The sequence below is a fragment of the Ranitomeya variabilis genome, chromosome 3 (assembly GCF_051348905.1).
Source record: "Ranitomeya variabilis isolate aRanVar5 chromosome 3, aRanVar5.hap1, whole genome shotgun sequence".
Classification (NCBI taxonomy): Eukaryota; Metazoa; Chordata; class Amphibia; order Anura; family Dendrobatidae; genus Ranitomeya; species Ranitomeya variabilis.
This window is the reverse complement of record NC_135234.1, coordinates 727,601,348-727,889,705: the sequence shown is the minus strand read 5'-3', so window position 1 is coordinate 727,889,705 and position 288,358 is coordinate 727,601,348. Positions and strand designations below refer to the sequence as shown.

Genomic DNA, 288,358 nt, shown 5'->3' with positions numbered 1-288,358 from the left:
TATTGGCTGGGAGACATGTTGCAGGTGCTCACATTAATTAAATGCCTCCCTCCTGTTAGCTGGAGACACTTACCATGTGGGCATGCTGCCCCTTTAAGAACAGGAGATAGGAGCACGCCGGGGACCGTGCTAAGTACCGGGGCAGTGAGTAATCCAGCATCCCTGCATGGAAAGGGGACTTCTACTTTATGAGAGCAGAGCCTCAAACATTACAGTGATGAAAGCTCATAACAGGAAGCAGCAATGTTCCTGTGTGCCAGTAACTAGGAGGAGCAATATAATTCAGGATGAAGCTGTATATAGGTGGGTGGGTGAGAGAAGAGATGTACTGCAACATGGGCTGCATACATAGGGCTGAGAGGAGAGATATAATTTATGAGGGGTACTCTATAGATCATCAGACAGAAAGAAGAATATACTGCAGGATGGGGCTCTATATAGAGGGGCTAACAACAGTGATATATTGCAAGTCTATGGTTTGTGAAAAAAAACAACATGATTGATGGGATAAATAACCCTTTAACCTGAAGCAATGGTTTCTGGTGACACATAATGATAAATATCTTTAGGTCTGTTGTCAGCAAATTTCTGAATCTGACTTCTCTTTCACCCGATCTCGTAATTTATCAGTAAAGATAAATTGAACTTGTCAGCCAGAGACCTTAGTGATGGAGGGCGTTCAGCTTCACGTCAATCTGTATTTCACTTTACTAAATATAGATGGGACAAAACAATGTGCACTGTCCACCATGACAGAAATCCGGCCTCTGGCTAGTCCATGAGGTGTCATGTGTATGTGGAAAAATGTCCCAGGGCCAGGAAGCTATTGTGCTGTAAAAGTATCCAACATCCAACAGTGTCTACGATTTTCAAGTAATCTCCATTGAGCTCAATATTCTCCATCTCTAGTTATTTTGGAAACTTGGAGATTTCTAGATTTGTTTATTTGTTTGAAAGATATTGAACATCTTTGCAGATTTTTTTTTGCAAGCGTGAATTTGGGTCTAAACAATTATTTTTGCATCTGGGTTTCATTTATTATTTTGCATAATTTGGCTTATAGGCCCCAATGTTTTACTTCACATTGCTGACTGCAGAATGATGTAAAGAGGTTGCCCGATATAAGAAAAAAGTTTGCATTCATCGTCCCGGTTTCCCTGTATTTCCCTTCCGAGTGGCGGTTGCCTACTTGTACTCACCGGCTCACTATTTTCATCCCGTTTCTCTCAATTCTCTCCTATTGAGAAAGGCCAAATGAGTCATGACTCTAGTCGGAATATCAACACAAGTAAGAAAATCACTCACATGTGGACAAGGGACTGCCCACTCATAAAGAGAGTACTTCGTAACGATTTGTCAGTCTGCAGTCACATAGAAAGACTGCAGGCAGGGGTGTACTTAATTCCGTGCACTATATGTCCTACTGGGGGCCTCTATGTGGGAGAAACAGGACAGAAACTGAGAGCAAGGATGAGGTCTCATCGCCACTCAATTGCAGATAAAAAAAAAACCATTTGCCAGTGGCCAAACATTTCTGTAATCCGGGACACAACATAAACAATATGAAAGTTGTCATATTAAAAGGCAATTTTAAATCACAAAAACATTGCAGAGTTTGGGAATACAAACTTATTAAATACTTTTATTCCATCCACAAAGGACTAAATCTGTCAGGAGGATTTATGACTCACTACCGGATATTGTTGTTTGATGGTTGAACAATAGGGATGAGCGAACGTGCTCGGTGATACTCTGGTATCACACGAGAATCACGATGCTTGGATATACTCGTTACTCGACGGCGAGTATTGGGTGGTAATCTATGTAAAACTCAAATCCCCACCCTGCATGTTTGGCGCCTGTTACACAGCCAATAAACATGCAGGGATTGCCTGTGCATCACTGTAATGTCCTAGCCATCTTGTTTGTGGTATTACCATGATTGGCTGGCCGTCTGACATCAGCAGGGATTATAATAGGACAGGCACTGCCCGATTCTGCACACTGTTAGAACCGCCTCATCCCCATCCTGGTATGCATGGCACCTGTGATAGAAATATATATATCATGTAGATCTCACTTGCATGTATACTCCTCTATAATCATATATACTCATATACTCACAGCTAATATATACATTATAATCAATGGCTTAAAATGGCTGACATAAACTGATATAAGCCAGACAAACTGTATGGGGTTTTCCAGGCAAAAACAGGAACTTAGGCCAGATGTCCTGAAGTAATGTCTAGAATATCGCTAAGTCTTGATGAAATAGCAGGATAAGGGTGACAGCTACGTCCAAGAGTGCTAAATCAGCTTGTTGCCAGGTAGACTTCAGTCAGAATATGCCATGTACTCAGTTAAATACATTATGTACTCAGTCAGCCAATGAAATAATAGCTAGACAATATGGTAATTAACTAACCACCCCTAACAACCCCTAACCACTCATTTCTATATGCAATTATAAAACTATGTAGGTACAATAAAGTAACAGTATTGATGGAATGTTATTGACACAATATTGTGCAGTCTCATTCTTGAGCGCTCAAAATACTCAGTCTAATTGGGAACGGCCGCAGCACACACAAGGATAGATTTATCCAAACCAAATTTCCATAACACATCCACATTCCTATCCTGGTATGCATGGCCCCCTCATCCCTATCCTGGTATGCATGGCCCCCTCATCCCTATCCTGGTATGCATGGCCCCCTCATCCCTATCCTGGTATGCATGGCCTCCTCATCCCTATCCTGGTATGCATGGCACCCACATCCCTATCCTGGTATGCATGGCACCCACATCCCTATCATGGTATGCATGGCCCCTCATCCCTATCCTGGTATGTATGGCCCCCTCATCCCTATACTGTTATGCATGACCCCCTCATCCCTATCCTGGTATGCATGGCACCCACATCCCTATCCTGGTATGCATGGCCCCCTCATCCCTATCCTGGTATGCATGACCCCCTCATCCCTATCCTGGTATGCATGGCACCCACATCCCTATCCTGGTATGCATGGCACCCACATCCCTATCATGGTATGCATGGCCCCTCATCCCTATCCTGGTATGCATGGCACCCACATCCCTATACTGTTATGCATGACCCCCTCATCCCTATCCTGGTATGCGGCACCCTTATCCCTATCCTGGTATGCATGGCTCCTCATCCCTATCTTGGTATGCATGGCCCCCTCATCCCTATCCTGGTATGCATGACCCCCTCATCCCTATCCTGGTATGCATGGCACCCACATCCCTATCATGGTATGCATGGCCCCTCATCCCTATCCTGGTATGCATGACCCCCTCATCTCTATCCTGGTATGTATGGCCCCCGCATCCCTATACTGTTATGCATGACCCCCTCATCCCTATACTGTTATGCATGACCCCCTCATCCCTATCCTGGTATGCATGACCCCCTCATCCCTATCCTGGTATGTATGGCACCCACATCCCTATCCTGGTATGCATGACCCCCTCATCGCTATCCTGGTATGCATGGCACCCACATCCCTATCCTGGTATGCATGACCCCCTCATCCCTATCCTGGTATGCATGGCACCCACATCCCTATCCTGGTATGCATGGCTCCTCATCCCCTATCCTGGTATGCATTGCCTCCTCATCCCCATGCTGACATGAATGATCACCCAGCCGCTGTAGGAAGCTGGCGGCTGTGACTACTGTGCCTGCTATTAAAGAGAAATTAGTATTCACTGCTCTATAAGCCTATGGGAGTGGAAAGCAGTGAATATTCATTCTCTTAAGTACATTACAGGGCCAGTATCATGTCACCTACATAAACCCACTGGAAAGTCATATGTGTCCAGGTGAACATGGGCACATATCTCCAACACGGTGGCAGCGATCAAAGGTGACATGTCCAGCGGTGGTATTATGAACACACAGCAATGTACGTGCATTCTGATGGTTGGGAGGAGACCCAGTATATCCAATGTACAGGATGGTAAATGGTGTCCCATAAGCCTATCCATCAAGTCCAATTGCCATGGACAATCGAAGCTAGTGTCAATAATTCCACTCACATGAAACAGGTAAAGATAATGGGGACCAAGACCCAAGATGGAGTTACCTGGATAAGGTCAATAGATCAGCCAAGCCCAAAAGAAGGTTTAACACAAATAGGTGCAATTAAGATAGAGTTTATCAATTCCAAGAGGCTGGTTATAGTGATATAGGCCTGCAGCTATACAGGAGAGGTGTCAATAGACCCATTCCATCAAGAACAGAGAAAAGAACACACTATTGTGCATACACAATTATAGTCTGTAGCGGAGTTTTAATGCCACAGTCGGGTCATAACAACAGAAAGTGCTGACAGGCTCACTCTAATAACGAACAAAGCCTGGCTTAGACCTGACTTTTACACACCACCAGATGATAGCAGCACATAAAGTGTTTTTAATGTTCTACATTTGAATGAGGCCCACCAGTTGTTGCCTTCTAGGGTCTATGGATGACCCTACTTATAATGTTTTCTTGGCTTTGCATTTAGTACAAAACGTTTGTAAGTGTAGGAGTTTCACAACTATACTTTGTTCAAAATATTTGAGTTGGTGTTTCAAGGGTGTATGGCTGACTCTGCTTGTAATATTTGGCAGGATTTGCACTTAGTGCATAGCCTTTATGAGTCTAGGAGTACCAATACATGACAATTTGAACAGAATGTGTATGAGGCCCTCCTTTATGTCTAATACAGGGCGTATCTGAGCTCATCTGAGTCCCTAGTTTTTGGCCGTTCTTGCTTCCTTCATAAATTAAACTGAAATTTCTTAACAAAAAAAAAATATTTTTGTTTACTTAGATTATATATTTTTTAAAATCCTTTCAGTCATTATACAGGAAAACATGTTTCTTAACATTTTTTCCCTGAAAAATGCAATTTCTCAACGGTTAAGAATGTTTTATTGTCACTCCTTAAAATGGAGTAAAAGTGTGACACCATTGTTCTCAGCAGAGATCTGGGAGTCAGAGATGCTTCCAGGAGTCTTCCCCATGTTGTTCTCCTTCCATTCATCATTTTTCCCATCCATTTGAACATTTTCACTGCCCCACAGACCTCTTTATAGGGTCTGCCAGAAAAATTCTCAGATTTCACATTGACTCCTATTATACTTGATACTGAAAACGAGCATCTCAGCATTAGGAATTGCTCGGTTCAAAGTAACGAGCATTTTAGTGCTTGCTCATCCATATTAAACAACCATTACATGGATGATCCACTGGTGAATGATTGTTGTACTGATGCAGCAGTATACATTTTAGTCCATATTGTTTACAATCAGTCAAACTGACCATTCACTGTATGAACAATGAAACTGGATCATGACAGACGAATCTTTCTGAGAATGTAAGCATTTGTAGAGCAAAGTTCTTTCAGATGAATGACTGTCTAAAACGATTGTTCCTTTTTAAGTTTTACCCAATGACGGATTGGTTTGGTTGACATTGCTCATTTTCATAAACTAAAGTTTAATACCTATAAGCACTTTAAGCTCAATATCACAATTAACAAATTAATTTGTATCATCATCAGCACTGCATTCCAAAATCTTTTCTCATATCTATAACCTATCCATAAACCCCCATTAACCTGGTAAATGCGAGGCGGTTATGTGTTAGCTGTAAGAAATAACACGCTAGAGTAGAATGCCATAACAGGTATATAGTGAAAAAAATAAAAAACATACTGTGACACTAGTTGTATGCTCCTCTCTCATCACACAGGCGCCCTGGACCCCCACTGTCCAGGGAACTGCAGCACAGCCCACGTCATTGCAGGAAAACTTATAAGGATGAGGGGAAGGAAGCCCAGGCACTAGGGAAAGTGTGAGTGGAATCCCCTAGGCAGATCTGATAACACCCTACCTACCCTACCATCCCTAAATTGGTTCCTCACCAAACGCTGAGCAGGAACCTAAACCATGTATTTCCCAAGAGCTAGGCCCTGAATAGGTAGGGGGAGGGGATACTCACTGGTCAATCCCCACTGTAAACTAAAGACAAAAAGGTAGACAGGCAAGGGGAATGAACTTAGCTTGAGAAGATACAGAGAGGTAACACCAAACGTCATCAAACAGCTCCAGAGAGGAAGATAGACAAATGCTATAGCTCCAAGCCTTCACAAGAGAAAAATGTGAATATCACTGGCAACTCTCTGCAGCAAACTGGGGATTTATAAACCCCCAGGTCCAGGTGTGTCAACTAGATCCGGAGGAAGGTTGTCACTGGGTCCAAGAGTCAGAAGATATAAGGAGGCGTCGGTAATGCCAAACAAAGAGACTTTCTGCAACCAGATGCAGAGCGACAGTCTGTTGCGTCTGACTCACCCGTGACCGTAACCCATCTAAGTCATCCTTCTTACTGACTTTTTCTGCCTTCACTGCTTTCTGTACACAGTCTAACACTGTCATATTTGGTGACACCGGACATCTTAGTCATGTCACGTCTAAGTTCAGATTTACATATACTGTCATCTGGTCAATTTCACCTGAGCAAGAGCCACCACGTATACTCGGTGCATGCTGTTTATTACCAGCTTGACATCAATGCAGCACCAGAGAGGATAAAGACGTTATATCTCTCCATGATAGCCAGGATAATGCTATATTGGGCTCAGTGACTCACAGAAATGAGAAGAAGCCAGGGATATTCTAAGCATGAGATGGAAGCAGGATTGCAGCTTCTGATTCTCAGACTGCTTCTCGTGGATCTTTTCATCAGTGGAAATAAAGCAACTTTCTGAAAGACATATTTCAAGACTCCACAATCACTCCTGGGGCATAATTTAGTGTGAAGAAAGGATGAAGCCGGCTTCTTTGCAGAATTTAAAATAAAATCCTTTAAGCGCTAGGAAGAGATTACATGATTAACCGTGCTCTCCCTGAGAAAGCGCCGCCACGTTTGTTGCAGAATTAATTTAATTCAGACAATTGGGATGAGCGGAATTTTTTGGAAACATTATTGGCAACTGAAGAATTCTTAATTGCTCTAGGTAAAGGGACAGGACACCTATTAGTGATGGATATATTGAGACATAGGCATGATGACGATGAGAGATGCAACCATTTTTCATTTCATTTTGCTTTTTTCTTCTTTGATTTCTAAAAGCCATAGATTTTTTTTTTATCTTCCCATCAACATAGCCGTATGAGGATTTGTTGTTTTTTTTTTTTTGTAGGACGATTTGTAGTTTTTAATTCAATTCAATTAATCATGTAAAGTAATAAAAAATGAAAACAAATCAAATGGAGTGAACTTGAAAGAAAAAGCAATCCGGCTATGGTTTTGCTTTTTTCACATTCTGTATGACCATGGCAGTACCAAATGTATATTTTTTACATTTTTTAATTTTTTTTTACTGCAACCCTAATTCCAAAACAGTATCACTGTTGCGAAAATGTAAAGAAATGTAAAGAACAATGGGAACAATAAGTATTTGATACACTGCCAATTTTGCAAGTTTTGCCACCTACAAAGAATAGAGAGGTCTGTAATTTTTATCGTAGGGTACACTTCACCTGTGAGAGGCAGAATCTAAAAATAAAAACCATCAAATCAAATTGTATGATTTTTAAATATTTAAATTGCATTTTGTTGCATGAAATAAGTATGTGATCACCTACCAACCAGCAAGAAATCTGGCTCTCACAGATGTTAGTTTTTCTTTAAGAAGCACTCATACTCTGCACTCATTACCTGTATTAAGAGCACCTGTTTGAACTTGTTACCTGTATAAAAGACATCTGTCCACACACTCAATCACACTCCAACCTCTCAACCATGGTCAAGACCAAAGAGCTGTCAAAGGACACCGGGGACAAAATTGTAGGTCTGCACAAGTCTGGGATGGGCTATAGGACAACAGGCAAGCAGCTTGGTAAGAAGGCAACTGTTGGCACGATTATTAAAAAATGGAAGAAACACAAAATGACCATCAATCTTCCTCAGTCTAGGGCTCCATGCAAGATCTCGCCTCGTGGGGTAAGGATGATTCAGAGAAAGGTCAAAAATCAGCACAGAACTACATGGGAGGACCTTGTCAATGACCTGAAGAGAGCTGGGACTTCAGTCTAAAATGATACCATTAGTAGCACATTACGTTGTTATGGATTAAAATCCTGCAGGGCACACAAGGTCCCCCTGCTCACACCAGCACATGTCCATACCTGTTTGAAGTTCACTAATGACCATCTGGATGATCCAGAGTAGGTATGGGAGAAGGTCATGTGGTCACGTGAGACCAAAATCAAACTTTTTGGTATTAACTACACTCACCTTATTTGAAAAAAGAAGAAAGATGAGTACAACCCCAAGAATGCCATCACAACCATGAAGCATGGTGGAGGAAGCATCATACTTTGGTACGGTTCTCTGCAAAGGGGACAGGGCGTCTGCACCATAAGGGAGGATGGATGTGGTCATGTATCGCAAGATTTTGCCCAACAACCACCTTCCCTCAGTAAGGGCATTGAAGATGGGTTGTGGCTGGGTTTTCCAGCATGACAATGAGCCGAATCACACTGCCAGGATAACTAAGTAGTGGATTCATAAGAAGCATTTCAAGGTCCTGGAGTGGCCTAGTCGGTCTCCATACCTGACTCCAATAGAAAATCTTTGGAGGGACTTGAAACTCAATGTTGCTCAGCGACAGCCCCGAAATCTGAAAGATCTGGAGAAAATCTGTATGGAGGAGTGGGCCAAAATCCCTGCTGCAGTGTGAGCAAACTAGGTCAAGAACTACAGGAAATGTCTGACCTCTATAATAGCAAACAAAGGTTTCTGTACCAAATATTACTTTCTGTTTTTCTATTGTGTCAAATACTTATTTCATGCAATAAAATGCAAATTAATTATGTAAAAATCATACAATGTAATTTTCTGGATTTTTTTTAAATTCTGTCTCTCACAGTTGAAGTGTACCTACGATACATAATCAAATAGAAAATAGAAAGGCAGCACTAACCGTTTCCTTTGTGGTTAAAAGTCCTTTATATTAACTCATATGGACATCCATTAAGTGATGTGGCAGTGTGTGGTGGGAGACATGCGGGGAGACAGGTGGACTATGGCCATTTTGCTCTGTCCAAGCTCGAAACGGCCATCATCCACCTGTCTCCCCGCATGTCTCCCACCACATACTGCCACACTGCTTAATGGATGTCCATATGAGTTCAAATAAAGGACTTTTAACCACAAAGGAAACGGTTATTGCTGCCTTTCTACTTTCTATATGGTTACGTAGCACAATTGTTGGCCTCTGCACCACAAGAAAATATGTTTCCTTAACTGTCTAGTAACAGAAGACAAAGCACTGATGTCTCCCTATTTCTTATCTCCATACAATACTGATCTCCTATAAAGCCAAGCCACGGGCTGTGCACAATCATGGCAGACAAGGATGCCATAACAAAAATCATCAGCACCCTATGTCATGGCAAAGGGGGCGATAGGTATGGGGACACACCGTTTCCAACTTCTGAAGTGCTATTGTCATTGTAGTCAAATTTGAGTGTAATAAGGCAGATGGAGTCACATGGGACTCTCCTACAAGAGAAAAATCTGAAACTTGCATTAGGCTGTAAATGAATAAAAATAATAAACCAACATAATTGGATTTTCTGAACACAATAAAATTATCTTCTTACAACATTTACCTGAGTGCCACTTTTTCTACAAGATTTACATTGGATAGGATCCTACTTGAGCCCCATCTACAGGAGTGCAGTAATTACTATTTTGGCTGCCCTCTATGAGACTTGACCCTTGTGATGTGCAGTATAGTTACTGACTTCTGTTCAGAGCCACCGAGTCTCGAGGAGCGCAGCGGAAGCCGGCAACTCTGATTAAAGGTGATATCAGTACCCGGCGACTGTGAATACAACGTGGCCGGCACCAAATTCATGGAACCCTGGACTATGTTGGATCTGTGTGGTAACATTCTTGGGAATAAATTGGTGAGCAAGCGAGGGAGAGTGTATTGTTTATTATTCTCACTTTTTATGTCTCCCAGGTATCTATTTGTGGACTACGACGGGCTTTTTTAAAAAAAATAAATTCTGGGGCCAATTCTGGGGGCTGCAGGCTGTATTTTTAGGCTGGGAAGAGCCCAATAACCAGGGATTTTCCCAGCCTGATAATATAAGCCCACAGTTGTTTGCTTTACCTTGGCTGGTTATCAAAAATAGGGGAGACCCCACATCATTTTTAAAAATATTCATTTATAGGTTAAATAAGATGAAATTCCCTTTAGTGTCACACGAAAGGCACTAAAGGGTGCAAGTTCATTATATGTAGGGAGGGGGGCTGTGATTTTAAATAACTACAGGACATCGATCCTATCGATTCTATATATCTATATTCTGTCTATTCTATTCTGTTTCTGGCTGTGAATTTACTGTATTTGTATGTGTGCGTGTCCCGTCTGATTTTCTTCTCGCAGCCATTGACTTACATTGGCAAGTGAGATACGATTCTCTCATCCACTCATAGCATGCTACGATTTTTACCTCAGTCCGATTAAAGCTGAGGAAAAACTTGCAGATGAGCACTGCCTCACTGAATAACATTGGATGTTTTCTCGCATTGCACTGGTCCGATTTATACGTTTGAGCAATCCCTAATAGTAGAGATATACCATGCATCATGGTTTAAAACAGTGGTCCCCAACCTTTCTGACCTAGAGAGCCACATTCCGCTCTGAGAGAGGGTCGCGAGTCACATCCAGCTCCTGTCCCCCTCACAGTAGTGGCAACCAAAGCCACCATTAGAGGTATAATGATAACTAAAGCTTTTCCACAGAAATCACCCCAAAGCTGTATACCTAGATCCAGAGGTCCCTACAATACCCCCATTCAGTATTCTCCCATCCAGCACTCCAACACACTGCCACATCCATCTTCAAGCACCTCCTCTGACAGGTGGTATCATCCTGTCTCCAGCGCACCATTCTTAAATTATCTCTAAACCCCTAAGACCAGTATATAGTATGTGCATCCAGATCTGCTCTTCTGTGCAGGACTTCTCACAAAAATCACCATTTTGAGATGTGCTCTTCATACCTGTTTGCTAGACCTGGAGCTAATGTACCAAGCTGGCAGACAGCCGGGGGCCACAATTCATGGGATCGTGAGGCACATGTGGCTCCCGAGCTACAGGTTGGGGACCCGTGGTTTAAAATGAAATGCAGAGGGTAAACAAAACATAAATGCTGGCCGAGTTTGCCCTTATAGCCCGGTTATTAAGGGCAAACTCGGCCAACGGCAAGAAGGTAACCCAATCATCCTGATCAGCAGACACAAAGCATCTCAAATAGGTTTCCAAGGTCTGATTGGTTCGCTCCGTCTGTCCATTTGTCTGAGGGTGAAATGCCGAAGAAAAAGACAAATTAATGCCCATTCTAACACAAAAGGACCGCCAAAACCTAGAAACAAACTGGGTACCTCTGTCAGACACAATATTCTCCGGAATACCATGCAAACGAACCACATGCTGGAAAAACAAAGGAACCAAATCAGAGTAGGAAGGCAACTTAGGCAAAGGTACCAAGTGGACCATTTTAGAAAACCGGTCACAAACCACCCAGATGACAGACATCTTCTGAGAAACAGGAAGATCAGAAATAAAATCCATGGAAATATGCGTCCAGGGCCTCTCAGGGATAGGCAAAGGCAAAAGCAACCCACTAGCACGAGAACAGCTGGGCTTAGCCTGGGCACAGGTCCCACAGGACTGCACGAAGGAACGCACATCCCGTGACAAAGAAGGCCACCAAACGGACCTGGCAACCAAATCTCTGGTACCAAAGATCCCAGGATGACCGGCCAACACCGAACAATGAATCTCAGAAATCACCTTACTAGTCCATCTATCAGGAACAAACAATTTCCCCACAGGACAGCGGTCGGGTCTATCAGCCTGAAACTCCTGAAGCACCCGCCGCAAATCAGGGGAGATAGCAGAAAGAATCACCCCCTCCTTGAGAATACCAGCCGGCTCACGGACTCCAGGAGAATCAGGCAAAAAACTCCTAGACAGGGCATCAGCCTTCACATTCTTAGATCCCGGAAGATACGAGACCACAAAATCAAAACGGGAGAAAAACAAAGACTACCGAGCCTGTCTAGGATTCAACCGCTTGGCAGACTCAAGGTAAATCAGATTCTTATGATCGGTCAAGACCACAACACGATGCTTAGCTCCCTCAAGCCAATGTCGCCACTCCTCAAATGCCCACTTCATAGCCAACAACTCCCGATTGCCGACATCATAATTACGCTCAGCAGGCGAAAACTTTCTGGAGAAGAAAGCACACGGTTTCAACACAGAGCCATCAGAACTTCTCTGAGACAGAACAGCTCCTGCCCCAATCTCAGAAGCGTCAACCTCAACCTGAAAAGGGAGAGAAACATCTGGCTGACGCAACACAGGGGCAGAAGTAAAACGACGCTTAAGCTCCTGAAAGGCCTCCACAGCCGCAGAGGACCAATTCACCACATCAGCACCTTTCTTGGTCAAATCGGTCAGAGGTTTAACCACAGTAGAAAAATTAGCAATGAAGCGGCAATAAAAATTAGCAAAGCCCAAAAATTTCTGAAGGCTCTTCACAGATGTGGGTTGAGTCCAATCAAAAACAGCCTGGACCTTAACAGGGTCCATTTCAATAGCCGAGGGAGAAAAAATGAACCCCAGAAAAGAAACCTTCTGAACTCCAAAAAGGCACTTAGACCCCTTCACAAACAGTGTATTAGCACGGAGAATCTGAAATACCATCCGGACCTGCTTCACATGAGACTCCCAATCATCAGAAAAAAACAAAATATCATCCAAATATACAATCATGAATTTATCCAGATACTCCCGGAAAATATCATGCATAAAGGACTGAAACACAGATGGAGCATTAGGGAGCCCGAAAGGCATCACAAGATATTCAAAATGGCCTTCGGGCGTATTAAATGCTGTTTTCCATTCATCACCCTGTTTGATTCGAACAAGATTATACGCCCCTCGAAGGTCAATCTTGGTAAACCAGCTAGCCCCTTTAATCCAAGCAAACAAATCAGAGAGCAAAGGCAAAGGGTACTGGAATTTGACCGTGAACTTATTGAGAAGGCGATAATCTATACAGGGCCTCAAGGAGCCATCCTTCTTGGCAACAGAAAAGAACCCCGCTCCCAACGGTGACGAAGACGGGCGAATATGCCCCTTCTCCAAGGACTCCTTTACATAACTCCACATAGCGGCATGCTCTGGCACAGACAGATTGAAAAGTCGACCCTTAGGGAACTTACAGCCAGGAATCAAATTAATAGCGCAATCACAGTCCCTATGAGGAGGCAGAGGACTGGATTTAGGCTCCTCAAATATATCCTGGAAATCCGACAAAAAGTCAGGAACTTCAGAGGAAGGGGACGAGGAAATTGACATCAGGGGGATGTCACTATGTATCCCCTGACAACCCCAACTAGTCACAGACATAGATTTCCAATCCAGCACTGGATTATGTACCTGTAACCATGGAAACCCCAGCACAACCACATCATGCAAATTATGCAACACCAAAAAGCAAATATTTTCCTGATGTGTTGGAGCCATGTTCATGGCTAACTGTGTCCAGTACTGAGGTTTAATCTTGGCCAATGGCATAGCATCAATCCCCCTCAAGGGAATAGGGCTCTGCAAAGGCTCCAAGGAAAAACCACAGCGCTTGGCAAATTCTAGGTCCATTAAGTTCAGAGCAGCGCCAGAATCCACAAATGCCATTACAGAAAAGGACGACAATGAGCAAATCAGGGTAATAGACAAGAGAAATTTAGGCTGTACAGTACTGATGGTAACCGACCTAGCAACCCTCTTTAGTTCGCTTCGGGCAGTCAGAGATAGCATGAGTAGCATCACCACAGTAAAAACACAGCCCATTCTGACGTCTGAACTCCTGCCGTTCTGCTCTCGTCAAAATCCTATCACATTGCATAGGCTCAGAACTCTGCCCAGAGGACACCGCCATATGGTGCACCATCTTACGTTCACGTAGGCGCCGATCAATCTGAATGGCCAGAAACATTGATTCGTTCAAACCAGCAGGTGTGGGAAACCCCACCATAACATCTTTAAGGGCTTCAGAAAGACCCTTTCTGAAAATAGCTGCCAGGGCATCCTCATTCCATTTTGTAAGCACAGACCACTTTCTAAATTTCTGACAATATATTTCTACTGCTTCCTGATCCTGACACAGAGCCAGTAACATTTTTTCTGCCTGATCCACAGAATTAGGTTCGTCATAAAGCAGTCCAAGTGCTTGAAAAAATGAATCTACATTGAGCAATGCAGGATTCCCTGGCTCAAGGGAGAATGCCCAGTCCTGCGGGTCGCCACGCAGCAGAGAAATAACAATCTTCACCTGCTGAATGGGGTCACCAGAGGAACGGGGTCTCAGAGCAAAAAACAATCTGCAATTATTTTTAAAGTTCAAAAACTTAGATCTATCCCCAGAAAACAAATCAGGGATAGGAATTCTAGGCTCAGAAACAGGAGTTTGAACAACAAAGTCTTGGATACTCTGTACCCTCGCAGCGAGGTGATCAACACGCGCAGACAGACCCTGAAGAGCACCAAGCTCCTGCACCATCCAAAAATCAAGGGGAAAAAAAAAGACAAAACAGGCAACAAGAAAAAAAAAACAAAAAAAACAATGACTCAGAACTTTCTTTTCCCTCTTTTGAGATGCATTTAACACATTGTGGGCCAGCTGTACTGTTGTGGCCTGGTGGTTACGGAGCAGTACTGAGATGACCTGGTGGGTAAAACCAATCATGGACAAGCTCAGCGGAGGTGGCAGCTCCACTGACAGTAATCACTGTGATGACCTGGTGATTACGGAGCAGAACTGAAATGACGTGGTGGGTAAAACAAATAAAGTACTAGCTCTGGGGAGGTGGTAGCTTTACTGACCGCAATCCCTACTCCTAACACCAACACTAGAAATAGCCGTGGAGCGTACCTATCTCTGCCTAGACACCTCTTCACAGCCTAAGAACTGGCTACCCCTGAAGATGGAAACGGAAAACTATCTCGCCTCAGAGAAACCCCCAAAGGAAAGATAGCCCCCCACAAATATTGACGGTGAGTGGAGAGGGAAATGACAAACTCAGAAATGAAACTAGATTTAGCAAAGGAGGCCAATACTATCTAAATAGACAGAGATAGAAAAGGCTACTGTGCGGTCAGTATAAAAACTAAAAGTCCACGCAGAGTTTACAAAAAAAAACCTCCACACCGACTCACGGTGTGGAGGAGCAAATCTGCAACCCCAGAGCTTCCAACTAGCCGGAATACTTCATAATGACAAGCTGGACAAAAGAGACATAACTTAAACTGAACAGAAGGTCATAAGCAGGGAAACACCCAAAAACTAGCAGAACTTATCTTAAGCTGAAATGGACTGGCCAACAGAGAACTTCCAGGAAAGGACTGAATCCACAGGAAGAAACATTGACAGCTGGCATCCACTACAGCCTAAAGCCCAGTTAAATAACAAGGCCAGGGCACCGATTAGTGAAAGCAGCTGCTAAGTTCCACTTGAAACCACCAGAGGGAGCCCAAGAGCAGAACTCCCAAAAATACCATTCATGACCACAGGATGGAGCCCAAGAACGGAATTCACAACACACAACCAACATTCAAAAGTGACGAAAACATCAGCCAGAAAGCATTGATACTGAGATGTGGTCTGTGGTCCACACCTGCAGAACCACTCCTTTATTGAGGGTGTCTTGATAATTGCCAATAATTTCCATTTGTTTTATATTTCATTTGCACAACATCATGTGAAATTGATTGTCAATCAGTGTTGCTTCCTAAGTGGACAGTATGATTTCACAGAAGTTTGATTTACTTGGAGTTATGTTCTGTTGTTTAAGTGTTACCTTTATTTTTTTGAGCAGTATGTATATATTGTGATGCAGTGACCCCTGTGGCAGCTAGGGGGCGCTGTGTGTGCTCCTTGGGATATGCATGGAGGCGTATTTGCTGTTATAATGGTGGTGAAACAGTGATTGGCAGAATTGTGAGTGGCCGATATGTGTCGCAGAGGGAGTCTGCGTGGTAAGTCTGATGCAATGTTGTTCTGGGACCTGTAGTCCCTCAAGAGTGTGTATTTGTATGGTGTAGTTGTAAGGGAGACTTACTAGGCTAGTTGTGTGAGATGGGCAGGACAAACTAGCCAAACATCCACACTCCCATCCAGGGGAAAAAAAATAATTTTTATTTTCACGGCTCTGCGTTATAAACTGTAGTGACACCATCACGTGTTTCTCAACGCAAGCAGTGAATAGCTAGACCTTTCCCCGGGAAGGAACAACCACGGGAAGGGCAGCATCCAGTAAAGGAAAACATCCAATACAGGAAAACCACCTATGCCAAGCATGGTATCCATCCACAGACAGCTGTTTCGGGGTGTTTGCCCCTCATCAGTGTGGAGTAGGAATCTGGCTATTAGGAGCAGTGCCTAGTAAAAGGCTGTGAAGGAACAGATGATTGGCCTCGGGGAGACCAAAACATCCAACACCGCGGAGACACCATCACGTGTTTCTCAACGCAGTGATCCAGAACACTGCCCCCATCCCTTATGGGAAATATGCAAATGCATGTAGGATAGCTGCGGAGACACCATCACGTGTTTCTCAACGCAAGCAGTGAATAGCCAGACCTTTCCCCGGGAAGGAACAACCACGGGAAGGGCAGCATCCAGTAAAGGAAAACATCTAATACAGGAAAACCACCTATGCCAAGCATGGTATCCATCCACAGACAGCTATTTCGGGGTGTTTGCCCCTCATCAGTGTGGAGTAGGAATCTGGCTATTAGGAGCAGTGCCTAGTAAAAGGCTGTGAAGGAACAGATGATTGGCCTCGGGGAGACCAAAACATCCAACACCGCGGAGACACCATCACGTGTTTCTCAACGCAGTGATCCAGAACACTGCCCCCATCCCTTATGGGAAATATGCAAATGCATGTAGGATAGCTGCGGAGACACCATCACGTGTTTCTCAACGCAAGCAGTGAATAGCCAGACCTTTCCCCGGGAAGGAACAACCACGGGAAGGGCAGCATCCAGTAAAGGAAAACATCCAATACAGGAAAACCACCTATGCCAAGCATGGTATCCATCCACAGACAGCTGTTTCGGGGTGTTTGCCCCTCATCAGTGTGGAGTAGGAATCTGGCTATTAGGAGCAGTGCCTAGTAAAAGGCTGTGAAGGAACAGATGATTGGCCTCGGGGAGACCAAAACATCCAACACCGCGGAGACACCATCACGTGTTTCTCAACGCAGTGATCCAGAACACTGCCCCCATCCCTTATGGGAAATATGCAAATGCATGTAGGATAGCTGCGGAGACACCATCACGTGTTTCTCAACGCAAGCAGTGAATAGCCAGACCTTTCCCCGGGAAGGAACAACCACGGGAAGGGCAGCATCCAGTAAAGGAAAACATCCAATACAGGAAAACCACCTATGCCAAGCATGGTATCCATCCACAGACAGCTGTTTCGGGGTGTTTGCCCCTCATCAGTGTGGAGTAGGAATCTGGCTATTAGGAGCAGTGCCTAGTAAAAGGCTGTGAAGGAACAGATGATTGGCCTCGGGGAGACCAAAACATCCAACACCGCGGAGACACCATCACGTGTTTCTCAACGCAGTGATCCAGAACACTGCCCCCATCCCTTATGGGAAATATGCAAATGCATGTAGGATAGCTGCGGAGACACCATCACGTGTTTCTCAACGCAAGCAGTGAATAGCCAGACCTTTCCCCGGGAAGGAACAACCACGGGAAGGGCAGCATCCAGTAAAGGAAAACATCCAATACAGGAAAACCACCTATGCCAAGCATGGTATCCATCCACAGACAGCTGTTTCGGGGTGTTTGCCCCTCATCAGTGTGGAGTAGGAATCTGGCTATTAGGAGCAGTGCCTAGTAAAAGGCTGTGAAGGAACAGATGATTGGCCTCGGGGAGACCAAAACATCCAACACCGCGGAGACACCATCACGTGTTTCTCAACGCAGTGATCCAGAACACTGCCCCCATCCCTTATGGGAAATATGCAAATGCATGTAGGATAGCTGCGGAGACACCATCACGTGTTTCTCAACGCAAGCAGTGAATAGCCAGACCTTTCCCCGGGAAGGAACAACCACGGGAAGGCTCCTACTAGGCACTGCTCCTAATAGCCAGATTCCTACTCCACACTGATGAGGGGCAAACACCCCGAAACAGCTGTCTGTGGATGGATACCATGCTTGGCATAGGTGGTTTTCCTGTATTGGATGTTTTCCTTTACTGGATGCTGCCCTTCCCGTGGTTGTTCCTTCCCGGGGAAAGGTCTGGCTATTCACTGCTTGCGTTGAGAAACACGTGATGGTGTCTCCGCAGCTATCCTACATGCATTTGCATATTTCCCATAAGGGATGGGGGCAGTGTTCTGGATCACTGCGTTGAGAAACACGTGATGGTGTCTCCGCGGTGTTGGATGTTTTGGTCTCCCCGAGGCCAATCATCTGTTCCTTCACAGCCTTTTACTAGGCACTGCTCCTAATAGCCAGATTCCTACTCCACACTGATGAGGGGCAAACACCCCGAAACAGCTGTCTGTGGATGGATACCATGCTTGGCATAGGTGGTTTTCCTGTATTGGATGTTTTCCTTTACTGGATGCTGCCCTTCCCGTGGTTGTTCCTTCCCGGGGAAAGGTCTGGCTATTCACTGCTTGTGTTGAGAAACACGTGATGATGTCTCCGCAGCTATCCTACATGCATTTGCATATTTCCCATAAGGGATGGGGGCAGTGTTCTGGATCACTGCGTTGAGAAACACGTGATGGTGTCTCCGCGGTGTTGGATGTTTTGGTCTCCCCGAGGCCAATCATCTGTTCCTTCATAAACTGTAGTGAAATACTTGGAGGTTCAAAGTTATCACAACACATCTAGATAAGTTCCTTAGGGGTCTTCTTTCCAAAATGGTGTCACTTGTGGGGGGTTTCAATGTTTAGGCACATCAAGGGCTCTCCAAACGCAACATGGTGTCCTGTCTTAATTCCAGTCAATTTTGCATTGAAAAGTCAAACGGCACTCCTTCCCTTCCGAGCTCTGGCATGCGCCCAAACAGTGGCTTACCCCCACATATGGGGTATCAGCATACTCAGGACAAATTGCACAACAACTTTTCGTGTCCAATTTCTTCTGTTACCCTTAGGAAAATAAAAAATTGGGGGCAAAAAGATCATTTTTGTGAAAAAATATGATTTTTTATTTTTGTGGCTCTACATTATAAACTTCTGTGAAGCACTTGGTCGGTCAAAATGCTCACCACACATCTAGATAAGTTCCTTAGGGGGTCTACTTTCCAAAATGGTGTCACTTTTGGGGGGTTTCAATGTTTAGGCACATCAGGGGCTCTCCAAACACAACATGGCGTCCCATCTCAATTCCAGTCAATTTTGCATTGAAAAGTCAAATGGTGCTCCTTCCCTTCCGAGCTCTGCCATGTGCCCAAACAGTGGTTTACCCCCACATATCGGGTATCAGCTTATTCAGGACAAATTGCACAACAACTTTTGGGGTCCAATTTCTCCTGTTACCTTTGGTAAAATAAAACAAATTGGAGCTGAAGTACATTTTTTGTGAAAAAAAAGTTAAATGTTCATTTTTTTTTTCTAAACATTCCAAAAATTTCTGTGAAACACCTGACGGGTTAATAAACTTCTTGAATGTGGTTTTGAGCACCTTGAGATGTGCAGTTTTTAGGATGGTGTCACACTTGGGTATTTTCTATCATATAGACCCCTCAAAGTGACTTCAAATGTGATGTGGTCCCTAAAAAAAAATGGTGTTGTAAAAATGAGAAATTGCTGGTCAATTTTTAACCTTTATAACTCCCTAGCAAAAAAAATTTGGGTTCCAAAATTGTGCTGATGTAAAGTAGACATGTGGGAAATGTTACTTATTAGTATTTTGTGTGAGATATCTGTGTGATTTAAGGGCATAACAATTCAAACTTTTAAAATTAGGAAATTTTTAAAATTTTCACCAAATTTCCATTTTTTTCACAAATAAACGCAGGTAATATCAAAGAAATTTTACTACTATCATGAAGTACAATATGTCATGAGAAAACACTGTCAGAATTATCAGGATCCGTTGAAGCGTTCCAGAGTTATAGCCTCATAAAAGGACAGTGGTCAGAATTGTAAAAATTGGCATTAACGTGGGGGTAAAGGGGTTAAGGATATCCAGCCATTGAATCCCTCCGATTCTCTTTCTGAGTCCCTTAAAATCTGCTTTTCTGAAATTTAACCTTGACATCTGAGTCTTCACAGGTCTTCCTCCCCTAGTTATCCAAAATTCCAAAATAGCATGGTCACTACCTCCTAGGGTGCCAGCCACTCTTACCTCCTGAACCATTTCCTCACTGTTCATAAGGATTAGATCTAAGGTAGCAGATCCCCTTGTTTTCTCTCCTACCTTTTGGAAGATAAAATTGTCGGAAAGAGAGGATAAGAATTTGTTTGACCTGTTAGTTTTGCCTGTGAGAGATTCCCAACAAATGTCTGGATAGTTGAAATCTCCCATGACAACTATGTTATATTTTTTGGAGAACTTGGCCATTTGATGCATAAAGAGTTCATCCATATTTTCAGCTTTCACAGGTGGCCTGTAGTAAATGCCTACAATGGTGTCCTTTCCGTTGTTCTCTCCTTGTATTCTTACCCAGTTTTCACAGAACTCCCAGTCTCTGAAGCTTCAATCTCTGTGCAGATATACACTTTTCTAACATACAATGCGACACCTCCTCCTCGTTTATCAAGTCTGTTTCTTGTAAATAAGTTGTATCCTTGTAGCCTTGTATTCCAATCATGTGTATCGTCCCACCAAGTTTCAGTGATTCCAATGACATCATATTTCTTCTCCAGTGTTAGTAGTTCGAATTCTCCTTCTTTGTTGCTCATGCTTTGTGCATTCGTATAGAAACATTTTAGTTTGTGATTGGTTTCTCTTTCTCCAATATTTTTATTATTTAGATTTTTTTGTCTTTGCTCTTCCCTTCCACTTCTAATAGCAGAGTTCTCAATAGTATTTGTCATGTGTATGGCTTTTTCTGGCCTTTTGCTTCCCTTCTCACATTGTTCTAGTTTAAAGCTCTCCTGATGAGTGTAGCAAGGCGACTTCCAAATACATGTTTTCCAGTCTTCGTAAGGTGCACCCCATCTCTAGCAAGTAGTCCCATGGTATAGGTAATTCCCTCCGTGATCCAGAAATCCAAATCCTTGCTGACGGCATCATCGACGTAGCCAGTTGTTCACCTGCAGAATCTTATTGCACCTCCTTGTTCCATCGCCATCCACTGGAAGGATGGAAGAGAAGACCACCTGCGCTCCCAGTTCTTTCACTTTCTTACCTAAGGTGGCAATACCAGAAGTCAAAATTTACCCCTAAAAAACCCTAGCTCATGATTTAAGTTATAAACCCAAACCAGTATCTTTTCCAAAACAAAAAGTAACCCATTTGCAGACAGTAGTTTCGGTGTTCTTGGTTCACTATAAAGCAGGAGAATGGTTGTCTGGGTGTGAAAACTTTGATAACTGGGAGGAAAGTTTCTCCAACTTGAAGTAGTGAGAATTATAGGATGTTCCTAAAACTCTGTTTGCTACTCACGTTGTGCCTTCTGAGCCTCACAGTGTGTTTCTTCTGGACCTTCTTAGTATAGCCCAAGAGTTCAGTTCTGATAGGATATTATACAGTTTGTATAGTCTACATAGAACTGCTCCTCGTGACGAGTTTGCTACACAACTGTAGGATTTTAGCAGGTGCGTAGGATGCAGTGACACACAGAAGGCAGAGCAAGGGTTAACAGGGATTTTATGAAAAACAATAGAAGTTCAAGCAGGGGGGTATAATTATAAATGTAACAACAGTTCAACTTATCAGTCTCTGGGCTTTGGTGGGAGGTGGCTGGAAGATCCCTTGGTGGTGCCGCAGGCGGCGCGAGATGTCTCCAATCTAATCCTGCAGAAAGGCGATACACTGTCTCCTCGCGGTAGTGAATCCTCCGGGTCCTTCATCATGTGGTCTCCTGGTACGGGCACGAGATGTTGTAGAGGTGTAGGTCCGCGGCACAGTGGACGTAGCAAACAGTTCAGCAGACAAGGTCGCAGAAGAAGGACACAGTCCAGCGGTCACGGCCACAGGAGCAGGTCAGTACTCAGTTCAGTGGGTACCGCAGGGATTTGACTGAGCGGTGCCTCCGCGGTGGTCAGCAGAACGATGCTCTGAAGACCGTACTGGTCACTGTATGGTGCGGGGGTCTCTTTGGGCTGTGTGTCGTCAGTAGAGATGGTATGGCTAACCGAGTATGATGGCACGGAAAGCTGGCATGGGTAAGTCGAGAGGGAGTCAACTGTCTCTGTGCTCTCACGCTGGTTCCCCACCAAAAGCCCCATCTTCCCGCGCACCCAGCCATTTATGTCGGACCCGCCCTCACCAGTCAGGTGTCCTGAACTGCTCCGGTCAGAAATCTCTTCCCCCAAGAATAATGGTGACAGCCGCAACAGTTCCAGCCCAGACACGCAAGAGGGACCGCTAGCCTGGTCCACCTTCCTACACAACTATAATTTCCCATAAAATATATCCTATAGCAAACGTTTTTTTTTATTGCTCTAATGCATCTAAACATATAAGTTAAAGGAAAAAGTCCTAATTAAAATCTGAGTGTCTACAACTACAAATATCCTTTGGAGTCTTTTCTTAGTCACACTCCATTCTGTCTGTCCCTTTAAGTCTTCCTAGAAGAAGTAGTGGGCAAATGGCTAAGCATGTGACCAGAGGAGCAGACTACAAAGATTTGTTTCTCCAATATGTCCCAAAACAATATGTTATTGGACACTTCTACCTTGATTAAACACCATAATCCATTACTGCAATAAGTCATGAATATGAAAAGATTCTAACTTGAAAAATTTAAAACATCATGCTTTATTGATTATAGATATAAAAATAAGTATTTTACAATCATGCATCTCTAAGGCTAAAATGATTTTCAAATGGAAGAGAGGGCAGGAAGCAAAGTGGAAAGCAGGATAAGCAAAGGGGTAAGGTGCAAGTACTTAGATCCCTAATGTGAACGAAGATATATATCCTGTATATCACATACTCTACTTCAGCCATCAGGTCCATGAGAAACTACATTCCTGGCAAAACTTTAGCAAAATTGCATGCATGGATAAAATTGATCACGGAGGAGAGAAAGCTGTGTCCACCCAACGGACGTCGTTTCGCTGATCGCTTCTTCCGGGGGCGTGTCAAACAACATGGTAACCATTAACACTTAAATCTGACAATTGACTAATTGACCAATAGGAACTCTCCAGGTCATATGTGCATAATTCGCATGTTGTTTACAGGTGGTGCGTGACACATGGACTCTGCCCCAATAGCAAAAGGAATTTCTGGGATCCTGCCTGGTGAACCGCAAGCTGGCCTCCTGATTTCGCACTCTCTGAAGTCAGACGGAGATCTGGACCATGTGCACAGCAACAGGCAAAGTAGCGGACAGGAGCTAGAATGAGCGTCAGGCAATAAATAAGTAAATAAAGACAACCCATATACCAAAAGGCATCACATAGGCAGACTTACAGTAAATGGCCAGATAGAACGAAACTGCCATTAATCAATTTTATATAACGGGGATGGTGGATCAAGAGGGATGACATGGGCAACCAAGTAAGGAATATAAATATACTATAAACATAAATATAGTAATAAATATGGATATAAAGGTGAAAATAATAATAAAAAAGAGTAAACTCTATTTGTAGATATATATAATATCTATAACTGTTATTAAAGATTATTGTACCTATTTCTATTATGTATACCCCTCCTCACATGTAAAGCGCCATGGAATAAATGGCGCTATAATAATAATAATAATAATAATAAAGTGTCTGTGATGCACAATCAAACTTAGGGAAAAAACAAATACAATTCAGGAAGGCTGGTAAAAAACTCCATCTCAATGTAAACAACAAAACTCCCATCTAAAATCCAGGTAGTTATAAGATTTGAGTAATTCAAGCATTACACAAAAATTCCATTAATTCCCATTGTGAGATAGCGCTCCCTGAGTGTGTTGGGGGACACTCGCTTGGCAACGGGATTAAAGCACTCAGGCACGGTTTCTCACAAAAACAGTATATTTGATTAATTTAGGCATCATAAACCACACTGTAGGCCATGTTGCACATCACAGGCCCACACATAGACCATAGCACTTTAACTCGTCGAACAGTTCATTAACGTCCACAGAACATAACAAGCACCAACAGACTGTTCCAAGGGCAGATACTTACCTTACCTTACAGAAGCTCCTGCTCCACACACTGACTCCTGTCAGTCCTGGTTCCCAGAGAAGCTGCTGAACTGGGATCACCATCCTTGTGACCAGGGCACTTCAGATAGTCCATACCACCAGACAGAACTGTAGCTTCCCCAACAAAGTAGCCACCACAGGCTCTGCAGATATGGCCTCTCCGTAAGCTATTCAGGAAGTCCAGTCCCAGGCACTTCCAACACACAGGCCCTCAGTTCATGGCCTCACCATGTGCTTCCATGAATCCAGTCCACTCCATGACATTCCAACACAGACCATCCAGGACTTTACACACTGACCATTCCGGTCCATACACTCTGAACATGTGACCCAAGCCTTGGTCACATTATGTACCTGTAGCCACCCCCATAGGTGGGAGGTGTGTGTGGTTAGCCAGTCCCACCCAGCTCTCCGACTAACCATGCAAGCCTCCCTTTTTATCTATACAAATACTTGTGGTACTACAGGCTTACAGCGCAGACTCCGTCTGTGACACATACCAGCCATTTACAATCATGCCGGACACTGGTTCATTATCACCACTACAGATACGCCTTCATGCGTATCCTGAGGAGCACATACAGCACCCCTGGCTGTAACATGGGTCACTGCATCACATACTGTCAGGACTCTGAACATTTTTTATTACCTTTTTGTGCATTACTGCCCTTTTCCAAGATGGCGTCTTTGGTCTCATGTGCACTGTGTCTTCCTGCTATAAAACTCCACCCCAGCCTTCAGTCTGTGCTAGAGTATTCTGCCTTGCATCCAGCTCCTGACCTCTGGTGACTCCCTGGCTATATACCTGCTCCTGTGAACCTGTGGGGTTATCCTGCTACTCTGCTCTGAGTTCCTGCTGCATACACCAGTTCCAGTAATCCTCCTTCATCTGCTGCTCGTGTTTGCTTCCATCTGCATTTGCTGGACATGTAAGCTGTTTCTACTCTGCAAGAACCTGAGACTATTACCTAGACCTCCCTGGTTGAGCTAGGATATTTTTGGATTTTTTTTTAGGATATATTTGAACTGCCTTATAAGCATATCTATCTGTGTTTTGGACTAAGCAAGGACTTATTCGTGTCAAGTATCCTCAAGAATAATTGTGCTTCATAGACTTTCTGCGTTATTGCATTTTCCTCTGAAGTTTCCTATAGACTGCTGAGCTGCATTTGATATTGGCACCAAGTGTTGTGGACTTGAGTTTCTCTCTGCACCTGTTTGAATCACCGTGTGATAATATAGACTTTACCACTTATAAAACTGTGTCCTGTAGTTGTCTTGTTCCACGCAAAGAGTCTCCTGAGTTATCCCCTATAATTATTACACATACCCTCTCCCTCTGTTCAAACTTCCGGGGTTGAACACTTAAACCAGGGGTCCCAAGACAGGGTACCCAAGTCACCTTGCCCTACAAGTCGAGAGGACTGTCTCAGTCGGGTTTGGGTGTCATTCAGCATCACACCTTTGTTAGGCCTCCCCCGCCCCCAACGGTCAGTTTGTCGGTCTTGTGCTTCAACCCTTGAGTCACCATCTGTCTGTGTCACCAGACCCTTTTTAGTCAATCCACTTTCCAAGGGTGCCTCGTGACCTTTCTTTTCATGGCTGCCACCCACGGTTGTTGCGGTCATGAGTTCACTGTCCAGTCAAGCCTAGTGACTGATCTGAGTCTGACCTTTCATTACTGCATCTGCTACCAGGTCTCCCGCCTGGGTCACTCAGCCCCGAGCCAACAGAGGAGTCACTACTTTGTACTCTACTATTGTTTAGGCTGTCTTTTCATATCTCCAGAACCCGGATTGAAAGTGGTCGCCATCTTATGTTCTGCAACTGTTTATTAATCTGCAGCTTGTCCAGTCTTAGCTGCTCTGTCTCCTTCAGATATGTTACCCGGTATTCAAGAAGCATTCGAATGACAAATGGAACCATCCCATCTTCACCAGCTACCTGGACTTCACCATAATCTGGAATCCTCACTCTCGCCACACCAGATCTATTCACCAGTTCTTGCATCACTTTTCCAAGTCTTCCAATTACGTTCCCCACCAGATTTCTGAGTACTTGAACGATGTCTTCCACAAAGCCCAGCCGACTTTGACCTTTCCTGGTATGCTCCAAACATCGAGCAGCTTCCTTATTCCTCAACAGGATCATCTGTTTAGTGCAAAGACATTGTAGGTGCATATCCTTCAGGATAGCCACCCGCTTCACTGTGACTTCCCTAGTCGACAGTATCACCAACTGTTTCATCTCTGGTGCCCAGTTCACACTACATGCTTCTATTGCCTTTTTCACCCCTTTCTGACCTCGGACGGGATAGTACGTCCGAGGTCAGAACCCCCGCTTTGATGCAGGCTCCGGCGGTGACCCCGCATCAAAGCCGGGACACGTCAGCTGTTTTGGACAGCTGACATGTGCCCGCGATAGTGGCGGGTGAAATCGTGATTCCCCCTCCTCTATTAACTAGTTAAATGCCGCTGTCAAACGCTGACAGCGGCATTTAACCGGCGCTTCCGGCTGGGTGGCCGGAAATGAGCGCATCGCTGACCCCCGTCACATCAATTTAGAAAAATAAACCTACACATATTTGGTATCGCCGTGTTCAGAATCGCCCGATCTATCAATAAAAAAAAAGCATTAACCTGATCGCTAAACAGCGTAGCGAGAAAAAAATTCGAAACGCCAGAATTACGTTTTTTTGGTCGCCGCGACATTGCATTAAAATGCAATAACGGGCAATCAAAAGAACGTATCAGCACCAAAATGGTATCATTAAAAACGCCAGCTCGGCACGCAAAATTAAGCCCTCAACCGACCCCAGATCATGAAAAATGGAGACGCTACGGGTATCGGAAAATGACACCATTTTTATTTATTTTTTTTAGCAAAGTTTGGAATTTTTTTTCACCACTTAGATAAAAAATAACCTAGTCATGTTAGGTGTCTATGAACCTGTAATTACCTGGCGCATCATAATGGCAGGTCAGTTTTAGCATTTAGTGAATCTAGCAAAAAAGCCAATCAAAAAACAAGTGTGGAATGGCACTTTTTTTGCAATTTCACCGCACTTGGAATTTTTTTCCCGTTTTCTAGTACACGACATGCTAAAACCAATGATGTCGTTCAAAAGTACAACTTGTTTCGCAAAAAATAAGCCCTTACATGGCCATGTTGATGGAAAAATAAAACAGTTATGGCTCAGGGAAGGAGGGGAGCGAAAAACGAACACAGAAAAACGGAAAACCTCAAGGTCATGAAGGAGTTAAAGGCCTCATGCACATCTTCACTTGTACAGGCTTCTCGCACGTCTCTGGGTACATCTATCACGGTCTTGAAAAACGGAGCCTCATTCTCTTCATGGACGGACGGCTCCTGCTTTGCCATGGATCTTTCCATCAAGACACCTGCCACGACCGGGTGATTGTCTTGTTCAGCTCTTAGCTCAAACTCTTCCTCCGATTTATCTTCTGCATGAGCCTTCGCCAAGATGGGCATTGGCAGCTCCACCTCGTTACCACTCTGGCACTGCCACGGTAAGTCTGCGACCACCACCTCTTTCTCTTGTAGAGGGCCTCTTAATGCTTTTCTGTGCACTCCACATCTTCCCTTAGGGCCTTGGTCACAGTTTGCCACGTTCACAGGTGACCTCTGAGCTCAGACACCTCTTTCTCCAAGGCTTCCATTCGGCACTCACCAGCCTGTCTCTGAAGCTCCTCTTGCTTCAACCGGGCTTCTACTGCCTCTTGGATCCTCTATAACTCACTTCTCCCATCCTCTGGTTTGGTTGAGTTTCCATCACTCGAGAAGGTATCTGCTTCAGGCCCCACACCTTTGGTGGCTTCCTCCACCCCTGCACCCTTGGACTCAGCATGGTCATCTTCAGCCCTCTCTTGGGTCTCAGCGGTGACATCCTTAGCTTCATCCCATTTCTCTAGGACTTTAGAGTACTTCACACACTCCAGGTCCTCAGCATTAGGTTTTCTGGAACCTTCACCATCTTCTGTCACCTCACCTTTATTAAAATCTTCACAAGGTGCAACTGGTTCAGCCCCTTTGCCTCTTTTACGTCTCCGACGATGGGAGGAAGACTTGCCACTTGTACCCGAGTCTGCTTTACTGCACACCCTTTTTCGCTTTTGTCACCGTCTGAATGGGAGTCACCACCACCCGATCGGTCATCCTGGAACCAGCGGTCCCCATTTATAATGGTGTCGGAACCCATTCCAGGAGTTTCCCCATCTTCAATGGTCACATCTTTGGTCACCTCTGCCAAGTCCCATAGTTGGTCAGACCCACACTTCCATTGGGTCATATGTTCTGGTATGGCTACCACCTTCATCCTGACTTCACCTTGTGGAACACTGTCGTTCCACTGTCAGTGTTTCTGTCAGCATACCATTGTGCTTAGCCCTAGCGGTTGCTATTGGCAATGACACGTCACAGTCACCCCCGGAGTCTGTGTCACACCCCACAGTATGGTGAACCCTCAAGTTCCTCTCTATCTGGGTGTCAGCTCCGCTCTTTTCAACTACTACATCATTATCAGACATCTTGTGGTACACGTCAAGTGACATCATATCCGTAAGTTGGGCAGATGCACCCTTCCCACTGGTCAACCCTGACAGGTTAAGTTTGGGACTATGGCGGCCTCAAGACTTTTATGGCCCCTGACCGTCTCGAGTTGCTCCCAGGCCACTAAATAAACCTTAGTATCCCCATGGATGCAGGTGACCCCTTTCAGACATTACAAATTTATCTTCCACAGCCCTTACTAGGGTCACCGAGCTCCCGAATCGACCAGACCAAATACATCCTCTACCTCTGCGTTCAACTCCAGAACACACCCACGTAGCCTCTTGCCAGGAGGGTAGTTCTTGTAGCAAATTGGATACACATAGTACCATTGTCCCTGGCAACCATTCGTCTATGCCACCCCTTTAACTTCAGAAGGCTCTGCCTTTTTGAGTAACTACCATTTCCCGGGACTCCTTATTGGCCTCGCAATCCACAGCACAGCATGGACCTACATAGTATGAACTACGTTGTTCCCGGCTACAGTCCAATGGCGCATTCACCGCTGCCTCTTTTTTTGCCACCACCCCTATTTGGGTTACCGCCCCTTTTGGGACTCCACCCCCTTTTGGGCAACTACTCCCTTTTGGGATACTGCCCCTTTTGGGACTCCACCCCTTTTTTGGCAACCATCCCTGTTTGGGTTACTGCCCCCTTTTTTAGGACACCACTCCTTTTAGGGACAATACCTCTTCCCTGTGGTACACCCCGTGGAATCCCCACAGTACTCTCAGATACCAGTTCGCACAGTACAAAAAAAAACATCTCTTTAGGTCGGCACTGGTCCTTTAAGAGTCTGCACGATCTGGACCAATGTCCTCTCATGACACCTCACCAGCTCCAGCTGGCGCTACAATGGCTCCTGCCACAGTCACAAACCGCCAGCTCCTCCGGGTGCTGATAAATAAGCCACTGCTGCAGAACCTCTTGCTGCAACTGCAGCTACTCTCCACAAGGCTCTGCATGGCTCCGCACCGCAGACTTCGTGGACCCGCCGATCCACAGCAACTCTTCGTAACCCCGCCGAGTTACAGCCAGACGCTTGTAAGCTTCGTGGACCCGCTGATCCACAGCAAACTTCGTCCACACGTGCTTCCTGGATCATTGCCCGCAGTCTAGCACCATATGTGAGATAGCGCTCCCTGAGTGCGTTGGGGGATTAAAGCACTCAGGCACGGTTTTTCACAAAATCAGTCTATTTGGTTAATTTAGGCATCATAAACCACACCGTAGGCCATGCTGCACATCACAGGCCTACACAGACCATAGCACTTTAACTCGCCGAACAGTTCATTAACGTCCACCGAACACAACAAGCACCAACAGACCAAATGCAGATACTTCTCTGCTCATAACCCCCTTTATCTGGAGTTACCTTACATGAGCTCCTACTCCACACACTGACTCCTGTCAGACCTGGTTCCCAGGGAAGTTGCCGAACTGGGATCACCGTCCTTGTGACCAGGGCACTTCCGGTAGTCCAAACCACCAGACGGAACTGTAGCTTCACCAACACAGTAGCCATCACAGGCTCTGCAGATACGGCCTCTCCGTGTACTATTCAGGAAATCCAGTCCGAGGCACTTCCAACGCACAGGCCCTCAGTCCATGGCCTCAGCATGTGCTTCCAGGAATCCAGTCCACTCCAGGACATTCCAACACACACCACCCAGGACTTTACACACTGACCATTCCTGTCCATGCACTCTGAACATGTGACCCAAACCCTGGTCACATTATGTACCTGTAACCACCCCCATAGGTGGGAGGTGGATGTGTGGTTAGCCAGTCTCGCCCATCTCTCCGACTAACCCTGCAAGCCTCCCTTTTTATCTATGCAAATACTTGTGGAACTAGAGGTCCCAGAACAACAATACTACAGGCTTACAGTGCAGACTCCCTTTGCGACACATACCGGCCATTTACAATCATGCTGGACACTGTTTCCTTATCACCACTACAGATACGCCTCCATGCATATCCTGAGGAGCACATACAGCGCCCCTGGCTGTAACATGGGTCACTGCATCACACCATGTATAAAGTAATTAAGTACATATATCCATATGGTAAATATCCGTGATATGCCCGTATGATTACTGTCCATCTTTTATTTTCCTTTTTCAGGTATCCCAAAGGAAGAATTACCCAGCGGGAGATATCCAGCCAGCTGCCACTACACACAACCGGCATTAAAGGCAAGGTCCAAATAAGCTCACATCCAAATGAAGAGGAGAAATCCTAAGCTAAGTATCAACATATAAGGTAAAACCATGTCAAAACACATAAAATGTTATATTAAAGATCAAAAGAAAAAAAATAATAAACAAGAACAAAAATGACCCAAATCCAAAACTCTCATTAAGGTCCTGTGGAGTTAGAGTACCAAGCTGATAGATCCATCTACTCTTGATCTGTGCTAAGATCCTCCCCAGATCTCCCCACCTTGGGCCCATCTCAATTTCATCTATGTCTAGAATCATTTGTTTTTTTTTCGATCTATAATCAATAAAGCATGATGTTTTACATTTTTCTAGTTAGAATCTCTTCACATCTGATATCTTAATGCTGTAATGGATTACGGTGTACAAAGATTTGTTTATAGTCTGTTACAATGGAGACACAGGTCTGTATGCGGGTTATAAGTGCAGAGGATTAAGATTAAGTTCACACTAGGCGTTTTTTCAGTTGTTTTTTTTTTGCCACAAAACCTCGTCTCGTGGCAGGAAAGAAGCTGCAGAAAAAAAGCATGTTTTTCTTTTTTTTGTTGTTGCATTTTTGATGCGTTTTTTTGGCATTGTCTCTTGTGCATCTTGATAAAGTTTAGTGTTGAAAAAAATTCGTATTCCATAGAATCACAAAAAAGGCACAAAAACCGCAGCAAAACATGATTCCTGCAGAATTTTTTCACCACCCATTCAAATTAATGGGTGAAAAACGCTGAAAAAACGCTGATTAGAAGTGACAAGCTCTATGTCCAAAAAAACAAAGCAAAGCACAAAATCCTGATGAGAAAAAAAACAATGTTTGTGCATGAGATTTCTGAAATCTCATAGGCTTTGCTGTAAAATGCAGCTGAAATTAGCATAACAAAAGTATTTAAAAAAAAAACTGAAAAAACGCCCAATGTGAACTTAGCCTAAACTTTATTATAGACTTTCTGCAAAGTTGCTTCACTTTTTTACTTTAAACCAATATTGTCTCCCCCATTTTTTCACCATTCAACCGGCATTATGCCATCTCATATTCCATTGCTTTTTCACATGAGCTATGCATATTTATTTTATTTCATTTATTCACATTTATACTACTTAGTCTTTTTATTTCAACCATTCCATGCATCACTTTCCTCTATTTTGCCTGCACAACCATTTAAGCCAGGGGTGGGGAACCTCAGGCCCCAGGGCCATTTACGGCCCTCGATGACCTTTTATCAGGCCCCCAATCAGATTCTCAGGGACCGCATTCTTGACGGGGAGGTGTATTTGGATTACAACCAGCTCATTAATTTCTTCTTGCTCTGTTAGCACACACATGCAGTGTTCACTGCTGAATACTGAAGGGCATGCAATGAAAGATTACATCCTGACACCAGTGCCAGAGTCAGCATGCACTTTGTGGGTGGAGTTTGTACGGCCCAGAAGGATGGTGTAAATAGCCAAATGGCCCTTGGCAGAAAAAAGATTCCCCATCCCTGATTTAATCCTATGCATAATATAACACTTTGTCATTACTCCTTACACACTTACTTCCCATCCCATAACTACAGTTTGCACTAATGATGTTTATTCATCATGAGTAGTGTTGAGCGATACCTTCCGGTATGCAAAGGTATTGGTATCGGATTGGATCGGCCGATATCCCAAAAATATAGGATATCGCCGATACCGATACCCGATACCAATGCATATCAATGGGACACAAAATATCGGAATGGTTCCCAGGGTCTGAAGGAGAGGAAACTCTCCTTCAGGCCCTGGGATCCATATTCATGTATAAAATAAAGAATAAAATTAAAAAATATTGATATACTCACCCCTCTGACGGCCCCGTCTCTCACCGGTCCAAGCGTCTGCCTCCGTTCCTAAGAATGCAGCGTGAAGGACCTTCGATGACGTCGCGGCTTGTGATTGGTCGCGTGACCGCTCATGTGACCGCTCACGCGACCAATCACAAGCCGCGACGTCATCGAAGGTCATTCACTCCCTGCATTCTTAGGAACGGAGGCACCGCTAAGCGCCAGGGTCCGCCGGAGGGGTGAGTATATCAATATTTTTTATTTTTATTATTTATTTTTTACATGAATATGGATCCCAGGGCCTGAAGGAGAGTCTCCTCTCCTCCAGACCCTGGGAACCATACGCACCGCACACTTCCGATTTCGCAAAAATATCGGAACTCGGTATCGGAATTCCGATACAGCAAATATCGGCCGATACCCGATATTTGCAGTATCGGAATGCTCAACACTATTCATGAGGAACTATCCTCTTTTTCCCAGTACATTGATTCCCGTACTTTGCGCTATACCTTGGAATGCATACATACACAACTTCCGCCGGACAGACCTTTATCCCGGCCATGTATCCCTCTTCTTCCGGAGTATTCCACTTCTGCCCCTTTGCGTTCCAGACTGGAGTGCACATACACGTCACTTCTGCCGGAGATGCCGCGCTCCCTCGAGACGCTGCCCTCTGGCCGAAGATGACATGTGCGGTTACTTTGCATGGTATCCACCATAGGCAAACATCAGCTGGTCCAATTATGTTTCTTGCTTGCGATTGGTCATTTGGGGTTTAAATACACTTCATTCCCACAAACATATGTTCCCTTGTTAAAGCACAGGCGAAACGCGCGTTGGGCACACGCAGTGAGTGTGGGTTAGTATAACTGATCATTCTCCTATGTGTTCACATTGTTTGCCATTGTGCTACACTTGTATTTATATACTTCATTGCACATCTTTCTGGGCAGTCATCAATTTTCAGGCATTTGGTGCTTTATTTAATCCTTTATGAATTTTGTCAGTCATTTAAATCATATAACAGTCATCACTTTACTCATGTTGTGCTTTTTTATGATTTTTTTTAGTAAGGGTACAATCCCCTACTTTTATGTAGAAATCGTGTCACCACACTTTCCGATTTTTTGGCCAGTCCTGTCTTTATTATTGATCATAACCATGGAGTCCTGATATACGATATCTTCTCTTATATGGCACCATTTCAGGCTTAATTATTATACGTTCATTTTTTTTGTATTTCATTAATACTGTCATACTTACCTGACTCGGTTGTCCATTGTATTATCTCATCATACACATGTGTAGATCTTATTGATCATTTTATGTATAGCCATCTTCTATGCATTTTATTCCTTTTATCTTTATGAGTTTTTTCATTGTGCATAGCTTTGATATTCTGTTATTTAATTGATAAAAATTGACATTGTTTTCTCGATGTTGAGCTGTGTATCATGTTACAGCTTTAATTCCATGAGGATACACAACGGGGTTTGTTATTTTCACATTTTTCTGATATATAAAATAGTTACCAATGTGTGCACAGACGTTATAGAGGCATTCTCACCCCTACCAAGCCTGGGAATGAAGCTCTGATTCGTCACAGCTTTCTTTTCACAGATTTTACCTGCACAGCTTTGTCCGCAGTAACTCGGCTTTGCTGTGAACTGCAGCAGACGCCATTCATGAATAAAGCCATGCTGCAGCGGGACGGCCAGTAACATCCCTGTTCAGAAGCACATCTGGGAAGGTAAGGCTCCTTTAATCTCAGGATCAGTGGAGGATACAAGTTGCCTACCGCTTTTAATACAAAGTAAAATGACAAGGTATATCCTGTGACATAGAGGGAAATGTTCCCAAAATATTCTGGTGTCTTATCTCCCTATGTTGGAGGCGGACACACCTTTCTGTTGATCTCCATCCTTTAAGCACCTGTGACTTTTATAGCAAAGTTTAGATAATACCGAGACTAGGACTCCAGTAAGTTGACAATTTCAGCTATGGGTGTAGAGTTCTGCAACCAGGGGGGATTCCTGCTTGGAGTGCAAGTTATCCCAGTAATACAGACCCTCTGTGTATCATAGAACCATGGAGTGTTAGAGTTGGAAGGGACCTCCAGGGTCATCGTGTCCAACTCCTGCTCAATGCAGGATTCACCAAACCATCTCAGACAGATGTCTGTCCAGCCTCTATTTGAAGACTTCCATTGAAGGAGAACTCACCATCTCTCGTGGCAGCCTGTTCCACTCATTGATGACCCTCATTGTCGAAAAGTTTTGTTCTAATATCTTATTCGCATCTGTGTAATTGGAAGAGCAGATGCAATGAGATGACAGGCACTGTACTAATTAAGGAGGGTGCCTCTGACTGCTGCGCCCCTCCTCTGCTTTTACTATTGGTGCACCTCGGTGCCTTCCCACCCACCCCTATAGTAATGGGGTTATTATGACGGGCTCCTGTTGGGCCAATGGATATCAGAAGGGTACAGTCACTAGTACAGCCACTTCCTAGTATTTAAGTTGGCACTGAGCCGTTCTCCTTGTCTTCCCCCTGTTCTGGTCCTGGAGGTGCTCGTCCCACCCTCCCTGTCCTTGATTCTTTACGCGATTGTTAACGAATGTGTTATTTTTCTAGATTTACAAGTCACAGCGGCAGTAAATGAAAGAAAGGACGCATTGTTATGGTACGGCTCGTTGGCTGTCTTGCCTGTGAATATACATGACGGCATTTGGCAATGAGTGCGTTTTAAGAAATGTAAGTGCCTTTCTTATTGTTAAAGTCAAATAAAATGAATAAAGCCGTCACCGTCCTTCACCCATCAATACGTCTACTTGCGTGAAGGTGCTCTGGTGAGATATAGCGGGGTCACTGCAGTCTGGGTGAGAACTGTGAATAATGTTCCCTCCCGCCCTCCGGCAACTGCTGTCCTGCCCTCTCCCCATCCTCCGCACCACGACCACAGGACCTTTCAGCCCACAGGGCAACCTTTCCACCTACAGGCTCTCTATGCTGCACAGGTAGTATCATGATCCTTGCCCTTTTCCTGGGCTTACCAACCCACGGAAGTTGCTTTACCCTTTGATATGCTCCATTTATGTGAACTTGTAAATTTCTCCTTGGTTCAGTGGCAGCCTGCTGTTCAGACAGCAGAGCAACATTTTGAACAACTATTTATTGTCCAATATTACAGTCTCATTTTTAGCCGCCATGCTTGCTGTCATGTTGTGCTTTTGGTCCCATTACTAAGGCATTATATCATGTTAAGGGTGAGGCAGGACATCAGTTTGTTTTTAATGTTTTCAGTTTGTGTGATTCAATAAAAACATTTGTTGTTATTTATTCATTGTGATCCCGGTATTTTGCATGTCCTCTTTTTCTCAGTTTTTCGCTGCTCCCTCCTGCAAATGTAACAGATGCTTTCAATGAATTATACAGGATGTGTAGAAGATAGTGGACGGAGCAGAATTTTGGATGATTTGCTATACCAAAGACCCAAATACGGTTTCTGCCTCCTTTCTTCCTGTTCTAACTCAAAAGCATCCGTTGTATGAATTGGTGCACAGATCTGGACTACATATTCCAGATAGGGCGACACTGATTCTTTGTACAGTGTTAGTATTACACCATGTACCTTGATCTACAAGTAACTCCAGATCCTTCTCTACAAGTGACTCTCCTTATTTTACTCCCCCAGAACATGATGCTCATATATTTTTGGTAACTAAATGCAGAACTTTATATTTATCCACATCTGTCAAGTGAAAGCCCAAATACTTGTACAAGTCAGATTGTAACTTATGAACGTCTTCCACAGAGTGTACACATCCAGACTGGTGTTATACGAGGCTCCAGACTACACATCCAGACTGCTATAGGGGGCTCCAGGCTATACATCCAGACTGCTGTTATAGGGGGGCTCCAAGCAACACATCCAGACTGCTGATATAGGGGGCTCCAGGCTACACTTCCAGACTGCTGTTATAGGGGGCTCCAGACTATACATCCAGACTGCTGTTATAGGGGGCTCCTGTCATGACTCAGCTGTCGGGTGACCTGGGATCAGGGGGTCCTTCCCTGTCCCTAACAATAGGGGGCACTCTAGCTCACCCTACTCCATAGGATACGTCTGAAGGTGAAGATGCCGGGGCCTCCACCGTTGTCTTATCTCCTGAATCAGCCCTCTGTCTGTTCTCTTCCCCCACCCAGGGAAGTGGGGAGCTGCTGTGCACCGCAGTACACCAACCCGACAAACAAGGCAACACGAACAAGGGTAACTGAAAATATCAGGCATACAAATATTCACTCACATATAACAGAGGAATGCACCAGGAGTGGACGATGGGGAAAAACCAAAGTAAGAGGAGGGAAGGGAATTATCACACTTACAAACCTACGCAAGCGTGACAGATAACTCCTTCAAGCTCCTTCTCATATAACCACCAAAACACCTCTCCTCCAAGCCATGCAGCATAAGCTAGCTCTGATGATATGTTTCAGTCAGGACCCAGATTATATAGGGAATAAGAGTGGCTAACCAAGCTCAGCTGAGAGCTCAGACTCCCAGAGCTCCCAACATGGCCAAAAATAAATTAATACCATTTAAAACGAAGGTAAAGTGCTTATTTTCAGCGCAGGAGTAAGAGCAATTAGACGCTGTGGTCTTCTGGCTCCTCTTTGTTGCTGCAACCCAGTGACAGTACCCCCATTCTACGAGGAACCTCCTGAACCTCAGGGCCGGGTTTATCATGGTGTGCCACTTGAAAAGACCGGATCAGTCTGGTCGCATGGACGTCAGATGCTGGTACTCACATCCTGTCCTCAGGACCGTACCCTCTCCAAAGTACCAGAAGCTGAAGCGACCAATGAACTAAACGAGAATCCATGATTTTCGCTATCTGAAATTCTAAGTTTCCATCAACAATGACAGGAGATGGTGGTAGTGGTGAAGGTACCAAAGATGCAACATATTTTTTGAGGAGAGATCGATTAAATACATTATGGATCCTAATAGTAGGCGGCAAAGCAAGGCGGAATGCTATGGGATTGACGATGGCTACGAGTTTATAATGACCAATAAACCTGTAACCCAGTTGCCAAGAATCAGATGGGACCTTCAATTTAATGTTCCTAGAGGACAACCACACAAAGTCACGAACACACAGGCCCGGACCCACCAAACGTTTCTGATCAGTCACACTCTTATATTTGGATCCCATCTTCCTCAAATTATTAGTAACATCCTTCCACACGGACATAATAGATGATGAAAACCATTGCTCTTCAGGTAATCCAGAAGAACAATTCTATTAAATGAGTTGAACTGAGGATGACAACCATACATCCTGAAAAACGGGGACTTACCAGTACATTCATGACAACGACTATTTACTGCAAATTCGGCTAACTGGAAGTAGGTAACCCAATCCTCCTGATTCTCAGACACAAAACACCTCAGATAAGTCTCCAGGTTCAGGTTAACCTGTTCAGTCTGCCCATTACACTAGATTACGGTGAAATGCAGAAGAAAATGACAGATGGATCCCCAGACAGGTGCAAAATGCCCTCCTAAACTTGGAAACAAACTGTACACCCTGATCAATAACAATATCGGTCAGGATCCCATGTAATATTACAATTTCCCTAAAGAAAATCTATCCACGACCACCAAAATTACTGTATTCCCTGCCGACACAGGTAGATCCATGATAAAATCGACCGACAAGTGAGTCAAAGGTCTATTGGGAATCTCCAATGCCTGGAGAGCCCCCGATGGACAATTATGAGAGGTCTTCGAATGCACACAGACACTGCAGGTGGCTACATACTCCCAGACATCCTAATGAACCACTAGTCACCAAAAACCCCGAGTAAGAAGATCAGTGGTGGTTTTATTTCCAGGATGTCCAGCCAAGACCAAATTGTGATGTTCACTAAGAACTCTTTAACGAATATTCACAGGAACAAACATTTTATCTAATGAACAGGCAGCAGGGGCATCCCCCTGAGCGTCAACAACCTCTCTTTCAAGAACGGAGCATATAGACGCTATAGGCACCCCTTTTTCTAGAATAGGTACCGATTCACCTCCCCAAGCAAAACAACGTGATAAGGTATCTGCCTTAATGTTTTTGTCCTACATGTGACAAAAAGTTAATCCTGGTGAAGAACAATGCCCATCTTGCCTGTCGAGGCGTTAAATCTTTTGATGATTTAGTTTTTATCATGAAGCCAGTGTGTGCAGAACATGTTGAGCTGTGCCCAATCACTCCCCATACTCTTGATTAAGAGCCACTGTCGTATCATGCACTGCAAGTTTACGGAAATATCTCTTCTGTGGAGTCGCTGCCTGAAAAATGGCAACTATAAATGTAAATGGTCTGTCTAAATATTATACTTCTCACTTTTAACAAGCGAATGTGACCTTGTCGTAATAAACTGCCGTTTGAAAATGGGAGAATCACGCTGAAGATTTACCGCAGTGCCTGAGCCCTGTAATTTATATCAATTACTGTGTAGTACGGCAGTGCAAGCTTCATCCTGGGATCGCTGCTCCTGGATACCCTGCCAGGCTTAATGCTGTAATATGAGAGAATGCATCTTTTTATATAGAAATGATCAGGACCTGTCACTGGGAATATGGAAATGCCGGGTCACTAAGCAATGAATCCCAAACTATCTACTTCCATTTGTTATTTTCCAAGATGCTGTAGAAACGTATAGACAAATTAATGCAATTGAGAATAATTAGAATTAATTTTATAAGGCACCCCAATACTTTAATTCCTCCATATTTATGGTATGAATCTAATGCTGTTATTTGCAATCTATTCCTGTATACTGATGTCATCAGGACGCGTGAGTTTCTGGAGGTTGCACAAGACTCTTCACAATAATTTAAGGTCCTGTTCAGTATTTGGTCAGTATTTTACCTCAGTAATTGTAAGTCAAAACCAGGACTGGAACAGTCAGAGGAAAAGTATAATAGAAACACGTCACCACTTCTGTATTTATCACCCACTCCTGGGTTTGGCTTACAAATACTGAGGTAAAAAACAGACCAAATATTGAACGTGTGGACGTGGCCTTATAGGAGAAGACACAACACTTTGCTAGGTTCAACACCAGCACCGGACAAACAACATTGACTTGCTGTGTATTGGGTAACTTTTGTTCTGTCACGGTTTTCATTCTGTTGGGAAAAATAGGATAGGAAGCAACTCCCCGCCTACCCACCCCTATTTTATTGTTATTTGTTTTCTTGTTGAGGTGTTTCTTTTGAGGGGGTTGCCCAGCTAATGCTGTGTGGACAGGATTTTAATGTATTGAGGTAATTTTGGTATAATTATATTTATTAAATATTTGATTAAAATTTATTATTACTTGAATTTACTTTGGGTAACCCTAAAATGAACACCGTGGCCTTTACGCCAACTTCTGTTTGTGTCTCAGAATTCTTTATTTACATGATATTTAGAGTGTTAAGTTATAGGCAGATATGAGCCCAAGCCACGTTCAGTATTTGGTCAGTTTTTACCTCAGTATTTGTAAGCCAAAATCAGGAGTGGAACAATCAGAAGAAAAGTATAATGGAAACACGTCACCACTTCTGTATTTATCACCCACTCCTGGATTTGGCTTACAAATACTGACCAATTACTGAACGTGTGAACGTTGCCTAAACGTTATTTCCAGACTTCTAACCCCTTAGGTGCCACATATCAATGAAACGTGGACGATGGAGGGCCATAAGACGAGAGGTACAGCAGCAATCAACAGACATGCACTCAGATTACACAATATAATATGAATATTTACTAACCAGTTTATAAAACAGAGGAAAGGATGGTAGGTTGTGTATAAGCAACAAATACAATGACAGCAGTTACTCTCAATAACACCGACTAAGGCTATGTGCACACGTTCAGGAATATCTGCAGAATTTTCCTGAACAAAACCGGACTTTTTGTGCACGAAATCTGCATGCGTTTTTTGGGCGGATTTTTTGCGTTTTTTTCCGGAGCTTCCCAATGCAATAATATAGCGGCAAAAACATGAAAAATCCACAAAATTAATGAACATGCTGCGTTTTTTACCATGATACGTTTTTTTCGCGGAAAGAAACGCAGCATGTGCACAAAAATTGCGGAATGCATTGAAATGATGGGATGCTTAATGTAAGCGTTTTTTAGCATTTTTTACATGGGAAACGGCTGAAAAAATGCGAAAAATCCTGAACGTGTGCACATAGCCTAAGAGTATATGGAGTATATGCAGATACCATTAAACAAAACAAACAGTTATATATACTAATAGTTATAATAATTAGCAAGCAAAATACAACACGATTTACCCTTTATCTGCAAAAATCAATAAAATTAAGTGTTGTGCCAGTAATCATCTCCTCAGAGCAGTTTTCAAAGTGTCTCTTACAGAAGAGGCCTTTTCTCCTAACTAACTTGAACTCTATAATGCTATTTATATATGCACATATACTGTATATTCAGATGTAAGATGGTGTCAGTACGTCCTGAAACTGAAGTAGAAGGGTGCTTGCTGGCCTGAGTACCGAATAGTCAGAAACACCCTCTTGAAGCTCTTAGGCAATGCCGATCTCTCGAATACAGGTCGTCCTTAAGCCCTTAGACATGAGGCCTCACATGGCCTAGCCCAAGATGCTGTGTACTTGGTTGTGCTCAACGAGTCGGCTCATGTCAAACTGAACAACACATCCCAGTCACCAACAACAGATCCAGAGTTACACCACCCTATCCAGACTCTCTCTAAGGATCGGGATCTTCACAACCACCCGGACTCTCCTTTGACTCCTTCCATCTGCCCACCAACCGCCAAAAACCCCCATGCTCCATCTCCGGCCTCTCGCTACTGCTCTCTACTTGCCAGATCATATATTACATCACAAATCTCCAACAATATAAAAAATTTTGTGATTAATCTTTACATCTGCGCTGTCCCCAGCATCCTAATGTTTAGACAGATACAGGACCTAATAGGTTGCTTGTGAACGTAAGGCTGTATTAACACTGCTGGATTCATTACAGACCACAATCTCTGTACATGTACTGTTAAACATAGACATGTGAAAGCAGCACTAGACATAAGGGCATAACACACTGCAACACAAAAGTGCTGCCATGTATTACAAAGGCAATAAAAGAGCATATTCAAGTGAAAATGTGAAAAATAAAAAAATAAATTTCTCTTGAGCAAGTAGAATATACACTCACCGGCCACTTTATTAGGTACACCATGCTAGTAACGGGTTGGACCCCCTTTTGCCTTCAGAACTGCCTCAATTCTTCGTGGCATAGATTCAACAAGGTGCTGGAAGCATTCCTCAGAGATTTTGGTCCATATTGACATGATGGCATCACACAGTTGCCGCAGATTTGTCGGCTGCACATCCCAAAGATGCTCCATACAAGGCAGGATGGATCCATGCTTTCATGTTGTTTACGCCAAATTCTGACCCTACCATCCGAATGTCGCAGCAGAAATCGAGACTCATCAGACCAAGCAACGTTTTTCCAATCTTCTACTGTCCAATTTCGATGAGCTTGTACAAATTGTAGCCCCAGTTTCCTGTTCTTAGCTGAAAGGAGTGGTACCCGGTGTGGTCTTCTGCTGCTGTAGCCCATCTGCCTCAAAGTTCGACGCACTGTGCGTTCAGAGATGCTCTTAGGCCTACCTTGGTTGTAACGGGTGGCGATTTGAGTCACTGTTGCCTTTCTATCAGCTCGAACCAGTCTGCCCATTCTCCTCTGACCTCTGGCATCAACAAGGCATTTCCGCCCACAGAACTGCCGCTCACTGGATTTATTTTCTTTTTCGGACCATTCTCTGTAAACCCTAGAGATGGTTGTGCGTGAAAATCCCAGTAGATCAGCAGTTTCTGAAATACTCAGACCAGCCGTTCTGGCACCAACAACCATGCCACGTTCAAAGGCACTCAAATCACCTTTCTTCCCCATACTGATGCTTGGTTTGAACTGCAGGAGATTGTCTTGACCATGTCTACATGCCTAAATGCACTGAGTTGCCTGATTAGATTGTGATTGGCTGATTAGAAATTAAGTGTTAACAAGAAGTTGGACAGGTGTACCTAATAAAGTGGCCGGTGAGTGTATATCTATAATATAAAGCTGGGAGCGTCACTCTGTCCGAAGCCTTTATAGACTGCGCAAGCGCAAGCGCCAGCGCAGTCTGGACCCCACAGAGTGACGCTCCCAGGAGATCGCGGTATGCGTAAGCACTGAACGCACACCGCGATCTCCAACGGAGAAGCAGGGACGAGCCAGGAGGGTGAGTATGTTATATTTACCTGTCCTCTGTTCCACTGCTGCGCGATGCTCCGTCCTCCTCCTCTGCCTGCGACGTTCAGTTCAGAGGGCACGCCGGTGTCCCCACTTGCTCAGGCCCCCAGGACTCGGCGCCCAGCACCACCACGCACAGCCGCCCGCATTCACCACAGCCACGCACAGCCGCCCGCACTCACCACAACCACGCACAGCCGCCCGCACTCACCACGGCCACGCACAGCCGCCCGCACTCACCACTGCCACGCACAGCCGCCCGCACTCACCACCGCCATGCACAGCCGCCCGCACTCTCAGCACCGCCACGCACAGCCGCCCGCACTCTCAGCACCGCCACGCACAGCCACCCGCACTCTCAGCACCGCCACGCACAGCCGCCCGCACTCTCAGCACCGCCACGCACAGCCGCCCGCACTCTCACCACCGCCACGCACAGCCGCCCGCACTCACCACCGCCACGCACAGCCGCCCGCACTCAGCACCGCCACGCACAGCCGCCCGCATTCACCACAGCCACGCACAGCCGCCCGCACTCACCACAGCCACGCACAGCCGCCCGCACTCAGCACCGCCACGCACAGCCGCCCGCACTCACCACTGCCACACACAGCCGCCCGCACTCACCACCGCCACGCACAGCCGCCCGCACTCTCAGCACCGCCACGCACAGCCGCCCGCACTCTCAGCACCGCCACGCACAGCCGCCCGCACTCTCAGCACCGCCACGCACAGCCGCCCGCACTCTCACCACCGCCACGCACAGCCACCCGCACTCTCACCACCGCCACGCACAGCCGCCCGCACTCACCACCGCCACGCACAGCCGCCCGCACTCACCACCGCCACGCACAGCCACCCGCACTCAGCACCGCCACGCACAGCCGCCCGCACTCACCACAGCCACGCACAGCCGCCCGCACTCACCACAGCCACGCACAGCCGCCAGCACTCACCACAGCCACGCACAGCCGCCCGCACTCTCAGCACCGCCACGCACAGCCGCCCGCACTCTCAGCACCGCCACGCACAGCCGCCCGCACTCTCAGCACCGCCACGCACAGCCGCCCGCACTCTCAGCACAGCCGCCCGCTCTCAGCACAGCCGCCCGCACTCAGCACAGCCGCACTCAGGCAGTAGAGCCGGAGAGAGAAAGATGAGAGCAACATATGGCAGAATGGAAACAGGAACAGGCAGAATGGGTGCAGCACATTACAACAGAAAGGGGGCACAGGATGGGAGCAGCACATGACAGAATGGGGGCGCAGGATGGGAGCAGCACATGACAGAATGATTGCGCACGATGGCAGCAGCACATGACAGAATGGGGGCGCACACATGACAGGGTGGGGGTGCAGGATGGGAGCACATGACTGGATGGGGCGCAGGATGGGAGCACATGACAGAATGGGAGCAGCACATGACAGAATGGGGGCACAGGATGGGAGCAGCACATGACAGAATGGGGGCACAGGATGGGAGCAGCACATAACAGAATGGGGGCGCACACACATGACAGGATGGGGGTGTAGGATGGAGCAGCATATCACAGGATGGGGGCGCAGGATGGGAGCACATGACAGGATGGAGACGCAGGATGGAGCAGCACATGATAGGATGGGGGCGCAGGATGGAACAGCACATGACAGGATGGGGGCGCAGGATGGAACAGCACATGACGGGATGGGGATGCAGGATGGAGCAGCACATGAAAGGATGGGGGCGCAGGATGGGAGCACATGACAGGATGGGGATGCAGGATGGAGCAGCACATGACAGGATGGGGGTGCAGGATGGAGCAGCACATGACAGGATGGGAGATGTTGTGAATTCTGTTGTGGGTTCTGCTCTTAGGCTCCCTCCGGTGGTTATAAGTGGTAGTGCTGCTGTTTGTCCTTCACAACAGTCATCAGCTGCTTCCACTTTGGACGGGGCTATTTAGTCTGGCTCTTTCCTTTAGTGAGTGTCAGTTGTCCATTGTTTTCTAGGGATCCACATCTCTGCTTGGTTTCTCCTTCTGGATTGTCCAAATCATCAAAGATAAGTCCTGGCTCTGTTTTTGCAGTCCACATGCGGTGGACTTAATAGTTCTGTGAATTGCTATGTTTTTTCTTGTCCAGCATTGTCTGTGTTAAGATTTACTCAGCCAAGTTGGAAGCTCTGGAGTCACAGAGTTACCCTCCATGCCTTTAGTTAGGTGTGGAGATTTTTGTATTCTCTGTGGTGGATTTTGTAGTATTTTTTATACTGACCGCACAGTACTCTTTCCTGTCTTTTCTTTCTAGGTAGCGTGGCCTCCTTTGCTAAATTCTGTTTTCAGTCTGCGTTTGTTATTTCCCTCTCCTCTCACAGTCAATATTTGTGGGGGGCTGCCTTTCCTTTGGGAATTTTCTCTGAGGCAAGATAGTATTCCTGTTTCTTTCTTTAGGTGTAATTAGTCCTCCGGCCGTGACGAGGTGTCTAGGGAGTGACAGGAACATCCCACGGCTACTTCTAGTTGATGTGTTAAGTTCAGGGTCTGCGGTCAGTATAGAGGCCACCTACTCCAGAGCTCGTCCATGCTGCTCCTAGGCCACCAGTTTATAACAGTACAACTGGCCAACAATGAGTTAACCGCATCTCAAAAGAAGGGAAAGAAAGTGCTGAGCCATTTTTTTTCTGTACTCTGTTGTGTTTTTTTTTCCCTCTTCACTTCTGGGTGGCTCAGGAGTTAGGCATTGACATGGATGTTCAGGGACTTGCTTCTCGGGTGGATCAACTTGCTGCTAGAGTACAGGGTATTTCTGATTATATCGTGCAGACTCCTGTTTTAGAGCCGAGAATTCCTACCCCCGATCTGTTCTTCGGGGACAGGTCCAAATTTTTGAGCTTTAAAAATAACTGTAAACTGTTTTTTGCTTTTAAGCCCCGTTCCTCTGGTGATCCCAACCAGCAGGTAAAAATTGTAATTTCTCTGTTGCGTGGTGACCGGCAGGATTGGGCATTTTCCCTGGAATCTGGGAATCCGGCCTTGCTTAATGTAGACACCTTTTTTCAGGTGCTTGGGTTATTGTATGATGAACCTAACTCTGTAGAGCATGCTGAGAAAACACTTTTGGCCCTGTGTCAGGGTCAAGAAGCGGCAGAGTCATATTGCCAGAAATTCAGAAAATGGTCTGTGCTTACTAAGTGGAATGAGGATGCTTTGGCGGCAATTTTCACAAAGGGTCTTTCTGAATCTGTTAAAGATGTTATGGTGGGGTTCTGTTGTGAATTCTGCTCTCGAACTCCCTCCTGTGGTGATGAATGGTACTTCGGTGAGTTCTGTCCATGGACTCCCTCTGGTGGCTGTGAGTGGAGCTGCTGGTTCTGAGGTTCCTTCCTCAGCCGACCTCGTTTAGTCCTTGGCTGGCTGCTCTATTTAACTCCACTCAGATCGTTACTTGATGCCAGCTGTCAATGTCCTAGTACTGGTTCAGTTCTCTCTTGGATCTTTCAGATGACCTGTCTACTCCAGCAAAAGCTAAGTCCCTGCTAGCTTATTTGTTTACCACTGTTTTCTTGTCCAGCTTGCTATCATGATTTTGCCTGCTAGCTGGAAGCTCTGGGATGCAGAGTGGCACCTCCGCGCCGTGAGTCGGTGCGGGGGTCTCTTTTGCACACTCTGTGTGGTTTTTTGGTAGTTTTTTATGCTGACCGCAAAGATACCTTTTCTATCCTCAGTCTGTTTAGTTAAGTCTGGCCTCCTTTGCTGAAACCTATTTCATTCCTGTGTTTGTGACTTCCATCTTAACTCACAGTCAATATGTGTGGGGGGCTGCCTTTTTCTTTGGGGAATTTCTCTGAGGCAAGCTAGGCTTTATTTTCTATTTTTAGGGGCAGTTAGCTCTTAGGCTGTGAAGAGGCATCTAGGCAGAGTCAGGTACGCTCCACGGCTATTTCTAGTTGTTGTGATAGGATTAGGGGTTGCGGTCAGCAGAGCTCCCACTTCCCAGAGCTTGTCCTGTATTACTAGTTTGCTCATCAGGTCATTCCTAGTGCTCCTAACCACCAGGTCATCATAACAGTACAGCTGGCCCGTAAAGTGTTAATACATCTCAATAGAGGGATAAGAGAAGTTTTTTTTTTTTCCTCTGCAGCGTGTTTTGTTTTTCTTTTCCCCTAAATCTCTGGGTGGTTCAGGACACAGGTGTAGATATGGACATTCAAGGACTGTCCTCTTGTGTGGATCAACTCACTGCAAGGGTACAAGGCATTCAAGATTATGTAGTTCAGAACCCGATGTTAGAACCCAGAATTCCAATTCATGATTTGTTTTCTGGGGATAGATCTAAGTTCCTGAATTTCAAAAATAATTGTAGACTGTTTTTTGCTTTGAAACCCCGCTCCTCTGGTGACCCCATTCAGCAAGTAAAAATCATTATTTCTTTGCTACGTGGCGACCCTCAAGACTGGGCATTTTCCCTTGCGCCAGGAGATCCTACATTGCGTAATGTAGATGCGTTTTTTCTGGTGCTTGGATTGCTTTATGATGAACCAGATTCAGTGGATCAGGCAGAGAAAATCTTGCTGGCTTTGTGTCAGGGTCAGGATGAAGCGGAGGTATATTGTCAGAAGTTTAGAAAGTGGTCTTACTCAGTGGAATGAGTGTGCCCTGGCGGCAATTTTCAGAAAGGGTCTTTCTGAAGCCCTTAAGGATGTTATGGTGGGATTCCCCACGCCTGCTGGTCTGAATGAGTCTATGTCCTTGGCCATTCAGATCGATAGACGCTTACGTGAGCGCAAAACTGTGCACCATTTGGCGGTATCTTCTGAGCAGAGGCCTGAGCCTATGCAATGTGATAGGACCTTGACCAGAGCTGAACGGCAAGAATACAGACATCAGAATGGGCTGTGTTTTTACTGTGGTGACTCCACTCATGCTATCTCTGATTGTCCTAACCGCATTAAGCGGTTCGCTAGGTCTGCCACCATTGGTACTGTACAGCCAAAATTTATTTTGTCCGTTACTCTGATTTGCTCTTTGTCGTACTATTCTGTTATGGCATTTGTGGATTCAGGCGCTGCCCTGAATTTGATGGACTTGGAGTTTGCCAGGCGCTGTGGTTTTTTCTTGGAGCCCTTACAGTATCCTATTCCATTGAGAGGAATTGATGCTACGCCTTTGGCCAAGAATAAGCCTCAGTACTGGACTCAATTGACCATGTGCATGGCTCCTGCACATCAGGAGGATATTCGCTTTTTGGTGTTGCATAATCTGCATGATGTGGTCGTTTTGGGTTTGCCATGGCTACAGGTCCATAATCCAGTATTGGATTGGAAATCAATGTCTGTATCCAGTTGGGGTTGTCAAGGGGTACATGGGGATGTCCCATTGTTGTCAATTTCATCTTCCCATCCTTCTGAAGTCCCTGAATTCTTGTCAGATTACCGGGATGTATTTAATGAGCCCAAATCCAGTGCCCTACCTCCTCATAGGGATTGCGATTGTGCTATTAATTTGATTCCTGGTAGTAAGTTTCTGAAGGGCCGACTGTTCAATTTATCTGTGCCAGAACATGCCGCTATGCGGAGTTATATAAAGGAGTCCTTGGAGAAAGAGCATATTCGCCCGTCGTCGTCACCGTTGGGAGCAGGGTTCTTTTTTATGGCCAAGAAGGATGGTTCTCTGAGACCTTGTATAGATTACCGCCTTCTCAATAAAATCACCGTCAAATTTCAGTACCCTTTGCCGCTACTGTCTGATTTGTTTGCTCGGATTAAGGGGGCTAGCTGGTTCACCAAGATAGATCTTCGAGGGGCGTATAATCTTGTGCGTATTAAACAGGGCGACGAATGGAAAGGTGCGGATGTGGTTAATTGGTCCTCTGCGGCCGTTGAGGCTTTTCAGGAGTTGAAGCGTCGTTTTTCTTCTGCCCCTGTGTTGTGTCAGCCAGATATTTCGCTCCCGTTTCAGGTCGAGGTGGATGCTTCTGTGATTGGAGCAGGGGCTGTTCTATCTCAAAGAAGTTCTGATGGCTCGGTGATGAAACCATGAGTTTTCTTTTCTAGAAAGTTTTCGCCTGCTGAGCGTAATTATGATGTGGGCAATCGAGAGTTGTTGGCTATGGAGTGGGCGTTCGAGGAGTGGCGACATTGGCTTGAGGGAGCCAAGCATCGCGTGGTGGTCTTGACTGATCGCAAGAATCTGACTTATCTCGAGTCTGCCAAGCGGTTGAATCCTAGACAGGCTCGATGGTCGCTGTTTTTCTCCCGCTTCGATTTTGTGGTTTCGTACCTTCTGGGTTCTAAGAATGTGAAGGCTGATGCCCTTTCAAGGAGTTTTGTGCCTGATTCTCCGGGAGTTCCTGAGTCGGCTGGTATTCTCAAAGAGGGGGTAATTTTGTCTGCCATCTCCCCTGATTTACGGCGGGTGCTGCAGGAGTTTCAGGCTGATAGACCTGACCGTTGCCCAGCGGAGAAACTGTTTGTCCCTGATAGATGGACTAGTAGAGTTATCTCTGAGGTTCATTGTTCGGTGTTGGCTGGTCATCCTGGAATCTTTGGTACCAGAGATTTGGTGGCTAGATCCTTTTGGTGGCCTTCCTTGTCACGGGATGTGTGGTCTTTTGTGCAGTCCTGTGGGACTTGTGCTCGGGCTAAGCCCTGCTGTTCTCGTGCCAGTGGGTTGCTTTTGCCCTTGCCTTGTAAGTTTCTTAAGGGCCGACTTTTCAACCTGTCTGTGCCTGAACATGCCGCCATGCGGAGCTATGTAAGGGAGTCTTTGGAGAAGGGGCATATTCGGCCATCTTCTTCACCATTGGGAGCAGGTTTTTTATTTGTTGCCAAGAAGGATGGCTCCTTGAGACCCTGTATTGATTATCGCCTCTTGAATAAGATCACGGTCAAATTCCAATACCCTTTGCCTTTGCTTTCTGATTTGTTTGCCAGAATTAAGGGGGCTAGTTGGCTTACTAAGATTGACCTTCGAGGGGCATATAATCTGGTTCGTATTAAGCAGGGTGACGAATGGAAAACTGCGTTTAATACGCCCGAGGGCCATTTTGAGTATCTTGTGATGCCATTCGGACTCTCTAATGCGCCATCTGTGTTTCAGTCCTTCATGCATGATATTTTTCGGAATTATCTTGATAAATTCATGATTGTATATTTGGATGACATTTTGATTTTTTCAGATGATTGGGAGTCTCATGTGAAACAAGTTAGGATGGTATTTCAGGTCCTTCGTGACAATGCCTTGTTTGTGAAGGGGTCTAAGTGACTCTTTGGAGTACAGAAGGTTTCTTTTTTGGGCTTCATTTTTTTCTCCATCATCTATAGAAATGGATCCGGCTAAGGTTCAGGCCATTCATGATTGGATCCAGCCCACATCCGTGAAGAGCCTTCAGAAATTTTTGGGCTTTGCTAATATTTTTATCGCCATTTTATTGCCAACTTCTCCAGTGTGGTCAAACCCCTGACTGATTTGACGAGGAAGGGCGCTGATGTAGCTAATTGGTCCTCTGAGGCCGTTTCTGCCTTTCAGGAGCTTAAGCGCTGATTTACTTCTGCCCCTGTGTTGCGTCAGCCGGATGTTTCTCTTCCTTTTCAGGTTGAGGTTGACGCTTCTGAGATTGGGGCAGGGGCCGTTTTGTCTCAGAGGAATTCTGATGGTTCCTTGATGAAACCGTGTGCCTTCTTTTCTCAAAAGTTTTCGCCTGCGGAACGCAATTATGATGTCGGCAATCGTGAGTTGTTGGCTATGAAGTGGGCATTTGAGGAGTGGCGACATTGGCTTGAGGGGGCCAAGCACCGCATTGTGGTCTTGACCGATCATAAGAATCTGATTTACCTCGAGTCTGCCAAGCGGCTGAATCCTAGACAGGCACGATGGTCCCTGTTTTTCTCCCGTTTTGATTTTGTTGTCTCGTATCTTCCAGGTTCTAAGAATGTTAAGGCTGATGCCCTCTCTAGGAGTTTCTTGCCTGATTCCCCTGGGATTCTTGAGCCGGTTGGTATTCTTAAGGAGGGGGTGATTCTTTCTGCCATCTCCCCTGATTTGCGACGGGCTCTTCAGGAGTTTCAGGCAGATAAACCTGATCGCTGTCCAGCGGGGAAACTGTTTGTTCCTGACAGATGGACTAGTAAAGTGATTTCTGAGGTTCACTGTCCTGTGTTGGCTGGCCATCCTGGGATTTTTGGTACCAGAGATTTGGTTAGTAGGTCCTTTTGGTGGCCTTCTTTGTCACGGGATGTGCGTTCTTTTGTGCAGTCCTGTGGGACTTGTGTGCGGGATAAACCTTGCTGGCTCCCGCGCCAGTGGGTTGCTTTTGCCTTTGCCGGTCCCTGACAGGCCTTGGACGCATATTTCTATGGATTTTATTTCGGATCTTCCTGTTTCCCAGAGGATGTCTGTTATCTGGGTGGTCTGTGACCAGTTTTCTAAGATGGTTCATTTGGTACCTTTGCCTAAGTTGCCTTCCTCTTCTGAGTTGGTTCCGTTGTTTTTTCAGCATGTGGTTCGTTTGCATGGCATTCCGGAGAATATTGTGTCCGATAGAGGTTCCCAGTTTGTTTCTAGGTTTTGGCGGTCCTTTTGTGCTAAGCTGGGCATTGATTTGTCTTTTTCTTCCGCATTTCATCCTCAGACAAACGGCCAAACCGAGCGAACTAACCAGACTTTGGAAACTTATTTGAGATGCTTTGTGTCTGCCGATCAGGATGATTGGGTGGCTTTCTTGCCATTGGCCGAGTTTGCCCTTAATAATCGGGCTAGTGTTATGGACCTGGTGGTTAGGAGCACCCGGAATGACCTGATGAGTAAATTCAAAATCGGGACTAGCTCTGGGTAAGTGGGAGCTCTGCTGACCGCAAACCCTACTCCTATCACACACACTAGAAATAGCCGTGGAGCGTACCTAACTCTCCCTAGATGCCTCTTCACAGCCTAAGAGCTAACTACACCTAAAGATAGAAATAGAAGCCTTACCTTGCCTCAGAGAAATTCCCCAAAGGTAAAGGCAGACCCCCACATATATTGACTGTGAGTTAAGAGGAAAGTCACAAACACAGGAATGAAACAGGTTTTAGCAAAGGAGGCCAGATTTCACTAAATAGTCAGAGGATAGAAAAGGGAACTATGCGGTCAGCACAAAAGACTACAAAAACCACGCAGAGTAAGCAAAAAGACTCCCCACACCGACTCACGGTGTGGAGGTGCCACTCTGCACCCCAGAGCTTCCAGCTAGCAAGGGAATATCATGATAGCAAGCTGGACTAGAAATTAGCAGTAACAAGAAATGAACTAGCAAAGACTTAGCTTCTGCTGGAGTAGACAGGTCCTCAGAGAAGTCCAAGAGAGATCTGAACCAATACTGAAACAATGACAGCTGGCATGAAGTAACGATCTGAGTGGAGTTAAATAGGGAAGCAGCATAGCAATAAACGAGAGCAGCTGATAAAGCCAACCTCAGTGACCAGCAGTTCTGCTCGAAGCCACCAGAGGGAGTCCAAGAGCAGAACCAACCAAAGGACCATTCATGACCACAGGAGGGAGTCCGAGAACGGAATTCACAACAGTACCCCCCCCTTGAGGAGGGGTCACCGAACCCTCACCAGGGCCCCCAGGCCGATCAGGACGAGCCAAATGAAAGGCACAAACTAAATCGGCAGCATGGACATCGGAGGCAACAACCCAGGAATTATCCTCCTGACCATAGCCCTTCCACTTAACCAGGTACTGAAGCTTCCGTCTCGAAATACGAGAATCCAACATTTTTTCACCACATACTCCAACTCCCCCTCAACCAACACCGGAGCAGGATGATCAACGGAGGGAACCATAGGCGCCACGTACCTTCGCAACAACGACCTATGGAACACATTATGGATGGCAAAAGAAGCTGGATGGACCAAACGAAATGACACAGGGTTGACAATTTCAGAAATCTTATAAGGACCAATGAAATGAGGCTTAAACTTAGGAGAAGAAACCTTCATAGGATCATAACGAGAAGACAACCAAACCAAATCCCCAACACGAAGTCGGGGACCAACACAACGACGGCGGTTAGCGAAACGTTGAGCCTTCTCCTGGGACAACGTCAGATTGTCCACTACGTGAGTCCAAATTTGCTGCAACCTGTCCACCACAGAATCCACACCAGGACAGTCAGAAGGCTCAACCTGCCCCGAAGAAAAACGAGGATGAAAACCAGAATTGCAAAAAAAAGGCGAAACCAAAGTAGCCGAACTAGCCCGATTATTAAGGGCGAACTCAGCCAATGGCAAGAAGGTCACCCAATCATCCTGATCAGCAGAAACAAAGCATCTCAGATAGGTTTCCAAAGTCTGGTTGGTTCGTTCGGTTTGGCCATTTGTTTGAGGATGGAAAGCCGAAGAAAAAGACAAATCAATGCCCATCTTAGCACAAAAGGACCGCCAAAACCTACAGACAAACTGGGAACCTCTGTCCGACACAATGTTCTCCGGAATGCCATGCAAACGAACCACATGTTGAAAAAATAATGGCACCAAATCAGAGGAAGAAGGTAATTTAGGCAAGGGTACCAAATGGACCATCTTAGAAAAGCGATCACAAACCACCCAGATGACAGACATCCTTTGAGAGACAGGAAGATCTGAAATAAAATCCATGGAAACATGCGTCCAAGGCCTTTTCGGCAAGGGCAAAAGCAACCCACTGGCACGAGAACAGCAGGGCTTAGCCCGAGCACAAGTCCCACAGGACTGCACCAAAGAACGCACATCCCGTGACAAGGAAGGCCACCAAAAGGACCTGGCCACCAAATCTCTGGCACCAAAAATCCCAGGATGACCAGCCAACACCGAGCAATGGACCTCAGAAATAACTCTGCTAGTCCATCTATCAGGGACAAACAATTTCTCCGCTGGACAACGGTCAGGTCTATCAGCCTGAAACTCCTGCAGCACCCGCCGCAAATCAGGGGAGATGGCAGACAGAATTACCCCCTCTTTGAGAATACCAGCCGGCTCAGGGACTCCCGGAGAATCAGGCACAAAACTCCTAGAAAGGGCATCCGCCTTCACATTCTTAGAACCTGGAAGGTATGAGACCACAAAATCGAACCGGGAGAAAAACAGCGACCATCGAGCCTGTCTAGGATTCAACCGCTTGGCAGACTCGAGATAAGTCAGATTTTTGTGATCCGTCAAGACCACCACGCAGTGCTTGGCTCCCTCAAGCCAATGTCGCCACTCCTCGAATGCCCACTTCATAGCTAGCAGCTCCCGATTGCCAACATCATAATTACGCTCAGCAGGCGAAAACTTTCTAGAAAAGAAGGCACATGGCTTCATCACAGAGCCATCAGAACTTCTTTGAGACAAAACAGCCCCTGCTCCAATCTCAGAAGCATCAACCTCGACCTGAAAAGGAAGCGAAACATCTGGCTGACGCAACACAGGGGCCGAAGAAAAATGATGTTCAGCTCCTGAAAAGCCTCAACGGCCGCAGAGGACCAATTCACCACATCAGCACCTTTCTTTGTCAAATCAGTCAAAGGTTTAACCACACTAGAAAAATTAGCGATGAAGCGACGGTAAAACTTAGCAGAGCCCAGGAATTTCTGGAGGCTCTTCACAGATGTAGGCTGAGTCCAATCATAAATGGCCTGAACTTTAACAGGATCCATCTCGATAGTAGAAGGGGAAAAAATGAAGCCCAAAAAGGAAACCTTCTGAACTCCGGAGAGACATTTAGACCCCTTCACAAACAAGGAATTAGCACGAAGGACCTGGAATACCATTCTGACCTGTTTCACGTGAGACTCCCAATCATCTGAAAAGACCAAAATATCATCCAAATATACAATCATGAATCTATCCAGATACTTTCGGAAGATGTCATACATAAAGGACTGAAACACAGATGGAGCATTTGAAAGCCCGAATGGCATTACCAGGTACTCAAAATGGCCCTCGGGCGTATTAAATGCTGTTTTCCATTCATCGCCCTGTTTAATACGCACAAGGTTATACACCCCTCGAAGATCTATCTTGGTGAACCAACTAGCCCCCTTAATCCGAGCAAACAAATCAGACAGCAGAGGCAAAGGGTACTGAAATTTGACCGTGATTTTATTGAGAAGGCGGTAATCTATACTGGGTCTCAGAGAACCATCCTTCTTGGCCACAAAAAAGAACCCTGCTCCCAATGGTGATGAAGACGGGCGAATATGCCCTTTCTCCAAGGACTCCTTTATATAACTCCGCATAGCGGCGTGCTCTGGCACAGATAAATTAAAAAGTCGGCCCTTAGGAAACTTACTACCAGGAATCAAATTTATAGCACAATCTCAATCCCTATGAGGGGGTAGGACACTGGATTTGGGCTCATCAAATACATCCTGGTAATCCGACATTGCCATGTACCCCTTGACAACCCCAACTAGACACAGACATTGATTTCCAATCCAATAGTGGATTATGAACCTGTAGCCATGGCAAACCCAACACGACCACATCATGCAAATTATGCAACACCAAAAAGCGAATATATTCCTGATGTGCAGGAGCCATGCACATGGTCAACTGAGTCCAGTACTGAAGTTTATTCTTGGCCAACGGAGTGGCATCAATTCCCCTTAATGGAATAGGATACTGCAAAGGCTCCAAGAAAAAACCACAGCGCCTGGCAAACTCCAAGTCCATCAAATTCAGGGCAGCGCCTGAATCCACAAATGCCATAACCGAGTAGGATGACAAAGAGCAAATCGGACTAACAGACAAAATAAATTTAGGCTGTACAGTACCGATGGTGACAGACCTAGCGAACCGCTTGGTGCGCTTAGGACAATCAGAGATAGCATGAGTGGCGTCACCACAGTAAAAACACAGCCTATTCTGACGTCTGTGTTCTTGCCGTTCAGTTCTGGTCAAAGTTCTATTACATTGCATAAGCTCAGGCCTCTGCTCAGAGGACACCGCCAAATGGTGCACAATTTTGCGCTCGCGCAAACGCCGATCAATTTGGATGGCCAAGGATATTGATTCATTCAGACCAGCAGGCGTGGGGAATCCCACCATAACATCCTTAAGGGCTTCAGAAAGACCCTTTCTAAAAATTGCTGCCAGGGCACACTCATTCCATTGAGTAAGCACAGACCATTTTCTAAACTTCTGACAATATATCTCCGCTTCATCCTGACCCTGACACAAAGCTAGCAAGATTTTCTCTGCCTGATCCACTGAATTCGGTTCGTCATAAAGCAATCCAAGCGCCAGAAAAAACGCATCTACATTAAGCAATGCAGGATCTCCTGGCGCAAGGGAGAATGCCCAGTCTTGAGGGTCGCCACGCAACAAAGAAATAATAATTTTTACTTGCTGAATGGGGTCACCAGAGGAGCGGGGTTTCAAAGCAAGAAACAGTTTACAATTATTTTTGAAATTCAGAAACTTAGATCTATCCAAAAAAAAAAAACAGGAATTGGAATTCTAGGTTCTAACATCGGATTCTGAACTACATAATCTTGAATGCTTTGTACCCTTGCAGTGAGACGATCCACACAAGAGGACAGACCTTGAATATCCATATCTACACCTGAGTCCTGAACCACCCAGAGGTTAAGGGGAAAAGAGAGACAAAACACACTGCAAAGAAAAAAAAATGGGTTCAGAACTTCTCTTATCCCTCTTTTGAGATGCATTAACACTTTCGGGCCAGCTGTACTGTTATGGCCCTGGTGGTTAGGAGCACCCGGAATGACCTGATGAGTAAATTCAAAATCGGGACTAGCTCTGGGTAAGTGGGAGCTCTGCTGACCGCAAACCCTACTCCTATCACACACACTAGAAATAGCCGTGGAGCGTACCTAACTCTCCCTAGATGCCTCTTCACAGCCTAAGAGCCAACTACACCCAAAGATAGAAATAGAAGCCTTACCTTGCCTCAGAGAAATTCCCCAAAGGTAAAGGCAGACCCCCACATATATTGACTGTGAGTTAAGAGGAAAGTCACAAACACAGGAATGAAACAGGTTTTAGCAAAGGAGGCCAGATTTCACTAAATAGTCAGAGGATAGAAAAGGGAACTATGTGGTCAGTACAAAAGACTACAAAAACCATGCAGAGTAAGCAAAAAGACTCCCCACACCGACTCACGGTGTAGAGGTGCCACTCTGCACCCCAGAGCTTCCAGCTAGCAAGGGAATATCATGATAGCAAGCTGGACTATAAATTAGCAGTAACAACAAATGAACTAGCAAAGACTTAGCTTCTGCTGGAGTAGACAGGTCCTCAGAGAAGTCCAAGAGAGATCTGAACCAATACTGAAACAATGACAGCTGGCATGAAGTAACAATCTGAGTGGAGTTAAATAGGGAAGCAGCATAGCAATAAACGAGAGCAGCTGATAAAGCCAACCTCAGTGACCAGCAGTTCCGCTCGAAGCCACCAGAGGGAGTCCAAGAGCAGAACCAACCAAAGTACCATTCATGACCACAGGAGGGAGTCCGAGAACGGAATTCACAACAGGCTAGTTCTGCTACCTTGATGTCACTATTCTTTTGTAATTCTGGGTTTCATCCTCGTTTTTCTTCAGGGCAGGTTGAGTCTTCTGATTGTCCTGGGGTGGACTCTGTGGTTGACAGGTTGCAGCAGATTTGGGCTCATGTTGTGGACAATTTGGTGTTGTCTCAGGAGGAGGCTCAGCGTTTTGCCAACCGTCGTCGGCGTGTGGGTTCCCGGCTTCGGGTTGGGGATTTGGTCTGGTTGTCTTCTCGTCATGTTCCTATGAAGGTTTCTTCCCCGAATTTCAAGCCTCGGTTTATTGGTCCTTATAGGATTTCTGAGATTATCAATCCAGTGTCTTTTTGTTTGGCCCTTCCAGCCTCTTTTTCCATCCATAATGTTTTTCATAGATTTTTGTTGCGGAAATATGTGGTGCCCGTGGTTCCCTCTGTTGATCCTCCTGCCCCGGTGTTGATTGATGGGGAGTTGGAGTATGTTGTGGAGAAGATCTTGGATTCTCGTTTTTCTAGATGGAGGCTTCAGTATCTTGTCAAGTGGAAGGGTTATGGCCAGGAGGATAATTCTTGGGTTGTTGCCTCCGATGTTCATGCTGACGATTTGGTTCGTGCCTTCCATTTGGCTCGTCCGGATCGGCCTGGGGGCTCTGGTGAGGGTTCGGTGACCCCTCCTCAAGGGGGGGGTACTGTTGTGAATTCTGTTGTGGGTTCTGCTCTTAGGCTCCCTCCGGTGGTTATAAGTGGTAGTGCTGCTGTTTGTCCTTTACAACAGTCATCAGCTGCTTCCACTTTGGACGGGGCTATTTAGTCTGGCTCTTTCCTTTAGTGAGTGCCAGTTGTCCATTTTTTTCTAGGGATCCACATCTCTGCTTGGTTTCTCCTTCTGGATTGTCCAAATCATCAAAGATAAGTCCTGGCTCTGTTTTTGCAGTCCACATGCGGTGGACTTAATAGTTCTGTGAATTGCTATGTTTTTTCTTGTCCAGCTTTGTCTGTGTTAAGATTTACTCAGCCAAGTTGGAAGCTCTGGAGTCACAGAGTTACCCTCCATGCCTTTAGTTAGGTGTGGAGATTTTTGTATTCTCTGTGGTGGATTTTGTAGTATTTTTTATACTGACCGCACAGTACTCTTTCCTGTCTTTTCTTTCTAGGTAGCATGGCCTCCTTTGCTAAATTCTGTTTTCAGTCTGCGTTTGTTATTTCCCTCTCCTCTCACAGTCAATATTTGTGGGGAGCTGCCTTTCCTTTGGGAATTTTCTCTGAGGCAAGATAGTATTCCTATTTCTTTCTTTAGGTGTAATTAGTCCTCCGGCCGTGACGAGGTGTCTAGGGAGTGACAGGAACATCCCACGGCTACTTCTAGTTGATGTGTTAAGTTCAGGGTCTGCGGTCAGTATAGAGGCCACCTACTCCAGAGCTCGTCCATGCTGCTCCTAGGCCACCAGTTTATAACAGGGAGAGCAAAATGGGAGCAGCACATACCAGGATGGAGACCATATACCAACATAAATGCTCGCCACCCGGGCATAGAACGTGTTCAATAGCTAGTATATATATATATATATATATATATATATATATATATATATGTATATATGTGTATATATATATATATATATATATATATATATATAGTGACAATTTAAAAAAAAAAACACTAATCTGATGTTTTTTGTTCATCCCCATCAAAAAAATGGTATAATTGAAAATTAACGAAAAGATAAATTCTAGATACAGCTCAACTGACAGAAAAATAAAGTAAGGGCAGAGATCCTTATATCAGAGATGTCTCACTTACTGAGTTATGTGACAGTATAGCTACCAATTGGGCACAGGGGAATGTTGCCCCGGCCCACGCACACGGCGAGGCCCCCTTGGAGCAACTGTCATTTATACCTGTATTGGGGTGTTGTGTTTGGGATGCTGTGGGGGCATCATTCTGTGTGTGGGGGATCACACTGGATGTTATAACGGTAACATGCAATGTGTGGGACGCTGTTGGGGATTATACTGTGTGTGGGGAGCTGTGGAAGAAATCACACTGTGTTTGGGGATCATGATATGTGTAGGGAGCCATGGGGGATCAAACTATGTTTAGAGTTGTGGGGGCATTACACTGTGTGTGTGGTGGTCTGGGGTAATCATGTTGTGGGGGCATTATACTATGTGAGGGAGGATTGAAGGGGATTACGCTATGTGTTGGGAGCTGTGTGTTATTATACAGTGTGGGGTACTGTGGAAGAATTATACTATGTGTGGGAGCTGTTGGGTGTCATCCTCTGTATGGGAATCATACTGGATGTGGGGATAATACAGTGTTTGGGGCTGTGGAGGTTATCATATTGAGTGGTGATGGTAGCCATGTGTAAATGTATTTTATTTTTTATTTTCTGGCACATTACTTTTTGGGGGGAACTCTGAGGCCTTTTTTACTGTATGTGGAGGGAACATGGAACATTATTACTGTATTGGAGGGGGACTCAGAACATTATTAAATATTAAATAGGCACTTCAAAGACATTATTCCATTATAAGGGTGCTCAGTGTATTGTAACTCTCAAATATGCATACAGGAGCCATGATTACATTCTAGTGCACTCACTGAAGACATTAGTATTCGGTAGAGGGAAATGTTACCATCTACGGGTTACAAAAGGGGGCTCTTGCTTTGTAATGGGTGGGGCACAGTGATGGACCTTTTTTTGTGGGGCACTAAGATCATCTGCTGCGGTTCCCTTTTACCCGCTATGATTAGGGTGTGCCACTGTAGTTGTAAACATGATTACCTAGGTTAAAGTCCCACTCAGATGTGTTTCTCTTGCCTAGCTTAACTACCTAGCTACAGCTCGGCTCGGTACGTTATCCTTGATAAAACACTTATTTCTAAGGTAACTTTGCAAGTTTTCTAATTGACGAGCTCCTGCAATGTAGTCCTTGATATTCATGAGGTCTATTTAGCCTCACCTCACACCACTGAATGAAAACTTTCTGCCTATGCATAGTGCACACAGCAACTTGTCAATCAATTGTGTGGGTGAAGTTTGACAAAGTTAATCACTGAGAAGACTAAAAGATAAAACAGTAATATTATCAAAACAGCAAGCTGCCCTATGAGTGACACATGGAATTGGGGACTCTAACCCTACTTTCTGCTGCTGTCACATTAGGAAGTAAAAACCTGAAAAACCTAGTGACAGATTCCTTTTTGGGGTTTAAATAACCACTGGTTTTCCATGAAACCAAATTTGAGAATCATTCGTCCTCTGGATAAACAAAAAGGATAATGGGGAAAATGTCCACATGGACAGATAAGATTTTCTTAAAAGTTTAAGTCCTTGCTGAAATGTAATTTTTAGAGCCTTCCTTCAGCTTTATCCTATTAGTAGGATCAATAGTTCATTTTGTAGCAAATCAATAGTTTCAAGATGATGGCAGCAATAGTAGGATTGCAATTAAATACTCAAGATAATGCAGCAGTTAATGAATAAAACAGAAAATCTATTGCTTGGGTTAATTTGTTCTATGCTAGAAGGAGCTCACACAACCATCCTGCAAGATATAAAATCCTCAACCCATCAGATTGCCTCCAACCCAATTTCTATTCTAAGCTTTTAATTGTACGCCTGCAGACGTCTCATAAGAGATGGACACGGCTGACCTGACACATCGGAGAAGGATATTCTTCATTGTTATAGGATGCACAACATTTGGAGGACATAGATATAGGGAAACACTGTAAATTGTACATGTACAATATTATATTACAGGCCACATCCCAGAAATGTCAAGATTTCCTGCTCTAATACAGTCATAGTAAGAAGTCACAGGCTAAATCAGTCCATGACTAAAAACACACCAGAAACCTGGCATAAAACGTCTTGAAACAAAGCAAAATGTTGGCATTTGTTGCCAGTTCCTGCCAGATGTGCCATGTTTTTGAGAAGTTGACAGAACTCGGGCAGAAAGGGGGAGATGGGCAATCGAGCCCAACAAATTCATCATGACTAACAACACATAGGTGGCTTAAATTAAGACAGAGATGTATAACAACCCCTGAGCTGAGTATATTTCTTGCAGTGGTGCATGACAGTTGAAACGTGCCAAATTCATTAAGTGGCGCACATCTATTAGTGAATTTGAGACGTCTTACTCTAGCGTGCACTTCATCTAGACTGGCATGAAAAACTTTAGTCTTGATGAGTAGGGGCCTTTGACTTTAATCTTTCACGGGCTTAGTTCTTCATGTTTGGAGTGAATTTAGAGAGGGAGAGATACAGATGATGCAAAGTTCTTGACGCACCATCTTGACAAGTTGTCACAGAAGGTTTTTTGATTTAACAGGATTAAGATAACCTCAAGGGGTTATCTAGTGAAAACAAGTTACTTAATTGCAGGATTTTTGATATAACTAACTGGTTGATGTGGGTCCGACCACTGGGACCCACTGACCCTCAGAATAGAGAATTTTCATCCCTGACAGGTCATGTTTATCCCTGTTAAAAACTGTAATAGCATAAAGGCTGGCACTCATATTGATTTCATTCAGTGCAGTACTTTATTACATAGATCGTACAGTACAATCAAAAGGTGAAGCGTTTCGGCTTCTATCACAGAACTTTTTTCAAACAAGACTCTAATGTCCAGCGCCGTTCTGCTCCTCTTCTCTGTGACCAGCACCGTTCTGCTTCTATTCTCAGTGACCAGCACCGTTCTGCTCTTCTTCTCAGTGACCAGCACCGTTCTGCTTCTCTTCTCTGTGACCAGCACCGATCTGCTTCTATTCTCAGTGACCAGCACCGTTCTGCTCTTCTTCTCAGTGACCAGCACAGTTCTGCTCCTCTTCTCAGTGACCAGCACCATTCTGCTCCTCTTCTCAGTAACCAGCACCATTCTGCTCTTCTTCTCAGTGACCAGCACCGTTCTGCTCATCTTCTCAGTGACCAGCACGGTGCTGCTCCTCTTCTCAGTGACCAGCACCGTTCTGCTCCTCTTCTCAGTGACCAGCACCGATCTGCTTCTATTCTCAGTAACCAGCACCATTCTGCCCTTCTTCTCAGTGACCAGCACTGTTCTGCTCTTCTTCTCAGTGACCAGCATGGTTCTGCTCCTCTTCTCAGTGACCAGCACCGTTCTGCTCCTCTTCTCAGTGACATCACTGCACTTCAGACTGTGCGGCTCGCTCTCTTCTCTATGCGTGAACTGGAAGTGTGTTTTATCATTTTACATTGTAAAAGCTACTCCTGATAGTCTGAAAAGCAGTCATGAATAGTTGCAATAGCATTGGACACGAGAGAACAGCGGTGGGTGACTATACTAATACACTCACGCTACATTAAATTTATATATACACACACTTAATAAAGAAAAACGTAATGGGAGGGTACAAGTTAAACTTTGCTACATCTGTATAAAGTGATAGTAAAAGGTGTAATGAAAGGCCGTATAAATCGGAGCAAGATCAGACTGTTATGCATGGACTGGCTGGCGGCTGTCATGACAGCTTCATGTATTTCTATGCAGCTGTCACGCTCATGTCGAGAGCATTGTGGCCCAAATAATATGGCCGTCTGACTGTACCCTTAGCCAGATAATACTCTCCCAGGAGGCTCCTGGAAACAATGGATTCTCAAGTGTCAAAGTAGCCTCAGAAAACTTTCAAGAAAACAGCACTTTAGGAATGTTTCTTTTATGTGACACCAGGAAGGACAGATATGAGATAGATAATTAGGAAATAGATATGTGATTCATAAATTGATCAGTGGCGGTCTCAATTGTATTTTAAATAGATACCACATTTTAAAACTTTTGTAAAGATTTAATGAATCAAATTAGCCAAGGGAATCTTCTATATATATAAATAAAACATAACCTTTAATGGTAACAATATAAAACCGTTTCATGGACGATAAATGTGATAAAGTGCAAACAGTGCTCAAAATACCAGTGCTGAGTAAAAAAATGGTTTTATCTCACCAAATCAGTCGCTTATTGTTCTCTCTTATCAGGAGCTTTCATTTGTACACAGGGGAAAGGGAAATGTTTGCTATCCTACCCCGGTCGTGCCCCTGTGTTGCTCCCGCCCTGACAAGGGCAGTCCCCAAGTCAGGCTCAATAATTGTACCCACCATACGAAAGGTAAACTTCCCTACGCGTTTCCTCTCCCATCAGGGAGACTCATCAGGGGAAAAAATATAGATATAATTTGTGGGATATTCTATTTTTTGAAGTTAGAGCCCCTCCGTCGGGAGGTGGTTCCTATGTGTCCAGTGCACCTGATTTTGGGTATGGACTATGGTAAGGTGAGACGACAAACGGAAGTGAATCCCCTTAAATAGATTCCTGCTCATATGGTTAATTGTTGGGCGTCCTACCTCATTTCCGTTAGGCACATGGTGTGTATGCGCATCGACGCCATTGTTTAGCACTATAGATTGCATACCGCCATTCTCTTTGTGTATACACTGCCGGTATCCGATTCACCTTTCTATTGCGCATGTCCGGTCAAAATCAAACACAAGAGGCCGTCAGGACACATTTCCGGTTAAGGCCCCCATGTTACTTGCTACTGCGCATGCGGCGCTTTAGAAGCCGATACACGCCTACCTTCTGGTGGCGTCACAGCATCCCAAGCAGCGGCGCCTCAGAAGGAAGTGCACCATTGTTACCTGCTACTGCGCATGCGGCGCTTTAGAAGCCGATACACGCCTACCTTCTGGTGGCGTCACAGCATCCCAAGCGGCGGCGCCTCAGGAGCAAGTGCACACCTACCTTTTGGTGGCGTCACAGCATCCCAGGCAGCGGTGCTTCAGGAGCCGGTGCACGTCTATCCTGTGGTGGCGTTACAGTATCCAATCCTGTGAATATGGGTGGGTTGAAAAGGATAGCAGAAGCTAATTAGCCAGCCGGTCCATTATAATAAGGTATATCCTTTTTATTTCAGCTGTGATAATATGATGTATCCGTCTCCAAATATATACTGATCCGGGTAATATATGTGGGTGGCAAATGATATTATAAACTAACTAACCAGCCAGCTCAGTCTAATAAAGGAAGGTGTATCAATATCAAATTTTAAAAGTTTCAGTGCCGTCAGGGATATATATACTTAAAAACCTGGTGGCTATTTGATATACTGTGACGCCACCGAATGGTAGGCGTAGACTGGCTCCTGAAGCGCTGCTGCGTTGGATACTGTAACGCCACCACAGGATAGACGTGCACCGGCTCCTGAAGCACCGCTGCCTGGGATGCTGTGACGCCACCAAAAGGTAGGCGTGCACTTGCTCCTGAGGCGCCGCCGCTTGGGATGCTGTGACGCCACCAGAAGGTAGGCGTGTATCGGCTTCTAAAGCGCCGCATGCGCAGTAGCAGGTAACAATGGTGCACTTCCTTCTGAGGCGCCGCTGCTTGGGATGCTGTGACGCCACCAGAAGGTAGGCGTGTATCGGCTTCTAAAGCGCCGCATGCGCAGTAGCAAGTAACATGGGGGCCTTAACCGGAAATGTGTCCTGACGGCCTCTTGTGTTTGATTTTGACCGGACATGCGCAATAGAAAGGTGAATCGGATACCGGCAGTGTATACACAAAGAGAATGGCGGCATGCAATCTATAGTGCTAAACAATGGCGTCGATGCGCATACACACCATGTGCCTAACGTAAATGAGGTAGGACGCCCAACAATTAACCATATGAGCAGGAATCTATTTAAGGGGATTCACTTCCGTTTGTCGTCTCACCTTACCATAGTCCATACCCAAAATCAGGTGCACTGGACACATAGGAACCACCTCCCGACGGAGGGGCTCTAACTTAAAAAAATAGAATATCCCACAAATTATATCTATATTTTTTTCCCCTGATGAGTCTCCCTGATGGGAGAGGAAACGCGTAGGGAAGTTTACCTTTCGTATGGTGGGTACAATTATTGAGCCTGACTTGGTGACTGCCCTTGTCAGGGCGGGAGCAACACAGGGGCACGACCGGGGTAGGATAGCAAACATTTCCCTTTCCCCTGTGTACAAATGAAAGCTCCTGATAAGAGAGAACAATAAGCGACTGATTTGGTGAGATAAAACCATTTTTTTACTCAGCACTGGTATTTTGAGCACTGTTTGCACTTTATCACATTTATCGTCCATGAAACGGTTTTATATTGTTACCATTAAAGGTTATGTTTTATTTATATATATAGGAGATTCCCTTGGCTAATTTGATTATATTTAAGGAGTCTTTGGGGTATCTGTACTTGATATACCCCAGAACTTTTGGGTTTTGCTTTCAGCAAAGATTTAATGAAATTCATTATTTGACAACTACAACTTATTCCACAAAAAACAAAAACAGCGCCACAATGGATGGTGAAAAAATAGGCGCTTACATTATTTTTTCACCATCCATTGTGGTGCTGTCTTTTTGTTTTTTGTGGTCTTGGTACTGTCCGGGATGGGCTCCCTGGTTTTGGACATGCGCCCTTGTGTCCGCTGAGACCTTCAATTTATATATAAAAGGGTGCGGTTTTGACTTTCTTTTGTTTTAACTACAACTTATTCATCAACAGGGTTTGATAAATGAGACATACTGCACGGAAAGGGGTGAAATGTGATGGAGACCTGGACGTTATGTGAATGGTTGATAAATCTCTCCCACAGCTTTTCAGAGAAAACCTTGAAAAGCCACCGGTGACCACACATCTCTGATGACTAGTCTAAGAGGCAACTTCTCCCTGCCCTTCTTCCCATGACTGACTGGTTTCTCAGTCTTGCTGCCTAAGGTACAGGCACCATGAATCTCATGACAGGTCAAAGACATTGAGAAAGACTTGTAGCTATTGTGATACCTGGTGGTGATTAAAGGCTGGGTCTGCTTGTACCGGAGACGTTGTGGTCATCTTTATTCTCTATATATTGTGAGAATTGGACCTGTTGCACCATGACAAGTGACTTTCATCTTGTAGAGCTCTGCTAATGCTTTATATTGGAAAATAATGAGAACAGTCACCTAAAGCAGTACGAGATGACAGTTGTAAGATCAAGGATGATCGGTGTAGGCAGATTGTCAAATGTAATAATGTCTCTATAAAAACATATACATACACATTTAATTTTCCAAGGTATGACATTTCCGTAGCTCTTTATGGATGCGATGGCTCACTAATAAAGGACAGGAAAAGTATTGGGACTCTTATGAATACTAGGTGGTGGGCAAGGGACAAAAAAAGTAAATCTTGACCAATTGATCCAAGTTTCAGGTTAATGTTCAGGTTTGGACAGAGGATAAAAATGACACCTCGAAGAGTTGAAGAAGAAGAGGCTGAGCAGCAGCAAGATACCATGGGGAGACCCAACTAGAATATATATATATATATATATATATATATATATATATATATATATATATATATATACAGTCGGGGGGAAACACCAAATAATGAACTTGGAACCTGTTTCAGTTGTTTTACTTGTGTTTAAATAAGCGTGCTCAGTTTATATGCTTGTTAATAAAAGATGTATTTCAATTACATTGGATTTGTCTGCCTGTGTTATTTGCTCATATCTTTTATTCATCTGTACACAGCTGTAAATGTTAGTGAAATAGGAAGAAGGCATGTTATTTCTGAAATGTTCGTGTAGTATCAAGCAACAGCCGTGTAACGATGACCTTTCAATTCTCCTGACATTTTTATTTTAATAAATACTTGGATTTGTCCTGATATAACAATCCTGGATCATCCTTCCTTGTGCTGCGCCATTACTGTTATGCTCCCTGTATATTTATAATTAAATTATCAACAAGGGGGGTGTCACTGAATAATGAAGCTATCCAATGAATGCTGATGGTATCAGCCTGTATATGGACGCACCCATATGTAAAATAAAATGATAATGCCCACTTGTCAATTTATTCTGAAATATTTAATGGAAATAACAGATGAAGTTACACAGTTAAGGGAAAAGATTTGTTATTTTGTGAATTGTTATTTCATGTGGAATACAAGAATTTACCACAACAGACATGTCAAGAAAGCCAACAGATCCTCTTTAAGTCAATGGATGAAGATGTAATGTTACATGGCTGCTTTGAGCCTTTGCAACAGGATTCAGGATCCCAATGACTTTTACTTGCCACAACATATTTTTCCAATTTCCAGTGCATCACATGATAAAATGAATGGTGTCATTCAAAAGTAACTTGTCCCAAAAAACAAGCCTTGATATGGTGGACGGAAAAATAAAAAAGTTATGGCTCTTGTAAGAAGGGAAGGACAAAAGGAAATGGCCTTTGATCAGGGCATTATCCCAAAAAAATGGTGGACACCATCCGCAACCTGCACCCGAAATTACCCACATTCTATCTAATCCTTAAAGGGAACCTATCACCCCGTTTTTTAAAGATTAGATAAAAATAGTGTGAAATAGGGGCAGAGCTGGGCTTTACATTAGTGCTTTTTTGGTGACTTTATTCCCCCGTTAGGCTGCCGAAATACCTTTGTGAAGTGGCCGTTTTGTCCTGTCACTCAAGTTGGTCAGGTCGGATGGGCGTGGTTAAATAGCGGTTCCTCCCCCCTGCTTCTCGGCGTGTCTTTCGTAAACGCGATCTGTGAATGGCACAGATCGCGCTTTTTCTTAGCAGTTGCGCAGTGAATTTGCCTCCGGTGCCTGCGCATTATGTTTTTCCCAACTGTGGGCATAGCATATTTTATATCATTGCGCATGCGCGGGTCGTAACTTTAGCCTTGGTGCCCCGGAAGTGATCATATGGGCATAGTGTTTATCTGGATGCCGGTAATTTTTTCTCAGCCCGAACTGCGAGCGTAAGTTTGGTGCCAAAATCGCTCGCCTGCCTATCGTTCTATCTATCGTTTTTTACCGGCATCCAGATAAACACTATGCCCATATGATCACTTCCGGGGCACCAAGGCTAAAGTTACGACCCGCGCATGCGCAGTGATGTAAAATATGCTATGCCCACAGTTGGGAAAAACATAATGCGCAGGCGCCGGAGGCAAATTCACTGCGCAACTGCTAAGAAAAAGCGCGATCTGTGCCATTCACATATCGCGTTTACGAAAGACACGCCGAGAAGCAGGGGGGAGGAACCGCTATTTAACCACGCCCATCCGACCTGACCAACTTGAGTGACAGGACAAAACGGCCACTTCACAAAGGTATTTCAGCAGCCTAACGGGGGAATAAAGTCACCAAAAAAGCACTAATGTAAAGCCCAGCTCTGCCCCTATTTCACACTATTTTTATCTAATCTTTAAAAAATGGGATGATAGGTTCCCTTTAAACTCCACAAGAACCCTGGGGATCCCGGAGGTAGACCAATTGTGGCAGGAAATGGGGGTCTAGGCAAGGTGATTTCTAATTTCATTGACCATTACTTGAAACCTCTGGTATCATCACTTCCGTCATATACACAGGATACCACGGCCGCCCTACAGAGACTAAACCACCTTTGTCTGGAAGATCATATGATCTTGGTCACAGCGGACGTGGAAGCGTTATACACCTCAATCAGACATGAGGATGGTCTTAGGGAGACTGCTTTGTGTCTGAGAACCAGCAACTTGAAGCCTGCCCTTATGGATCTCATCCTCCTGGAATATGTCCTTAAACATAACATTTTTACCTTTAATAAACATACGTACCTGCAACAACAGGGTACAGCTATGGGGGCTTCCTGTTCTCCCTCCTATGCAAACCTCTTTTTGGGAGCATGGGAAAGGGACAAATTCCAGGAGTATGGCATTGCGGAAATTAGCATGGTGCACAGGTCCTTGCAATACATTGATGATGTTTGGTTTGTGTGGGAGGGAACTACAGATGACCTTAAACTCCTGATGGATAAACTGAACAACAACACCCATACTCTTAGATCAGACGGGTTAACAGGGTGCAGTGGAGCCAACTATGGCCTCTGTTCACACAGGATGCATTTTAGTTAGCACTGGGCAGCCCCCGCCTGATCTAAGAGTATGGGCGTCATTAATAGGCTGTGAGCCAGATGCTCGGCATGTCTTGTGTGTGAACATTACCGCGTACAGACCGTATCTTTTTGTTGTGCACAGGTGTACCAAACGGCCAATCCCTGATTGTAGGCTGGCTGTCTCACCGATATTACTGCACCTGTGTAGCCACCATCTATAATTGGGTCCACTGCACCCTGTTAGTGCAATTGCTTTGAGGTCTGGGCAGGTAAAAATCTCTGCCTTTTTCTTGGTGTTTTTTATAGATTTTTGGAGGATTTTCAAGTCCTGTTTTCGTGGTTTTGATGTTAGCGTAGGACTCGCAAAACGTGATGCCCCGTGACGTGGGTTGCGAGCTTCCGTATTTTGGCCAGAATATCAACTAATACCTCACATATATTGCTATGTGTTTTTTGCACTTTATATTTTTTCAGGGTGCAATTGGGCCCAGATGGCTCTCTAAACTGTGGCCTCTGTTCACACAGGATGCATTTTAGTTAGCAATGGGCATCCCGCCTGATCTAAGAGAATGGGCGTCATTAATAAGCTGTGAGCCAGATGCTCTGCATCTCTTGTGTATGAACATTGCCGCATACAGACCGTATCTTTTTGTGCACTGGTGTACCAAACGGCCAATCCCTGATTGTAGGCTGGCTGTCTCATCGGTATTACTGCACATGTGTAGCCGCCATCTTTAATTGGGTCCACTGCACCCTGTTAGTGCATTTGTTTTGAGGCCTGGGCAGGCAAGAATATCTGCCTTTTTCTTGGTGTTTTTTACAATGTATTTCTACTCTCAATAATCAATGGAGTGACCTCAGAAACATCTTGAATAAACACTGGAATATCCCCATGGCTGACTGTCATGATCTCAATGGCAAGAGAACATAGCATAAGCATATATAGGAACTAGCTCTTGGAAGATGGGAACTGAGCTGACCATGAACTAAACCTAACGCACAACTAGCAGTGGCCGGGTAGCATGCCTACGTTGATTCTAGATGCCCAGCCCAGCCGGAGGACTAAATAAAGCTAGCAGAGGAAAATATTAGTCCTAGCTCACCTCTAGAGAAATACCCCGAAAGGAGACAGAGGCCCCCCACATGTATTGGCGGTGAGTTGAGATGAAATAACAAACGTAGTATGAAAATAGGTTTAGCAAATTTGAGGTCCACTTACTACATAGCAGAAGACAGAAAGGACACTTTCATGGTCAGCTGAAAACCCTATCAAAAACACCATCCAGAAATTACTTTAAAACTCTGGCATTAACTCATAACACCAGAGTGGCAATTCCCGTTCACAAGAGCTTTCCAGACACAGTAACGAAACTACAGCTGTGAACTGGAACAAAATGCAAAAACAAACATGGACAAGAGTCCAACTTATCTAGTAGTTGTCTAGGAGCAGGAACAAGCACAGAGAGGCTTCTGATAACATTGTTGACCGGCAAGCAACTAACAGAGCAGCAAGGTTATATAGCGACTCCCACATCTTGATGGGAACAGGTGAACAGAGAAGATGAAGACACCAGTTCAATTCCACCAGTAGCCACCGGGGGAGCCCAGAATCCAAATTCACAACAGTACCCCCCCCTCAAGGAGGGGGCACCGAACCCTCACCAGAACCACCAGGGCGATCAGGATGGGCCCTATGAAAGGCACGAACCAGATCGGAGGCATGAACATCAGATGCATTCACCCAAGAATTATCCTCCTGGCCGTATCCCTTCCACTTGACCAGATACTGGAGTCTCCGTCTGGAAACACGAGAGTCCAAAATTTTCTCCACAACGTACTCCAACTCACCCTCAACCAACACCGGAGCAGGAGGCTCAACGGAAGGCACAACCGGTACCTCATACCTGCGCAATAATGACCGATGAAAAACGTTATGAATAGAAAAGGATGCAGGGAGGTCCAAACGGAAGGAAACAGGGTTAAGAATCTCCAATATCTTATACGGGCCGATAAACCGAGGCTTAAACTTAGGAGAAGAGACCCTCATAGGGACAAAACGAGAAGACAACCACACCAAATCCCCAACAGAAAGCCGAGGACCAACACGACGGTGGCGGTTGGCAAAAAGCTGAGTCTTCTCCTGGGACAACCTCAAATTGTCCACCACCTGCCCCCAGATCTGATGCAATCTCTCCACCACAGCATCCACTCCAGGACAATCTGAAGATTCCACCTGACCAGAGGAAAATCGAGGATGAAACCCCGAATTACAGAAAAATGGGGACACCAAAGTGGCAGAGCTGGCCCGATTATTGAGAGCGAACTCCGCCAATGGCAAAAAAGCAACCCAATCATCCTGGTCAGCAGACACAAAACACCTCAGATATGTCTCCAGGGTCTGATTAATCCGCTCGGTCTGGCCATTCGTCTGAGGATGGAAAGCGGACGAAAAAGATAAATCTATGCCCATCCTAGCACAGAATGCCCGCCAAAATCTAGACACGAATTGGGTCCCTCTGTCAGAAACGATATTCTCAGGAATACCATGCAAACGAACAACATTTTGAAAAAACAGAGGAACCAACTCGGAAGAAGAAGGTAACTTGGGCAGAGGAACCAAATGGACCATCTTAGAAAAACGGTCACACACCACCCAGATGACAGACATCTTCTGAGAAACAGGCAGATCTGAAATAAAATCCATCGAGATGTGCGTCCAAGGCCTCTTAGGAATAGGCAAGGGCAACAATAATCCACTAGCCCGAGAACAACAAGGCTTGGCCCGAGCACAAACGTCACAAGACTGCACAAAGCCTCGCACATCTCGTGACAGGGAAGGCCACCAGAAGGACCTTGCCACCAAATCCCTGGTACCAAAAATGCCAGGATGACCTGCCAACGCAGAAGAATGAACCTCAGAGATGACTCTACTGGTCCAATCATCAGGAACAAACAGTTTATCAGGTGGGCAACGATCAGGTCTCTCCGCCTGAAACTCCTGCAAGGCCCGCCGCAGGTCTGGAGAAACGGCTGACAATACCACTCCATCCTTAAGGATACCTGTGGGCTCAGAGTTACCAGGCGAGTCAGGCTCAAAACTCCTAGAAAGGGCATCCGCCTTAACATTCTTAGAACCCGGTAGGTATGACACCACAAAATTAAACCGAGAGAAAAATAATGACCAGCGCGCCTGTCTAGGATTCAGGCGCCTGGCGGTCTCAAGATAAATCAAATTTTTGTGGTCAGTCAATACCACCACCTGATGTCTGGCCCCCTCAAGCCAATGGCGCCACTCCTCAAAAGCCCACTTCATGGCCAAAAGCTCCCGATTCCCAACATCATAATTCCGCTCAGCGGGCGAAAATTTACGGGAAAAGAAGGCACAAGGCCTCATCACGGAGCAGTCAGAACTTTTCTGCGACAACACTGCCCCAGCTCCGATCTCAGAAGCGTCGACCTCAACCTGAAAAGGTAGAGCAACATCAGGCTGACGCAACACAGGGGCAGAGGAAAAACGGCGCTTAAGCTCCCGAAAGGCCTCCACAGCATCAGGGGACCAATCAGCAACATCAGCACCCTTCTTAGTCAAATCGGTCAATGGCTTAGCAATATCCGAAAAACCAGCAATAAATCGACGATAAAAGTTAGCAAAGCCCAAAAATTTCTGAAGACTCTTAAGAGAAGAGGGCTGCGTCCAATCACAAATAGCTTGAACCTTGACAGGATCCATTTCAATGGAAGAGGGGGAAAAAATATATCCCAAAAAGGAAATCCTCTGTACCCCAAAAACACACTTAGAACCCTTCACACACAAAGAATTAGACCGCAAAACCTGAAAAACCCTCCAGACTTGCTGGACATGAGAGTCCCAGTCATCCGAAAAAATCAGAATATCATCCAGATACACAATCATAAATTTATCCAAATAATCGCGAAAAATATCATGCATAAAGGACTGGAAAACTGACGGAGCATTAGAAAGACCAAAAGGCATCACTAAATACTCAAAGTGGCCCTCGGGCGTATTAAATGCGGTTTTCCACTCATCCCCCTGCCTGATTCGCACCAAATTATACGCCCCACGAAGGTCAATCTTAGAGAACCACTTGGCCCCCTTTATGCGAGCAAACAAATCAGTCAGCAACGGCAATGGGTATTGATATTTAACAGTGATTTTATTCAAAAGCCGATAATCAATACATGGTCTCAAAGAGCCGTCTTTTTTTGACACAAAGAAAAAACCGGCTCCTAAGGGAGATGACGATGGACGAATATGTCCCTTTTCCAAGGACTCCTTTATATATTCTCGCATAGCAGCATGTTCAGGCACAGACAGATTAAATAAACGACCCTTTGGGTATTTACTACCCGGGATTAAATCTATGGCACAATCGCACTCTCGGTGCGGAGGTAACGAACCAAGCTTGGATTCTTCAAAGACGTCACGATAGTCAGACAGGAACTCAGGAATTTCAGAGGGAATGGATGATGAAATGGAAACCACAGGTACATCCCCATGAGCCCCCTTACATCCCCAGCTCAACACAGACATAGCTCTCCAGTCGAGGACTGGGTTGTGAGATTGCAGCCAAGGCAATCCTAGCACCAAATCATCATGTAGATTATACAGCACCAGAAAGCGAATAATCTCCTGGTGATCCGGATTAATACGCATAGTTACTTGTGTCCAGTATTGTGGTTTATTATTAGCCAATGGGGTGGAGTCAATCCCCTTCAGAGGAATAGGAGTCTCCAAAGGCTCTAAATCATACCCACAGCGTTTGGCAAAGGACCAATCCATAAGACTCAAAGCGGCGCCAGAGTCGACATAGGCGTCCGTGGTAATAGATGACAAAGAGCAAATCAGGGTCACAGATAGAATAAATTTAGACGGTAAGGTGCAAATGGAAACAGATTTACCAAGCTTTTTAGTGCGCTTAGAGCATGCTGATATAACATGAGTAGAATCACCACAATAGAAACACAACCCATTTTTCCGTCTAAAATTCTGCCGCTCGCTTCGGGACAGAATTCTATCACACTGCATACTCTCTGGCGACTTCTCAGTGGACACCGCCAGATGGTGCACTGGTTTGCGCTCCCGCAAACGCCTATCGATCTGAATAGCCATTGTCATGGACTCATTCAGACCCGCAGGCACAGGGAACCCCACCATAACATCCTTAATGGCATCAGAGAGACCCTCTCTGAAAGTCGCCGCCAGGGCGCACTCATTCCACTGATTAAGCACAGACCATTTACGGAATCTTTGGCAGTAAATTTCCGCTTCATCTTGCCCCTGAGATAGGGACATCAAAGTTTTTTCTGCCTGAAGCTCCAAATGAGGTTCGTCATAAAGCAACCCCAAGGCCAGAAAAAACGCATCCACATTGAGCAACGCAGGATCCCCTGGTGTCAATGAAAAAGCCCAGTCTTGAGGGTCGCCCCGGAGCAAGGAAATCACAATCCTGACCTGCTGTGCAGGGTCTCCGGCAGAGCGAGATTTCAGAGACAAAAATAATTTGCAATTATTTCGAAAATTCTGAAACCCGGATCTATTCCCCGAGAAAAATTCCGGCAAAGGAATTCTCGGCTCAGATACAGGTGCATGACAAACAAAATCTTGCAAATTTTGTACCTTCGTGGCGAGATTATTCAAACCTGCAGTTACACTCTGAAGATCCATTACAAACAGGTGGACACAGAGCCATTCAAGGGTTAAGAGGAGGTAAGAAGCAGCTAGACAGCAATTAAGGGCTAGGCAGCAAAACTCTGAGGGGAAAAAAAAAAAAATTTCCCTTCAACACTTCTTTTTCTCCTGCTTCAGCCCAAACAATTAACACTTTGCAGGCCGGTCAAACTGTCATGATCTCAATGGCAAGAGAACATAGCATAAGCATATATAGGAACTAGCTCTTGGAAGATGGGAACTGAGCTGACCATGAACTAAACCTAACGCACAACTAGCAGTGGCCGGGTAGCATGCCTACGTTGATTCTAGATGCCCAGCCCAGCCGGAGGACTAAATAAAGCTAGCAGAGGAAAATATTAGTCCTAGCTCACCTCTAGAGAAATACCCCGAAAGGAGACAGAGGCCCCCCACATGTATTGGCGGTGAGTTGAGATGAAATAACAAACGTAGTATGAAAATAGGTTTAGCAAATTTGAGGTCCACTTACTACATAGCAGAAGACAGAAAGGACACTTTCATGGTCAGCTGAAAACCCTATCAAAAACACCATCCAGAAATTACTTTAAAACTCTGGCATTAACTCATAACACCAGAGTGGCAATTCCCGTTCACAAGAGCTTTCCAGACACAGTAACGAAACTACAGCTGTGAACTGGAACAAAATGCAAAAACAAACATGGACAAGAGTCCAACTTATCTAGTAGTTGTCTAGGAGCAGGAACAAGCACAGAGAGGCTTCTGATAACATTGTTGACCGGCAAGCAACTAACAGAGCAGCAAGGTTATATAGCGACTCCCACATCTTGATGGGAACAGGTGAACAGAGAAGATGAAGACACCAGTTCAATTCCACCAGTAGCCACCGGGGGAGCCCAGAATCCAAATTCACAACAGCTGACCCTATTCTCAGTAAAATCATTCCACCCTCTCCATCCTTAGTGGCTAGACTAAGCAAAAATTTAAAAGACCTATTGGTCCACAGTTAATATGATCCCGCAAGAAATCTTAAGAAAAAACCTTCACAACAAAGGTTTTTTCCATCCGGCCTATGTAAGACCTTCCTGAACCTACAAAAAGCACAGCACTTTCAGAACTTCGACGAATCAAAACATTTCAAGATAAAGAAACATCTAACATATTCATCCCAGGGGGTTATCAACTATGCCAAATGCAACCTTATCTATATCGGACTCACCATTCGTGAGCTTAAGGTAAGAGTGAGGGAACATATTAGTGATATTGAAAGAGTACAAACGATCGAGGATTGCTCACTCCTTAAAACCTTGCCTCGCCATTTTAAAACATGACTTAATTGCAGTACCAGGGGCCTCATTATTATGGCATGGGCATAAGAGGGGGTGACACCAGCAAGACTTTATCCCAATATGAAAGTAGGTGGATATACCGGATGGGCATCCTGACACCTCAAGGCATTAATGAGAGCTTCGATATTAATTCCTTTTCGTAGCTATAAACTTGTGGATGGATTTTTGGGGTCCTCTAGGGTGATTTTATTAATTGTTCCCTTTTTTAACATGTTTTTAATTAACATTTTTATACTCATCCAAAGACGTGCACCATTCATCAGAGCATCCTTCCTTGTTAGGGGATCCATTCATTTACATGGTTGGACCAGAGTAGTGCTGTGAGTGACTTGGGGACCATCTTGGAATCCATCTGTATCTACCCTGCCATTAGCTCCTCCAAGAACTAAAGAACTCTTAAATTTGATTATTATCATGGACTATCAGAACTTTCAGATTGGAGTATTAATACAGTAATATTGGAACAATGTAACCGCGGGTCTTTCCCTTCCTCCTTGGTGAGAGCTGAATGTATCCTGTCTTTGGACCTATATGACCTTGAGGGTATTCACATTTTTATGATATACTCCATTTTTTGCCATAATTATTCAACACCTTTGTGTCCCTGGCCTTATGGGGCTACATTCTGACATTTCTGGTACCAATGGATAGTTTTACCAGTACACAGCATTCACCTCTCACCTCCCCTTTTGGGGATGCACTTTGGCACTTTACCTAATCCAAGTACTGTATTTACCTTTGTACGAAGGCACCTTATTGAATTTGATGTATAACACTATGTTGGCACCTCTTTATTATAATAAAATAATTATAAACCCCATGGCACTTATTTGGTTGTTATTATTATGTACAGTGCCTTGCGAAAGTATTCGGCCCCCTGGAACTTTTTAACCTTTTCCCACATATCATGCTTCAAACATAAAGATACCAAATGTAAATTTTTGGTGAAGAATCAACAACAAGTAGAACACAATTGTGAAGTTGAACAAAAACTGAAAAGTGGGGCGTGCAATATTATTCGGCCCCTTTACTTTCAGTGCAGCAAACTCACTCCAGAAGTTCATTGTGGATCTCTGAATGATCCAATGTTGTCCTAAATGCCTAATGATGATAAATATAATCCACCTGTGTGTAATCAAGTCTCCGTATAAATGCACCTGCTCTGTGATAGTCTCAGGGTTCTGTTTGAAGCACAGAGAGCATCATGAAGACCAAGGAACACAACAGGCAGGTCCGTGATACTGTTGTGGAGAAGTTTAAAGCCGGATTTGGATACAAAATGATTTCGAAAAACTTTAAACATTCCAAGGAGCACTGTGCAAGCGATCATATTGAAATTGAAGGAATATCATACCACAGCAAATCTACCAAAACCCGGCCTGTTATGGACCTGGTAGTTAGGAGCACCCGGAAAGACCTGATGATTTAACCAGAAATAGGGACAAGCTCTGGGGAAATGGGAACTCTGCTGACCGCAAACCCTACTCCTATCACACAAACTAGAAATAGCCGTGGAGCGTACCTAACTCTCCCTAGACGCCTCTTCACAGCCTAAGAGCTAACTACCCATAAAGAGAGAAGAAGAAGCCTTACCTTGCCTCAGAGAAATTCCCCAAAGGAAAAGGCAGCCCCCACATATATTGACTGTGAGTTAAGAGGAAAGTCACAAACACAGAAATGAAACAGGTTTTAGCAAAGGAGGCCAGTCTTCACTAAATAGTCAGAGGACAGAAAAGGGAACTATGCGGTCAGCACAAAAAGACTACAAAAGCCACGCAGATATGCAAAAAGACCTCCACACCGACTCACGGTGTGGAGGTGCAAATCTGCACCCCCAGAGCTTCCAGCTAGCAAGGAAATATCATGATAGCAAGCTGGACTAGAAATAGCAGTACTAAGAAATATATTCAGAAAGCAGTAACAACAAATGAACTATCAGGGACTTAGCTTCTGCTGGAGTAGACAGGTCATCAGAGAAGTCCAAGAGAGATCTGAACCAATACTGAGACATTGACAGCTGGCATGAAGTAACGATCTGAGTGGAGTTAAATAGGGAAGCCAGCATAGCAATAAACGAGGGCAGCTGAGCAAGAACCTCAAGGACCAGCAGTTCCACTCAAAGCCACCAGAGGGAGTCCAAGAACAGAACTCACCACAGTACCATTCATGACCACAGGAGGGAGTCAGAGAACAGAATTCACAACACCGGCCGTCTCTCTAAACTTTCATCTCAAACAAGGAGAAGACTGATCAGAGATGCAGCCAAGAGGCCCATGATCACTCTGGATGAACTGCAGACATCTACAGCTGAGTTGGAACAGTCTGACCATAGGACAACAATCAGTCGTACACTGCACAAATCTGGCGTTTATGGAAGAGTGGCATGAAGAAAGCCATTTCTCAAAGATATCCATAAAAAGTGTCTTTTAAAGTTTGCAACAAGCCATCTGGGAGACACACCATACATGTGGAAGAAGGTTCTCTGGTCAGATGAAACCAAAATCGAACTTTTTGGCAACAATGCCAAACGATATGTTTGGCGTAAAGGCAACACAGCTCATCACCCTGAACACACCATCCCCACTGTCAAACATGGTGGTAGCAGCATCATGGTTTGGGCCTGCTTTTCTTCAGCAGGGACAGGGAAGATGGTTAAAATTGATGGAAAGATGGATGGAGCCAAATACAGGACCATTCTTAAAGAAAACCTGTTGGAGTCTGCAAAAGACCTGAGACTGGTACAGAGATTTGTCTTCCAACAAGACAATGATCCCAAACATAAAGCAAAATCTACAATGGAATGGTTCACAAACAAATGTATCCAGGTGTTAGAATGGCCAAGTCAAAATCCAGACCTCAATCCAATTGAGAATCTGTGGAAAGAGCTGAAAACTGCTGTTCACAAACGATCTCCATCAAACCTCACTGAGCTCGAGCTGTTTGCCAAGGAAGAATGGGCAAGAATTTCAGTCTCTCGACATACAAAACTGATAGAGACATACCCCAAGTGACTTGCAGCTGTAGTTGCAGCAAAAGGTGCAACAAAGTATTAAGTTAAAGGGGCTGAATAATATTGCACGTCCCACTTTTCAGTTTTTGAATTTCCACAAAAATTTTAAATAACCAATAAATTTTGTTCAACTTCACAATTGTGTTCTACTTGTTGTTGATTCTTCACCAAAAATTTACATTTGGTATCTTTATGGTTGAAGCATGATATGTGGGAAATGGTTGAAAAGTTCCAGGGGGCCGAATACTTTAGCAAGGCACTGTATAATTTGTACTTAATTCACCCACCAATATGTTCACACCCATTATTCACCATCAGCACACTCACCCATTCTTGACCACCCTTGTGTTTCTTATGAGGTCAAGATCACCTTACTGATTAGTCACATTAAACCATGATTGCATCTATAGAGTTTATCCTTAATAAATTATGTTTATATATGGATACTTTTTGTTGTAACTCAGTGCTGCCCCCGCAACCCACACAATCCCTTTTTCGTTATTAATATATTTTTTATATTTTTTTTACATTTATAATTTTTTTTATTGTTTTTAATGCCTATCACAATCTGTCATTACATCATTGTGGTACCCTTAATACTTTATTGTTTAATTGCTTATGCATTAGTTTATCACTCATTCACATTCTGTATTACCTACCGTTTACTACATCCAATTCACCCACTTTTTGGCATAGACGGTTGACAGGGTCACACATCATATATATCTTTTTCCCTATGTTAGGATTTAACTTTTCCCTTCCTTGGCCTCCTGTCGTTCACATTCTTTCACTATTGTCACATAAGGACAGCACCATTCAAAACTCTATTGTCCCCCCCCTTCATGCATTGAGCAGCAGATTTTGGATACTACCCCTTCGAATGACATGGCTCAGGTCTTGAAAGCACTCACACTGCTATCCACTTACATATCCAGATCGCTCCCCGTCTGGCTGAGATCTTGCTCTGGCGTTTGCACATGCACTGGGTCCTGTCTCCCCTCTGACTTCCGGAAATGCTCTAACTGGTGACCGCACTGCATTCCATTGCGTTCCACCTGAGCACTATTCCGGACGTCCCTTTAGCTACAGGGGACAGAGTCCCAATGACACATGCTGCTGCATGTCTGGGCTCCATCTAATCATAATAAGACACTGCGTACATATAGGTATCTGCTACCAATGACAAGCCCCCGGAAGAAGCGAGCAGCGAAACGGCACCCGTTGGGTGTGACGGGAACACAACCAGCCCCACTGTGCACAGTACCATTTTCCTTTTGGTAATATTACTTTTCTACTTGCTGTTTATTTTCTTGCATACCTCTCCCATACCATTTATTATTATTATTGTTATTATACATTTTTATAGCGCCATTTATTCCACGGCGCTTTACATGTGAAATACGGGGCAAATATAGACAAATACATTAAACATGAGCAAAAACAAGGCACACGGGTACATAAGGAGGGAGGACCCTGCCCGCGAGGGCTCACAGTCTGCAGGGGACGGGTGATGATACACTAGGAGAGGGTAGAGCCGGTTGTACGGCGGTTCAGTAGGTTCAGGATCACTGCAGGATCACTACTATTGACTGCATCTAGGTACACCGCGGAATGGACATTTCCAGGGACGCATCTTTTCATATATTCCATGCGGGAACCACCTACATTATGGTTTTCTAAACAGCCTCATTGTGTCAATTTACCAGCATTCCCGAGCACCATTCACTGTGCAGACCACTTTCCTCTGTAGGCAAGCTATTTTTGTTGCTTTCATCGACTGTGTTAGCATCGGTGGGTTCTGGTCTGAGGCTAACCCTGCATTCTTATCCCACCATTTCCCACTACTTACTGATTGATACTGTGTTTTTTCTCCTCCTTTTTGGAGGTTTTGCCCTGTCTTTTTATTATTCATTTGTTTTTTTAATCGTAATTAGTGATGATGAGCGAATATACTCGTTGCTCGGCTTTTCCCCAAGCACGCTCGGGTGGTCTCTGAGAATTTGTGAGTGCTCGGGGATTTAGTTTTTGTTGACACAGCTGCATGATTTACAGCTGCTAGCCAGCCTGAGTACATGTGGGGGTTGCCTGGTTGCTAGGGAATCCCCACATGTAATCAGGCTGGCTAGCAGCTGAGGGGAAGAAAACTAAATCACCGAGCAGTGACAAATACTCGGAGACCACCTGAGCGTGCTCGGGAAAACCAAAGCAACGAGTATATTCACTCATCACTAATCCTAATACTAAATAAAAATTATTTGTAATTTTATCCTCTTAAGTTGGAATTGCTTCCCATCAAAACGGCGATTAACCGTATTAGACTATGTTGAAGTGTCAATCAATGTGGCTGGGTAGTGATTACAAGGAGCTCCCTGTACAGTGAGTAGTGACTGTAACAGCTCCCAGCACCACCCCAAGGACTAGAAGCAAGCAGCTGCAGGGAAGATATAAGTTCAGTTTCTCTCTGTAGCTACGGTTCCAGGAAAACAGCCTAATATGATTTTAATGCTACCTTTACCTGTAGATTAACCCTATATCTGCTGTGAAATAGTGTTTCTGGACATGACATTCTCCCTTTAAGTCTCTCAAGCTATTTTTACTTGTTCCGGTGGTTGGCTATGTAATCTAGAGTCTAGAGTCTAGTTTTGCTTTGTGGATATATCAATGAAAGATTCCGCTCTACAAATCCAATATGTGGCATTTAATTTCACTTGATGGACATCGGCTGTTAAAAAAATCCAGACTGAAGGCTTAAATAACTAAAACTCTGTAAATTCACTATACACAAGGCATCAAGGGAGGGCCAGAAACTGTCAGACATCGCAGGCGTCGCTATTTCCCCCCTCTGACTGAGAAAGAAACCTCATTAAAATGTTTTAGCGTCCGTCCAATATTTTCCTGAAATAAAACATATGAGGGATAAACAAGAATTGCATCTGTCACTTCAAGATACAATGCCCTTACTACAGACGGGAAAAAGACAACTTTTACACGGAGTGTCTTTCTTGTACAAAGACTGTCACAACAAACGTCCTTATGTCAGGCCCACAGAGGACACTGCGCATGATGAAAGCGGCCAACAGTAACCGCCTGCGAATAAAGAAAGTCTGACACTAAACGACTATTTGGATGTGGATTTTAGCTGCAAGGAAAAAGGAAAAACATAAAAAAAAACAAGGGATCATTTGCTTTTCCTCTCAACTATAAGTCATAAAATTGTATGCTGCATTATCTTAGAGGCGTCTATGGGAGTTTAGACCCTTAGTGACCAAGTAATTTTTGGCATTCGTGACTAAGTCAAAGAGAAAAAGGAGATTCCAGCATCCACTTGATGTTGAGATTAAAACATGACTTTTAATGATAACATTAAAAATGAAAAAAATCATAATAATAAAATAAAATGTGGGGGAAGAAGGCGGTCACCTTATACCATGCCAATGAATTTATATATTTATATTACTATCATTATTTGACCAGGAAGTGTATACTATATATATATAGATATATATTTTTTTTTTCCTATGGTGTTGTTCCCATAAACGCTGTTATCTGTACAAGGTTCGCTTCCATTCAACGTAATGGTCTATATGTAGCTGTTGCTAATTTATTTCTTTTTTACATCACTGCAGAAATGAGCAAAGGGAAAAAGGATGATAGACTGGTCAAAAAATAAGTGAACAAAATATACTTTATTGTACGTGTGGCGCCCCAGGGTCGTCACACTAGCATTGCTTACCTCATGGGGAGAGTGATGTTATGTTTGGAAGCGATGAAGGATAACTCTTATCAGGTAACCACCATACACACAACATGTTCACACTCCAGGCGACAAGGGGGAGCTTTTGATCCTATTTACTAGGTGACTCCCCTATAAATATTGTGGTTTGGAGGGAAAGAAAGGTCAGATTGTCAGAGAGACAGAAGAGAGCAAACCGACCTAGAGGGTCGGAAGGTCTGAAGGGGCTGTGCAGTCTGAAGTACTACAGCTCCTGGAAAGAGACATTCAGAAAGCCGAACATTGTTCAGTGAGCATGAAGGAGAGCGAAGCACAGGAGAGTAACATCAGGGGAGACCAGCTAAGAGAAGGCTGCCTCCCTCTGAGGCGCAGATAACTGGTAGCCGGACCACCGAGGTTGAAAGGACTCTACGACTTACATCAGAGACCGGCAGGACAGCTGAACAGCAAGTTACCTATCCGCCTTAATACCCAGGAGGCACGGTGACACCTATAGAGCCAGGGGCGTGCTAGAGTCCCTGTAAAAAGGCTCAAGTCACCAGTCATACGGGTTATGTCCTATCCTATATGGGGGACAGAGGGAAGAACTGTGAGGGCCTTATGTGAAGCCACAGGCAGTAAGGGACTACAACACCACCGCGCAAAAGGAAGGCTTTTAACTCCACCTGGTAAAGGGGACTCTGGATTCGCTTCCAAGCTGGCCGGACCCTGCCTGCCCTGTGATCTGGTACCCTGGACTCTGGCTGCCTGAAGTCTTCAGTAAACCAGGTAAAGAGACTGCAAACCTGAGTCCTCGTTCTTTACTGCGCCATTCACTATCTTCCATCTACACACCGGGAGCCCTGGGGATACACTTCACCTGTGGGAAGTTATACCATCTAGCTGCCATAACATCACCCCAGAGGACCCCTTAAAGCAGAGTCGGTCCCCACTGACCGAATACCACAGGTGGCGTCATGAACATAAACTCTATTCAGCAAATCCCTTTCAAAGACTTTCTCCTTTTACATGGGCGCCCAGGGCCACGGACCGGGTCGCCACCATGACATCCCCCTGTGAACACCAGACCCGGTACCGGGTACCCCACGGCCCTAGCGGGCGACTCATAAGTTGTTAAGATTAACAACTGGTGAGGGAGAGAGGGAGATAGGTATTATACATCACAGATTACATGCTGCAACAATGAGAGCGCAATCACCTGGGCAGGCAATAAAAAGTGGAATGTATAACATCATCCTATCTATAAAATATCTAATAAACATGTATGTCACAATTGACATGAGATATCAACGCAGGGTGAGTGGCTAAGGTAAAATCCCTGCATCGTGTAGAGGTACTGACCACTATTGCAAAAGCATTCATTAATTAACATATATTAGCCAAGTGGGAACAAATATTGAAGTAATCATTACCTATACGAGATACACCCAACAGCACAGGAGATGCGTGTCTGCCCCGACCGTTTCGGTCCTGCCTACTCTTGATTACGCAACGTTCATTTTTTACTCCCCACTTAAATCTGTTTTTTTACAGACATAACATTCTGAATCCTATATGACATACTTGCCACTTACGAGTCACGTTCAGACCCTGCCTCCATACAAGTGTGTTGCGGTCATTTTTTTGTGCTAGGCACACAACATAGCGACAATGTAAGGTTTCATATACTTACAAAAAGCTTTCATATTTGAAATCTGGTACAACAATTTTATTACAACTATCTTTATTACTAGATGGTAGCCCGATTCTAAAGCATCGGGTATTCTAGAATATGTATGTAGTTTATTTATGAAGATTTTTGAATAATACATTGAATACACAGGATTCGGCCAACCGCGACCAATTAGCGAAGCGTGGTTCAAATCCCGCGCCAATTCGCGGCCGGACTGCGCCTGTCTCTGATTGTTCGTGGCCGGCCATGCAGTATATAGCACAGCCATGTAGTATATAACAGCCCACGTAGTAAATAGCACAGCCACGTAGTACATAGCACAGCCGCGTAGTATATTGCACAGCCACGTAGTATATAGCACAGCCATGTAGTATATAGCACAGCCTACTGAGTATATAGCACAGCCCACGGAGTATATAGCACAGCCACGTAGTATATAACACAGCCGACGGAGTATATAGCACAGCCCACGGAGTGTATAACAGCCCACATAGCATATAGCACAGGTCACGTAGCATTTAACAGCCCACGCACGCAGTATATAACACAGCCCATGTAGTGTATAACACAGCCCACGTAGTGTATAACACAGCCCACGTAGTGTATAACACAGCCCACGTAGTATATAACAGGCCACGTAGTGTATAACACAGCCCACATAGTATATAACACAGCCCACGTAGTATATAGCACAGCCCACGTAGTATATAACAGCCCATGTAGTGTATAACACAGACACGTAGTATATAGCACAGGCCACATAGTATATAGCACAGCCACGTAGCATATTGCACAGCCCGTAGTATATTGCACAGCCCACGTAGTATATTGCACAGCCCACATACTATATTGCACAGCCCATGTAGTATATTGCACAGCCCACGTAGTTTATAGCAATGTGGGCATAATATCCCTGTTAAAAAAGAATTAAAATAAAAAATAGTTATATAATCACCTTCCTTTGGCCCCCGGATGCAGCCCATGCGTTTACCGATGCTCCTCGCGCGCTCCGGTCCCAAGAGTGCATTGCGGTCTCGCGAGATGATGACATAGCGGTCTCACGAGACCGCTACGTCATCATCGTGCGAGATCGCAATGCATGGAGCGGTCATCGGAGCATCACGAGGAGCGGGAAAGGCCTCTTCTGGATCCGAGGGGCCAACGGACGGTGAGTATATAACTATTTTTTGGTTTTTTTATTATTTTTAACATTAGATCTTTTTACTATTGATGCTGCTATTGATAGGCAGCATCAATAGTAAAAAGTTGGTCACACAGGGTTAATAGCAGCGTTAACGGAGTGCGTTACACCGCGGCATAACGCGGTCTGTTAACGCTGCCATTAACCCTGTGTGAGCGCTGACTGGAGGGAGTATGGACTGCGGGCACTGACTGCGGGGAGTAAGGAGCGGCCATTTTGCCCCCGGACTGTGTCCATCGCTGATTGGTCGTGGCTGTTTTGCCATGACCAATCAGCGACTTGGGATTTCCGTTACAGACTGACAGACAGACGGAAGTGACCCTTAGACAATTATATAGTAGATGCCTACATTTTTATATTGCTGTCATTGTTTGGTTTCTAAGTTGTATATGGTATATTTTTTCATTTTGTTCTATGTAGTTTTTATGCTGAAGGCTGTTGTCTACACAGGTTCATTTATATGCAAACAACATTCCATTCATGTCTGATTACACCATATGTTTCAGGTGCCTTTCTCTCCCTGTTGGATATATATACATCTAGCCTGGGCACATTCACTGTTCAGACTAAGAGCCCTGAGCTCGAGACGCGTAGACAGATGTCCTAATTCCACCTCACCCCTCGCTTCCCACCTTCTTCCCCCACATTTCATTTTATTATTAGGAATTTTTCATAAACGTTATCATTAAAAGTCATCATAGCGGATGCTAGAATCTCCTTTTTCTCTTTGACTTTGCTGCCCAGCTGCCGGGCTGGAGTCCATGCACCGAACCCTACTATGGAGGCTACATTCATACACACACTGAGCTGAAAATATCCCCTACCCCTTCCCCTTTTTTTATTTCATTCCTGACTAAGCCCCATTTTTCAAAACTGACATTCAGTTTATATGTAGTGCTTCTTCCAATCCAGTGAGACTTTTATTTTCATGATACATTTTACTTTATGTTAGTGGTAAACTTGGGTTGACATTAGTGATGAGCATGCTCATGTGCTAACAAAGTGTCTTCGGCGTGCTCGAATAATAAGTTTGAGTCCAAGCAGCTGCATTTCTCATAGCTGTTCAACAGCTGCAACACATGACGAAGCAACGTGTTAAACGCGCGTTGGAGTGGGGGGCAGCAGCGGCACCAAGTATAGGATGAATCCTGGTTAGTATATTTACTTCATCCTTACCCCTTATGGAGAAAGTTACTGATCATTATTTGCACTTTGCGGTACCTATAAACATACTGTATATATATATATACTTTATATGCACTAAGCACTCTCCTTTTTTATACATCTCCTCCAATAGCATCTGGGTTTATTATATGCATAGCACTTTATTAATTATCAATACTTTATTTTTGGCTATGACATTCTCCTTTTCTTACTATAGATCATGTTTGTATTGTATGTGATGCTCCCCTTGTTTTTAATTATTTGTTATACGTTTTTATCATGTCTAAGTGTATTTCTTATTGGTGTCCTCAATAAAATTGTGTTTATTATAAATTTGATTTTTTGTATTATGTTTTTATGATTGATTTCAGTGTTCAAGCAGTTTTTTAGGTATCAGGTATAGTGGTCTACTTGAACTAAATTTGCATATTCATTAGGTTATTTATATTCCTAATTTTCTGGTTTAACATGCAGGGGATTGCCTAACAAACAGGAAATCCATGTATGTGTTGTGGCTGTCGAACAACGGCAAGACATGCATCTGAGGGGACTGGAACATATTTTTCGAGCACGCCGAAGATACTCTATTAGCACATGAGCATAGGCAGATAACACCTTATCTGTCACGATCCAGGTTTGGATCTGTGGCAGATCTGCCAGATCTGCTTTCCCTCAGATTAAAATCTTTCCTTTCAGGTCATCGGGGGTTAATGCCGTTTTCCTCTCCCGGTGGCCGCTGGTGTTATTGCATTGCTTTGCATTGCTGCTGGGTCAGCTGATGTTAGTGACCTCTCCCACCATCCTTCATAAGGTCACCTGCTGCATCAACTGACTGTTGGTTATACAGGTCCTTCTGGAGATCAACCAAGCAGGTGGAAGGAGTTTTCTGAGTGCAGTGGTGCTTCTGCTGAATATTCATTCCTCGTGCCTTACTCTGCTGTACTGTGCATTGCAGCAAAGAAAGTTAAGTGTTGTTTGCTTATACTTTGTTTGTCTAAACTTTCCCTATGTGTTTTATTAGTACAGCGGTGGGACCAGTGCTCTCACTAGCCAATTCCCTACCCAGGGATAGGTGCAGGGCGAGCGAGGGCTAAGGTATCCTGCTCGGCGACAGGTTGAAAGAACCCGTATTGGGACGTCACGAAGATTAGGGCACATCCCTAGGAGAGTGCAGGATGTGTCAATTTCCCGTTCCCTATCGCAGGGCCCACCGTTGTTATTGTGTCCCCGGTGTTCCCTTGTGAGTTCCACCGTTTTTGTGACCGACCACCCGTTGGGTTGTGTCACGCTTGGACAGTCACTTCGTGACGATCACTCATCACTAGTTGACATGTTTCAAGTTTTTTCATGAAATCATCTGAAATTTTCTACAAATTTGTGTTATAGATAATTTAGTCACCAAATGTACAAATGGTGGAGAAAGGTTGAACATGATGGACTTATAGTAGGTCTTTTTCAACCTAAGTAACTATATAATGTAGAAATATTAGCAATTTTTAAGACGTTATGTACCCTTGAAGAAGATAGTCATACCACATAAAAAATGTCAACAACATTTTCCATTTGTTACTTTACGTCATCATCCTTTTCGTTAAGATGTTAAAAGGCTTAAAAATTTAACAGCAAATTTTCATTATTTTTTTTTACGAAGTTTTACAAAAACTAATTGTTTTAGGGACCTATTCAGTGTTTTTGTAACCCCCCTTAAAGTGATACCATTTTAAAAACTGCACCCTAAAAGTGATCAAATCTATGGGAGAAAGTTTTTTTTACCCTTCAGGTGCATCACAGGAATTAACACAATGTGGATTGAATGGAATGAAAAATTACTTGTTTTCCACTAAAATATGACTTTAGCCCTAAGTGTTACAATTTTTCCAGGGGCAATAGGAAAAAATGTACAGCACAATTTGCTACGCACTTTTTCCCAAATGTAATGATACCTCAAATGTAGTAAAACAAAATACTGTTTGGGCACATGGCAGGTTTCAAAAGGGAAAGTGCGCTATTTGACTTTGGTATTGCAAATTTATCTATTTTATTTTTTTATCATCAGTATAGCTTTAGGGGCAAGAGGGAGAAAGAGAGTGAAAAAGAGAGTAATATTATGGACTAGAGTATTTGTCTAATGCTTTAGGTATTGCCTCCCTGTCTATTGCTGAGCTCTAACGTTCTCTCACTAGCCTAAAATGGCTGCAGGGAGCCCTGCTTAGGCTTTTATACAAAGCAATGATAGTCCCTCCTGATTGGCTGTGCTATACAGTACCATGTGGTGAGATACCGGGACAAATTGTAGATTTGATTGGTGAAAAATTTGAAAAAAATTACACTTTGGTGAAATTGGGAAAAATAATGCAATTCTGCCATAGTTTATGGTGTTTTATTTTTACGGCATAGATTCTATGGTAAAAGTTACTTTTAGTTATAATTTTCCAATCAGTATGGTCACAGCGATACCAAATTTGTATAGTTTTTTTTTATTTACGTAAAGAAAAAAAAATTCTTAAATTTGTATAAAAGAAATAAAAGTTCTTGTTTGTATTGCCGCATTGCAACACCCGTAACATTTTTGTTTTTCCATTGATTCAAATGGATGAGGGCTAGTTTTTTTTGCCTGACAATCTGACAGTTTTATTGATACCATTTTTAGCTATGAACGATGTTTTAATCTGTTTTTATTGCATTATTCTTTAAAGTGAAAAAATGATAATAACCACCCCACCTTTCTGCCATTTCATTTTTTCTCGTTAACCCATTACTTGCCAAATTAGCAATTTTCATTTTTTTTTTTTTTTTTTTTAATGACAGATTTTTAATGATTTGGGTCCTAATGAATCAGAAACATAATTTGCAAAAATTTTTCAAGTACAGATTTTTCAGAAAAAGGGCATCCCAATATTCAATTAAAAATGACAATGACATGATTTCCTATTTTGTAAACATTCATTTTACAAACACAACACAAAAAATTGGACCTAATTATAAAAATTATAAAATCTTAGTTGCTAGAAGCTAAAGATTAGGCGTCCCAGAAAAAGGACATTGGTAGATAATAGGTTAAGGTGTATACTGATCAGGTTAATTAATTTTAGATTTTGATAGATTGGAATTTTATGAACGTGGCAATAAGAAATGTTTATTTTTTCAATTTCTTTATTTTCAATTGGTTAAAAGCGTGATTTGAACTTCCCCAGGGCACATTAGCCTGCGATCGTCCATCTCTTTTACTTTTACTGCAATACCATAGTAGTGTAGTTTAAAGTGTAAATCTTGGTCTCTCTTGAACCTCAGCATATGGGCTCATTCCCACTTGCGATGAAATCTGACAAATGCAATCCAATAAAAAAAATCATATTGCATTTAGACCAATGTTATTCTATCATTGTGTGTTCATCTGTGGTTTTTTCAGCTCAGATCGGATCACGATCGGGCTGGAAAAAAATCGCAGCATGCTGTGATTTTAATCGGAAATCGGATCGCATCCCGCAATAGAATGGGTCAATGGGTTTGAGAAAAAAATTGCACAGCACTCGGACCATGTGAGTGCTGTCCGATTTTTACACACCAATCTCATTTGAAAAGCCGGTAATTCATGTGCCGCGTACAGTAATATCACAGCGTGACAAGTTAGAATAGAATAGATATATACACATAGAACACAGATATATAGATGTCAGTGACACACACATATATATACAGTATGTATAGATAAAAGAAAAGTCTGCAATTCATCTGTAGCGTACTGTAAAATCACTGCAGGAGCCAATAGTATAGAAGAGATGGATTACATACAGTAAATACACATAGAATAGATATATAGATGTCAGTGACATATACAATTAGTACAGTGTGTGTGCAGCCTACTGTACATGTATTTAATTAATAAAAAATTATTTTTCAGAAAAAAATAGCATGGACTCCCGCATAATTTTCTTAACCAGCAGAGGAAAAGCCGATGGCTGGGGGCAGATGTTTATAGCCTGGGAAGGGGGTAATAACCATGGAGCTTCCCTGGCTATTAATATCAGCTCACAATTGTATGCTTAGCTTTTACTTTTTATTAAATTGGGGACCCTAAAAAAATGACATAGGGTCCCCCTATAATTAGTGACCAGCAAAGGCTAAGCAGGCAGCTGCAGGCTGATATTAATAGCCTAGGAAGGCTCCATGGATACTGTCCCCCCCGGCTAAAAACATCAGCTCTCAGCAGCCCCAGAAAAGGCACATCTATAAGATGTGCCAATTCTGGAACTTAGCCTTGCTCTTCCTAGTTGCCATGTAGCGGTGGCAAGTGGGTGATAGTTGGGGGGGTTGATGTCACCTTTGTATTGTCAGGTAACATCAAGCCCCGAGAGTACTATTGGAGAGGAGTCAATAAGATGCCCCATTACTAACCCCCATAGTAACATTGTATGAAAACATAGACAACCAGAAAAAAAGTCCTTTAATTGAAAGAATGACACAGACTAAATAAATCTTAATTAAACTACACTTATGACCTTGCCCATTCCACCGATACCCTTGTCATCTGCAAAAGAGTTAAAAATAAAAACAACAATATTCCTCACCTTTCCGCAGAGATACTGCTAATCCATTTGTCCCATGACGGATGTAACTCTGCTACATCTAGATGGCAGGCTGAATGGTTGCATGATGAGACCAAACAGCCAGCCATCCAGCAGAGACACTGAGCACCGTGTGCTCAACATCTTCTTGTGAATTCTTATTTCCTGTCTGAGGGCATCGCGAGCATGAGAAAGCTCTCCTGCTCGCGGCACCGTCAAACAAGTCCTGCGAGTTCACAGCCAAATAACTCACTTCACCTATGTGACGTCAGTGCGAGCGCTGTAGGAAGCCCACGCCATTGTTTTTAGAAAAATTATCTTTTAATAATTAAACACATGTACAGTAAGCTGTACACACACTGTACTTACTGCATGTAATCCATCTATACTATTATAACTTGTCATGCTGTCATTTTACTGCATGCGGAAGATGATTTGCCGGGATATCATATCAATCTAATATATATATATATATATATATATATATATGTGTGTTTTTAACAATTTATCCTTTGAAAAAGATGTGTAAATAACATAGAGAATTTCTATATGGAAAAGATCGTGTTACAATCACATTGCAATCGGATAGCAGTCGCACTGCATTCAGACAGCATTGGACTAATCCGAATGCCGTGCGATTTCTCCACTGGCCCAGGAAATTGCATCATCACAATGTAGGAAGTTGTAAAGCAAGCACATCCTGCCATCCTATAAAAATAAAAGAACATGCCTCCACGAAGATCAGTAACATGGCACCTCACATTAATGTAGAGATGCTAGTTGTCCTAGTTCAGGAGCGGCATGAGCTGTGGGATAAACGAGATGTCGCATATCAAGATTAGTGTTGAGCATTCCGATACTGCAAATATCGGGTATCGGCCGATATTCGCTGTATCGGAATTCCGATACCGAGTTCCGATATTTTTGTGATATCGGAAATCGGAATCGAAAGTTCCTATAAGTTCCCAGGCGTGTGCGGTGCGTATGGTTCCCAGGGTCTGGAGGAAAGGAGACTCTCCTTCAGGCCCTGGGATCCATATTCATGTAAAAAATAAAGAATAAAAATAAAAAATATGGATATACCCACCCCTCCGACGGACCCTGGACCTCACCGGTGCAAGCGTCTGCCTCCGTTCCTAAGAATGCAGTGAGTGTAGGACCTGCGATGACGTCGCGGTCTTGTGATTGGTCGCGTGACCGCTCATGTGACCGCTCATGTGACCGCCCATGTGACCGCGACGTCATCGAAGGTCCTTCACTCTCTGCATTCTTAGGAACGGAGGCAGACGCTTGCAGCGGTGACAGCCAGGGCTCGTCCGAGGGTGAGTATATCCATATTTTTTATTTTTATTCTTTATTTTTTACATGAATATGGAGGATAGCTTCCGATATTTGTGTCCCATTGACTTGTATTGGTATCGGGTATCGGTATCGGCGATATCCGATATTTTTTGGATATCGGCCGATCCAATCCGATACCGATACTTTCAAATATCGGACTGTATCGCTCAACACTAATCAAGATCGCAACAGAAGGGATGCATCTTGGACTTACATCTGTTGGCAGATGTATCCCAATTATGATACGTGCTCCTGAGAAGAGCAAACGACAATGAGCAAGTTCCCCCAAATCAATAAAAATATATATTGCTGTATATATTTTATATTTGTTCTAATTATACTCCAATTTTGATTACCAAGCGACTGTTAAACAATGCCTGTAATTTAGCTAAATGCTCATGCATACCTGGACACCCCAAATTATTCAGTGTTGTTATGTTTGAATTGTTGAGCCATGTCCACATGTGGTTTTTCAATTTTATTAATTGGGATTTATTGTAATTTTTGCAAATACATGACCAATACACATTATGCTGTGAATGTTACATTTTGTTTAATGTAGGTTACATAAGTTACATTTATTTTTGTTCTGTCTAATTTTCCATACAACAGTGAATGATATCACCCGCTGGTGGCTTAGTGGCGTCAACAAAGAGGCCATATATTTATATGGAGCGCCTTAATTTTCTGGCACCGATTTTTGGACCTCGTCTGCAAGTTTGTGTTTTTCTTCCCTATGTTACCCTTATTTTAAATTTTGTTCAAAATTATTGCAAAACCTGACAAAAAAAAATGTATACTTTAATTTACCAGTACTGACTCCAACATAAAGGACAGGGGGAAACCATGCAGAAACACATCAAACCTCGGATTCTGGCCATCCATAAGCACCAACACCCTCCACATCAACAGCTGCAACCACTGGTGAACCTGCCCCAACAACAGCACCAGCAAGAGGCACAGAGGAAATGGAAGGGCGGCAGAGCAGCAGCCCAACCCTTCCGCTGGATCACTCCCCCGTTGCAGCCCTCATTACCTGAAGAGGTAGAAGCAGGAGAGAGATCCCCATCATCACCACCAGGTATGAGGTAGATAGTACTGTTTTAGATGTGAATGATGATGGGGAGGAGGCTTTTGCCCATAGTCTGGCACGTTACATGCGGGACATTGATCGACCTCTGCAGCACCATGCCCGCAATTCGATCCATATTATTTTAGTCGCATGCACAAAACCCAACAACCCCATTTAGGTGTTTGATTCACTGGATGACTGGTACCGGTCACCGCGCAACCATCTGCAACCACCAGACGAGGAGGAAGCCACTGCTGGCCCGTCAAGACTGACAGATGCATGAACATAGGCATGTGGAATGCTCAGGTCCGGATAGGCAAATGGCCATCCCTTTGAAATGAGCCATCCTTTGCTGAGGCCTGGCACTATGGTGGGGGAGCATTTTGTGGGCCATGGTGGCACATACTGTCACCCGCAGGAGCACCAACCTTTGAGGCACGGTTACTCTTACCTTTTAGGTTCTGCTGACTCCCAGGTAATGGGTCCAATCTTGTCAGCTTCCCAAACATCATTGTCATGCTATCTCTTCCATCCTCAAAGCCTAGGTCACCAACATACCACAATTTATAAGAAAGGGAGTGTGTGTATGCTGTCATTGTGGTTTTTGTGAAGTGTTGCTATTTTCGTTTAGAGATTTTCTCACCTGTATATGCATATGAATAAATATGTATAACAGTTTGAGGGTGTTTTGTGTTAATAAAATGTGTCAAAACATTATAGTCATGGTTCATAATTGTCAAACACAACAAACGAATGTGTGGTTTAATTATGAAAAATGCAAACATAAATATTCTTTGTTTTCAACATACACAAGGGTTACATCCATGTAAAAATCAGGTTTAACAACATGCTCATTCTGCCATGCAGTTTCTCCCTCAAGAGATATGAAATAGGATGTTAAAATATCCCGAATCTTAAGGCTGGAAGGCAGGCGTCATATAGTCGGTCCAGATGGAGCAAGAAAGGGCATGGCCATATCCTCATCAGTTTCATGTCCGGGAGCATAATCACATTCTTGCATGCGGGTAAAGTTATGCAACACCACACATGCTTTGATAACTACATTAACATTATGTTCAATCAGTTGTAGGGCCCCAAGAAGCATACGCCATTTGTTACAAAGGATGCCTTTAGTGCTCCATGTGGGTACAGCCGCGTCACATGTCGTGATAATTAAAAGGCCTCATCTGCAGCAAAAACATATGGTGTTGCGTCACCTCTTGACCCTGGAAGAACACATAGTTGTTGTAGACCAACACCATTGTTGTGAAGCCGGTGACCTATAACAGAGGTATTAAAAATTCTTAAATTGCCCGTTGCACCATAGGCCGCAATATCACCTATACGAAACATATAATCACTGTCCACTAACGATAACAGTACAATCAAAAAATACTGTTTATAGTGGAAATATTGTGACCCCGAGTTTGGTGGCTTCTTCACCCTGATGTGTTTGCCATCTATGGTCCCGATGCAGTTTGGTAATTGGGTTTTGGCATAAAATCCCCGTGAAATTTTCAACCAGTCACGTTTGCCAGGCTCCAACATAACATCTGCATGGAGGGTGAGCCATATCTGTGCGCAAGTGTGATTCACAATTGCTGAAATGGTAGACTTTCCAAGGAGAAAAAAAAATGAAGAGCAGCAAACGAAACACCAGTAGCTAGGAATCTAATGCACACATTAAAAATTAAATAATTAGAATCAGCTATAGAATAATAAGACGAGTAAAACATTTACAAAATAGCATTGCTTTAAAAAGAAAAAAAAAATCATTACCTTAGCGTAACCAGAAGTTGCACCTCAGCATCCTAGTATTCTGGAATGTGATGGTGGGCCGGAGAAGGTCCAGAAGCTTGTCAAATGTAGCTACACTCATCCTTGTGTAGTCAAAAAACTTTTGGGGATGCTTGTGTAGCTCAGCATAGAGTCGATGGAAGTGTCCTTTTGTTGGTTGTTTGCTGAGGAGTGGATGTATCCAGTATTGCCTACACCTCCTCACCATAGCGCCGAGATAACACCCAGTGGAGTAAGATCCGCTCAGTGGTATTAAAATTCAGGTTGAAGGACAATTTAAAGCCAAAAAAAATCTATATGTGCTCCCAGTGTTAAACAAGGAAAAGTGGCCTTTTACAGATTTGGCAACAAGGATGAGTTAAGCTTATAGTGAAAAGACACGCTGAAAATTTGATCCCGATTGCACAAAAATCAGATGTCATTCGTATCATATACGATGAGACTAGGAAACAAAATCACAGAATCGCATTACATTTGCAGTAGAATCGGATGTAAAATCACATTACACTCGTCCAACTCTCCTGCATCAAAATCGGACCGATTTTAAATTCGTTAGTGTGACTCCAGCCTATAGCTGAGCTTTAGAGGAGTACTACAATGGTGGCGATTGAGGCCTTCAGTAGGCGACGTGCGATCATATTACATGGCACCAATGGGAGCTGGTAAGCACGAGCAGTGGTGTACTGTCCATTTAAATGCCACTGTCAGAAATTGACAGGTGTGTCTACATAATTAACATCCGTAGCTGGAGCTTATCTCCAACCATGTGCAAGGCTGCAGTAGCATCGTGCGCAGTGAAGAAGCAGTGACCCACAAATTCAAACACAAAAGTCTCTTTTAATGTGTTTCTTCGCAGCATTAAAGTCCAATTCATATAAATGCATATAACTTCAGTGGATATTACCAGTAACCAGTTTACACCAGTTCAAAACAATACATATCACATGGCTTTAGATTTGCGGTCCCTAAACAGGCCAGACTTCCCTTGTCCAGTTTCCCTGGGCGACCGCACGGCATCTCACAGTCTCTATACGTCTCCATACACACAGCCTCATATGTTGCAGACACTACAGATGCCAGCCCTCCTCTGACTAGTTCTCGTGGGTGTCCTGCATCGCTGTATCACAGTCTCTTTATAGACTCTTTACTCACACAGTCGTACACAGTTCAGGATATCCTCCGGATAGCAGCCGGGCACCATATCCACCTGTTTGCAATCGTTGCACATGCTAGTCCTCTTACAGGCACAGGACATCCACCTCCAGGCACAGGACATCCACCTCCGGGCACAGGACTGTCCACATCCGACTCCTTCGGGCACAGGACATCCACCTCCAGGCCTTTACTGAAGGCTTCGGCATCCGCATTCCAGAGCACTGCTAACAGGGCTGGCTGAGACCGGCCGGTCCGAAGGCACATCCAGAGTTCCCTTTGCAGGTGGAAATCAGTAGCCTTCCTACCAGCGCCTGTGTGTTGTAGTACTTCCCTGCTTAGCACCATGGGATAGTCCTCACAACTGTCGTGTTTGTTTCTGTTCTTTCTCTCTGTCCCCCAGATGATATGGATAGGATGCACCCGTATGACGGGGTAGGCCTGGAGTTATTTTATAGGGACCCTAGAGACGCCCCTCTCCCACAATTGCCTCCGTTGTCTTCATTAGGTGTAAAAGGTGAGACAGCCAACCTAAAGTTAACTGCCCTGCCGTAGTTCAAAGTAATGTGTGTTGTGATTTTGCTTTTTGCTCCCTCTAGTGGTCATTAGTGATTTGACTCTGGAGCTTCTGTCTTTTCCTATATCCTCACCTGGGCCGTTAGTTCAGGGGCGTTGCTATATAAGCTCCCTGGACCTTCAGTTCAATGCCTGGCATCGTTGAAATCAGAGCTAATCTGTTGTGCTCTTGTCCTATGATCCTGGTTCCTGTATTTCAAGCTAAGTCTGCTTCCTTGCTTTTTGCTTTTGTTTTGTTTGGTATTTTTGTCCAGCTTGTTCCAATCTGTATCCTGACCTTTGCTGGAAGCTCTAGGGGGCTGGTGTTCTCCCCCCGGACCGTTAGACGGTTCGGAGGTTCTTGAATCTCCAGCGTGGATTTTTATAGGGTTTTTGTTGACCAGATAAGTTATCTTGCTATATTCTGCTGTTAGTAAGCTGGCCTCTCTTTGCTGAACCTGGTTCATTTCTGTGTTTGTCATTTCCTCTTACCTCACCGTTATTATTTGTGGGGGGCTTGTATCTTGCTTTGGGGTCCCTTTCTCTGGAGGCAAGAGAGGTCTTTGTTCTCTTCTCCTAGGGGTAGTTAGATTCTCCGGCTGGCGCGAGTCATCTAGCGATCACCGTAGGCATGATCCCCGGCTACTTCTAGTGTTGGCGTTAGGAGTAGCTATTTGGTCAACCCAGTTACCACAGCCCTATGAGCTGGATTTTTGAATCTCGCAGACTTACACGTTCCTCTGAGACCCTGTCCACTGGGGTCATAACAGTATGCCAGGCCTGTATTAAATGTTTAATGCATTGCAGAAGTGGGATTATAAGAAAGAAAATTTTGAGTTTTTTTTTTCCCTCTCTCATTTTTTTTTTTTTTTTTTTCTTTTCCCCTTTACCTCAGAGTGGCTTAAGCTTGCTGCAGACATGAATGTCCAGACCTTGATTACAAGTGTGGACCAGCTTGCCGCTCGTGTGCAGGGTATACAAGATTATGTTACCAGAAATCCTAGGTCTGAACCCAAGATTCCGATTCCTGAACTGTTTTCAGGAGACCGATTTAAGTTTAGGAATTTCAGGAATAATTGTAAATTGTTTTTGTCCCTGAAACCTTGTTCGTCTGGAGACTCTGCTCAACAAGTAAAAATTGTTATTTCATTCTTACGGGGTGACCCTCAAGATTGGGCTTTTTCGTTGGCGCCAGGAGATCCGGCATTGGCTGATATTGATGCGTTTTTTCTGGCGCTCGGTTTACTTTATGAGGAACCCAATCTTGAGATTCAGGCAGAGAAAGCCTTGCTGGCTATGTCTCAGGGCCAGGACGAGGCTGAGGTGTATTGCCAAAAATTTCGGAAATGGTCCGTGCTGACACATTGGAACGAGTGTGCACTGGCCGCTAATTTTAGAAATGGCCTTTCTGAGGCCATTAAGAATGTTATGGTGGGTTTTCCCATTCCCACAGGTCTGAATGATACCATGTCCCTGGCTATTCAAATTGACCGGCGGTTGCGGGAGCGCAAAACCGCAAATTCCCTCATGTTGTTGTCCGAACAGACACCTGATGTGATGCAATGTGATAGAAAAACCGCAAATTCCCTCATGGTGTTGTCTGAACGGACACCTGATTTGATGCAATGTGATAGAATCCTGACTAGAAATGAGAGGAAAATTCATAGACGCCGGAATGGCTTGTGTTACTACTGTGGTGATTCTACACATGTTATCTCAGCATGCTCTAAACGTATATCTAAGGTTGTTAGTCCTGTCACCGTTGGTAATTTGCATCCTAAGTTTATTCTGTCTGTAACTTTGATTTGCTCACTGTCATCTTATCCTGTCATGGCGTTTGTAGATTCAGGTGCTGCCCTGAGTCTTATGGATCTCTCATTTGCTAAGCGCTGTGGTTTTATTCTTGAACCATTAGAAAATCCTATCCCTCTTAGGGGTATTGATGCTACGCCATTAGCAGAAAATAAACCGCAGTATTGGACACAGGTTACCATGTGCATGACTCCTGAACACCGCGAGGTGATACGTTTTCTCGTTCTACATAAAATGCATGATTTGGTTGTTTTGGGGCTGCCATGGTTACAGACCCATAATCCAGTCCTTGACTGGAAGGCTATGTCAGTGTCTAGTTGGGGCTGTCGTGGTATTCATGAGGATTCCCTGCCTGTGTCTATTGCTTCTTCTACGCCTTCGGAAGTTCCGGAGTATTTGTCTGATTATCAGGATGTCTTTAGCGAGTCCAGGTCCAGTGCATTGCCTCCTCATAGGGAATGTGACTGTGCAATAGATTTGATTCCAGGCAGTAAATTTCCTAAGGGAAGACTGTTTAATCTGTCGATACCTGAACATACCGCTATGCGTTCATATATCAAGGAGTCTCTGGAGAAAGGACACATCCGTCCGTCTTCTTCCCCTCTTGGTGCGGGATTCTTTTTTGTGGCTAAAAAGGACGGATCTTTGAGGCCTTGTATTGACTATCGGCTTTTAAATAAGATCACTGTCAAATTTCAGTATCCTTTGCCGCTGTTGTCTGACTTGTTTGCCCGGATTAAAGGTGCCAAGTGGTTTACCAAGATAGACCTTCGTGGTGCGTACAACCTTGTGCGCATTAAGCAAGGGGATGAATGGAAAACCGCATTCAATACGCCCGAAGGTCATTTTGAGTACTTGGTGATGCCTTTTGGGCTCTCTAATGCCCCTTCAGTTTTTCAGTCCTTTATGCATGACATTTTCCGGAACTATCTGGATAAATTTTTGATCGTTTATCTGGATGATATTCTGTTTTTTTCTGATAATTGGGACTCGCATGTGGAGCAGGTCAGGATGGTCTTTAAAATTTTGCGTGAAAATTCTTTGTTTGTCAAGGGCTCAAAGTGTCTTTTTGGTGTACAGAAGGTTCCCTTTTTGGGGTTCATTTTTTCCCCTTCTGCTGTGGAGATGGACCCAGTCAAGGTCCGAGCTATTCTTGATTGGACTCAGCCCTCGTCAGTTAAGAGTCTTCAGAAGTTCTTGGGTTTCGCTAACTTCTACCGTCGTTTTATCGCTAACTTTTCTAGCATTGTGAAACCTTTGACGGATATGACCAAGAAGGGCTCCGATGTGGTTAATTGGGCTCCTGCTGCCGTGGAGGCTTTCCAGGAGTTGAAACGTCGGTTTACTTCGGCGCCTGTTTTGTGCCAGCCTGATGTCTCGCTTCCCTTTCAGGTTGAGGTGGATGCTTCAGAGATTGGAGCAGGGGCCGTTTTGTCGCAGAGAGGCCCTGGTTGCTCTGTTATGAGACCTTGCGCCTTTTTCTCTAGGAAGTTTTCGCCTGCGGAGCGAAATTATGATGTGGGCAATCGGGAGTTGTTGGCCATGAAATGGGCATTTGAGGAGTGGCGTCATTGGCTCGAGGGTGCTAAGCATCGTGTGGTGGTCTTGACTGATCACAAAAATCTGATGTATCTCGAGTCTGCTAAACGCCTGAATCCTAGACAGGCCCGCTGGTCATTGTTTTTCTCCCGTTTTGACTTTGTTGTCTCGTATTTACCAGGTTCAAAAAATGTGAAGGCCGATGCTCTTTCCAGGAGCTTTGTGCCTGATGCTCCTGGAGTCGCTGAACCTGTTGGTATTCTTAAGGATGGTATTATCTTGTCAGCTATTTCTCCAGATCTGCGACGTGTGTTGCAGAGATTTCAGGCTGATAGGCCTGATTCTTGTCCACCTGACAGACTGTTTGTGCCTGATAAGTGGACCAGCAGAGTCATTTCCGAGGTTCATTCCTCGGTGTTGGCAGGTCACCCAGGAATTTTTGGCACCAGAGATCTGGTGGCCAGATCCTTTTGGTGGCCTTCCTTGTCTAGGGATGTGCGGTCATTTGTACAGTCCTGTGGGACTTGTGCTCGAGCTAAGCCTTGCTGTTCTCGTGCCAGCGGGTTGCTCTTGCCCTTGCCTGTCCCTAAGAGACCTTGGACACATATCTCCATGGATTTCATTTCTGATCTTCCGGTGTCTCAAGGCATGTCTGTTATCTGGGTGATATGTGATCGCTTCTCCAAGATGGTCCATTTGGTTCCTTTGCCTAAGCTGCCTTCCTCTTCCGATCTGGTTCCTGTGTTTTTCCAGAACGTGGTTCGTTTGCATGGCATCCCTGAGAATATTGTGTCAGACAGAGGATCCCAGTTCGTTTCCAGATTCTGGCGATCCTTTTGTAGTAGGATGGGCATTGACTTGTCGTTTTCGTCTGCTTTCCATCCTCAGACTAATGGACAGACGGAGCGAACTAATCAGACTTTGGAGGCTTATTTGAGGTGTTTTGTCTCTGCTGATCAGGACGATTGGGTGACCTTCTTGCCGTTGGCTGAGTTTGCCCTTAATAATCGGGCTAGTTCCGCCACCTTGGTTTCGCCGTTTTTCTGCAACTCTGGTTTCCACCCTCGTTTTTCTTCGGGTCATGTGGAACCTTCTGACTGCCCTGGGGTGGATTCTGTGGTGGATAGGTTGCAGCGGATCTGGAATCTTGTGGTGGACAACTTGAAGTTGTCACAGGAGAGGGCTCAGCGCTTTGCCAACCGCCGCCGCGGTGTGGGTCCCCGACTACGTGTTGGGGATTTGGTGTGGCTTTCTTCCCGCTTTGTTCCTATGAAGGTTTCCTCTCCTAAATTTAAACCTCGTTTTATTGGTCCTTACAAGATATTGGAAATCCTTAATCCTGTATCCTTTCGCCTGGATCTTCCTGTGTCGTTTGCTATCCACGTGTTTCATAGGTCCTTGTTGCGGCGGTACGTTGTGCCTGTGGTTCCTTCTGCTGAGCCTCCTGCTCCGGTGTTGGTTGAGGGCGAGTTGGAGTACGTGGTGGAGAAGATCTTGGATTCTCGTCTCTCCAGGCGGAGGCTTCAGTACCTGGTCAAGTGGAAGGGCTATGGTCAGGAAGATAATTCCTGGGTGGTCGCCTCTGATGTTCATGCGGCCGATTTAGTTCGTGCCTTTCATGCCGCTCGTCCTGATCGCCCTGGTGGTCGTGGTGAGGGTTCGGTGACCCCTCACTAAGGGGGGGGTACTGTTGTGATTTTGCTTTTTGCTCCCTCTAGTGGTCATTAGTGATTTGACTCTGGAGCTTCTGTCTTTTCCTATATCCTCACCTGGGCCGTTAGTTCAGGGGCGTTGCTATATAAGCTCCCTGGACCTTCAGTTCTATGCCTGGCATCGTTGAAATCAGAGCTAATCTGTTGTGCTCTTGTCCTATGATCCTGGTTCCTGTATTTCAAGCTAAGTCTGCTTCCTTGCTTTTTGCTTTTGTTTTGTTTGGTATTTTTGTCCAGCTTGTTCCAATCTGTATCCTGACCTTTGCTGGAAGCTCTAGGGGGCTGGTGTTCTCCCCCCGGACCGTTAGACGGTTCGGGGGTTCTTGAATCTCCAGCGTGGATTTTTATAGGGTTTTTGTTGACCAGATAAGTTATCTTGCTATATTCTGCTATTAGTAAGCTGGCCTCTCTTTGCTGAACCTGGTTCATTTCTGTGTTTGTCATTTCCTCTTACCTCACCGTTATTATTTGTGGGGGGCTTGTATCTTGCTTTGGGGTCCCTTTCTCTGGAGGCAAGAGAGGTCTTTGTTCTCTTCTCCTAGGGGTAGTTAGATTCTCCGGCTGGCGCGAGTCATCTAGCGATCACCGTAGGCATGATCCCCGGCTACTTCTAGTGTTGGCGTTTGGAGTAGCTATTTGGTCAACCCAGTTACCACAGCCCTATGAGCTGGATTTTTGAATCTCGCAGACTTACACGTTCCTCTGAGACCCTGTCCACTGGGGTCATAACAAATGTGTAGAGCCTATTACTTCCTCGGTGCTCCGGCCACCGGCTACGGGCCTCAGTAGGATGTTGCCGATCTCGGGGCATGACTCCTTCTGGTTCTATCGCCTTTGTGCTGTGATCTTGTTTCTCACTTCTCCACAATATACTTCGCTTCGTGTCCTTTCTTAGGAGACTGCCGCTATAAGGTACAGGCACGGCTCCGTGACGATCTGTCTGTGCTAGGCCCACCCCTGACAGGTCCTCTCCCGAACTCTCCCGGGCTGCTTTCTCCCTAACTTCCTATCCAACCCCCAGTTTTTCCCATGTGTGAGGAGTGGCCTAGTAAATAGGACCTTTTGCTCCCCCTGGCGGCCGGAGTGTGAAGTGAAATGTGTGACTGTGATACCTGGCAAGGTGAACTCTTTTAGTGCAAGCAGATGTACCATCACTCCCCCTGGTGGAAGAGCAACGCCACTGCAACGACCAGACTCAGGGTAGCTGCACAACGGCCCGGGGGGCATACGCAGTCCTGCCACCCGGCCCAGCCCGCCCCTGCTTGAGAACACCGATTCTGTTAACAACGTAGCAGACAAGGTGGCCCACAATCAAACAGGCCCTTCTGGCATTTGCCAGAATTGCCAGATGGCCAGTCTGGCCCTGGGTGTCAGACATCTTCCCATTTCTTTACGTAAGGAAAAAAGGCGAGATCTCAGGAGCAGAGAGTCGCACAAACAAAAAACAATGTTTGCAAGTGTCAGGTCTTCTTTAAATTAAGACTCCTAAAAATTTCAAACCTAAGACTGGAAAGATAGTGAAATAGCATACAAGACCTCCTAAATTAATAGAACTCAGAACAGAGATACATCATCAATTTCAAATTTTTGCAATAGCTTTCTGTAATTTTTTATAAATGTAAAGTGATGAGCAAAAGGTTAGCAATGTTTTGAACATTTGATTTTCGGGCTCCATATCTCACCATCCACTACTGCTTCGAATGTAAGACTACCATCATTTTATAGACAATCGTCTTGGCTATGTCATACATGAATTTAATTTCCAACTATTTAGCATATGATTATGCATATTCTTGTCATGTCACTGCATTGTTACTGTTTTGCTCTTGGGGATGGAAAAATATTTTTCTTCCTGTATATTACAATACACAACTTGTTCTCACATTCCCTAATAGTTCAGTGTGTTATTAGGTTAATTCCCAAGCGAAAAGACACTGGTTTGAATCGAGGAGCTACCAAGATTTCCAGAGAAAAAAGAACCAGCATCATCCAGCTGATAGATAGCAGTCTCTCGGCCGAGAAAATTGCTAAATTGCATCATGTGAGTGCCATGACAGTTGGAAGAATAGAAAATGAAGTCCATCCAACCATTCAGAAGCCAAGAGGTGGACATCCAGGCAAAATGTCGGAGTTAACAAGTAGGTTCACCACAAGGTCTATCAGTTCTGGCGCGACAAACACAATACTTGAGGTGGCTCGTATGCTTCATAATATTGATATCACAGATGTGCATGCGAGCACCGTGAAACGCGTGTTACACCAGACTGAAAGGGTGGCTCAAAAAAAGGTGAAGGAGGCTCAACTTCAATATCGGCTTGAGGTTGCAAAAAATTAAGAAAAGTGGACAGTAGAAGATTGGAAACAGGTGATGAGGAAGCATGTCCACGCTGGTTTGTGGACTTTGGCTATGGGGGCCCTACACTCTTGCAGGCCGCATGATGCCAGTGATTTGACTGGATGTTGAACAGTTCAATGAAGGAGACCACCACTCAAAAATAAACCGTCTTTTACTTAACAGTAACTTGGTGGGAACTATGTACAATAGACAGCAGGTGCATAGCTTCATGGATGTTTTCTTTACAATAGCATTTTCAGACAATCTCTACCTCTTCCAGGCTTACTTGTTTCGGCCTCAAGGTCTCCTGTCTTCACCATAACCCAACACAGTGCTACAGTCCAGTTAGTAAGAGTCCTATTCTCAACTCTGTGTCCAGTTTTCCTCTTAGGGGAGCTAGTTTTTCACCATGAAATCCCGCCTGGGGCACTCTCTTAGTCTCATATTCCCGGTTCCATCCTGGCCCGTTAACTCCTTGAGTTATAAACCTGGAGCCGTACTGTTAGGTGCCCTGTCCCCGGACCCGTCTCCAGTGCATCATTCTAGCCTTCTGTCACTTTTCCTTTACTTACTCTGGATCTTACTATCCACTGTCTCGGTCTCCGCTCACGTCAGGGACACCCACGTCATGAGACTCTGCTGACTAGTCAGACCTTAGGACTGTTTCTGGCATACACAAGGCTCTATCTATACTATAATATATATATATATATATATATATATATATATATATATATATATATTTCCACATTCCTTCAAATATCTACTACAAATGGGATTAGTTTCTGCTGTGGCCATATAATGATCTGTATTATATCATAATGTACTAGATTAAACAAGAAGTTTTCCCTGTTCAAGTTCCTTAATGTGCTTTAAAAACAAATAATTTCTATCCCTGTTAAGGAAAATGTCTGAAAGCAAGTCTCATTTGCAGCACAAAATAAATCAAACTGCTCCAGATAAGGAGCAACAGCAGCACGCAGTGGTCTTTTGAGGAAATCACATAACAAATACATCCCAACACATCATAACACAAAGTACACATCGCGCTCGCTGTGAAGCAGGAACATCCACCGACGCGATCCATTATTCAGACCACAGTATTTACCTACAGCCATTTATGCCGATGGAATCAGGAATATTTCAGACAGGAGAATGATAACGGCATATAATAATAATCCACCTGCGGAAGAGCCGAGCTTACAGATACAGCACGGAAAATCAATGCCATCACTCATGACCCGGCCATTCCAGTGCTCAGCCATTCCTGCAGAAAACGCAGATCAGACGAGAGATAAATATCCTCTCATGTGCACGGAACATAAATTGCATCTATTAAATATATCACAACGTCCCTGGTGGAATAAAGGAGAACACGATTTATATGTATTGACGTCACTCATTGTGCTCCAAGGCTGAACAGAATCAATGGTCATTAACATGTATGTGACTGCAGAATGCATAAAATATAAAGGAAATGATAACACAAAGGCGTCTCTTCTAGTGGACATGCTTCTAGATGATTTATTCCCCTTCAGGTGCTTATGACATTCTTCAAGATGGACTTAGCACGATTATTTTTTCTATTTTTTTTCTAATTTTCTGTGGTTTCTTCTTACTTAAACTCTAAATGTAGGGCAAAAACTGGAGCAGTTTAATAACATACACTATATGGACAGAAGGTGGAGGTGTGTGGGGGAATGTTTTGCCCATTTATCCAGAAGAACCTTTGTGAGATCAGACACTGATGTTGGAGGAGGAGAGGCCGGGCTCACAATCTATGCTCTAGCTTATACCGATGATGTTGGATTGGGTTGAATACTGGGTTCTGTGCTGTCCAGGGCCGGCGTCACCACCCGGCGCACCCTAGCAAGTGCCGGGGCTCTGAGTAAGCAGGGGGTCCACTCGCTGTCGGGGACACCCACACGCAATGGGGCCCGTGAGTCGGGGGGCCAGTGCTCGCGGGGCCCCTCCTGCTTGCTCAGGGCCCCGGCACTTGCAATACATCTCCTGACTCTGTGACGTCTCAAGGCAGAGGGTGAGATGGCGTCACTAGTGTGTACCCCCTGCTCTGAGTAGTCACAGTGCAGAAAGCCGGAAGACGGCAAAGCTGAGGAGGGAACGAGGAACGAGGGAAGTATTTAATTTTTTATGTATGGAGCAATATATGGGGCCCATACTGTAAGGAGCACTATATTGGGCCCATACTGTATGGAACATTATATGGGGCTCATATTGTATGGAGCATTATATGGGGCTCACCCTGGATGGAGCATTATATGGGGTCCATTCTGTATGGGGCAAATTCTGGATGGAGTATTATATGAGAATCGTTCTGTAAGAAGCATTTTATGGGGCCCATTCTGTATGGAGCATTATATGGTGCTCATTATGCATGGAGCATTATATGAGGCCCATTCTGTATGGAGCAGCACTGGACTCTGGAGGAAACGTGTTCTTTGCAGGGACATATCACACTTTTCTGCCAAGAGAACGTTACCTTACGCTTTATCAAAAGACATTGTAGACAATGGAACTTTTTGGGAACAGTTTGGAGAAGGGTCTTTTTCTTTTTGCCATAACTGTGCCAAATGCACAAAGTCTATAAAGCAAAGGAAGAAGATGATCCGGCTCACAGGATGGCAAATTTCAATAAAACATCTAGTTCCGTTATTCAAAAAAAGATTAAAACAAGTAAATGTCAAAAAATATATTTGGAACACGTCCTCCAAAGTCTAATGGTGGTGGCTTTACACCACTCCATCCGTCGCTTGGCATCGTGCTTCTTATAGCCCGGTTCACTATGTATTGATTTAGGCCTTCGCCGGAATTTTTTGGAGAGTCTGAAAACTATACATTTTTGGAAAGGTTATAGTATAAGCAATACGAAAAACAATGTTTCCATTTGCCCCGAGTCCCACGTGACCGCCATATTGGATTTTACAAAATGGCTGACGTAAAACCAATTTTCGTTAATATCTCAGCTTATAAATAACATAAAAATAAAATTTGACAGCTAAACATACATTTTAGGGCTAAGAAATGCAATATTACTAGTTGCAGATGTGTTTTAGATATTTACTACAGCAGTTTTTTATAATTAATTAGTATTGACATAATAATACATAATGACAGGAATCACATGTTTTTTTTTATTATCGGCTTTTTTATTATTATTTTATTATCGGCTTCTTTCAAAGTTCTAGAAGAAATACATACTGAACAAGAACAATTCATATATATCAAGAGTGGGGGGCATTTTGGTTGGCATCATACTGTATGGGGGCCATGAAAGGGTTATCGTAGTGGGCGACAAAACTAAGGGGCTTCAATAGAGGCAAAATTATTGTATAAATGTAGCAATACATATCCCTCTCCCTGTATTTAAAAGTTAGGAGGTATACCCATTTTTGACAGCGCATATATTCTATGACACACCTCCCCCTCTGAAGAACATATGTATATATGTAACATAACGCTATATTAGATGGGGAACACCCCTGCCAAATAGGACCCTTGGGTTTCTTAGCAGGAACACAAGTACAAGCATTGACAAACAGCCGGGAGGATGCTGAATTATTATTAAAAAAGTGGAAGTAGACAAAGATGAACCTGTGTCCATTGTCCCGTTCATGGGAGGTGTCCCTTCTAAATATATGCCACCGGTCTCTCCGGGCAATATGATTGACCTCTTTGAGGCCCAAGTGATGAGATATGGAGGTCCTGCTGTATCAAAAAACCCCATCTAATCTTTCAACCTCAGAGAGAAAAGCACTAATGGAGATAAAGAGCTGGTCTGACATGGTCGTTAGACCGGCAGATAAAGGCGGCAAGACCGTGTTGATCCCTAGAACGATGCACATACTAGAGGCTAATAGACAATTGTCAGACACCGACACATATAGCAAGTTGCAGGGAGACTCCACACAGAGGTTCAAGAATAAGTTGCGATCCTTCTTAAGGAAGTCCTTTGAGCTAAATGTAATCTCGCAGAAAAAAGCCGAGAAGCTGCTGCCGGAGTTCCCAACTAGACCACATTGGTATTATGTCCTAAAGATACACAAATCGGTGATAAGCCCACCAGGGCGACCAATCGTTTCTGGGATAGGGTCGCTCACAGAGAACCCTTCCCAGTATATCGATTGGTTATTGCGGCCGTTATTGAAAGATGTACCGTCATGCATTAAGGTCACAAATTCATTTTTGAAAAATATACAGAAGTTTACGTGGCAACCAGGGTTTGCGTTAGCATCAATTGATGTTGTAAATCTGTATACAAGAATTCCCCCCAAAATAGGGGTAGAAACGATTAGACAAATATTGAGTACCACAGACAGAGATCAGAATTTTATTGACTTTGTCTGCGAAGGTTTGAGATTTATCTTGACACATAACACCTTTACATTCATGGATTCCTGGTATATCCAGACAACTGGGACTGCTATGGGGACTCCGGCAGCATGCACATTTGCAAATTTATTTTTAGGACTTTTTGAAGAAAAATACGTTTATTCTGTGGAAAATGAGTTTCTAAAGCACATAAAACTTTACTTTAGATATGTGGACGACATGTTCTTCGTGTGGGATGGTTCGGAAGAAGATTTCACAATTTTCGCAACATCCTTAAACGAATCCAACGCGATGGGCATGTCCTTCACATCTACTTTTGGGGGATCGCACCTAGAATACCTTGATGTCTTGGTAGAAATAAAAGAAGGGCCGGTCTGTACATCGTTATATCGGAAACCCACAGCGACCAATTCGATAATGCATTATAATAGTTTCCACCCAGTACACACGAAGCAGTCTTTACCATATAGCCAACTCCTGAGGGTGCGAAGGGTTAACAACACACAAGAGGGTTTTAGATTACAATCAGTGGAACTGTGTCAGAGGATAAAGAGGAGAGGCTATCCAGATACTTTATTACAAGCAGTGGTAGAAAGAGTCAATGAGAAAACAACCGATAAAAAACAGGGGTTGGAAGGTATGGCAGAAAAAAAGTTCACTTTTTGCTTCCAGTACAATTCTATGGATCGCCAGACACGCGCTGCCATCAGGAGAAATTGGCATATATTGGAAAGGGACAAGGATCTGACGGAGATTTTAGCCAGAGGTCCACTTATTTCAAGCGCAGCACAAGGTAGAGGGATGTACTAGTACGCAATCGCATTGAAAAAGAGAATACAAATTGGCTAGAACAGGGAGTCCCTAAAGGGAATTAGCATTGTGGAGATTGCCCTTATTGCAAATATCACATTACGGATTGGGTCATAAATATAGGCCCAATCAGCCATACAGTTGCAGAATTTATATCATGTAAAACCGATCACGTAGTATACGTGATATTTTGTCCTTGTGCAGCGCCCCAGAGTCCTGGTCGTTGCAGTACTGTGGCTCCGCCGCTATGGGGAGCTATGGTGCGTCCGATGGCACTGAAGGAGTTCATCTGATCAGGTGTCACAGACACCAATACATTTCACAGCCGGGCCTCCGGGGGGAGCTAAGGGTGCTATTCACTAGTGGGTAAACTGGGGGTCAGGCAGGAAGTTAGATCAGAAAGCTGACTGGGTTGGAACCAGGCAACACCTTGTGGCAGAGGGTGTTGTAGGGGAAGATACAGTAGGGTCTCTGTCAGGGGTGGGATCCTGACAGAGGCTTGGCAACGAGAACGAACGTAACGGGACCGTGCCTGCTCCGGGTAGCGGCGGTGCCCAAGAAAGGATTAGAAGAGAGATAGATTGTGCTGAGTGAGAAACGGGATCACGCAAAGGAGAAATACCAGTAGGAGTCGTGCTGTAAGACCGAAGCAACATCCTACTGAGGCGCACTACCGGTGGCCGGAACGCCGAGGGAGTAGAATAACATTCAGCTTCAAGCAATACTCCAAACAGTGGCAGGGCAGTCAGTCTCAGGCGGGCTGTCTAACTCAAATCACCTATGAAGTCTTGGGAGGCAATTGTGGGAGAGGGGCGTCTCTAGGGTCCCGGAAGAACTCCAGGCCTACCCGTCAAACAGGTGCCGTTCCTACCCGAACCTCAGGGAGGGACGGAGGATTAGCAGAAACATCATCTAATCGAGTTGTGAGGGAACATCAGAAACAGACACAACAGTTGTGGGGTACTTTCCGTAAGCACAGCAGGGAAGGACTACAACACATAGCGCTAGGGGGAAGGCACAGATTTCCTCCTGTGAAGAGAACTCTGGAAGTGCCATTGGACCGGCCGGACTTGCGCAGCCTGGTGAGCCGTATTCTGGATTGAGGACTCAGAGATCTTCAGTAAAGAGGTAAAGAGACTGCAACCTGGTGTCCTTGTTATTTATCGCGACTTGCACCCCACAACTGCACCGTTACAACACCACTTATTTCACCGGACGTCCCCCACTGACAGACAGGGCCACGGACCGGGTCTAGCCACCGTGACAACCCCAGGACTGAGACCCAGAGGCCCGGCTCCGGGTACCCCTAGGCCCTGCGGCGGTGTGGGGGCGCTCCACTTGCAAGTACTACTACATAGGCAAGACTATACATCATTTATATGTGTGGTTCAGGGAACATTACAAATCAGTTTCCTCAGGAAAAGGGGTACCGAGGCTAATTAACCATATTAGAGAAACACATGGGGGGGAACCCGAATGTTATGACGTTTGCGGGGATAGAGAAAGTCACTTTGTCCCCAAGAGGAGGGGATTTGCATAATCTGCTATTGAGACGCGAGGCGAGGTGGATTGTGCAAACAGGTGCGTTGAGTCCAATAGGATTAAATAACAGAGTCGACATGTCGATCTTTTTGTAATAAGAGTAAATTTTCTGTTCTCTTGTAGGCAAATAATATTTTGAAAATATCAAGTTAGATGCAGAATATGGTAATAGAAGTATATATGGCTGGTGAAACGAACATAGCAGCATGGTTATTTTCAAACCAATATTACCTTTGTAATTAGGTCCTTAACCCCTTCATGACCATGGGATTTTCCGTTTTTCCGTGTTCGTTTTTCACTCCCCTCCTTCCCAGAGCAATAACTTTTTAATTTTTCTGTCAATATGGCCATGTGAGGGCTTATTTTTTTCAGGACTTTTACCACGACATGTACTAGAAAATGGGCAAAAAATTGCAAGTGCGGTGAAATTGCAAAAAAGTGCAATCCCATGCGTGTTTTTTTGTTTGGCTTTTTTGCTAGGTTCACTAAATGCTAAAATTGGCCTGCCATTATGATTCTCCAGGTCATTAGGAGTTCATAGACACCAAACATGTCTAGGTTATTTTTTATCTAAGTGGTGAAAAAAAATTCCAAACTTTGCTAATAAAAAAAAAAAAAAAATTGTGCCATTTTGCGATAAACGTAGCGTCTCCATTTTTCGTGATCTGGGATTGGGTGAGGGCTTATTTTTTGCGTGCCGAGCTGACGTTTTTAGTGATACCATTTTGGTGTAGATACATTCTTTTGTTCGCCCGTTATTGCATTTTAATGCAATGTCGCAGCGACCAAAAAAACTTAATTTTTGAGTTTCTAATTTTTTTCTCGCTATGCTGTTTAGCGATCAGGTTAATCCTTTTCTTATTGATAGATCGGGCAATTCTGAACGCGCCGATACCAACTATGTGTATGTTTCATTTTATTTTTGTTGTTTTATTTTGAAAGGGGCGAAAGGGGGGTGATTTAAACTTTTATATTTTTTTTATTTATTTCATATATTTTAAACATTTTTTTTACTTTTGCCATGCTTCAATAGCCTCCATGGGAGGCTAGAAGCTGGCACAACTCTTTCGGCTCAGCTACATAGGAGCGATCATCAGATCGCTCCTATGCAGCTGAATTACAGGCTTGCTATGAGCGCCGACCACAGGGTGGCGCTCACAGCAAACCGGCATCAGTAACTATAGAGGTCTCAAGGACCTCTATGGTTACTATGCAGACGCATCGCTGACCCCCGATCATGTGACGGGGTCGGCGATGCGCGCATTTCCGGCAGCGCGGCCTGCGACCTCGGACGTACTATCCCGTCCGAGGTCAGAAAGGGGTTAATAATATTGAAATTGATTGGTGCTCAAGCGTCGGACTTATGAACGCAATGTAAAGTATTATCATTGGTGATTTTTATTGTTTTTATGAATTTTACTTGGTGGTAATAAGGAGTGAGTTTCGGTGCAGGTATTTCTTCCCACGTCACATCCTTCTAACTACTGACCCGTAGAAGCGCTATACCAGTGCGAAACGGCTGTCGTCAGAGCCTGCACACTACTGTCTTCACACCCCCGAGCCATGAATGTTTTAAATTGTGACTGAATAAAGGACAAACCATTTTAAGGATCGGTGAGTGCTGCCTATCTTTTCTTCGTTATATGGATAGCATTTCAATGTTTTTTCGGAGGAGCACCCGAGGCCCGGAGGCTAAGCTTCAACGAGTACCCTGCTTGTCAGGTACTCTGACTCAGTGAAGTTGGAGGTGCTGTCTACTATTTATCTTTTGACAGACATATGTATATATATTATTTTATTGAGTGGGGGAACCAATTAGGACTTTTGCTACGACGCTTAATGATTTTTATGTACACGCTTGATCATGATCTACAAGAGTATGGCCGTCATATGTATACTTTCAAGCTGGAGACAATCCCTGAGAACAGGAGATTCATTTCTTTCATTTTTGGTTTTCTGGCGCTGCTCTATGTCCTGATTGGATGGTGTGTGTGTGTGTGTGTGGCGCTATGATGTTGGCAGATATGCAACGGATACAGACTTAAGGTACCTTCACACGAAACGACTTTGTAACGATATCGCTAGTGATCCGTGATGTTGCAGCGTCCTGGCTAGCGATATCGTTTAGTTTGACACGCAGCAGCGATCAGGATCCTGCTGTGATGTCGCTGGTCGCTGAATAAAGTTCAGAACTTTATTTGGTCGTCCGATCGCCGTGTATCGTTGTGTTTGACACCAAAAGCAACGATACCAGCGATATTTTACACTGGTAACCACACAGACTGCTCTCCAGCGACCAACGATGCCGAGGTCCCCGGGTAACCAGGGTAAACATCGGGTTACTAAGCGCAGGGCCGCGCTTAGTAACCCGATGTTTACCCTGGTTACCAGTGTAAAATGTAAAAAAAGAAACACTACATACTTACATTCGCATCCCCCGGCGTCCGCTTCCCACACTGACTGAGCGCCGCAAAGTGAAAGTGAAAGCACAGCACAGCGGTGACGTCACCGCTGTGCCCTGCTACTGCCGGCGCTCAGTCAGTCAGTGCAGGAAGCGGACGCCGGGGGACGCGCAGGTGAGTATGTACTGTTTGTTTTTTTTACATTTTACGCTGGTAACCACGGTAAACATCGGGTTACTAAGCGCGGCCCTGCGCTTAGCAACCCGATGTTTACTCTGGTTACCCGGGGACCTCGGCATCGTTGGTCGCTGGAGAGCGGTCTGTGTGACAGCTCTCCAGCGATCAAACAGCGACGCTGCAGCGATTGGCATCGTTGTCGCTATCTCTGCAGCGTCGTTTCGTGTGAAGGTACCTTTAGGCTACATTCACATTTGCTTTGAGGAGGGCTGCAGATGGCTGTGTACTTCCTCCCTACTTCTGTATGCGTTCTGCCTTTCCCTGCGTACCTATCTTTAACATTGGGTACGCAGGGACATGCGTTGTATGCAGATGTGTCCGCATGCGGCGATTTGACGTGTGTGGCGACCGCACGGAAACGCAAAATTGGATATTCATTCTAGGATTTTACTACCTTTTAATACTTTATACACTCATTACAATCTACCTGCAAACTCTCACTATCAATACCTGCAAATTTGACACTTTATGCATTTTCATTTTTTCAACCTTCAAAGTCTCTCTCCCCACTCTTTTCCAAAAATTGTGTATAGCAGGTTAACTAAAAGTCTTATATTGGACATCTATCAGATATTGATAACTGATAGATTGATAACATCTGAGACAGTTTTGGTCAACAACCCCCAGAGCCCTTCCTCCCGACTTCCCAGCCCTTCACCTCCAAAACCAACTTCTCCACCATTACAGAAGATCAACTCTCCACTCTACTCTCAAGATCGCATCTCACCACCTGTGCACTTGACCCGCTCCCATCCCACTTCATCCCAAACCTCACCACAGTCTTCATCCCAACCCTAACCCATCTCTTCAACCTATCACTAACAACTGGTGTTTTCCCCTCAAGCTTTAAACATGCCTCCATCACACCTATCCTCAAATAGCCTTCTCTTGACCCATCCTCTGTATCTAGCTATGGCCCTATATCACTTCTCCCCTATGCCTCCAAACTACTGTAACAACACGTCTACCTTGAACTGTCCTCCCATCTCTCTTCTTGCTCCCTCTTTGACTGCTTACAATCTGGCTTCCGGTCACACCATTCCACTGAAACTGCCCTAACTAAGGTCACCAACAACCTCTTAACCGCCAAGAGCAAGCGACACTGCTCTGTCCTCCTCCTCCTCGACCTGTCGGCTGCCTATGACACAGTGGACCATTCCCTATTATTACAGACCCTCTCATTCCTTGGCACCACAGACTTGGCCCTATCCTGGATCTCATCATACCTAACAGACCGGACATTCAGCGTCTCCCACTCACACACCACCTCCTCACCTCGCCCCCTATCTGTCGGAGTCCCGCAAGGTTCAGTTCTAGGGCCCATGCTCTTCTCCATTTACACCTTTGGCCTGGGACAGCTCATAGAATCTCATGGCTTTCAGTATCACCTCTATGCTGATGACACACAGATCTACATCTCTGGACCAGATATCACCTCCCTACTAACCAGAATCCCTCAATGTCTAGCCGCTATTTCATCCTTCTTCTCTGCTAGATTTCTAAACCTTAACATGGACAAAACAGAATTCATCATCTTTCCCCCATCTCATGCGACCCCCAACGAACCTATCCATTACAGTACATGGCTGCCCACTCTCCCCAGTCCCACAAGCTCGCTGCCTCGGGGTAATCCTTGACGCTGATCTCTCCTTCAAACCACATATCCAAGCCCTTTCCACTTCCTGCCGACTTCAACTCAAAAATATTTCACGAATCCGTACATTCCTCAACCAAGAATCTGCAAAAACCCTAGTCCATGCCCTCATCATCTCTCGCCTTGACTACTGCAACCTCCTGCTCTGTGGCCTCCCCTCTAACACTCTTGCACCCCTCCAATCTATTCTAAACTCTGCTGCCCGACTAATCCACCTGTCCCCCAGCTATTCCCCGGCCTCTCCCCTCTGTCAATCCCTTCACTGGCTCCCTATTGCCCAGAGACTCCAGTACAAAACCCTAACCATGACGTACAAAACCATCCACAACCTGTCTCCTCCTTACATCTGTGACCTCGTCTCCCGGTACTTTCCTACACGCAACCTCCGATCCTCACAAGATCTCCTTCTCTACTCCCCTCTTATCTCTTCCCACAATCGTATACAAGATTTCTCTCGCGTATCACCCCTACTCTGGAACCCTCTACCACAACACATCAGACTCTCGGCTACCATCGAAACCTTCAAAAAGAGCCTGAAGACCTACCTCTTCCGACAAGCCTACAGCCTGCAGTAACCACCGACCGACCAAACCACTGCATGACCAGCTCTATCCTCGCCTACTGTATTCTCACCCATCCCTTGTAGATTGTGAGGCCTCGCGGGCAGGGTCCTCTCTCCTCCTGTACCAGTTATGACTTGTATTGTTTAAGATTATTGTACTTGTTTTTATTATGTATACCCCTCCTTACATGTAAAGCGCCTTGGAATAAATGGCGCTATAACAATAAATAATAATAATATTACCTAAACCCTGTCCAGATGATCACCCGAAGTACCCCTACATGAGTAATCTCTTCCACCTTGCGTTTGGCAACCGATATGGAGTAATGCAGCCAAAACATCAACATGTTACACTTACAAGGAAAAAATAACATTTTACTCATGTTTTGGCATCATACGCCCTCCCTCCAGCATAAACTTAATCCTGCAGTCCCTAATTGTTTTTGGAAGTGTGGAAATTCAGAAGGTGATATACTCCATTTGTCTTGGTCTTGCCCAAATCTTCAAGGCTTCTAGGAAACTGTTAAGTCCCTTATTTATAATGTTACTGGCCTTCAGATCCCTATAGATCCAACATTCTATCTACTTAATATTTTGCCATTTCAACTAGGTCATAAAATTAAACAACTTCTATTGTACAGCACAATGGCTGCTAGCTGTCTGATAGTCTGTAAGTGCAAGTCGACCCAACCTCCATCTATGAGTGAACTTCAGCTACGAATACAAGAAGTTAGAAGTATAGAATACCTTACAGCCTTATTAACCCCTTTCTGACATTGGACGTACTATCCTGTCGAGGTGGTATGAGCCCGTATGACCACCGATGGGATAGTACGTCATCACTGATCAGCCGCGCTCATGGGGGGAGTGCGGCCGATCGAGTTCGGGTGTCAGCTGACTATCGCAGCTGACATCCGGCACTATGTGCCAGGAGCCCCCAGCACACTGCGATCAAACATGATCGCAGCGTTCCGGCGGCATAGGGAAGAATTGCGCAGGGAGGGGTCTCCCTGCGTGCTTCCCTGAGACCCTGGTAGCAATGCAATGCTCCGAGGGCCCCTTACCTCCTCCTCCCTGCTCAGAGCAGGCGCCGGGAAGCCTCCCTGCTGTGCCTGTCAGATCGCTGATCTGACACAGTGCACAGCAAAGTGTCAGATCAGCGATCTGACCCTATATAGTCATGTCCCCCCTGGGACAAAGTAAAAAAGTAAATAAAAATTTTTTACATGTGTAAAAAAAAAAAAAAAATTCCTAATTAAAGAAAATATATATATATATTGTTCCAATAAATACATTTCTTTATCTAAATAAAAAGAAAAAAAACAATAAAAGTACACATATTTAGTATTGCTGCCTCCGTAACGACCCGACCTATAGAACTGAACCCCTAGTTAATCTCTTCAGTGATAACCGTAAAAAAAAAAAACTGAGGCAAAAAACGACGCTTTATTATACCGCCAAACAAAAAGTGGAATAACACGCAATCAAAAAGACGGATATAAATAACCATGGTACCGCCGAAAACATCATTTTGTCCCACAAAAAACGAGCCGCCATACAGCATCAACGAAAAATTTAAAAAGTTATAGTCCTCAGAATAAAGCGATGCAAAAATAATTATTTTATATGTAAAAGTTTTTATCGTATAAAAGCGCCAAAACATAAAAAAATATAAATGAGGTATCGCTGTAATTGTACTGACCCGAAGAATAAAACTGCTTTATCAATTTTACCAAACGTGGAACGGTATAAGCGCCCCCCCCCCAAAAAAAAAAAGATATTCATGAATAGCTGGTTTTTGTTCATTCTACCTCACAAAAATCGGAATAAAAAGCGATCAAAAAATGGCACATGCCCGAAAATGGTACCAATGACAACGTCAACTCGTCCCGCAAAAAACAAGACCTCACATGACTCTGTGAACCAAAATATGGAAAAATTATAGCTCTCAAAATGTGGAGACACAAAAACTATTTTTTGCAATAAAAAGCGTCTTTTAGTGTGTGATGGCTGCCAATCATAAAAATCCGCCAAAAAAAAAAACGCTATAAAAGTAAATCAAACCCCCCCTTCATCACCCCCTTAGTTAGGGAAAAATAATAAAATTTTAAAAAATGTATTTACCGTATATACTCGAGTATAAGCCAACCCCCCTAATTTTGCCACAAAAAACTGGGAAAACTTATTGACTCGAGTATAAGCCTAGGGTGGGAAATGCAGCAGCTACTGGTTAATGTCAAAAATAAAAATAGATACCAATAAAAGTAAAATTAATTGAGATATCAGTAGGTTAAGTGTTTTTGAATATCCATATTGAATCAGGAGCCCCATATAATGCTCCATACAGTTCATGATGGCCCCATAAGATGCTCCATATTAAAATATACCCATATAATGCTGCTCAAAGGTTAATAATGGCCCCATAAGATGCTCCATAGAAACATTTGCCCCATACAATGCTGCATAAAGGTTGATGGCCCCATAAGATGCTCCACACATTGTGGCCCCATAAGATGCTCCACACATTATGGCCCCATAAGATGCTCCACACATTATGGCCCCATGAGATGCTCCATACATTATGGCCCCATGAGATGCTCCACACATTATGGCCCCATAAGATGCTCCACACATTATGGCCCCATAAGATGCTCCACACATTATGGCCCCATGAGATGCTCCATACATCATGGCCCCATGAGATGCTCCACACATTATGGCCCCATACAATTGTGGCCCCATGAGATGCTCCACACATTAGGTGCCCCATGAGATGCTCCACACATTATGCCCCATACGATGCTCCTCATATATGCCCCATAAGATGCTCCATACATTTGCCCCATTTGCTGTTGCTGCGATTAAAATAAAAAAAATCACATACTCGCCTCTCTTCGCTCAGGCCCCTGGCACTTGCAATAGTCACCTTCCATGTTCCATCACTGCGCGCTGCTGTCTTCCATCCTTGGCACTGACTGTTCAGGCAGAGGGCGGCGCGCACACTAATCGCATCATCGCGCCCTCTGACCTGAACAGTCACAGCCAGAGGACGGAAGACAGAGCAGCACGCAGCGATGGAAGGTGACTATCGCGCAATGCTCCCCCTCCCCTGATATACTCACCTGCTCCCGGCACGGTCCCCTGGCAGCATCTCACTGTCAGATGGACTCCGGGAGCTGGCGGCATCTTCCTGTGTTCAGCAATCATGTACCGCTCATTAGAGTAATGAATATGCGTGCATATTCATTACTTTAATGAGCGGTACCACATGACCGCTGAACACAGGAAGCGCTGCCCGGAGACCATGGGACATGCAGGGACAGCGCCAGGAGCAAGTAAGTATATCACAGCCACCGCTCCCCCTCACCCGCCGACCCCACACCGACACTGACTCGAGTGTAAGCCGAGAGGGTCACTTTCAGCCCAAAAAAGTGGGCTGAAAATCTCAGCTTATACTCGAGTATATACGGTATTTCCTTTAGGGTTAGGGTTGGGGCTAAAGTTAGGGTTGGGGCTAAAGCTAAGAGTTGGGGTTAGGGCTGGGGTTAGGGTTGGGGCTAAAGTTAGGGTTGGGGCTAAAGTTATGGTATGGATTATATTTACGGTTGGGATTAGGGTTAGGGGTGTGGTTAGGGTTATAATTGGGATTAGGGTTAGGGGTGTCTTTGGGTTAGGGATTCAGTTAGAATTGGGGGGGTTCCACTGTTTAGGCATATCAGGGGCTCTCCAAACGCGACATGGCTGTTATGACCCCAGTGGACAGGGTCTCAGAGGAACGTGTAAGTCTGCGAGATTCAAAAATCCAGCTCATAGGGCTGTGGTAACTGGGTTGACCAAATAGCTACTCCTAACGCCAACACTAGAAGTAGCCGGGGATCATGCCTACGGTGATCGCTAGATGACTCGCGCCAGCCGGAGAATCTAACTACCCCTAGGAGAAGAAAACAAAGACCTCTCTTGCCTCCAGAGAAAGGGACCCCAAAGCAAGATACAAGCCCCCCACAAATAATAACGGTGAGGTAAGAGGAAATGACAAACACAGAAATGAACCAGGTTCAGCAAAGAGAGGCCAGCTTACTAATAGCAGAATATAGCAAGATAACTTATCTGGTCAACAAAAACCCTATAAAAATCCACGCTGGAGATTCAAGAACCCCCGAACCGTCTAACGGTCCGGGGGGAGAACACCAGCCCCCTAGAGCTTCCAGCAAAGGTCAGGATACAGATTGGAACAAGCTGGACAAAAATACCAAACAAAACAAAAGCAAGGAAGCAGACTTAGCTTGAAATACAGGAACCAGGATCATAGGACAAGAGCACAACAGATTAGCTCTGATTTCAACGATGCCAGGCATTGAACTGAAGGTCCAGGGAGCTTATATAGCAACGCCCCTGAACTAACGGCCCAGGTGAGGATATAGGAAAAGACAGAAGCTCCAGAGTCAAATCACTAATGACCACTAGAGGGAGCAAAAAGCAAAATCACAACAGTACCCCCCCCTTAGTGAGGGGTCACCGAACCCTCACCACGACCACCAGGGCGATCAGGACGAGCGGCGTGAAAGGCACGAACTAAATCGGCCGCATGAACATCAGAGGCGACCACCCAGGAATTATCTTCCTGACCATAGCCCTTCCACTTGACCAGGTACTGAAGCCTCCGCCTGGAGAGACGAGAATCCAAGATCTTCTCCACCACGTACTCCAACTCGCCCTCAACCAACACCGGAGCAGGAGGCTCAGCAGAAGGAACCACAGGCACAACGTACCGCCGCAACAAGGACCTATGAAACACGTTGTGGATAGCAAACGACACAGGAAGATCCAGGCGAAAGGATACAGGATTAAGGATTTCCAATATCTTGTAAGGACCAATAAAACGAGGTTTAAATTTGGGAGAGGAAACCTTCATAGGAACAAAGCGGGAAGAAAGCCACACCAAATCCCCAACACGTAGTCGGGGACCCACACCGCGGCGGCGGTTGGCAAAGCGCTGAGCCCTCTCCTGTGACAACTTCAAGTTGTCCACCACAAGATTCCAGATCCGCTGCAACCTATCCACCACAGAATCCACCCCAGGGCAGTCAGAAGGTTCCACATGACCCGAAGAAAAACGAGGGTGGAAACCAGAGTTGCAGAAAAACGGCGAAACCAAGGTGGCGGAACTAGCCCGATTATTAAGGGCAAACTCAGCCAACGGCAAGAAGGTCACCCAATCATCCTGATCAGCAGAGACAAAACACCTCAAATAAGCCTCCAAAGTCTGATTAGTTCGCTCCGTCTGTCCATTAGTCTGAGGATGGAAAGCAGACGAAAACGACAAGTCAATGCCCATCCTACTACAAAAGGATCGCCAGAATCTGGAAACGAACTGGGATCCTCTGTCTGACACAATATTCTCAGGGATGCCGTGCAAACGAACCACGTTCTGGAAAAACACAGGAACCAGATCGGAAGAGGAAGGCAGCTTAGGCAAAGGAACCAAATGGACCATCTTGGAGAAGCGATCACATATCACCCAGATAACAGACATGCCTTGAGACACCGGAAGATCAGAAATGAAATCCATGGAGATATGTGTCCAAGGTCTCTTAGGGACAGGCAAGGGCAAGAGCAACCCGCTGGCACGAGAACAGCAAGGCTTAGCTCGAGCACAAGTCCCACAGGACTGTACAAATGACCGCACATCCCTAGACAAGGAAGGCCACCAAAAGGATCTGGCCACCAGATCTCTGGTGCCAAAAATTCCTGGGTGACCTGCCAACACCGAGGAATGAACCTCGGAAATTACTCTGCTGGTCCACTTATCAGGCACAAACAGTCTGTCAGGTGGACAAGAATCAGGCCTATCAGCCTGAAATCTCTGCAACACACGTCGCAGATCTGGAGAAATAGCTGACAAGATAATACCATCCTTAAGAATACCAACAGGTTCAGCGACTCCAGGAGCATCAGGCACAAAGCTCCTGGAAAGAGCATCGGCCTTCACATTTTTTGAACCTGGTAAATACGAGACAACAAAGTCAAAACGGGAGAAAAACAATGACCAGCGGGCCTGTCTAGGATTCAGGCGTTTAGCAGACTCGAGATACATCAGATTTTTGTGATCAGTCAAGACCACCACACGATGCTTAGCACCCTCGAGCCAATGACGCCACTCCTCAAATGCCCATTTCATGGCCAACAACTCCCGATTGCCCACATCATAATTTCGCTCCGCAGGCGAAAACTTCCTAGAGAAAAAGGCGCAAGGTCTCATAACAGAGCAACCAGGGCCTCTCTGCGACAAAACGGCCCCTGCTCCAATCTCTGAAGCATCCACCTCAACCTGAAAGGGAAGCGAGACATCAGGCTGGCACAAAACAGGCGCCGAAGTAAACCGACGTTTCAACTCCTGGAAAGCCTCCACGGCAGCAGGAGCCCAATTAACCACATCGGAGCCCTTCTTGGTCATATCCGTCAAAGGTTTCACAATGCTAGAAAAGTTAGCGATAAAACGACGGTAGAAGTTAGCGAAACCCAAGAACTTCTGAAGACTCTTAACTGACGAGGGCTGAGTCCAATCAAGAATAGCTCGGACCTTGACTGGGTCCATCTCCACAGCAGAAGGGGAAAAAATGAACCCCAAAAAGGGAACCTTCTGTACACCAAAAAGACACTTTGAGCCCTTGACAAAGAATTTTCACGCAAAATTTTAAAGACCATCCTGACCTGCTCCACATGCGAGTCCCAATTATCAGAAAAAACCAGAATATCATCCAGATAAACGATCAAAAATTTATCCAGATAGTTCCGGAAAATGTCATGCATAAAGGACTGAAAAACTGAAGGGGCATTAGAGAGCCCAAAAGGCATCACCAAGTACTCAAAATGACCTTCGGGCGTATTGAATGCGGTTTTCCATTCATCCCCTTGCTTAATGCGCACAAGGTTGTACGCACCACGAAGGTCTATCTTGGTAAACCACTTGGCACCTTTAATCCGGGCAAACAAGTCAGACAACAGCGGCAAAGGATACTGAAATTTTACAGTGATCTTATTTAAAAGCCGATAGTCAATACAAGGCCTCAAAGATCCGTCCTTTTTAGCCACAAAAAAGAATCCCGCACCAAGAGGGGAAGAAGACGGACGGATGTGTCCTTTCTCCAGAGACTCCTTGATATATGAACGCATAGCGGTATGTTCAGGTATCGACAGATTAAACAGTCTTCCCTTAGGAAATTTACTGCCTGGAATCAAATCTATAGCACAGTCACATTCCCTATGAGGAGGCAATGCACTGGACCTGGACTCGCTAAAGACATCCTGATAATCAGACAAATACTCCGGAACTTCCGAAGGCGTAGAAGAAGCAATAGACACAGGCAGGGAATCCTCATGAATACCACGACAGCCCCAACTAGACACTGACATAGCCTTCCAGTCAAGGACTGGATTATGGGTCTGTAACCATGGCAGCCCCAAAACAACCAAATCATGCATTTTATGTAGAACGAGAAAACGTATCACCTCGCGGTGTTCAGGAGTCATGCACATGGTAACCTGTGTCCAATACTGCGGTTTATTTTCTGCTAATGGCGTAGCATCAATACCCCTAAGAGGGATAGGATTTTCTAATGGTTCAAGAATAAAACCACAGCGCTTAGCAAATGAGAGATCCATAAGACTCAGGGCAGCACCTGAATCTACAAACGCCATGACAGGATAAGATGACAGTGAGCAAATCAAAGTTACAGACAGAATAAACTTAGGATGCAAATTACCAACGGTGACAGGACTAACAACCTTAGATATACGTTTAGAGCATGCTGAGATAACATGTGTAGAATCACCACAGTAGTAGCACAAGCCATTCCGGCGTCTATGAATTTTCCTCTCATTTCTAGTCAGGATTCTATCACATTGCATCAAATCAGGTGTCCGTTCAGACAAAACCATGAGGGAATTTGCGGTTTTTCTATCACATTGCATCACATCAGGTGTCTCTTCAGACAACAACATGAGGGAATTTGCGGTTTTGCGCTCCCGCAACCGCCGGTCAATTTGAATAGCCAGGGACATGGTATCATTCAGACCTGTGGGAATGGGAAAACCCACCATAACATTCTTAATGGCCTCAGAAAGGCCATTTCTAAAATTAGCGGCCAGTGCACACTCGTTCCAATGTGTCAGCACGGACCATTTCCAAATTTTTGGCAATACACCTCAGCCTCGTCCTGGCCCTGAGACATAGCCAGCAAGGCTTTCTCTGCCTGAATCTCAAGATTGGGTTCCTCATAAAGTAAACCGAGCGCCAGAAAAAACGCATCAATATCAGCCAATGCCGGATCTCCTGGCGCCAACGAAAAAGCCCAATCTTGAGGGTCACCCCGTAAGAATGAAATAACAATTTTTACTTGTTGAGCAGAGTCTCCAGACGAACAAGGTTTCAGGGACAAAAACAATTTACAATTATTCCTGAAATTCTTAAACTTAAATCGGTCTCCTGAAAACAGTTCAGGAATCGGAATCTTGGGTTCAGACCTAGGATTTCTGGTAACATAATCTTGTATACCCTGCACACGAGCGGCAAGCTGGTCCACACTTGTAATCAAGGTCTGGACATTCATGTCTGCAGCAAGCTTAAGCCACTCTGAGGTAAAGGGGAAAAGAAAAAAAAAAAAAAAAATGAGAGAGGGAAAAAAAAACTCAAAATTTTCTTTCTTATAATCCCACTTCTGCAATGCATTAAACATTTAATACTGGCCTGGCATACTGTTATGACCCCAGTGGACAGGGTCTCAGAGGAACGTGTAAGTCTGCGAGATTCAAAAATCCAGCTCATAGGGCTGTGGTAACTGGGTTGACCAAATAGCTACTCCTAACGCCAACACTAGAAGTAGCCGGGGATCATGCCTACGGTGATCGCTAGATGACTCGCGCCAGCCGGAGAATCTAACTACCCCTAGGGGAAGAAAACAAAGACCTCTCTTGCCTCCAGAGAAAGGGACCCCAAAGCAAGATACAAGCCCCCCACAAATAATAACGGTGAGGTAAGAGGAAATGACAAACACAGAAATGAACCAGGTTCAGCAAAGAGAGGCCAGCTTACTAATAGCAGAATATAGCAAGATAACTTATCTGGTCAACAAAAACCCTATAAAAATCCACGCTGGAGATTCAAGAACCCCCGAACCGTCTAACGGTCCGGGGGGAGAACACCAGCCCCCTAGAGCTTCCAGCAAAGGTCAGGATACAGATTGGAACAAGCTGGACAAAAATACCAAACAAAACAAAAGCAAAAAGCAAGGAAGCAGACTTAGCTTGAAATACAGGAACCAGGATCATAGGACAAGAGCACAACAGATTAGCTCTGATTTCAACGATGCCAGGCATTGAACTGAAGGTCCAGGGAGCTTATATAGCAACGCCCCTGAACTAACGGCCCAGGTGAGGATATAGGAAAAGACAGAAGCTCCAGAGTCAAATCACTAATGACCACTAGAGGGAGCAAAAAGCAAAATCACAACACATGGCGTCCAATGTCATTCCAGCCAATTCTGAGTTGAAAACGTAAAACAGTGCTCCTTCCCTTCTGAGCTCTCCCTTGCGCCCAAACAGAGGTTTACCCCATCATATGGGGTATCAGCATACTCAGGACAAATTGGACAACTTTTGGGGTCCAATTTCTCCTGTTTCCTTTGGGAAAATACAAAACCGGGGGTTAAAAAATATTTTTTGTGGAAAAAAAAAGTTTTTAAATTCACGGCTGTGTTATAAACTGTAGTGAAACACTTGGGGGTTCAAAGTTCTCACAACACATCTAGATAAGTTCCTTTGGGGGTCTAGTATCCAATATGGGGTCACTTGTAGGGGGTTTCTACTGTTTAGGTACATCAGGGGCACTGCAAATGCAATGTGACGCCTGCAGACCAATCCATCTAAGTCTGCATTCCAAACGGCGCGCCTTCCCTTCCGAACTCTGCCATGGGCCCAAACGGTGGCCCCCCCCCCACACATATGGGGTATCAGCGTACTCAGGACAAGTTGCACAACTTTTGGGGTCGTTTCTTCTGTTAGACTTGGGAAAATATTAAATTGGGGACGAAAAGATCATTTTTGTGAAAAAATATGATTTTTTATTTTTATGGCTCTACATTATAAACTTCTGTGAAGCACTTGGTGGGTCAAAGTGCTCACCACACATCTAGATAAGTTCCTTAGGGGGTCTACTTTCCAAAATGGTGTCACTTGTGGGGGGTTTCAATGTTTAGGCACATCAGGGGCTCTCCAAATGCGACATGGGGTCCCATCTCAATTCCAGTAAATTTTGCATTGAAAAGTCAAATGGCGCTCCTTCCCTTCCGAGCTCTGCCATGCGCCCAAACAGTGGTTTACCCCCACATATAGGGTATCAGCGTACTCAGGACAAATTGGACAACAACTTTTAGGGTCTATTTTATCCTGTTACCCTTGGTAAAATAAAACAAATTGGAGCTGAAGAAAATTTATTGTGGAAAAAAGTGAAATGTTCATTTTTTTTAAACATTCCAAAAATTCCTGTGAAACACCTGAAGGGTTAATAAACTTCTTGAATGTGGTTTTGAGTACCTTGGGATGTGCAATTTTTAGAATGGTGTCACCCTTTGGTATTTTCTATCATATAGACCCCTCAAAGTGACTTCAAATGTGATGTGGTCCCTAAAAAAAATGGTGTTGTAAAAATGAGAAATTGCTGGTCAACTTTTAACCGTTATAACTCCTTAACAAAAAAAATGTTGGTTCCAAAATTGTGCTGATGTAAAGTAGACATGTGGGAAATGTTACTTATTAAGTATTTTGTGTGACATACCTCTGTGATTTAATTGCATAAAAATTCAAAGACGGAAATTTTCACAATTTTTGCCAAATTTCTGTTTTTTTCACAAATAAACAGAGGTAATATCAAAGAAATTTTACCACTATCATGAAGTAGAATATGTAACGAGAAAACAAATCAGAATCGCCAAGATCCGTTGAAGCGTTCCAGAGTTATAACCTCATAAGGAGACAGTGGTCAGAATTGTAAAAATTGGCCTGGTCATTAACGTGCAAACCACCCTTGGGGGTAAAGGGATTAATATATCAAAACCATAATTTTATTGAAACACTATAACATTTAAAACCATACTGCCAGAATTAGGGAAGTAGAATAACAGACCTATCGCACACAATCACAATCAAATATGGTTTTGATATATTAAAAGTAGCCTTGAGATCATCTTTCTTTGTGTAGTTCTATGATCCAACTTCAGTGGAAATGCCTAAAAACAAGGAAATGATGCTCAGTAGTGTGTGTGTGGCCTCCACGTGTCTGTATGACCTCCCTACAATACAACGCATGGGCATGCTCCTGATGAGACGGCGGATGGTCTCCTGAGGGATCTCCTCCCAGACTTGGACTAAAGCATCCGCCAACTCCTGGACAGTTTGTGGTGCAATGTGACTTTGGTGGATGGTGCGAGACATGATGTCCCAGATGTGCTCAATCGGATTCAGATCTGGGGAACGGGCGGGCCAGTCCATAGCTTCAATGCCTTCATCTTGCAGGAACTGCTGACACACTCCAGCCACGAGGTCTGGCATTGTCCTGCATTAGGAGGAACCCAGGGCCAACCACACCAGCATATGGTCTCACAAGGGGTTTGAGGATCTCATCTCGGTACCTAATGGCAGTCAGGCTACCTCTGGCGAGCACATGGAGGGCTGTGCAGCCCTCCAAAGAAATGACACCCTACACTATTACTGACCCACTGCCAAACCAGTCATGCTGAAGGATGTTGCAGGCAGCAGCTCGCTCTCCACGGCGTCTCCGGAATCTGTCACGTGCTCAGTGTGAACCTGCTTTCATCTGTGAAGAGCACAGGGCGCCAGTGGCGATTTTGCCAATCCTGGTGTTCTGTGGCAAATGCCAAGCGTCCTGCACAGTGTTGGGCTGTGAGCACAACCCCCACCTGTGGACATTGGGCAATCAGACCATCCTCATGGAGTCGGTTTCTAACCGTGTGCAGACACATGCACATTCGTGGCCTGCTGGAGGTCATTTTGCAGGGCTCTGGCAGTGCTCCTCCTGTTCTTCCTTACACAAAGGCTGAGGTAGCGGTCCTGCTGCTGGGTTGTTATTATTTATTATTATAGCACCATTTATTCCATGGCGCTTTACATGTGAGGAGGGGTATACATAATAAAAACAAGTACAATAATCGTGAACAATAAAGTCACAACTGGGTACAGGAGGAGAGAGGACCCTGCCCGCAAAGGCTCACAATCTACAAGGGATGGGTGAGGATACAATAGGTGATAGAGCTGGTCGTGCAGTGGTTTGGTCAATAGGTGGTTACTGCAGGTTGCAGGCTTGTCAGAATAGGTGGGTCTTCAGGTTGCCCTCCTACTGCCCCCTCCACATCTCCTGGTGTACTGGCCTGTCTCCTGATAGCGCCTCCAGCCTCTGGACGCTACGCTGACAGACACAGCAAACCTTCTTGACACAGCTCGCATTGATGTGCCATCCTGGAGTAGCTGCAATACTTGAGCCACTTGTGTAGGTTGTAGAGTCCGTCTCATGCTACCACAAGTGTGAAAGCAAAACCAACATTCAAAAGTGACCAAAACATCAGGCAGAAAGCATTGGTACTGAGATATGGTCTGTGATCCCTACCTGCAGAACCACTCCTTTAGTGAGGGTGTCTTGATAATTGCCAATAATTTCCGTTGTCTATTTCATTTGCACAACAGCGTGTGAAATTGATTGTCAAACAGTGTTGCTTCCTAAGTGGACAGTTAGATTTCACAGAAGTTTGATTTACTTGGAGTTATATTCTGTTGTTTTAGCGTTCCCTTTATTTTTTTGAGCAGTGTATATTAAATTACAGGCCAGTGAGCCTTACGTCTATTTCAGGAAAGATTTTTGAACAAATTATTAAACAGCATGTATGTAAGTACTTGGATAAGAATACAGTAATTAACCAGAGCCAGCATGGGTTTGTAGCAAACAAGTCATGCCAAACTAATCTGATGCACAGGCTAATCAAGCCTATTCTAGAGCCATCATGTCTGCTTACCCATCGTCAGTCAGAACCTCTGTCACCCCCCTCACAGCCCCTGATGTGTGTTTCGCGTACCTGCTTTCTCGAAGGGCCAAAAAAATGGACAGGGACAAAAAAAGTTCTTAAAAAAAAAAGCAAGCAAGAGTGCCGATCAGCGATTTGTGTTACTGAGCAGTGCTTGGCAGCTGCAGGACTCAAGCGCAAGAAAAAAGCTCCAAAAATCGAGAGATCAAGTACTGATCAGCTCTAAGCGGCAGAGGGGAGTGTGGTGTAGTAGGAAAGGGGAATTTTGTTAACTGAAATCGTTGTTACTGTTCACAGCCAATCGCAGCGATCATAGTTGCAGGGGGGCAACGACAAGCCCCGATGCCCTCCTGTCATATTCAGCAGACGTCTCATTGTCATCACCATGCGCTCGGTCAAGGTGATGCACTTTAGCTATAACATATCCACACATCCAAAGTTGGGAAGTGGTTAAAACACTCATAGGGGGCCTGGTCCTTTAGCCACAACCCTCCTTAGTCCTCTCCCCTCAGCCTTCTACTATCTCCAGCCCTCTAGTCTACTCAGTTCTCTGCTCTCCTCGGCCCCCTGCTCTCCTCTCCTCAGCCCTTACTCTCCTCAGCCCTCTCCTCTCCCGAGTCCTCTCCTCAGCCCTCCACTCTCCTCAGTCCCTTACTCTCCTCTCCTCGGTCCTCTCCTCAGCCCTTACTCTCCTCAGCCCTCTCCTCTCCCGAGTCCTCTCCTCAGCCCTCCACTCTCCTCAGTCCCTTACTCTCCTCTCCTCGGTCCTCTCCTCAGCCCTCTCCTCTCAGTCCCTTACTCTCCTCAGCCCTCTCCTCTCCCGAGTCCTCTCCTCAGCCCTCCACTCTCCTCAGTCCCTTACTCTCCTCTCCTCGGTCCTCTCCTCAGCCCTCCCCTCTCCTCAGCCCTTACTCTCCTCAGCCCTCTCCTCTCCCGAGTCCTCTCCTCAGCCCTCCCCTCTCCTCAGTACCTTACTCTCCTCTCCTCGGTCCTCTCCTCAGCCCTCCACTCTCCTCAGCCCTCTCCTCTCCTCGGTCCTCTCCTCAGTCCCCTCCTGTCCTCGGTCCTCTCCTCAGCCCTCTCCTCTATCGAGTCCTCTCCTCTCCCGAGTCCTCTCCTCGGTCCTCCCCTCAGTCCCTTACTCTCCTCAGCCCTCCACTCTCCTCAGCCCTCTCCTCTCCTCGGTCCTCTCCTCAGTCCCCTCCTCTCCTCGGTCCTCTCCTCAGCCCTCCCCTCTCCCGAGTCCTCTCCTCTCCCGAGTCCTCCCCTCAGTCCCTTACTCTCCTCGGTCCTCCCCTCAGTCCCTTACTCTCCTCTCCTCGGTCCTCCCCTCAGTCCCTTACTCTCCTCTCCTCGGTCCTCTCCTCAGCCCTCCACTCTCCTCAGCCCTCCCCTCTCCTCAGTCCCTTACTCTCCTCTCCTCGGTCCTCCCCTCAGTCCCTTACTCTCCTCTCCTCGGTCCTCTCCTCAGCCCTCCACTCTCCTCAGCCCTCTCCTCTCCTCGGTCCTCTCCTCAGTCCCCTCCTCGGCTGCACACTGCTTCGCTTCCTGGTACCGGGTCTGCTCTGGCCTCAGCCGCCTGCGCTCCGCTGGACTGAGCAGGCCCCGCCTCTTCCGGTGACCTCATCCCCTCGCTCTCAGGAGCCCCTCCATTCCAGCCTGTCCCGTCGGTCCAGCTGCGGTCGGTGCCGGGTGCCGTCCGCTGCTCCTCGCCATGCTGTCCCTGCGGCGGCTCCTGCGCTCCCTGCACCGGCCCGTGTGTCGCTCTGTCAGCACCGGCTGGTCTCCTGTCGGGGCCGCTTTCAATGTGAAGCAGCAGAGGAGGTTGGATGTGTTCGGGAAGAACACGGTGAGCAGCGGCTGTAACCAGCCTGGCCGGCCCAGCCTGACACGTGACTGCTGACAGATCGCCCTCTGTCGTGACAGCACCACAACCCCCCGGGTCAGGCGGTGACAGCTCATCACCAGGGCTGGAGGCTTTATCTTTTTAAGAGTTAATTGACATTTTTAGAAAAAAAATAAAAAGGCAGGTTGGGGTATAATATTTATAAAACCGCTATAATGTTACGTTTCATTTATTCATACATCTTTATAAAAATTATATTTGTATTATTTATAATTTATCAATTTTTTTTTTAGCTTTTCCCCCTTGGACCCCCATAGGACGGGGGATTTCACAATCTTTTAAGATGGTCCACGGGAAAAAATAAATAAATTTCCGCCTTCCCTGCTGTGATCCGCATCAGACTGCCTCTTATATAGGTAAACGGGTGCGCGAAAGAGAAAATGTCCGGGCCGGTCTCACTATGTCGTGCGTCGGCCATCGCTGCTCCCACCAAAAAATGCCATAAAAGCCATCGAAAAGGCTTCTGCTCCCCCAATTCTGTGCGATATAAACCCGACAACTCACGATGCGAGCGATAAACCCTCATCGTGGCTCCATCAATGGAAAAATCAACACAAAGGCAAAGAAAAATAAATATATATACATGAGTTTGGCTTTGCCGTATTTGCACCAAACTGATCGAACATTAATCTTGCAGAGACTTAAAAAAAATGATTTTTTTTTTTTATATTATTGTAATAAAGGTGGAAATCCAACTACAACTCGTTCCCCAAGAAAACGGATAGAAAAAATAAAATGAAAGAAGGGGTGAAAAACCCTCCAGAAACGACATTTGGTGGGGATAAATGGCTTAAACCTCAGTGTATCTGGCCTAATGGACATTATATAGGGGTATCGCGTCTCTGGGGGGTCTGGTAGATCTGGGGCATCCGTTGTATTATATAGAAATTAGAATGACGACATCGTACCGCTACTATCTCATTATGTCACCATGTGTGCCCGATGAGTGCAGTAGTAGGTGATAGTTGGCGATTTGGTGTTCATCCTTCTAGATCGCTGTTTTATAACCCCACAGACATGCGTGTTCATCAGTTCTACCTCCCCCCTGACGTATAACGCTGCCGGTCTTCTATCCCGCAGGGTCTGTTCGGGGTCCCGGAACTGAGTTCTCCGGAGGGATTTCAGGTCGTTCAGGATAATGCCCTGAGAAAAACAGAGTCCCTAGTGGACAAAGTGTGCACTACACCTCCGAGTGCCGAGACCGTCAAGATGTTTGACCAACTGAGCGACGAGCTGTGCAAAGTCGCCGACTTGGTGAGAATTAAAACTCTAAGGGGTTGTTCAACTTTGGAGGCCAATTTTTTTTAAAATTGTTTTAATGCATTTATTTGGGGATAAAAAATAATTTAGCAATTGGGCGTCTATAAATTATCAGCACCTTTTCTCCTTTTATATTCTCTGTGCTTCACTGGCTGCAGTTTGAGTTAAATGAGAATCCATCAGTCAGTCCACTTTTGACGGCTAATGGGAGAGTTTGTAACTCTCTTATGTCTTTTTGTGAGCGCTTCTCCGCTGATTTTTGACCATAGACTATATTAAAGTAGAATACGCAAGGACCAAGCAGCCTATAAAAGCCAAATGGTGAAACATTTTTAATGAAATTCAATTGCAAACATGATTTTTAGCCCCAAATACATGCAATAAAGTAAAACAAAAAAAAAGTCCCCGAAGGTGGACAACTTTTTTTTTTTTGGTCCTTATGTTGCAATGAAGAAATTTTCCAAAAATTCAAGTTTTTTTTTTTTTTTAGATTTTCTGCCTCCATTTTTTTTAACCTGGTTCAGATGACTGTAGGTAAATTTGTCCATCCTTCATCCAGTAAAAAAAATATGGGATTTCATGTGTCATCTATATGTCCAGTTTTACATCCATATGGAATGTTTTTTTATTTCCCTTTTTTTCCCATCCATGATGGTTATGTGGGTTTTCTCTCAAGAACAGGTCAGAGAATTGCATTCTACAATTGTTTTACATGCAAAACTACTCCATAAACTTACATTGGTCAGTGTGCTGTCTGTATGCCATCAATTGCGAATGCAGACCACATGTGGTCCTAGTAGTGGACATCCTTTTTATAGTCTCGGTCAAAGATCACTGCCAAAGGGAGTCACACTGAGCCCACCACATTGTTATCTTTTTGTCATGAACAGCTCTCTGCTGCCCCCTATCTTCAGGGCAGTTACGCAATTGATTTATTAACGGAAGACCCTATGTATATACCCCAGTACGGTCACTGCCAGCTCCGCAATAACAAAAGTAATTACTTGTTGCCACCACCAATCATTAACAGGCTGATTGGACTTTCAGGAGTGCGGTTTACAGAACAAAAGGAAGCAGAACTATTACATTTTATATTTAATCCAGAAAGATAGGCAGTGTTTATTAAACATATACAAAAGATTTAACAAAGGGGACTAAACAATACAGCATGTACAGTTATAAAAATAAAAGAATTAGCAAAAGGATATAACTAAACCTGACATCACTAAAATGGCTTCAGATTTATGGAGGGAAGTGCTCCTTGTGAAAATAAACGTGGATCAAGCCTATACAGCGATGTAACTTCTGGCATTGAACACAGATCATACTTTATTTTGACTTTTTATTATCTCTTAAGTTACACCACACACCTACCCTTGATGACCTCACGGGGGCCCGGTTGTGGGATTTTCTCAGCTCTTAAGGATTTTATAGAAATTCCCAACTTCCATGATATCTCCGCCCCTGGAACTCACAGGTTGGAGATCTGACCGTCATCTTTCCTTTTATGATTTTATATATACTTAGAGACCAAAGATGACAGGTGTAGCCTTGTCTTATAAGGCCATTATTCAGTTGGAGGGATTTTGGTCATTGCATAGCGAAGTGAAACCTTTCTTTGCATTCGCCACTTCATCACGTTTCCGAAAATATGACTTTCCCATCTGTTAGATCAACACAGTTTGTACAAACCTCCCTTCTTTGTTTCTAATAAGCAGACAAAGGACACTGATCCTTATGTTTCTCTGAAGTCTTATCTCAGTCTTAAATCTGCTTCTCCACATTCTTGGTGCCTGGTCTCACATCTGTTAGCCATTAGGAGTTTCCTTAAGTACCTGATTCCAAAGGAAGGGGGTCAGCTACATAGGGTGTCATTTGGAGAACACTTGTAGAGTCCAAGCTCTTTCTCTCATCTTCTGCAAGGATTTTAATTTTCTTTATGTCAGCCTTGCTTAGGCAAGCTTATTTTATGTCTGTGTGCAAAACAAATAGCTCACGGACCAATGCAAGTCAATGGGGTCATTCACATAGGTGTTTTTGTGCACAAGACTGATGGTCAACATGTAAACAAAAATCCCATTATGCTCTACTGTGATCCATTTTTCAGATCCGACTAGTCCATTAATCTGAAACTTAGTGGGTGCATAAAAAAAACGAATGTCATAGGCTCATCATATGTTGCAGTTATTAACACTGAAAACCTTCTATGACCTGTTAGGTTTTTTATGTTGTAAAGGTCCACACCAATTATAAACAGACGACAATACAGATTAATATTCGTCCATTTTTATTCATTTTTTTTACTAGATGAAAAATTGGACAATTTTACCTAATGCTTGTCTGAATCCGGCGTTAAATATCCAACAGTTATGTAACCACTACTTTGGCCCTGTGTACAGCATCAGACATTGGTTGTTGCACGCACATGACCAACACAATGTCACATTTGGATTGGGGAAACCAATTTAATCATGTCCATCTCGCTAGGCTTCTCACAAACCAGGAGAGAAATAGGACAGGTCTGTATGTAAAAAGAGAAAAATATATATATATATACGGACATAAATCAGAGATTTTTAAAAGGAATATGTCATATAAATCCATCGACACCTTTTACATCTTCTATCTGTTGCTGCATTGCTGAGTAATTGGCATTCTCTTGTATATGCAAATGAGGTGTTACGTACTTGGGATGTGAAAGAGCCTATGCGTCCCCAAATTGTTTTGCCACCCAGCAGCAGCCTCTATAGCTGGATTTGTAGCTCACTCTGTCTATATGACATTGGTCACTAGGTGAGGAAATCTGACTGTGAGTGATCAATCAAGATAAGGAGTCAGAGAAACAACCTGGGTAGACTTATGAAGTGCTCTGTCACGCTCAGAGCCCTAAAAACTTAATTTACATATGAATACATAATGCTAATTATTCAGAAATGCAGCAACAGATAGAAGATATAAAAGTATCGATGGCTTTAGATTTCAATGACTTTCATATATCATATTTTGGCTTGGGAAGTTGATCTTACTAACATTTCCTTTAATGTAGGTCCACTTGGACACAATTCCGTAGCAAAAATTCTGCAAAATCTACGTGTGAAATCTTAATGCTGTTGCTGTAGTCTGCTGATGATTTTCCATTCCAAAACTACATAGAAAATCCACAGTGTCTCCATCCTGTTTTATGTGGCGTACCCGGATATTCCCATCATCCGTATTTGCTGTGAATGTCTCCCGGGTGCGATGCCATCCTATAGGGAGGACTAAGATGAGGTTCAGTGCAGCCGCTTCTCCCATTGACATCAGTAGAGAGCTGTTTGGACACATTTCAAATGGAAAAGTGATGGCCGACGCCGTCTGTGAATCCACCTGCATCTTGTATGTGTAATAGTACAGTCCCACCACGGTGACAAATTTACACATGAAGGGGAAATAAATGTTGTATGACAGTGTTACCCCCCCCCCCCCCCCCCCCCAGAGACAAATTGTAAATTATGGCGGGTGACATAATTGCACAACATGTTGTGCTTTTTCTTTTTCACCGCTCACATCACATTTTTTGGGGGGGTTTTAAGCATGGGTGAAGCTTGGTTTGAGCAGTGACGCCACCATAGTAGAACAAATGTACTATAACATGGCAGAAATTACCGTAAATGATGATAGCGGTGGTGCAGCCACACCAAGGGTGCACCGAGCGCCTGTGCTTGATTTTCACATTCAGTTTGTGTTGACAGGTTCTCTTTAACTAGAGTGACTGATGGTCAATGATTAAAGGGGTTGTCCGGGACTTTAACATTGATGACCTATCCTGAGGATGTATATTCACCTTTTTATTCCAACATTGCAGGCTGATTTTGTGAAGGTTGCCCATCCCGACCCTTCATTCAGAGAAGCCGCTGAGGAAGCCTGCAGGAACATAGGTACCATGGTGGAGAAGTATGTGACCGGCGTCCAAGCTGTCCTGCTGTCTGTCTACATTGTGTGATTGTGACTCACAGATGGGATGACGTGTTTCTGCCTTGTTCACACTGCGTCTGCAGTGCACACTCTGTGTGTCTAGTGTATACATCTGAAGTATCCATATGCCCCTTTCACCTCACAGGGGGACAAAGACAAAAAAAAAAAGGTGTGATGCCACCGCTTTTCTAATGTATGACGAGCTGGGCGTTCCGTACACCAGTACCTGACTGGAGTGAGGTTTCTGGCATACCGCACCGAGGTGCACGCCACTCGCCAGACACTATGTGGAGGCCCCAGACAATCATCTCAAGGATCAATTTTAACAAAGCAATAAGTGCCTTATTTCTGGGGTCACACCGCTTTTGCAAGACAACTTATGAGTGCCCCATTCGTTTGGTCATAAATCGGCTTAGAAAAAAAAGTTCCAAGGAGGAAACCGTTTACAGACACTGCCTGGAGATGAGCTCGCAGATGGATTCAGTGATCTAATTTTTCAATCTGCTATGTACTATGATGCATAGAGGCTGTAGAAACCCAACATTTTTATGAAACCCAATTGCAGAAAATGCAAATGATAAAATAAATCCTAAATGGCTAGGTAGATTAAAAAATTAGCTCTGAAGGCTTACATAAAAACTAAAGAATCCAGTGTGGCACTGTCTTTGTTGGTACCCTTTTCTAATGCTGTCATTTTTTTTTTTTTTTTTTAATTTCAATGTATTTATTTTGTCTCTTACTCTGTTTTGTTTTTTATGAATTTTGTTCGATTTTCGTACAGTAACGATATTATTTGATATTACGCATACTTGGGTTGTGCTACCCTTCGTTTTTACGTTTGCCTTTGCCCTTGATAGGACTGCGGGAAAGTCTGTTGTGGTTATAGACTGATTTCCATTTTGCAGGTTAAACACAAATGTCGAACTGTGTGAGAGTTTAAGGCGACTTCTGGAAAACAAGTCCGTGATGGATTCTCTGGACCCAGAAACAAGGTACGTTTTACTCTGTAAGTATGATATTGAGGAATGCCACGGAGGCCGGGTTTTGATAGTTGTATTGAAAATTGGCAAATTGCCGCCCTGACTGGCTCTCGGTGCAGCTCCATGTGCTCGCCCACATTGCGGACGGGTGCCGGAGTTACATTTACTTTACATCCATTAGTCTGGTCCGTAAAATGAAGCAAAGTAGTGCATACTGCGATTTTTGTTTACTAAGGTGTACTAAGGCCAGATTCACATATTCAGTATTTGGTCAGTATTTTACATCAGTATTTATAAGCCAAAACCAGGAGTGGAACAATCAGAGGAAAAGTATAATAGAAACACGTCACCACTTCTTCTTTATCACCCACTCCTAGTTTTAGCTTAAAAATACTGATGTAAAATACTGAACGTGTGAACGTGGCATAATAGATCCATGCTCAACACAGACAGTCAGGAATCGGCCCAGAACCACACGAGAGGACCTGGACAATTACCTGAAGAGAGCTAGGACCACAGTCTCAAACATTACCTTTAGTAACACAGTACGCCATCATGGATTAAAATCTTGCAGGGCACACAAGGCCCCACTGCTCACGTCAGCACATGTTCAGTCCTGTTTGAAGTTTGCCAATAACCATTTGGCTGATCCAAAGTAGGCATGGGAGAAGGTCATGTGGTCATACCTTTTGGTATCAACTCCACTCGCCATGTTTGGAGGAAGAAGAAGAATGAGTACAACCCCAAGAACACCGTCCCAACCATGAAGCATGGTGGGGAAAACATTATTCTTTGGGGGTGTTTTTTGCAAAGAGGACAGGACGACTGCACCTTATTGAAGGTAGGACGTATGGGATCATGTATCATCAGATTTTGGACAAGAATCACCTTCACTCAGTAAGAGCATTGAAGATAATTTGTGGCTAAGGCTCCGTAAAGCATTTCAAGTTCCTGGAGTGGCCTTCCAAGTCTCCAGACCTGAACCCAATAGAAAATCTTTGGAGGGAGCTGAAACCCAGTGTTGCCCAGCAACAGCCCCAAAACCTGAAAGCTCTGGAGAAGATCTGTATGGAGGAGTGGGCCAAAATCCCTGCTGCAGTGTGTGCAAACCTGGTCAAGAACTACAGGAAATGTCTGACCTCTATAATAGCAAACAAAGGTTTCTGTGCCAAATATTAAGGCTATGCACACGTTGCAGATTTGACTGTGGAATTTTATGTACAGATTCTGCAGATTTTTGTGCGGATTTCTTCATTTTTTTACCCCTGCGGATTTCTGTTGTGGAATAGGTACAGAAATGCAGCAAATCTGCAAAAAGAATTGACATGGTCCTTTTTTTAATCTGATGCGTTTTCCATGCGGATTTTTTCGCATCATTAGCAAAGCATTTTTTTTTTGCCATTGGTTTACATTGTACTGTAAATCACTTGTGGATCTGCAGCGTTTCTGCATGGAAAAAAAAACGCTGCGAATCCGCAGGAAATCTGCAACATGTGCACATAGCCTAAGTTCTGTTTTTCTGTTGTATCAAACCCTTATTTCATGCAATAAAATGCAAATTAATTATGTAAAAATCATACAGTGTGATTTTCTGCATTTTTTGAAGGTTCTTTCTCAAGCAGTTGAAGTGTACCTACCTTACAAATTACATAAGATATACAGATTGATATAATATATTGCATTTTTTTCACAGGATATATACCGTACATACACATATTTACTGTATATGTATATATTCTGTATATAAGTAAGACAGGAATGTACCATTAAGACCTATCACATATAATGACATTTCTTTTCTTATTCAGGCGCGTGGCTGAATTGTTTCTAATTGATTTTGAAATCAGCGGCATCCACATGAATGAAGAGAAGGTGAGTCCCGTCTTGTATTAGATGCACGTGGATTATGTACATCTCTTGTGGATTGTGTCCATCTCTGGTGGATTTTGTGTCTCTGGTGGATTGTGTCCATCTCTGGTGGATTGTGTCTATCTCTCGTGGATTGTGTCTATCTCTCATGGATTGTGTCCATTTCTCGTGGATTGTGTCTCTGGTGGATTGTGTCTGTCTCTGGTGGATTGTGTCTGTCTCTGGTGGATTGTGTCTGTCTCTGGTGGATTGTGTCTGTCTCTGGTGGATTGTGTCTGTCTCTGGTGGATTGTGTCTGTCTCTGGTGGATTGTGTCTGTCTCTGGTGGATTGTGTCTGTCTCTGGTGGATTGTGTCTGTCTCTGGTGGATTGTGTCTGTCTCTGGTGGATTGTGTCTGTCTCTGGTGGATTGTGTCTGTCTCTGGTGGATTGTGTCTGTCTCTGGTGGATTGTGTCTGTCTCTGGTGGATTGTGTCTGTCTCTGGTGGATTGTGTCTGTCTCTGGTGGATTGTGTCTGTCTCTGGTGGATTGTGTCTGTCTCTGGTGGATTGTGTCTGTCTCTGGTGGATTGTGTCTGTCTCTGGTGGATTGTGTCTGTCTCTGGTGGATTGTGTCTGTCTCTGGTGGATTGTGTCTGTCTCTGGTGGATTGTGTCTGTCTCTGGTGGATTGTGTCTGTCTCTGGTGGATTGTGTCTGTCTCTGGTGGATTGTGTCTGTCTCTGGTGGATTGTGTCTGTCTCTGGTGGATTGTGTCTGTCTCTGGTGGATTGTGTCTGTCTCTGGTGGATTGTGTCTGTCTCTGGTGGATTGTGTCTGTCTCTGGTGGATTGTGTCTGTCTCTCGTGGATTGTGTCTATCTCTCGTGGATTGTGTCCATCTTTCTCGTGGATTGTGTCTGGCATGGTCTAATCTAACTTTTGTAAGCAGAAGGGACTTTATACGATTGCAATCAAAATTATTAACGCCTCCGCCATTATAAATTGAGTTTATTAGCAACATGTACAAACTTTCTGCTGCTTGCCATAAACCAATCAAACGAACAATGTGAATTGTTCAACATATGGAATATAACAAGTGATTTCTCCAAATTCAACACAAAATGCAACGTTTACTGATTATTGCAGTCTCCAAATTATTATTCAACGTCCTCATGACAAACATCTGTATTACTTATTAGAGCCCCTTTGGCTGATATGACCTGCTGCAAACTTGATGCATAGCCGGACACCAGCTTCTGACAGCGTTCCTGTGGAATTTCAGCCCTTTCCTAAAGGACAATGACCTCCATGTCACTGATATTCTTGGATTTGCTGCTGCTGCAGCCGCCGTATTCATATCTGACTAAACATTTTTTATGTGGTTCAAGTTGGGTGACTGACGCCACTCAGAATCTTCCATGACTATTTCTTAACGATCGTCAATACGCATTTTAACAGCGGCAGTTAAGGGTACTTATTCGTCAGCGCCGCTTTTTATCAGCGCTGAGATATAAGGTTATTGTGCCCCCCAGCATCGGAAATTCTCCGTGATCTCGGCCGGCACCCGGCAACAATAGGAAATTAGACCCTATCACAGTGATCAAAATAAAAAAAATTGTAAATCAAACCTCCCTTTATCACCCCCTTAGGTAAAAAATAATAAAATTAAAAAAAATTGATTTCCTTTTTTTCCGTTAGGGTTGGGGCTAGGGTTATGGTTGTGGTTATGGTTGAGGTTATGGTTAGTGTTGGGATTAGGGTTAGGGTTAGGGGTGTGTTCGGGTTAGAATTGGAGTTAGAATTGGGGGGTTCCACTGTTTAGGTACATCAGGGGTTCTCCCAATGCGACATGGCGCCCACCATGGATTCCAGCCAATTTTGCCCTTAAAAACTCAAACGGTGCTCCCTCCCTTCTGAGCCCTGCCATGCACCCAAACAGTAGCTTTCCCCCACATACAGTGTATCGGCATATTCAGGAAAAATTGCACAACAAAGTTTGTTGTCCATTTTCTCCTGACACCCTTGTGAAAATTAAAAAAAAAATTGTTTTTTCCTTCCACATTGCTTTAGTTCTCATGAAGCACCTGAAGGGTTAATAAACTTCTTGAATGTGGTTTTGTGCACCTTGAGGGGTGCAGTTGTTAGAATGATGTCACTTTTGGGTATTATCGGTTATATTGACCCCCAAACTAACTTCAAATGTGAGGTGGTCCCTAAAAAAATGGTTTTGTAAATTTTGTTAGAAAAATTAGAAATCGCTGGTCAACTTTTAACCCTTATAAAGTCCTAACAAAAAATCTGTTTCCAAAATTGCGGTGATGTAAAGTTGACATGTGGGAATTACCGTATTTTTCGCTTTGTAAGACGCTCCGGATTATAAGACGCACCCCAAATTTTGAGGAGAAAAATAGGAAAAAACTTTTTTTAATAAATTGAGGGGGCTTCTTATAATCCATGCGTCTTATTGCTTACCAGGGGTTGTGGCTGCGGTGGATCAGGGTCCCAGGGTCGTTGCTGGAGGCAGGAGTGGAGCATTGCTGCAGGCTGGGATGATGGGGTCTGCAGGGGGGCTTCGGTGCTGCATGGGGGCTGCTGTGCTGCAGGCTGGGATGAGGGGTGCTGCAGGGGGCTCTGGTGCTGCAGGGGGCTCTGGTGCTGCAGGGGGCTCTGGTGATGCAGGGGGCTCTGGTACTACAGGGGGCTGTGGTGCTGCAGGGCTGTCTCCAGTGCTGCAGGGCTGTCTCCAGGGCTGTCTCCGGTGCTGCGGTGGACTCTGGCAACATTTTGTGAAAGACCAGAGCCCCCAGCAGTTCATCCATGCGTTCCTGTATGACTGACTCCGGGAAAATGGCCGCCGGAATCTCGAGAGATGAGATCTCAGTGCTGAAATCTCATCTCCCGAGATTCCGGCGGCCATTTTCCAGGAGTTAGTCATACTAGAACGCATGGACGAACTGCCGGGGGGGCTCTGGTCTTTCACAAAATGTCGCCAGAGCCCCCCGCAGCACCGGAGCCTCCAGCATCACCCGGGGCAGCAGCGGACAACCCCGGCAGCGGCGGCGGGTGACAGCGGCGGCGGGCGACAGCGGCGGCGGGCGGTAGCAGCGGCGGACACCCCCTCATCCCAGCCTGTAATGGTAAGCGGTATATCCGCTTTGTTAGACGCACCCACATTTCCCCCCCCAAATTTGGGGGAAATAAAGTGCGTCTTACAAAGCGTAAAATACGGTAACTATTTTGTGTGACACCACTCCCTTATTTAAGGGTACAAAAATTAAAAGTTTTAAAATGGCAAAATTTTCCAAATTTTGGCCAAATTTCTGTTTTGTGCATAAATAAACTCAAGTTATATTGAAGAAATTTTACCACTAAAATTAAGTACAATATGTCACGAAAAACAGTCTCAGAATCTGTGGGATATGTTGAAGCTTTCCAGAAATATAACGTCATAAAGTGACAGTGGTCAGAATTGTAAAAATTGGCTCGGTCACTAAGGGGTTAAGCCCAACTTTGGTGGCTTTTGAGGTATGTTTTGATTATTGTCATGTTGTGGAGTGTCCAGTGAATACCAAGCTTCAGCTTCCTTGCAGAAGGAATTATGTTTTCTCCTGTCAATTCATTGAATCCATCTTGCCCTACACATGATGCAGGTTTCCAGTGCCGCAGAGCATCACTGAGCCACCACAATGCTTCACTGTAGGTGTCACCGAGCCACAGCAGTGCTTCATTGTAGGCATCACTAAGTCACCACAGTGCTTTACTGTAGGTGTCACTGAGCTATGTTTTACTGTAGGCGTCACCGAGCCTCCTCCATGCATTACTTTGGGTGTCGCCGAGCCTCCGCCATGCTTTACTGTGGGCGTCACAGAGTCACCGCTGTGCTTTACTGTAGGCATCACTGAGTCACCGCTATGCTTTACTGTAGGCATCACCGAGCCACCAGCGTTTTACTGTAGGCTTCACTGTAGGTATCACTGAGCCACTGCAATGCTTCACTCTACGCGTCACCGAGCCACTTCCATGCTTTACTGTAGGAATCTCAGCCACCTCCATGATTTACTGTAGGCATCACTGAGCCACCGCCATGTTTTACTGTAGGCATCTGTGAGCCACCTCCATGCTTTATTCTAGACATCATCGAGCCACCGCTATGCTTTATTGTAGGCATCTCTGAGCCACGTCCATGATTTACTGTAGGCATCACCGAGCCACTGCATTGCTTCACTGTAAGTGTCACCGAGCCACTTCCATGCAATACTGTAGGCAGCCTTTTCTTTTCATCATATGCTTCATTCTGCCTCTGCCAAACATACCACTAATCCATAAGCCCAAAATGTTCCAGTTTTGTTTAATCGCTCCTTAGAAGGGAATCCCCAAACTTCTGGACTAGCTAATTTCTAAGGTTTTAAGCTTCCAGGGGCCGATTTTTCTCATACTTTACAGTCAGTAGAGGTGCACGCCTTTGAGTCCTGGCATGCAGACCTTCAGCATTTAGTAACTTAGAATTTGCTATCTGTGTTTCTCCTTTGCTTCATTGGGGGACACAGACCATGGGTGTTATGCTGCTGCCACTAGGAGGCTGACACTAAGTGATACAAAGAAAGTTCGCTCCTCCCCTGCAGTATACACCCTCCTGCTGGCTCTCAGCTAACCAGTTCTTTCTTCGTGTCCGTAGGAGGCACACGGGTCTGCTATTCAGACCAAAAATTATTTTTTATTTTAATTTTAAATTTTTACACTTTTGATGTTTACTTTTTCCTCGGACGAATGGGCGACGGATCCTTTCAAGGCTCCGATCTCCCCAAACCAACAACAGATGAGCACATGGAGTGTCGCCTCCACGTATCCTCTCCTGCGACAAGGGACTGCATGCCTGAGCTGATTTTTTGGGGTGACGGGTCCCTTCAAGGGCACCGATCTCCCCGCACCATCAACAGACGAGCACATGGAGTGTCACCTCCATGTACCCTCTTCTGCAGCCAGGCTTAATGCCGGACAACCAGCCCTGTCCACCAGGATTAGACCCCGTGGATGCACAGAGGCACTTCCTTGGCGTCCGTGCCACCCGCACCGCATCACCACTGTTAAAGCGGATGATACAAGGTAGCGGACGGTCCCTCTCCGCCTCACTATTAAAGGGATGTTGGATTGAGGGTTCTTTCTCTATCCCTGCACTGGCCAAACAACAGTGAAAGCACTCTGACCTGCTGAATAGATCTGTGTACTCTGCCATCCAGCAACAGCCGCCCGCACTAGGTCGCACTAAGGCCATGTTCACACTTCGCGGTTTTTACCGCGGATCCGCGGCGATTTTGATGCTGCGGGTCCGCAGCAGTTTCCATAGCGTTTACATTAACATGGAAACCCTATGGAAACCGCAAACCGCTGTGCACATGCTGCAGAAAAAAACGCGCAGAAACGCAGCGGTTTAAAACCCGCAGCATGTCACTTCTTTGTGCAGAATCGCTGCGATTCTGCACCCATAGGAATGCATTGAACCGCTTACTTCCCGCATGGGGCTGTGCCCACGTTGCGGGAAGTAAGCGGTTAATGTGCGGGTGGTACCCGGGGTGGAGGAGAGGAGACTCTCCTCCAGGCCCTGGGAACCATATTTGGGGTAAAAAATAAAGAATAAAAATAAAACATCATGTTATACTCACCTCTCATAGCTGCCCGCGGCCGTCCGGTCTCAGGGTTGCTGTGCGAACAGGGCCTGTGGTGACGTCGCGGTCACATGACCGTGGCGTCAAGAAGGTCCTTCTCGGCACAGCAGCTTTGGAACCGGAGCGCCGCGTGCAGCGCCGAGGAGATCGGGATGTCAGAGGGTGAGTATAACCAATTTTTATTATTTTTATCATTACTATTGATGCTGCATATTGCTGCATATGCAGCATCAATAGTATAGGAGTAATCCCGCAGCGGAAACCGCAGAACAAACCGCGATAAATTTGCAGGGATAACCGCAGCGGTTTTGCCCTGCAGATTTATCAAATCCACTGCGGGATAAACCCGCAGAGCACACCGCAAAGTGTGCACATGGCCTAAGGCAGCTCACCTTCTGGCAGTGCAGTCGAGCTGTGCATTTTGCTCCACGTCCCTTCCAGTTCCAAACGGTGAGTACCCGGGCCAGATGTGGTGGGGGAGGGGGCTCCTGAGCAAGAGTCGCATTCCTTCCGGGATCCGTCCAGCTGGCGCTAAAAATTGATCAGAAGCGGTGTTTGCTGCGCTGTCATGTACATGGCATCGTGTCAAACATTGGATGTTTGAGCCCCCTATTCAAGTGAACGGGGTCCGGGTACTGTTCTGGTACCCAAACTTTTTGTAACTCATCGGTCGGACCCGAACATCCAGGTGTGTGCCCATTTCTACTCATCACTATGACGTGTCAAGTTATGTCTTTGGGTACGCAGTGCTCCCCTGACTCCCGGCTTCCTGCCTGTTGGGGAAGGGTGTGCGCTGCTACTTGATTAACAGTTTGGACCAGTGGCATGGTTAAGGTTCTGTCCAAATTGTGCACTTCCCACTGCTGTACTCAAAGGTAGCTTCACCTCCAGCATCAGAGGAGCACTGAACCTAGCCGGGTTGGTGGATACCGCCTGCTCTCATCTCGGGTGAAGAGACTGGCCTCTGCTAACAGAATTCAGCGATAGCTGGTTCCCTATGTAACGAGCAATAAACTATTGAAATAATTTTTCTCTATAAATTGTTTTTACAAGAACTTGGCACTTTTAACATTTAAGATAAGATAACCCTTTTAATGTTTTTTTTGGGGACGGCATACCCTGTTGTGGAGCTCCTCGCATGTTTATGCATTACATAAACCACCACTCATCGGGGCGACCTCCATGTAATGCAGCATTTGTAAGTCTCTTAGCTTTCTCTGCACATGTCTGTAATAATGATTACCGATCATACTTACCTGATTAGAGATTTTCTTGAAAACTGATGCAAGCACTGTCCCGCTGCAGTAGGGATTTATCACCCCTATAACCAGTGTTATTGGAAATATAGGTCCCTCCGGGACTAGAAGATGTGATTGCATTTCGACATCAATAGCTTTAGACTAACTTCTTTGTCTCATTGCAGCGTCAGAAGGCCGTCAACCTGAACGTTGTGATTGCCGACCTCAGCAATGACTTCCTGATGGGATCCAACCTGCCCAATAGGATTGATGTCAGTGTGATACCAGAACATATCCGCTCTCACTTTTCCTGGGATGGAAAGTATATACAGATCAGTGGGATCCACGCAGACTGTCCGGATGACCTGGTAGGTGATTGACAGGAGCAGACAATTAGATTCCTGCCGTACTTCCGTGCTCAGCAATTTTGCACAGTATGTGTGTACGAAGCTTTTTTTATTTCAATACTCGGTAAAGTGAACTTGTTGCGTGAACACATCCCAAGCTTGTATATATTAAAAAAAAAAAAAAAAAAAATGAATTACTTTGTGCCCGATAAACTAGCGTACAGGAAAAATGTTTTGCACACCCCTTCCTCTTTGTTAGGCGTTAGGCAATCCCTGTCGAAAGCCGCGAGACATGCAGCCGCGGAACTCGGAACATATTTTTCGAGCACGTCGAAGTCACTCGGTTAGCACCCGAGCATGGCGGATAACACTTATCCCAGCACGTTCGCTCATCACTAGTAACCAGCCCTGGCGACTTTTGAGGGTTCATTCTACATTTTTCTAATGTCCTCAGCTTCATCCTTACAATTTTTCTTGTTAAATTGAATGATCTTCCACATGATATTGTGTGTTATGATCCGGTGGTAGGATCACCAAACTGACCTGACAGGTAAACCAGAATATTAGGACAAGCTCTGGGGATGTGGGAACTATACTGACCGCAACCCTGATCCTATCCACACACACTAAAGGCAGCCGTGGAGCGTTACCTGAAAACCTAGACGCCTCTTCACAGCCTGAGAAACTGGCTACCCCTAGAGAGAAAGCAAAGACCTCACTTGCCTCAGAGAAATAACCCCAAAGTTATAGACAGCCCCCCACAAACAATAACGGTGAGTTAAGGGGAAAATACAAACGTAGAAATGAAACAGGTTTAGCAAATGAGGCCCGCTAACACTAGATAGACAGAAGATAGTAAGGGATCTGTGCGGTCAGTACAAAAACTATCAAAAACATCCACGCAAAGAATGCAAGAACCCCCACACCGACTCACGATGTGAGGGGCGCACTCTTGCACCCCAGAGCTACCAGCAAGCGAAAAAATCACATAAAAGCAAGCTGGACTGAACTCATTATATACTGAGAAACGTTTTCAAGGAAATAATGAGCAATATGAACAAGCAAAACTTAGCTTCTCCAGGAGGAGACAGGTCACAAGGAAGGTCCAGGAGAAATCAGAACCAGTACTGAATACAACGACAGCAGGCAAGGACTAAAGGTCCAGGTGAGGTAAATAGGGACCAGCCTAGCAGGAAATGAGGCAGCTGAGCCCAGCTACAGACCAGCCATATCGCTAAAGGCCACCAGAGGGAGCCCAAGAACAGAACTCACACAGTACCACTCATGACCACAAGAGGGAGCCCGAGAACGGAATTCACAACAGTACCTCCCCCTTGAGGAGGGGTCACCGAACCCTCACCAGAGCTCCCAGGCCGATCAGGACGAGCCGAATGAAAGGCACGAACCAAATCGGCCGCATGGACATCGGAGGCGACAACCCAGGAATTATCCTCCTGACCATAGCCCTTCCATTTAACCAAGTACTGGAGCTTCCGTCTCGAAATACGAGAATCCAAGATCTTCTCCACCACATACTCCAACTCCCCCTCGACCAAGACCGGAGCAGGAGGATCCACAGAAAGGGACCACAGGCACCACGTATCTCCGCAACAATGACCTATGGAACACATTATGAATGGCAAATGATGCTGGGAGGTCCAAACGAAATGACACAGGGTTGAGGATTTCCCAAATCCTATAAGGACCGATGAAACGAGGCTTGAACTTAGGAGAGGAAACCTTCATAGGAACGTAACGAGAAGACAACCACACCAAATCCCCCACACGAAGTTGGGGACCCACACAGCGACGGCGGTTAGCAAAGCGCTGAGCCTTCTCTTGTGACAACGTCAAATTGTCCACCACATGGTTCCAAATCTGCTGCAACCTATCCACCACAGAATCCACCCCAGGACAGTCAGAAGGCTCCACCTGACCTGAGGAAAAACGAGGATGAAAACCAGAATTGCAAAAAAAAGGCGAAACCAAAGTAGCAGAACTAGCCCGATTATTGAGGGCGAACTCAGCCAATGGCAAAAAAGTCACCCAATCATCCTGATCAGCAGAAACAAAACATCTCAGATAAGTTTCCAAGGTCTGATTAGTTCGTTCGGTTTGGCCATTCGTCTGAGGATGGAAGGCCGACGAAAAAGATAATTCAATGCCCATCTTAGCACAAAAGGACCGCCAAAACCTGGACACAAACTGGGATCCTCTGTCAGACACAATGTTCTCCGGAATACCATGCAAACTAACCACATTCTGAAAAAAACAGTGGAACCAAATCGGAGGAGGAAGGCAGCTTAGGCAGGGGCACCAAATGGACCATTTTAGAAAAACTATCACAAACCACCCAGATGACAGACATCCTCTGAGAGACAGAAAGATCCAAAATAAAATCCATGGAAATATGCGTCCAAGGCCTCTTTGGGACAGGCAAAGGCAAAAGCAAACCACTGGCACGAGAACAGCAAGGCTTGGCCCGAGCACAAATCCCACAGGACTGCACAAAGGAACGCACATCCCGCGACAAGGAAGGCCACCAAAAGGACCTAGCCACCAAATCCCTGGTACCAAAAATCCCAGGATGACCCGCCAGCACCGAAGAATGAACCTCGGAAATGACTCTACTGGTCCATCTATCCGGGACAAACAGTCTCTCCGGTGGACAACGGTCAGGTCTATTGGCCTGAAATTCCTGCAGCACCCGTCGCAAATCAGGAGAGATGGCAGACAAAATCACCCCCTCTCTGAGGATACCAACCGGTTCAGAAACTCCCGGGGAGTCAGGCACAAAACTCCTAGAAAGGGGATCAGCCTTCACGTTTTTCGAACCCGGAAGATAAGAAACCACGAAATCAAAACGGGAGAAAAACAGCGACCATCGAGCCTGTCTAGGATTTAACCGTTTAGCAGACTCGAGATAAGTCAAATTCTTGTGATCAGTCAAGACCACCACACGATGCTTGGCTCCTTCAAGCCAATGTCGCCACTCCTCAAATGCCCACTTCATTGCCAACAACTCCCGATTACCAACATCATAATTCCGCTCGGCAGGCGAAAACTTTCTTGAAAAGAAAGCACATGGTCTCATCACAGAGCCATCAGAGCTTTTCTGCGACAAGACAGCCCCTGCTCCAATCTCAGAAGCATCAACCTCGACCTGGAAGGCAAGAGAGACATCCGGCTGGCGCAAGACAGGAGCCGAAGAAAACCGACGTTTCAGCTCCTGAAAGGCCTCCACGGCCGCAGGAGATCAATTCGTCACATCAGAACCCTTCTTGGTCAAATCCGTCAAAGGCTTAACCACACTAGAAAAATTAGTGATGAAGCGACGGTAAAAATGAGCAAAACCCAAGAACTTCTGAAGACTCTTCACTGATGTAGGTTGAGTCTAGTCATAAATAGCCTGGACCTTGACTGGATCCATCTCAATAGTAGAAGGAGAAAAAATAAAGCCCAAAAAGGAAACCTTCTGGACTCCGAATAGACATTTAGAGCCCTTCACAAACAAGACATTGGCACGCAGGACCTGAAATACCATCCTGACCTGCTTCACATGAGATTCCCAATCATCAGAAAAGACCAAAATATCATCCAGGTACACAATCATAAATCTATCCAGATACTCTCGGAAGATGTCATGCATGAAGGACTGAAACACAAAGGGGGCATTAGAAAGCCCAAAAGGCATCACCAAGTACTCAAAATGGCCTTCGGGCGTATTAAATGCTGTTTTCCATTCGTCGCCCTGCTTTATGCGCACAAGATTATACGCTCCTCGAAGATCTATCTTGGTGAACCAACTGGCCCCCCTAATCCGAGCAAACAGATCGGACAACAGTGGCAAAGGGTACTGAAATTTGACCGTGATTTTATTTAGAAGGCGATAATCTATACAGGGTCTCAGAGAACCATCCTTCTTGGCCACAAAAAAGAACCCCGCACCCAAAGGGGATGAGGACGGGCGAATATGCCCTTTCTCCAAAGACTCCTTTATATAACTCCGCATAGCGGCATGTTCTGGTACAGATAAATTAAAAAGTCGTCCCTTAGAGAACTTACTACCAGGAATCAAATTTATGGCACAATCACAATCCCTATGAGGAGGTAGGGCACTGGATTTGGGCTCATCAAATACATCCTGGTAGTCCGACAAAAATTCAGGGACTTCAGAAGGAGTAGAAGAAGCAATTGACACCAAAGGAGCATCGCCATGAATTCCCAGGCAACCCCAACTTGACACAGACATTGCTTTCCAATCCAGGACTGGATTATGAGCCTGCAGCCATGGCAGACCCAACACGACAACATCATGCAAATTATGTAGTACAAGAAAGCGAATCACCTCCTGATGTGCAGGAGTCATGCACATGGTCACTTGAGTCCAGTACTGAGGTTTGTTCTTGGCCAATGGCGTAGCATCAATTCCCTTTAGAGGAATAGGGAATTGTAAAGGCTCCAAGACAAAACCACAGCGCCTGGCAAATGACAAATCCATCAAATTCAGGGCAGCACATGAATCCACAAAAGCCATAACTGAGTAGGATGACAGAGAGCAAATCAAAGTAACAGACAAAATGAATTTAGGCTGTACAGTACCAATGGTGACAGACTTAGCGGAGCTTCTTGTGCGCTTAGAACACTCTGAGATAACATGAGCAGAATCACCACAGTAAAAGCACAACCCATTCTGACGTCTGTGATTTTGCCGTTCAACTCTGGTCAGAATCCTGTCACATTGCATAGACTCAGGTTTCTGTTCAGAAAATACCGCCAGATGGTGCACAGGTTTGCGCTCCCGCAAACGCCGATCAATCTGAATGGCCAAAGACATTGACTCATTCAGACCCGCAGGTGTGGGGAACCCCACCATAACATCCTTAAGGGCTTCAGAAAGACCCTTTTTTGAAAATCGCTGCCAGGGCACACTCATTCCATTGAGTGAGCACAGACCATTTCCTAAACTTCTGACAGTAAACCTCTGCTTCATCCTGACCCTGAGAGAGAGCCAGCAAAATCTTTTCTGCCTGGTCTACTAAATTAGGTTCCTCATAAAGCAATCCAAGCACCAGAAAAAACGCATCTACATTTAGCAATGCAGGATCTCCTGGTGCCAGAGAGAATGCCCAATCTTGAGGGTCACCACGCAACAAAGAAATAATAATTTTAACTTGCTGAACAGAGTCACCAGAGGAACGAGGTCTCAGAGAAAGGAACAACTTGCAATTATTCTTAAAGTTCAGAAACCTAGATCTATCTCCGGAGAACAGCTCAGTAATTGGTATTTTAGGCTCTGACATAGGACTGCGAACTACATAATCCTGAATGCCTTGTACCCTTTCAGTGAGATGATCCACACTAGAAGACAGACTCTGAATGTCCATATCTGCAGCTGAATTCTGAACCACCCAGAGATTAAGGGGAGGAGAGAGGCTAGACACACTGCAGAGGAAAAAAAAATAAAAATCACCTCAGGACTTCTCTTATCCCTCTTCTGCGATGCATTAACACTTTATTGGCCTGCTGTACTGTTATGATCCGGTGGTAGGATCACCAAACTGACCTGACAGGTAAACCTGAATATTAGGACAAGCTCTGGGGATGTGGGAACTATACTGACCGCAACCCTGATCCTATCCACACACACTAAAGGCAGCCGTGGAGCGTTACCTGAAAACCTAGACGCCTCTTCACAGCCTGAGAAACTGGCTACCCCTAGAGAGAAAGCAAAGACCTCACTTGCCTCAGAGAAATAACCCCAAAGTTATAGACAGCCCCCCACAAATAATAACGGTGAGTTAAGGGGAAAATACAAACGTAGAAATGAAACAGGTTTAGCAAATGAGGCCCGCTAACACTAGATAGACAGAAGATAGTAAGGGATCTGTGCGGTCAGTACAAAAACTATCAAAAACATCCACGCAAAGAATGCAAGAACCCCCACACCGACTCACGATGTGAGGGGCGCACTCTTGCACCCCAGAGCTACCAGCAAGCGAAAAAATCACATAAAAGCAAGCTGGACTGAACTCATTATATACTGAGAAACGTTTTCAAGGAAATAATGAGCAATATGAACAAGCAAGACTTAGCTTCTCCAGGAGGAGACAGGTCACAAGGAAGGTCCAGGAGAAATCAGAACCAGTACTGAATACAACGACAGCAGGCAAGGAGTAAAGGTCCAGGTGAGTTAAATAGGGACCAGCCTAGCAGGAAATGAGGCAGCTGAGCCCAGCTACAGACCAGCCATATCGCTAAAGGCCACCAGAGGGAGCCCAAGAACAGAACTCACACAGTACCACTCATGACCACAAGAGGGAGCCCGAGAACGGAATTCACAACAATTGTGGGACACGCAACGTCGTACATATGTGACACCTGATTATTTCTATCCTTTTGCAGTGTATTATTATTTTATGTTCATCTAGGTTCGGGAAGCCGCCTACAAGATCTTCCTTTACCCCAACAGCAGTCAGATAAAATGCTTGGATGAACTGCTCAAGAGTAGAAACGCGTTAGCTCAGCTTGTTGGCTATCCGACATTTGCACACAGAGCGTTGCTTGGGACCATGGCAAGAACTCCAGGTGAGAAATGTGTGTGATCATCATCCAACTGAGGTGTCCGGTTCAGTTTGTATAGTTCAGAGATACTTCCGCCACAAGGTCGTAGCAAAATGGCGTCTATTGTGTGGCATGTGTTTTTCGCAATGAGACTTTTTCTAAGTGTGATTCAGTGAGGAAATAATAAATCTTATGGTGACCCTGACAAATTTGTATACCCAGCAATTTTCACCCAAAATCACACATCATCATACGCCAGATGGACCCCTGTAAATGCAGCAGAGATGATGACATTTTGGTGCATTGTGCTGCATATGGGCATAGTCAGAAAACCAGAGCTTCGGCAATACTGGACTCTCTTCAGCACACCGGTATTTCGTATGGCCATGATAAGGACACCCAGATTGATCACCTGAATGTCCCCTTGTCCTTGGATGGGAGTGGGAAAATTGTGTGTGGATTGCTGCACCCACTGCTGGATAATAATTATCACCTCTACGTAGATAACTTAAACACCAGCATCCCACTCTTAAAAGACCCTCTCTGTGAAAAATCAGAGAGGTCTCCCTAAGCCGCTAATTGGGCAACTACTGAGAAAGGGCAATAGCAGATCCCAATACAGCAACAACATGCTGGTGGTCAACTATAAGGACAAGAGGGATGTCGTTATCTTGACCAACATACACTGTGACAACAGCTCCTTTGTCACTGTCCAAGGTACCACAACAAAAGTCCCAAAACCAGATTGTACCCTGGATTATAATAAGTTCATGGGGTGTAGATCTCAAATCAGGTCCTGAAACCATACAGTGCCATGCGAAAAGGTAAAATATGGTACAATAGTTTGGAAGTAGTCATCAAGGCCTTAATTTTTGGCAGTGAGGAAGGTGAGGTTCTAAAACTAATGGTGCACATATTGTCCCAGGTCAACATTTTCCAGGAGAGGTTCCTCAAACAGTGAATGGAAGATCCCAAACAAGGTGCAGAGTATGCTCCAATAGCGGAATATGAAGAGACACAATTTAACAGTGTGAAACCTGGCCTTTGCATTAAGGATTGCTTCAAAGCGTACCACACGTCCATAAATGAATACAATTTGTTCTTACCCTGTTAACGCAACACACTTGTATAATCTGATGTACTCCGCACATCTTACACATACCACCACTTTATAAATTCATACACTAGTAAAACCAAAAGCATGATTATCATTACTATAACTATGCCTTTAGATAATTCCTTGAGCGGTGTAGTATCCGAAATGGGGTCTTGTAGGGGGTTTCCACTGTTTGGCACATCAGCGGCTCTGCAAACACAACATGGCGCCTTCAGACCATTCTATCAAAGTCTGCGCTCCAAAATGTCACGCCTTCCTTTTTAGAGCTCAGCAGTGTGTCCAAGCAGTAGTTTTCCTCCACATATGGAGTATTGGCACGCTCAGGAGAAATTGCACAACAAATTTTGGGCTCATTTTCTCCTGTTACCTTTGTGAAATTTAACAAATTTGGGGCTAAAGCAATACTTTTGTGTGAAAAATCAATTTTTTTCCATTTTCACGGCTCAATGTTATAAAATTCTTTGAAGTTCCTGGGGGTTGAAGGTGCTCACCACATATCTAGATAAATTCCTTGAGGGGTCTTGTTTCCAAAATGGGGTCACTTGTATGGAGTTTCCACTGTTTAGGCCCATCAGGAGCTCTCCAAGCACGCCATGGTGTCCGCTCTCAATTCCAGCCATATTTGCGTTTCAAAAAGTCAAACGGTGCTCCTTCCCTTCTGAGCCCTGCCGTGCACCCAAACAGTAGTTTTCCACCACATGTGGGGTCGATCGGCGTGCTCAGGAGAAATTGCAAAACAAATTGTACTGTCCATTTTCTCCTCTTACCCCTGTGAAAATGCAAAATTTGGGGCTAGTTTTTTATTTTTTCCTTCCACATTGCTTCCTGTGAAGCACCTAAAGGGTTAATAAACTTCTTGAATGTGGTTTTGAGGACTTCGAGGGGTGCAGTTTTTTTAAATAGTGTCATTTTTGGGTATTTTCTGTCACATAGGTCCCACAAAGTCACTTCAAATGTGATGTGGTCCCTAAAAAAATTGATTTTGTTGATTAAAATTAGAATTGCTGATAAACATTTAACCCTTCCAACTTCCTAACAAAAAAAATTGTAAAATTAATGCTGATGTGAAGTAGACATTTTGGAAAGGTTATTTCTTAATTATTTTGTACAGCATGACTAACTGGATTAACCCCTTCACCCCAAAGCCTGTTTTCACCTAAGTGACACGGCCAATTTTTACAATTCTGACCACTGTCACTTTATGAGGTCATAACTCTGAAACGCTTCAACGGATCCTGGTGATTCTGAGATTGTTTTCGCGTGACATATTGTACTTTATGATAGTGGTAAAACTTCTTCGATATGACTTGCATTTATTTGTGAAAAAAACAGAAATTTGTCGAAAATTATGAAAATTTAGCAATTTTCAAATTTTTCGTTTTTATGCCCTTAAATTAGAGAGTTATATCACATAATATAGTTAATAAACAACATTTCCCACATGTCTGCTTTACATCAGCACAATTTTGGAAACATAATTTTTTTTTGTTAGGGAGTTATAAGGGTTAAAAGTTGACCAGCGATTTCTCATTTTTGCAACAAAATTTGCAAAACCATTTTTTTTACGGACCACCTCACACTTGAAGTGACTTTGAGGGGTCTATATGACAGAAAATGTCCAAAAGTGACACCATTCTAAAAACTGCACCCCTCAAGGTACTCTAAACCACATTCAAAAAGTTTATTAACCCTTCAGGTGCTTCACAGGAATTTTTGGAATGTTTAAAAAAAATTGAACATTTAACTTTTTTTTCACAAAATTTTTACTTCAGATCCAATTTGTTTTATTTTACCAAGGGTAACAGGAGAAATTGGACCAAAAAAGTTGTTGTACAATTTGTCCTGAGTACGCCGATACCCCACATGTTGGTGTAAACCATTGATTGGGCACATGGCAGAGCTCGGAAGGGAAGGAGCGCCATTTGACTTTTCAATGCAAAATTGGCTGGAATTGAGATCGGAACCCATGTCGTGTTTGGAGAGCCCCTGACGTGCCTAAACAGTGGAAACCCCCAGAAGTGACACCATTTTGGAAAGTAGACCCTCTAAGGAACTAATCTAGATGTGTGGTGAGCACTTTGAACCTCCAAGTGCTTCACAGAAGTTTATAATGTAGAGCCGTAAAAAAAAATTAATATTAATTTTCACAAAAAATGATCTTTTTGCCCCCAATTTTTTATTTTCCCAAGGGTAGCAGGATAAATTGGACCCCAAAAGTTGTTGTGCAATTTGTCCTGAGTACGCTGATACTTCATATATGGGGATAAACCACTGTTTGGGCGCATGGCAGAGCTCGGAAGGGAAGGAGCGCCATTTGACTTTTCAATGCAAAATTGGCTGGAATTGAGATCGGAACCCATGTCGTGTTTGGAGAGCCCCTGACGTGCCTAAACAGTGGAAACCCCCACAAGTGACACCATTTTGGAAAGAAGACCCCCTAAGGAACTTATTTAGATGTGTGGTGAGCACTTTTAACCCCCAGTTGTTTCACTAAAGTTTAGAATGTAGCGCTGTGAAAATCAAAAAATCATTTTTTCTTTCCACAAAATGATGTTTTAGCCCGCAATTTTTTTTCCCCCAAGGGTAACAGGAGAAATTGGACCACAAAAGTTATTGTCCAATTTGTCCTGAGTACGCTGATACCCCATACATTGGGGGGGAACCACTGTTTGGGCGCACGGCAGAGCTCGGAAGGGAAGGAGCGCCGTTTGAAATGCAGACTTAGATGGATTGGTCTGCAGGTGTCATGTTGCATTTGCAGAGCCCCTGATGTACTTAAACAGTAGAAACCCCCCACAAGTGACCCCATATTGGAAACTAGACCCCCCACGGAACTTATCTAGATGTGTTGTGAGAACTTTGAACCAACAAGTGTTTCACTACAGTTTATCACGCAGAGCCGTGAAAATAAAAAATATTTTTTTTTCCACAAAAATTATATTTTAGCCCCCACATTTTTATTTTCCCAAGGGTAACAGGAGAAATTGTACAAAAAAAGTTGTTGTCCAATTTGTCCTGAGTACGCTGATACTTCATATATGGGGATAAACCACTGTTTGGGCGCACGGCAGAGCTCGGAAGGGAAGGAGCGCCGTTTGAAATGCAGACTTAGATGGATTGGTCTGCAGGTGTCATGTTGCATTTGCAGAGCCCCTGATGTACCTAAACAGTAGAAACCCCCCACAAGTGACCCCATATTGGAAACTAGACCCCCCACGGAACTTATCTAGATGTGTTGTGAGAACTTTGAACCCCCAAGTGCTTCACTACAGTTTATAACGCAGAGCCGCGAAAATAAAAAATATATTTTTTTCCACGAAAATTATACTTTAGCCCCCATGTTTTTATTTTCCCAAGGGTAAGGCTGGTTTCACACTTGCGTTTTTTTAAAAAACGCATGTGTGAAAAAACGCATGTAATCGCGGTAAAACGCATGCGTTTTTTTAGACGCATGCGTTTTTATAGAAAAACACAAGAAAACAAGAAAAAACCAAAAAACCCTAACCCTAACCCTACCCCTACCCCTAACCTGAAATACGTGGCACTGAAATACGTTTATATACGTATATACGTATATAAGTGCCACGATATTTCAGTGGCCACGTATATAAGTGCCACGTATATAAGTGCCACGTATATAAGTGCCACGTATATAAGTGCCACGTATATAAGTGCCACGTATATAAGTGCCACGTATATAAGTGCCACGTAAATAAGTGCCACGTATATAAGTGCCACGTATATAAGTGCCACGTATTTCACGTAAATGCCATGATATTTCACTGAAATACCGTGGCACTTAAATACGTGGCACTGAAATACGTGGCACTGAAATACGTGGCACTGAAATACGTGGCACTAAAATATCGTGGCACTGAAATATCGTGGCACTGAAATATCGTGGCACTGAAATAACGTGGCACTGAAATACGTGGCACTGAAATACGTGGCACTGAAATATCGTGGCACTGAAATATCGTGGCACTGAAATATCGTGGCACTGAAATACGTGGCACTGAAATACGTGGCACTGAAATACGTGGCACTGAAATACGTGGCACTATGACTGTCAGAAAATGTTCATTAAACGGTTAGGGATGAGTTTAGGGGTAGGGTTAGGGTTAGGGTTTGGATCCCTTTATCACCTTGATGGTGGTGGGTGACTTTTCAGTGTGTGTTCTGTTTTTTTTCTATAAAAACGCATGCGTTTTTAACGCAAACAAACGCGTTGAGATCGGACGCCATGTCGCGTTTGGAGAGCCCCTGATGTGCCTAAACAGTGAAAACTCCCCAATTCTAACTGAAACCCTAACCCCAACCCTAACCCTAGTCCTAACCCTAGCGCTACTTTCACACTAGCGTTTTTTTGCATACGTCGCAATGCGTCGTTTTGGCGAAAAAACGCATCCTGCAAAGTCATCTGCAGGATGCGTTTTTTCCCCATAGACTAACATTAGCGACGTATTGACACACGTCGCAAGCGTCGTGCGACGGTTGCGTCGTGTTGTGGCGGACCGCCGGCAGCAAAAAACGTTACATGTAACTTTTTTTGTGCTGACGGTCCACCATTTCCGACCGCGCATGCGCGGCTGGAACTCCGCCCCCACCTCCCCGCACCTCACAATGGGGCAGCGGATGCATGGAAAAACAGCATCCGCTGCCCCCGTTGTGCGGCGCTTGCACAGTATGCGTCGGTATGTCGGGCCGACGCAGCGCGACGGCCCCGTACCGACGCTAGTGTGAAAGTAGCCTAACGGGAAAATGGAAATAAATATATTTTTTAAAATTTTATTATTTTTCCTAACTAAGGGGGTGATGAAGGGGGATTTGATTTACTTATATAGCGTTTTTTGGGCGGATTTTTATGGTTGGCAGCCGTCACACACTAAAAGACGCTTTTTATTGCAAACAATAGTTTTTGCATCACCACATTTTGAGAGCTATAATTTTTCCATATTTTGGTCCACAGAGTCATGTGAGATCTTGTTTTTTGCGGGACGAGTTGACGTTTTTGCTGGTACCATTTTCGGGTACATGACATTTTTTAATCGCTTTTTATTCCGATTTTTGGGAGGCGGAATGAACAAAAACCAGCAATTCCTGAAATTCTTTTAGGGGGTGCGTTTATACCGTTCCGCGTTTGGTAAAAAGGATAAAGCAGTTTTATTCTTCGGGTCAGTACGATTACAGCGATAACTCATTTATGTAATTTTTTTATGTTTTGGCGCTTTTACACAATAAAAACTATTTTATATAAAAAATAATTGTTTTTGCATCGCTTTATTCTGAGAGCTATAACTTTTTTATTTTTCTGCTGATGATGCTGTATGGCGGCTTTTTTTTTGCGGGACAAGATGACGTTTTCAGCGGTACCATGGTTATTTATATCCGTCTTTTTGATCGCGTGTTATTCCACTTTTTGTTTGGCGGTATGAGAATAAAGCGTTGTTTTTTGCCTCGTTTTTTTTTTTTTTTTTTTTTACGGTGTTCACTGAAGGGGTTAACTAGTGATATAGTTTTATAGGTGGGGTTGTTACGGACGCGGCGATACTAAATATGTGTACTTTTATTGTGTGTTGTTTTTTTTATTTAGATAAAGAAATGTATTTATGGGAATATATTTATTTTTTTTTTCTTTATTTAGGAATTTTTTTTTATTTTTTTTTTACACATGTGGAAAAATTTTTTTTTAACTTTTTTACTTTGTCCCAGGAGGGGACATCACAGATCGGTGATCAGACCGTGTGCATAGCACTCGGTCTGATCACCGATGTGACAGGCACGTTCCACAGGCTTGCCGGCGCCTGCTATGAGGATTCTCAGCAGACGCCGGCAAGTAGGGTCATCTTATGACCCGGAAGGAGTCCCGCGGCCATCTTGGATCCGGGGACTCCTTCCAGGTCACCGGAGCAGCGCGATCTCATCGCGCTGCTCCGGTGGGAGAGCGCAGGGAGCCCCCGTCCCTGCGCGATCCCCCTCTATGCCGCTGTCACTATTGACAGCAGGCATCAGAGGGGTTAAATGCCCGCGATCGGCGACAGCGCCGATCGTGGGCATTGCTGCGGGGTGTCAGCTGTCATATACAGCTGACACCCGCACCCGATCACCGCGGCGCTCAGCGCGAGACCGCGGTGATCGGGGCGCCGTACTAGTACTGCGGCTGGCACTAATGCAGTGCCGGCAGCGCCGTACTAGTACGGCGCATGTCACGAAGGGGTTAAGGATATAAAAATCGCAAGTTTGAAAACTGCTAAATTTTCACCAAAATTCCAATATTTTATAAATAAACACAAAAAATATATGGACCTAAATTACCACTAACATGAAGTACAACGTGTCATGAGAAAACAGTCTCAGAATCAGTGGGATCCGTTGAAGCGTTCCAGAGTTATTACCAAAAAGTGACGCTCGTCAGAATTGAAAAAATTGACCTGGTGAGGAAGGTGAAAACAGGCTCTCGGGTGAAGGGGTTAAAGCAGATGGATGTCTAAGCTCCACCTTGTGGAGCCCCAAATGTAGACCTCCGATTCCTCATTGCTTTTGTGCCTGTTTTTTGTCTATTTTTTGTGTTTTGTGCCTTTCTTTTTTGTTTGCACCCAATTCATTATCATATTTGCGTTTTGTTTTTGTTTTTTAAATCCATTTTATGAGCTCGCTTGTTTGGTGTTTTGTTTTGAGGGTGGAGTTTATGAATTTCAGATGTTTTCAGTTGATTCTTTCTTTACTTGCAACTTTTTAAAAAGGCTCAAAATTTTGTTCAATTTCGCTCTGGTTTCCCTCTGGTATATTTTGGTGCATGATTTTATTTATTTATTTATTTATACACAAAAAGCAATTGAAAACAGGGAAAAAAAGCCCATTTTTGACATTGCGCCAAATGCATGAATCGCGTGCACCATTTTAATGAATTTTGGCGCCAAAAATGTTAATTAATACCACGAGACAAAGGAAGTGGATACAAAAAAAACACAATGATGAATCGCAGCCATAATGTCGGCTAAGCTTAACCCTGCAGTCAGAACAGAGAGTATAAGAGATCAAACTATATATACTGTATATATAATTTGAACACTTATTTTGGATGTCGTTGCTTTTAAGACTGAAATAGGAAAGGAAGCAGATCTCCGCTTCATATGATGCTCTGTGTGCAGGTCACATCAGGACTATTTTCTTGACTTTAGTAACTTTATCTGCTTTTATTGCCAGAGACTGTGATGCTGTTTCTTGAAAAGTTATCCAGCAAACTAAAAGAACGGTAAGTTACTATCCTTATTGTGGAGGCCACCTACCATGCTGGAAAGGTCTGTCCAAATCTTATAACCCCTTTAAGGCTGGGGCTACACAGCGGTTTCTAGGTGTTCAATAGTGATGATCGAGCCACCTCCGATAAGGGGTTATCCGCCATGCTCGAGTGCTAATAGACCATCTTCGTTGTGCTCTAACATTATGTTCGAGTCTCCGAGGCTGCATGTCTCGTGGCTGATTGACAGCCGCAACGCTTGCAGGGATTTCCTAACAAACAGGTAATCCCTCAAACATATTATTAGAGGACGCCGAAGATGCTCCATTAGCACTCGATCATGGCGGATAACCCCTTATCCAAGCACGCTCGCTCATCACTAGACTGCTCAACATAAGATCACGATGTCTTGCGCTACATTGCGACTCATGATAGTTAATGTGGGCACGTTGCGACCAGTAAGTTGCCGCAATCACAGCACAAATTGAATCCTTCTGGATTTTTGAATGTTCACATTTACTATAATTACATAAAACTGACAGCAGAACATTTGAGTTCTTATACCTTTCTCAAGATGTGACGTAGAAGTACGTCCCTGGTCCGGATCCACTGTACAGAGCAGGCTCAGGAGCTGATCCCGCATCATTCCATGAAAATGCCGACTGTTTTACAGAGTTGACGTCTTTCTAATTGCTCCTTTTTAACTACACAAAGGCCACCGTCAATCTTTGACAGTGGTGTTTAAAGAGCCAGATTGCTGGTACGCACATTGGCCCCCTACAGCACGAGCACCAGCAACCATCTTTGTCCTCCTGTGAAGCTCAGCCTGGGGCATACATTACTAGGAGAATGTAATTGTCTCTATATACTGCAATGAGGCGCTATTACACATGATTCACAATTTGCAGAGAAAGGTATCATCTAATCATTCATTAAACAAGCTGGCCAAATTAACCTTATGTAGAAGCAAAAATAAATTTGTGTGCTAGGATCTGGTTATTTTTGCTGAACAGTGGGCCCCAAGAATGAATGTTAGTGGTGGGCCTACGATGACTACAGAACAGATGTATTGCAGCATGTCTAGTATAAGCGGTGAAATAATAGCAAGTTCAGGTCCTCTAAAGTCAGTAAAAAATAGAACAAAAAATATGAAAAAAATTATACCGATATATAAACATTTTAATCACCCCTGCCCCTTCCTTCATCATTAAAAGAGTAAAGAAATTAAAAAATGAAATTAAAAAATTTTATCACTGCACCTGTAAAAGTCCAGTCTATCAAATTATAAAATTTGCCCAATTATTAAACCCGTAAGAAACCGGAGAAAACCCATGAAAACACGGGGAGAGCAAAAAACCTCTTTGCATATGTACTTGGTGGGATTTGAACCCAGGACCCCGATGCTGACGTCTGAGCCAACATGCTGCTCCTGAGATTTTAGTATCGGAACATTCTCATGCTGAGCGTTTCACCAGTTATGTTACGATCTCGGGATTCAAATATTTTATATGATTTTTTTTTTTTTTACAGGACATTGAAAGATTTTGAAATGATGCTGGGAATGAAAAAGAAGTTGAACCCCATGAACCCGGTAAGGAGGATTTTATTCTCTCCTCATTCCAATGTACGGCAGCGATAAGAATCAAAAAGGTGTTCAGGCTGTACAACAAAAGACGGGACTACATTAACCCCTTAGCGACCGCCGTTACGCATTAAAACGGTGATCGTGAATAAAGCTGTAGAGCCCCCCAGAGTCAGAAAATCTCCGGGGTCTCAGCTACCGGGGGTAGCATGCTCAGGAGAAATTGCAAATTTTGGGGTTGATTTTTTTTTTCTTGGTAGCCTTGTGAGAATAAAAAAAAAGGTCTAAATTAATTTTTTTGTGAAAAAAAAGTGAAATGTTCATTTTTTTTTTCCAAATTCCAAAAATTTCTCCGAAGCACCTGAAGGGGTTAATAAACTTCATGAATGTGGTGTTGAGCACCTTGAGGGGTGCAGTTTTTAGAATGGTGTCACACTTGGTTATTTTCTGTCATATAGGCCCCTAAAGTCACTTCAAATGTGAGGTGGCCCCTAAAAAAAATGGTTTTGTACATTTTGTTGGAAAAATGAGAAGTCGCTGGTCAACTTTTAACCCTTATAACTTCCTAATGAAAAACATTTTGTTTACAAAAATTGTGCTGATGTAAAGTAGACATGTGGGGAATGTTATTTATTAACTAGTTTGTGTGACACATCTCTGATTTAAGGGCATAAAAATTAAAAGTTTGAAAATTGCAAATTTTTCATTCAATTTTTTTTTTCACAAATAAACACAAGTCATATTGAAGAAATTTTTCCACTATCATGAGGTACAATATCTCACGTTCCAGAGTTAGAATTGTCAAATTTTCTTGGTCATTAAGGTAAAAATTGGCTCAGTCATTAAGGGGTTACAAACCTTGTTTTTTACCTTTCCTGCAGTTGTACGTAGTTTTGCTATAACTGTATAATAAGACACAGACCGCATGTCCGAAGCTCATACATTCATCTACTGCGGCTGAGCAAACGTTTACAAAGCTGAACATGAGGCTGTTAGGTAACGTTCTGATCAGATGTGTGAAGCCCACTGCTGCATAGGGGGTCCCTAACCCTAAAGGTGCGGCAACCACTGCTGAATAAACTCCGCACCAGCAGGGGGAGTGAGCCAGTGCCCCACACCCCCCATGCTGCAAAGCCTCCACAGCACCCATGCTGCACTGCAAAGCCTCCACAACACCCATGCTGCACTGCAAAGCCTCCTCAGCACCCATGCTACACCTCAAAGCCTCCTCAGCACCCATGCTACACCTCAAAGCCTCCACAACACCCATGCTACACTGCAAAGCCTCCACAACACCCATGCTACACTGCAAAGCCTCCACAACACCCATGCTGCACTGCAAAGCCTCCACAGCACCCATGCTACACTGCAAAGCCTCCACAACACCCATGCTACACTGCAAAGCCTCCACAACACCCATGCTACACTGCAAAGCGTCCACAACACCCATTCTACACTGCAAAGCCTCCACAACACCCATGCTACACTGCAAAGCCTCCACAACACCCATGCTACACTGCAAAGCCTCCACAACACCCATGCTACACTGCAAAGCCTCCACAACACCCATGCTACACTGCAAAGCCTCCACAGCACCCATGCTGCAGTGCAAAGCCTCCACAACACCCATGCTACACTGCAAAGCCTCCACAACACCCATGCTACACTGCAAAGCCTCCATAGCACCCATGCTGCGCTGCAAAGCCTCCACAACACCCATGCTACACTGCAAAGCCTCCACAACACCCATGCTACACTGCAAAGCCTCCACAACACCCATGCTACACTGCAAAGCCTCCACAACACCCATGCTACACTGCAAAGCCTCCATAGCACCCATGCTGCGCTGCAAAGCCTCCACAACACCCATGCTACACTGCAAAGCCTCCACAACACCCATGCTACACTGCAAAGCCTCCACAACACCCATGCTACACTGCAAAGCCTCCACAGCACCCATGCTGCAGTGCAAAGCCTCCACAACACCCATGCTACACTGCAAAGCCTCCACAACACCCATGCTACACTGCAAAGCCTCCACAGCACCCATGCTGCAGTGCAAAGCCTCCACAACACCCATGCTACACTGCAAAGCCTCCACAACACCCATGCTACACTGCAAAGCCTCCATAGCACCCATGCTGCGCTGTAAAGCCTCCACAACACCCATGCTACACTGCAAAGCCTCCTCAGCACCCATGCTGCACTGCAAAGCCTCCACAGCACCCATGCTGCACTGCAAAGCCTCCACAACACCCATGCTACACTGCAAAGCCTCCTCAGCACCCATGCTGCACTGCAAAGCCTCCACAACACCCATGCTACACTGCAAAGCCTCCTCAGCACCCATGCTACACTGCAAAGCCTCCACAGCACTCATGCTGCACTGCAAAGCCTCCACAGCACCCATGCTGCGGTGCAAAGCGTCCACAGCACCCATGCTGCAGTGCAAAGCCTCCACAACACCCATGCTACACTGAATAGCCTCCACAACACCCATGCTGCTCTGGAAAACCTCCACAGCACCCATGCTACACTGCAAAGCCTCCACAACACCCATGCTGCACTGCAAAGCCTCCACAAGCACAGCAGCAATGGATCAAGGATCAAATGAAACTTCCATCTTAGTGGGAACCCACCAGTAGGTCGGGTCAGATTGTTAATGAAAAACCTAGTGTTCCGTTTTGTACGTTTTTGCTCAGCCGCAGTAGATCAGTGTGTGAGTGTTGACCGTGCGCTCCGTGTCTTTTTCCTCTACAGTACATCGTTTTGCATTGATTCTTTTTGTTTAGGAATTTTTAGCAATAATGTCTCTGTAAGTAAACGATCCTCCATCACTTATATGTCACTGATGTTCTCTGTCCATTAGGAGTTGATGCCATGGGATCCTCCTTTTTATGGTGGTGTTTTACGTGCAGAAAAGTAAGTTACGCTGCTTATTAGTGACTAGATCAGAGAAGTGTTTGTTTTTATAGATTTTATTATAAGGTTAGTCCTAGTGATGAGCGAGCGTGATTGACACTCCATCGATCTGTTAGACAGCTAATAAACATGCAGGGATTTTAGTTTCTATGTTCTCCCCGTGTTTGCTGGGTTTCCTCCAGGTTCTCCGATTTCCTCCCGCACTCCAAAGACTGGTAGGGAATCTAGATTGTGAGCCCCAATGGGGACAGTGATGATTATTGTCTGTAAGGCGCTGTGGAATATGAGGGTGCTCTAAAAGCAAGGCATAATAATAATAATTACAGTATACTGCCATCAAGTTTTGCATCAGCAAAAATTTTAATTTTTGACCAACAGAGAATTTCTATATAGACAGCAGAGGTGGTTTATTACCGCCTCTGTCTTCTCCATTGCTAGATGCACAGCACTTAGTAGATTATGCACTGACCTCCGCTGCTGGGTATTAGAAAATATCAATCTGCTCTAAAATGTATGGACACGGCTGGATTTTCCTACATCACTGGGGCTGAGCCTCACTGCTGTAGTGTTTGCTGTGTCATAACAATATTTTATTTTTCCATTTCATATAAAAACTAGACTGTAGTTAACTGTTTGACTTTCGTTTATAAAGAGAGGGGTGTTTTTTATTTTTCGGCCCAGCTGTGAGCCTGCCATTGTGCGCTCCGGAAAAACGCCCATTTGTTGCACCTTACAAAGTATCGGGTTGAAGTAGTGAAATTCTTCAGTTTATCCCTTCACTTTTCTTCTGCTGATTTTTTGTGCATAAAGAAGTCTAGGTTAGATTTTTAGCTATTTTCATTGTACCTGCTTTTGTCCAGCAGGGGGCGCCACTGTTTCACAATTGGTTTCAGTCAAAAAATAAGTGAGCGAGAGTAATGAAGCTGAAAGGCTTTTGACTCCACAAATAAGACGGACACCGCTGGATCAGAGGCCTCTGTCGCCGGCTCCTCTGCAGAGAGCACCAGTCAGTGCTCACTTGTAGCACAAAGTATGGAGGTGAACCGGGCCTGAGTAGTGATTGTACGGGCAGGCCTCTCTAACCCAACACTGCACATATTTTGGACCTTTTTAACAACTTTTTGCTTGTGCTGGGGTTTTCTTTTTTCAAATTTTTTTTTATTTTCTACATTTAAAAGTTTTAAAATTCTGTAAAAAATAAAATTGCGTGCAAAGTATAACAAATAAGCAACAGTTACCCCTGGATGCACAAAAGGTAGAAAAAAAAATGGCATAAGCAAAAAGACACCAGATCTGCTGCATTATCCTCCATGCGGCCACCATTGGGATTTACATTCTTATGGAGCTGTAGTAAAAAATCAGTCAGGGAACTTATGTTTCTATTTGCTCATGTGTCCCTATTCACTGAGCCCTTACTTCGGTGCGCACGTGTGGGTGCCCCTGCTTCAGAGAGCACGCTCAGGTGCCCCTGGTTTGGGGCACACACACGGATGCCCCTGCTTAGGTGCGCGGGTGCCCCTGCTTCGGTGAGCATGCGCGGGTGCCCCTGCTTCGGTGAGCATGCGCGGGTGCCCCTGCTTCGGTGAGCATGCGCGGGTGCCCCTGCTTCGGTGAGCATGCGCGGGTGCCCCTGCTTCGGTGAGCATGCGCGGGTGCCCCTGCTTCGGTGAGCATGCGCGGGTGCCTGAGCCCTTACTTCGGTGCGCACGTGTGGGTGCCCCTGCTTCAGAGAGCACGCTCAGGTGCCCCTGGTTTGGGGCACACACACGGATGCCCCTGCTTAGGTGCGCGGGTGCCCCTGCTTCGGTGAGCATGCGCGGGTGCCCCTGCTTCGGTGAGCATGCGCGGGTGCCCCTGCTTCGGTGAGCATGCGCGGGTGCCCCTGCTTCGGTGAGCATGCGCGGGTGCCCCTGCTTCGGTGAGCATGCGCGGGTGCCCCTGCTTCGGTGAGCATGCGCGGGTGCCCCTGCTTCGGTGAGCACGCGCAGGTGCCCCTGCTTCGGTGAGCACGCGCGGGTGCCCCTGCTGCGGTGAGCACGTGTGGGTGCCCCTGCTTCGGTGAGCACGTGTGGGTGCCCCTGGTTTGGGGCACACACACACGGATGCCCCTGCTTAGGTGCGCGGGTGCCCCTGCTTCGGTGAGCATGCGCGGGTGCCCCTGCTTCGGTGAGCATGCGCGGGTGCCCCTGCTTCGGTGAGCATGCGCGGGTGCCCCTGCTTCGGTGAGCACGCGCAGGTGCCCCTGCTTCGGTGAGCACGCGCGGGTGCCCCTGCTGCGGTGAGCACGTGTGGGTGCCCCTGCTTCAGTGAGCACGCTCAGGTGCCCCTGGTTTGGGGCACACACACACGGATGCCCCTGCTTAGGTGCGCGGGTGCCCCTGCTTCGGTGAGCACGCGCGGGTGCCCCTGCTTCGGTGAGCACGCGCGGGTGCCCCTGCTTCGGTGAGCACGCGCGGGTGCCCCTGCTTCGGTGAGCACGCGCAGGTGCCCCTGCTTCGGTGAGCACGCGCGGGTGCCCCTGCTTCGGTGAGCACGCGCAGGTGCCCCTGCTTCGGTGAGCACGCGCGGGTGCCCCTGCTTCGGTGAGCACGCGCAGGTGCCCCTGCTTCGGTGAGCACGCGCGGGTGCCCCTGCTTCGGTGAGCACGCGCGGGTGCCCCTGCTGCGGTGAGCACGTGCGGGTGCCCCTGCTGCGGTGAGCACACGCGGGTGCCCCTGCTGCGGTGAGCATGCGCGGGTGCCCCTGCTTCGGTGAGCACGTGCGGGTGCCCCTGCTTCGGTGAGCACGTGCGGGTGCCCCTGCTTCGGTGAGCACGCGCGGGTGCCCCTGCTGCGGTGAGCACGTGCGGGTGCCCCTGCTGCGGTGAGCACGCACGGGAGACAAGAGTGGACAGTCTTGGAAGTGGTTTATTTTTCACGATCGCATCTGCCCAATCTGCACTTAATAAAGGATTTTTAAAGGGGTTGGCCACTTGATGATATATGTGTAAAAAATAAAAAAAAACCCTAAGGTAATTTGCCATTAAAGGGGTTGGAATATCATCACATTTTCACCTATTCACAAGACGGGTGTTAAGTTGCAGGGGGTGCGATGGCCGTGATCCGCACCGATTCTGAGAATGTGACTTTGGAGTCCCCTGTTTGAGTGAGCCGTGGTCAAGCATCTGCACCACTGATTGTCTATTGACTGATGTATAGAGGTCCAACCGCCATCGAACAGCAACTTATCACATCTACCATAACGCCATTGTCATCTGGACATTTTGTCACTTGTGTCCAACGGGAGTCTGAACAGACGACAGTGATTTTTGCCACCTCTTTACATTCTAGTTACCTACAATGGCTGCAGTTACTCTTGAGTGCCTGCTGCGTAACGCAGCTGGCACGTGCCCTGTATGTAGCTGGTAGTTCAGTTACAGCACTCTCGTAATTTTTCTAACAGAAATTTAAATTTTAATAAGAAACTCAGTTCATATGATAAGAAAACTGTGCTTTAAGCAATGAAAAATACTGTAACATAAGATTTTGATGTTTCGGCTCATGCCGAGCCTTGTTCACATAATCATTACAAGATAGAAATTTTTAAGAAAATACATCAGAAACAAAGTATAACAAAAAATATAAGCAAAGACTTGTCTATATAGATATAGACACTGCTCAAAAAAATAAAGGGAACACTAAAATTCCACATCCTAGATATCACTGACTGAAATATTCTGGTTGCAAATCTTTATCCATTACATAGTGGAATGTGTTTAGAACAATAAAACATAAAAAAGATCAATGTAAATCAAAATGAATATCCCATGGAGGTCTGGATTTGGAATGATACTCAAAATCAAAGTGGAAAATCAAATTACTGGCTGATCTTCAATGGAAATGCCTCAAGACAAGGAAATGATGCTCAGTATTGTGTGCGGCCTCCACGTGCCTGTATGACATCCCTACAACGCCTGGGCATGCACCTGGTGAGGCTGTGGATGATCTCCAGAGGGTTCTCCTCCCAGACGTGGATTGAAGCATCAGTCAACTCCTGTACAGTCTGTGTTGCAACGTGGCGTTGGTGGATGGAACATGACATGATGTCCCAGATGTGCTCGATTGAATTCAGGTCTGGGGAATGGGCGGGCCAGTCCATAGCTTCAATGCCTTCATCATGCAGGAATTGCAGACATACTTCAGCCGCATGAGGCCTAGCATTGTCATGCATCAGAAGCAACCCAGGGCCAACCGCACCAGCATATGGTCTCACAATGGGTCTGATGATCTCATCCCAGTACCTAATGGCAGTCATAGTACCTCTGGCTAGTGGGTCGCTTGCCAGGGCCTAGGGGTACTTGGTACTGGGTCCGGTACTTAAAGGGGGTGTCACGGTGGCTGCGACACGGTCCGTGGCCCTGGGCGTCCAAGTAAAGGGATAGTCTTTAAAGGGGATTTGGGAATAAAGTTTGTGTTCGTGACGCCACCTGTGGTATTCGGTCAGAGGTGACCGACGCTGCTTAAAGGGGTCCTCTGGGGTGATGTTATGGTAGCTAAGATGGTATAACTTCCCACAGGTGAAGTTGGGTCCCCAGGGCTCCCGGTGTACATATGAAGATGGTGAGTGGTGCAGTAAGAAACGGAGGACACAGGTTTGCAGTCTCTTTACCTGGTTTACTGAAGACTTCAGGCAGCCACTGTCCAGGGCACCAGATCACAGGTACAGGCAGGGTCCAGCCGGCTTTGAAGCGAGTTCGGAGTCCCCTTTACCAGGTGGAGTTAGAAGCCTTCCTATTAGCGCGGTGGTGTAGTCCCTTGCTGCCTGTGGCTTCTGTCAAGGTCCTTACAGTTCTCTCTGTCCTTCTTAAAGGGTAGGACACTAACCTGTATGACAGGTGGCTTGAGCCTTTTTACAGGGTCTCTATCATGACCCGGGCTCTATGCGCCACTGTGTCTCCAGGTGTTAGGGCGGACAGGTGACGTGTAGTCCAGCTGTCCTGCCGGTTTCTGCTGTGCCTCGTGGAGTCCGACACAACCTCGGTCTTCCAGCTACCTGTGTCTGCGCTCTGCAGAGAGGTAGCCAGCCCTGTTGCAGCTATTCTCCCCAGTTCTCTCCTGTGCTTCGCTCTCCTTCACGCTCACTACAAACTGTTCCTCTTTCTGTGTTATCTCTGTCCAGGAGCTGCAGCACCCTCTTGGCTGCACGGCCCCTTCAGTCCTTCCGACTCTCTCTCCTCTCTGTCTCTCTGACAGGAACTTACTGACTTTCCCTCCAGACCAGAATATATATATAGGGGAGCCACACATAAGCTGGATCAGAGCTCCCCCTTCTGGCCTGCAGTGTGAACATGTTGTATGCTTGTGTTACCTGATAAAGAAGATCTTCCTTCGCTTCCAAGCGTAACATCACTCTCCCCGTGAGGAAAGCAATGCCAGTGTAACAACCAGGACCCTGGGGTGTTACACTAGCACATGGAGGGTGTGCGGCCCTCTAAAGAAATGCCTCCCTACACCATTACCGACCCACTGCCAAACTGGTCATGCTGGGGGATGTTGCAGGCAGCAGAACGTTCTCCATGGTGTCACCAGACTCTGTCACGTCTGTCACATGTGTTCAGTGTGAACCTGCTCTCATCCGTGAAGTGCACAGGGCACCAATGTAAAATCTGCCAATCTTTGTGTTCTCTGGCAAATGCCAAGCGCCCTGTATGGTGTTGGACTGTAAGCACGACACCCACCCTCATGGAGTTTGTTTCTGACAGTTTGATCAGACACATGGATGTTAGTGACCTGCTAGAGGTCAGTTTGCCAGGCTGTGGCACTGCTCCTCTTGTTCCTCCTTGCACAAAGGAGGAGGTAACAATCCTGCTGCTGGGTTGTTGCCCTCCTACGGCCCCCTCCACGTCTCATGGTGTACTAGCCTGTCTTCTGATACGTGCTCCATGTTCTGGACACTGCTGACTGACACAACTACCCTTCTTGCCACAGCTCACATTGATGTGCCTTCCTGGATGAGCTGCACTGTCTGAGCAACCTCTGTGGGTTCTAGACACCACCTCATGCTACTGTACTGTACCTCTAGGGGTGAGAGCAAAGACAAAATGCAAAAGTGATGAGAACAGAGAAATGGTTTGTGGTCACCCCCTGCAGAACCACTCCTTTTTAGGGGTTGTCTTGCTAATTGCCTTGCTAAAGTAAATAGGCACATATAAAGTCCCAGAGGTGGGTGTGACCAGAAGTAGGCTGGATCAACCAATGTTAACATTACAATCTATGTGTTGCTAATACCATAAATATTTTCTTTTGATTAATGGAGTAATAAGAGTAAGACAAGACAAACCGTATATAAAAAGAAGAGATCAGCTGGTGACGAGAGAAAAAAAAAAGAACTAAAGTAAGAGATAGTGACGCGAATAGCGTCATCACGTTGGTGTGAATGGGTAGGGTGTCTTAAGTTACGCTTTGCGTAACATGTTAGTCTGTCAACAGCAACAGGTATGTGACAACGCGATTCGCGTAATGGGGTGGGAGCATCAAAATAGGTGACAGTGCCACGTGTGTTAGGCTGGGTTCACATTGCGTTCAGTGACTCCGTTAAACGGACTACGTTACACCGCGGCATAACGCGGTGTAACGTAGTCCGTTAACGCCGCCATTGAAAGCAATGTCGGACGCATCGCTAGCGCACGCCCACAATGGGCGTGCGCTAGGGATGTGCCGTCATTGAGCGACGGACCCTGAGACGCGGGCTGCAGCGTTTCCGGGTCCGTCACTGCTAGCGCAGATAGAGCTACCAAAGCTCTATCTGCGCTAGCGTGCTGCAAACGTCGGCACTTGCGTTACAGCAGCCCGTTAGCGTATGTGCTGAACGGGCTGCTGCTAACGCAGTGTGAACCTAGCCTTAGGCAATCCCTGCATATGTTGATGCTGTTGAACAGCCACACGACATGCAGCAGCGGTGCATGTGCATTAATCGAGCACGCCGAAGACACTCAGTTAGCACCTGAGCATGGCGGAGAACACCTTATACGAGCACGTTCGCTATCCTTAATCATTTGTGTGGTCTCTCATATGTAAAGACCACCACAAGGGTATTTCATCAAATAAATAACATTACTCGATTCACACGTGTAATGGCTCTCTATGTAGTAGGTTCAGGTCCTGAGCCCGCTGTACGTAATACAATGGATATCACTTGGGGATTAAATATACGGTATATATCTCCTGGACCCCATTGCGTTCCGTGCAGGCTCCTAGCCCGCTCTTTTAGCTTTGGCGGAATGTCTCCGCTAATCTTGTATCTCCTTCCTTTATAGCTGCTTAGTCCCTACGTAGCGCTAGAGAAGGTCATAGACCCGTCTTAGTGGGGAATTTCTCAGCTTTTAGTCCCCTCGCCTTTATCTGGAACCTGGGGCAGACTGAGTAACCTGTAATGAGAAGATGACTCACGGAGAAGTTGCACAGCTCTGATTCTTCTCCACATGTCATCTTCACTAACTATTCTAGCTTCAAGCCTCTGATCCTGTAAGTGCATGTTGGAGAAAACCTGGAAGGGGACGTGCGAGGTCAGCGGCAGCAGCGATACCGTAATCGCCCGGCCTCGGGACAGCTCAGGGCCATACATAGAAATGTGTTACAACCGGTATTTGGAAAGCAGCAAAGGTAATTGAAAGAACATGGTGATAGTTTCACCTGGTAGTTATAGAAAGGATGTTGCCACTATTTTTTTTTTTTTTTTTTGCTGTTTAATGACTGGAGGAGATTTAGTTTTTCAGCACCTGGCGAGCAGATATTTTTGGTTTTTCCAATTGTGCGGGTTGAGATGTGTAACTGGCCGCCTAAACACTGCAAATAAAGTCTTGTCTTTTTACGGAGGAGTTCGGTATCGCCAGGCCCTGCTTGGGTCAGAATGTAAAGGGAATCTGTCAGCTGATCTGAGAGTAGGGACAGAGACCCTGATTCCAGTCATGTCGCTTACCTGGCCACTTGCTGTCATTTTTATAAAATCGCTGTTTCATTAGCAGGAAATTATCCCTGGAGGACTAGTACAGCTGCTTCCTTGTAGTCTTCTATATTCATGAGCTGTGTATAAAGGACAAACTCCTGTTCAATGCCCTGTTGGAACATGCTAAGCTAATAGAAACAGGTCAGATCAAGATTCGCTCAGTCACTCTAGTAGTTAAATGGAGGTTTTTGCTATATAATTTGAGGACAGCAGAGGTAGGGGTTAAAACACAGAATTCAATGATGTGTCATATCAGGCTGTGTGCTGTTACACTGAAGGTTTTATCACTAGGAGATTATCATTGCCGTGACTAGCTGGAGTGTGCTTGCAATCTGACTCCGCCCCCTCCTGTGATAAGCAGCTCACTGTCTATAGACAATGTACACACAGAGCTTGGTGTGGGGCAGGGTTTAGCTTTCTCATCTTCTGCATTGTACAGCTAAAAACTGATTGTGTCAAAACTACTACACCCAGTAAGGTGATACATTGTTGGAATCAGGGTCTCTGTCCCCACATTATGCTGCTCTCAGATGAGGTAGCAAAGTCTTGGTGACAGATTCCCTTTAAAGCTATGATTTGATGTTACCGTTGCAGCCAATCACTGGCCTAAACCCTATACTATTAAGGCCAATGATCGCCTCAAGCGCTCCCTTGGGTAAATCAAGTTTGTCGTTGTTGCAGTGCAGTACACAAAGACCAGTGCTAATCCAGGACATCACCAACTTCTCATGTGACCACTGCAACCAATCATTAGCCATACAGCACTGAGACCAGTGATCAGCTGCAGCAGTCACTTGTGTAGCTGGGTTTCGTTATCTCTGCAGATCAGACCAGTGAGGAGCGGTAGTGCTGGATTTATTAGGTAAGTAATGTATTTTGTTATTTTGGCCCATCTTTTTTTTTTAAGTCATAAAACCCTTTTAACTCATTGCCAACGTGTAATGCCATTGTACATCACACATCGAGTGCATGCTCCGGAGCTGCGCTCACTCCATACATGGGGGGTTATACAGCCTGCTTCTAAGAGCAGCGGTCAGAGCGGCAAGGGTAGGGACACCCTATCCCAATCATGGGTAGCTTATTGAATCAACCACCACCATCTTTGTACTCTCATTAAGCCTTTTTCTTCTGTAATTTTCTATATACTGTAATACTGTAGTGATTAGGTATATATTACAAGGGATCCGGCAATCACAGTTGAAGCCACCTAAGGGGACTAAAAAAAAATGTAAGAATAAAATAAGAAATTGTTTAATTCACCTCTACTTTTAGAAATTAAAAAAAAGCCTAGTTTTTTTTAGCGCTTTGTCCAATAAAAGTCCAATCTATGAAAATATAAAATTAATCAACACTGATGATGATGATGAATCCCATAAAGAGACGAAAACTCTAAACTCAATAATTGCAAATTGTTTTTGCTTGACTTGACTTTCTCAAAAAAGTTAAATAAAAAGTGATCAAAACGTCATATGTACCCTAAATATGTATCACTAAGGCTGGGTTCACATTACGTTTTGGTCGTCCGTTAGACGGACTACGTTACACCGCGGCATAACGCGGTGTAACGTAGTCTGTTAACGCCGCCGTTACTTCCTATGTCGGACGCATCGCTAGCGTACGCCCACAATGGGCGTGCGCTAGTGATGTGCCGTCATTGAGCAACGGACCCAGGGACGCGGGCTGCAGCGTTTCCGGGTCCGTCACTGCTAGCGCAGATAGAGCATCTGCTAGCTCTATCTGCGCTAGCGCGATGTCATGCCGGCACTTGCGTTAACAGCAGCCCATTAACGCATGTGTTGAACGGGCTGCTGTTAACGCAATGTGAACCTAGCCTTAGGCTGCTTTCACGCATCAGTTTTTTGCCATCAGTCACAATCCATTGAATTTTGAAAAAAAAACGGATCAGTCGCAGATTGTGAAAAACTGATGCGACGGATCCATTTTTTCACCAGATGCGACTAGCTGATCCAGCTAATTGGATCCTAAAAAAAATCGGAGCATTCTCAGTTAAAAAAAGCAAACGACGTTATTTCGACGGATGCAAAAAACATTACTATGTCCGTCTTCTCCGGCCGCTGGATAAACAATTTTCGACGGATCCGGCGAAAAACGGATGAAACGTGATGCTATCCTTCGCAATCCGGCACCATTACAAGTCTATGAGAAAAAAACGGATCCGGCAGCAACTTTTGCCGGATCCGTTTCTTTTAAAATTAGCCGAATTGTGACTGACGGCAAACAACTGATGTGTGAAAGCAGCCTAAACACCTCAGCTCACCGCACACAAAAAAAACAAACCACAAAACTTGTCTCTTGGAAAAAGGGTTGAAGAAATTGAAAGTGGAAAAATGGTCCTGTCTTAAAGGCCACCTAAATTTTAGCTGCAGCAAAGATTGATATCGCTGTTGTCATACCTCACACACTTATTGCTGTGACAACCCCCCCTTAGATCTCTGCTGAATCCAAGGTTCTCCAAAGCCGACCATCTTTTAGGATGGTATATGAACATGTTCTGTATTTTGTCTGTAGATGGTGACCTGTCTTTTAGGAACGTGAAAAAAATGAACGTCCGTTCAGTACAGCAAGAGATTTCAGCTTCCATCAGAGACGACCTGACTGCTCCCCTGATATCTCAGTTTTCGTTCAATACTGCCAATCTGCAATGCCAGAATAAACTGATGAGGGTGATGTTTTTGGTAAAAAAAAAAATAATAATAAAAACAAACCTATTTCTGATCCCATACAGCCCCTTTAATTATCGACGCATTGATCGTATGCTCTCACAAGTGTCTCCAGACTTCGCTGTGTGAAGACGCCGGCGCTGCTGGAAGGCGTTAAGTGTGTCCTTCCCGTGTTAACGTGCAGAGCTGTGATAATTGAAGGCTCAGTTTCTACCATATCATCCAATTCCCAACCCTCCAGATTTCTCTGCACAGATGTTGCCTGCATTTCATTCTTTGCGCTTTTTTTTTTTTTTTCTTTTTTAACATTTCACAAAACCATTCCGACTAGTGACCCGGATTGTCCCCCACCCCTCCCCATGATACACAACCATCATTGACTAAATTCGTATGGTCGCCTTTTAAGTTTGACTTGACCTTTTGTGATTGTCAACTTCTGCGCTCGCAAAATCGGGAGGGGAGAATAGATCTGTGTTCCTGGCAGCAGCTGAAAAGTTTTGTAAGAAGCAGATGTCAAGCATCTTGTGGTTCTGGGGAATTTTTTTTTTCTTTTTTTTTTTTTTTTTTTTTTTTTTACCAACCAGAAGCTTATATAACGGACTGGCTGTAATTTTTATGACAATCAGGGGGATCCTTCTATTACGGGCGCTGAGAGTTGGCCTACCGATGGCAAGTTAATCAGAGGCACATGAGCCACATTAGCTCAGCGAGAGAGAAAACACGTTTGAAGTGATTCGATGGACGGAAGATTCAGACCAATTGAACGCAATTAAACGGCATTTAACCCTAAAATAAAAGAAGAGAAATGACCTGGAAACTAAAGTTTTTCATCAACTTCTGGATTCCCGGACATCCCAGAGTAGCAGCAGTAGTAATATGTTATTTTGCAAGTTTTCCCCCTACAAAGAATGGAGAGGTCTGTAATTTTTATCATAAGTACACCTCACCTGTGAGAGACAGAATCTTAAAAAGAAAAAGAAAATCCCAAAAATCTCTTTGTATGATTTTTACATTTTTAATTGACCTTTTGTTGCATGAAATAAGTATTTGATACAACAGAAAAACAGAACTTATTGTTTGGTACAGAAACCTTTGTTTGCAATTACCGAGGTCAGACTTTTCCTGTAGTTCTTGACCAAGTTTGCACACACTGCAGCAGGGATTTTGGCCCACTCCTTCATACAGATCTTCTTCTGAACTTTCAGGTTTCGGTAGGGTTGAGCGAAACGGGTCGTTCATTTTCATAAGTCGCCGACTTTTGGCAAAGTTGGCGTCTCATGAAACCCGACCCGATCCCTGTGTGGGGTCGGCCATGCGGTACGCGATCTAGGCGTGAAAGTCGCGTTTCGTATGACGCGTTTAGCGCCATTTTTGCAGCCAATGAAGGAGCGGTAGAGTGCTGATGTAGGTGTTAGGGGGGCGTACACAAGAACAGGCATTTTTTTTTCGCGTGCATTACAGCGATGCGCAAAGTGTAAAATGAGCGTTCTGGGAGAGAGAGAGAGAGATTGATTTAAAAAAGATTATTAAAAAAATTTCTTCATTGGGTTTCGTGTTTCGGCCGAAACCCGACTTTTCACGGTGGTCGGCCGATTACACTCAACTCGACTTTTAAGACAGTCGGGTTTCACAAAACCCAACTCGACCCTAAAAAACTAAAGGTCGCTCAACCCTAGGTTTTGGGGCTGTCACTGGGCAACATTGAGTTTCAGCTCCGTCCAAAGATTTTCTATTGGCTTCAGGTCTGGAGACTGGCTAGCCCACTCCAGGACCTTGAAATGTTTTTTACATAGCCACTCCTTAGGTGTCCTGGCTGTGTATTTCTTGTCATTGTCATGCTGGAAGACCCAGCCACGACCCATCTTCAATGCTCTTAATGAGGGAAGGAGGTTGTTGGCCAGAATCTTGCTATACATGACCTCATCCATCCCCCCATCAATGCGGTGCAGGGGTCTTGACCCTTTTTCAGAAAAGCACCCCCAAAGTATAATGTTTCCCCCACCATGCTTCATGGTTGGGACGGTGTTCTTGGGGTTGTACTCATCCTTCTACGTCCTCCAAACACGGCGAATGGAGTTGATACCAAAAAGTTTTATTTTGGTCTCATCTGACCATCATGACCTTCTCGCATGCCTCCTCTGGATCATCCAAATAGGCTTCAAATAGGCCTGGACATGTGCTGGCATGAGCAGAAGGGGACCTTGCGTGCCCTAAAGGATTTTAATCCATGACTGTGTAGTGTGTTACTAACAGTAATGTTTGAGACTGTGGTCCCAGCTCTATGCAGGTCATTGACCAGGACCTCCTTTGTAGTACTGGGCTGATTCCTGACCTTTCTCAGAATCATCCATACCCCACGAGGCGAGATCTTTCATAGGGCCCTAGACCGAGGAAGACTGACAGTCATCTTGTGTTTCTTCCATTTTCTAATAATTGTGCCACCAGATGTTGCCTTCTCAACAAGCAGCTTGCCTATTGTCCTGTAGCCCATATCAGCCTTGTGCAAGTCTACAGTTTGGTCCCTGGTGCCCTTAGACAGCTCTTTGGTCTTGGTCATGGTGAAGAGGTTGGAGTGTGATTGATTGAATGGGTGCACAGGTGTCTTTTATACAGGTAAGAAGTCCAAAAAGGTGCAATTAATACAGGTAATGAGTGCAGAATAGGAGGGCTTCTTAAACAAAAAGGCTACAGTTATATGAAAAAGTTTGGGCACCCCTATTAATCTTAAGCTTAATGTTTTATAAAAATTGTTTATTTTGCAACAGCTATTTCAGTTTCATATATCTAATAACTGTTGGACACAGTAATGTTTCTGCCTTGAAATGAGGTTTATTGTACTAACAGAAAATGTGCAATCTGCATTCAAACAAAATTTGACAGGTGCATAAGTATGGGCACCCTTATCATTTTCTTGTTTTAAATACTCCTACCTACTTTTTACTGACTTACTAAAGCACTTTTTTTGGTTTTGTAACCTCATTGAGCTTTGAACTTCATAGCCAGGTGTATGCAATCATGAGAAAAGCTACTTAAAGTGGCCACTTGCAAGTTGTTCTCCTGTTTGAATCTCCTCTGAAGAGTGGCATCATGGGCTCCTCAAAACAACTGTCAAATGATCTGAAAACAAAGATTATTCAACATAGTTGTTCAGGGGAAGGATACAAAAAGCTGTCTCCGAGATTTTTTTAACCATAACATTTTTATTTTATTAAACATTGTATAACAAAACAGCGTCATACAAGAATTTAGTTTCTGTATAGTGTGTATGAATAATAAACGATATAAACGATGTAAGGCTATAAATGACCTTCATTTTACAAAGAGGTAAATGACAAAGACAAGACAAGACAGTAAAAGGTAGAAGGAGGGGAAGGGAAAAAAAACCCTCAGTTAAATCGACTAATCAAATCCGAACTCAGCCCCACTACCTGTCGGATCCCGCTGCATAATAATCCCACGGGGACCATATTGCCTGGAAGCGCACCACCGAGTCATTTAGTAAGGCTGTAAGGTGTTCCATCCCTCTGACATCCATTATCCGTCTAGTGAGGATCTGAAGCGAAGGGGGACTCGGCTGCCTCCAAAGACGCGCAATCAGGCATCTGGCCGCCGTAAGGATATGTTGCAATAATCTATTGGAGAGTTTGCCCATACCCGGCGCCCCGTGACCCAGGAGAAGCACCAGCGGGATTAGTTCTATATCTGTATGCAATACCTTGTCAATGAGGGACTTAGCTTGACCCCAAAAAGGCACAATTTTTGGGCACGACCAGAATATGTGCATGAGGGACCCAGTGCTTCCCCCACATCTCCAACAGGAGGGAGGGACAGAGGGATTCAGTCCATGCAGAAACTCTGGAGTGTGATACCGGTGCATTAGTATCTTATAGATATTTTCTCTATAGAGAGTACACACTGATAATTTTGCGGCATTCCTCCAAATGACAGACCACTCTCGGGGAGAAATACGCCGCTCCAGGGCGGCCTCCCACTTGCGCATGTATAGAAAAGATTCACCAGACCCATCCCGTGGATCCGATAAAAGGTTATAAATTTCTGAGATCAGACCCCTGGTGTTCTCGCCCCTCCTGCAAATTTTCTCGAATTCCGTGGGGATCGAAGGTCCCGCTTTACCATATAGGGAGTTAGCAAAATCTCTGATTTGTAGGTATTGAAAGAATTCCCTGTTGGAAATCGAGAAATGTTGCTTAAGATAATCAAAGGAGTGAATCTCCATGGTCTCCCCGTCTATAATATCTGCAAATCTAAATAGGCCCGCTTTAAGCCAAGGGTGAACCATAGGAGACTCCAAACTGCTTGGGAGCTGTGGATGATAGATGAAGGACACCAGGGGGGAGCAAGGTGACATGAGGGCAAATCTCCGTGTGCAGGTGTTCCAAATGTCACGGGTGAACTGCATGGGGCCTAAAAGGGGCGGAAAGGACTTACATTGTGCTGGCGACCATAAAAGAGAGTTAGGGTGTATTGGGGCAAGCCATAATTTCTCTATTTCATTCCACTTGCTGTAGGCCCATAGGGACGTCCAGCAGGGGATTCTCAGGTGAGTAGCCCAGTAGTATTTAAGAATATTTGGCACAGAAAGCCCTCCCCTGGTCTTATGAGCTGTAATAACCTCCTTAGCCACTCTGTGGCGCTTTTGTTGCCATATGAACCTAATAATAGCCACCTGAAGGGACTTCAATTCCGAGACCGGTACTCCAACTGGGAGGGTCTCAAAGGCGTAGATCAGTTTGGGTAAAAGGCTCATTTTTACCGCCGCTATCCGACCCATCCACGAGAGAGGGAGTGATTGCCATTTAGTCAGGCGGGCTTTTGATTCTTTAAAGAGGGAGGGAAAATTTAGTTTGTAGAGGGTCTCATATGAGGACGTAATATTCACCCCCAGATATTTCACAGCATCCTGTTTCCACCTGAATTTAAAATTCAGGCGTAGGTGGTCCCATACCTCAGGGGGGACGTTCAGCGGCATAGCTTCCGTTTTGCTGGAATTGATTTTATACCCAGATAAGTCTCCATATCTCCTCAAAGCCCTCATGAGGTTCGGAAGAGACACGTGTAGATTAGTGAGCGTCAATAGGACATCATCTGCAAATAGTGCGATCTTAAAAGATTTACTCCCAACCATCACCCCAGTAATATTGGGGTCCCGTCGTATGGACGCTGCCAGGGGCTCTATGCAGAGGGCAAACAGGAGAGGCGACAACGGGCACCTGTTATGATCCGGTGGTAGGATCACCAAACTGACCTGATTGGTAAACCAGAATATTAGGACGAGCTCTGGGGATGTGGAAACTATACTGACCGCAACACTGAACCTATCCAAAACACACTAAAGGCAGCCGTGGAGCGTTACCTAAAAACCTAGACGCCTCGTCACAGCCTGAGGAACTAACTACCCCTAGAGAGAAAGCCAAGCCTCACTTGCCTCAGAGAAATGACCCCAAAGTTTAGACAGCCCCCACAAATAATAACAATGAGTTAAGGGGAAAATACAAACGTAGTAATGAAAAACAGGTTTAAGCAAATGAGGCCCGCTAACGCTAAATAGACTGAAGATAGCAAGGGATCTGTGCGGTCAGTAGGGTTGAGCGAAACGGGTCGATCATTTTCAAAAGTCGCCGACTTTTGGCTAAGTCGGCGTCTCATGAAACCCGATCCGACCCCTGTGCTTGTCGGCCATGCGGTACGCGACTTTCGCGCCAAAGTCGCGTTTCAATGACGCGAAAAGCGCCATTTCTCAGCCAATGAAGGTGAACGCAGAGTGTGGGCAGCGTGATGACATAGATCCTGGTCCCCACCATCTTAGAGAAGGGCATTGCAGTGATTGGCTTGCTGTCTGCGGCGTCACAGGGGCTATAAAGGGGCGTTCCCGCCGACCGCCATCTTACTGCTGCTGATCTGAGCTTAGGGAGAGGTTGCTGCCGCTTCGTCAGAAGCAGGGAGAGCGTTAGGCAGGGTCCACTAACCACCAAACCGCTTGTGCTGTAGCGATTTCCACTGTCCAACACCACCTTCGGTGTGCAGGAACAGTGGAAGCTATTTTTTTTTTTTTTTTCCTCAGCGCTGTAGCTCATTGGGCTGCCCTAGAAGGCTCCGTGATAGCTGTATTGCTGTGTGTACGCCACTGTGGAAACCAACTGCTTTTTTCAAAGCACATATCCTCTTGTTCCTTTCTGCACAGCTATCTTTTTTGTTTGTCCACACTTTTTATTTAATTTGTGCATCAGTCCACTCCTATTGCTGCCTGCCATACCTGGCTTACATTACTGCAGGGAGATAGTAATTGTAGGACAGTCCCTGTTTTTTTTTTTTTTTGTGGGAGATTAAGATTGGCATTTCTGCTACAGTGCCATCCCTGTGTGTGCCATCTCTCACTGAGTGGGCCATAGAAAGCCTATTTATTTTTTCCGTGATTTGTGTTCTAAAATCTACCTCAACACAGAAACACTACATCAATCAGTGGGAGAAAAATATTGGCCTCAGTCAGGGCTTGTGTGCCACTGCTGTGTGTGCTATCTCTCATTCAGTGGGCTATAGAAAGCCTATTTATTTATTTATTTTTTTTCTTATTATTTGGTTTCTAAAGTCTCCCTGAAAAAAAAAAAAAAAAAAAAAACAGTGGGAGAGTAATATTGCCCTTTCAGCTTGTGTGCCAGTCTTGACTCCTGGGTGTGCCACCTCTCTCTCATTCAGTGGGCCATAGAAAGGCTATTTATTTTTTTGGTTTTTTTAATATTATTTGGTTTCTAAAGTCTCCCTGAAAATAAAAGAAAAAAAACTTAAAAAAACAGTGGGAGAGTAATATTGCCCTTTCAGCTTGTGCGCCAGTCTTGACTCCTGGGTGTGCCACCTCTCTCTCTCTAATTGTGGGCCATAGAAAGCCTTTTTTTGTTTGTTTTTTTTAAAATATTATTTGGTTTCTAAAGTCTCCCTTAAAAAACAAAAAATACATAAAAAAACAGTGGGAGAGTAATATTGCCCTTTCAGCTTGTGTGCCAGTCTTGACTCCTGGGTGTGCCACCTCTCTCTCTCATTCAGTGGGCCATAGAAAGCCTATTTATTTTTTTGGTTTTTTTAATATTATTTGGTTTCTAAAGTCTCCCTGAAAAAAAAAAAACATAAAAAAAACAGTGGGAGAGTAATATTGCCCTTTCAGCTTGTGTGCCAGTCTTGACTCCTGGGTGTGCCACCTCTCTCCCTCTCATTCAGTGGGCCATAGAAAGCCTATTTATTTTTTTTTTTAAATATTATTGGGTTTCTAAAGTCTCCCTTAAAAAACAAAAAATACATAAAAAAACAGTGGGAGAGTAATATTGCCCTTTCAGCTTGTGTGCCAGTCTTGACTCCTGGGTGTGCCACCTCTCTCATTCAGTGGGCCATAGAAAGCATTTTTTTTTTTTCCTTGATTTGTGTTCTAAAATCTACCTCAACACAAAAACACTACATCAATCAGTGGGAGAAAAATATTGGCCTCAGTCAGGGCTTGTGTGCCACTGCTGTGTGTGCTATCTCTCATTCAGTGGGCTATAGAAAGCCTATTTATTTATTTATTTTTTTTCTTATTATTTGGTTTCTAAAGTCTCCCTGAAAAAAAAAAAACATAAAAAAACAGTGGGAGAGTAATATTGCCCTTTCAGCTTGTGTGCCAGTCTTGACTCCTGGGTGTGCCACCTCTCTCATTCAGTGGGCCATAGAAAGGCTATTTATTTTTTTGTTTTTTTTAATATTATTTGGTTTCTAAAGTCTCCCTTAAAAAACAAAAAATACATAAAAAAACAGTGGGAGAGTAATATTGCCCTTTCAGCTTGTGTGCCAGTCTTGACTCCTGGGTGTGCCACCTCTCTCATTCAGTGGGCCATAGAAAGGCTATTTATTTTTTTGGTTTTTTTAATATTATTTGGTTTCTAAAGTCTCCCTTAAAAAACAAAAAATACATAAAAAAACAGTGGGAGAGTAATATTGCCCTTTCAGCTTGTGTGCCAGTCTTGACTCCTGGGTGTGCCACCTCTCTCTCTCATTCAGTGGGCCATAGAAAGCCTATTTATTTTTTTGGTTTTTTTAATATTGTTTGGTTTCTAAAGTCTCCCTTAAAAAACAAAAAAAAACATAAAAAAACAGTGGGAGAGTAATATTGCCCTTTCAGCTTGTGTGCCAGTCTTGACTCCTGGGTGTGCCACCTCTCTCTCTCATTCAGTGGGCCATAGAAAGCCTATTTATTTTTTTGGTTTTTTTAATATTATTTGGTTTCTAAAGTCTCCCTGAAAAAAAAAAAAACATAAAAAAACAGTGGGAGAGTAATATTGCCCTTTCAGCTTGTGTGCCAGTCTTGACTCCTGGGTGTGCCACCTCTCTCCCTCTCATTCAGTGGGCCATAGAAAGCCTATTTATTTTTTTTTTTAAATATTATTGGGTTTCTAAAGTCTCCCTTAAAAAGCAAAAAATACATAAAAAAACAGTGGGAGAGTAATATTGCCCTTTCAGCTTGTGTGCCAGTCTTGACTCCTGGGTGTGCCACCTCTCTCTCATTCAGTGGGCCATAGAAAGGCTATTTATTTTTTTGGTTTTTTTTAATAATATTTGGTTTCTAAAGTCTCCCTGAAAATAAAAGAAAAAAAACTTAAAAAAACAGTGGGAGAGTAATATTGCCCTTTCAGCTTGTGCGCCAGTCTTGACTCCTGGGTGTGCCACCTCTCTCTCATTCAGTGGGCCATAGAAAGGCTATTTATTTTTTTGGTTTTTTTAATATTATTTGGTTTCTAAAGTCTCCCTGAGAAAAAAAAAAAAAAAAATTAGGTGGGAGATTAATATTGACATTAGTGCTTGAGTGACAGTCCTGCGTGTGTGTCATCTCTGTGATTTTGTGCCACAGAAAACAGAGTGTGTACCATTGTGCCTGATTTTCCTTGTGGTCTCACAAACCTGTTAAGGGATATTGAAATCATACTGAAGTTATAGCTCACCGTGTAAGTTGTTTGACAGCAACAAATAAAGTTACTTTGGTTAAGATTTTAAAACAATGAGGAAGTCTGGTGCAAGAGGTCGTCGTGGGCGTTCATTGTCAGCTGGTAATGATGGTAGTGGTAGTGGAGCATCAGGTGGTCGTGGGGATAAAAATATTCCACCTAAGTCTGGAGCTGTGGAGCCAGTTTCGTCGTCAGGCTACACAAGGCCTCGAACGCTCTCTTTTCTGGGAGTAGGAAAACCGCTTTTAAAGGCGGAGCAGCAACAGCAAGTTTTGGCTTACATTGCAGACTCAGCCTCTAGCTCTTTTGCCTCCTCTTCCGAAACTGGTAAATGTAAAAGCAGCGCGTCGCTTGTGGATGTTCACGGTCAGGGACAAGTCGCTTCCTTGTCCTCCTCAGCAAAAACTACAACAAGAGAGAAGGATGCAGCAGGCGACACAACGGGTCACTCCATGGAGCTCTTTACACATACCGTCCCTGGCTTAGAAAGTGAAACATTTAACAGGCCATGCCCATTACAAGTAGATTCTGACATGGAGTGCACTGATGCACAGCCACAGCCAGAGTACTATGCTGCTCCTTTGACTCAGACCACCACATTGCCCTCTCAGGGTACAGATCCACAATCAGACCCTGATGAGACTATGTTGCCCCGCCACGAACGCTATACCACCGACCGACACAGTGACACAGACGAAGTTGCACACGAGCTCGAAGAGGAGGTAATAGATGACCCAGTTATTGACCCCGATTGGCAGCCATTGGGGGAACAGGGTGCAGGCGGCAGTAGTTCAGAAGCGGAGGTGGAGGAGGGGCCGCAGCAGGCATCAACATCGCAACAGGTTCCATCTGCCGGGCCCGTATCTGGCCCAAAACGCGTGTCAAAGCCAAAACCTGTTGGAGGACAGCGTGGCCATCCGGTTAAAGCTCAGTCTGCAATCCCTGAAAAGGGATCCGAGTCTAGGAAGAGTGCAGTCTGGCATTTTTTTAAACAACATCCAACTGATCAGCGCAAAGTCATCTGTCAAAAATGTTCAACTAGCTTAAGCAGAGGTCAGAATCTGAAAAGTCTAAATACTAGTTGCATGCATAGACACTTAACCACCATGCATTTTCAAGCCTGGACTAACTACCAAACGTCCCTTAAGGTTGTAGCACCCTCGGCCAATGAAGCTAGTCAGCAACGCAACATCCCTTCCGTCACTGTAAGGCCACCATTTTCCGCACCACCGGCAGTATCTGTGCAGGTTTCTTTGCCAGCCAAAAGCACTCAGGGTCAGGGAACCACCAGTTTTGTAGGAGGAAATATTGCATCTAGGGCACCGGCGGAAACAATACCGTCTCCAACCGTCTCTCAGTCTGCCATGTACACCGGCACACCCGAAAGTTCCACGATCTCCAGCTCTCCAGTCCAGCTCACCCTACATGAGACTCTGGTTAGAAAAAGGAAGTACTTATCCTCGCATCCGCGTACACAGGGTTTTAACGCCCACATAGCTAGACTAATCTCGTTAGAGATGATGCCCTACCGGTTAGTTGAAAGCGAAGCTTTCAAAGCCCTGATGGAGTACGCTGAACCACGATACGAGCTACCCAGTCGACACTTTTTTTCCAGAAAAGCCATCCCAGCCCTGCACCAGCATGTTAAACAGCGCATCGTCCATGCACTCAGGCAATCTGTGAGTACAAAGGTGCACCTGACTACAGATGCATGGACCAGTAGGCATGGCCAGGGACGTTATGTGTCCATCACGGCACACTGGGTGAATGTGGTGGATGCAGGGTCCACAGGCGACATCAATTTAGGGACAGTTGTGCCTAGCCCACGGTCTAGGAAACAGTTGGCTGTAGGCGTTCGCACCCCCTCCTCCTCCTCCTCCTCGTCCTCCTGCAGAAGCTACAGCTCTTCCACAGAACGCAGTCTGCCAACCACTCCATCGGCAGATGACACTGTTGCACACCAGTTGTCCCATTATGGGCCAGCTACTGCCAAGCGTCAGCAGGCTGTATTGGCTATGAAGTGTTTGGGCGACAACAGACACACCGCGGAAGTTCTATCCGAGTTCTTGCAACAAGAAACGCAGTCGTGGCTGGGCACAGTAGATCTTGAGGCAGGCAAGGTAGTGAGTGATAACGGAAGGAATTTCATGGCTGCCATCTCCCTTTCCCAACTGAAACACATTCCTTGCCTGGCTCACACCTTAAACCTGGTGGTGCAGTGCTTATTGAAAACTTATCCTGGGTTCTCCGACCTGCTCCTCAAAGTGCGTGCACTTTGCTCACATATCCGACGTTCGCCTGTACACGCCAGCCGTATGCAGACCTATCAGCGGTCTTTGAACCTTCCCCAGCATCGCCTAATCATAGACGTTGCAACAAGGTGGAACTCAACACTGCACATGCTTCAGAGACTGTGCGAACAGAGGCGTGCTGTTATTTATTTGTGGGAGGATACACGGGCAGGCAGTAGGATGGCAGACATGGAGTTGTCAGGTGTGCAGTGGTCTAAGATACAAGACATGTGTCAAGTCCTTCAGTGTTTTGAGGAATGCACACGGCTGGTTAGTGCAGACAACGCCGTAATAAGCATGAGCATCCCCCTAATGCGTCTGCTGATGCAAAGTTTGACGCACATAAAGGAGCAGGCGTCTGCACCAGAGGAAGAGGAAAGCCTTGATGACAGTCAGCCATTGTCTGGTCAGGGCAGTGTACAGGACGAGGTAGCGGGCGAAGAGGAGGTGGAGGACGAGGAGGATGATGGGGATGAGTATATTTTTAATGCCGAACCTTTCCCGGGGGCACAGGAAATTGGTTGCGTGTCACGGCCGGGTTCTGGTTTTTTGAGGGACACAAGTGACGTAGATTTGCCTGCAACTGCCCCTCAACCAATCACAACCGGAGATTTGACAACTGTAACTTTGGCCCACATGGCGGATTATGCCTTACGTATCCTAAAAAGGGACACACGCATTACGAAAATGATGAACGATGACGATTACTGGTTGGCCTGCCTCCTTGATCCACGCTATAAAGGCAAATTGCAAAATATTATGCCACATGAGAACTTGGAACTAATATTAGCAACCAAACAATCAACTCTTGTTGACCGTTTGCTTCAGGCATTCCCAGCACACAGCGCACGTGATCGTTCTCACACGAGCTCAAGGGGGCAGCAGACTAGGAGTGTTAGGGGTGCACACATCAGAAGTGGCGTTGGACAGAGGGGTTTTCTGACCAGGTTGTGGAGTGATTTTGCTATGACCGCAGACAGGACAGGTACTGCTGCATCAATTGAAAGTGACAGGAGACAACATTTGTCCAGTATGGTTACTAACTATTTTTCATCCCTTATCGATGTTCTCCCTCAACCGTCATTCCCATTTGATTACTGGGCCTCCAAATTAGACACCTGGCCAGAATTGGCAGAATATGCATTGCAGGAGCTTGCTTGCCCGGCAGCAAGTGTCCTATCAGAAAGAGTATTCAGTGCTGCAGGTTCAATATTAACCGAAAAAAGGACTCGTCTGGCTACCCAAAATGTTGACGATCTAACATTCATTAAAATGAACCACAACTGGATTTCGAAATCTTTTGCCCCACCTTGCCCGGCCGACACCTAGCTTTCCTATGAAAAGCTCTTGCCTGTGAATTACTTTTCTAATGTCTAATTTGCTGCAGCTGATTGTACAGCATACGACATGTTTACACCTCCCTAAATGGCAAAACTCCCCACACGGGGCCGTGGTATCGCGACTTGGCGCAAGCACCCGTGAGACTGCTGTTTGTCTGAAGAGGTGGGTGTGCTCGCTTTTGGTTGACGGCATTGCTACTGGGTCCCTCATAGTACAATGTAGTGTCTCTGGCGGTGGTGGTGCGCACCCAACGTCAGACACACCGTTGTAACATGAGGGGCCCTGGGGCGGTCCCGCCGGCCTCAAGAGAGTTCCCCCCTACCCCAGCTCAAAATGTGCTCTACCACGTGCAAAATTATGTCGCACAGCTCCACCAATCTTTAGTCTATTCGCTGACATCATTCAATGTCTGGCACTGACAATACAAATTTGTAGACATCTATGATGCAACTTAAAGTAGTCTGTGTCTGTGTCCTATATTGGCACCATTAAATAGTTACTGCCAAATTACTATGTCAGAAACTCAGTAGATGAGCCCACCCCTGTACCTAAGTATGCCACCTTTTTTTTTGTTTTGGTTGTTTTGCGAGACATTAACATCTATTTATATTTTGGGAGTACTGGGACAGACACTCCTTGCACTACTCCTCCACTCACCACCAAGCTGCCTGTGTATCCATGTAACCGCTGTAAAGCTGCCATGAGCCTATTGTTTGTTATTTTAGGCCTTTGATAGCCTGTCTGCGGTCCCTACTTTAAATACTCCTCCACTGACCACCAAGCTGCCTGTGTATCCATGTAACCGATGTAAAACTGCCATGAGCCTATTGTTTGTTATTTTAGGCCTTTGATAGCCTGTCTGCGGTCCCTACTTTAAATATTCCTCCACTCATCACCAGCTGCCTGCCCGTGTATCCATGTAACCGCTGTAAAACTGCCATGAGCCTATTGTTTGTTATTTTAGGCCTTTGATAGCCTGTCTGCGGTCCCTACTTTAAATACTCCTCCACTGACCACCAAGCTGCCTGTGTATCCATATAACCGATGTAAAACAGCCATGAGCCTATTGTTTGTTATTTTAGGCCTTTGATAGCCTGTCTGCGGTCCCTACTTTAAATACTCCTCCACTGACCACCAAGCTGCCTGTGTATCCATATAACCGATGTAAAACAGCCATGAGCCTATTGTTTGTTATTTTAGGCCTTTGATAGCCTGTCTGCGGTCCCTACTTTAAATACTCCTCCACTCATCACCAGCTGCCTGCCCGTGTATCCATGTAACCGCTGTAAAACTGCCATGAGCCTATTGTTTGTTATTTTAGGCCTTTGATAGCCTGTCTGCGGTCCCTACTTTAAATACTCCTCCACTCACCACCAAGCTGCCTGTGTATCCATGTAACCGCTGTAAAGCTGCCATGAGCCTATTGTTTGTTATTTTAGGCCTTTGATAGCCTGTCTGCGGTCCCTACTTTAAATACTCCTCCACTCATCACCAGCTGCCTGCCCGTGTATCCATGTAACCGCTGTAAAACTGCCATGAGCCTATTGTTTGTTATTTTAGGCCTTTGATAGCCTGTCTGCGGTCCCTACTTTAAATACTCCTCCACTCACCACCAAGCTGCCTGTGTATCCATATAACCGATGTAAAACAGCCATGAGCCTATTGTTTGTTATTTTAGGCCTTTGATAGCCTGTCTGCGGTCCCTACTTTAAATACTCCTCCACTCATCACCAGCTGCCTGCCCGTGTATCCATGTAACCGCTGTAAAACTGCCATGAGCCTATTGTTTGTTATTTTAGGCCTTTGATAGCCTGTCTGCGGTCCCTACTTTAAATACTCCTCCACTCACCACCAAGCTGCCTGTGTATCCATGTAACCGCTGTAAAGCTGCCATGAGCCTATTGTTTGTTATTTTAGGCCTTTGATAGCCTGTCTGCGGTCCCTACTTTAAATACTCCTCCACTGACCACCAAGCTGCCTGTGTATCCATATAACCGATGTAAAACAGCCATGAGCCTATTGTTTGTTATTTTAGGCCTTTGATAGCCTGTCTGCGGTCCCTACTTTAAATACTCCTCCACTCATCACCAGCTGCCTGCCCGTGTATCCATGTAACCGCTGTAAAACTGCCATGAGCCTATTGTTTGTTATTTTAGGCCTTTGATAGCCTGTCTGCGGTCCCTACTTTAAATACTCCTCCACTCACCACCAAGCTGCCTGTGTATCCATATAACCGATGTAAAACAGCCATGAGCCTATTGTTTGTTATTTTAGGCCTTTGATAGCCTGTCTGCGGTCCCTACTTTAAATACTCCTCCACTCATCACCAGCTGCCTGCCCGTGTATCCATGTAACCGCTGTAAAACTGCCATGAGCCTATTGTTTGTTATTTTAGGCCTTTGATAGCCTGTCTGCGGTCCCTACTTTAAATACTCCTCCACTCACCACCAAGCTGCCTGTGTATCCATGTAACCGCTGTAAAGCTGCCATGAGCCTATTGTTTGTTATTTTAGGCCTTTGATAGCCTGTCTGCGGTCCCTACTTTAAATACTCCTCCACTGACCACCAAGCTGCCTGTGTATCCATATAACCGATGTAAAACAGCCATGAGCCTATTGTTTGTTATTTTAGGCCTTTGATAGCCTGTCTGCGGTCCCTACTTTAAATACTCCTCCACTCATCACCAGCTGCCTGCCCGTGTATCCATGTAACCGCTGTAAAACTGCCATGAGCCTATTGTTTGTTATTTTAGGCCTTTGATAGCCTGTCTGCGGTCCCTACTTTAAATACTCCTCCACTCATCACCAGCTGCCTGCCCGTGTATCCATGTAACCGCTGTAAAGCTGCCATGAGCCTATTGTTTGTTATTTTAGGCCTTTGATAGCCTGTCTGCGGTCCCTACTTTAAATACTCCTCCACTCATCACCAGCTGCCTGCCCGTGTATCCATGTAACCGCTGTAAAACTGCCATGAGCCTATTGTTTGTTATTTTAGGCCTTTGATAGCCTGTCTGCGGTCCCTACTTTAAATACTCCTCCACTCATCACCAGCTGCCTGCCCGTGTATCCATGTAACCGCTGTAAAACTGCCATGAGCCTATTGTTTGTTATTTTAGGCCTTTGATAGCCTGTCTGCGGTCCCTACTTTAAATACTCCTCCACTGACCACCAAGCTGCCTGTGTATCCATATAACCGATGTAAAACAGCCATGAGCCTATTGTTTGTTATTTTAGGCCTTTGATAGCCTGTCTGCGGTCCCTACTTTAAATACTCCTCCACTCATCACCAGCTGCCTGCCCGTGTATCCATGTAACCGCTGTAAAACTGCCATGAGCCTATTGTTTGTTATTTTAGGCCTTTGATAGCCTGTCTGCGGTCCCTACTTTAAATACTCCTCCACTCACCACCAAGCTGCCTGTGTATCCATGTAACCGCTGTAAAGCTGCCATGAGCCTATTGTTTGTTATTTTAGGCCTTTGATAGCCTGTCTGCGGTCCCTACTTTAAATACTCCTCCACTCATCACCAGCTGCCTGCCCGTGTATCCATGTAACCGCTGTAAAACTGCCATGAGCCTATTGTTTGTTATTTTAGGCCTTTGATAGCCTGTCTGCGGTCCCTACTTTAAATACTCCTCCACTCACCACCAAGCTGCCTGCCCGTGTATCCATGTAACCGCTGTAAAACTGCCATGAGCCTATTGTTTGTTATTTTAGGCCTTTGATAGCCTGTCTGCGGTCCCTACTTTAAATACTCCTCCACTCACCACCAAGCTGCCTGTGTATCCATGTAACCGATGTAAAACTGCAGTATTTTGCTTATAAAAAAGAAAATACTGGAGAGATATCAAATGCAGACATTTTAACATTAAAAACAAAAACACATACAACAAAAAACTGGTACAGTACAAAAATTGGCCACCAGCTACAAAAACTTTCTCCTGCAAGTAGTTAACTGAAAGGTTTTTTTCCATTGAAAACACAGATATGGCATCCACCGAGTGTTGTCCTGTCGCGTCTTCTTTATATTATTGCCAAGAAGCTGCAACTGAATAAAGCTGAGCTTCTACCTTCTGCCTCTTATTAACTGCTTTTTTTTAAAAAAAATTGTCCACCAGCTACAAAAACTTTCTCCTGCAAGTAGTTAACTGAAAGGTTTTTTTCCATTGAAAACACAGATATGGCATCCACCGAGTGTTGTCCTGTCGCATCTTCTTTATATTATTGCCAAGAAGCTGCAACTGAATAAAGCTGAGCTTCTACCTTCTGCCTCTTATTAACTGCTTTTTTTTAAAAAAAATTGTCCACCAGCTACAAAAACTTGCTCCTGCAAGTAGTTAACTGAAAGGTTTTTTTCCATTGAAAACACAGATATGGCATCCACCGAGTGTTGTCCTGTCGCGTCTTCTTTATATTATTGCCAAGAAGCTGCAACTGAATAAAGCTGAGCTTCTACCTTCTGCCTCTTATTAACTGCTTTTTTTAAAAAAAATTGTCCACCAGCTACAAAAACTTGCTCCTGCAAGTAGTTAACTGAAAGGTTTTTTTCCATTGAAAACACAGATATGGCATCCACCGAGTGTTGTCCTGTCGCGTCTTCTTTATATTATTGCCAAGAAGCTGCAACTGAATAAAGCTGAGCTTCTACCTTCTGCCTCTTATTAACTGCTTTTTTTTAAAAAAATTGTCCACCAGCTACAAAAACTTTCTCCTGCAAGTAGTTAACTGAAAGGTTTTTTTCCATTGAAAACACAGATATGGCATCCACCGAGTGTTGTCCTGTCGCGTCTTCTTTATATTATTGCCAAGAAGCTGCAACTGAATAAAGCTGAGCTTCTACCTTCTGCCTCTTATTAACTGCTTTTTTTAAAAAAAATTGTCCACCAGCTACAAAAACTTGCTCCTGCAAGTAGTTAACTGAAAGGTTTTTTTCCATTGAAAACACAGATATGGCATCCACCGAGTGTTGTCCTCTCGCGTCTTCTTTATATTATTGCCAAGAAGCTGCAACTGAATAAAGCTGAGCTTCTACCTTCTGCCTCTTATTAACTGCTTTTTTTAAAAAAAATTGTCCACCAGCTACAAAAACTTGCTCCTGCAAGTAGTTAACTGAAAGGTTTTTTTCCATTGAAAACACAGATATGGCATCCACCGAGTGTTGTCCTGTCGCGTCTTCTTTATATTATTGCCAAGAAGCTGCAACTGAATAAAGCTGAGCTTCTACCTTCTGCCTCTTATTAACTGCTTTTTTTTAAAAAAATTGTCCACCAGCTACAAAAACTTGCTCCTGCAAGTAGTTAACTGAAAGGTTTTTTTCCATTGAAAACACAGATATGGCATCCACCGAGTGTTGTCCTGTCGCGTCTTCTTTATATTATTGCCAAGAAGCTGCAACTGAATAAAGCTGAGCTTCTACCTTCTGCCTCTTACTAACTGCTGTTTTTTTAAAAAATTGGCTGTTCCGGCCTACTAAAGGTGAATGTCTGCCCCTGCCTGGTGTTGTCCTCAACTGAATAAAGCTGAGCTTCAACCTTCAGTTCCAAATTACCATTTTTAAAAATGCAATTGGCTGTTCCGGCCTACTAAAGGTGTCTGTCTGCACCTGCCTGGTGTTGTCCTCAACTGAATAAAGCTGAGCTTCTACCTTCTGCCTCTTACTAACTGCTGTTTTTTTTAAAAATTGGCTGTTCCGGCCTACTAAAGGTGAATGTCTGCCCCTGCCTGGTGTTGTCCTCAACTGAATAAAGCTGAGCTTCTACCTTCTGTTCCAAATTACCATTTTTAAAAATGCCATTGGCTGTTCCGGCCTACTAAAGGTGTCTGTCTGCCCCTGCCTGGTGTTGTCCTCAACTGAATAAAGCTGAGCTTCAACCTTCAGTTCCAAATTACCATTTTTAAAAATGCAATTGGCTGTTCCGGCCTACTAAAGGTGTCTGTCTGCCCCTGCCTGGTGTTGTCCTCAACTGAATAAAGCTGAGCTTCTACCTTCTGCCTCTTACTAACTGCTGTTTTTTTTAAAAATTGGCTGTTCCGGCCTACTAAAGGTGAATGTCTGCCCCTGCCTGGTGTTGTCCTCAACTGAATAAAGCTGAGCTTCTACCTTCTGTTCCAAATTACCATTTTTAAAAATGCCATTGGCTGTTCCGGCCTACTAAAGGTGTCTGTCTGCCCCTGCCTGGTGTTGTCCTCAACTGAATAAAGCTGAGCTTCAACCTTCAGTTCCAAATTACCATTTTTAAAAATGCAATTGGCTGTTCCGGCCTACTAAAGGTGTCTGTCTGCCCCTGCCTGGTGTTGTCCTCAACTGAATAAAGCTGAGCTTCTACCTTCTGCCTCTTACTAACTGCTGTTTTTTTAAAAAATTGGCTGTTCCGGCCTACTAAAGGTGTCTGTCTGCCCCTGCCTGGTGTTGTCCTCAACTGAATAAAGCTGAGCTTCAACCTTCAGTTCCAAATTACCATTTTTAAAAATGCAATTGGCTGTTCCGGCCTACTAAAGGTGTCTGTCTGCCCCTGCCTGGTGTTGTCCTCAACTGAATAAAGCTGAGCTTCAACCTTCAGTTCCAAATTACCATTTTTAAAAATGCAATTGGCTGTTCCGGCCTACTAAAGGTGTCTGTCTGCCCCTGCCTGGTGTTGTCCTCAACTGAATAAAGCTGAGCTTCAACCTTCAGTTCCAAATTACCATTTTTAAAAATGCAATTGGCTGTTCCGGCCTACTAAAGGTGTCTGTCTGCCCCTGCCTGGTGTTGTCCTCAACTGAATAAAGCTGAGCTTCTACCTTCTGCCTCTTACTAACTGCTGTTTTTTTAAAAAATTGGCTGTTCCGGCCTACTAAAGGTGTCTGTCTGCCCCTGCCTGGTGTTGTCCTCAACTGAATAAAGCTGAGCTTCAACCTTCAGTTCCAAATTACCATTTTTAAAAATGCAATTGGCTGTTCCGGCCTACTAAAGGTGTCTGTCTGCCCCTGCCTGGTGTTGTCCTCAACTGAACAAAGCTGAGCTTCCACATTCTGGCTTTCGCCCTATACTATCAGATATTAAACTGCATTTGGCCTACTAGTGTGGTTAGGCCCTTGAAACAGTGTCTGCTGCTCTTGGGTTTGCTACTCCACTGAACAAAGCAATGCCGCCTGTTTAGTCCTGTTACCAATTTTGAACTGCATTTAGCCTACTTTATTCTTTGGCCCTATATCTGTTTCCTCCTCATCCTGCCCATTGCCCAGCCACTGCTAGATGAGTCTGCTGGTACATTGACCTAGACCACTACATTCCCCTTATACTCTACACAGCCAGAATCTGACCCTGCTGAAAGTAAGGTTCCCCTTCCCGCATGTTATACCACCTTACACAGGGACAGAGAGGAAGGTGCAGATGAAAGTGCAGGTTCCTTCATCAGGTGGGGGGGCATACTCGTTGGCGACGTCACTGGCACAGGGCCCCTCAGAGTACGCAAAAGTGTCGCTGCTGGTGGGAGGCGCCCCCGCCATGCAAACACACATCGCTGTACTTTGAGGGGCCCTGTGCCAGTGCCAATGCGAACGAGTGGGCCCCCCCTGCTTGCTCAGGATCACAGCACTTGCAACGTTGAAATACTTACCTTTCCCTGCAACACCGCCGTGACGTAGTCCGCATTTCCTGGGCCCACGAAAAACTTGAGCCGGCCCTACTCCCCCCACAACTTTTGCCAAATGACCCCCAATTCCCTATGCCCAACTATTATTATAAAGTTAATTAAGATTGACAAGCTTCAGAAACAAGAATGGATGTTTTTGGCATTAAAATGGGCACTGTAGGTGTTTTCCTGGCCTCCACTCACTGCCGACTATGCTTCCCCATTGACTTGCATTGGGTTTCGTGTTTCGGTCGATCCCCGACTTTTAGCGATAATCGGCCGACTGCACTCGACTCGACTCTGGACAAAATCGGGTTTCACAAAACCCGACTCGATCTTAAAAAAATGAAAGTCGCTCAACTCTAGCGGTCAGTACAAAAACTATCAAAAACTATCCACGCAGAAAATACAAGAACCCCCACACCGACTCACGATGTGAGGGGCGCACTCTGCACCCCAGAACTTCCAGCAAGCAAAAAATCACATATAAGCAAGCTGGACTGAACTCATCATATAATGAAACATATTTTCAAGAGAAAAATGAGCAAACATAAACTAGCAAGACGTAGCTTCTCCGGATGGAGACAGGTCACAAGGAAGTCCAGAGAGATCAGAACCAGTACTGAATACAACGACAGCAGGCAACAAACAAAGGTGCAGGTGGAATTAAATAGGAACCAGCATAGCAGGAAATGAAGCAGCTGAGCCCATCTCCAGACCCGCAGTATCGCTAAAGGCCACCAGAGGGAGCCCAGATGGAATTCACAACAGGCACCCCTGCCTGGTGCCATTCGATATAGTGAATGGTTTGGATGTACAGAGAGGGAGTTTTATGGCTGCTGTAGGGTGGTTATATAGGGATCTCAGCGCGGACAAAAATCCGCCCGAGATGCCAAAGACCCGCATCGTACTAAAAAGGAATGGCCAGGAGAGGCGATCGAAAGCCTTCTCGGCGTCAAGGCTCAATACTAGTGTTTGCAATTTCTTTCGGTTCGAGATATCCACCAAGTCCACAACCCTCCTGGTGTTATCACCCCCTTGATGGCATGGTATAAAGCCTAATTGGTCTTTATAAATAATCGAGGGTAGCCATTTATTAAGTCTGGAGGCCAGTAGCTTGGTGAACACCTTCAAATCCGAATTCAAAAGGGCTATTGGTCTATAGTTTGCACAGTCCAAGGGGTCCCTAGGCGGCTTTGGAAGGAGGATGAGGTGGGAATGTAGCATTGTGGACGGGATTGGGTCGCCTTGCAAGAAGGAGTTAAATAATGAGGCCAAGTGAGGAAGAAGTGTTTTGGCGAATGTCTTATAGTAAAAGTACGTCAGACCATCAGGGCCAGGTGATTTTCCCATGGGCAGGGACTCCAAAACCTCCTCTACCTCTTCAGAGGAGACTGCACTATTTAGAGATTCAATCTCTTCACTAGGTAGGGAGGGGAGGTCTAAGGTAGCAAGATAGTCTTCAATAGCCCCTGAACCCTGGGATCCATCAGCCGATGGGGGACCAAGATTGTACAATTTTTTAGAAATTATAAAAAATATCAGCTATGGCATCAGGGTGATAGTGTGTCACCCCTGCAGCGTCCCGCAAGGCCTGAGGACATGAAGCTGCGGAGCGTTCCTTCAGCTGGCGTGCCAGGAGGGTATGTGCCTTATTGCCCCTTTCATAGAATTTCTGTCTAGAGAAAGTTAGCAGCTTCTCCGCCCCCGCCACCGCCAGATCTTTTAATTTTTCCCTTAGTCTGACCACCTCTTTCAAAGCGGCCAGAGAGGGAGATTCAGCGAGTGTCTTCTCATGAAGCTTTAGTTGAGATGTCAAATGTGCCCTCTGGACCCCCGCGGATCTCTTGGCCCTGGCACCGTCCCTAACACAATGGCCCCTCATCACCGCCTTATGTGCCTCCCATAGAATTCCCAGGGAGGAGACTGAGCCCGTATTGAGCTGGAAGAATTCCTCCAGTTGCTTATGCAATGAGGCCCTGACTTCGGGGTCCTTGAGTAAAGATTCATTTAAGCGCCAGTGGCCAAATATAGGTCGCGAATGGGCTCCCTCAAGTTCCATGATCACAGGAGCATGATCTGACCAGGTAATGGAGCCCAGTTCCACCCCCCCCCCCCAGCCTCTTAAGAATAGTAGAGTTTACAAAGAAGTAATCGATCCTGGTATGGGTCTGGTGTGGGTGTGAAAAGAAGGTAAAGGCCCTCTCTCCAGGGTGTGCCACCCTCCATGCGTCAAAGAGAACCTCAGATCTTATAATCCCCCGGAAGCCCAAAGACAGCTTCTTTACAGAGTCAGAGGGCGGCAACCCCCCCCCCCCCCCCCCCCCCCCCCGAGAGAAAGCCTGTCAAATGTTTCAGAGAACGGAAGATTGAAATCTCCACCTACTATCGTCGCCGCATGGGGAAGCCCCCCTACGAGTGAGAACACCCCCCTCAGAAAGCGAATCTGTCCCTCGTTCGGGGCATAAATGTTAGCGAGAATATGAGGTGAGCCCCCCACCTGTGCTTCCAGGATCACGTAATGTCCCTTAGGGTCAGAGTGATTTCCGGTGACTTGTATAGGGCAATTTTTTGCAATCAGGATTGCAACCCCCCCTTTCTTAGTATTCGTGCTTGCTAGATATTGTTGGGGATATAAGTGGGCTGCAAACTTAAATGAGCCTGTAGAGTCAAAGTGGGTCTCTTGGATGAAAGCCACGTCTGCCCTAGTGGAGCGCAGCTCCTGTAACAGCAATTTCCTCTTGCGGGGAGAGTTAAGACCCCGCACGTTAATAGATACAATACGTGTCATCTTAGTTGCATTAAGTGGAATGTAGTGCAGGTGTCGGGACCGTTACCTTTGAAGGTGTAGGTTAACATAGAGGTTGTCTCAGCGTGGGTGGTCCACCAGATAAAGGCTGTCAAGGATCGAACTGAGGGTGGAAACAAAATTTGGATGGTTGGGTAGGATAAGAACAACAAGGAGAAGGGAAGACATAGACACTCAGTTAGTAAATTACATATCCAAAAAGTGAAAAAACATAGAAAAACAATTGAGAACATTACCCGGGGTTTAACCTGGAGAGGGATCCCCTGAGGAAACCCACTCTTGGCTCGGAGGGCCAGAGTGGTAGAAAAAGTCGGTCTCAATATCAATCCCAGGGAAGCCCTAGGATAGGTGGAAGTCTCCGAATCCGAGAGAGCCGGTCTATCTCCAGCCAGCCGCCCCTCCAACGTAAAGAAAGGGGCAACTGGGAAGCAACCGAAGTGGCCTTGGCGAAGCCCCCGCCACCCGCCTTCCCGGGTGACCTGCTACAATTGTTTCAGTAAATGATGCGGCTCCAGACACACAGAAGCAGCATTGTGTCCATCCCCCGGCGGGGTTTGGATGTCCCATTTCCAGCGTTACAGGCGAGAAAGCAGAGGGGCCAGTCAGTAAGGGGGGCTTAGAGAAAAAGAGAATATGCGGCCTGTTCTAAACAAACCTAAACTAAGAGTCAAGCCAACGGGTACGGGGGGAAGATGGGGCGCAGCCGCCTCTCCCCCCGCCTCCCCCACGCGCCTTCCTCCCCCAAACTTGGTCCACACCGGTGGAGGAGGAGCCCCAGGTACATGCAGGACCCATGGTGGAATGTTGACCGCCGGGATCTCCAAGGTTGTACAGAAGGCCGTCACATCAGCAGGGGTGCGCAGAGTCGCGGACTTTCCATCTTTCCTGGCTGTCAGGGCAAATGGGAACCCCCATCTATACTTAATTTGGTGTTCCTAGAGTATTAGCAAGAGGGGCCTGAGGTGTCTCCACTTCTGCAGGGTTAAATGGGAGAGATCAGGGAAGAGCTGAACCTCTGTTCCCCGAAATGAGGGGGTCTGGTTCCGGGTCCTGGCTTTGGACATGATCAATTCTTTAGTAGTAAAGTCGTGAACACAGCATATAATATCTTGGGGTTGAGTAGACATGTTCTTAGGCTGTAGCACCCTGTGTGCTCTGTCCAATTTAGTTATATTGGTTGAAGGTGCACCCAGAATATTGTTAACGATGTCCTGCAGGATCAAATCAGGAGACTCCGAGTCCTCCACCTCAGGCACTCCTCTCACACGTATGTTGCATCTGCGTCCCCTATTGTCCAAATCCTCCAAGTGGGACTGCATTTCCTCCATCACTTTTTGTTGTGAGGACACTAGCTGGTGAATTTCTGTCAGGTGATTTCTTGTAGAGTCATGTTCCTCTTCCAGGGCCTCAATCCTCCCATTTAAGTGTTGTAAATCTCGTCTGACGTTGGCTATTTCTGCCCTGCATATGTCTTTGACCTCACTAATGAGGATCTTAAAGTCCTCTTTAGATGGTAGGGTTGCCAGAATAGACTGCCAGTCTTGGGAGGGAGGGGCAGGCCCCCTGAAGCTGCCATCAGGCTGTGAGTTAGGAGGATAGTTAACTAAATGATGTGGATGATGAGAGAAGTAGTATCCCTGATGGGGTTGGATATAGGCAGTGTCCTGTGTAGTATTCTGTCCATGGACCTCCTGATGTAATGAGGAGCTGTTTGTTTGTGTGGGCTGATATGAAGGGTAAAGGAAGGGGGGCCCAGCACCCCCCTCCCCCTCACCTTGTGGCTGCTGTTAGCAGCGGTGCTGATCTGGTCTCCATGAAGTCCTGCTCCTTCTGTGTACGGCTCATCCCCCGATGTAGAGGGGGAGATCTCCTCCTCCTCCCTGCAGCCATCTGTCTCCTGAGTGCCGTCCTGATGCAGAGCGTCGCGCCGGGAAGCTTCCTCCTCACTGCCCTGTCTCTGTAAAGATGGCGCCTGTGTATCTCCCTGGACTTGTTCAAGGCCCAGAAAAGCGTCCAGAGCCGTCCGCTGTGCCGGCTGGTCCACCGCTGGCTGCTGTGTGAGTCTAGGTTTCCTGGGCCCCATGCTGACTGTGGAACCCGGTGATGCAGGGTGATATTATGCTATTTATAGCTGGGAGATGGCGGGAGCTCCCTCACCACACGTCTGCTCAGCTCGGCATCCGGACACGCCCCATTGTCTCAGAGATTTAACCTGTCAATTTCCACTGTGAGGAACATAGTAAGGAAATGGAAGAACACAGGTACAGTTCTTGTTAAGGCCAGAAGTGGCAGGCCAAGAAAAACATCAGAAACGCAGAGAAGAAGAATGGTGAGATCAGTCAAGGACAATCCTCAGACCACCTCCAGAGAGCTGCAGCATCAACTTGCTGCAGATGGTGTCACTGTGCATCGGTCAACTATACAACGCACTTTGCACAAGGAGAAGCTTATGGGAGAGTGATGCGAAAGAAGTAGTTTCTGCAAACACGCCACAAACAGAGTCGGCTGAGGTATGCAAAAGCACATTTGGAGAAGCCAATTTCTTTTTGGAAGAAGGTCCTGTGGACTGATGAAACCTAGATTGAGTTGTTTAGTCATACAAAAAGGCGTTATGCATGGCGGCAAAAAAACACAGCATTCCAAGAAAAACACTTGCTACCCACAGTAAAATTTGGTGGAGGTTCCATCATGCTTTGGGGCTGTGTGACCAATGCCAGCACCGGGAATCTAGTTAAAGTTGAGGGATGCATGGATTCCTCTCAGTATCAGCAGATTCTTGACAATAATGTTCATGAATCAGTGACAAAGTTGAAGTTACGCAGGGGATGGATCTTTCAGCAAGACAATGATCCAAAACACCGCTCCAAATCTACTCAGGCATTCATGCAGAGGAACAATTACACTGTTCTGGAATGGCCATCCCTGTCCCCAGACCTGAATATCATTGAACATCTGTGGGATCATTTGAAGAGGGCTGTCCATGCTCGGCGACCATCAAACTTAACTGAACTGGAATTGTTTTGTAAAGAGCAATTGTCAAAAATACTTTCATCCAGGAAAAAATGCGGTTTTACAGCTGCCCCTATGGAAAACCGCAGTTGTAAACCCGCAGTGAAAACCGCAGAAAAACGCGGTAAATCAGCGTTAAATCCGAGATAAATCTGCAGCAAAAACGCAACGTTTTTGCCCTGCAGATTTATCAAATCTGCTGCGGAAAAATCCTCAGTGGCCAAGAATACGTGTGCACATACAGTTATATGAAAAGGTTTGGGCACCCCTATTAAAAAAATGACATACTCACCTCTTGTCCTGAGCAGGCGGGGACACCGCCACTTGCAATATTCACCTGTCCCTGTTCCACCGCGCCGCTCTGTCTTCCATTTCTCTGGTGTGATTGTTCAGGCAGAGGGCGGCGCGCACACTAAACACGTTATCGCGCCCTCTGACCTGAACGTCACAGCCAGAGGATGCGGAAGACACAGCGGCGCCCGGCGGTGGAACGGGGACAGGTGAATATAGCATGGCTCACCTCCCCCATTATACTCATCCTCCCTGCGCCGGCAGCTTTTTCCTGTGTCCAACGGTCATTGGTACCGCTCATCAAAGTAATGAATATGCGCTCCACCCCCCATGGGAGTGGACTCGCGTCCATATTCATTACTTTAATGAGCGGTACCACGTGACCGCTGAACACAGGAAGTTCTGCGGGTGCCGGAGAAGCAGGGACATGCAGAGATGCGCCGGGAGAAGGTGAGTATCATGGACAGCTGCCACTCCCCTGCCGACCCCCTGGGACAATGACTCGAGTATAACCCGAGAGGGGCACTTTCAGCCTAAAAAGATAGGCTGAAAATCTCGGCTTATACTCGAGTATATACGGTGTATATAATATAAATATATACTGGTGCTTCTCATAAAATTAGAATGTCATCAAAAAGTTAATTTATTTCAGTTCTTCAATACAAAAAGTGTAACTCATATAGAGTCATTACAAGCAGAGTGATCTATTTCGTCTCTTTCAAGTGTTTATTTTTGTTATTGTTGATGATTATGGCTTACAGCCAGTGAAAACCCAAAAGTTATTATCTCAGAAAGTTAGAATAATTAACAAAAAACACATGCAAAGGCTTCCTAAGCATTTTAAAAAGTTCCCTTAGTCTGTTTCAGTAGCTCCACAATCATGGGGAAGACTGCTGACTTGATACATGTCCAGAAGGCAGTCATTGACACACTCCACCAGGGGTGTAAGCCATTAAAGGTCATTGTAAAGAAGCTGGCTGTACACACAGTGCCTTATCCAAGCATATTAATGGAAATATGAGTGGAAGGAAAAGGTGTGGTAGAAAAAGGTGCACAAGCAATCGGGATAACCGCAGCCTTGAAAGGATTGTTAAGAAAAGGCCATTCAAAAATTTGGGGGAGATTCACAAGGAGTGGACTGCTGCTGGAGTCATTGCTTCAAGAGCCACCACACACAGACGTATCCGGGACATGGGCTACAAGTGTCACATTCCTTGTGCCACTCATGACCAATAGACAGCGCCCTAAGCATCTTACCTGGGCAAAGGAGAAAAAAACTGGACTGTTGCTCAGTGATCCAAGGTGTTGCTTTCAGATGAAAGTAAATTTTGCATTTCATTTGGAAATTAAGGTCCCAGAGTCTGGAGGAAGAGTGGAGAGGCCACAATCCAAGCTGCTTGAAGTTTCCACAATCAGTGATGGTTTGGGGAGCCATGTCATCTGCTGGTGTAGGTCCACTGTGTTTTATCAAGACCAAAGTCAGCGCAGCCATCTACCAGGTAATTTTAAAGCACTTCATGCTTCCCTCTGCCGACAAGCTTTTTGGAGATGGAAATTTCATTATCCAGCAGGACTTGGCTCCTGTCCACACTGCCAAAAGTACCAATACCTGGTTCAAAAACAACAGTATTCCTGTGCTTGATTGGCAGCAAAACTCGCCTGACCTTAACCCCATAGAGAATATGGGGTATTGTGAAGAGGAAGATGAGACACCAGACCCAACAATGCAGACGAGCTGATGGCTGCTATCAAAGCAACCTGGGCTTCCATAACACCTCAGCAGTGCCACAGGCTGATCGTCTCCATGCCACTCCGCATTGATGCAGTAATTGATACAAAAGGAGCCCCGACGAAGTATTGAGTTCATTTACTGAACATACATTTCAGTAGGTCAACATTTGGATTTTAAAATCATTTTTTCAAGCTGGTGTTATAAAATATTCTAATTTACTGAGATAATGACTTTTGGGTTTTCATTGGCTGTAAGCCATAATCATCAACATTAACAGAAATAAACACTTGAAATAGATCACTCTGTTTGTAATGACTCTATATAATATGAATTTCACTTTTTGTATTGAAGAACTGAAATAAATTAACTTTTTGATGATATTCTAATTTTGTGAGAAGCCCCTGTATATACACCCTGTATGGATTGGCTTCTCTCTCCACAGCTAGCATGTGCCGATACTCGATGGCATTGTTTTCATTATTTTACATGTATTGATGACTCGGCTGCTTCTATTCTTTAGATTCACCCAGTTATCATTTTTCTGTCCCCCTTAGGTATAACATAGAGCCCAGCTTGTACTCCCCTTTTTTCTCCCTTGGTGCCTGCATGGAAGGATTAAATTCGCTTTTTAACCAACTTCTTGGCATTTCTCTGTATTCTGAGCAACTGGAGAAGGGAGAGGTTTGGTCAGAAGACGTCCGGAAACTGGTAATTTTGTCTCTTATCTGTGGAACGTTGAAAAAATGACACGTTAACAACGTCTAGCTACTCCCCCAGCTATTAGGACATGATGACATCGCACAGATGATCACCTTATTAATTATATCTATACAGTATGCCAGAGCTTCCACATCATCTCCTCTGAGCGGAGGTTCCGCCGTGGTGACAGACACGTTCTAGGACTTCTTTTCTTAGAACCATCACTGTGTCCCTCTATAACAATGCACTGACTTCTCATCTATTGACCATAATGGCTGAGTTTGGCACCACCCAGATGTGTCCACATTATCTGCCATAGTCCCATAACGGGACCTCAGTAGCTGGAGGAAGCAGCCATTGAAAATGTATTTTTCTTATAAGACTATAATTTTCTTTGAATATTATTTTTTGCCAATTTAGAGGGACCTTTTTAATATTTTTAATAAAACATCTTAAAACAATCCTTTCTTCTTTTTCTTTTTTTAGGCCGTGGTGCATGAAAGTGAAGGCCTTTTGGGTTACATTTATTGTGACTTTTTTCACCGTGCAGAAAAACCCCCACAGGTAAATTGTCTGAAAGACACAGCATGACTGCAATTACAGAGGCGACTCTACGGTAGATGTTGGTGACGTGCGGCTCAATGTGCCGTCAATGCCCATAGTCGTGATGAGCGAACGTGCTGGGATAAGGTGTTATCTGAGCATGCTCAGGTGCTAACCAAGTGTCTTCGGCGTGCTCGAATAATATGTTCGGGGAACCCCTAACAAACCTCAATCCCTACATGTGTTGCGGATGTCGAAGAGCCACAAGCCGCGGGGACTCGAACATATTATTCGAGCACACCCAAGACACTGGGTTAGCACCCGAACATGGTGGATAACACCATACCCCAGCACGTTCACTCATCACTAGTCAATAAGTATCTGGTCTCTGGCATCACTACCAATCCCTATAACTAGAAGGCCACAGGTCTTTGAGTAAAATCCTTTGTTCCGGGGCCTAGAGATAATCCATGGGTCCAAGATGTCACTACCAATGCAAATATATTATTCTGGCCACAATCCAGAGCAAAAAAAAACAATGGATTAGGGAACGTCACAATACATGAGACAACAATGACATGTCATCTGTACAAAAGGTGAAGGCCACGTTCACACATTCAGTATTTGATCAGTTTTTTTCATCAGTATTTGTAAGCCAAAACCAGGAGTGGGTGATAAATACAGAAGTGGTGACGTGTTTCTATTCTACTTTTCCTCTTGTTCCACTCCTGGTTTTGGCTTACAAATACTGAGGTAAAATACTGACCAAATACTGAACGTGTGCACGTGGTCTGCTTTAGTAGTAGTATACCTAGGCCACGTTTATACATTGAGTATTTTATGAGTTTTTTACATCAGTATTTGTAAGCCAAAACCAGGAGTGGGTGATAACTACAAAAGTGGTGATGTGTTTCTATCATACTTTTCCTCTGATTGTTCCACTCCAGGTTTTGGCTTACAAATACTGAGGTAAAAAGCTGACCAAATACTGAATGTGTGAATGGGGCGCAAGGGTGATACAGTAATTTACGCTACAAGATAATCGTGTGAGAGTTTGGTTATTAGTGACCAAGCCAAGTTTGTCAATGACCAGGCCACATTTTTTATGGAAAATCTGTAAGATTCTCTAATAGCAGACATGCGTGGTCTTTCCATGTCCACCATGCAGCTTTCAGCAGTAGACCCCCAAGTATGAGGCTGTGGTGGTGGTGTTCTTCAGCTCTGCTGGCCTTACTTTAGTTTCCATGATGGTAACCGATTTCTAATGATGGCGGAGATATCTGCAGTGGTATATAACTATGATGTATCTACACCAGGACTGTCACTTCACCATACGTGGCGGGAGGCTGAAAGAAGATGGAGACTATCAGCTTCCTGTGGTAGTCCTAATGCTGAATTTCCCACAGTCCACCAAGAGCTCTCCGACGCTGCTAACCCCCGGCATGATGGAGAATCTCTTCCACGAAATGGGCCATGCTATGCATTCAATGCTGGGGCGGACTCGCTACCAACATGTGACTGGTAAGAGCAGTCTGGACTTTTCTATACATCCCTCGTCAGATCTAGTTCACTCAGCGCAGTTTTGATGCAGGTATTTTTGTTTCTTTTAAAGGAAGCGATTAAGTAGCAGCTTTTCCTGTATACTTTCCTCCGTTATTGAGTTTAAATAATAACTAGACTTTTTTTTTCTCTCTGTGTCATTAGTAGAAGTGAAAGTAAGAAACTTTAATGCACCTGATTATGAATAAAATGCCTGTTTTTTTTGTCACATTTTGACAACCAGCAATGAACGTTCAACTTCAAAAACTGCTCAAATCTGTCTACCTATCTGTCTGCAGTGAGAACTGCTCAAATCTGTCTACAGATCTGTCTGCAGTGAGAACTGCTCAAATCTGTCTACAGATCTGTCCGCATTGAGGAATCAAACTACATCTGCTGCCTATAAAATTCTATTTACTGCGGGAGAGTCATGGGTCTAGAGCGGAAAAAAAAGCAGAAAGGCTCAAAGAGAAAGCTCTTAGTCCTCTAGTGAGATTGGTAAAATAATATTCGTAACATGACAGCTTAATCTGAAAAATAACTCTTTAAATCACACATTCAGTATTTAATTCAGTTTTTTTTGTGCAAATGCCAGAAATCGATATAGCAGGAGGGAAAAGTACAAGTCCTTGTTTTATACTTCCAATTACCATTGTATCCACTCCTTGCTTTAATAAAAAAAAAAAAACTACATCAAACACTGCCCCATTTTAAACAATTAAAGGGAATCTCTCAACAGTTTTTTACCATGTAATCTGAGAGGAGCATAATGTAGGGGCTAAGACCCGGATTCCAGCGATATATCACTGTTACTGTTTCAATAAAATCACTGTCTAATCAGCAGGAGATTATCACCACAGGACTAGCTGCCCTGTGCCTCCTAGTCCTCCTGCTCTGTGTAACTCCGCCCTCACCACTGATTGGCATCTCTCTGTCAATGCACAGTGTACACTGGAAGCTGCCAATCAGGGATGTGGGCGGAGATATACACAGCTCAGCATTCAGAGAACTGCTAGACCTGCAGCAGAGAAAACAGTGACCATCAAGTGAAAAATCACTGGAATCAGGGTCTCTGCCAATATATCTTATATTAAACAAATTTTTAACTCTATGTAGTTTTCTCCTCCGTCCAATGCCTAAGTTATTCCACTGCACACTGGATACATTCTTGTGATTCACAGGGGTTTTCTTACTAAATACATTTATTACTTATCCACGGTATAAGTGGTAAATTGGTGGTGATCCAACAAAAGGGATTCCCTCAATTCCAAGGACAGGTTTCCAAACTACTTTTCATTAATGGAGTGATATACTGTTTTGGGTCAAGATTTTAATTGTCCATTTTATTACAGGTGATAAAAGTAAGAAATACACCTATACTCGCCCTCCTCAGATTCAGTGCTTCCTCTCCACCTCTGCAGCAGTGACTGCTTGAGTTACTGGGCAGAGTGATTGACTGCAGTGGTCAAGTGGGCTGCAGCATGTAGGCAATCCCGGCATGTGTTGTGGCTGTCGAAGAGCCGCGAGACATGCAGCAGCCACAAGTCACTCGGTCAGCACCCGAGCATGGCGGATAACACCCTATCCCAGCTCGTTTGCCCATCGCTAATCTCAAAGTTGATGGTTGTTTTGGTGAGAAATCCAGTGCTCCCCCGTCCTTCGCTTTCTCACAATGCCTCTTACTCTGCATTTTCGTGTTATGCGTTGTCATGGCGGACTGTGTATAAGGGCTAACGGTTCACTAGGATTGTTTGTTTGTTCATTGTCCTCTTCGAGGCAGATGTTCTTTCACACGAGAACAACATAACGAATATAAATGAGAAATCGCAAAACAACTTTTTTTTTCATTTTCTTTTATATTGATGCCAAGTTGAAGGGCAAAAAGTTACACCATCTGCTCAAAGCAGAACTGTGTCAATGTGCCCTTAAAGGGGGCATTTCCTTAGGCTTATCGCTAGGATATTGCAATTTTTTGATCCTTGGGGGTATTTCTCTGGATCAGTGGGGGTCCCTGAGATCTGTCAGTACATTAGCTTGCCTCCATTTATGCCTGGTTAAAATGGCAGCTGAAAACCTTGCAAAAGCCCCTAGGTCTGGCAGCAACATAACTTTTTAGTTTGCCTGTCAGTGTAGTGCTGTTAGGCTGGTAACACACATACGATCTCATTTGGCCATTATCTGTCTTTCTCAGCTCTCCCTGTGTCTACATTTATATTGGTCTGTCTATTGAATAACATATGGGTTGGGCATTAAGTTCAATCTGCCGACCCATATCTCTCCATTATTTAGACCGTCGGCTTATTCCGTCGATATCGATCTACTCGGTTGTCTTTAGTCTTATGTGTATAGTAGCCTTTAGGTACGCTGTCACTGCTTTAATTTTCCAATGGGAACAAATTAAAAAAAGAGAGATTCAAAGGATATTCTCATATTAGTAAAATTATTTAGTTACTGTAGCATAAAAATAAGCAAGTTTGCAATTGACTTGCTATTTTTATCTGCCGCCATTCTTCTTTTATGACAGCTTTTCTCTTATATAGTGTACAGCTTGTTTCCATGGAGCTTGACCACTAAAGTCTGGCCAAGTGTGAGTAGCAGTTACATTCCAAGAGAGGAGTTAACTCCTTACATCCTAGCCTCCTCTCTCTACTCCATTGATTTCTCTGCAGCAGTTTGTTGCTCATCTCCTTCTCCTTCACCTTCCCTGCAGTTCCTGACAGGGATTTTATCTAGACCTTCATAATCACAATCACCCAGCACTAGCAGCTCCAGAACTGCTCTCCTAATCACAGCTCTCACTTGAACAATGCGCTCATACATGTCTGATCGACATCTCTACCGCTGTTCCCATACACATTAGACCGTCAGCAGGTTCAGTCTACATTAGTCTAATATGTATGGGGCCTTTAGAACAAACACTGACAGACCACCAGTGTGTTGTAGCAAGATGGAGCTTCTAACCAGAACTGTCACTCAAGGTGGAGCACCTGCCCATCGAGTAACCAGGAACTAAGGAGACTGCATTGCTGTGTGGTGCTGAAGAGACAACTTAAGAATATTCCTTTAACTTGCATAAATATAATTGCTTCCCCAAAACAGTGCCAATAATCGTTACAGTGGTTCTGTTCACGCAAAAATTAATTTAAAAGGTTTTTTTTATAAAACATGTTTTATTGTGCAATAATACTAATGTTTTAAAAAAACCTATACATTGATATAAAATCATTAAAGCCCAAAAACAAGCCTTTCCTTTAATTTTTTTTTTAAGTTGAGCAGCTCAATGCTATGCTGTCTCCTTACATTCTGCTTTCTGGCAGGGCGGGTTCTCCTCTTTGATGGTCAGTTCTGATAAGTAGCTGGACCGACAGAGCTCAGCACAAGTTCTAATGTAGCACATTCAACTATCAGTGGTTTGTTCTGAAGGGTTTCCTGTCCGTATGCTTACATGTAGATGGAAATAACAGAGCATTTGAACAAGTACATTGCTCAAAAGTCGGGATTAGGAGACTTGCTCTGGGAAAAGCCAATTTTGCAGGTTGGTGATTCTGCAAGATTTATAGTCACAGAATGTCAGGAGCTGCAATGAAGGGAGGTTAGTAGATAACTTCTGTTTAGAAGTTAATGGGCTGGAGGCAGGTGGCTGGTATGTTAGGAGTTAACTTATCTCCTGGAATGTAACTACTGAGCAGGCACTAGAGCTCCATGGAAATCAGCTGCACACTGTGAAAGATGAACCCTCACATTGCAGGAGAGTAACAGCAGATAAAAAAAGCAAGTCAATTGCAAACTTGCTTATTTTCATGTTGTCTAAATATGGTCTCATTCACAAGTCTGTGTTTATTGAAAAATTGTTGTTAGTGTTTTGTCTTCGTGTCAGTAGTGGGCTCTTCAGACCACAAGTTTTCATCAGTAAGGCCGGTCTGAGGCTGTTGGTATGTCTTCTATAGCGTGGGAAGATGTTGGTAGCTTGTATATAAATGGAAGAGATGGCACAGATGTGAGCACCAGCGCCTCTCCCGATGACGGCTGTCTGCAGTGGGACGATGGCAGCCACCATGTAGCACAGTGACACTTGGAGCTTTCATGTCGGTCCAGTTTGCTAATATTTGTGAAGGGTGTGAGCAGCGGGGGTTGGAGTTCACCTCCGTACAGCTGTGCAAACATTATTAGATTTTCAGTTTTTTACCAAATATGAATGATCGTGTGATCTTCACTTCCGATCATTACTTGTAGAAATGTTATGTTTTCCATCCTGTTTTTAGGATTCCTTAATTCAGTGTCTTGCGGATGTTTTAATGATACTAGGGGGGGGGCTTCAGGTTTTTTTATGGGGGGGGGGTAAGAGTTCAACAGAGAGAGAGCAAGAGAACAATCAGTTCTATTTTATATGAATGAGAACCAGATACTATTCTTTACTTTTCTGATCTATTTTATATTTTCTGCACATGATTTTTTGGGGAAAGCGGTTTTGCCTGAGCTTCTTTTTAACAGCGTTGAGAGATGAGCTCTACCCCAAAACTATGGGAAACAATATACCGGGGGCGGAGGTGAGATTCCAAGCATGCTCTGTGACCTGTGCAGGGAGGTGGAGGAGGTGAGATGTGACCGCCACCTATAGGGAAATGTGGTTCTTGTGTTACTTACCTGCCATTGCTTTTCTGCCTGTGATGATAATGAGACTGCTGAAAATTGATCTCTACAGGACAGGGGATGTGCATTGATGCTTTGTGGCCAGAGTGAAAGGGGCAAAGATTTAGTTTAAAACATTTTTCATATTTGATGTAAAGGTCATTGAGATTGGGTCACATTTTTCTTTTCTTCTACTTCTGCTGTTTTTTAGGCACCAGATGTTCTACCGACTTTGCGGAGGTCCCGTCTATTCTTATGGAATACTTTGCTAGTGATTACAGAGTCGTAAACCAATTTGCAAGGCACTACCAGACCGGACAGGTAAATTATAGAAGATCGATGTTTCATACGCCAATCATGAGAGTGGTGGAGTATAATTTAGCAAACTTATTTATTAGGAGGTGCCTGCTTCTTAATTTGATGCATCTTGTGCACACAACAAACCTGGCGTTACTTGAGTTATAAGCCAGCAGAGAATTTTGCTATAAATTATGCAAATTTCCGGAATATAGTAAATCCATCAGGCAGCTGAGAAGCCTCGGACGTCCTGCTAAGCCCCTGCTCACTTTTTAGAATAAGGGTGAGGGTGGCGGGGGAAAAAACAAAAATGATCAAATTTATGCAAAATTGTTACCACCTATAATTGTGGTTCATGGCCTTTCCTAAGAATGTAGATCTGGGAAATCCACCAATGCAGGATACTTACAGGTTGTCTACAATTTGTTTTCTGTTATAGCCTTTGTCTAAACCTATGGTATCTCGCCTCTGTGAATCCAAAAAAGTTGGCGCGGCTTCAGACATGCAGCTCCAGGTGAGTGTATTCAGTTCTCACTTGTTAAAGCCAATAGTGGCAAAGATTGAATATTTAGAGGGAACCTGAGATGTTAAAAAAAAACGCTACTAACCTGCAGATATGGAGTTAATTTGCAGGATAATAGTGCTCTTAAGCCATATGGCTGCCTCACTTACACCCCGACTAATGGGAGAATAAAAGCCTCCAGTTTTCAGTCATACAGATACGGCTGGCGCGGCTTCAGTCGGCGCGGCTTCAGTCGGCGCGGCTTCAGTCGGCGCGGCTTCAGTCGGCGAGGCTTTAGTCGGCGAGGCTTTAGTCGGCGAGGCTTTAGTCGGCGAGGCTTTAGTCGGCGAGGCTTTAGTCGGCGAGGCTTTAGTCGGCGAGGCTTTAGTCGGCGAGGCTTTAGTCGGCGAGGCTTTAGTCGGCGAGGCTTCAGTCGGCGAGGCTTCAGTCGGCGAGGCTTAAGTCACCACTTCATACACAGTGAAAGGTGACTGTAACCGCGCCTCGACACTGACTGACAGCCGGCTCAGCCAGTTCACTTTAATAACTTGGATACAGTGAAACCTCTCCTTAAGACCACCACTCTGAGAAAACCACCCTTTTATCTAGACCAGAATGACGCCTTGCGTTCACTGTTGTTTTCTGTATTCCAGGTCTTTTACTCTATGTTGGACCAAATTTATCATGGAAAACACCCTCTAAAGGGCTCAACGACAGACATTTTAAGGGAAACCCAGGAATTGTCCTATGGGTTGCCGTATGTACCTCATACAGTAAGTACGCAGTCCATTGACTCATTCCTTAATGGAGGTTTCTCCATTGCAGCCGGATGAGGGCAGTCCACACCTCTGCAGCTGGCATCCTGAGCACCTCTTACACTTACTAAGCCCTACGATATCATGAGTTCGTGTGAGGACTATTTACTAGGGAAGGGAACTAAGCACAAGAGGTACTGAGGATGCAGCTGCAGAAGTGAAGACCGCCACATAAGACCGGGCTTGACGTTAAACCAGGACCATGATTTTTTTATTTTTTTTTTCATAAGTTTAACATTTTTCCAACAATGAAGCGATAAACCGATTACGGTACATGGGACTTTTTGATAACGCTTTATTGCACTTTTGAACAAAAAAGTTATAATTCTGGATTATTTTATTTTAAATGTATTCTGAGAGCTATAGCTCATTTTTCTGACTACAGCATTCTGTGAATGTTTTTTCATAACAAGCTTAAATTGTTATTGGTACCATTTTGGGGCACATGCGACTTTTCTTTTTTCTTTTGCTAATTGGATGGGATAAAAGATGGATTTTTATTGTTTAAGTCCTTACTGCACATGGTGATACTAGGTCCATGTCTGTTTTTTGGGCATTTGTTTAAATGACTTTTTTATTGTGAAAATTTTTATATAATTTTTTTTAAAACTTAAGCATATATATATGTATAGTTATACTCTTGAACACATGTGAACTATGGATTACATAGATAGTACCCTGCACTACTTATGTTGTGAAGAGCATCATCAAACCTGCCTGTATTATATTGATAAAGCAACTATTCGTCCATGCCTGGTACAGTGTGTCAAGCTTTTATCTATGGCAGAAGTGGAGGCCACTGTTAAGCCTCTGGTTGCCATAGCAACCATGTAATTGCACTGTATGGAGTCAGTGTAATGACAGAGGGAGCAGTCTCCCTCTGTCAGACTATCAACATGCAGCAATTACTATTGTGGCATGTAAGGAGTTAATTGAGCCAAAACCAACACTGACCGAGCTCAATAACCTCCACTATATCTTTGCTAGCAGCAGGAGTCCCAGGATCTTGATCACGGGGTGAAGATACACGGTCTTTTCCATTAGGACAAGAAAAGGTGGTTGCAGCAATCCCTCCAGCTGTCCCCATACACATTAAATGGTGGCAGCAATCCCTCCAGATGTCCCCATACACATGGTTGCTTGGCTGGGCCCAGTGTTTTTCCACAGGGAGACAGTTGAAAGCAAAAGGAGCGGCCATTGACATTTCAGCTACCGAATCCCCTCCTCTTACGATGTTGGAAGTCCTTCATACACATCATACACATCCAGTGGTCAGTCATTGCCATCCACATTGGTTTTGGACAATTTTCATCTGTGTATGAGGTCTTTATTAAGAATCCAGCTAATTAGATTTAAGGGCAGAACTTATAATGTGGCTGCCAGTTACTGGGGTCTAAACAGCCAAGTGTGAAAGCCAGTCTTTAGGGTCTTTACTTTGAATTTCTGGTCTACTTGGCAACATGTCGGCAAAACTGACTTAGTGGTCAACTTGTACGTTGTGTAGTCTTCACACATTACCCCACAGATGATGCATGTGTTTGCTCCAGTATACAACACCCTGACACCTCGTCTTTCTCCCCAGCCGTTTTCCCTTTTGTGTGATGAATTTGATGAACGGCTTGGTTTTAGCAGATCCCTCCAGAAAAGTCACAATTGCATAAAGGATGAATAATTGGCCAGCACCTGGCTTATGTCTAGAGCCCCCTAAGTGGTTAATCGGATGCTAAATTCCTGGGCACTTCCCCTGAGTAAACGCCTCCTAAATATTTACACTACGCTCCCATCTATATGTGTCCGTGACAGCTTCATACAAACAGTCAAGTGCTGTGAGCCGGACCTTTAATCTTCCCTCTTGCTCTGTTAACAATATGAGCTCGGTCTCTCGCTGGGTTTACTTAAGTGATCCAAATCAAACACATTTTCCAGCTCAGAGACACTTTATTTGGCAGAGTGTTTGAGATTTTGGACCTTGAGGTTTTGTTTTTTTTCTAACTAGTATCGAAAGCAGAATTTTTGTACTTAAAGGGAACCTGATTCATGCTGCCCAAACCGCTAAATGCATGAATCGCAGCCAGGTATATTCACAGGAAGGTATATTCACAGGAGCGTTTCAGAGAAAATATAGTTAGATAATCCATCCGGGGACCGTAGTCTAGTCTAGTCCGGTGCCACCCTCGGCCGAGTTTTCCCAGGACCCCTGTGATTAGTGATGAGCAAACAAGCTCGAATAAGGTGTTATCCGCCATGCTCGGGTGCTAACCATGTCTTTGGCGTGCTCGAATAATATGTTCGAGTCCCCGTGGCTGCATGTCTCATGGCTGTTCGACAGCCCCAAACAATTTCCTGTCGAGTTGATGTCACCTCGGCAGGAAAGGGGAACCGAGACCTGAGCAGCAGCGTAGATGGTGAGTATCTGCTTGAAAAGTATGTTCGAGTCCCCGCGGCTGCATGTCTCCTGGCTGTTCGAACACATGCAGGGATTGTCTAACTAATTTCCTGTGGAGTTGATGGAGATGTGGTCACCTCTGTAGGAAAAGAAAACTGAGACCCGAGCAGCGGCGTGGAGGGTGAGTATCTGCTCTGTTTGTTACTTTGGGTATATTAGAGATTTAGGGAGCCTCTTTCCTGAAAGTGGAAAAACCCTCTTAAGTTCTGTAAACTAGAATTACTTTACGCCATGTAACGTGGAGGTTTTGGCAGTTTTCACACCGGCATTACGTGGGCTGACACCTCGGAGTTGCGGTATAATTACCTTCTGTAAGATAATGCTTGGTTGTTATACAGCTGTCATAAAATGTGAGGAGATCAGCCCCAATACGAGGTGGAGAGTGTCAGTCTCCTTGTCTTGTCTCGCAATATGTTGGGCGTCTTGATGACATTTGTACATCCATATGTAACAATGCGTATCGTTGGGAACGGCCATCAGTCAGGCTGTGATTGTTGGAGATCTGAATGATAGTGATCATAGAGACCCCCATGGATCATACATCTGTCACCTATCCTCTGAAACGGTGGTAGGTGGTCCGTGTGATGACTCCATGTAACGTTGCTGACCAGGTAACGATGATCACCGCTTCTGTATGTGAAAAGCAGCTTCATGTGGAAATGAAGTAATTGACAGGAGGAGAATTATAGGAGGATTGAGACGTAACTTTACCTGCTTGTACAAACGCCCTGAGGACATGGAATAAAAATAATTACCGTATGATGTCGAGTGGGAAAGAGAACGTCTTTAAGAAGAAGAGGCTTCAAGGGGAGGGTGTCGGGTATAACGTGGTGATGACAGACTAGAGTGTTTTGCCAAGAAATGGAGCGCGCCGGATCTTATACAGGAATAATACAATCAGGTGAAAGAAGAAGTTAGGCTATGTGCACACGGTGCGTTTTTGATGCGAGGAAATGGGCCAAAAACACTACGGAATCCTTATGCAAACGAATTCAATGACAATCCTGAAGTGCTGTGCACATGATCAGTAAATTTCCTTAGTGTATTTGCAATTTTTTTTTTATGCAGCATGTCAATTTTTTGTGCGGATTTTTAGAGTTTTCCACACATTGACTTCAACTTACGGTAGTCGTCAAATCCGCAGCAAAAATGCAGGTATAAAAATGTTTGCGGATTTGCTGAGTTTCTGTTTGCGTTTATACCTGCACAGTGGTTCTTATCGGCAGTAACGCTACCACCGGTAGGACCATCGGTCAGCGAGCTGTGGGGTCATGCTGTCATATGTCAGCGTGACCCCGCAGGTGTAATTGTGATCCGCGGTAATGCTACTGCCGGTAAGACAGTCAGTCCCCATCAGGGACTGCTCTCAAAGTCATCATGATCATTGTGGGACATTATGGATTATTATTATTATTATTATTTATATAGCACCATTAATTCCATGGTGCTGTACATGAGAAAGGGGTTACATACAGAGTTACAGATATAGTTTACAGTAAACACGTTTACAGTGACAAACTGGTACAGAGGGGAGAGGACCCTGTCCTTGCGGACTTACATTCTATGGGATAGTGGGGAAGATACAGAAGGTAGGGGGCGAGGCGATGGCGATGCAGTGGCTCTGGCGATGGAGAGGCAGGCAGCGGCTCTGGCGATGGCGAGGCAGCAGAATGGTTATTGCAGGCTGTGGGCTTTCTTGAAGAGATGGGTTTTCAGGTTCCGTCTGAAGGATCCGAGGGTTGTGGATAGTCTGACGTGTTGAGGTATGGAATTCCAGAGGATGGGGGATATTCGAGAGAAATCTTGGAGGCGGTTGTGTGAGGTACGAATAAGTGTGGAGGAGAGTAGGAGGTCTTGGGAGGATCGGAGATTACGTGAAAGAAGATATTGGGAGATTAGTTCAGAGATATAGGGAGGGGACAGGTTGTGGATGGCTTTGTAGATCAGTGTTAGTAGTTTGATCTGGATTCGTTGGGGAATTAGGAGCCAGTGGAGAAATTTGCAGAGGGGAGAAGCAGGGGAGTAGCGAGGAGAGAGGTGGATTAGCCGGGCAGCAGAGTTGAGGACAGACTAGAGTGGTGCAAGAGAGTTAGCGGGGAGGCCACAGAGGAGGGTGTTGCAGTAGTCGAGGCGGGAGATGATGAGGGCATGCACAAGAGTTTTGGTAGATTGTGGGCTGAGGAAGGGACGGATTCTGGCAATATTTTTGAGTTGGAGGCGACAGGAGGTGGCAAGAGTTTGGACGTGCGGTTTGAAGGAGAGGGCAGAGTCGAGAGTTACCCCAAGGCAGCGGATTTCAGGTGCGGGAGAGAGAATGATGCTGTTTACCATAATAGATAGGTCAGGTAGGGGGGATACGTGAGATGGGGGAAAGATGATGAGTTCGGTTTTGTCTACATTGAGTTTTAGGAAGCGAGAGGTGAAGAAGGAGGATATGGCTGACAGACACTTCGGGATTCTGGACAGCAGAGAGGTGACATCTGGGCCAGAGAGGTAGATCTGAGTGTCGTCCGCCTACAGGTGGTACTAGAAGCCATGGGACTTTACGAGTTGTCCTAGGCCAAGGGTATAGATGGAAAAAAGTAGGGACCCTAGGACAGAGCCTTGAGGGACTCCAACAGAGAGAGGGCGGGATGAGGAGGTGGTGTGGGATTGGGAAACACTAAATGTGCGGTCGGAAAGGTATGAGGCAATCAAGGACAGGGCAAGGTCTTTGATGCCAAGGGAAGAAAGAATCTGTAGCAGTAGGCAGTGATCGACTGTGTCGAAAGCAGAGGACAGGTCAAGAAGGAGGAGGATGGAGAACTGTCTGTTAGCTTTGGCTGTGACTAAGTCATTAGTCATTTTGGTCAGAGCAGTTTCGGTGGAGTGGTGGGGGCGGAAGCCAGATTGGAGGTTGTCAAGGAGAGAGTTAGATGAGAGGTGGGAGGTAATTTGAGCATGGACATGCTGCTCAAGGAGTTTTGAAGCAAACGGGAGCAGTGATATGGGGCGGTAGCTGGCCATAGCAGTTGGGTCAAGGTTAGTTTTTGAGGATGGGTGTGATGGTGGCATGTTTGAATGCAGAGGGGAAGGTACCAGAAGATAGCGATAGGTTGAAGAGATGGTTTAGGGCTGGAATGAGCATGTTAGTGAGGTTGGGGAGCAGGTGGGAGGGGATGGGGTCAAGTGCACAGGTGGTGAGGTGCGATTTGGAAAAGAGGCGAGTAAGCTCTCCTTTAGTGATGTTAGAGAGGGAGGTTATTAGGGAAGGGCAGAGGTCTGGTATATGGAGTGGTTGGGGTGGTGGAACAGTTAGGGTTTGCCTTGTTTGGTCGATCTTGTTTTTGAAGTAGGTGGCAAAGTCCTCGGAAGAGATGAAGGGAGTTGGAGGTGGCAGTGGTGGGCGGAGGAGAGAGGTAAATGTGCTGAATAGTTGTTTTGGGTTGTAGGATAGTGAAGATACAAGGTTAGTGAAATAGGTCTGTTTAGCGGAGGTGAGGGGTAATTTGAAGTCAAATGTAGCTTGTTTGAAAGCAGTGAAGTCGTCTGGCAGGCGTGTTTTCTTCCAACACCGCTCCATAACCCTGGATGCTTGTTGAAGTTTTTTTGTGAGATTGTTATGCCAAGGTTGCCTATTGGTTCTTCGCACTGTGCCATGCATGAGAGGGGCGACTGAGTCTATGGCTGATGTGAGGGTGGAGTTATAAAAAGCGGTGGCGCTGTCCGTGTCGTGGAGTGAAGATATGGAGGACAGAGGTAGAAGAGAGTCTGTGAATGTCTAGATGTGCGAGGTTTCTGCGAGGATGTGGTGATGGCTGGACATGGGGGGTGGGTGAGGAGGACAAGGATGAGAAGGTGAGTAGATGGTGGTCAGATAGGGGGAAGGGAGAGATTGTGAGGTTAGATAAGGAACAGAGGCGGGTGAAGATGAGGTCTAGTGTATGTCCGTCTGTGTGGGTGTCTGTGGAGGACCACTGAGTGAGTCCAAAGGATGAAGTAAGGGCCAGTAGCTTGGAGGCTGCTGGCTGGCGGGTGTCAGTAGGGATATTAAAGTCACCCATGATGATGGTGGGGATGTCAGCAGAGAGAAAGTGAAGGAGCCAGGTGGTGAATTGGTCGATGAAGGCAGTGGCTGAGCCCGGTGGTGGAGGAGAGAGGATTAGTGGAGCAAAAACGGTGGGGGAAATGTGAGCATGGTTAAAGAGCAGGGGAGAAAAAAAGGCAAGTAAAGTTAGAATACAGTGATTAGTCTTACCGTCTGGCTGATTTCCGGTATATTTCAGATGATACACTTAAAATATGTCACTTGAAATTATGTCACATCTGACTAAAGTCAAATCTGACCCACTCCATGCAACTTATACCATTCTAATGACCAAGAATTGAAGCCAGGTGAAACAGGGAGGGGAGGAAGGAGGTGGAGGAAAGTCCACAGCAGGGAACAATTAGCAGGTTGCAGTTAATACAAGATTTGACTACCAAAGATGGAGACAGAGGCAGGATAAGATCAAAAGATGGGGCTAGGTGTGAGGAGCACAGACATGCCAATATGCAGTCAGAAAATTTTCAGAATGATACAGGAATAAAAAGTCAGGAAAAAAGAAGCAAAGTACCACTTAGAACAGAGGGAGAGAAGTACATGGGATTCAGGGGTGCAGTAGCTATTCCAGAGGAGATTGTTCAGACGTACCAGCAGTTAGGAAAGAGGGAGAGAAGTACATGGGATTCAGGGATTATCTTCTCAGCGGACAGGTGAGGAATATTGTGGTTTATTATTTTATTTTTATTGCAGGAGACATTGGCGTCAGTGGATTAGGCATTCGGTAAGTATGGTTTAATTTAGATTTATTAATGGCGTCTGTGTCATTATTTCAAATAACAACATATCATTCTGGGTGTCTGTGTTTTTATACAATATGACTGGGTTAGTAATGGGGGCGTCTTATAGATGCCTCTCCATTACTAACCTGTGGGCTTGATGTTACCTGATAAAACAAAGGTGACATCAACACCCCCATCCATCACCCCACTTGCCACCGCTACAGGGCAGGTGGGAAGAGTGAGGCTAAGTGCCAGATTTGGCGCATCTTATAGATGAGCTTTTTTGGGGGCCTCTGAGAGCTGATGATTTTAGCTTGGGGGGCAATATCCATGGCCCCTTCCTAGGCTATGATTATCATCCCACAGCTGTCTGCTTAGCCTTTGCTGGTTAGATTTTAAAGGGGGACCCTATGTCAATTTTTTATGCGATTCCCCCTGTAAACTAGACAGTAAAGGCTAAGCAAACAGCAGTGAGCTGATATTAATAGCCTGAGAACCTTTATGGCTATTGGCTCCTTCCCAGAATATTAACATCAGCCGTCGACTTTCCCTTTGCTGGTTATGAAAATCACGCGGGAACCCATGCAATTTTTTTTCCTTCTTTTTTTTCTTTAAATTAATTAAGAGTTGCTGTTTGGTTACAGTCTATGTAGGTTCATTCTGTTAATGCTCCTACATAGGCTGGCGACAATGTGTGTTTTTGTGTATTGGCTGCACATGCGTCTTCACCACTGCAACCAATCATCAAAGAGCAAAGCAGAAGGGAAAAGGCTTTTTGGAAATTGATAGGCCTAATATATCCGGATTGCTACCACTACTCCGTTTGGCGAGGCTGATTTGGAAACAAGTGAGGAGGGTGACTCGTTTTAAGGCTGTTGTGGCTGAGATGCCGTTGTGGAATAACATGTATTTCCCGGGATTGGTGGATCACCCATCCACACAGTTCTGGATCTCGTGTGGGGTTGTTTCAGTTAATAATCTTTATGAACAAGTTACTTTAATGTCATTTGAACAGCTTCAGACTAAATATGGTATTCCGAGGTCCCAGTTTTTTCGTTTTTTACAACTTAGGTCGGCAATACAGTCGCACTTACGTGGGGTAAATACTGGGCAAATGATATCATCCTTCCCATTAATAGGTATCCTTAAATCCCAGGGACCCCGTGGTCTTATTTCCGCATTGTACACACATATGCTATCTGTAAGTGCTGACTCCACTTTGTTGGCAGTTAAGGAAAAATGGAAGACATTAATTCCTGATCTTCATGAGGAGGACTGGGAGATGGTTTTGGAGTCCCCAATGGGGGTGTCGCCCTCGGCCAATAATAAAATGATTCAATTGTATATAATACATCAATCATATTTAACACCGACACGATTATTTAAAATGGGGTGGGCTAACACCCCAGAGTGTCTGAGATGTCATGCCGCAGAGGCTAATTTTACGCACATGATCTGGGGATGTCCAATCATTCAGTCCTTTTGGAACAAAATAATCTCGTTATTGTCCTCCCTTGTTCAGGTACCTGTTCCCCTCAACCCACTAGTTTGCCTATTCGGGGTGTTAGAGGAGGAGATATGGGGACATCACACCCAAATTTTCTTAAAGGAGATACTGTTTATGGCACGGAAGGTATTGGCCTTGTGTTGGATGGGGGGTACTCGCCCGTCTCTTAGGGCTTGGATTGACTTAATTAATTCAATAATACCTTACGAGCGCACTCTATATCAGAACAGGGGCTGCCTAGGAAAGTTCAATAAGATCTGGGATGTTTGGAATTCATCATAGTCCACTATGTCGATGCGCAGCAGATAGTCCGATTCCGTCGTGATAAATGATAAGGTAGGAATATGTCATGCATCATGCCTTGATTCACTGCTAATTGTGGTGGGGAGGGTTATTGGCGGCAAGTTAAAGGTTTTTGGTTTTTTTTGGGGGGTGGGGGTTCTCCCCTTTTTATTTTGTTTTATTATTTTTGTTTTTTGTCTAGGTTGTATTAAGGTTAGTGCAAATATTCAAACATAATATATTATTTTCAATTTCATCGGACCGGGCATAGATAATTATATTTGCATTATGAGGATATTCTTCCTTTGTAATCACCTGTATTCTCTTTATAAATATGACATGATGTGAATGTATCGGCTCGGCTGTATGTAAACATATGTGTTTTATCTTTTTTTTTCCTGCTGATTAATAAACGAATTTAAAAAAAAAAGAAGGGAAAAGGCATCGCTGGTTTCAGCGGCTTGTGCCGTCTACGTTGATAGAGCCACTAAGCTCAGTGATTGACTACAGCAGTTATAAGCGCTGTAGATGTGATGTCACTGCTGCGGTCAGTCATCAAAGAGAAAAGGAGACGCATCGCTGGGCTCAATGATAGAGCCGCTGAGCCCAGTGATTGACTGCAGCCATTATAAGTGCTATACATGTGATGTCACTGCTGCAGTCAATCATCAAAGACCAGAAGAGCAGAGTAGAGGCATCGCTGGAACTAGCAAGGGGAGTAAACGAGAATTTATTTTATGTTTGTCCCTATAGAGTAATAATAGTCAAGAGGACAACCCCAGAAAAACATCATCAAAGATGGAAATCTTCAGGCTCTACATTAGGTAGAACACATCCGAGAAGATTCACTTGGCAAAATGTGCCAAGATCCTGTGCCAAGAAGTGAAATACATGCTGTCAGCCACAATCCATCATGTGATTTAGGCCTTATTAGACCCTTCTGAAAAGTGGGTGGCTTCAAAGGAGCCATAAAATGCAGCAGATTTATTGACGGCACGCAGCACTGTTTTTTTTTGCAGAATACTGGTGTAAAACAAGTGAGTGGTGTAAGAAAGACAAAAGAGTAGCGGGCCTATCCAGCTGCATCAGATCTGCTCCACTGGTGGCATTTTCTGCCAATGTGATCAACATGTAAGCAGTATAAATCCAGGGAGGGCTTTAAGGGGGTCTCTGGCACCACTCACGTCTGCTTCAGAGAAGTGCAGATGATGGATGCACAATACCTGCCATGTCATCCGTGCCACTCACCTCCCAATAAGTAAGATGCCCCGGAGAATCCTTTTCATTTTTTTCTAGCATTTTTTTTAAACTGACTGTACAAAAATAGAAAAGCATGGCGGCAATCCCCCAGAAAACCATTGTTTCTAGTCCTGCTGTTCTGCTCTATTAAAGTGAATGGGATCGAGTTCTATGAACAGGCGTTACACTTTATCACTTTTTTTGGGGGGAAGAGAGCAACCCCTCTTTTTTCTGCATGCATCCCCTCTCAGGCGTACATCAATTTTATTTGCACTGTTGCTTTACAGTGCTGGGGTCCTGGGTTCAAATCCCACCGAGGACAACATCTGCAAGGAGTTTGTATCTTCTCCTGTGTTTGATGGGTTTTCTCCGTATTCTCCGGTTTCATCCCACACTCCATGGGCATACAATTAGGGAATCTAGACTGGGAGCCCCATCGGGGGAACCGTGATGATAATGTCTGTAAAGCGCTGTGGAATTAATGGCGAGTGAGATAATATATAAAACTTTGTAATATGTTATTAGGGGAACTTCGGCAGCACTTTCCTGGAGAGTCTACAGACTCGGGTAATGCTCACAAACCTCACTCAGTCGCTGAAAAAAGTTTTACTTGTGTCTTGCCCGGGAGGAGGGAGATGCAGCTGCAGTAAGAAATGGCATGCTGTAAGAGGGGAGACAATCCTACCAATCCGGTCGCCTCCAGTGTGAACATTTATGCCGTGTCCAAAGAAGGAGACCAAAGCTTAGAGACGTATCATAGTCCGGAATTTGTAAATGCCATTTAGGGATATGAAATGTTAATGTTCAAGGAAGACGAATCATTCTTTCTTTTTTTTGGGTCAATTAAGCCGTAGCACTTAAAGGTGAAACAATGGCATTTCTCCTGTCAGGGCGATCATCTAGACTGACATCATAGTTCACACTATGATTAGACGTAGCTACTGGGAGCAGGCAGCGACATGATCTGTACATGGCACATATCAGGCCCCGAGCAAATCAGCGTAATTAATGGCTGGAACGTCTTAATCCCCTTCTCTGACTTGTTGCATCTGCCCGGTGTTGTATAGACTGTCATGAGCCAGTATTACCTGTAATGTAAGCTGATGGTGCACCTTCTGCCTCCGGCGGTCATTTTTCTCTGGAAATGTAGTATCCTACTTGGTATAGAACAAAGCCCAGATCATTCACCAGCCGGGACCATAGCGTCTCTAACATGCGGTGTACAAGTGTTTGCATTCACACCTTCATGACGGCACAGCAATCCATGGAGATGAATGTGTAAGATGATAAAAAAAATATATATATTTTTTTTTTTTCTTCCAGAATTGACACCACTTTTGTCAGCAGATCATTCCTGGTATTGCAGCCAATGCTCAAAGGGGTCCTGCTTTTGGAAATTGGCCTGTCCCTTTTTCTAATCTCAGACACCTCACAATAGTTGAGCCTGTATGTATTGGTGGTACGTCCACACAGGATGTAGATTCATCAGAAAAAAAATCCACAACAAATCCAAATCCAACAAAATTTGCTTGAGTCACTTGTGGTTTTTCGCCATATGGATGGCAAAGGGTGAAATCCACAGTAAACATTTGGCAAACTGCAGATATTTTTTTTTTTTCATTTTTACACTGTACTTGGTAAAATCTCATTCACCTTGTTGGCATTGTAATAATAAGCTGCAGATTTTCCGCTTGGAAAATATAGTGAAAATAATCTGCAGGTTATCTTCCCCATGTGAATAGTCCCTTGGTAGCACTGGCATTTTATACACTATAGATGTATAGAAGATTTCTAATCTTCTCAGTGCGATCCAATTCTGTTTACAACCTCCCACGTCCACTTGCAGGATGTTTCCCTAAATTTGACCTAACCTGAGATGTATGGCACAAGGTGGAAATAAGACAATACTTTCCAGGGATGCCATGCTGGCCATCAATCACCCAGAAGCTCCATGTTACCTATAAATGTGTACTTCTGTGAAGACTTTGGACTTCGAGAAAATGTTGAACTCCGAGAAAACGTTGGACTCCGGAGAAAACGTTGGACTCCGGAGAAAACGTTGGACTCCGGAGAAAACGTTGGACTCCGGAGAAAACGTTGGACTCCGGAGAAAACGTTGGACTCCGGAGAAAACGTTGGACTCCGGAGAAAACGTTGGACTCCGGAGAAAACGTTGGACTCCGGAGAAAACGTTGGACTCCGGAGAAAACGTTGGACTCCGGAGAAAACGTTGGACTCCGGAGAAAACGTTGGACTCCAGAGAAAACATTGGACTCCGGAGAAAACGTTGGACTCCGGAGAAAACGTTGGACTCCGGAGAAAACGTTGGACTCCGGAGAAAACGTTGGACTCCGGAGAAAACGTTGGACTCCGGAGAAAACGTTGGACTCCGGAGAAAACGTTGGACTCCGGAGAAAACGTTGGACTCCGGAGAAAACGTTGGACTCCGGAGAAAACGTTGGACTCCGGAGAAAACGTTGGACTCCGGAGAAAACGTTGGACTCCGGAGAAAACGTTGGACTCCGGAGAAAACGTTGGACTCCGGAGAAAACGTTGGACTCCGGAGAAAACGTTGGACTCCGGAGAAAACGTTGGACTCCGGAGAAAACGTTGGACTCCGGAGAAAACGTTGGACTCCGGAGAAAACGTTGGACTCTGACTCTCTCTGACTTCCATAATCAGAAGTGGACATGTCTGTGAGTGTAAATGACTTGATATCGTGTCAGATTATATCACTTAACGCTGTGCTAGAAAAGTTAAAGCCATTTTCAGAAAACCCCTCCTTTTTGGCTGCAGTTTGTTTTGTGAGAAACAAGCTTTGCTTTACTCACCCTCCCGGGTTCAGCACTGAGTCCTCCACCATGGCTCCTGGTGTCTGTGGTTGTCTCGAGTGCTAATGTCACATCAACAGCACTGTAGTCAATCAGTGACCTCATCGGCTCTGCCCAAGAAGACCGCACGAGCCGCTGAGGTCAGATACTGGCTGCAGTGCAGACACCAAGACCGGCAGCGGAGACTCAGTGCTAAACCTGGGGATGGTGAGTAAGGCAATAAAAAAAAACAGGTTCTGGGTTCAACTCGATGGAATTGTCTTCTTTCAACCTTAGAACTGTGAACTAGAAACAATCGGCAGCTGGAGAAGAGGGGTTTTCCTAAACCTAAAACCCCTTTATAGTGGTGGACCCTTCTGTAAGTATCAGATTTTATTGTTAATTCTCTAGTTTCTCATGAGCCCCCAGGGTCAGTGGGGGTTTTGGGCAGGCTGCACAGGCGCAGCTGTTCACTCCTGTATCCCTTCTACTACACTGTCGCTAAAGTAATGCACACTAATGTAACCGACGGAGAAGATGGCACCTAAGGCACACACGGACTGGCACCTGAACAGTATTGACATCTTACATTTACATGAATGTGTGGGATAATGGACAGCATGGAGGCTCAGTGGTTAGCACTGTTGCTTTGCAGCGTTGGGGTCCTAAGTTCAAATCCCACCAAGGTCAACATCCTCAAGGAGTTTGTTTGTTCTCTGTGTTTGCTGGGTTACCTCCAGGTTTTCCAGTTTCCTCCCACACTCCAAAGACATACTGATAGGAAAGAAACAAAACCTATAGAAAAATGGCCTAAATCAATGGCACTCCCAAACATATAAACAAATCCAACTAGAGCTGGAAGCATTAGCCATGAAATAAAATTAATCAACTTTATTTGAAAAATACAAAAAGGAGTAAATGAAATTAAAAAAGGAGTACATGTCCAAGACTTGCCCCATCACATTTTCATATCTTGGCTTTGGTGAAGTTATATACATACCTATACTTGGAATCTGAGCAGTGAGCTACTTGATATTTTTGACAGTTACTGTTTGTAGATAGGTCACATTAGCTGATTATATGTAGGGTTTATGGTGTTGCCAGGCAGCAAATATTGGACATGTACTCCTTTTTTTAATTTCATTTACTCTATTTTGTATTTTTCCAATAAAGTTGATTAATTTTATTTCATGGCTCATGCTTCCGGCTCTAGTTGTATTTGTTAATAGGAAATAAAGATTGTGAGCCCCAATGGGGACAGTGATGATGATGACGGTAAAGCGCTGTGGAAGATGATATCACTATATAAGTGAGTAAAATAAATTAATAACACTGCTTAGCTTCCCAGTATGTTGCCTTATTGAGTGAGAGGGATATATTTTTCGGACTATAAGACGCACCGGACCAAAAGACTCACCTAGGTTTTAGAGGAGGAAATTAGGAGAAAAACTTTAAGCAAAAAATGTGGTCAATTCTTTACTCAATATCCCCTATCCTAGTGTATATGTTCCCCTTCATCCCCATCCTGATACACATGGCCCCCTCATCCCTATCCTTGTATGCATGGCTCCTCATCCCTATCTTGGTATGCATGGCTCCTCATCCCTATCCTGGTATGCATGGCTCCTCATCCCTATCCTGGTATGCATGGCTCCTCATCCCTATCTTGGTATGCATGGCTCCTCATCCCTATCCTGGTATGCATGGCTCCTCATCCCTATCCTGGTATGCATGGCTCCTCATCCCTATCTTGGTATGCATGGCTCCTCATCCCTATCCTGGTATGCATGGCTCCTCATCCCTATCCTTGTATGCATGGCTCCTCATCCCTATCCTGATATACATGGCCTCCTCATCCCTATCCTGGTATGCATGGCTCCTCATCCCTATCTTGGTATGCATGGCTCCTCATCCCTATTCTGGTATGCATGGCCCCCTCATCCCTATCTTGGTATGCATGGCTCCTCATCCCTATTCTGGTATGCATGGCACCCTCATCCCTATCCTGTTATGCAGGGCCCCCATCTCATTGTAGTATGCATGGCCCCATCCATATTCTGGTATGATTGGCCCCCATCCCAGTCCTGGTACGCATGGCCCCATCCTTATAATTGGCCCTTACCCCCATCCTGGTATGAATGGCCAGATCAGAAAAAAAACAATCATTACAGTAACCTACCTTCCTGCGTTCCCTCGCAGCGTCTTGTTCCAGTACCAGCAGCTTTATGCTTGTAAGCAGCGCATGGCGGGGAGATCATGCGCTGCTCACAAGCAGAGCACAGCTGCCGGAATACTTACCGCTCCCCACGCCAGGACTGTGCGCAGAGATCAGTTCATTGCTCTTCCTGCTGCTTCCGGCAGTCACGTGAGCAGTGAGTATTCTGGCAGCTGTGCTCTGCTTGTAAGCAGCGTATGACGTCCCTGCCATGTGCTGCTTACAAGCTTAAAGCAGCCGCTGGCACTGGAACAAGATGCTGCAAAGGAGCGCCCAGAAGGTAAATGTAATTTTTTTTTTTTTTTAGGCTGTGTGCACACGTAGCAGATTTTTCTCGTTTTTTTCACAGTTCTTCGCTATAAAAACGCTATAAAACCGCGAAAAAAACGCTCACATTAAGCATCCTATTTAATAGAATGCAATCCACATTTTTTGTGCACATGCTGCGTTGTTTTCATGAGCGGAATCGCATTCCAGAAAAAAACGCAGCATGTTCATTATATTTGCAGAATCGCGGGTATTCCGCACACCTAGGAATACATTGATCTGCTTACTTCTCGCATGGGGCTATGCCCGCCATGCGGGAAGTAAGCAGATCATGTGCGGTTGGTACCCAGGGTGGAGGAGAGGACACTCTCCTCCACGGACTGGGCACCATATAATTGGTAAAAAAAAAAAGAATTAAAATAAAAAATCATGATATACTCACCTTCTGATGGCCCCGGAGTCTTCCCGTCTCTCAGCGGTGCACGCGGCCACTTCCGTTCCGATGGATGCTTTGTGTGAAGGACCTGCGATGACGTCGCGGTCACGTGACCGTGATGTCATCGCAGGTCCTGCACACAAAGCAGCTATAGGAACGGAAGCCGCTGAGGAGATCGGCTGCCTTCGGAAGGTGAGAATAACCATTTTTTTAATTATTTTTAACATTCTATCTTTTACTATTGATGCTGCATAGGCAGCATCTATAGTAAAAAGTTGGTCACACTTGTCAAACACTATGTTTGACAAGTGTGACCAACCTGTCAGTTTTCCAAGCGATGCTACAGATCGCTTGGAAAACGCTAGCATTCTGCAGGCTAATTATGCTTGCAAAACGCTAGTTTTTAGCAGGAATATGCATGCCAATTCCGCATGCGATATACCCACGGCAGGAGTTGCAGAATTGCCGCGGCAATTCTGCGACGTGTGCACTTAGCCTTAATGTTTTCTGATGGGGCATGCATACCAGGATAAGGGGTGAGTGGGGGCCAATCATACCAAGATGCTATTAAAGAGAAATGAATATTCATTGCCCTCCACGCCTATGGGCATGTATTGCAGTGAATATTCATTTCTCTTTACAGCGGGCACAGGAGTTAGCCCATCCGCTGGCTCCAGCCTCCTGTGACCAACTGCTCCGCTGATACCGCTCCCCCACCACAGCCAGAGCTGGTACATTCGGAGTATAAGACGCATCCCCCATTTTCCTCCACATTTTTGGAGGAAAACAGTGCATCTTATAGTCCGAAAAATGCGGTAGTTGCCACATCACTTTTCTGGTAAAGTCCTTTCCCGGTTTCTTCCAAAGATTGTGGTCAGAGATAGACACGGTGCATCCTCAAGAATCTCAAGTCCTTTGTGTCCACAATTCTACTAAATTTTGTAATAAAAATGCATTAAGAAATTATACGTTTCTTATAGTTACAGAATATTCCATGATTCATTTTTAAGCCATTTTTATCCACAATAAATGTCATTAGTGATGAGCGAGTGTACTCGTTGCTCGGGTTTTCCCGTGCATGCTCGGGTGGTCTCCAAGTATTTGTTAGTGTTTGGAGATTTAGTTTTCATCTCCACAGCTGAATGATTTACAGCTACTAGCCAGGCTGAGTACATGTGGGGGTTGCCTGGTTGCTAGGGAATCCCCACATGTAAACCAGGCAATCCCCACATGTACTCAGGCTGGCTAGTAGCTGTAAATCATTCAGCTACGGCTATGAAAACTAAATCTCCGAACACTAACAAATACTCGGAGACCACCCAAGCGTGCTCTGGAAAACCTGAGCAACGAGTATACTCGCTCATCACTAGTGGTCATCCTTTCCAGTAAATGCACCTTTCCCTGACAATAGGTGTAAGAGTCAAAGATCGCCAACCGAATCCATTAAACTTGTGCCATTATAGCTTAAGGGTGACGGATGACGCCTCATGTTTGTCTGAGTACTTCACTAGCGGCTTACAACAGCCATGAACACACAACTTTCTGCCGGCTGTTGTAACTACCATAAGGCACCTTATATTTCCTGCTTCTGAAATGCTACTGTCTTGTGACACTTTCTCAGCCCTAATCATTATCAAGCAGATAACATCTATACAGGCTCCACTTCTTTACATTTTTCCATTTTCTTTAGAAAAAGTTAATCCAAGTCACAGTATCCATGTCTGCTTTTCATATATAAAATTTGTTTGTTTTGATGCAGGCTTGGCAACTACGATTTAGTCATCTAGCAGGTTATGGTGCCAAATACTACTCCTACTTGATGTCTCGGGCGGTTGCATCCATGGTGTGGAAACAGTGCTTCATGAAAAATCCATTTGACCGGTAAGAGTTTCATTTCACCCTCAGGATTATCGTGTGTTCACATGTAAGATGCAGCAACAGATCCGGAGATGGCAGAGATGAATGTCATGTCATTGAGAAATGCAATATGAATATAATGTCATTTGTGCACGATGAATAGGTGTTGTGTTAGGACGGTGCCGTATCTCGGAAACCCCCAAAACGTGATCCGATGAATCCAGGCGCAAGCCTCCTAGGGAGACAGAAAAATAAAAGTAGGAAAGTTTTTAAAGTTTAGATTACTCCCCCCTTTCAATGATAAAATATAGAAAAAAGCATATTTGGTATCGCTATCTCCGTAAAAATCCAATCTATAACTTTTAACAATGAATTATCTTATTTTACTATTTTACACTTAAAAAAAAAAAAAATTTGGACCGCCTGACTTGTCATTTTTCTGTCATTTCTCATTACAAAATAAAATGCAATATACTTGTTATATACCGCCAAATGGTAGCAATAATAACTACAGGTCGCCATGCAAAAAAACAAGCTCTCGAACACCTCCTTCAATGGAAAAAAGTAAAGTTAAAGGTGTCAGAAACTAGCGACACAAAACCAATTTTTCTTTCCAAAGTTCTGAATTAAAAATAAATTAATAAAAAAACCTACAGGTTTGATATCACTGTAATCATACTGACGTGGAGAATTGTGCCGCCATATCATTTTTTGCAGCACATTGAGCAGCGTCAAAACAAAACTCAAAAATTAATGGCGGAAGTAAAGAAGTTATGGCTCTTTGAAGACGATAAGGGAAAAATGAAAGCGCAGAAATGAATATTGGCTGCAACGGGAATACATTAAAATAAAGAAATGGGCATCATTTAATATGGCGAGAATCGACTTACAGGACCCGGTCCAGGGGATGGATCTCTAATCTATGGCTGTCAGACGGGAGCCCTGAAAGCTTCTTTTTACTTCCCGGCATTCGCGGGTCTTCATTTGATTAGTTGGCCTGGAGCGACATCATCGGGGCAGCGCGACGCTCAGGTGATCTTGTGCCAGGCCTACTTATTGAAAGAAGACTTGCAGATGCCGGCAAGTACAAGACAGTTTTCCAGGGCTCCCGATTGACGGCCGTTGATCACTTTCCTGGCCACGTGACCGCGTCCTGCAAATTAATTCGCACCAGCTCCATTATTCAGCCATTGAACTTTCCGCCACTCTGAATCTGTTGGACCCCGGTGGTTCTCCTATGATGAGTCACCCGATCACTGCTGTCAGTCACTGGCCTGGGCGGTCATGTGCCACACATGCAATCATCATAGATGAAGTAAGGGACAGAAGTGGTCAGGGGACTGATGAACAGGACATTATCATGGCAGGACCACCATTGTGTAGGGGATTTAGAGGGCAAGTATTGCTTAGGCTTGGTGCACACTGCATCTGATCTGTGCACTTAGGCCCTGATTCATCATTTCTTTTGCGCCTCTTTTTTTGTCTAGTTTTGTGTGTTTTTCTCCTTTTTGTTGTTGTGTAGATCCAAGTTATTATTCTATTTGCGCCTTTTTTTCAGGATTATTTTATACGCGTTCTCCTGTTTTGTTTTTTGTTTTCCACTCCGTGGGCAGAGTCTAGTGATTCCTGATGTTATCACCTGATTCGTCAATTGGGCCTTTTTTTAAAAAAAAAAAGCAGCAAAATTTGGTACAATTTCCCTCCAGTGCCTCCCTGGTGTGTTTTTGAGTACGCCAACATTTTGGAGCAGCTTTTTGGTACCAAAAGTTGCAAGGGCAGTTCAAGACATGAAAAAAGCCCATATTTTGACTTTTCGTCAAGCTGATGATATATTGGCTCCAACAAAAGGCAGCTAAAAATACCACAAGATGAAAAAAAAAAAGAAAGGGACTGAAAAAGAAAACAAAATCCTGCATATGATTAATTGGGGCCTTAGACTGTAAGAAAGAAGCTTTTTCCTTATGTGTACGTTCAGCTATCATTTATTTAATACCCCAATTCACCAGGCTGAGACCGAAGGAGTATCCTTTTGGCCTCCGTCTAGAAAGCCTACTTGAGGAATGCCCTTTTGACCTCCATCTAAAAAGCCAACTTAAGGAATGCCCTTTTAGCCTCCATCTAGAAAGCCAACTTAAGGAATTCCCTTTTGACCTCCATCTAGAAAGCCAACTTGAGGAATGCCCTTTTGACCTCCATCTAGAAAGCCAACTTAAGGAATTCCCTTTTGACCTCCATCTAGAAAGCCAACTTGAGGAATGCCCTTTTGACCTCCATCTAGAAAGCCAACTTAAGGAATTCCCTTTTGACCTCCATCTAGAAAGCCAACTTGAGGAATGCCCTTTTGACCTCAATCTAAAAAGTCAACTTGAGGAATGCCTTTTTGACCTCCATCTAAAAAGCCAACTTGAGGAATGCCCTTTTGACCTCCATCTAGAAAGCCAACTTGAGGAATGCCCTTTTGACCTCAATCTAAAAAGCCAACTTGAGGAATGCCTTTTTGACCTCCATCTAAAAAGCCAACTTGAGGAATGCCCTTTTGACCTTCATGTAGAAAGCCAACTTGAGGAATGCCCTTTTGACCTCCATATAAAAAGCCAACTTAAGGAATGCCCTTTTGACCTCCATCTACAAAAGCCAACTTGAGGAGTGCCCTTTTGACCTTCACCTAGAAAGTCAACTTTATACAGATGGCCACCCCAAAAATGTGATTTTTGCATCCCAACCTTGGTCATTGTCAGACATCCACCACATAAGCCAAAAAATTGCTAAATTACTGTGTGCTTAACCTTATACCATTGTTTTATAACGTTTCCTACTTTTGGGTAGAATTTGTAAAATTTTTGAAAACCCCTTACATGTCAGTGAGTGAAGGTGAGATTGTCCCCGTGTGGGATCCTGAGCATGCCGGTGTTGGTAACCGAAAATGTCTTGTCTGCAGGGTGATGGGAGAACGATATCGCAAGGAGATGCTGGCACACGGAGGAGGAAAGGAGCCTACGCTCATGGTGGAAGGTAAAGTAAAGGCTGAGCTGTTTGATGTCTGCGCCCTTCACTAAGTGATTAGATAGATCCCCCGTAAAGCATCTCCAGAGACTCCCATATTACAGAGCACAATGCTCTCCTTTCCAGGAGTAATGACAATTGCCAGTTGTGTGTTACTGGTTGGGGTGCATCCATGCTCAGTATGACGCTGACCCTATCAGACGGTCAGCCCTGACAGCATGAGAAATGGTGACAGAAATATTCGGGAGGAATAATAGAGGAATATCACAATACAGAGTTATACGGTATTCATTTTTTTTTATCGCCTCATATGCAGTTTTCAGCCTAATAAATGATTTTTCTCTTGTGGGAGTGTCCCTCCCGGTAATATAGGCTGGATGACAGCTCTGTATGTACCCAGGGTGCCTCTGTCTTATCCTGCAGTTCTTCTCCATGTGCCTTCTCTCCTTGTTTCTGTGTCTCTATCTTCTTGAGACTTAAATAGATTCGCTCACCAGGTTTTTGCTCCCTCCAGAGTTGCATGATGTAGGGGCAAAAAGCTATAATCCACCAGTGTTTCACTTACTTTACTGGGTGCTGCTGTTTTTATTAAAAATGGTTTTACCTGTTGCAGATCTGCCAGTTCTCTGAATGCTGAGCCCTTTATAACCCCGCCCACACCACTGATTGGCAGCCTTCTGTGTACACTGCCAATCCGTGGTGGGGGCGGGGTTGGACTACCTAGCAGCAGCAGGCCAAGTAGTCCTCTAATGATAATATCCTGCTGATAAAACAATGATTAAAAATAAAACTACAGCAAGTAGCCCAGTAAGTGACACATCGTTGGAATCAGAGTCTCTGCCCCTACATTATGCTGCTCTTCAATAAGGTAGTGAAAAATTGGTGACAGATTCCCTTTAAGATACTTTCTACATTTTTAAAGAAGACTAATTAGAAAGTTGATTAACTTTGCAGTGAAGAAGCAGATGAGCGATATAAAGCATTGTGTGAATGTTCACCTTCGCCTTTCAGGCGGTCATCCTATGGTTTTATAGGCAGGAAACCTTGGAGACCTCTATTTTTTTTGGGGGGGGGCATTATCCCGCATATTGTCTTCCAGTTCACTCTCATTGATTATTTTGCAGCCGGCGCTGATGTGATATCTGCCAGTCGTAGCGCTCACTTATAGTTATGTTGTGTCCCGGTGCTGTTGAACTTTTTAGTTTAAAGTGCAGGAAGCCTTTGATGGATTTCCTCACATTCCTGTGCACATTTTCTGGCTGCCGCTTGCTCCTGTCTATCTCCTCCGACATCTGCTCTTCCTGTTATGTTTTATGTGAACTTTAAATTTAGGCTTTTTTTTTTTTTTTTAAATCCCCTCTCGTCCAACCGTTCTACCCAAAAAGTATGCTTATCTGCTATTATAGGTTTTTGCAACCCCATCTGAGAGAAGCTAGTGTCCGAGACCCTGATTTCAGCAATGTGTCTCTTACTGGGCTGCTTGCTGCACTTTTGCTAAATAAACTGTTTTCTCTGCTGCAGACTTAGCAGTTCTCTGAATGCTGAGCTCTGTATAACCCCGCCCACACCTCTGATTGGTAGCTTTCTGTCAGTGTACACAAAAAGCTGCCAATCAGTGACGGGGGGTGGGGTTATACAGAGCTCATGAATATGGAGGACTACATGTCCGCAGGTTTACTAGTCCTGTAATGTAATATGCTCCCAATAACAGTCATTTTATAAAGAACTACAGCAAGCAGCCCAGTAAGTGACACATTACTGAAATCAGGATCTCTGCCCCTACATTATGCTGCTCTCAGATAAGGTGGTGTTGTTTTTGCAGACACTTCTGATGTCCACTATGTAAGAAGTATTTACCCCCAATTACTGGGCAGACACATTGCTTTCTGGGATCAGTTGTGTTCCTCTGCATGCCAAGAATATGGCAACAAGGCATTCTTATGTCATACACTGGGTGCATGGGGGGCAATGGACACACTGAATATGTGCAAAAGAAAGAAAGTGTAAGCAAAATGTAACTTGTTCATACTGCAAAATGGTTGAACATCTTTTTTTATATAAGAAACTTATTTATTTTTAAGTGATTATAGTCTTTCTATTCGTACTGTAAGATCCCTTAGTTTTTAAAGGGAATCTGCCACTAGGTTTTTGCTATGTAATCTGACAGCAGCATGATGTAGGGACTGAGACCCTGATTCCAGCGATGTATCGCTTAGTTTGCTGGGTGGAGCAGATGTGATACAATCACAGTTTTCTCTGCAGAGCTCGGAATGCTGAGCTCTGTATAACCCCGCCCACACCACTGATTGGCAGATTTCTGTGCACATCAGAAACCACATGGATCACACGACATGTAGGTCGCATTTAGATAACAAAGTGTTGTTCATAAACAATGTAATAAAAATCAACACTTTATTGTTTCAGTATAAAATGATATACATAATATTTAATTGGGTGCCTCAAGCCAAACTACCTGCATGTGATCTATGTGGTTTCTAGTGTGATGGAGTGTTGCCCTCTCCAGAGGTGACAGAGGGAGTTTGGGTAGTATGTTAATTTTTGTGTACATTGTATATTTACAGCAAGCTGATAATTAGTGCTGGGGCGAGGTTGGACCAGGAGGCACTGGACACCTAGTCCTGTAGTGATAATCTCCTGCTGATAAAACTCTGATTATAATGAAACAGAAAGACGCAGCCCAGTAAGTGACACAACCCTGTAAACAGGGTCCTTGCTCTCAGCTTACATAGCAAACACCTGGCCTTTTGACATGTCCCCTTTCAATGTTAAGCTCCAAATCAAGTCCTGAATATTTTGCTTCAGAGAGTATATATTTTAAAAAATAAAATAAAATAATGCCTCCTGCTTTAAAATAATGAAATAAATTATAGTCTCCCTCCTTGATTGGCTGGCTCACTGGCTGAGGTGGGTCACCGCTGCACCCTGTGATTGGCTCAGTAGGCATTCCCTCCCCCCCCCCCACATTTCCAGAGTCAGGTACTAAACAAGGAAGACCGGTGGGGACCAAAAAGCGAGATGGGAGCCGCGAGGGACCGAAGAGGGTGAATGTCAGTTCTTTTATTATTTTCAAGTCTGAGGCATTAAAGAATTTGGCCTGAACAGATTTAATGGTCTTGGATCTAAGCAATATCCAGAACCTTGTAAGTCCTCTATAGTCTCGGAATGTTACATCTGTATGTACTTCTGGATTCCAAGTGATGATCCACATCACATATACATTACCTACTGGTTGTCCACCTGTGGGTCACGCGGTAATAATTGCTTATTTTATAGTCTTCTAATCTAGTGAGGACTCTATGGTTGCCCTATGCGTTGTCTCGTCCATTATCTGCTTTCTTTTGTTCTCTGGGGTTGTTTCTTTGTATTATACCCACTAATAGGAAATGAACACTTGTTTGGCCCCAATAAAATAAAAAAACTATACTCCCCTCCTGTGCTGGCGCCGTTCCGGAGCTCTGACGCGGTGTTGTGACACGTGGTGCCCGCTGCCCAATCAGCGCTGGCTCCGCCTTTGTATGGGTTGAGCAGGAAGAGGAAGTCAAAGATTAGCTGCAGCCCGGACTTCCTCTTCATGTGCAGTCCGGTCGAAGATGGGAACCACGTGTTATAACACCGCAGAAGAACCCCGGCACCTCGGGAATGGCGCCAGCACTGGAGGTGAATACAGGTTTTTTTATTTTATCGGGGCCAAACATTTAGTTCTAGAAAGGGCTGTCCTATCTCTGGACAATCCCTTTAAGAAAAATAAAAGCACATCTTTATTTTGGGGATTTGTCTAAGGCAGCATTTGTGTTTTAGTCCACATACGGACTGTGATTTCCAGACCGGCCGCGATCACAAATACAACAGCCTCACATACGCCTACCAAATTCTTTAGTTCAGGTAAGGAGACCTACGGCCAATCCAGAAATCACAGTCCGTATCCGGTCTGTAAACCACGAACATGTAATGTTTATGTTTCGCAAAAGTAGGAGTTAGAAGCTGCTGATCCCAGGTCTAGATAATCATTAGTCAGATTTGATTCATCAAGGGTAAGGCCCCTTTCATACATCAGTTTTTTGCCGTCAGTTACAATCCGTAGGCTTGACGGATCCATCGCAGATAGTGAAAAACTGGTGCGACGGAACCGTTTTTTCACGGTTCTGGCTAATTGGATCCTAAAAAATAATCGGAGCATGCTCGGTTTAAAAAAACGTAATCCGTTGCCAGATTCCGTCATTTGACGGATCCGGCGCCCATAGGCTTTCATTCGAGCAAACGACAGACGGCAACGGATCCATCCGTTTTTTCGACGTACACAAAAAAACGTTACTTTGTTGTCTCCGGCCGCCGGACAAACAATTTTCGAACGATCTGTTGAACGACGGATGAAATGTGAGGCCATCCGTCGCTAATACAAGTCTATGAGAAAAGAACGGATCCGGCGTCATCAGTCTCTAGATCCAAAACACAACAGAGTGTGGAGGGCACCAACCACAATAATTTAAGAGATTAGAGGGGCTCAACCCAAAGTATGTCACAAATACATGTGAACGAAAAAAAGAAAAGAGACATACTAAACTGGGGAACACCCAAAAAGATCCATATCAGAAATAACTAGAAATCATCAATATTTATTAAAGTCCAAAACACAAACACAATTATAAAAACATTTAAAAACCATAACACACAGACCCCATAATGAGGCAGACACCCCCCAGGACTAAACCAACAATATTGGAAGTATTATAATAAAAGCGATACATGGCAGGCCTGACAAGGCAAATAGCTATAAGCTATAAAGAAATGAATACAGTCAATAAAGATCAGTTTATAATAACACCAGCCCCCATTTTTAATAATAAAGGGATCACCTATATCTGTATACACTGGTGAAATACCAGTAGAAAAATGACCAACCGGACTCACCTAAATGGTTGTGATAATTCAGACTGCTACTAAAAGGAGTTATAGCTCACAAAACCAGATAATCAAAAACCACCATGATAGGAGGATGAGAAAAGCCGGCCTATCCAAGATCTATACAAACCAAGGCAGGAAGGTCCTGGGAGGGTCAAAGACCCAACGCGTGTCGCCACAAGAGTGGCTTCATCAGGGGTAAAAAATAGTGATAGAGGACTTTAACTGCTTCTCTATATATACGGTACCTAAGTGATCTGGTCGCAAACAGCTGGGAGCCGCGTGTGGCATGCTTATCAAGATGCCGGCGTCATAACACAGTGTGCAGATGGAGCGACGGGTATACCAAGATGGACGGCCGGAATAGTATTGCACATGCACAGAACATGCTGACCCGGAAAGGAAACAAGTTAATCCGGGTCTTGTTCCCATGAACCGCTGACGATAGTCAGCGCCTGCGCAGAAGGGGCGGAAGCGGTTACTTGTCAATGCATGAATGCTTGTAAAGTATACAAAATAGCTGAAAGTGAGTGTGAACATAACAGCACAGCAACCCCTGTAACTGGCACATCAATAAGGAGACAAAAGACTGAGTAGTTTGAATATTAAGGATGGTAAAGAATACGCCCAGAAAATAGAAAAGGCGCATGCTCAGAAAGCACCAGCAAAAAAAGGGGGAAAAAGCCGCTCAGAGTAAACGACGCATGCGTGGGTGGTAGATAATAAAAACCACACCTATTCAAGTGCCTCAAGTTCCCCTATACATATGTGCGTGTATGTACACACATACACAAATAGTTTAAAGGACACAAACACATCAACATGAATCAACACATTGCTACTACCCCCACCAACGCTTACCCCACACATACACCTCCAATATGCTGAAGAAGATGAAATGAATACAAAAAAAAAAAATATATATATATATAAAAAAAATATAATATATATAAATAATAATAAATGAAAAAATAATAGTAAATAGGTAGGTCACACCATTATATCACTGCATGCAGAGCTATCTCCAACACCAAGAGGAGTAAACTTCTGGTAAGGTAGGTATGGCGACAAGCACAAAGGCATGCCAGGAATATGGCCCACCAGATGAAGAATTTTTAGTAAACCCACAAGCACATTACCTATATCAATAACCAGTTTGATGGCATGATCCTTGAATAAAAACCCAACAACCTGAGTGGATGGTATGCCCTAAGGGTAAGTATAAATGAGGAGAAATACTCTGAACATCATGTTATAACAAACTCAGGACGCTATGCTGTAAGAAAATATATATCTAGATGCAGATATATATATATAAACATCTGTATATGCATAGCGAAAGGACCCATCAAAAAATGCATTATCACCCCGACTCTGTCATTAATAGAGCTCCGGTTGGTCATTTTTTTAAAAATTACAAAACTATACAAATAAGGAAAACAATATACGAAAAAGGATATAAACAGCAAACATGAATCAAACAATACAAAACGATGACAAAAATAGTGCATGTGTACACTGACTCCCATATAGATGAAAAAGGGCAGCTATAGTTGTTTATAGTGCCCAGTAAAGAGCAACTCTTCATTGAGACCTTTAGGTGAAAGGCTTTGTAAATTGAAAATCCACTTGCTTTCATAGCGGAGAAGCAGATTATGTAGATCACCACCCCTAATGTTCATTTTAACAGTCTCTAGACCCATAATTTTGAAGCTGGATGTTCTTCCCTGGTGCTGGTCCAAGAACTGCGTGGCAACAGATGTTAAAGTCTGGTTTTTTGCTCGATCTCTCTGTGCTGTTGAAATATTAGAAAGGTGTTGTTGAATCCTTCTCCTTATTTCCTGGGTAGTCTGACCAACATAGACCATAGGGCAATCACAGAAGATAGCGTATACTACGTTACGCGATTTACAGTTGAAAAATTCCCTTGGTCGGATCTGAAAGGAGAGAGTGGAGATAAAGTATCCGTCTTGTGCAATCATATACTGACAGATGTTGCAGTTCCCACACGGATAAGAGCCAAAAATTCTATTGCCACGATTTAATCTTATGGTAGGGCGCTGGTAGTGGCTATGGCATAAATTATCCCTCAGATTTTTAGCCCTCCTGGCTACCAAACAGGGAGAATGAGACACAAATGGGATGGTTCTTTTATCGCTCATCAAAATACCCCAATTGCGATCCAATAATTCCCGAATATCCGACCACTGATTATTAAAGGTGGTGAACAGTGGAAGGGGACGAGGGGCATCATGTACCTTCTTTGTGAAAAGATCACTTCTCTCTTGTCGGCATGCATTCTGGAAGGCAGCTGAGGGTAGCCCCTTTTCCTGAAGCGATCAGACAGGTCCTTAGAATGTTGTAGGAATTAATCATCCTTACTACAGTTTCTTCTAAGCCGGAGAAATTGACCTTTTGGGATGCCATTCTTAAGATGGTAGGGGTGGAAGCTTGTAAAGTGGAGGAGACTATTTGTTGCAGTGTCTTTGCGAAACAGAGTACAAATGATACCTGCTTGCTCTATAGACAATCTGACATCCAAGAACTCGATCGACGAATCTGAAATAATGGAAGTCAATTTGATATTAAGTAAATTACAGTTAAGATCTTCAATAAACTGATTACAGTCTTCCATTATGTCAGATATTTTCAGATCTTAAGAATACCGTCCATCTTGGTATACCCGTCGCTCCATCTGCACACTGTGTTATGACGCCGGCATCTTGATAAGCATGCCACACGCGGCTCCCAGCTGTTTGCGACCAGATCACTTAGGTACCGTATATATAGAGAAGTAGTTTAAGTCCTCTATCACTATTTTTTACCCCTGATGAAGCCACTCTTGTGGCGACACGCGTTGGGTCTTTGACCCTCCCAGGACCTTCCTGCCTTGGTTTGTATAGATCTTGGATAGGCCGGCTTTTCTCATCCTCCTATCATGGTGGTTTTTGATTATCTGGTTTTGTGAGCTATAACTCCTTTTAGTAGCAGTCTGAATTATCACAACCATTTAGGTGAGTCCGGTTGGTCATTTTTCTACTGGTATTTCACCAGTGTATACAGATATAGGTGCTCCCTTTATTATTAAAAATGGGGGCTGGTGTTATTATAAACTGATCTTTATTGACGTTATTCATTTCTTTATAGCTTATAGCTATTTGCCTTATCAGGCCTGCCATGTATCGCTTTTATTATAATACTTCCAATATTGTTGGTTTAGTCCTGGGGGGTGTCTGCCTCATTATGGGGTCTGTGTGTTATGGTTTTTAAATGTTTTTATAATTGTGTTTGTGTTTTGGACTTTAATAAATATTGATGATTTCTAGTTATTTTTGATATGGATCTTTTTGGGTGTTCCCCAGTTTAGTATGTCTCTTTTCTTTTTTTCGTTCATCAGTCTCTAGATCCGTTTTTTTTCCCAAAATTCTACGGATTGCAACTGATAGCAAATAACTGATGTGTGAAAGGGGCCTAAAAATATAATCTGGTTGTGAGGCCCTCCGAACTCCCACCAGATCTCTATGGAAGCTGAAGGATCGTAATACCATAGGCCTGATAATTATAATTGGAGGGATGTGGTCGGAACAGTGGTCCAGGACAAGGCTGTCTGAAGGACCTGTGTTCCTTCCTCCTTCTTACCAGCTGTTGTAAGGCTACTTTCACACTAGCGTCGTACGACGCACGACGAATAGCGTCGTTGCGACGTACCGACGCTAGCAGTGAATGCGCCGCACAACGGGGGCAGCGGATGCTGTTTTTCAACGCATCCGCTTGCCCCATTGTCAGGTGCGGGGAGGCGGGGGTGAAGTTCCGGCCGCGCATGCGCGGTCAGAAAAGACGGGAACGACGCACCAAAAAACGTTACATGCAACGTTTTTTGGTGGCGACGGTCCGACGCAACCGTCACACAACGGTTGCGACGTGTGGCAATGCGTCGCTAATGCAAGTCTATGGAGAAAAAACGCATCCCGCAAGCACTTTTGCAGGATGCGTTTTTTCTACAAAACGACGCATAGCGACATGCAGTGCACGACGCTGGTGTGAAAGTAGCCTAATGTGATATGATTGTGTGTAACATATATTCGTGCTTGTTTCTAGTGTGTGAGTTAGAGAAGGTCACATTGAAGCTTTGCTCATTTTGAAAACAAGCAACCAGTCCTTGCACCAATGCTATGACTCTTAAGTTCTTCCTTTCAGTCAAAAAGGTCCTCGTGTCTCTATACCTGGGATTTCACGTGACTGAAGCTGAATCTTACATCTCGCCCAGGTTGTTCAGGTATAGGTTATAGATAGAAGAACCTTTTTGACAATACTCCTGGTCTCCAGTATGGTGGGACTGAACTTTTCCGAGTATCGGTGTTCTTCATCGTTTTTATAATATAATGGCCCAATCTTTATTGATCAGTAGAATGTGATCTAGGAGTTGGCTGACACATTTGTTACTGAACATGCTCAATGTTAGACAAACGTCAACCAGGATTAAAATTGACTTAATCCCTGGAAGACATTGAGTGCATAAGCCAGAGACGTCACCCTAAGAGGAGTCCTGCTCTTAGCAGTCAGGGCGGGGTGCTCATTATATGATGGAGTTACAGCGGTTACCAAAATAAGAGGAATTCAGTAGACAATGAACAAAAGTACCATCTAAATATTTATATACACATGTTATGTTTCCGAACCAGTGAGAAACAAGTTCGAAACGCGTCGATCTCCCATATTACAATTCCTATCATGGTTTTTTGTCCACAAACTTTTTTGCATCATACACTGCTCAAAAAATAAAGGGAACACTTAAACAACAGAATATAACTCCAAGTAAATCAAACTTCTGTGAAATCAAACTGTCCACTTAGGAAGCAACACTGATTGACAATCAACTGCATATGCTGTTGTGCAAATGAAATAGACAACAGATGGAAATTATTGGCAATTATCAAGACACCCTCAATAAAGCAGTGGTTCTGCAGGTGGGGACCACAGACCACATCTCAGTACCAATGCTTTCTGGCTGATGTTTTGGTCACGTTTGAATGTTTGATGCGCTTTCACACTCGTGGTAGCATGAGACGGACTCTACAACCCACACAAGTGGCTCAGGTAGTGCAGCTCATCCAGGATGGCACATCAATGCAAGCTGTGGCAAGAAGGTTTGCTGTGGCTGTCAGCGTAGTGTCCAGAGGCTGGAGACGCTACCAGGAGACAGGCCAGTACACCAGGAGACGTGGAGGGGGCCGTAGGAGGGCAACAACCCAGCAGCAGGACTGATACCTCAGCCTTTGTGCAAGAAGGAACAGGAGGAGCACTGTTAGAGCCCTGGAAAATGACCTCCAGCAGGCCACAAATGTGCATTTGTCTGCACAAAAGGTTAGAAATAACTCCATGAGGATGGTCTGAGGGCCCAACATCCACAAATGGGGGTTGTGCTCACAGCCCAACACCGTGCAGGACGCTTGGCATTTGCCACGGAACACCAGGATTGGCAAATTTGCCACTGGTGCCCTGTGCTCTTCACAGACGAAAGCAGGTTCACACTGAGCACATGTGACAGACATGACAGAGTCTGGAGACACCATGGAGAGCGATATGCTGCCTGCAACATCGTTCAGCATGACCGGTTTGGCAGTGCGTCAGTAATGGTGTGGGGTGGTATTTCTTTGGATGGCCGCACAGCGCTCCATGTGCTCGCCAAAGGTAGCCTGACTGCCATTAGGTACCAAGATGAGATCCTCAGACCCCTTGTGAGACCATATGCTTGTGCGGTTGGCCCTGGGTTCCTCCTAATGCAGGACAATGCCAGACCTCATGTGGCTGTAGTGTGTGAGCAGTTCCTGCAAGATGAAGGCATTGAAGCTTTGGACTGGCCCGCCCGTTCCCCAGACCTGAATCCGATTGAACACATCTGAGACATCATGTCTCGCTCCATCCACCAACGTCACGTTGCACCACAGACTGTCCAGGAGTTGGCGGATGCATTAGTCCAGTTGTCGCAGGAGTTCCCTCAGGAGACCATCCGCCGCCTCATCAGGATCATGCCCAGGCATTGTAGGGAGGTCATTCAGGTATGTGGAGGCCACACACACTACTGAGCATCATTTCCTTGTCTTGAGTCATTTTCACTGAAGTTGGATCAACCTGCAATTTGATTTTCCTCTTTGATTTTGAGCATCATTCCAACTCCAGACCTCCGTGGGATATTAGTTGTGATTTACATTGATCATTTTTAGGTTTTACTGTTCTCAACACATTCCACTATATAATGAATAAAGATTTACAACTGGAATATTTCATTGAGTGATATCTAGGATGTGGGATTTTAGTTTTCCCTTTATTTTTTTGAACAGGGTATATTGATGTATTCTTTTAACCGTTTTGAAACATATATTTGATTTTATCAAATTCCTGAGTGTTGGATCAACTACTTTAAACTATTTGCCGAGACCGACTTTTCCCCCCTACTCCTATTAACTTAATCATTTGTGGATACCAGCAATTTCCAGAGTTTGAGCTGATCTAAAAGGTTTTTTCGCCACACAATACACATAATGGTGTGTAATGTATTTTCATTGACACTTAATAACAAATAACAAACACTGCCTTTATTTTTACAGTTTCCTCCGATAATTCAACAACAGTATGTATGTATGTACAGTTGTGTGAAAAAGTGTTTGCCCCCTATTCTTTTGCATGTTTGTCCCACTTAAATGTTTCAGATTACCAAACAAATGTAAATATTAGACAAAGCTAACACAAGTAAACACTGAAATGCAGTTTTTAAATTAAGGTTTTTAATATTAAGGAAAAAAGAAAAACAAACCTACAAAGCCCTGTGTGAAAAAGTAATTGCCCCATAAACCTAATACCTGGTTGGGTCACCCTTAGCAGCAACAACTGCAGCCAAGCATTTGCCATAACTGTCAATGAGTCTTTTACTACGCTGTAGAGGAATTTTTGTCCACTCATCTTTGCAGCGGGGGTTTCCAAGCATAAACCGCCTTTTTAAGGTCATGCCACAGCATCTCAATCGGATTAAGGTCAGGACTTTGACTAGGCCACGCCAAAGTCTTAATTTTGTTTTTCTTAAGCCATTCAGGGGTGGACTTGCTGGTGTGTTTTGGATCATTGTCCTGCTGCATAAACCAAGTATGCGTCAGCTTGAGGTCACGAATAGATGGCAGTAGACATTCTCCTTCAGGATTCTTTGGTAGACAGCAGAATTCTTGGTTTTATTTACCACAGCAAGCCATCCAGGTCCTGAATTGGCAAAACATCCCCAGACCATCACCCTACTACCACCATATTTTACTGTTGGTACGATGTTCCTTTTCTGAAATGCTTTGTTACTTCTACGCCAGATGTTTTGGGACGTATGGACTAAGAGTTGTAATAACACCCGTCCTTACTCACACTTCAAACTATAATACTTGAAGCAGCAAGTGGCAAAAAATACTCAACAGTGGTGTGAATAGGTGTATAACCAAAAAAAACAGAAACACACCATCCAGGGTGGCTGAATTACAACAATTTAGCAAAGATGAGTGGGCCAAAATTCCTCCAGAGCATTGTAAAAGACTCATTACCAGCTATCGCAAACTCTTGACTGCAGTTGTTGCTGCTAAGTGTGACCCAACCAGTCATTAAGTTTAGGGTGCTATCACTTTTTCACACAGGGCCCTGTAGGTTTGGATTTTTTTTTCCCTTAATAATAAAGACCTTCTTGTAAAAACTGTATATCGTGTTTACCGTACTTGTGTTAGCCTTGTCAAACATTTATTGTTTGGTGATCTGAAACATTTAAGTGCGACAAACATGCAAAAAAATAGGAAATTAAGAAGGGGGAAAATACTTTTCCTCACAACTGTGTGTGTGTGTATATATAGATAGATAGATACTGAACAAAAATATAAACAACAATTTTGTCTTTGTTCCCATTTTTCATGAGTTGAACTCAAAGATCTAATACTTTTCTATGTACTCAGAAGTCCTTTTTCTCTCAAATATTCACAAATTCAACTAAATCTGAGTTAGTGGGCTCTTCTCCTTTGCCGAGATAATCCATCCACCTCACGTGTGGCTAATCCAGATTCTGATTAGATATGTGATTATTGCACAACTGTGCCTCAGGCTGCCACAATGAAAGGTGATGGTTGTGGATGCATGGCACAACAATGGGTCTCAGGACCTTGTCATGGTATCTCTGCACATTAAAAATGGCTTCAATAAAATGCACCTGTGTTCGTTGTCTGCAACATACGCCTGCCCATACGATAACCCCTCCGCCATCATGGGCCACTCCACAACGTAGACATCCGCAAACTGCTCACCTACACAATGCCATACATTTAGTCTGCCATCTGCCCTGTACAGTGAAAACCAGGATTCATCCACGAAGAGAACACCTCTCTAACGTGCCAGACGCCATTGAATGTAAGCATTTGCCACTAAATTTAGTTACGACAACGAACTGCAGTCAGGTCGAGACCCCGATGAGGACAACAGGCTGCAGATGAGCTTCCCTGAGATGGTTTCTGACAGTTAGTGCAGAAATTCTTTGGTTACGAGTATGTAAATCGATTGTTGTAGCAGCTGTCCGGGTGGCTGGTCTCAGATGATCTTGGAGGTGAAGATGCTGAGGTTCTGGGCTGTCCAGATGGCTGGTCTCAGATGATAAAAGCAGTGAATATGCTGGATGTTGAGATTCTGGGCTGTCTGGGTGGCTGGTCTCACATGATCTTGGGAGGTGAAGATGCTGGATGTTGAGGTTCTGGGCTGTCCAGGTGGCTGGTCTGAGATGATCTTGGAGGTGAAGATGCTGGATGTTGAGGTTCTGGGCTGTCCGGGTGGCTGGTCTCAGATGATTTTAGAGGTGAAGATGCTGGATGTTGAGGTTCTGGGCTGTCCAGGTGGCTGGTCTGAGATGATCTTGGAGGTGAAGATGCTGGATGTTGAGGTTCTGGGCTGTCCGGGTGGCTGGTCTCAGATGATTTTAGAGGTGAAGATGCTGGATGTTGAGGTTCTGGGCTGTCCAGGTGGCTGGTCTGAGATTATCTTGGAGGTGAAGATGCTGGATGTTGAGGTTCTGGGCTGTCCGGGTGGCTGGTCTCAGATGATTTTAGAGGTGAAGATGCTGGATGTTGAGGTTCTGGGCTGTCCGGGTGGCTGGTCTCAGATGATTTTAGAGGTGAAGATGCTGGATGTTGAGGTTCTGGGCTGTCCAGGTGGCTGGTCTCAGATGATATTGGAGGTGAAGATGCTGGATGTTGAGGTTCTGGGCTGTCCGGGTGGCTGGTCTCAGATGATTTTAGAGGTGAAGATGCTGGATGTTGAGGTTCTGGGCTGTCCTGGTGGCTGGTCTCAGATGATCTTGGAGGTGAAGATGCTGGATATTAAGGTTCTGGGCTGTCCAGGTGGCTGGTCTCAGATGATCTTGGAGGTGAAGATGCTGGATGTTGAGGTGTCTAATCAGCAACTGGATATGCCATACCTGTTGGGGGGACGGATTATCTCGGCAAAGGAGAAGTGCTCTCTAAGACAGATTTACACATATGTGATCAATATTTGAGAGAAAAAAGCCTGTTATGTACATAGAAAAGTCTTAGATCTTTGAGTTCAGCTCATGAAAAAGGGAGCAAAAACAAAAGTTGTTTCTTATTTTGTTCAGTGTATATGTATAAAGAACATAAGATGTCTCATGTATCTCAAAAGATGATGCAAAAATGATTACAGTAGGAGTACAGTATTGAGGTGGTTCTTAGTTTTTGGGAATCTTCAGCAGTCCAAAATAACAAGTGCACTTTCTATACTTATTTTACATACTTAATATTAAATGTTGTCTCATCCGTCCTCAGTCCAGATCCCATTGATGCTGTAGATTAAAGGAATTTTACTGTATGTACAAATATAATTATGGCTTCAGCTCAGAAGCCCAGTTAAGTTTCAGAGCGATGGCAGAAATTTTGTGTCTAAATATTTATATGTTGTTTAGTGATATTTGGCCTCTTGGAGAAATAGAAGGATGGCTCTGTCCCAGGGGAGATTACTGCACCAGAGCCCAGCCCATTATCCGGGTGTTGCCTAATTGCTCTGAGTAAAGGAATATTTAATTAATGCACAATTCATGGTTGGCCGACTCCATTTAGAGAGAAAACGTTTTAATACCAGGAAAGTAACCTGGTTCTGGCAGTCGGGAGGTAATCGGGATGTGGCCGGGAGTAAGATGGCCATACTCTTGAGATGACAATTGAGCGATGAAAGATCGTTTGAATCTTTGTTTGCATGACGTCACCATGCACACATCCAATTACATTGGCCAGATATCTTTTAGATGCAGCCATACATTTCCGATAAATAGCAAACAGAAATGTTTGATTATCGGTGGGGTTGAGCTAACGTTTTCTGAATGATCATCACATGTCTTCAGCATGCTTGAATAATATGTTTGAGTTCCGGCGTCTCCATGTCTCACCACATGCAACAAACAGTGAATCCCTGTATGTGTTGAGATATTCAGCTGCAGGGACTCAACATATTTTTCGAGCTCGCCGAAGACACTCAGTTAGCACCTGAGCGTGGCGGATAACGCCTTATCCGAACATGTTCGCTCATCTCAAATAATGCACGGCAGAGCACATGGTCACTCTGTCGGCACCATTATAGTCTATGGCCTTGTCAGCACCATTATAGTCTATGGCCCTGTCAGCACCATTATAGTCTATGGCCCTGTCGGCACATAAATCCAAATCCCTTTTTGCGGTGGATTTGGATGTAACCCCTGACTTTACTGACCACCCATAAATTGAATCTCGGCAATATTTTGAAAAATATGTTGATCTTGAAACAAAAAAAAATGAATTACAAAATAAAAGAATGAAAATGTCTAAAGGGCCAAAACAAAAGTACAAAAAAAATTTAATCAAGGGGACGTATGTTATATCCAAAGGGATTCCTGGATGCGCAGCTTTGTTAGTACGGGGATGTGCTCCTTTATGCCGTTTTTCAAACATACTCCACATCTTATTTTTGGGGAAGTGTTTTATAAGCATTTGGGGGCTCTTGGGAGGCAAAATGTTGTCCTTGATTAACCCTGCCAGCCTCGCTGGAAGTTGATGCACTAGTTTCCCCACCCTGGTCTTCGCCCCAAATTTTTTTATGATTTTCTCTTGGTAGTCCTGGTAAGATCCCTACCTTTCTGTGTAGCATATATCTAATATAGAGCGCAATTTGGACCATCTTTTCGTACCAAACCCTCCTTTTTTTGACGGTGCTACATAGTTGCAGTATCTGTTGTGCGATATCTACACCTGCCATATTTTTCTTACACTGCTGTACACTAGTTGGCTTGGATGTGGTGGTGGTTGCCCCACATACGGGTACAGGGCTGTTATCATCCCTATTGCATGGAGGTTACAACAAGGACATCTTCTTTGTCCCTGTTTTTGACCACCATCGATGCACCACTACTGAGAGCTCTATTCTCACCTGCATTTCATTCTCAATTTTACAGTTTTGCGGGGCCTTGTTGTCTGCACCTAATTGTGCCCCCCGGGCCATGTATTATTATTTACAAGCCCCATCTTCAATAGAAGTCCACCCAATTCTACATTTCTGATTGGTTGACAGGATTCCAATTGTTTTCTCTATCATATCAGATAATCGGGGTGGTTAGAAATAAATTGGTGGGTATACAAATTGGTTTGTACAACTATTAAAGGGGTTGTCCAGGCTTGGGGCTCAAGTGTGACTTGTGAATCCTCACAGCGCGCACAACTCACGCTGTCAGGACTCTCTAATTCCAGCATTGGGAGCAGCCAGATGTCCTTCCCTTTTATTTGTTGTACTTTTTTGGTGTGCTGTAGGCTGATCACTTTTATTATCTGGTGCCCTCTTTATTCCACTTTGCTCTAGGGAGCAGGCAGGCGTGTGACCGCATGTATGCAATTCATACAGGTCTGTCATGATCTCCATGGCCAGAGAACTAGCATAAGCCTATATAGGAACAAGCTCTTGGAAGATGGTAACTGTACTGACCATGAACTAAACCTACCGCACAACTAGAAGTAGCCAGGTAGCATGTCCTACTTTTTATCCCTATATGCCCAGCGCCGGCCGGAGAACTAAATAATGCTAGCAGAGGGAAATATAAGACCTGACTCACCTCTAGAGAAATGCCCAAAAAGGAGACAGAGGCCCCCCACATATATTGGCGGTGATTTTAGATGAAATAACAAACGCAGCAGGAAAATAGTTTTAGCAAATTTGAGGTCCGCTTTCTAGATAGCAGAAGACAGAAAGCACACTTTCATGGTCAGTAGAAAACCCTAACAAAACACCATCCAGAAATTACTTTAGGACTCTGGCATTAACTCATAATACCAGAGTGGCAATTCCTGATCAACAAGAGCTTTCCAGACACAGTAACGAAACTGCAGCTGTGAACTGGAACCAAAAAACAAAAACAAACAAGGACGAAAGTCCAACTTATCTAGTAGATGTCTGGGAGCAGGAACAAGCACAGAGAGGCTTCTGATAACATTGTTGACCGGCAAGCAACTAACAGAGAAGCCAGGTTATATAGCGACACCCAGATCTGATGAGAACAGGTGAACAGGGAAGATGATGACACAAGTTCAATTCCACCAGTAGCCACCGGGGGAGCCCAGAATCCAAATTCACAACAGTACCCCCCCCTCAAGGAGGGGGCACCGAACCCTCACCAGAACCACCAGGGCGATCAGGATGGGCCCTATGAAAGGCACGAACCAGATCGGAGGCATGAACATCAGATGCAGTGACCCAAGAATTATCCTCCTGGCCGTATCCCTTCCACTTGACCAGATACTGGAGTCTCCGTCTGGAAACACGGGAGTCTAGGATTTTCTCCACAACGTACTCCAACTCACCCTCAACCAACACCGGAGCAGGAGGCTCAACGGAAGGCACAACCGGTGCCTCATACCTGCGCAATAACGACCGATGAAAAACGTTATGAATAGAAAAGGATGCAGGGAGGTCTAAACGGAAGGAAACAGGGTTAAGAATCTCCAATATTTTATACGGACCGATGAACCGAGGCTTAAACTTAGGAGATGAGACCCTCATAGGGACAAAACGAGAAGACAACCACACCAAATCTCCAACACAAAGCCGAGGACCAACACGACGGTGACGGTTGGCAAAAAGCTGAGTCTTCTCCTGGGACAACTTCAAATTGTCCATCACCTGCCCCCAGATATGATGCAATCTCTCCACCACCGCATCCACTCCAGGACAATCCGAGGATTCCACCTGACCGGAGGAAAATCGAGGATGGAACCCCGAATTACAGAAAAACGGGGACACCAAGGTAGCAGAGCTGGCCCGATTATTGAGGGCGAACTCCGCCAATGGCAAAAAAGCAACCCAATCATCCTGGTCAGCAGACACAAAACACCTCAGATATGTCTCCAGGGTCTGATTAGTCCGCTCGGTCTGGCCATTAGTCTGAGGGTGAAAAGCAGACGAAAAAGACAAATCTATGCCCATCCTAGCACAGAATGCCCGCCAAAATCTAGACACAAATTGGGTTCCTCTGTCAGAAACGATATTCTCAGGAATACCATGCAAACGAACAACATTTTGAAAAAACAGGGGAACCAACTCGGAAGAAGAAGGCAATTTGGGCAGGGGAACCAAATGGACCATCTTAGAAAAACGGTCACACACCACCCAGATGACAGACATCTTCTGGGAAACAGGCAGATCTGAAATAAAATCCATCGAGATGTGCGTCCAAGGCCTCTTAGGAATAGGCAAGGGCAACAATAATCCACTAGCCCGAGAACAACAAGGCTTGGCCCGAGCACAAACGTCACAAGACTGCACAAAGCCTCGCACATCTCGTGACAGGGAAGGCCACCAGAAGGATCTTGCCACCAAATCCCTGGTACCAAAAATTCCAGGATGACCTGCCAATGCAGAAGAATGCACCTCAGAGATGACTCTACTGGTCCAATCATCAGGAACAAACAGCCTATCAGGCGGACAACGATCCGGTCTATCCGCCTGAAACTCCTGCAAGGCCCGCCGCAGGTCTGGAGAAACGGCTGACAAAATAACTCCATCCTTAAGGATACCTGTGGGCTCAGAGTTGCCGGGTGAATCAGGCTCAAAACTCCTAGAAAGGGCATCCGCCTTAACATTCTTAGAACCCGGTAGGTATGACACCACAAAATTAAACCGAGAAAAAAATAATGACCAGCGCGCCTGTCTAGGATTCAGGCGCCTGGCGGTCTCAAGATAAATCAAATTTTTGTGGTCAGTCAATACCACCACCTGATGTCTGGCCCCCTCAAGCCAATGGCGCCACTCCTCAAACGCCCACTTCATGGCCAAAAGCTCCCGATTCCCAACATCATAATTCCGCTCAGCGGGCGAAAATTTACGGGAAAAGAAGGCACAAGGCCTCATCACGGAGCAGTCAGAACTTTTCTGCGACAACACTGCCCCAGCTCCGATCTCAGAAGCGTCGACCTCAACCTGAAAAGGAAGAGCCACATCAGGCTGACGCAACACAGGGGCAGAAGAAAAACGGCGCTTAAGCTCCTGAAAGGCCTCCACAGCATCAGGGGACCAATTAGCAACATCAGCACCCTGTCTAGTCAAATCGGTCAATGGCTTAACGACATCCGAAAAACCAGAAATAAATCGACGATAAAAGTTGGCAAAGCCCAAAAATTTCTGAAGACTTTTAAGAGAAGAGGGCTGCGTCCAATCACAAATAGCTTGAACCTTGACAGGATCCATCTCAATGGAAGAGGGAGAAAAAATATATCCCAAAAAGGAAATTCTCTGAACCCCAAATACGCACTTAGAACCCTTGACACACAGAGAATTAGACCGCAAAACCTGAAAAACCCTCTTAACTTGCTGGACATGAGAGTCCCAGTCATCCGAAAAAATCAGAATATCATCCAGATACACTATCATAAATTTATCCAAAAAATCGCGGAAAATATCATGCATAAAGGACTGGAAGACTGAAGGGGCATTAGAAAGACCAAAAGGCATCACCAAATACTCAAAGTGGCCCTCGGGCGTATTAAATGCGGTTTTCCACTCATCCCCCTGCCTGATCCGCACCAAATTATACGCCCCACGGAGATCAATCTTAGAGAACCACTTGGCCCCCTTTATGCGAGCAAACAAATCAGTCAGCAACGGCAATGGGTATTGATATTTAACCGTGATTTTATTCAAAAGCCGATAATCAATACATGGTCTCAAAGAGCCGTCTTTTTTTGACACAAAGAAAAAACCGGCTCCTAAGGGAGATGACGATGGACGAATATGTCCCTTTTCCAAGGACTCCTTTATATATTCTCGCATAGCAGCATGTTCAGGCACAGACAGATTAAATAAACGACCCTTTGGGTATTTACTACCCGGAATTAAATCTATAGCACAATCGCACTCACGGTGCGGAGGTAGTGAACCCAGCTTGGGTTCTTCAAAGACGTCACGATAATCAGACAGGAACTCAGGGATTTCAGAGGGAATAGATGATGAAATGGAAACCAAAGGTACGTCCCCATGAGTCCCCCTACATCCCCAGCTCAACACAGACATAGCTCTCCAGTCAAGGACTGGGTTGTGAGACTGCAGCCATGGCAATCCTAGCACCAAATCATCATGTAGATTATACAGCACCAGAAAACGAATAGTCTCCTGGTGATCCGGATTAATACGCATAGTTACTTGTGTCCAGTATTGTGGTTTATTATTAGCCAATGGGGTGGAGTCAATCCCCTTCAGAGGAATAAGAGTCTCCAAAGGCTCTAAATCATACCCACAACGATTGGCAAAGGACCAATCCATAAGACTCAAAGCGGCGCCAGAGTCGATATAGGCGTCCGTGGTAATAGATGACAAAGAGCAAATCAGGGTCACAGACAAAATAAATTTAGACTGTAAAGTGCCAATGGAAACGGATTTATCAAGCTTTTTAGTACGCTTAGAGCATGCTGATATAACATGAGTAGAATCCCCACAATAGAAACACAACCCATTTTTCCGTCTAAAATTCTGCCGCTCGCTTCTGGACAGAATTCTATCACACTGCATGCTTTCTGGCGTCTTCTCAGTGGACACCGCCAGATGGTGCACTGGTTTGCGCTCCCGCAGACGCCTATCGATCTGAATGGCCATTGTCATGGACTCATTCAGACCCGCAGGCACAGGGAACCCCACCATAACATCCTTAATGGCATCAGAGAGACCCTCTCTGAAAGTAGCCGCCAAGGCACACTCATTCCACTGAGTAAGCACAGACCATTTACGGAATCTTTGGCAGTAAATTTCAGCTTCATCTTGCCCCTGCGATAGGGACATCAAAGTTTTTTCTGCCTGAAGTTCCAAATGAGGTTCCTCATAGAGCAACCCCAAGGCCAGAAAAAACGCATCCACATTGCGCAACGCAGGATCCCCTGGTGCCAATGAAAAAGCCCAGTCTTGAGGGTCGCCGCGGAGCAAGGAAATCACAATCCCAACCTGCTGTGCAGGGTCTCCAGCAGAACGAGATTTCAGGGACAAAAATAACTTGCAATTATTTCTAAAATTCTGAAAGCCAGATCTATTCCCTGAGAAGAATTCCGGCAAAGGAATTCTCGGCTCTGATACCGGAGCATGAACAACAAAATCTTGCAAACTTTGTACTTTCGTGGCGAGATTATTCAAACCTGCAGTTACACTCTGAAGATCCATTATAGACAGGTGCACACAGAGCCATTCAAAGATTAGAAGGAGAGAGAAAAAAAAGAAAGACTGCAGCATAGACAGACTGGCAAGTGATCCAATTAAGAGCACAAAAAAAAAAAAAAAAAAAAAAACTCTCAGCAGACTTCTTATTTCTCTCCTTTCTCAGCCAAGGATTTTAACCCTTTAGTAGTCCGGTCAAACTGTCATGATCTCCATGGCCAGAGAACTAGCATAAGCCTATATAGGAACAAGCTCTTGGAAGATGGTAACTGTACTGACCATGAACTAAACCTACCGCACAACTAGAAGTAGCCAGGTAGCATGTCCTACTTTTTATCCCTATATGCCCAGCGCCGGCCGGAGAACTAAATAATGCTAGCAGAGGGAAATATAAGACCTGACTCACCTCTAGAGAAATGCCCAAAAAGGAGACAGAGGCCCCCCACATATATTGGCGGTGATTTTAGATGAAATAACAAACGCAGCAGGAAAATAGTTTTAGCAAATTTGAGGTCCGCTTTCTAGATAGCAGAAGACAGAAAGCACACTTTCATGGTCAGTAGAAAACCCTAACAAAACACCATCCAGAAATTACTTTAGGACTCTGGCATTAACTCATAATACCAGAGTGGCAATTCCTGATCAACAAGAGCTTTCCAGACACAGTAACGAAACTGCAGCTGTGAACTGGAACCAAAAAACAAAAACAAACAAGGACGAAAGTCCAACTTATCTAGTAGATGTCTGGGAGCAGGAACAAGCACAGAGAGGCTTCTGATAACATTGTTGACCGGCAAGCAACTAACAGAGAAGCCAGGTTATATAGCGACACCCAGATCTGATGAGAACAGGTGAACAGGGAAGATGATGACACAAGTTCAATTCCACCAGTAGCCACCGGGGGAGCCCAGAATCCAAATTCACAACACAGGTCAATTGCGCTAAACCGGACACATCTAGTCTGAATGTGGCCGAAAGATTACAAATAATATACTTGCTGTCAGATGATCGCCCCCTGTCGGCATTGGAGAATCCTGACAGCACAGTGTGTGCGCCATGAGGATTCACTAATCTGCAGTCATGTAGAGTGACTGCAGACTTGAAGCTCAGGCCTGGACAATCCCTTTAAATAATGAAAGCTGTGCTGTGATAGGTTGTTTTGGCCAATTTTGCTTTTCTTTTCAGTCACTGGCCATTCACCACTGATGGTACTTTAACTTCATGTCTTCTTTACAGGCACTGTCCTTTTTGAATCACTGTGTATGTATGTATATATAATATGATGTCTGTGACATTTTGAAGCCATGGCGAAAATACACATCATGGTGCAGAAAGTAGTCCCCAAACATGACTTATATTATCGTCATAGGTCTTTAAGGGGTTAAACAGTTTGTTATCACAGACAGGATTACAATGACAGCATGTAACACAGAAATCACCATTCACAATGGGTGATGTCACAGCTCACCTTCTCCCACACTCTACACCAGGGGTGGGGAATAGTTTTCCTTCGAAAGGCCATTTGGATACTTATACCATCCTTCGGGGGCCGTACAAACTCTGCCCACAAAGTGCATCCTGACTCTGGCACTGGTTTCAGGACATACCGGTAATCTTTCATTGCATGCCCTTCAGTGTTCAGTAGTGAATACTGCGTGTGTGCGCTAACAGAGCAAGAAGAAATTAATGAGCTTGTGGCAATCAAAGTACAGCTCCGTGCCCAAGAATGTGGTCCCTGAGAATCTGCTCGGGGACCTAATAAAAGGTCATCAAGGGCCGTAAATGGCCCTGGGGCCTGATGTTCCCCATCCCTGGTCTACACCCTGACATGGGGCATAACGATGCTGCGACCGTGCCCAGTAGGCGAGTAGCCCCGCCGACGCCAGCCCCTAATGTGCTCGAACGCATGTTCTGCTGAAGAGTATTGCCGTGTGCGGACCCATCACGGCCAGCAGCTGACATCAGTGTACACGTGACTGGGGGAGCATGGCAGTGGCGTCATTCTCTCCCGTTGCATTCAGAAGTTAGCTGCCGGCTTCAGAAGTGGCCGCTGCGCAGCGCTGTAAAGGTGAGCAAGAGCTTTTTTTTTCCTGTGTATTGAACAATAGCGTGGCCATTTACCAGGATGAGGGCCTTTACCATGAAAGGGGCCATGTAGCAGGATGGAGGCAATGTATACCAGGATGGGGGACATAGAAACCAGCATGATGGCCATATACCAGGATAGGGGACATATGCCGGGATGATGAACATATACCAGGATGAACTGTACATTATACTACATGTAGGAGTATGGGCTGTGCATTATATTGTATGGAGGACTATGGGGGATTATGAAGGGTGCATTATACACTGCTCAAAAATATAAAGGGAACACTTAATCAACACAATGGAATTCCCAAGTCAATCACACTTCTGTGAACTCAACCTGTCCAGTTATGAATCAACACTTATTGTGAATCAATTTCTCCTGCTGTTGTGCAAATAGAACAAACAAAAGGTAAAAATGATAAGGAATTAGCAAGACAACCCCTATAAAGGAGTGGTTCTGCAGGGGGTGACCACAGACCATTTCTCTGTTCTCATCCTTTTTGGCTGTTTTTTGGTCACTTTTGCATGTTGTCATTGCTCTCACCCCTAGAGTGTCATGATTCTCAATGGCGAGAGAACATAGCCCAGCATATATGAGAACTAGCTCTTGGAAGATGGAAACTATACTGACCATGAACTAAACCTGCCGCACAACTAGAAGTGGCCGGGTAGCATGCCTACGTTTTTTAACCCTAGATGCCCAGCGCCAGCCGGAGAACTACCTAATCCTAGCAGAGGAAAAGACAGTCCTGGCTCACCTCTAGAGAAATTTTCCCAAAAGGCAGACAGAGGCCCCCACATATATTGGCGGTGATTTTAGATGAAATGACAAACGTAGTATGAAAATAGGTTTAGCAAAATCGAGGTCCGCTTTCTAGATAGCAGGAAGACAGAAAGGACACTTTCATGGTCAGCAGAAAACCCTATCAAAACACCATCCAGAAATTCCTTTAAGACTCTAGCATTAACTCATAACACCAGAGTGGCAATTTCCGATCACAAGAGCTTTCCAGACACAGTAACGAAACAGCAGCTGTGAACAGGAACAAAATGCAAAAACACACAAGGACAAAAGTCCAACTTAGCTGGGAGTTGTCTAGTAGCAGGAACAAGCACAGAAGGCTTCTGATTACATTGTTGACCGGCAAGAAACTGACAGAGGAGCAAGGTTATATAGCGACTCCCACATCCTGATAGGAGCAGGTGAACAGAGGGGATGATGCACACAAGTTCAATTCCACAAGTGGCCACCGGGGGAGCCCAGAATCCAATTTCACAACAGTACCCCCCCCTCAAGGAGGGGGCACCGAACCCTCACCAGAACCACCAGGGCGATCAGGATGAGCCCTATGAAAGGCACGGACAAGATCGGAGGCATGAACATCAGAGGCAGTGACCCAAGAATTATCCTCCTGACCGTATCCCTTCCATTTGACCAGATACTGGAGTCTCCGTCTGGAAACACGAGAGTCTAAGATCTTTTCCACAACGTACTCCAACTCACCCTCAACCAACACCGGAGCAGGAGGCTCAACGGAAGGCACAACCGGTACCTCATACCTGCGCAACAATGACCGATGAAAAACATTATGAATCGAAAAGGATGCAGGGAGGTCCAAACGGAAGGACACAGGGTTAAGAATCTCCAATATCTTGTACGGGCCGATGAACCGAGGCTTAAACTTAGGAGAAGAAACCCTCATAGGGACAAAACGAGAAGACAACCACACCAAGTCCCCAACACAAAGCCGAGGACCAACACGACGACGGCGGTTGGCAAAAAGCTGAGTCTTCTCCTGGGACAACTTCAAATTGTCCACCACCTGCCCCCAAATCTGATGCAACCTCTCCACCACAGCATCCACTCCAGGACAATCCGAAGATTCCACTTGACCGGAGGAAAATCGAGGATGAAACCCCAAATTACAGAAAAACGGGGACACCAAGGTGGCAGAGCTGGCCCGATTATTGAGGGCGAACTCCGCCAAAGGCAAAAAAGCAACCCAATCATCCTGATCCGCAGACACAAAACACCTCAAATATGTCTCCAAGGTCTGATTAGTCCGCTCGGTCTGGCCATTAGTCTGAGGATGGAAAGCAGACGAAAAAGACAAATCTATGCCCATCCTAGCACAGAATGCCCGCCAAAATCTAGACACGAATTGGGTCCCTCTGTCAGAAACGATATTCTCAGGAATACCATGCAAACGAACAACATTTTGAAAAAACAAAGGAACCAACTCGGAAGAAGAAGGCAACTTAGGCAAGGGAACCAGATGGACCATCTTAGAGAAACGGTCACACACCACCCAGATGACAGACATCTTCTGAGAAACAGGCAGATCCGAAATAAAATCCATCGAGATGTGCGTCCAAGGCCTCTTCGGGATAGGCAAGGGCAACAACAATCCACTAGCCCGAGAACAACAAGGCTTGGCCCGAGCACAAACGTCACAAGACTGCACAAAGCCTCGCACATCTCGTGACAGGGAAGGCCACCAGAAGGACCTTGCCACCAAATCCCTGGTACCAAAGATTCCAGGATGACCTGCCAACGCAGAAGAATGAACCTCAGAGATGACTCTACTGGTCCAATCATCAGGAACAAACAGTCTACCAGGTGGGCAACGATCAGGTCTATCCGCCTGAAACTCCTGCAAGGCCCGCCGCAGGTCTGGAGAAACGGCAGACAATATCACTCCATCTTTAAGGATACCTGTGGGCTCAGAATTACCAGGGGAGTCAGGCTCAAAACTCCTAGAAAGGGCATCCGCCTTAACATTCTTAGAACCCGGTAGGTACGACACCACAAAATTAAACCGAGAGAAAAACAACGACCAGCGCGCCTGTCTAGGATTCAGGCGCCTGGCAGACTCAAGGTAAATTAAATTTTTGTGGTCAGTCAATACCACCACCTGATGTCTGGCCCCCTCAAGCCAGTGACGCCACTCCTCAAAAGCCCACTTCATGGCCAAAAGCTCCCGATTCCCAATATCATAATTCCGCTCGGCGGGCGAAAATTTACGGGAAAAAAAAGCACAAGGTCTCATCACGGAGCAGTCGGAACTTCTCTGCGACAACACCGCCCCAGCTCCGATTTCAGAAGCGTCGACCTCAACCTGAAAAGGAAGAGCAACATCAGGCTGACGCAACACTGGGGCGGAAGAAAAGCGGCGCTTGAGCTCCCGAAAGGCCTCCACAGCATCAGGGGACCAATCAGCAACATCAGCACCCTTCTTAGTCAAATCAGTCAATGGTTTTACAACATCAGAAAAACCAGCAATAAATCGACGATAAAAGTTAGCAAAGCCCAAAAATTTCTGAAGACTCTTAAGAGAAGAGGGTTGCGTCCAATCACCAATAGCCTGAACCTTGACAGGATCCATCTCGATGGAAGAGGGGGAAAAAATGTATCCCAAGAAAGAAATCTTTTGAACCCCAAAAACACACTTAGAACCCTTCACACACAAGGAATTAGACCGCAAAACCTGAAAAACCCTCCTGACCTGCTGGACATGAGAGTCCCAGTCATCCGAAAAAATCAGAATATCATCCAGATACACAATCATAAATTTATCCAAATAATCGCGGAAAATGTCATGCATAAAGGACTGGAAGACTGAAGGGGCATTTGAAAGACCAAAAGGCATCACCAAATACTCAAAATGGCCCTCGGGCGTATTAAATGCGGTTTTCCACTCATCCCCCTGCTTGATTCGCACCAAATTATACGCCCCACGGAGATCAATCTTAGAGAACCACTTGGCCCCCTTTATACGAGCAAACAAATCAGTAAGCAGTGGTAACGGATATTGATATTTAACCGTGATTTTATTCAAAAGTCGATAATCAATACACGGCCTCAAAGAGCCGTCTTTCTTAGACACAAAGAAAAAACCGGCTCCTAAGGGAGATGACGAAGGACGAATATGTCCCTTTTCCAAGGACTCCTTTATATATTCTCGCATAGCAGCGTGTTCAGGCACAGACAGATTAAATAAACGACCCTTAGGGTATTTACTACCCGGAATCAAGTCTATGGCACAATCGCACTCCCGGTGCGGAGGTAGTGAACCAACCTTGGGTTCTTCAAAAACGTCACGAAAGTCAGACAAGAATTCAGGAATCTCAGAGGGAATAGATGATGAAATGGAAACCAAAGGTACGTCCCCATGAGTTCCTTTACATCCCCAGCTTAACACAGACATAGCTCTCCAGTCGAGGACTGGGTTATGAGATTGCAGCCATGGCAATCCCAGCACCAAAACATCATGTAGATTATACAGCACCAGAAAGCGAATAACCTCCTGGTGATCCGGATTAACACGCATAGTCACTTGTGTCCAGTATTGTGGTTTATTACTAGCCAATGGGGTGGAGTCAATCCCTTTCAGAGGTATCGGAGCCTCCAGTGGCTCCAAATCATACCCACAGCGTTTGGCAAAGGACCAATCCATAAGACTCAAAGCAGCGCCAGAGTCGACATAGGCGTCCGCGGTAATAGATGACAAAGAACAAATCAGGGTCACAGATAGAATAAACTTAGACTGTAAAGTGCTAATTGAAACAGACTTGTCAGGCTTCTTAGTACGCTTAAAGCATGCTGATATAACATGAGTTGAATCACCACAATAGAAGCACAACCCATTTTTTCGTCTAAAATTCTGCCGCTCGCTTCTGGACAGAATTCTATCACATTGCATATTTTCTGGCGTTTTCTCAGTAGACACCGCCAAATGGTGCACAGGTTTGCGCTCCCGCAGACGCCTATCGATCTGAATAGCCATCGTCATGGACTCATTCAGACTCGCAGGCACAGGGAACCCCACCATAACATCCTTAATGGCATCAGAGAGACCTTCTCTGAAAATCGCCGCCAGGGCGCACTCATTCCACTGAGTAAGCACAGACCATTTGCGGAATTTTTGGCAGTATATTTCAGCTTCATCTTGCCCCTGAGACAAGGACATCAAGGCCTTTTCCGCCTGAAGCTCTAAATGAGGTTCCTCATAAAGCAACCCCAAGGCCAGAAAAAACGCATCCACATTGAGCAACGCAGGATCCTCTGGTGCCAATGCAAAAGCCCAGTCTTGAGGGTCGCCCCGGAGCAAGGAAATTACAATCCTGACCTGCTGTGCAGGGTCTCCGGCAGAGCGAGACTTCAGGGACAAAAACAATTTGCAATTATTTTTAAAATTTTGAAAGTGAGATCTATTCCCCGAGAAGAATTCAGGCAAAGGAATTCTAGGCTCAGACATAGGTGCATGAACAACAAAATCTTGCAAATTTTGTACCTTTGTGGCGAGATTATTCAAACCTGTAGCTACACTCTGAAGATCCATTTGAAACAGGTGAACACAGAGCCATTCAAGGATTAGAAGGAGAGAAAGAGAGGAAGGCTGCAGTATAGGCAGACTAGCAAGTGATTCAATTAAGAGCACACTCAGAACTAGAGGAAAAAAAAAAAAAAAATTGTAGCAGACTTCTTTTTTCTCTCCTTTCTCAGCCAGTAATTTAACCCTTTTTTGGGCCGGTCAAACTGTCATGATTCTCAATGGCGAGAGAACATAGCCCAGCATATATGAGAACTAGCTCTTGGAAGATGGAAACTATACTGACCATGAACTAAACCTGCCGCACAACTAGAAGTGGCCGGGTAGCATGCCTACGTTTTTTAACCCTAGATGCCCAGCGCCAGCCGGAGAACTACCTAATCCTAGCAGAGGAAAAGACAGTCCTGGCTCACCTCTAGAGAAATTTTCCCAAAAGGCAGACAGAGGCCCCCACATATATTGGCGGTGATTTTAGATGAAATGACAAACGTAGTATGAAAATAGGTTTAGCAAAATCGAGGTCCGCTTTCTAGATAGCAGGAAGACAGAAAGGACACTTTCATGGTCAGCAGAAAACCCTATCAAAACACCATCCAGAAATTCCTTTAAGACTCTAGCATTAACTCATAACACCAGAGTGGCAATTTCCGATCACAAGAGCTTTCCAGACACAGTAACGAAACAGCAGCTGTGAACAGGAACAAAATGCAAAAACACACAAGGACAAAAGTCCAACTTAGCTGGGAGTTGTCTAGTAGCAGGAACAAGCACAGAAGGCTTCTGATTACATTGTTGACCGGCAAGAAACTGACAGAGGAGCAAGGTTATATAGCGACTCCCACATCCTGATAGGAGCAGGTGAACAGAGGGGATGATGCACACAAGTTCAATTCCACAAGTGGCCACCGGGGGAGCCCAGAATCCAATTTCACAACATAGAGATACTGTACAGTAGCATGAGGTGGTGTCTACAACCCATAAAAGTTGCTCAGGTAGTGCAGCTCATCCAGCATGGCACTTCAATGTGAGCTGTGGCAAGAAGGATAGCTATGTCTGTCAGCACAGTGTCCAGAGCATGAAGCTGATACCAGGAGACAGAGGGGTGCCGTAGGAGGGAAGCAACCCATCAGCTGGACCTCTACCTCCTCCTTTGTGCGAGGAGAAGCAGTGCGGGAGCCCTGCAAAATGTCCTCCAGCAGGCCACTAGCATCCATGTGTCTGCTCAAACTGTCAGAAACAGACTCCATGAGTGTGGTATGAGGGCCCGACTTCCACAAGTGGGTGTTGCGCTTACAGCCCAGCACCGTGCAGGGCGATTGTCATTTGCCAGAGAACACCAGAATTTGCAGATTCGACATTGGCGCCCTGTGCTCTTCACGGAGGAGAACAGATTCACACTGAGCACATGTGACAGATGTGGCAGAGTCTTGAGACGCTGTAGAGAATGTTCTGCCTGCAATATCCTCCAGCATGACTGATTTGGCAGTGGGACAATAGTGGATCGGGGAGACATTTCTTTGGAAAATTGCACAGCTCTCCACGTGCTAGCCAGAGGTGCCCTGACTGCCATTAAGTCCCGGGATGAGATCCTCTGACCCATTGTGGGTTCCTTCTGGTGCATGACATTGATAGGCCTCATGTGGCTGGAGTGTGTTAGCAGTTCCTGCATGATGAAGGCATTGATGCTATGGACTGGCCCGCAGACTTGCATCCAATCAAGCACATCTGGGACATCATGTCTCGTTCCATCCACCAACTACACATTGCACCACAGACTGTCCAGGAGTTGACTGATGCTTTAATCCAGGTCTGGGAGGAGATCCGTCAGAAGAACATCCGGCGCCTCATCAAGAGCATGTTGAGGCATTGTATTGAGGTCATAGAGGCACTGACATTGGATCAGCCTGTAATTTGATTTTCCACTTTGATTTTGGGTATCATTCCAAATCTTGACCTCCATGGCATATTAATTTTGATTTACATTTATCATTTTTATGTTTTATTATTCTCAATGCATTCCACTATGTAATAGATAAATATTTGCAAGTGGAAGATTTAATGCAGTGATATCTGCGACATGGTATTTTAGTGTTTTTGAGCAGTGCATTATATTTAGGACTACGGGGAGTGAATCATACTATATGGAGGACTATGGGCAGTTCATTATACCATATGGAGGACTATGGGGTGCATTATAGTATATGGAGGACTATGGGGTATGGGGAGTGCATTATACTATATGGAGGACTAAGGGGTGCATTATACTATATGGAGGACTATGGGGTGCATTATAGTAAATGGAGGACTATGGGGTGCATTATAGTATATGGAGGACTATGGGGTATGGGGAGTGCATTATACTATATGGAGGACTATGGGGTGCATTATAGTATATGCAGGACTATGGGTATGGGGAGTGCATTATACTATATGGAGGACTATGGGGGTGCATTATACTATATGGAGGAATATGGGGAGTGCATTATACTATATGGAGTACTATGGGGAGTGCATTATACTATATGGAGGACTATGGGGAGTGCATTATACTTTATGGAGGACTATGGGGAGTGCATTATATGATATTGAGGCCTATGGGGAGTGTATTGTACTATATGGAGGGCTATGGGGAGTGACTTATACTATATAGAGGACTATGGGGAGTGCATTATAATATATGGAGGGCTATGGGTAGTGTATTATACTATATGGAGGACTATGGGGGTGCATTACACTATGAGGAGTGCATTATACTATAGGGAGGACTATGGGGAGTGCATTATACTATACGGAGGACTATGAGGGTGCATTATACTATATGGAGGACTATGGTGGTGTATTATACTATAGGGAGGACTATGAGGAGTGCATTATACTATAGGGAGTGCATTATACTATACGGAGGACTATGAGGGTGCATTATACTTTATGGAGGACTATGGTGGTGTATTATACTATAGGGAGGACTATGAGGAGTGCATTGTACTATAGGGAGGACTATAAGGGTGCATTATACTATATGGAGGACTATGGAGGTGCATTATACTATAGAGAAGACTATGGGCTGTGCATTATACTATATGGAGGACTATTGAGTGTGCATTATACTTCTGCTATGCGGCTCCATTACTTCTATGTTCACCCCTGGTTTACTTTTATTATTATATACATTAAAGAACAGCGGGAGAATGGGGTACATATACCAGGATGGGGGAAATATGTTTTTATATCAGGATGGGGCCCAAGCTAAGTGACATATACCAGGATGTAGGGCATATATATGTATATATCGGGAGTGGGGAGTCGCACTGGGGCCCATCAGACTATAGTTACATCACTGACCCTGACTTTTGCCCTGATGATAGCGAAGCCAAATAGCGCTTCCATATAAATCAGTTTCTTGCTGCAAATCTCCACGTGCCCAACAGGATGTCGGGGTCTAACACTGGTAATTTTTTAAAAAAAATCTAAAAAAAAGAACATAAAAATAGGGCATTTAACATAACCTGATTTAAACAATGGGTAATTTTCTGAAGACACATTCCCTTTGAGTTAACATTTTATTCTAATACCCCATAAGGTAACAGAGAATCTACTTGATTTTTTGCATGTATTTGATTTCTGCAAAAGGAAAGATATATATCTTGGTACCGTGTTAGCCAACGTGCATAAATATGTGATTCTTCAGATTTTGTATTAGTCTATGCCTGACGAAGAGACCTGAGTAGTCTCGAAAGCTTGCAATTTGTTACCATCTTTTCAGTTAGCCATTAAAAGGTATCAACCACTGAGGACTCTCAATTCTAAACATCTTTTGATTTCTGCAGCATTTTTGTCCTCGGTCGCCTCGTCTCTGTGTCATGTTGTAGCCTGAGAGTGGGACATCGTTTTGTGCTGACATTTAATCCTGCAATCGCTGAAGATATACTGTTACTTTTTGTTACTTGGCTCGGTCATCATGTTCTCGCCTTTGATCCACTTTTACTCCTTTCTATAATACAGTGATTTTATCTTCTCTAAGACCCAGTGGGCAAATTGTATCATTACTTTAAAGGCAGACACTACAAAGAGGGCAGATGTGGAGGATGATAAATCCGAGTCTGCATGTACATTTCTTATCAGTGGGCGGATTATTTAGACCTTTCCGTGGAGCGGTTTCTTGGCTCCATGATGCACAGCTGCACTTCTAAGCAGAACGGATCTGGGAGGGAGATGTGAATGTTATATAGCTGCGAGGTAGTGCCAGAGCTGTCAAATCCTGGCAACCAGAAATATAGTCATGTCCTGGCGTTACACTGTATAGGACAATTCTATATGTGACAAGAAGAGGAAGGGAGGAAAAGGGGGCCGAAAGGAAAGAAAGAAAATTCCCAATGAAGTATGCAATTGTAGTAGTCAAAAAAGCATGGACACAATGGAACAAAATGGAGGGCAGTAAAACAACTATGTTGTCTTAAAAGAGCAAGGAGCACACAAATGTCTCTCTCCTCACTGCTGACATTACTCCACTTTTCTGCTAATTCAGTGCAGGAAAGAGCATACAAATTATCTCTTCTTGAATCTGCCATTCGTACACAGTGAGGAGAGAGTGATGTGTGTGTTCTCTCCTGTATTGAAATGATAACAGAGGAGACTAGCGATGCCAGCAGCGAGGAGAGAGTGATATGTTTGCCCTCTTCACTGAAGTGATAGCAGAAACCACCAGCAATGTCAGCAGCGAGGAGAGAGGGATTTGTGTTCTCTACTACACTGAAGTGATGGCAGAGGAGACCAGCGATGTCAGCAGCAAGGAGAGGGATTTGTGTTCTCTACTACACTGAAGTGATGGCAGAGGAGACCAGCGATGTCAGCAGCGAGGAGAGAGGGATTTGTGTTCTCTACTACACTGAAGTGATGGCAGAGGAGACCAGCGATGTCAGCAGCAAGGAGAGATGGATTTGTGTTCCCTGTCCTGCACTGCAGCGATAGCAGAGACCACCAGCAATGTCAGCAGCGAGGAGAGAGGGATTTATGTGCTCTCTGCCACACAGGGACAGTGATCACATAACAGAGGTTTTTCTACAGACAGCACTTGCTCTGGGCAAGCCTACACTGGGAGTCGACATATGACATTTATAACCAAAAAGAACAACTAAAAATTTGTTTTTCACTGTTGCTGCGTCTCCTACAAGACTATGTGGTACGTTTGAAATGTAAATTTGAAGTGAAAAACTCTGTTTAATGTTCTTCCTGGACAACACCTTTGAACAAATTATCCAGGATTGTGAAAACCTTTCAGAAATCGTGTCACCCTTGTGTGATATCACAGCTCAGCTCCATGGTCAGGGATGGCTCTGTTTTTACAAGGAAGCATCCATGGAATCATAATCCTGGAAGATCCCTGTAATCAGTATGGCTACAAAACTTAAAAGTGACTATTTCTAGGAGCAAAAATAAAATGTCTCCAACTGTTGCTAGACTTGCAACTCCCAGCAGGTCCTGACAACCTCTGTATCTTTACATTAACGGCTGCAAATGTTGGCACAAGCTTGTTTTACACAATATGCAAAAAAAAAAGTGATGCCATTTTTCTTAAGTGACCAGACACTACGATGTGTGGCAGATTTAGCCTAGTTTATGCCAGAAGCAGTGGTAAATTGTACTTCTCATAGCTGGGGAAGTGGACTTATCCTTCTGTGACATGGAAAAGCAAAGCTACAACAAAGAGGCCAACTCCTAAGAAATGTCCCAGCATACAGTGGACCAAGACCGGCGTACAAAAAGACTATATCCATTCACGATGCATTATATTATAGTGAGGGAGGCACGGATTTATGATACAAAAGTATAGAAAATTAACATTTCTGATGCTTTACATAGATGACATCAGTTTTAGGATGTTGAAACCTGCTGACAGGTTCCTTTTAAGGCCAATTTTGGCTTTCTAATAAAGGCCAAGCGTATTCCCATCTCCAAGATCCTATCCCAATATGTAGTAGGTGTAATAATAATAATATTAGGAAATACCTCCTATTAGAAATGTAGTATAGTTTTTCTGATTCGCTATCTCTATTTCCTCATGTGCAGGACCTCAGGAATCCATGGTTACGACCACTAGCAACTAGCTGTCACTATATCATTGGTAGTAACCATGGATACCTAAGGTCGTGCAATGTCTGCACATGAGGAAAGAGACATAGCCAAACAGAAGAACTATACTACATTTCTAATTGGAGGTATTTGCTATTATTATTATTATTACTACACCTAATCTACATATTGGGATAGGATCTTGGAGATGGGATTACCCCTTAAAGGCTCTCATCACATCTTCTGTAGTTATTGCTGTTCTTGCATCAGGTTTGTGATCATAAATAAATTATTCCCGAGCTGAAGTATCATAAAATGTCTTCCATTTGCCTCTTTTTTTCCAGCCACTATTCATTTTTTAGTCAGAACAAAAAATGTCAAGTCTATGGAAAAGGGATCATAGCCGCCTACGATCATCCGTTAACAGATCCGGGTTTTTTTTGTTTTTTTTTATAACACTGGACATGCTGAAGACACTGGAGGCGTTCAGAGATGCCTCGAGTGAAACTAGATCCTTTTAATGGAAATGGATGGAAAAACGGGACCTAAAGAGTCTGATTTTTTTTTTTAACCGATCTTTTTGTCGACTAATCCATTTAAAAACAGAAAATTTTCTTTACATTTTGCATGTTTTTGCTCTGTTTGCAAAAGTTCAAGTTTATGCTGACTGCTGCCGTTTACACGGATGATTATCGATCATTCTGTTCTCATGGAAGTAAGGTTCCTCCATCTAAAAAGGTTATTAAACCGCCACCAGACACGTACCCAATCGATGGTCGTTTGCTAACCTGTTTACACAGAGTGGACTGCACCATGAATGCGCACAGATCGAGCAATATGTTAGTAATCAACTGATATCCTGTTTACCATGGACGATGTGCTGCCGGGACCAATGAATGTTAAGCAGTCTTAGAAATCACTTGACACGACGAATCAGTTTTGTTCGTTTGTTCAGTGATTGTTAAAGAAGCCCTCTTCCCATCAAAGTTTTCATCCTCTTAGTCATCATATTATATAGCACTGTGTACTTACAATTGCTCATTTTGCCTTTCTACCCAGATAATCCTTCTCTTTTCTCTGCTCTATGTAGAAACAGGAAGTCTCTTTTTCCTGGAATTATCATTCCCCTCTTCTTTTCCTGACCCAGCTGCTTCCTCCTCCCCACAGTCATGGATTTTTGCAGTGATTCATGACTCATACAGGGAAAATTGACCTCTTGTTTCTACATAGAGCCTAGAAGTATTCAGCTAGTCAGTTTTTAATCTCGTGATCTCATAGACCTAATGGAAAAGAGAAGAATTATCTGGGTAGAAAGGCAAAATGAGCAATTGTAATTACACAGTGCTGTTTAATATGATTGCAATATATTAAGAGGATATAAATGTTGATGGGAGGAGGAGGAGGAGGGCTTCTTTGTCTTGTGGTCACTGGTCAGTTCAACAGTTAGAGGGACTTGACATTTCTGAACACGTTAATATTCAGCCTCCTTCACATGTCCAATGCTCATAAATCACTACCTCAACTAAGAATCTCTCCAGTCACCAACATAATTAAATGAAATTATTCTCTTTCAAGAGGGCCGAAACTTCAAAGGAGAGAAGGTGAGCCTCACAATGGCCTCGGGCTGGGGAGCGGCCCATCTCTAGTCACTCTTGGCCTCCAAACTATGTTGTGAAAACTGCGAAGCTTCAGTCTGGAGTCCCTGGCTAATCAGATAGTAGATCACAAACCAAGATCAGCTTGGATTCCTGATCTCAAAATATTTTTTTTTTTTTGTAATAAATTGAATTCTCAGCTGTTTTAGGGGCTTTTTACACCAATATGAAGAACGATGAGAGGGAGAAAGGTGTCACAATGAATGGGTGAAAAAAAGAAGACGGGATGTGATTACATCAATTTCACAAACAAATATGGATAGAATTCCTATATATTATCAGTCTGCTCTCTTTTATAGGCAAATCTACCCATCTAAGGCCATGTTCCTACATACAAAACATATTTTTTATTTTTTTTACAACCCCACAGCAGGTTTTTTTTTTTTTGCAAGTGTCCACACACACCAAAGATACCCAATAACAATCTCCTTTTATTGATTTTTTGCTGCATTTTTTTATGTTCCCTTTTTATTTTAGTGCATTATTGGTGCAGAATTGAAGCCACTTTTAACTTGAGTTTTGTCAGGCTCATCTTTAAAAGCCTGTAGAAAAAAAATGCATAAAAAAATATCAGGTTCAGCAGCATCTTCAAATGCACATTGGACAGGAGATTTTCTGAAATCATATCCCGTTTGCTTGAACTGTTAACAGCAGCAGACTTACTACACACAAAAAATTGTGGGAGCGTGGCCTAAACGTAACCCATACACTTTGGGAGATGTGAAGAGATTTTTGGAACCGAAACAGAGACTCTTCAAATCCTCCTAAAAAATTTGGAGGTTCTTCTCCAAAAACTCTGCAAGATTACTTTACGTGCACATAGACAAAGGGGTTGTTCAATTGGTATAAGAAGGGAGCTCAGGTGCAATACCAGGCCATGGACAAGAATGGCGCGGTTTATGGAAAAACGTCAGCCCCTTGTCTAATCTTAGAAACCTCTATGTGTTTTTCATGACGTCCGTACTTCTCTCCCTTACCCACTTTTACATGCATGGCTTTATAGTCCTTCGCCTTTCCATAAGGAACGGTCACCGTGATATACTTTTCCTGTAGGGGGTTTCATCCGCATCTGCCTCTAGCACTCGCCCTTTCCCCGCCTGTAGACTATAGACAACTATTAAATTTTTTTTTAAAAATGAAACCAGATGCAAATTTTTTTTTCTGCATTCTACGGACACCAGTTTAAGTTTCCAGTTTTTGCACTTATTTTATTCCTACTGCCGTTTTTGTTTTTAAAGCTGCCACATAGCTCCAAAGAAATGGCCTTTTTTTGTTTATTGCGTAATCATAAGGAGGATTTTAAAAACAAAAATGCGGAGCAGAAGAAATAAAATATGGGCAAGAACTGTCCGCGTTTGAATTTTCAACAGGTCCTCTTTAATTTATACCTTGTCTCCTACTTGGACTACTCTGACTGTTCTGATTTCAGTAGAAATGCTGTGCATGCTGTACATAATGCTGTACATGCCGTACATAATGCTGTGCATGCCGTCTATAATGCTGTACATGCCATATATAATGCTGTGCATGCCGTACATAATGCTGTGCATGCCGTACATAATGCTGTGCATGCCGTATATAATGCTGTGCATGCCGTCTATAATGCTGTACATGCCGTATATAATGCTGTACATGCCGTACATAATGCTGTGCATGCCGTACATAATGCTGTGCATGCCGTATATAATGCTGTGCATGCCGTACATAATGCTGTGCATGCCGTATATAATGCTGTACATGCCGTATATAATGCTGTGCATGCCATACATAATGCTGTGCATGCCGTACATAATGCTGTGCATGCCGTATATAATGCTGTACATGCCGTATATAATGCTGTACATGCCGTACATAATGCTGTGCATGCCGTACATAATGCTGTACATGCCGTATATAATGCTGTACATGCCGTACATAATGCTGTGCATGCCGTACATAATGCTGTACATGCCATATATAATGCTGTACATGCCATATATAATGCTGTACATGCCGTACATAATGCTGTGCATGCCGTACATAATGCTGTGCATGCCGTACATAATGCTGTACATGCCGTATATAATGCTGTACATGCCATATATAATGCTGTACATGCCGTACATAATGCTGTGCATGCCGTACATAATGCTGTGCATGCCGTACATAATGCTGTGCATGCCGTACATAATGCTGTACATGCCATATATAATGCTGTACATGCCATACATAATGCTGTGCATGCCATATATAATGCTGTGCATGCCATACATAATGCTGTACATGCCGTATATAATGCTGTACATGCCGTACATAATGCTGTGCATGCCGTACATAATGCTGTACATGCCGTACATAATGCTGTACATGCCGTATATAATGCTGTACATGCCGTACATAATGCTATACATGCCGTATATAATGCTGTACATGCCGTATATAATGCTGTACATGCCGTATATAATGCTGTACATGCCGTACATAATGCTGTGCATGCCGTACATAATGCTGTGCATGCCGTATATAATGCTGTACATGCCGTATATAATGCTGTACATGCCGTATATAATGCTGTACATGCCGTACATAATGCTGTGCATGCCGTCTATAATGCTGTACATGCCATATATAATGCTGTGCATGCCGTACATAATGCTGTGCATGCCGTACATAATGCTGTGCATGCCGTATATAATGCTGTGCATGCCGTCTATAATGCTGTACATGCCGTATATAATGCTGTACATGCCGTACATAATGCTGTGCATGCCGTACATAATGCTGTGCATGCCGTATATAATGCTGTGCATGCCGTACATAATGCTGTGCATGCCGTACATAATGCTGTGCATGCCGTATATAATGCTGTACATGCCGTATATAATGCTGTACATGCCGTACATAATGCTGTGCATGCCGTACATAATGCTGTACATGCCGTATATAATGCTGTACATGCCGTACATAATGCTGTGCATGCCGTACATAATGCTGTACATGCCATATATAATGCTGTACATGCCATATATAATGCTGTACATGCCGTACATAATGCTGTGCATGCCGTACATAATGCTGTGCATGCCGTACATAATGCTGTACATGCCGTATATAATGCTGTACATGCCATATATAATGCTGTACATGCCGTACATAATGCTGTGCATGCCGTACATAATGCTGTGCATGCCGTACATAATGCTGTGCATGCCGTACATAATGCTGTACATGCCATATATAATGCTGTACATGCCATACATAATGCTGTGCATGCCATATATAATGCTGTGCATGCCATACATAATGCTGTACATGCCGTATATAATGCTGTACATGCCGTACATAATGCTGTGCATGCCGTACATAATGCTGTACATGCCGTACATAATGCTGTACATGCCGTATATAATGCTGTACATGCCGTACATAATGCTATACATGCCGTATATAATGCTGTACATGCCGTATATAATGCTGTACATGCCGTATATAATGCTGTACATGCCGTACATAATGCTGTGCATGCCGTACATAATGCTGTGCATGCCGTATATAATGCTGTACATGCCGTATATAATGCTGTACATGCAGTACATAATGCTGTGCATGCCGTATATAATGCTGTGCATGCCGTACATAATGCTGTGCATGCCGTACATAATGCTGTGCATGCCGTATATAATGCTGTGCATGCCGTACATAATGCTGTGCATGCCGTACATAATGCTGTGCATGCCGTATATAATGCTGTGCATGCCGTCTATAATGCTGTACATGCCGTATATAATGCTGTACATGCCGTACATAATGCTGTGCATGCCGTACATAATGCTGTGCATGCCGTATATAATGCTGTGCATGCCGTACATAATGCTGTGCATGCCGTACATAATGCTGTACATGCCGTATATAATGCTGTACATGCCGTACATAATGCTGTGCATGCCGTACATAATGCTGTGCATGCCGTACATAATGCTGTACATGCCATATATAATGCTGTACATGCCGTACATAATGCTGTGCATGCCGTACATAATGCTGTGCATGCCGTACATAATGCTGTACATGCCGTATATAATGCTGTACATGCCATATATAATGCTGTACATGCCGTACATAATGCTGTGCATGCCGTACATAATGCTGTGCATGCCGTACATAATGCTGTGCATGCCGTACATAATGCTGTACATGCCATATATAATGCTGTACATGCCATACATAATGCTGTGCATGCCATATATAATGCTGTGCATGCCATACATAATGCTGTACATGCCGTATATAATGCTGTACATGCCGTACATAATGCTGTGCATGCCGTACATAATGCTGTACATGCCGTACATAATGCTGTACATGCCGTATATAATGCTGTACATGCCGTACATAATGCTATACATGCCGTATATAATGCTGTACATGCCGTATATAATGCTGTACATGCCGTATATAATGCTGTACATGCCGTACATAATGCTGTGCATGCCGTACATAATGCTGTGCATGCCGTATATAATGCTGTACATGCCGTATATAATGCTGTACATGCAGTACATAATGCTGTGCATGCCGTATATAATGCTGTGCATGCCGTACATAATGCTGTGCATGCCATACATAATGCTGTGCATGCCGTATATAATGCTGTACATGCAGTACATAATGCTGTATATGCCGTCTATAATGCTGTGCATGCCGTACATAATGCTGTGCATGCCGTACATAATGCTGTGCATGCCGTCTATAATGCTGTACATGCCGTATATAATGCTGTACATGCCATACATAATGCTGTACATGCCGTCTATAATGCTGTACATGCCGTACATAATGCTGTACATGCCATACATAATGCTGTACATGCCGTATATAATGCTGTGCATGCCGTACATTTCAAGGATCTAGCTGTCACACCTGGGCCCAAAAGTAAATATTACAGGATGACCGTATTCTGTGTGGCACATGGTTGATCTAGAGATTTTACGTTGGGAACGTGTCATCATTAAAGGGGTTGACTGGTGAAGAGCATTTGTCACCTATCCATAGATCTGACCGCTGGGATGACCACTGAACAAAACAGACTCTTTTATCCCTGTTAGGCGCCATTCAGATGTCAGGTTTTTATTTTGCTGATAAAACTCTGATGATGCTCTGACCAAAATCACTGATGAAACTCAGTATGTTTTTCACATATGTGAAAAAAACTGACATGTGAATGAAGCCTTAGAATGGAGCAACCGTGAGCATGAATGTAACCATAGTTGTGCATGCTCAGTGTACTGCGCACCATTCACACTGTAAAGCATTCCTTCGGATAGACTATCGCAGTACTCGGCTGTATCAGTCAGTCCCGTATGCATTGAATAGCTCAGCAGCTTAAATGACCGCTCCATTCAACCTCTGGCCACAGCGGTGTCGGCACTCGCGGTCCCGGGGCTGTGAAGCGGTGGAATGACACGTGATGCGCTGGTGTCACTGTCTCTGCCTTCGGACAAACTGAACATGAAGATGAAGTCCGTTATGAGCTGCAGTTGATCGCTGGCTTCCTCTTCATGTTCAGTTTGCACAAAGGTGGAGACAGTGACGCCAGCGCTGATTGGGTGCTGGGCATCAAGTGTCACAACACCGCGTCACAGCCCCAGGGGAGAGCAAGTGCCGACACCGCGGAAACGGCGTCGACGCAAGAGGTGAGCATAGGCTTTATTATTTTATCGAGGCCTAACATTCAGTTTAAGAAGGGATTGTCCTAGTAGTGAGCGGACAGCCCTTTTAATATCTTTGGCTACTGATCTAGCTAACACATTATGTATTCAGCCGCTGATGTGGATTTTTATTAACATAATGACCCAGTGTCACAGACAACACTGGGGGTCACACAGATTCCACCGCTGCCACCAGGCAGCAAATGGCTTCAGGGGTGCGGTTTACAAAGCAAGTGGAACAGAGCTATTAAATTTTATATATTTAATCCAGAAATATGGGCCTTGTTTATAAAAATATGCAAAGATGATACAAAATGGGAACAAAACAATATGGTATATACAATTACATAAAATTAAAGGGATAATAGAAGAAAATGACTAAACCTGATTTCACGGAAATGGCTCAGAGCTTAGTGGAGGGAGGTACTCCTTAGAAAAATGGACAGAACCCACAGCAAGCTGTACCTTCCAGGACTGACAAAATACAAAACTCAAATGCTGCTTTTTATCCAATCAAAGTTATGCCCACATACCGCCCGGGCTGGTTGTAGGATGTGCTAGGTCTTTCAGGTGGTTATGAGATCCCCAAATTTCAGGTTATCTTTGCCCTTGGACCCATTGCTTGGGTAAAATCATCCATCGGATCGTTATTAAGTTGGAGGGGTTCTGCCGGCTTTATGGTGATGTGAGTAATTGCGTTATGTTCTTCCCTTTGCTACGACAAAAAAAAAAAATCTCCCATAAATATCGGATTGATGCAAACCCCAATATTCATCACTGACCACTGGCTCCAAAAGCTCAGGGAGCCGTGCTTTGATCAGAGGAAGCTCTAGCCTGGGAAGGGAACTTCTCTGCCACTGTGTAAACGAAACCCAGTCGTGGTTACTAGAACAAATCGCATTTTGTTATTACCTGGTTACTGAAGGAATTCACTACTTCAATGGAGGGTGAAGTGTCATCGTTTTCTCACTTTCCCAGTTATAATTAGTTTCTCGCTTCCCCAGTTGTAATTAATCCCATATGTTCAGTGTGAGGGTGACATGTCCCCTCTCTGGAGATGTCTTTATGGATTTTAATTTTTGCTTTTTTGACATCCAGTAACAGGACCAAGAGCGGAAACTATTGTTATGTGTTCAGGGGGAGCTCCAAGCTTATCTTGATAGGAACTGAGCTGGACCTTTTTATATATTGGTTGGGTCTCGTATTGCTGCTGAGCCCCATTTTGGTGACTATATCTGCAATACCAATCACAACCTATAGATAAAAATGGCATTTTGCAAAATATATATATTTTTTTCATTCATATAACCCTCATGAAGGCCAGGAATACAGGTTGAAAGGTCCTTGACTGTGACGGCTCCTGCGCTTCGTGGTTTTTGGAACGAGGAGGCTAAGCAGGATTCCATCTGCATTCCTTCTAACGATCTCCCGGGAATATTCTACTAATTGGATTTTATTTGGAAGTGGGCGCTCTCCCTGATACTATTGATTCTTCATGCCGCCACTTGCATAAGGCAGTTTACTGCTTGTATCAGGGAACAATTTGTATAACCGCTTATTATTGCCCGCGGCTCTTTTTTCTCAGAGCCTGATGTCAGAGCTGCAGGCTGGTGCGGGGAATGGCTCCGGCAATGTTTATTCAGGGATAGAGGCCAGAGATTACGCTGTTAATAAATGCTGCCTGTAATTATTCCGAGAGAAGCCGAATTGTTGGAGGCATTTTTTACTTTGCATGATGTACACAAGGTGCGGCAGTCCACAATCGGGTCATGTTTACTTTTACATGGGAGGATTTTTCTTCTTTCTTTCATAAAGAACCACATCAAAGCTGGAGAGGAGTCTGCGTACCAAGTCCTGGCTTTTGTGCCAGCTTATGCCAGGCTTCAGGAAAGCACCAGGTTTTTATGAGTCCTGGAGAAGATATATTTTGCAAAATAAAAAAAATGAGACATTATTGGATGCACTTTGAGCAATGTTGAAATGGTCCGCGCCACCGGCAAGGAGATACTCTAAAGCCAGGGTCCCACCACCATTTGTCTCCAGATCAGAGTTTGATCAGTTGTTCTCGAAGATCTGATTTTTTTTTTTATTTCCCATGGAAAAATCGGACAGATTGATTGTTTCTGTCTTTTGTTTTTTTCTGCTCAGTGGCCAGTGTGAACGTGCGCTTACACAATGCATGCACACCAGTTTATAACCCAGTTCTTTGGGGGTTTTTTTCTTGAATATGCAGATTGTTAGAAGATTAATGTCTGAAACGATGAAGATGCTACGTATTAATGCTGGATCTCGTTCTTTGCAGGCATGCTTCAGAAGTGTCCGTCGGTGGAGGACTACGTGGATGCCCTTGTGTCCGATCTGGATCCAGACTTCGAGACGTTTATTATGGACTCGGAGTAGAAGATGACAACGAATGCAGAACACTGGATATGTGACTTGTTACTTAGTGCCACCGTGCAAGAAAGCTGCTGCCACCAGGGCACCTGATACATGTCAGTGTGTGGCCACATGCCTACTAGCAGATACGTGCGATCAATGGTCAGCTACTTCCAGCAGCAAAGTCACTTTCTACACGGGGTCCCCTAACTTTATATGTCAATTGTTGGGGGGTTTTTTGTTTCATTTTTTAAAATCCATAAGACCCCTGGTAAGCCATGACAGGCACACATAATGTGGACAGTTATAAATTAATATATACTTTTTTTTTAGACCCTTAACCCCTTCCCAATGTAGGAGGTAATAGTACGTCCTAGCCCGGGTGCGTGTAGCAGCTGAGGAACTGAGCCTGGTTCATAGCTAGCAAGTACAGGCGACAATCCGCATCTGCCGGTAGCAGCAGCAACTGGAGCGAGCCCCGATCACTGCTGTTCAATCACTTACATGCTGTAGTCAGCCTCTGACCGTGCCATACAATGGGCTGTGGATGCCGTTACATGAGTCCATTGGCTTCCATCGATTCCCCCCACTGTCAAGTGATTGTGTGGTACCTGCTCAACACCACCCCCAGTCACTGCTATCTTGTGCCAAAAGGCTAGGGTTGTAATTTTCACTATATACTGCAATATCGCTGCATACAGACCAAGCAGCCCACCAAAAGGACAAAGAAAATGGAGTTAAAACATTTTTTTTTTTTAACAAAAAATAGATGGGTTTGAATCTCGTCCCTTTCCCAAGACAAGAATAAAAAAATAAAATAAACATATTTGGTATTTTTCCGTACGTAAAAGTCTTATCACTGAAAAAATATAATTATTCCATATAATAAATGCTGTAAAGAGAAAAAAATTGCAATGAAAAACGATACAAAAATATTTTTTATAGCTTTTTTTTAAACAAATTTCAAAATTAGTTTAATTCGTTGAAAAAAAAAAAAAAAAAAAACTATAAAAGTTTGGTATCGCCATATTCATACTAACCCGAAGAATCCTTTTATTAGGTCAATTTTACTATACATTGAACACTGTAAAAACAATCCTCACTCTCCATAAATGACACAATATGATTCTTTTACACTATTTCATTGTACTTGGAATTTTTTTTCAAGAAAATGTTGCAGTACCTCCCATGGCAAAAGGAATCATGTCAACGTAAACTTTAATTTGTTTTGCAGAAATCAATCTTTTACACGCCTAAGTTGATGGAAATATGTCATAGTTGTTCAAAAAAAGGCAGAAAAGAGCAGTAGGAAGGGGTTAACATTTACGGTCCTTCGTTTTACAGTTTCTGCGTTTTTCCTCGACAGGGATGTGACCAAATCTGGGCACAATATTACTTATGAATAGACGATATAAACTTCATTAAAAATGACTAAAGATCTGTTCATTACAACAGATTGAGATAAATTTGATGATTTTCAGACTTCACAGTCTGGTTACACTTCCTACTTATTAGGATTAGTAACTCTGCTCCATGCAGCCTAATCTTTCAGGTACTAAAAGGGAATCTAGTCACCAGATTTTTGCCATCTAATCTGAGAGCAGCATAATGTAGGGACAGAGACCCTGATTCCAGTGATGTGTCATTTACTGGGCTGCTTGATGTAGTTTTGATAAAAGTCACTATTTTATCAGCAGGAGATTATCACTACCGGACTAGAAAACCTGCTCCATATTTATGAGCTCTGTATAACCCCGCCCCCAGCACTGATTGGCAGCTTTCTATGTACACTGTGCATAAGCAGAAAGCTGCCAATCAGGGGTGTGGGCGGGGTTATATAGAGCTCAGCATTCAGAGAACTGCTTAGATCTGCAGACGGTTGAATGTGATTTTATCAAAACTGCAGCATCAGCCCAGTAAGTGACACATGGCTGGAGAGTCTCTGTCCCTATTGTGCTGCGGTCAGATGGGGTACAAAAGCCTGATGACATAATGTTTTCCAGTACTTTCATGTTGATGACCTGATCACATCCAGCATTGGGAACAGCTGATCGGCAGTGGGTACCGGGTGTTGCATCCACACCAATCTAGTATTGATGGCTTATCCTAGGGACTGGATCAGTATTAAAGTACCGGACAATCCCTTTAAGTAACAGTTCCCAATTGACAAAAGTAAAACCCCTCTCAAGCTGTCCTGTATCAGACATGGAGGTCAGAATTGTAAAGTTTTTACTATCATAGTCAACACCGTCTTAAAGCCACGTAATACACAGCGTCTTCCTGGCTATTAGACCGTTCTACACCGTCCCTTTTTCAGGGATCTGATCTGTATTCAGTAGGAAGGATCGGTGTTGGTCATCCATGCATAAGGTTTGGTACACGAAGTGTAGGAATGGCGGGAAGGTCACATTTTTAAGGCCTGTATAGTCATTTTGGCCAGAAAAATACTAATAGAAAAATTACAAGAGGACGCCAATTAATGATTGACTCCTTACAATTGTTTGGGACCGGAGACGTCTAAGGGAACAGGGCGGGATTGTAGTTCTGTTATTACATTATTGTCTTGTATTAATATGGAATTGTAGATATTTTTCAAAATAAAAAAAATAATCTGGAAACTCGAGGACGAATATTTATAGACCGTAACAACTCGAGGCCGGTGCGATCCGTGTCTCGTGGCCATGATACACATACCGGCCACGGATCTTCCTGCTGCCATTAGACGCAATGTCCGCAACATCCGAATGTGGAAATAGTCCAAGAGCCACAATAGACTACAACCCGCCTGTGTACCACCATAACGTCTCCCAAAAAGCACCATATATACAGTGCCTTCCATGTGTACTGGCTCCTCGCTAGGGTGCGATTCCCGAGAGTATGAGCGCCACGTGCAGATATCCCGACACTTATACCCTTGGCTGCCATCTCTGAGGTTATTAATGGTTGTCGAATGTTCTGCCGTATTAAATGCATTTGGGCGAATCATCAAGATCCGCTGCTGGCAGCTGCCATTGCAGTTGCCGACCAATGACGTTCCAGATTTGCGAGACAAGACTGGCGACGCTGCAGGTTGTGTAGCCTGGTCTGCGGCCATGCTAGTCTCCTATTACTGTAGGTTAGTAAGAAGAGTGGAAGGATTAGGCTACATAGAGCCACACATGAGTAGAAATTCTCCGGACGTCACCATTTACTCCACTTTAGTCTACGTTTTCCTCATTACAGCTCAGTTACTATAACATTTTATGTATTTTATTCCACCGATCTACTGCACTCTGTGTGACCCCACTTTTTTTTTCTTTTGCGGCTTTGGAATGTGCGGACCCAGTTTATTTCCATTGTGTGTTCTTCCACACTGGTTGTCAGTGGTGGAATAGACCAGGTCATGGTGGTTTCACTCATCACAGTAAATTACAGGCTGCCTGAGACTGACTCTCTGTAGCTTTTATTTAGCGAGTATCTGACTATCTGTGTGCCCGCACCTGGCAGATGAATGGGCACCAATCAAAACAGCCTTATTTATATTTACTGAAAGATACCGACTGTCACTTGGCTGCTGATTAAAGGCCACGGAGCGACTAATCCAAGCACACAACCACAATGTCACATGGAGTTAAAGGGAAAGGCCCGCTTCAAATCAACAATTCTGGAGATGGTTTTAGCTCCTTTTTTGTCCAGTTCTTTAGAGGGATTGTCCACTACCGGATACCCCCTTATTAAAGGGCCCAGTGAAATGAAAAATGTATATATACCTCCATAGTCATTGCTGCATCTCCGTTTACTCGCTATTCTTTCCACCTTAACTCAGACAATGAAAACACTGCAAACTATAGCTGCTGATTGGCTGCAGCGCTCACATGACGTCTCTGACGGATGTTGATCCCAACAGGCACTGACTATGGAGGAGCAACCCTGGTTGGCGAGATGAGTCCCGTTTTTTTTTCCTTCCCCCCCAGGTAGTGGACAATAACCTCGATTTCATTTACTTAGGATGTGAAAATGAAGCTAAAAAATGGGACTGTGAGTGCCCAACACATAGGGGAGTGACTCTGTTTTAAGCATCATCATTATGGGCACACACCGGAATGTTCGGGTTCGTCCGAACAGTTGCAAAATTTTATGAAATCTCATCCACAACAATGCCGCTGAAATATGCAGCGGATTTTCTGGATTTTTTAGTAGAGGCAGAGAACCTGACTCCAGGGATCAAGGGTGTGGGCGGGGTTATACAGGGCTCAGCATTCTGAGCACTGCTACATCTACAGCAGAGAAAATAGGGATTCTATCAAAACGGCACCAAGCAACCCAGTAAGGTTAGAAATGGACTTTTAGGATTTCTACCCACAGTAGGTTGCCCTTCTCTCTGAAAAGGCAATTTGCTCATTTAATTTCCCAGAGGAGCATTGCGTGGCCTTTAAGTCTCTTTATGCCAGCTTAGATCTCTCCACAAGGAGAAGCTTGATCACTAAGGGCCCGCTCCCACCAGCATATACATCTGCCGAGTGCTGTGTGATGTGTTTTCGGAAGGCACTCTCCCCACTGTTATACTATGGGGCAGTGCAGAACTGCGATTTTTTTTTTCCTCATAGCGATTCTGCATGTTGCGATTTGCAGCGCAAATCTGATGTCGTGCACCCATGCAAGTCTATGGGTGCGTGGAAAACATCGGACTGCACTCAGATGACATCCAAGTGCAGTCCAATTTCGGCAGACTCACAGAATGGAGATAATTGAGAAATGTTGTTCTCCTTGTTCAGTCTTCTCTTCGCATGTGCTACGATTTTCTCCGAGAAAATCTGATCACAGTAAGCCAACACTCTGCTCAGAATTTGAATTTGATCCGAATGTCATTAACATAATTGATCCGATCCTCTCAGAGGAGAAAATCTTACGCTCGTGTGACTCCGAACTTAACCTGGCTGTGCAGTCTAACTCACCGGGCGTGGGAAACCCACTTTTCACATTTGCACTGCACTTTCATTCTTTTGAGCCCACACCCTTTTTCTGCCCTTCTGGCCTTAGGATGGGGAGTGTTTACAATTCCCGGGTGAAGGTCCAGTCACTGTGACGTTGGGGAACCTTCCATATTTATGATATTTGTTTTCACTTGTGTATCACCCCATCAATATACCGCTCTGGCAAAAATTAAGAGACCACTTCAAAATTTTCAGTTTGTCTGATTTTACTCTTTATATGTATATTTTTGAGTAAAATGTAAATTGTTCTTTTATTCTATAAACGTCTGACAACATGTCTCCGAAGTTCCAAGTAATAAATTTTGTATTTTTTTCTGAAAAGTAGAAATGGTCAAAATTAAAAAAAAAAACAATAAACCCCAGTGCTTTCAGACCTCAAATAATGCAAAAAAAAAAACCAAGTTCATAATCATTTAGAAACAACAATACTGAAGAATTCAGAAATCAATATTTTGTGGAATAACCATGATTTTTAATCACAGCTTTCATGCGTCTTGGCATGCTTTCCACCAGTCTTTCACACTGCTTCTGGCGCAAAAATGTAAGCAGTTCTTCTTTGTTTGATGGCTTGTGACTATCCATCATCCTCTTGATTACATTCCAGAGGTTTCCAATGGGGTTCAGGTCTGGAGATTGGGCTGCCCATGACATGGTTTTGATGTGGTGGTCTCATAATTTTTGCCAGAGCTGAATGTCCGTGTCACTAGGACTTTTTAGGGGTACGGTTCCCTTATGGGCTCTCTCTTGATTGGTCTGAAGGGGGGAAGCCATTAGGTTCTGCTCTCTTCTTTGGAGGGGAGCCAACATACATGGTGGCTGATGGGAGTAAATTTGGCCTCCCTAAGCTTCAGCTATGGGAGGTCACGAGTGCCTTCCCTTTGCTGTGGCCTTCTGGCTTGGAGGGATGGGGATGTTTATTAGAGGCCTATCTCCTCTTGGTGAGGGGTCCGAATGACCACATCCTAGTTGACTTTTTTGTGCCACTTGTCCCTTTAAGCGCACAGTTCTCAGGCTGCATTCACAAATCCATGTGTCGTCTGCATTTTTTTATTTTTTTTTTATCTGACGGCACACGGACCCATTGAGTAGAATGGATGTAAGTAGAAATCACGGATCTGATAATGAGATTGGTGAGACCCCGAGCAGATCCTATTCCGATCCCATTTTAAGGATCAGAATCGTCCATTACTCAATGGGCCTGTGTGCTGTCCGATAAAAAATAGACAATTCCCAAGGATGTGTGAACGAGGCCTTACTGTGTGTAGCCTGCAACTGACTGCGCTCTTGTTTACTGCAGCTAGAAGGTCGGTATAAAAAAAAAATCATCATTATATATAAAATGCGACAAGTACATTGTTGGAACCTTATTCAAAAACTTTCTAAACTTTTCTAACTTTGCACCTCCACCCCTTCCAACTCACAGCTTTCATTTTTTAAGTCAGTGTGGAAAAATCTCTAAGGAAGGGGAGTTATAAAGAAACAAAAAAAGATACTTATGAAAACCATAATCTTCGCTACGATGGTTGAATGTCCTAAAATCACAATAAATCCCAAGAACCCTGGATGTCGGATAAAAATAATAATCTTGTCCTCTCGTCCTCATGTGCCCTAATTATAAAAGTGGACTTGGCACTTAGATTTTAATGGGCGAGTCTCATGCGGCACACGGAGGAAGCCAGCGCATGCTGCCATTTTTTTTTTTACTTGCAGATTCAGTCTGTGAAAAAAATCGCTCATCCGCTCTGCCCCATTGAATAACATTGGAGTGAACGTGGTCTGATAGGACTCGGACCGAAAATACCAGTCTTGTGAATTAGGCCTGGGACTGCTCTAACTGTTAGACAGAACATGGTGAGCTTATGTTTCAGATCTGGCCGCCATTTTTCGAACTCAGCAAAACTTCACATTTCATTTAACCCTTTGGAACTGTTCACATTCTTGACATTGCTACGTCTCTCCACTCAAACACCATACTTTCTGCCAAAGTTGTCCGTACAGGATACTGAGTCTCATATTTTGTGTGAAGAGCGGCCAAGGCCTTGAAAGAAAATGTAATAATAAGGAACTTTGGAAAGTGGTTAATGTGGTTAGAATGAGGGTGCAACCAGACCCAAATTATAGGACGTTCTAGACTCGTATGACATCTTTGGCGCCTTGTATTGTTACTACTGATGTTTTATCAAGAAACCGGAAATAACATTGAAATCAGCTGCTTCTGATTGGTTAGTGGAGGAGAAAGTCTCAAGAGGTCACAAATCCATGTGTAGCCAATTATAGAATGGCATGGATACATATTTCTGTTAGTATCACGCTATATCATTCACCTGAATACACATTCCTGATAGGTAAATCTCATAAGAAAAACAGATGAGTGGCAAATACAATTCAAGAATGTGAAAATGAATCTCTGTGGCCGCAGGATGCAGAACCTGCAGGTGCAGTAATGGGCCCCTGTAGGATGCAGAACATGCTGGTGCAGTAATGGGCCCCTGCAGGATGCAGAACATGCAGGTGCAGTAATTGGTCCCTGCAGGATGCAGAACATGCAGGTGCAGTAATGGGCCCCTGCAGGATGCAGAACATGCAGGTGCAGTAACGGGCACCTGCAGGACGCCGAACATGCAGGTGCAGTAATTGGTCCCTGCAGGATGCAGAACATGCAGGTGCAGTAATGGGCCCCTGCAGGATGCAGAACATGCAGGTGCAGTAATGGGCCCCTGCAGGATGCAGAACATGCAGGTGCAGTAATGGGTCCCTGCAGGATGCAGAACATGCAGGTGCAGTAATGGGCCCCTGCAGGATGCAGAACATGCAGGTGCAGTAATGGGCCCCTGCAGGATGCAGAACATGCAGGTGCAGTAATGGGCCCATGCAGGAAGCAGAACATGGACGTGCAGTAATGGGCACCTGTAGGATGCAGAACTTGCAGGTGCAGTAATGGGCACCTGTAGGACTCAGAACATGCAGGTGTAGTAATAGGCCCCTGCAGGATGCAGAATATGCAGGTGCAGTAATGGGCACCTGCAGGATGCAGAACATGAAGATGCAGTAATGGGCACCTGTAGGATGCAGAACTTGCAGGAGCAGTAATGGGCCCCTGCAGGATGCAGAATATGCAGGTGCAGTAATGGGCCCCTGCAGGATGCAGAATATGCAGGTGCAGTAATGGGCAC

General features: G+C 44.6%; 1 protein-coding gene across 1 annotated transcript; it reads left to right on the top strand.

Moving 5' to 3' along the window:
* Nucleotides 1–131,724: 131,724 nt before the first annotated feature.
* MIPEP (mitochondrial intermediate peptidase) lies at nucleotides 131,725–280,967 on the top strand. The gene is made up of 19 exons (XM_077298398.1): nucleotides 131,725–131,959; nucleotides 133,097–133,270; nucleotides 137,121–137,209; nucleotides 138,136–138,222; nucleotides 140,019–140,082; nucleotides 147,146–147,328; nucleotides 153,739–153,895; nucleotides 162,195–162,243; nucleotides 163,759–163,819; nucleotides 166,680–166,732; nucleotides 206,019–206,172; nucleotides 206,650–206,727; nucleotides 208,023–208,227; nucleotides 213,086–213,195; nucleotides 213,611–213,685; nucleotides 214,327–214,446; nucleotides 232,253–232,374; nucleotides 235,289–235,362; nucleotides 280,139–280,967. Exons 1-19 carry the CDS (start codon nucleotides 131,825–131,827, stop codon nucleotides 280,234–280,236), a joined length of 2,088 nt encoding a protein of 695 aa, XP_077154513.1. The 5' UTR covers nucleotides 131,725–131,824; the 3' UTR covers nucleotides 280,237–280,967.
* Nucleotides 280,968–288,358: the final 7,391 nt, after the last annotated feature.

Coding starts and splice junctions, on each gene's coding strand:
- MIPEP (XM_077298398.1), top strand. CDS start 131,825: ATGCTGTCCCTGCGGCGGCTCCTGCGCTCCCTGCACCGGCCCGTGTGT. Junction 208,228..213,085: donor TCGCTACCAACATGTGACTG/GTAAGAGCAGTC, acceptor GCTGTTTTTTAG/GCACCAGATGTTCTACCGAC. Junction 235,363..280,138: donor GCCTACGCTCATGGTGGAAG/GTAAAGTAAAGG, acceptor CGTTCTTTGCAG/GCATGCTTCAGAAGTGTCCG.